The sequence below is a fragment of the Lissotriton helveticus genome, chromosome 5_1, assembly GCF_964261635.1.
Source record: "Lissotriton helveticus chromosome 5_1, aLisHel1.1, whole genome shotgun sequence".
In the NCBI taxonomy this organism is placed as follows: Eukaryota; Metazoa; Chordata; class Amphibia; order Caudata; family Salamandridae; genus Lissotriton; species Lissotriton helveticus.
This window is the reverse complement of record NC_136065.1, coordinates 216574260-216862617: the sequence shown is the minus strand read 5'-3', so window position 1 is coordinate 216862617 and position 288358 is coordinate 216574260. Positions and strand designations below refer to the sequence as shown.

Here is a 288358-nt window from a genome sequence, read left to right as displayed (position 1 = left end):
GGGTGCAAACAGTTAAAGGGTGATCTGGAAAGACACCTGTTCACTAATTCTATCTCTTTGTTGATAATGGCAGCTGCTCTCTTCAGAAAGGAGTACATTGTGGTAACAGTGGAAGAGGAACTAAGCACTGATTTAGCCCCAACAGACCCCATCTGAGCCTTTCGCCTCCCCATAGCTTTAAATGGCGTTAGTGGTACCGATACATACAAATATAAAAGTGAATAAAATTAATTTAAACAGTGTATATACAAGTACAGTAGGAACAAGGGGATACCTCTTGCTCGTGGTATATGTCCAGTACTAGTCCAGAGAAGCTTCCTCCCTATCAAGGGTTTCAAATACCAGTGCTATATTAAGTGTCCATACAGAGTCTGTATGATAGGTGTAGGTGCAAGCCTACCTCCTTCCACAGGTGCAAGGTCTTGATGGCTGGCTATCCGGGTATCAGCAAGCAGGTTGGCCCACAGCTCAAGAAACAACGGCCAAGAGAAATGGCCCAACCTGGCCTCTGCCGGTCTCAGACGGTCTCGGACGGGCACAAGCACGGCCCCGGGTGCATCCCGTGCTGCTGGAGGTCCACTGTGATTTTATTGCGCCCTCCAGCACGGTCACGTAAGTGCAAAGGCCTCTGGGGGATGTGGTCTTGTTGGGCCGTTCCCCTCATGGCCGGGAAAGAAGAAGTCAAGCCGTTCCCCTCATGGCCGGGAAAGAAGAAGTCAAGCCAGGAAAGAAGAAGTTAAGCCATTCCCCTGATAGCCGGGAAAGAAGAAGTCAAGCCGTTCCCCTCACGGCGGTAGCGGAGGCTATGCAGCAATGGATCCAGTCAGGTAGGTCCAGAAAAGCGTCCACCGCTGCGGGAGGGCCGCTGTGATGTTATCGCGCCCTCCCGCGTGGTGACATAAGTGCAAGGGCCTCTTGGGCGATGTGGTCTCATTGGGCCGTTCACTTCACTGCCGGGAAAGAAGAAGTCAAGCCGCTCCCCTCACGGCGGTAGCGGAGGCTATGCAGCAATGGATCCAGTCAGGTAGGTTCAGAAAAGCGTACCATGCGATTGAGTTAATTTGAGATAGCTGTGTGTGTGAGGGGGTTGGGACTCCGTCCAACCAAAGAAGTGAGAGGTCTGAAGTCTGCAGTAACTTCCATTAACGCTGCATGTATCATGAAAGAGTGGCATTTAGCCACTAATAGGCAAATTGTGCTTGTGCACAGCTATTAAAAAAAAGTTCAAAATCAGATGCAACAAAGCCCTTCTGATCAAGGACAACCACCTACCCAAGCTAATAACACCAAGCATGATCTGAACTGCTAAAGGAAATATTGGTTTACAGTGATTGGGATATAGTAAAAAGGTAGAGTAGTTTAGGGAGAATAACCCTTTTCATCAGGGCCATGCTACCCGTCACAGACAAGGGAAGTCAGATCAAGCAGTTAACTTGTTCTTCAATTTTTGTTAGGATTGTGCCATAATTCTCAAGCAAACATATATCCTTGTAGTGGCTGACCCAAATGCCCAGGTACTTTCTGCTAACGAACTATAGAACAATTGACCAACGTCTGATACTAGAGGTGCTTAACGAACTCAGAGGTTAGTGCGCAATGCACTCGTTATTTTTCACTTGCAGGATACAGAATCATAGCGTAGCGCACTGCATTGATTGTTTACTGCACTGTACTGAATTGCAGTGTGACGCATTGCTGCATTCCTTCCTTGAACAGGGCATGCTGGTAGCAAACCGAGTTGCATTATCTTGTGTTGACTCAGTACATGATCTTGACGCTACGCATTGCATTGTTTCACTGTGGTACTGTATAGGAACCCATTGTTAAGTAGTGCAGTATTCCTTGTATTTTGCAAAGTGTGTGAATCTAGTGATATGATGTACCTAACCTGTTGAGAATGGTTAAACGTCCGTGTGACTGTTGGTTAGTAGCGGTGGTTGGGGATTAGGACCGCCCAACCCACTGGAAACAATATTACTCAGTGTATATATGTGGGAGTTGTATTGTGTGGTCATTTCTTATATCTTTTCATATAAAGTATGCTTGTTTTATACAAACTCGTGTGGAGTCCAGTTGTGGTGACATCATTGGGATTGCTGTGGGCGTGGTTGTACATACTGAACACTTGTGCCTTGGAGATAAGCCTGGCTGTTCATGTCAAGCTTCTAAGGGGGTGAGCAGGGCTGTCTTGGATGGCGTCCTTTTTTGGCCTAAAGTGGGAGCGGGGAGGTCCGGGACGCGCACTCGACAACAATGGTGCGCGTGGGAACTCCGGCGTCTAACAGTCCAACACTAAATTAAAATGGCTCCCACACTGTAGTGTAGTTCCTATATCCCTGATAGGCTCTGCATATTGGAATAACATACACTATAGATTTGACATAGGACTGAGGTCAGTATGTCTCTATCGAGTATATTAAACGTAATTACTTGTGTGTGCCAGCTAACTCAGAGGTCACTAGAAACTTCTCGAATGAACAAGAAGGGATTAGTCTTTGACAACCGCATAAACATGACAACTTTGTTTCCTTTAGAATCGAAACAATATCTTCAGAGTCGTGGAAACAATAGATTACAGTTTCACTCAGTCAATCGTGCATGCTTTGTTTCTACAGAGTTGCATAGAAATAGAGAGACGGACGTTTCAATAAAAGTGTTTATTGAACAGTCTTATTTCTCATGCAAGAGATATGAACTGCTACAATCGTAAGACAGAATGCGGAGTATAAAACGTACAGCGTTAGCAGTAAGATAAAATAATGCTGTAATAGCATGGTTTTGTGGCTATTACATATTCATTCAAATACATACATAAATAACATAGGCTGAAATAGTCATCTGATGCTTCTAGAATAATCCTACCCCAGTGTACCTAACCTAAGTGTAGTACGAGGGAAGAAGTAGGTGCTGTTTTAGCTATAGTCTAGTTTTAGTTTTGCCAAGAGTTGCCAAAGTTTCTCTACTTTCTAATCAGCTCCATACCTTAGAATGAGAGAGGTTGGTATCACTTTCCCGGGACTCGATCTCTAACACCCCGAAAGGGGAGTCAGAAACACTTGAGCTGGATTGGAGGATGACAGCTTCTGGTCAGTGCGTCAGTTGGGGACTTGACTTCCTTCGGGACTTGCTGTGGCGAGCTGCGTCGTGCAACTAGGTAGCCGAACTGCATCTTACAGTGGTTTGCCATGGCAAGTGATGGTTTATTTATACCTTGAAGGTGTTTAGGAATGCCAGTATTGATGTACAAGTAGGGCAGAGGAACGTCATGAATGAATCTCTAAGGAATAGATGTTCATGCATAATAAATGAGTTCTTGGAGAAATCAATAACCCAAGCAAGGGCAAGTCCAAAAGGCTTAATAGTCTGGTTTTCCAAGAACTCGTTGTGACGTGGTTAGACGGATGTAGGTGACCATGCTTGTATTTGGTTAGCATGGATAATACCTAAATAAGGGTTGGATTTCTATGCCTAAATATGGGCAATGCGAATTGTGCCTATATAAGGACATAAATCGGGGAAACCTATCTACAGTATCTAAATCGACACACAACACCCACTCCAGTTTCGTATGAACGACATTACTAAATCCTAAACATGTTAAACACATCTAAAATTATATCTACACACGAAGTGCCAAAAACATGTTCTAATATACATTGTAGAAATGCATTAAAACTGTTTGTAAGCAAAACAAATGCATTGGTGCTGTACATTGCAAAGCAATTATTCATTCTAAGCATATGTGTGATATTTGAATGCTAATTGAATGAATCATAAAAATATAAATTTATGAAATGCTTGTAAATACAGAAGGAAAAGGGGCGACTCCATTTCACGTTAGATTACATAAAATTGTCTGTTTTGTGGATAAGGTCACATATTGTCTCTGGAAGTATTCAAAGAATTCTGTTTTCTATGAATAGTTCTACTATAAGCAGATTACTTGTGCCAAAAATGAAAAATACAAATTTGGAGAAAAAAAATGTATCATAGGAAAAAGTTCCAAAGTTAGTACCTTGTTTTTAATAAAGGAAGATCAAATTTATAGTTTCTAAGTGCACTGTGTGCTGAAATCAAAAGTCAGCGTTAGGGCTTGGAGTAAACATGAAATCTTCTATTTCTGTAGACAAAAGGTTGTCTACCGTTGTAGGTGAAAGTTGGAATACCTCATTTAGAAGATTAACAGCACATAAATGTGAACTATCACCTTCATCATTGGTCGCATCAGCAATGTTCGTATCGGATGTTACCTGCGTGCCTGTTTCCTTTCGTACCTCAGCAGTTGCAATTGGCGTCTGTGAGATCTCAATGAATGCCGTCATCAGAATTGGTAGCCGCTGGGTACAACACAGAGCATGCGCCGTTACAGGGTCCAGCAGAGTATCGACATGCGTAGGCATGACTGATGGGAGTGTTAGACAGATGTCTAGCACTCATTCTTCACCGCAAAGCAGGCAGCGTAGAACAGGTAGGATGCAATCTTGCCAGATTGGTCGGAATGACAAAAATCATGTGGTATTTTATTCTAGTAGACAAGGTAAACCCAAAATTTGGACGATGAGCTCACAACACTGCAGAGCTCTTTCCATGGTGAATTGGGTGTCGCTGGTGATTTGACTTGCCATGGCGTAGCAGTAGGAGCAAAAATAGTATCCCTGCAACGGGTCCCAAAAGTAGGGGCAGTCCGCCAAACACAGAGTGCATGATGTTTGGAAATATTCTGAGGACTGCTTGAAAAGGTGCCAACAGTCCTGCACACACGTTCTTAAATACATGTATAATTCTGCTCGTATCAGACATGTTTAGGATACAACCTAACATTTCTGAGAAATGAAAACGGCAGTTTGTAGTCAAAAGGGCATGTATCTCGGCAGAAGTCCTTGTGACTTGTAGATCATAGGTTTCTTTAGCCAAGGTCAGTGGCACAGTTTTTTGCAAAAGATTGACTTTCATTCTGCTTAGAGTATCAATTCGTATAGAAGAGATGTTCAGTGAAGGACATAAAGGCGACTCCGTGGCTGTCTTGGTTTGTGGAAACAATACTTGCATACAGCAAGTGACCCTGAATGTAACTGTCACCAGATATGGTTTACCTGGCAACATGCCACAGCAGCTGTGATCGTTCAGCATGAGGTAACTTCCATTTGAAAGTTGTCTAAAAATTGGATCAATCACTGCAGCTGGTGAGCCTTGCAGGTGACAGGATAAGTTGGTAGTGGAACCATCACGGGCTCCGTGTAAATTAATACCCTGACAAAGGAGAGAACCGCTTAGTGCGTTTTCACAGTTAGTACCGCTAAGAAACACTTCACGCCCCCCCACTCCAACATCCGTGTGTGTATGGTAAATCCCAGGATGTCTTGATGTTTTCTTTACCCAACCTTTCATATTTGCTGTTTTAGGCAATATTGAAAATGGAAAATTGTAACAGGCAGAGTGATTTGATTATATATTATCCACTCAGTGGCTGGTTTCTCTGCTACTGTGAATGGTAATCTTTCCAGTTTTTCAATGCTCAGCACCATGTAGTCTGCACCCCTTTGTGCCAGTTTGATCTGTTTATCAGTGAGATTGAATTCTAAAATCAGTGATGTAGTGTGGATTAAACGCTAAGGCACATAGCCTCCATGTAAGTTTTGTTGCGTCCAGCCCAATAGCATGATAGAACGTATTTGAGACTGACTATGTTGCAACATGACCAAGTCTTGTTCCATGATGTCTATGGCAGAAGACACAATGCTGTCCAATGAATATATCCTGGACGACAGTCATTAACCCATTATCTACTACAGAGAGAGATTTCTCTAAATTAATAAGATCAATTTCTCTTATTCGTTCTGCAGTCTCTGCTTGGGTAATCTTCCACAATTTGTTATAAGCAGCGTAGATACCGGCATATATGAAACGTTTTTGATGCAGTTTTCTTGGTCCTAGCAAGAATTCCCTATGGTCTGCGCCTTCTTTAAGTAAAGATAAGTGTTGTTTTACATCCTCCAGTGTAGCTTTGTGTAGCCAATCAAGGCAATGTTTCCCTACGCTGCACGTTGTTACTACCCCAGGATGCTGTCTTTGGACATATCGTGGGTCTGGCCTAATAATAGTGAAACCCTGTGTTTTGTTCAGGAATCGATCTTGACAGTTGTTTGTGTCTGTGGGTCAGAACAACCAATTTTTCCAATCTTATCTGTTGTGATGCAAAATAGTATGTACATCAACCTCCCCCTGTGTAGTGCTATCACTCTCAGGTGCAGGTGCAGCTATGGATGGATTGTTCAAGTATTTGATCTTGGCTAACCCAAGGCAAGACATCTGTTGGACAGTGTCATTCAAAATAATATTTTGCTCGGGGATGATACAGGCTCTAAACAAAGCTTCTACCCCCTACACTTGCCAATCTTTTGTACCCCAAACAGATTTTGTCTCAATGTTGTCTTTCCAAAAGTCAAAACCTTGTCTAGACAGTTGGGCCTTAAAGGCTGCAGATTACATCTGTTTTGTATTGTTAACATACTTTTCATTCCTATTTTGTTCACATTTTTAAAGTAAAATGATTCTGGATTGAATATATTGAACCCTGAAGAATATGGAAACTTATTCGCAAAAGCTTTTGAGCTACCCTTTAGAGGTGTAGGACAATGTTCCCATTGGTTATACATATATACATTTCTAGGCTTGGCAGATTTGTTTGTGGAAGAAATGATGACATAATGGTTATAACAATACTTTTGTTCATAGTCTGATGAACCTTCTAAATATTTATGATTTGTGAATACTGCTGACATCTCTAGATCGGACATCATGTTATTAACAGTAGCGAAGTCCCAATCATCAGAAAAGGTATTAGATGTAACAAAGTCACTTCATGAAATCTTGAATTAGTGTAGAATCTTCAACAGCTCGGACGGGCCAAAAATGTAATATTCTGTTTTGTTCCAAACTATACCATCTTGTATAGAAACAGCTGTGATGTTCACTTCTGACAAGTCTCTTTGTTCACGACGGGATGATTTGTGTGGCTGGAGAAGTAAGTTCACTTTTTTACTTGCTGTGTCCATTTTAATATATCTTCCATTTATCAGGATACCCAGATTCATTACCAGAGCTAACCAAAGTAGAAGAAAAAATATTCCCAACACAATCCAAAGTTCAGTCCATGGTGAAACCAGATAAGTCTTTTCCAGGCTGATGAAAAAAGTCTGTTGCTTGTTCTTTGAATGTTCTTTTTGCTGGCGTCATTTCAGGTTTGCTGGGATCCTCACAAAATGTATCAAAGTTAATGAAATAGCCAAAGGCAGTTTTACCAATGGTTGGAATTGCATCCGGATTTTTTAGAAATCGCTGGAACCACTTGATCACTTGTCACTTCGTTGTAGACAGGTGTTGCAACCTGTGCTTTAAATATAACTCAGCGGGCTGCACCACCGATGCGTCGGGCAACGTGATGCACAGGTGGTTGTAAATGTCCCCCCTACGTGCATGACTGGCACATGAAACACGATGGGGCAGATTTACAAACCCTTGTGGCACTGGTGCAATACGTTGCGCAACGCACCGGTGATGCAGCCTGCTGAGTGATATTTACAAGCACAGGTAAAGTCACCCTGCATGACTTAACCTGTGCTTGTAAATATTGGCCCTGTTTACGCAACACTGTGCATGTTAGGGGCGTGACATGGGTGTTGCTGTGGGTGTTCCCACGCAACACACATGTGCACTGATGCATTTCCAGATTTACAAGAAATCGCAAATCTGTAAAATGTCAGAATGCTATGCCACCCTAGGGGTGGTGTAGCAAGGTGCAACGAGGAGAAATGTTTTGATTTCTCCTCGCTTTTTTCCTCTTTCAATACGTGCTCCATTCTACAGCACACATTGGAAGAGGAAATCACCTCAATTGATGCCCCTTCCTGCACAAAAACAATCTCCCCATGATGTAGGCATCCTTCTACCATGGCGCAAGTGTGTCTACACAGGCACAAGGCAGCAGTTTGTGCGCCAGCGCAGGGGGACATATTGTTGTAAATATGTTGCATGCCTGTGCTTTGAAACTAACGCCGGGCAGCAAAATTACGTTAGTTTCTTGTAGATCTGCCCTGCAGTTGTACAGGGATTTTGCTCCAAGGTAAAGGTAATTTATGAAGGATTGTCAGACGGTATTGTAAATAAAAGTCACTTAATGGTACAGTAAACTCAGTCATTATTAGAGAGACTGCATTGCCCAGCATTGTTCAGGGAAGCCACCTAGTGTTATGTTTAAATCATTCAGTGCTCAAGGAATGTTATTTAGAGGTAAAGTAAAGTCAGTTACCAATTTAAGTCGCATGTGGATACAGAGAAGTCACTTAGTTTTCCAGAGAAATCACTCAACATGCCAAAAAGTCATTGAGATTTACACTATACCTAATCTCTGTTAAAAGCTGTTTCTCTGAGCTACAGAGAAATTAGCAACGTACAGTCGCTCTACATTTTTTTCTCAACAAAGCTAGTCCGTTAAATGTGGTTATCCTTGATAAGAAAAAATAACTTCTGATTTGACAGAGATTCAATATTATAACTAAGAACTGGAAAACAGCATAACCTATCGGAACTTCATATCAAATATCTTGTAGAAATAATACATCAAATATCTTGTAGAAATAGCTGTATCCTTTGCCGTTGTACCAGTTGATACCATCTGCATAGGAACTGTGCCATGTACAATCCATTTGGGTTGGCACGGTTACAGATTATAACTTATTATACCACCAGTCCCCTTGTGGCCTTCAGCACAGCGGCCTGTAGAAGAATCGTTGTCCCGGTCTATAGTGGAAAAGTGCTGCTTCTGATGAACATTAAGGGAATTCCCTGTAAAGCGATATTGAGAGTTTATGTATAAAACGGTAATAAAAATAGTGGTTCCATAATGGTTCAAATCTGTTTTTCCTGACCTAACTGCAGGCAACAAAAACAGTTCGCTACTTAAAGCAGTGTAAACACCTTACAAATTACCTATATTTGGTGTTATCTGGCCTAACTACAGCTTTTGCTTCGTCGCTATACCTACTGTAATCTTGAAAACCAATACATCATTTTATTTTTTAAACTACACGCATTAAGGGGATCTGAGTCAGCCTTCATCAGCCAATGCTATGTTCGAGTGTCATGGTATCAATGATTATGGACATTACTTTTGGAGTTACTTTGCTTTGTAAACCATACTGACAGTATTGGTCGAGTATTCACATGAAGGCACAAGACTACAAACTTACAAAAATACAAGACAAAATGTACAATAACACACACAAAAAGCTAGACCAAATCAATACAAGCAAGACCAAAAAAGACACAAAGATTTGGACAACTTGACTTCACAGTCCTAACACAGATAGATAAAAACACATCTTTTATCAAAACAAAATATGTAATCTATAACATTAATATAAAATCAAATCTACATTTTTTCACCATACTGACAGTATTGATCGAGTATCATGTGAATTCGTATGCTAAAATACTCGATCAATACTGTCAGTATGGTAAAAAAAAATTTAGATTTAATTTTATATTAATGTTATAGATTACATGTTTTGTTTTGATATAAGATGTGCTTTTATCTCTCTGTGTTAGAACTGTGTAGTCAAGTTATCGTTTACAGGTCTATTTTGTCATAATTTTGCAGAAGCACCCCCACAAATTAAGCTGCCTTGGTCCAGTGCCCCAGGACCATGAAATTTCACCCTTTCATTGCATTTAATGTACTTTAAGAATTGTAATTCTTGAATGGTTAGTTTTCTCATTTCAGGTTTGCCTTCTAGGCACTTGCATGTTTATGAATACGCATTTTTGTGTGCTATTTCTGACTGATTACAATTGTGATTTCATTATTCTCTTTAAACTAATGAATTGATGAATATATATGTTTTGCTGTGTTAATGACTTGATGAATAAAAGTGCCACTTCAACATAAGATCTTCGTATAACACCTGTGTTCATTATTTTTAGACAAGCAGTGTTTGAACTGGTATATGCCACCACAGAAGGTTCTAATTCACCCCTCGACAGTTCTCATCACCACAGCTGTGTAATATGAGCTGCCTCATATGGAAGAACATATTGACAGCGAGCATTATGGATTTTATCATCCTCCACCTTAACTCAGAGCCGCCAAGTGCAACCTCTAGCATCTCACACATTCAGACCTGGGAGGTTTTCTTGAAGGTCTTTATAGCAAATTGTCCACCCCCCCCCCCTCCTGTGGCCTGATCAGGGCAGAATGATTCATGCCACAACTGCGGATCATGAAAAGCCAACTCAAAAGGGAGCTCAGGCGAAATCCTCTGTTGGGCTGCCCACCCAGTAAGGAATCCAAAATCAAAAGCGTCAAAATAAATCAAGCTTATAAAAAAGCCATTCGGTCTGCCAAACACAACTGTATGATGGGCTTCTGAAATTAAACTGCTGTATTGCAGCAGCCAATCAAAGTGCTGAAATTAGAGGAAGAATCTTGGCACATCCCAAAGGAATTTGCTGCCTTCAAACGAATCACACATCACAGACAAGGCTCCACTTGCGAGCAAACGGACAAGCGGGCAGGTATGCCATTGTAGGCGGCCTGGTCCCCAGTCTTATCTGTCTTCTCACTTCTCTGAAAACAGGAAGCAGGACTTGATGCTCATCCGCCTTGGCGTTTTCCTTCCACGGACCTTGTGCCTCCTCCCGAAGTAGTCTTGGCCCACCAACGAGTGCCGTCTTTGCGGATATACCAGCGTAACGCTGCTTCATCTACTATGTGTGTCTCTGGCGGCTGGTGAACTTTGGAAATAGTGGGATAGATTATGTACAGCATGGAGTCATAATACATCACATAATCATGGGAATGCCTATTCTTTATGTGATTTGTGTGAGCTATATAATCCTTGCATATCATAAAGGGTGTATGGGTATGAGCTAATCACTTAACTATCTATGCGAAAAAAATGACTTTATAAACTGAGATACCTCAGATAATGCACATTGTCTTCGACAGCTAGTTTGTTTATTTACTTTTGACATGAAAGACAGCTGATACATCTTGGGGGTGATCACACCACATGGAAACTTTAAGAACATTGACATTTCACAGCAAAAAGTGACGCTTAGAAGAGGACAGGAAATAAAAGTTCTCATTATGGGAAAAGCGATCCTGAGGCTTGAGGTTTAGAAACCAAAACTTGAGACTGCGCTGTATTCTCCACAATAAAATGTCCAATAAATAAACTTGTACATGGTAGGTAAGAACTTTAATGTTGGTTAATTACAACCCTTACAGTATAAAAACACTTGCAGCATATTCTTAAACGAAACATTAAATAAAATTACAGAAAGTTACAAAATGAACATTTTACTTAAAACTCTGCAGAGCTTCTTGGCAGTTAATGTTCGACTTGAAGACCAAGGGGCCCATTATGATGTTGGGCGGATTGCCTCCGCCAGGCTGGCGGTAGTCACCGCCGGCCTGTCGGAGGCAATCCGCCCGACACCTATGCCCGGATTCCCCCTGCCGTATTAGGATGGCGGGGGGGAGCGCGGTGGACGGAAAGACCGTCTGCCGCTTAACCGCCGGGGTCGACTTGCGGCCGCGGCGGTAATGGAATAATATGGTGGTGGTGTCCAATGGACACCGCCAGCCATATTACAATGGCCACATATAGATGCCTGTCTGCGGCGGCAATGCCGCCACGGAAAGGCAGACGGTGTTTGATGCGGGGCCCCCCTGCGGGCCCCCAGGTGATGCCGGTTTATGGGGAGGACAGGGGGGGTACCACATTTGCATATGCAAAGCGGCAGGCACTGCGCGGTGCCTGCCGCTTTGCACATGCAAATGCGTTTACGAGTGTTTTGCATTGTGGCGGGCGGTGCAGAGTGCACCGCCCGCCACAATGCAAAACATGGAGGACGCGCCCGCCACAGTGGCGGGCACATCCTAATTTCCCCTACAGGACCCCCGCCCTATTGGCGGGCGGTCCCGTTCTCCGTTAGGGTGGCGGGCGGACAAAGTCCGTCCGCCATCCTAATGAGCCCCCAAGTTTGGGTCAGCAGTTTATTGGTGGTCGGAAAAATGTTACTGTACTCAAACATGGGATGCCGCGCTGCTATAGTGGGGAGTGGTTAGCAGCACTGATGACTTCCAACAGTTTTAACCCCTTGGTGACACATTTTGTTAACCCGATATTCAACTTCGTGTTGTCTGGGTTTAAGGCTGCTATTATGGCTTGGCGGCATGATCGAATTCCGAGCCTAATCCATTTTTCTCGCAGTAAAAATCATCTAATAGTAAGCATTGCGGGGCATAGACAAACTATATGTTCCATTCCTTCAGTGTGGTGGCCGCACAACCTACATTGGGTATGATTTTCTGAGCAGCGCCATTCTGGGAGGTTCTTTAAAAAAGGCCATCCATCCATCCTTAGAGCCAGGAACTTTCGTTCCCAATAATGTACGAATGTGCTTGATAAATTTGGGGGTACAACTCCTGGTTTAAAATTAGTGATCACTGCCCAGCCGTGTTTCCTTTTTGACAATATTGCCCTATCCGAATGAAAGGACCACAACCTGAGGCTCGTCTTAATAACTGCTTTTAATGCCAGCTGGGAGGGGTTTGTTCCCCAGAATTCCTTGACACCAAGTATTTGTAAACTATGATCCAGGTGAAGCCGATATTATGACTGCCTTGACTTTTCTGGATTTCAGTCTATTGCAAAACTTTATAAATGCGCCAGCTTCTACGCCGTGATGGTCAAATGGACCTAGTTCGAGGTGAACTTGTGCTGGCGATGCTGACTTTGGCAGATGAAACGCATGTTTAAACATTTTGAATATTAGTTTGTTTAAAAGAGTATTTGTGGTACCCTTTGTGATCTCATGGCCGTACTTCAACGAGTTTGTTATCTTCCCCTTCATCACTTTCTTTTTTTTTAACTTATTTTTTTATTTTATTTGCAAAGGATTCAAACACAAAATATACAGATAGAAAATCAACCATCACATCATTTTTCGTATTCATTTCATTTTCCCCTAGGGAGGTGAAATTGTACATATAAAAATAACAGTAAAAAGAACTATATAAATAATAAAGAAGATCCAAAGCACATAGAGCAGGAAAATTAATTGACAGCGTGATGCTGAATCATACCGTGACAGATAGTATTACATTTTCATAATGCCTTAGCGCCTCTGATTTTAGCCAAAGCTTTTTCTCGTGCAATAATTTTGCTAAAGATAATCCACCACGCCATTACATTGCATGGCTTCGGAGAAATCCATGCCCGGGCTATTGCCAGCCTAGCAGAGACTATAACTATAGCAATCAGAGCTTTCTTCGCTCTATTAGCATTGTCTCTATAGCCCAGCATTATCTCAGTTGTAGAGAAAACCTCCTCAAAGTCAAGCTGATTTCTTAATACATTCCGAACTCCTTGCCAAAAGGTTGTTAACATAGGGCTCATAGCAAACATGTGAGCAATATTTACTCTGTATCCCCCACATTTAGGACAACACGTCTTATTACTAAAATGCTGCGTGGTTGCTTGTCTCCATCTTACAATTTTATCAGGCGAATAGTACAGCATACATATAGTTTTAAATTGCTGAAGCTTTAGATTCATAGACCATACAACATCTTTTAATGTAATAAGTGCACCTTCTATAGTTGTACCAGATATTTCCTCCCCCAGCGTTACACTCCACTTCTCAGCAGAAAGGCCAGTAGGATCCGGTCTTTCCTGGCTAAATAATTGATATGCAATTCCAATTACTTTTCCTTGGGAAGGTTCATGGAAAAAAGTCAATAATTGATGGTGTTCCACTATTTTAAGATCTCAAGAAGTAATCCCTTAATTGGGCGGCTCTGGAATCTGCTTGTAAATGAAGCCCAATAATATAATTTAAAGTCAGGCAATACTAGATCACCTTGACTAACAGGATATTTTAGAAACTTAATAACCCAACTTGCCCGCCTATACACCCAAATAAAACTACCTAATATCCCATCTAGCTTTTAAAAAAATGAATTCGGCAATTTCAAAGGAATAGGTCTAAATAAATAAAGAAACCTAGGGAGAATTGTCATTTTGACAATATTACATCGTCCAATGATACTATTAGGAAGCTTATGCCAGTTCTTAAGTTTCCTAGTAGTATCAATCAGAAGTGCTTCATAATTTAATTTAATGATGTTTTGAATCTTTGGAGTAATATAAATTCCAAGATATATGGTCTCCGGACAATGTTCATTATGGGTGTTTCTGGTGTATAATTCAACAAAATCTGAGTTTTATCGATATTCAGCTTATAGCCGAAGAAAATGCCAAATCTGATAGCCTCTTGATTAACCCCTTCACTGCGGCGGCTATTCCGCCGCAGTGCTAAGGGGGCGGGGCGGAAGAGCGGCGGGTGCATGCTGGTGACGGAACGCTCCGTCACCAGCGTCGGTTGCGCTGTGCTTATGACAGAGCGGTTCCTTCATGGCCCGCCCCGCTCAATAGAACGCTCAGCGCAGGCGCGGAATCCGCGCCGCGCAGGCGTGCTGGGCGGGCCATGACGGAACCGCTCCGTCAGCAGCACAGCGCGGCCGCGGCTGATGACGGAGCGGTTCCGTCATCAGCAGGGGAGGGGTTAAGCAATTCTACCGAATGGATTGGGTCTATTGTGAAGATTGCGATATCATCCGCATAAGCATTACGTTTCATCTCATCAATTCCACTAGTTAATGGCCGGATACCCTCGTTCATCATAAGAGTTCGGATGAAAGATTCAAGGTATAAGGCGAACAGCAGGGAGGATAAAGGACACCCCTGCCGTGTACCCCTATTTATCCAAAAACCCCTAGAATGTAACCCCTCATAACTTAGTTTGGCCTGGGGTAAGCGATAAAGCGCCTTTACCCAAACTAAATATCGATCTGGAATTCCCATTGCCGACAGGGTAGGCCACAAGTAAGCCCAAGCCACCCGGTTGAACGTTTTTTCTGCGTCTAGTAATATCATTCCTAGTTTACTCTCGACTTGCTCGGCTATATCAAATGCCATAATAGCAGTATTAATATGAGTGGTTGTATCTCTTCTCTTAATAAAACCATGTTGTTGCCCTGAAACCAATTTTACAATAGCTGGAGACAGGCGATTGGCCTAAATCTTAGCACACCATTTAGCGTCCATATTAATGAGTGAAATCGGGCGTTACGATCCACAAGCCGCCGTTGGTTTGTTCTTTTTTAAAAAGAATGCCATATTTGTGTTATCCCATGAAGGAGGAACCACCCCTGTATCTTCTATTTCTTTAATCACTCCTATGAACAATGGGGTTAAGATGTTCTTAAATGTTTTATAAAATTCAATCGAGATCTGATCTTCGCATGTGGCCTTACCCGTGGCAAGGGAAGCCAACGCTGACAACGCATCTTCTACTAATATCTTCTGCTCCAATTGAGCTCCCTCTTGACCTGTTAAGGATGAGATCTGCGCATTATCTAAATATTGCATCACCTCTCTTAGTTCGACCCCCTTTGAAGGAGCATATACATCCTAATAAAAGATGGCAAATCGCCCAAGCTTCCGTGTGAATTACATTATCTGCTCCTTTAATCTCAGCTATCTTGTTTTTAGATTTTGTATTGGCGATTATATAAGCTAGAACTCTTCCAATTTGTTCACTGTATTCATACTGTTCCAAGCGATATTTATTGAAGACTCTTTCCTTAATAACCTCTAATACCTTATCCTGTCTTCTAACAGATTGTGCATGGGAAAGTTCCAGCCCGACTAAAGTCCTAAGAGTCTCCTTAGCAGCAGCCTCCTTGGCTTTATTTTTGGATAATAAAAAATTGCTGAGTGCTGCCTCTAATCAACACTTTCATAGAGTCCCAAATCATGTGAGAAGAGGCAATACCAATATTAAAAGTCAAAAATTCAGCCAAAGGTTTCCCCATATGCAGTTTATACTCGTTGTCAGATAACAAATATTGTGGAAAAGAAAAGGGGCGACCTACTTTAGCAGCCCCTGTTGATCGAATGATTATTATAATTGGGTTGTGATCTGAAGTGACCTTTGGGCAAATCTCCATCTTTGCTGTGCTCAGGGCTACATTGCTAGCCCAGGGCATATCCAGTCTCGAATATTGCCTATGTGGGCAAGAATAGTATGTAAACCCCGGGGAGTCCAGATATATGGTTCACCAACATCTTGTAATTCATGTACCCTTGCAAGTTCTAATATTGAATTCCTTACTTTCCCCATTCTTGCAAACGAGCGACAGGAGGTTGTGCCTACGGTCTGATTCATAACACAATTAAAGTCTCCCATGATTATTAAGATTCCCTGAAATTCAAGTAGATAAAGCATTACTGTATTGAAGACCGAAGAGTCATCTGTATTAGGCCCATAAATCACTGCTAAAACATATTTAGTATTGTAGATAACTAATTGGACAATAGCCCACCTTTCTCTCCCGTCTGCCGTAGTCCGTTTGATTGTATATCCCAAAAATGTACTGCCCAATATGGCCACTCCCCTTATTGATACACCTTGAGAAGAACAGATCACAGTATTATACCCTAGTTGATTAAGTAATGCCCTATCTTTAAACGCTATATGAGTTTCCATAACCAAAATAAAATGAGGACAATACATCTTTAACTCTTCTCTAACAAGTTGTCTTTTACGAGCAGCATTCTTCCCAACTACATTTCAACATAGAAAATTAATCACTGCAATTTTATAATTACCAATAACTCAATTAGTAGAAAATTCCTGCCTGTCCCCAAAGAAAACATCCCCACTCTAAGAAAAAAAATCTTGTTTAAATCCTTTGCTTTAACCCTACACCCAGTAACCCTCCCCACCATCCCTCCCTTCTCTCCTACCCCGTGCCTTGAGAAAGGAATCACCCCCGTAAATACTGTCTAAGAAACAGCTTTCAAGGCATGTAGACAGCTATGTACAAGAAAGATTCCCATCTCCAATTTTTCGCCCCGAACATAAAGGAGAAAAAAAAAGAACCATGAAAAAAGGGAAATCGGTACATAAGACAGAATATTGTCCAGTCTATTTCCCAGACTCCTGTTGCCAAGACTTCAACACTTCCTGAGCCTCGTGCTCTGAAAAGACCATCTTGGTGTGGCCATCTTTCATTATTTTTAGATGCCCAGACTCTTGAAGATAGACCTCTGCCCCAGCCGCCTTCAGAGGGTCAATCATTTGCCGAAGTCTCCAACGGTGATCCAAAATGTCCTTACAGAAATCAGATCTAACAAACATTGAGAAAGATTCATTTTGAACTGGAGTAGTAGGCCTAGCTTTGATGGAGACTGCTTGTCATAGTAGAAAATTCCCTAGTTAAAGTAAAATAGGTCTGGGAAAGCGATCAGGAGATCTGTTATTTATCAGTGGTAGTCTATGAGCCCACTGAATTTGACTATCGCAATCCGAGTCGGCCTATTCTGGAAAAGATCTCTGAAGCAAGCTGACCATATAAGATCGACAGTCCGATCCTTCCGTTCCCTCTGGCACCCCATAAACTTGCAAATTATTGAGTCGCTGTCGATTTTACAAATCTTCAACCTTCATTTTCACGGACCTTATCTGAACATCATGTGTGTCTATACGTTTTAATGTCCGGCTCATATGATGTCCGGCTTCAGCTACCCTCTGTTGCAATTCATCAACATCTGACGTAGTAGCTGATGACACTGTGTACTTGTCTGCACTGTGAAAAAATTGCAAAATAATTGCAAATGGCATCCTGTTTAGTGCCAGTTATGATAAAATAAGTATCTCTTTCTTTATATGCTAAAGTGCATATAGTACTTTCACAGTTGTGAAACTGAAAAATTAGCAAGCAGTGGGAGATGTGATGATTTTGGGATCCTCCCTAGTCTAGGGGGAGTACTAAACAGATGCCTTGAAAACACAAAAGCACACCTTATTGAACGATTTGGTGGTGGTCCCATCCTCTTAGGACCACCCCAAACACAGTTATTGGCAAAAAACATTCCCAACCAAAGGCCCTGCAAAGCATTATGGGATGAGATTAGCAGTGGGCAGTGAATATTATATAGTATCCAATATCAAAAGAATTCTACAAAGAGCTGCAGTTCAACTGGTGGTTACTAGATGTCCCTCATGAGTCAAATGCAAATGCTTGATGAAAGGATTTCAATGGTTTTGCATTTGACTCGTGAGGAACATCTAGGGACGACCAGTGGAACTGCAGCTTGATGTAAGAATAATTTCAATGCTTTGCATTTGACTCGTGAGGGACATCTAGTAACAACTAGGTGAACTGCAGCTCTTTGTAGAATTATTTTGATATTGGATACTATAATAATCACTGCCCACTGCTAGTCTCGTCCCATAATGCTTTGCAGGGCCTTTGGTTGGGATTGTTTTTTTGCCAATAACTGTGCTTGGGGTGGTCCTAAGATGATGCACTCTCATGCAAAAAGTTAAATCTGGCTCACCCATTGACCCGGCACCCCCTTTTCACCTACTTAAAATCAAGGAGACCATCAGTCCTATAATCCTTAAAATCTTAAACTCCTCCATTGCCACAAGCACAGTCCCAACAGCATGGAAACGTGCCCAAGTCAAAGCACTCTTAAAAAAACCCACCTTGGACCCCAATAACTTGGCCAATTATCGCCCTATCTCGCTCCTCCCCTGGATCAGCAAATTGCTGGAAAAACATATTAATGCCTCTGTTACCCAATACCTGGAACATAACCTCCTGCTCCACGACTCCCAAGCAGGCTTCCGCCCTAAATTAGGCACAGAAACGGCCCTGCTGACTGTGACGGAGCTGGCTAGGAAACAGATGGATCAAGGCGGCACTGTAGCAATTATGTTGCTAGATCTCAGTGCCGCCTTCGATACCGTCAATACTAGCATCCTCCTTGACCGCTTGCGTCATATAGGAATTTCAGGGAAGGCCATAATATGGCTTCAATCTTTTTTGGAGGAACGTTCCTTCGAGGTAGTCGAGAACGACGCCCGCTCAAAAACTTGGCCCCTTGAGCAAGGTGTACCACAGGGCTCGTCTCTGAGCCCTACCCTATTTAATGTATACCTTCAACCTCTGGCGGACATCGTGCGTTCGTTCGGCCTAGATATAGTAACCTATGCCGACGACACACAACTTGTGGTATCCATGAACCAGCTAAACACCTCTCCCCCTAATCTTATGAATTGTCTGGCAGCAATAAGTCACTGGATGACCCTCTCACACCTAAAGCTCAACGGTGAGAAGACGGAGCTTATGTTTCTGGGTAACTCACCAACCCCGAGCTCCTCGCTAGAGTGGCCCCCTAATATGGGGACCCCACCCCAACCCAAAACCCAAATAAAGAGCTTAGGTATGTGGTTGGACACAAAGTTGGATTTTAAGCAACAAGCCACCACTCTATCTGCCATCTGTTTTGGCCTAATGCGTATGCTCAGGAAGGTGTTGCCTCTTCTTCCCTTCCAGGCACGAAGGATTATGGTGCAGGCCATTATCCTGTCCCGTCTGGACTATGGAAACTCATTGTACCTAGGAGCCCCTAGTTCCACTACCAGAAGACTGCAGATTACCCAGAATGCAGCGGCTCGCCTTCTTCTCAACCTGGGCCGGCGAGACTCAGGCACAGCCGCACTCAGGAAACTGCATTGGCTGCCCATCAAAGCCAGAGTCGTGTTTAAATCTATGTGCATTATGCACAAAGCTATGTGGAAAACTGGCCCAGCCATGGTTTGCTCCTTTGCAAACCCTTACCTCCCTAAACGTAGCTTGAGATCCAGCTCAGCCTTCCTGGCTACCGTTAATAGAATTAATCGGGCAAGATGGGGAGGACGCTCCTTCTCTTGGAATGCCGCTAAGGCCTGGAACTCCCTGCCTGACACTCTCCGGGGCGAGCCTAATCTACTGAAGTTCCGTAAGGAACTGAAAACGCTCCTCTTCACCTAATCTGGCTCTGTGATCTTCCTGACTCAAACAATATAGCGCTACGAGGCCTCCGGGTAGAATGCGCTCAACAAAACCCTATTAATAATAATAATAATGGGACCACCACTGAAGTTCAACAAAATGTTCTTTTTGTTTATGCTCTTTGTGTTCAAGGCATCTGCTTGGTCCTACCCCTAGGTTAGGTGGGACCCCAAAATCATCAGCTCTATCATTGCCTAATTTTCATTGTAAAGTTCACTTTTGTGAATTGGTTATATGCTTTTAAGCATGTAAAATTACTTTTTGAGATTTGCTCAGATGTCTGGCTAAGTTCAGCCCTCTGGTCCGTTGATCCCTCTTGGTTTCCTTGATTCACCATAGTGACCAATGTTGGTGTCACAGTGGGTAGCATTGTTGATAGCAGCACAAGAGAAGCTGGAAGAGCCTGAGCGGTTTGAGTAAGTAGCTCGGGGCTAGAGCCAGAGAGGCGTAAAAATCATTCTCTTCACCTCACCCTTCTTCGTAACCCATTTTTGAGCGGACTACTAGTTACTATTAATTTAACGGATTTAGCAGACTTAGGCACAGTGTCACTCTGCATGTCACTCTTTATCCAGAAGTTTCTTTTTGTTGTATCTCTGCGCTCTTGTTTTGCCACTCCCCTTGTTCAGTTTGTTAGTCAGAGTCCCATCCTCACCATATTCTGCAACAGATTCATCACAGCTAATTGTGACCCAGTCGTTACTAATGACATTTATATCTTGGGAAGTTTTCTGACTGCCAGAGTTGGTTTCTGAAGTCTCTACGCCTCCATCATTCAAAAAGCCGACACTTTGACCCAGGTTTTGGAGGGGCGGTCTTATTGCCCTTGTAGGTTTTATCAGCGCCAGTGCCAGAATCCCCACCCTTAATCTTTTCCTCGGATATCTCAGGGTCTGTACAGTGGCCACTGGGAGTAGATACCCCCGCTATCTGCTTATATCTAGGCTGCAGAGGAGATTGCGGAAGATTAGCCGTAATGGTAGAGATATGCGCAGTTGGTGAGGTCAGATTCTCCCTTAGAGCTTTTGAAGCCATTAAAACTGCTTCTTCCGGGGGCGTGGCTTGCGCGCCGCTGCGAGATGGCGGGTCGCGCTTGAGCTCCAGGGAGATGGAGACTGTCGGGACGATTTTAGGATCCCGTTCGAGAGTGTCTCTTCTCCAGCTTTCAACATGAGGTGTCGGAAGGTGCCGTGATCGCTCTCCTTTATGCTGCAACAGCGCACGACGACCTGAACTGTCCTTTTTTCCGCTTGCAATCCTCATTACCGGCACTTCAGTGAGCGGGCGCCATTTTGTTTTTGCGGTGGCATCGCTCGTTTCTTTGGTACCAGACCCTTGCCTTCGAACGTAACATGTTCGGCCAGCTGTACTGAGGTGACATTTATTACCTTTATGTTTTGATGGTCCTTTAAAGTCGTTTTATGCATAACTGACGCAATACCTGCTTGCTATATTCTATGGATCTCTGACTACCTTTTTTCACCTCACTCGACTTGTTTATGATGATTCCCTGCCTTACCTGAGGGGTTTGTGCTATGTAACCTGATTGCTAGGTTGCTTGCTATTTGGCAAAATCTGTTTTTGGCGCTCTAGGGTCTTTTTTGGCTTCTTCTTTTACTTCAACTGCTTTTGTCCGCCATTTTGTGCGCTGGTGTCCCGGGCATAGTCTACGCCTACGGTGCTTCCTGTCAGAGGCCCTTGGTGAATTATTTTTTGTGTAATTCTTGGCCCTTGCTCATTTATTCTACGTCAAGTACCTTTGGTGGTGGTGTTTTTGAGCTGTCTACTGTGGCCTGTTCCTATGGCGGACACCATTGGGCCTTCCCCTACTGCGAAGGACTCTAAAGGGTCTTTAAAACGATCTAAGCAGCAGTCCCCCTCTCCTGAGTCCTCTCGGAAGGATACTAACTCCACTTTGGATGCTATTCTGACGCGTCTAAATGCCGTCCATGATATTGCGCGGTCTACTAAAACTAATACCGATTTATTGCAAGTTGAGGTGGCTGCTATCAGGAGTGACTTTAAAGCCTTATCTGTCAGGGTTACGAATACTGAATCTCGTATCAGTGTGGTGGAGGATACTACACACCAGCATTCGAGATCTCTTCTCCAGCTAGAACGTTCGATGGCGGCCTTACGCAGAGACCTTACAGAGCAGGAGGATCGTAATCGGAGGAGTAACCTGCGTATTTTTGGTCTTCCTGAAGATGCAGAGCAGTCAGCCCCCTCAATCAATGATTGATTTCCTCTCCAAATGGATTCCTTCTACCCTACAAATCTCCTTTCAAAGAGACTTTGAAATTGAGAGAGCTCATCAGGTACCTACGTTCAAACCTAAAACTTCCACTTATCCCAGAGCAGTAATCCTTAAACCACTGCGTCATCAGCATTCAGAACAGATTTTGGCTCACATGAGGAAAGTCAAGTCGGTGTCTTGGGAGGGCCATCGGATTACTATCTCCCAGGATTTTGCCAGAGACACTGTAATTCGAAGGAAGGCATTTCTCAATATGCGAAAACGTCTGTTGGACATGCATATTCCTTTTTCCTTTGCTGGTCCATCCAAGTTTCGTATAACTTTCAAGGGCCGCTATCGGATTTTTGATGAACCTGCTGATCTTTCCTCCTTTTTGGATAACCAACTTGAGTCTCAGATGGATTCTTCTCCAGCTCCTGGCTCTTCTGGGACTTGAGTTTCTGTCTTTGTTGTTTCACGTGATTTAGTGCGTCTTGCTGTTTACATATGTCATTGTTTTTTCGCTCCATATGTTGGTCGCTGGTTGCTATTCGTTTTCCAGATGATTTGTCTGTCACTTGACGGCTTTAGCTTCACTTGTTCTTGGTATTTATCCACTTATTCGCCCTTTTTTTTTTCTCTTTCTTGTTTGATATTCCCGATATTTGTCTGTAGCCATTTTGTCTTTCTTGATTATCCTCCTTGTTGTGGGCGATTTTTGGCTCTTTGTTCATGCGTCTCATATTTTCCGATATTTGTTTCATGTTGTATTTTTCCCCACTTATTGGTATCTTTTAATTTTGCACTTTGCCGAGATTTGAACTTCCCTTTTCTTGGCGTAGGTTTATATGTCTGTTTGTGTCCGTCCTGACCTGGTCAGAACCGGTCGCTCCACCCGCTCCTGAGCTGCCTGGTGTCGTTTCCACATTGCTCCCTCCTTCTGCATTGCTCGCTCCTGGGCTGCCTGGTATCGTTTTCGTCATTGCTGTGCCTGCTATTGTTTCTACGCTGATTAGCCTAATTTTGTTTCTAAATTGCTTTGCCTGGTATCGTATCCACACTGCCTTTGTGAGTCGCATCTGTGCCTGCCTGGTATAATTTCTACTTTGCTTTGCCTGGTATCGCTGCTTTGGTGGTTCGTGCCTGTGCCAGATTATGCCCCCGATGCTGTCCTGCATTGTTTTGGTGCCATTTTTTGTGCCTCTCCTGCTCCCCCGCGGCCCCACCCCCGTTCCCTCCAGCATCTCCGGACCTCGCAACCCCGCTCCCGCCTCCCAGCTGCTCCTCCCTCCCACTGAATAACATAAGGAAAGCCCCGTGCGCAGAGGAGCTGTGACCGTCCTGACCTGGTCAGAACCGGTCGCTCCTCCCGCTCCTGAGCTGCCTGGTGTCGTTTCCACATTGCTCCCTCCTTCTGCATTGCTCGCTCCTGGGCTGCCTGGTATCGTTTTCTTCATTGCTGTGCCTGCTATTGTTTCTACGCTGATTAGCCTAATTTTGTTTCTAAATTGCTTTGCCTGGTATCGTATCCACACTGCCTTTGTGAGTCGCATCTGTGCCTGCCTGGTATCATTTCTACTTTGCTTTGCCTGGTATCGCTGGTTTGGTGGTTCGTGCCTGTGCCAGATTGTGCCCCCGATCCCGTCCTGCATTGTTTTGGTGCCATTTGTTGTGCCTCTCATGCTCCCCCGCGGCCCCACCCCCGTTCCCTCCAGCATCTCCAGACCTCGCAACCCCGCTCCCGCCTCCCAGCTGCTCCTCCCTCCCACTGAATAACATAAGGAAAGCCCCGTGCGCAGAGGAGCTGTGACCGTCCTGACCTGGTCAGAACCGGTCGCTCCTCCCGCTCCTGAGCTGCCTGGTGTCGTTTCCACATTGCTCCCTCCTTCTGCATTGCTCGCTCCTGGGCTGCCTGGTATCGTTTTCTTCATTGCTGTGCCTGCTATTGTTTCTACGCTGATTAGCCTAATTTTGTTTCTAAATTGCTTTGCCTGGTATCGTATCCACACTGCCTTTGTGAGTCGCATCTGTGCCTGCCTGGTATCATTTCTACTTTGCTTTGCCTGGTATCGCTGGTTTGGTGGTTCGTGCCTGTGCCAGATTGTGCCCCCGATCCCGTCCTGCATTGTTTTGGTGCCATTTGTTGTGCCTCTCATGCTCCCCCGCGGCCCCACCCCCGTTCCCTCCAGCATCTCCGGACCTCCAACCCCGCTCCCGCCTCCCAGCTGCTCCTCCCTCCCTCCGCCCTCTCCACTCTCCACTTATGGCAGAGTCGCATACGCGCAGCGTTCACGCGCAGCGTGCGCGCCCTATGCGCGCCGAAGGCGCTCCAAAAGTAAGCCCGTCTACGCCCGTCCGTGCCTGGACCGTGCCCATTGCCAGACCCCCTGGATCCCGCAAACTCCACCCCTCCCGCCGAACTTACGACGCCGCAACCCTCACTGCACTCAACACCGGTCGCCTCCACGACTGCCACCAAGCCGCCCCTAGGCCGTACCCATGGACCCTTCACCTGCCAATCCTGCAAGTTCTGCTGCATCAGGACCCACTCTACAACCACAAACGCCAAACAGAGCTCCAAGAACAACCACCTGAAGTGCATCCTGCTTAACACCTGCTCGGTCCACAGACACGCCATCGAACTATGGAACCTACTCGACACCACTTCACCGGACATCGTCTTTCTCACGGAAACCTGGATGAACGCCTTTTCAGCACCCGACATCGCCATAGCCATCCCAAACGAATACAAGATCATCCGAAGAGACCGCATCAACCAAACAGGAGGAGGCATCGCCATCGTCCACAAGAACACCATCCGCATCTCGACCAACTCCGACGACACCCTCATAGCCACCGAACACCTTCACTTCCAGATACACACCGACCCCAAGACCACACTCAGAGGCACCCTCATTTACAGACCCCCAGGACCCCGCACACAATTCAGCGAAGACATTGCTGACTTTGTTAGCCCACACGCCCTCCCCTCCGATGACTACATTCTCCTAGGTGACCTCAACTTCCACCTGGAGAATAACAACGACAACAACACCACCACTCTGCTGGAGAACCTCGCCAATCTCTGACTCAAACAACTGGTGAACACCCCCACCCACTATGCCGGACACACGCTCGACCCAATCTTCTCCTCCAGCAAGCACATCTCCTTCAATCACACCATGGGGCTCCACTGGACGGACCACAGCTGCGTCCACTTCAGCTTCAGAAAGACCACGACCCACCACCACCCGCAACATGTTCCCCGCAGAAACTGGAACAAAATTACCACCGACCAGCTCACCACATCTCTGAACCAAAACCCTCCCGCCATATCAACGGACCCTAATCAAGCAGCCATCAATCTCGAACAGTGGATCACCCACTGCGCTAACGAACTAGCACCCTTGAAAAACCATTCCAGCAAGCCAGGAAGCAAAAAAGTCTCCTGGTTCAACGACGACCTCAAGAACTCCAAAAAGAACTGCCGCACCCTCGAGAAAGCCTGGCGAAAAAACCCAACCACAGACAACATGACCGCCCTCAAGAACGCCACCCGCAAACACCACCAGCTGATCCGCACCACCAAGAAATCTACATTCAAGGATCGACTAGACAACAATGCCCACAACAGCAAGGAACTCTTCAGCATTGTCAAAGAGCTCACCAATCCCAGCGCCGGCAACAACATCACTCACTCTCAAGACCTCTACGATTCTCTAGCCTCGTTCTTCCACAGCAAGATCGTAGACATACATAACAGCTTCGGCGATGACACCATCCGCCTGATGAACTCCATCCACTCCGGATCGCCAACCGACCCATGCCCCCATCACATCTTCAACAAGGCCGACTCCGTCAACGCACCCCAACTCCGGGACATCATCAACTGCTCCTTCAACACCGCTACCTTCCCAGAAAGCTGGAAACATGCCGAGCTCAGCACCCTCCTGAAGAAACCTACAGCAGACCCCACCAAACTTAAGAACTACCGCCCCATCTCGCTCCTCCCGTTCCCCGCCAAAGTCCTAGAGAAGACCGTCAACAGTCAGCTCACTGCCTTCCTTGAGTCTAACAACTCCCTCGACCCCTCACAATCTGGCTTCCGAGCCAACCACAGCACCGAAACCGCCCTCATCGCAGCCACAGACGACATCCGGACACTGCTCGACAACGGGGAAACTGCGGCCCTCATCCTCCTCGACCTTTCCGCAGCATACGACACGGTCTGCCACCGCACAGTTGTACAACGCCTCAGGAACGTTGGGATACAAGATAAGGCATTGGATTGGATCATCTCTTTCCTCGCCGGAAGAACCCAGAGAGTCCGCCTCCCCCTTTCAGATCAGAGGCCACCGAAGTCATATGCGGCGTTCCACAAGGATCATCGCTCAGCCCCACCCTCTTCAACGTCTACATGAGTCCCCTCGCATCCATCGCACGCCAACACAACCTCAACATCATCTCCTACGCAGACGACACCCAGCTGATTCTCTCCCTTACCAAAGACCCAACCACCGCCAAAACCAACCTACACGAAGGGATGAAAGACGTAGCCGAATGGATGAAGAACAGCCGCCTAAAACTGAACTCCGACAAGACGGAAGTACTCATCCTAGGATCATCCCCCTCTGCCTGGGACGACTCTTGGTGGCCCCCGGCCCTAGGCAGCGCACCCAAACCAACGGACCATGCTCGCAACTTGGGATTCATCCTAGACTACTCCCTCTCGATGACCAGACAAGTCAACGCCATCTCATCATCATGTTTTAACATCCTACGCATGCTCCGAAAGATCTTTCGATGGATCCCCACCGAAACAAGGAAGACGGTCACCCAAGCACTTGTCACCAGCCGACTGGATTACGGAAACATCCTCTACGCCGGAACCACAGCCAAATTGCAGAAAAGACTTCAACCATTCAAAACGCATCCGCTCGACTCATACCTCGCCACAACCACTTATCCGGTCACCTGGGAGACCTGCACTGGCTCCCCGTCTACAAGAGAATCAGGTTCCGTCTCCTCACCAACGCACACAAGGCCCTCCACGACCTAGGACCTAGATACCTCGACACTCGCCTGACCTTTTACACCCCCACCCGCCAACTACGTTCGTCCAACCAAGCCCTCGCCGCAATTCCACGCATCCGAAAAGTCACCATGGGAGGAAGACCCTTCTCCTACTTGGCGGCCAAGACCTGGAACTCCCTCCCCACCCACCTCCGTCTCACACAGAACCACCTCTCCTTCAGAAAGCAACTCAAAACCTGGCTGTTTGATCAGTAGCGAACCCCTCCTCCTTAAGCGCCTTGAGACCCTCTGGGTGAGTAGCGCGCTATACAAATTTCTGACTTGACTTGACTTGACTTTGTCAGCCGTTTGGTCCGATGTGTCAGTTTTTCTCTTTGTGCTCATTCATATGGTTTGTTTTTCTATCTTTGCCTATCTTGTAACTATTTTATGGCTCCCTTCCTAGTATTTCTTCTTGTCACTTAGTGGTATTTTGTTTATATTTTCGCACTGTTTTTAACCTTGCAAGTTTTATTCCTGCTGATATATGATATTGCTTGACATTTTATCTGCTTAATTTTTCAATTTTCATATTTATTGTTTCTCCTTTCTCTAACTACATACCATGTACTACTGCCTTTTTACTTATATATTTGGTAGTTCTTAATTTGCACCATTTTCTGCTTTTCATGCATACTTTTCTTGTTCTTTGTATGGCATTTATAGTTTATTGCCACTTAATTGTTGACATATAGATAGGATCCTTTTATCTCACTTTAGCTTCTATTCATGAGCTTGTTATTTGATATGCCTCATATTGTATTTTTCTGTCTTTTTTCGGTCATTGACCGGGTTTGATTATTCTGTGCCTATTTCTCGTAGCTTTTCTTTCCCCGATTTCAAGTATATTATAGGGTCCACTTTTATTGTTCTAGGACCATTGCTTGTTGTTTCCTTTTCTCTAGACTGGGATCTATCGCTTTCTCTACTGTTTTTTCCTGACGGTCCTTTGTTTCACTCTCTATGTTCCCCCTGGTATGAGATTGGTCTCTCATAGACCTACACTGGCGGGTCTCTTTTTCTCTCTTTTTTCATTCTTCTTTCTTCCTTTCTCTCCTTCTCTTTCCCTCTCTTCTCCTTTTTATTCTTTCTCTTTCCTCTTGGATCTCCTGGTGGTGCCTTTCTATTTTGTGTCAGATGGTGTGTTCTGTTTTTCCGTCCATCTGTATTTCTTAATTTGTTTGTTTTTGCTGTACGTCTATGCCTGGCTTAAATGTAGTTTCCCTTAATGTTAAGGGTTTAAATCATCCGGTTAAGAGGGCTAAAATTTTAGATCATTGCAAATCTTTGTCTTCAGATCTGGTATTTTTGCAGGAGACGAAATTATCCCATAAAGAGGCTCTGTGGTTGCGGAAAGGCGGGGTTATGGATGTGGTATGCTCTGATGCTCTTGGTAAACGTAATGGCGTGATCACCCTTATTTCTAAAAACTCTGGATTATCAATCCTTTCTTCTGACCATGACTCTAAGGGTCTTTGGGTATTATCAAGATTATCTGATGGTATTCATGTTTTTATGCTTTGAATATTTATGCTCCAAATAATGATGATCCTCTTTTCTGGCAGAATATCACTAAATTACTTTCCCGAACGCCTCATAAGGGTAATCTAATAGTGGGTGGTGATTTTAATTTGATGTTGGATCCTCTGTTAGATAGAAATTTTGCTTTTTCTTTTCGCCCTCCCAGAGCTCACAAGCATTTGTTAAATATATGCTCTTCTGCTAATCTTCATGATATATGGCGTTTTCATAACCCTACTGGCAGTGAATTTTCTTTTTTTTCCTCTCCTCACTCTAGTTTTTCTCGTATTGATTACCTCTTGGTTCATTCGTCTCTGCTAAATCTTCGTCTTCACCGTACATTCATCCTATTCTTGTTTCAGACCATGCTGCGGTTTCCTTCTCCCTCTTGGGGCTTGCTCCTAAGAAATCCTCCCCTTCGTGGAAATTAAATATGGAAATTCTTTATGATGATGCTGCGGTCTGTGCCTTGCAAGCCGAAATTGAACAGTTTTTCTCTGTTAATGAAGGTTCCGTTGATTCTCCAGTGGTTTTGTGGGACGCCTTTAAATGCACCCTTCGCGGTTACATCATTAAAGGTATGGCGCAGAGGAATGTTGCCATTAAGAAGGAACTTTCTGATTTAGCGGATAGTATTAAACAAAATGAACTCCTTTTTCGTCAAATGAGAGACTCACAAGTTTTACAGTCTATTAAAAATTTAAAATACTCTTATAATGCTCTTGTCACTAAGAGGGCCCATATTGGTGTTCAAGCACAAAAGTCTAAACGGTTGCTATTGAAGAATCGTGCTGGTAAGGTCTTAGCGGCCACGTTAAAGTTTCAAGATTCTAGTTTTAAGTCGTCTCAAATTTCTTCTATCTCTGATAGATCCGGCATTAAAAAATTTCAGAGTAAGGAGATCCTTGAGGTCTTTCGTGATTTTTATGATACTTTGTATACTCCTACTAATCCATCTTCCTTGGAGGCTTGTCAAGAGTTCTTAAGCACTATTCCTATTCATTCTGTTTCTGAGGAAGATGGGGAGAAGCCAGGTGCCTCAATTACAACTAAGGAAATTACTCTTGCTATCAAGGCTACTCAATCTGGCAAAGCTCCGGGACCTGATGGCTTTCCCATTTTGTTTTATAAAACTTTTCTCCCTTTCATGGTCCCTCGTCTAAAGACCCTTTTTGATGTATTCATTCAACGAAGTGCAGTTTCCGGTACAGCGGCGGATGCTACTATTGTGGTCATCCCAAAGGAGGGGAAGGATATCACGGACCCTAAAAATTTTCGTTCTATTTCCCTCCTTAATATGGAGGGGAAATGTTTGCCAAAATTCTGGCTAAACGTTTGGAGTCCTATATCACTTCTCTGGTTCATCCATCACAGACTGGGTTTGTCAAAGGTAGGCTTGCTAGGGACAACATTCGTACCTTTTGCCATATTTTGGGGGAAGCTAAACAATCTACGCTTCCTGCTGCAGCTCTAGCCCTTGACGCCGAGAAGGCTTTTGACAAGGTCTCTTATCCTTTTTTGCAAGCCGTTCTTCGTGCTCATAATCTTGGGGATTCCTTTGTTAATATGGTGATGTCTCTTTATGCCCAGCCTCGAGCGAATATTAGAGTAAATGGGGCTACCTCTGAGTTTTTTAGTCTTCGTCAGGGTACCCGTCAGGGTTGACTCCTGTCCCCGCTTTTTTTTTACTAGCTATTGATCCGCTTCTGAGGCTAATTGATCTTCATCCAGACATTAAAGGGTTTACGTTTGGTTCACAGTGCATAAAGTCAGCAGCGTATGCAGATGATGTCCTTTTTTTTCTGAAGATATTGTTTCGGCTATTCCTGCGATCACAGATACAATTGCTCTTTTTTCTACGGTCTCTGGCTATACTCTAAACAGAGACAAGACGGAGATGTTTCCCCTCAATGCTTATTGTTTTCCGGCCCATATGGGATCTGCTGGTTTCAAATGGCAATCTAAACAACTCAAATACTTAGGGGTCTGGTTGTGTAGTTCTTTATCTGATACAGTGGCTTATAATGAGACACAGACCTTAATTAAAGTTCGTCATATTTTGGATACTTGGTCTCCTAAACACATTTCTTGGTGGGGTTGGGTCCAAACTTTAAAAATGATGGTTACTCCTATTATTAACTTTATTTCTTCTATGCTCCCGTTGAATCTATCTTCTTCCTTTTTTCGTGAGATTGATTCCATAACTTCCTCATTTCTTTGGAATGATAAGAGGGCTCGAATCGCATAAACCTTATGTCTACATATTACTACATCTTACAGTGTCTAGATGAATATAGTATGATTAGGAAAAGGTCATCTAAAAGGGACTGCAAGGAGGAAGTCGAATCTTCCAACTTAATGAGTCTCTTCACATATCTTACTAATGCACTGCATAATATTGGTAACACTGTAATTTGCCTTTTTGTGTTGTTTGCACTCTTAGTTCAAAATTTGATTCGGATATAGTTGCACTATGCTAAACTTATATCTTTACTACCTCATACTATGTACTAAACATGTATCTATTCTACCTCATATAATGTAAAGCGCTCTGATACCCAAGGGTCTTGTTCGCGCTATACAAAACTTTTAAATAAATAAATATGATATGTGGCTGTAATTTCCCAGATTGGGGGGACGTATCAAGTCGCTTTTTTAGCTTCTCAAGGAGCGTTGTGGTTTTCCTCACTCCCTGGTCATACACTTGGATGTGCATCGAGCAGGCTCTCTCTTTCCCTCTTCCGGTTTCTTCATTTTTAACTACGTCTTCACTATCTATCCTTTTTTCTCGTGCTATTATATTGGATACCGTTGCAGCTGTTAAATTGGTCGATCGGAAAATGGCAACTCCGATTCATAAATCTAGGTGGTTGTCTTTGTGGCGTAATCCCCGAATAAAGGCTCGTATTGACCCCCACTAATTCAATATTGGTCTGCCAAAGGTATTACGCTGGTCCGTCATCTTTATGACCCGTTACCTTTTTCTTCTTTAGCTCGGCAATTTTCACTATCTAATTTGGATTTTTCCACTTTCTTAAAAATTAAAGTCGCTCTTGCCAAAGTGCGTCTTGTTCCCAACTCCCCTTTGATTACTTTATTTTCTTTGTGGCTTAAGTCTGGCCACATTGCTTCACGCATTTATAAATTTTTTACCTCAACGTCTTCAGACTCATGTACCATTGCACAGCAAAATGGTCTCGTCACTTTGGTACGGAGATAACTGATCATGTGTCGGCGGACACTTGGCAATTGATAGGTACGTTCTCTTTGCGCAATAAAATTGCTCCTTCTTTATTTCAATCCAAATTCTTCTCCATCAACCTTCTTCATTGGACTCCTAAGCGGCTTTGTTCTCTTCATTTAAAAGATGATGATTTATGTTGGAGTTGCGGCTTGGTGGTTGGTGACTATCCACATATGTTCTATCATTGTTCCCTTCTACAACCCTTTTGGGATCTTATTCATAAACATCTTATGTTAATTTTTCGAATTACATTTTCTCTTTCCTTTCCTATGATCTTATAGGGACCCTTGGCTTCCCGGGAGCCTCTGCCGTTAGATACCTTAGATATGCAATTGTTGGATCTATTACTTACTGTGGCAGTTAAGGTATTTCTTATGGATTGGAAGTCTTTCACTTCCGTGTCTTATCACACATGGGGGGCATGGGTCTCCTTCTTGAGAAGTGCACACACTTCTGTGGATAGAGCTCATCTCACTCCCACTATTTATTTTAATGTATGGAGAACTTTAGATAGTTATATGGATTTGGCCTCAAGGGGGTTGGTCGACCAATATCCCTTTGTGGCGTCTGACTGACCGTTGTTTGTAGTGTTTTATTTTGTGTGCCATCCAGAGAGATCCTTCCTTTTCCTATTTCTTCTTTCTTCTTCTTTCTTTTCTTCTGTCCTGTTCCCTTTTCATTTTTTTTCTATCTCTCTGTTTTGTAAATAATGATGCCGTTCATGGGTTCCTATGATTCACTACTGCCACTCTGCTCCTTGACCTTCATTTTGTTTTTAAAGGCATGAGTTGTGGCAATTTATCTACTGTTAATGATGTATTCTACCGAACTTGTGGATCTTTCCTTATCTTTTATTTTGGTATCATTATGAACTGTACCTAACTGTTTCTATCTTTTTAAAATCCTAATAAAATTATTGAACTAAAAAAAAAACTGCTTCCTCCGTAGTTTTAAGCCCACTTGTATCCAACTGCATCACCTCCTCTGCACTTGATGACACTGCCCTTGGTAACACTGCTTCCATGAATGCACTCACCATCTCTGATTCTAAAGGAGAAGTAGCTATACCCTTCGGATTGATAACCAAAGAAGCCTTCCCAGATTGTAACACTCTTAAAATAGGGTGACCTGCCCTTGAAGCAGCGTGCACCATCTCAGTCTCTTCTCACTAACCTCTCCCCCTTATTAAGGTTCAAACTGACCCCTGTACTTGCCGTTATTGTTGCCGTACGAGCTCCAGCACGGCCTCCCTTTGAGAAGTTCACTTTTGGCTGCCCCATTCTCTTCAATTCGATGAAGAATAGTCCAGTAATCGGGTTATCCAACAGCTGAGAGGAAAGCCGGCAGGAGCGCCCAGAGCAGTCAGCGGCTAATAGCAAAACCCGAAGTGGAACTTTCTCAGCCAAGAAAATCATACAGGATAACCGTACACGTAATATCCCCAAAAAAATAAAAATAAAGTAAATCCATGCGGCCTTATTTATGAAGGCCTTGCGCCGCCGGTGCGTCACTTTTTCCCATTTTAAAAGTGACGCACCGGTGGCGCAAGGCCTTCATAAATAAAGCCCATGATGTTTAGCTAAATTTAGCTAGCTGCTTTCAGTATGTTAGCCAGCTACTGAAAGCAATTAAACCTTCCGCTTAGCCGGCGATCCGTTTGTCACACACGGCGCAGCAGCTCGCAGCGTTTCCCCCTGCAGCACGGAACGCAATGAGAGCAATCAGTTCGATCAGCAAACTCAATATGGATGATCCGAGCCGCAGCAGAGTAATAGAGCCTGGCCGTGACGGGTAAAAAGAATGCCGTTCAAACAGTTCCTCATGATAGAATAATTTGACATCTTCAGACTCTTTCCGCCTCTCTTCAAAGCATCCCTCAGCACAGTCTGTACCGCCTGCATGCCTTGATTCCGTGTGTGTTCAGAGACAACTCTGCATCTATTTCCCAGTGGCGTGTCAGTCTGCCATCTTCCTTCCCCCTCTCCCACCTTCATCATTTTCAAAATTGGGAATAAACCAGGACCAAGTAGCTTTTTAGATAGTCTCAAAGCAGTGACCTCTAATGCTAGGGCTTTGGTCCTCAGTACTTCTTTCTATTTGACAAATGAACTTCTAGTGTCAAGAAATATTCCCAGATATTTGTAATGAGCTGTTGAATCTACTTTTACATTATTAAAGTGCCACCCTCCACACATCTTCTTTAGTTTCTCAAAGGAAATCGTTTTTATTTTTGATAGATTCAACTCTAGGAAGTTGCTTGTAGTATAAAGGAGCAGTTCATCAAGTAGCCTCTGTAGGCCCACTTTCGTATGGCTAAGCAGCATGTACATGGTAAAAAAGCACTAATGCCTGAGAAGGACCTCTTTCAATTCTACATAAGACATGAGAACAGTGTAAAAACGCTAACTGCTAAATACGTTTTGGAAAGGCTGTGCTGATTGTAGACAGATTATTCTGTATCTCATTCTGCACTTGGGAAGGACCATGGATTTTCAATACATGTTGCTTGTTATAACATTGGCTAATTTCTACCGTGAAGCCCATTATCACAGCGAAATGAAATGCACAATTAACTTCTAGCCATAGCAAAATTCTGTGCTCCAGTTTATCTCAGTGAAGAAGTGCTAACTGGGCAGTCCTTTGCGAAAATGTCACTTTTAGAATGGCTTGTGTGTGTGCCCGGTTAAAAAAAAACGTGGTACTTCGCATAATATGCACAGACTGCAAAACGAAAGATAGAATATAAGAGCCCTGAGTGGCACAAGTATGTGAGATAAGTAACAGAGCACAGAAGCAATGATTCATGACACCGACACCTTGCATTGGGGATAACTCTGACAGTTGCATATAACTGCTGCAAAACTTCCCCAATCATAAGGCGGTCAACTGTGCTTTTTAATTTTCATATCTTAGCAGCAGGTTAGCAGCTGCAGAGGTGTCAAGTTATCCTTTATTCAACCCTGGTTTGTTTCTCCTCAAGAAGGCAGTAACAGCCACATGCATCAAGCTGTTTTGCATTCGCAAACGGTGCGAATCGCAAAATTTGGCCCGTTTGCGAATGCAAAAACCTTTTTTGGGATGCATCATTTTTTTTTTTTTCGCAATTTAAGAAATCGCAATTTTTTGCGATATCTCAAATTGCGATAGAATTTATGAAATCGCAAATTTTGCGATTTCTTAAATGCTATGCATGATTTTTTTTTATTTGCGAATTCGCAATTTGGAAGGGGAAAATTACCATGAAGTAAACCTTCATGGTAATTTGCGAAAAGTTTCAAAAGTGCAAAAAAATTAATTTTTGAAACTTATATTTTACACACAAACCTGCCCTTGGGACATGTGTGTGAGTAAAATGTACTTACATGACATTTCAGGGGCCCCGCACCCTTAAAATTGCATTCTCATTTTGCGATTCCTTAATTGCGAATTCGCAAAATGAGAATGCCTTCCCATTGATTCCTATGGGCCTCTAGGCCCATAGGAATCAACGTAATGCAATTCCTTAATTGAGATTCGCAATTAAGGAATCGCAAATAAAGAAAATGAAGGAATCGCAAAAACTTTTGCAATTTCTTGATGCATAGGATTTTGCAATTCCTAAATTGCGATTCCTTAATTTTCGCAATTTAGGAATCGCAAATTCCTACAATGATGCATGTGGGTGTAAGAGTTATATTTGAGCTCCTTCATTTCACGTGACTCCAGACGTGACAAACACTCTGCGATGAATAAAGTACCATGCGTAGAGATGATGTACAAGACATAGCCGAGTAGTAATTTAGGGGCATAGGTAGGTAATCCCGAAATAGCGATTCGGAAAATGCGATTTTTCGCGAATCGCAGTTTCCGAATCGCAAAATTGTATGTAGAGAAAATTCTGGGAATTTTTAGCGATTCCCAAAAATTCGCAGAATTTTTAGCAAGAACTGATTTTGCGATTCCTTATTATCGAATTCGCTAATAAGGAATCGCAAAAAACGGGAAAGTGCAATTCAGGTGCAGGATGATGACATCACAACCAGGAAGTGTGAGTCTCCATGCTGCACCTAATTGCCTGCACCTGTCCCTGAGTCAGTTGCTGGCTGAGATGTGATGTGATGTGATGTGATGTGTGTGATGTGATGTGATGTGAGAAGGCACTTATATAGAGCACTACCACTCCAAGGAGTATCTTGGCGCTTCAAAACCTTGTAACAGTATGCAGCGGAGAGTTCATGGTAAAGCTAACAGTCTGCAATGAGGAAGTCAGATAAGTGCTAAGCATCCAGAGTCTGATAAGGAATATATCCATGTTTTTAATAGTTTCCAGAAGTTTTTCTCTGTAGTAGATTGACGCAGGGGAAGAGGCAGTTTGTTCCATGCCTTGGCGCCAATAACTGCTATGGATTTTCCTCCTCTGGTCGTCATCCTAAACCTGGGAACATGAAGCAGATTTGCCGTGGATGACCTGAGTGCCCTTACAGGATGGTATGGTTTAAAGTACTTACGCAAATACAGTGGGCCTTGATGATGGAAGGCTCGATATGTAATGGTAAGAACCTTAAACAAAATACGTTTATGAACTGGGAGCCAGTGTAAGGCATCTAAGGCTGCCGAGGCCGAGGATTTTCTGGGCAATCTAAGGACTAGCCTGGCAGCTGCATGCTGGACCATTTGCAGTCTGTGCAGGCCTGATTTATTCAGCCCTGCATAAAGACTGTTGCAGTAATCCAGCCTGGATGTTACTAATGCTACAGCAACCGTACGTCTAGCACTTAGAGGAAGAAGGTCAAAAAACCTTCTGAGACTTCTAATGATATTGAAGCAGACCCCTGCTACTTCTTTTGCTTGTTGGTTGAAGGACAGGCTGCTGTCAAATTTGATACCCAGCTTTCGCGAAGCCTTAATGGTATTTGGGGGGGCTTCTACTTTTTCAGGCCACCAATCTTGTGGAGAAAAACAATTGTTAGGGCCGAAAGGTACAATCTCTGTTTTGGCAGAGTTACATTTTAAGTGGTTGTGTGTCATCCACTCAAAGGTTGCTGCCAAGCATTCTTTTAATGTCATTTCTGCATTGGATTGATTTTTATCCAGTGTCAGGACCAACTGTGTGTCATCTGCATAGGCAATAGTGTCGATGTTAAATGAAAAAATTAATTTTAGCAGGGGGACCATATATATGTTAAACAGAGTGGGGCTCAAGCTTGAGCCCTGTGGGACCCCTGTTATCATAGTTTTTTCTTCTGAACAGAAATTGCCCAGCATGACAATCTGACGCCTGTGTGCCAGATAATCCTTAAACCATTCGTACACGGTTTCTGCTATGCCTGCCGTGGCAAGGCGATGTAAAAGGATAGCATGGGAAACCGTGTCAAATGCTGCGAGACAGAGTGGAGGGTGTGTGTTACTAGCTCAGAGCACAAACTGAAAGAAATTGATCCAAATGCAGCTGAAAATGAAGGAGGAGGGAAGCAGGCTGAAGAAGTTCCCAGGAAAAGGGCCCAGACATTTTCTGAAAGGGAATTAGAGGTCCTCACAGAGGAGGTGGTGAGGAACCATGACCTACTATTCGGTAAAGCCTCACTCCATGTGCCTGAGGCAAGGAAGAGGAAGATATGGGGAGAAATTCAGGACAAAGTAAATGCCAGTGGTGTCACCCATAGAACCACCGACGTTCTCAGGAAGTGGTGGTATGACATGAGGCAGAGGTCGAAGGAGAGGGTTGCCACCAGATTGGCAGAAACCAAAACAACAGGAGGTGGAAGCTCCACAACACCAGAGCCGACGCCCGTGGAGGAGTTGGTGGAGACAACACTAACACCAGAGGCAGTGACAGGCGTGGCAGACTTGGACAGGTCCGAAGGCAGAGACCCAACAGAAGGTAAGATGCATACCTATGACACACAATGCATTGCCATCCCACTCATTCCACAAAGTTAAATGCACAAACAGGAATGCGGTCCATGATTACAGTAATACCCAGTGAAGCATTATGGGAAATGTAGTCAAATTTCATCTACATAGGGGCAGCTAGTCAGACAAAGGTCATGTATGTAACAGTTCAAAATAGAAAATGAACAGTACCCCAAGAAATACAAGCAGGCATGTAAATAGTGTCAGAATTAACTTTATACCTCCATGAAAAAAAAAAGGTTTTAAACACACAACTCATGTGTGATTATTCTTTATATTAACAGATACACCAACTACCCAAGCCACTATTGCACCAGTGGAAGTGTCCGCCTCAGCAGAAGATCAGGTAGGGCGAGCGAATCAGAGTCCCACTACTGACACACCTGCAATTCCCACAAAAAGGCGCAAAACTGTCCCGGCATTAATCCCAATGAATTCAGGATCCACAGATGCTGAAGATGAGCCACAGCCGGATGTATCGCGTAGCGCTTCTCAGGGCACAATGCAAACCACTACACAAAACACTACTGTCAGTAGAGCCACACGGAGGGCACAGAGGGACACCAGCAATGCCACCGCCATTACCGAGTCTGTTTTTGCAGGGCTGGAGGGACAAATGCTTCAAGTGCAGCGCCTGCAAAGTAAAGGCATAGCGTCAATAAAACGACAACTGGGACAGCACAATACACACATGTCTGAGATGAGAGTGGGCATCATGCGAATTGCTGCGACAACAGAGGAACATCTGAATGAAACTAGAGCTGCTAACCAGGCCCAGCACAGGGAGCAACGACGACTCACATCACGGCTAGACCAATTTGCCCGAGCTGTGACCCGACAATCAACATCAATAGCATGCTCTGCAGGAGAACAGTTAGCATGCAGAATGCCATGACACACTGCTGTCAAGATGTTGCTTGGAGTCTTGTGCAGGTCACACATTCCCTTGACCAGCTACGTGCAGCTGTAACAGGGGGCATAGTTACGCCAGCAAGCTTTGACACAGATGGGCAATCGAGCCGTAGTACACCAACACCTCCAATGCCAGCTGAAAGGCGTAGAAGTGGGCGTCAGGGAAGGGGTGTCGAGCACTGCACTGAAAACACAGACCAGGGTGACGATGCAACATCAAGGCGTTCACGCCGTACATGATGCAACATAATGCACAGTGGAATGTTGTGAAGAAACACATACCATGTGAACTTCAGTAAAATACATATTGCCATTGTGTGTAAAAGAACTGGTGCAAGTTTCTGAGTTACACATACATTCTGGCACATTACTATTCCTGCATTTAAGGAAATAAATATTTTATTTGCAAACAACATTGATCATTATGGTGTATTCTCTTACCTAAAAGTAATTATGTGTGATGTCATCACGTCGCATGCACCCAGCAGCTGCCCCAGCTCCTCCTGCACGCCTCCGTTGGGGGGCTTCTCCATCCTCATCTGATGTGTCGGAGTCCGTCAGATCCATGGGGGTACCCTTCTTGATGGCAATGTTGTGGAGCATAGCGCAGGCCACCACTATTTTGCAGCATGTTTCTGGACTGTACTGAAGAGTGCCTCCACTCTTGTGGATGCATCGGAAACGGCTTTTGAGTATCCCAAATGTTCTCTCAATAGTGGCTCTTGTAGATCTGTGGGCGTTGTTGTATCTCCGCTCTGTTGCATTGGTAGGATTGAGGTAGGGAGTGAGAATGAACTCACGCACAGCATAAGCACTGTCTCCTACATGGGAGTAAGATAAAAATGTTTAGTGAGATACAGCAAGTTGTAGTAATTCCTATTAATGTTTGTGTGTGCCATGAAATTACCTAGCAGGTATCCCTCTCCAAATTCTCGATTACTAAGTCTGCGGTGTAAGGCACAGTGTCTGAAGATGAAGGAATCATGGGTGCTTCCAGGGAATTTTGAAACGATATCGGTAATGAGATGGTTTGCGTTGCACACTAACTGGATGTTGATAGAATGGTAAGATTTTCTGTTTCTGAAAACATACTCATTGTGTGATGGGGGGGGAGTGCAACATGTGTCCCATCTACACAGCCAATCACATGTGGAAATAGGGCAATTTGATAAAAATCAAGTTTTGTCTGATCAAGTTCTTGCTGTGTGTTAGGAAATTTACAGGTACATGCATCATTGTAGTCATTTGCGATTTCTTAATTGCGATTTTTAAGGAATCGCAATTAAGAATTCGCAAATGCCTATGCATGTAGAAATCTCAGAAAAATGTGCGATTTCTAAACATTCCTTAATTGCGGAATGAATGGGAACACATTTTCATTCTGCGAATCGCAATTAGCGATTCGCAAACAGAGAATGCGAATTCAAGGGTGCAGGGGTGTCCAAAGGACACCCTGTTGCACCCCTGAAATTGATATGTGCACCCATGTTACGCACACACCTGTCCCAGAGGCATGTGTGTGCTTAACATGGGACTTTAAAAAATGCACTTTGATGCTTTTTTTTTTTTTTAAATCGCAATTTACCATCACCTTACAAGTGATGGTAAAATGCGATTCTTAATTGCGAAATCGCAACTCTTTTTACTTTCTTGCATTGCGATTCCTTAAATGCAATCACAATTTAAGAAATCGCAAATTTTGCAATTTCTTAAATTGCGAGGAGCTACTTGTTTCATGTATTCTAAAAGCAATTTTTGCGATCGCAAATGGCCGATTTTTGCGATTCGCACCGTTTGCGATCGCAAAATGCTTTGATGCATGTGCCTATTAATGTGGACATGCATCCTCTGCATCATGGCATTGAGAAAAGCATGGAAGAAACGCAAGAGTGCGCTCTGGGACACCCCTTCCACTGTGGCAATTACCCCCTGGAAACTCCCAGACGAGAGGAGTTGCTGTGAGCACAACACCTGAATATGTGGGGGAATGGTGTGGGCCCTGTGTGTGGGGTGCTGAAGCATGGGTGTGAGCTCCTCTATCAACTCCAGAATACTGTCTGGATGCAGCCTGTAGTGCACATGGATGTCCTCCACAGTGCGTTGGAAGAGGGTGATGCGTGCTCTGTAAATCCTCTCCTGGCGTCTCCCTCTCTCTTCCTCCTCACGAATACGCAGCCTCCTGGCTATTACATAGAGCCCAGCCATTGTGAGAAACCACAGATGCATCATGGGCCTCTTTATATAGGTTGCACCTGGTTACCACCTGGCCAGAGTTGGTGGTAATTGTGAAGTGCAAAAATGCGAATTTCGTAAATTCGCAATTAGCGAATTTTTCCTACATAGTATTTTGCGAATTCGCATTTTGCGTAACGGTATTTGCGATTTACATAATTACCGATACGCATCTTTAAATTTGCAGATTTAATGCTTTTGCGATTCGCTAATGGGTACCTACATATGCCCCTTAGTAGATTATTTATTAAGTCCAAGTAGCAGCTGGACGATGACATGTACATCAGTTTCAGCAGCCTCCCTTCTGCCCAGCCCATCTTCAACTGTCTACACTCACACCAGGCACCCAAGCATTCCTAACGTCCATCAAACCAACATACCACACAGAACACTCACACTGGCTGCTAGGAACAAGGTACATAGGAACAGTATAAACATAACAGGATATCACACACTTGTATTGTTTTCGCATCTTGTGATGAGGGGAAAACGAAACGTCGTGAGTCTGATTTGGGTGACACAAAGCCTGACGCTGGGCTTCTCCTGCAACGCTTGATGATGCCAATCTGCTGCGCTGCTGCTTGCTTGCCTGCAGCACCCACCAACTATTATGAAAGTGAAGGGCTGTAAAATGGCAAGCCTGGCATCATTCCATCATTTAAGACTCGGCCCTACGCACTGGAACTTCAGGAAGTGCCAGGGTGCCTGGTCTTTATTACGAGCGAGGCTCAGGCAGTAGAGCATTTATCATTGCTTTACAGATGCCTACTGACTGTCACAGTTATATTTATGTAAGAATTTTAATGGGATTTCCAAATAGGTGAGTGGGCGGAGCCTCAGCATCCTAATCAGGAAACCACTGCTGATGTTTGTGTTTCTCCATGCTAAACCACAGGCAAAAACACTTACGTCCATCTCTAAGATCCCGCTAAAATCAGGTCATGTCATCCAGCTGTAATAGCTCTACTAAGAGAGGACCTGACTCAACTATAATTCAAGGGCATGCGGTTCCTTAATCTCCACTCTCAGAAGCTGGTAGATAATAGCACATGACCTGTGGTGCTCCTTTAACTTGATTTGCTTTCAGAGGGTCCCTTTTAGTCCAACATGTCCCAGCAGCAATAGTCCAGCTAAGAGTGAACCCTGCACAATTATCATGTCAAGCTTCAAGGACTCTCAAGCTAGCCTCCAAGATGCTGGAAGAGCACAGCATTTCTCCAATCGCACCCGCCAACTGAGCAACTCTTTTAGTAGAACTTTAACATCGCTCCAGCAGAAACTCCAGCGAAGAGGAGACCAAGTGCAATCATCATATCAAGCTGCAAGGATGTTCAAGCTAGCCTCGAAGATGCTGGAAGAGCCCAGCACCTTATATGAAGCGTTTCTCCAATCGCATCCGCCAACTCCAACCTGCTCTACCATGTGAGGGACTCTCTCGGTAAAGGTCTAACATCATTCCAGCAACAATATTGTTGCAATGTATATATGGTACTTATTCATATAATTAGATCCAGTAGATGTTGGTATTATTAAGTTGATATTTATTGGTTATAATAGATAAAAGTAAGGTAAGTAGAAGTAAGGGAGAAGGTCCCACCGGGAGCAGATCTTCTTTCGCTCAGCCTGTCTGCCATCAACTGTCTCTACCTAGAGCAGTCAGGTACTTAACATTCTAGTGTGACATCAAACATTCTATTACATGCAGTGGCTAAGCATTGGGGAAATCTAAGTGAGGGAATTGTAAAGCATGAGCAAGATATAACACATCCCCTTTCCTTATAAAACAATAATTAATGATGATGGAATAAATTGCATTGCATTCATAAAAATATAATAATTGAACAATAATGAATAATTGAACAATAAGGTGGATTGCATTTTCATTTTAAAATATGATGACTAAATGAACACATTATATAGCATTCTTAATTAACAGTTGAAATGCAAGAAGGATTCCACTTTTATATTTAATGATCTTCCAAATCTAAAGGTCCCATCCCCTTTCTAAAGAGAAAATTTTTATCCTCTAGAATGAAAATAATGATCATAAGTATAACTTAATAAATTCCACTGGAATGGAAAATGTGGAATAAAAACACCATAATATCCATAAGAATGGGATGGATGGGTTAGATAAATAACATAGCTCTGAACATAGCGGTATGAAATATATTTAAGTTCTATATCGTTTTACCCTGACACTCGTCATATTTTGAATTCTTGATGCTTTTGTTAATAAATCTGCCAATTTAAATTTCAAAGTACAACGCTTGAAACATACCTTTGTAGATGTTTCCTGTAGGCTGTCTGATGTGACATGACACCGGTGGGGCATCAAAAAGCGTTGTTTGTCTTCTTTTAAAGTTCTCATTTTCCATTTCTTCAATTCCATGTTTTAAAAGTAATTTCTGCACACGTAGTTCTTTCTTGTTTGTCCTCGTCGCCATTGTTGCAATGTATATATGGTACTTATTCATATAATTAGATCCAGTAGATGTTGGTATTATTAAGTTGATATTTATTGGTTATAATAGATAAAAGTAAGGTAAGTAGAAGTAAGGGAGAAGGTCCCACCGGGAGCAGATCTTCTTTCGCTCAGCCTGTCTGCCATCAACTGTCTCTACCTAGAGCAGTCAGGTACTTAACATTCTAGTGTGACATCAAACATTCTATTACATGCAGTGGCTAAGCATTGGGGAAATCTAAGTGAGGGAATTGTAAAGCATGAGCAAGATATAACAAATATCCCTGCAAAGAGGGGACCCAGTACAAATATCACGTCTAGCTGGGAGATACTGGAAGGGCACGGCACCTGAAATTAAGCGTTCATCCATTCTGATTTACCAGATTAGGGACTCTTTCAGATGAACATTAACATTGTTCTGGCAGCAACTCAGCCTGGCGTCAACCTGACTTTGAGACAGAACTGCAACATTTCTGGTTGGCACCACCATATTAACACACAAAGCACCATGTACTTTATTCCCCTGTACTGACTCTTTTAAATACAGGTTTTTATCCTCTACTGAGGTAGGATTGAGGTTTTCATATTTTTTAATTATTGTATATGTGAATTGATGCCTCACTACCTAGTATGGTGTACACATGTGAAGTTATCCTGGTGACTGAGTTATCCACCATCATGGTCACCAATAAAATGATCACTAGCAAAACCCCATACCAGCATTATTACTAAAACCAAAATGATCACCTCATACCACAATTATCATTACCACTACCACCGTCACTACCACCACTACTGGCTCCACCAATATCACTAACATATTTGCTATCATCATCATTATTACCACCTCCACTGTCCCCACCACTATGACCACTTACACCACGATTACTACCACCATTATCACCACCATCCTTACTCTGGCAACGATTATCAACACCACCATTAACCCTGCCGTCACCACCTTACTTCTAGAAAACAGAGTGAAAGAATTACAGTCACCTGTCCCGTGATCAAGGCCATGCAAGGTTAAAACGCAATGTGAAGATTCTGCGTTGCATACACTGTGCCACACATTGAAACAAATGATTGTTTTGAACAACTCCTGTGGTATAGATGGCGTCTTTTAAAAGACAAGGTAAATCAGTAACTTCCCTGAAACAACTGTCAGCTAATATATTGACCCTGCTAATGTTGGTTATCATTGTTGCTGATGCAGAAAACAAGAGGAGTGCTTCTTCTGCCCCCTGAGATGGACCGGAAAGACATATAAAGGGCCACCAATTTCTGTGATACCTCCACATGCCAGTCCTTTGATATCAGAGTCCTGTGGACTGAAATAGCAGATGCTCTAGACAATTCTGACACTATTACAATGTTAAAAGAAACATCAGACAGAAACTGTATCTACCTTTTCCATAAACTCCCAGGGTGAAGAGCATTCAGTCCCTTGCCCAACAGGCTTGACGAGGTTTTTAGAATTTGTGGTCAATGATTGAGCATGATTGGCCTCATAATTTACAGTCCTGAGAGCCAATTGAGAACTTGGAAGGACCTTTTTCAATAATGAATTAACCTGTCAGTCAAATCTTTCATATCATCACTGCTTGACACGGATTTTCTGCCAATAAGACTTCCTGCTAGATAATCAACATCAAATATCTCTGATGATTCATCATCCATATCTTCCAATGGATAAAAGTTTGCTGAATCTGGATGCCTAATTTTGCCAATCCCTAAGAATTGCATTGCTAACACGAGAATGGATTGTGAGGTTCAATTGAGCAGGCCTCAGAAATTGCTTCAACAATCTCTCTGCAGGGGTTGTAGTGTTAGAAACCTCAAATTTGTTGCTTGACATTACCATGCATTGATTTACAACGCATGCCTTTACCATGCCCCCATTGCAATGCAATGAGCATTGCATGGTAAAGGCATGCGTTCCATGCATGCGTTCCACACAAACCTTTACCACGCATATACCTTTACAATGCTTGTCTTTACAGCTCAAAGTAAGTATATGTAAGGTAAGTGAAACCCCTTCACATATATCTATATATGAAACCAGGATCCCACTGAAAGACCACGCCGGGTCAAATACAGGCACAGACTCCAAGCCAAGACGCAATGAAGAGTTTATTGCATTAACATGCCACGATGACACGTTTCAACCGCAAACCTGCAGTCTTGATCACATAGTGTGCTGTGTAGACTAGCATTGTTTACATTCTGTAGTAGTGACTCTACTATGTTTTTCATGACAATACAACATAACAATGCAATTATGACATGATGTAAAACATCCCAGTCATCAGCCAATGACTAGGCGCACAGTGCAAAGTAATCATGATGACAGACGTGAGCAACAGACTCATTGAGCAAGTAATTCAATTGCAACCCCGTGATGTGTACATCTTGCAATCAATTCTATTTGGCAAGATGAAAAAATGTATGAGTGACGCTATTAACTTGGCCTGTGTCCCCGAATATTAGTGATCAAAGGAAAATCCTTTGAGGTCTAACTTTGGAAGTACGTGCGGTGAGTAGCCAAAAATTAAACGCTGGAATTTTGTGTCTGAGTGGCTGTCTAAACGCCAAGTGGCGTGTGCAACATCCTTGGAGTTGTGCATGGGTGCATTATCCTAAGTGGTGGGGGAACAGGCTTGAATCATATCTGGTATGCTGCTGCCAATAGGGGCCCTATGTTAACTGCCTGGAGTTGCGGAGCATGAATAGCCGCCTCAAATGCTAGTTGCAAAGCTCATCAACTAAAGTAAGTCAAAAAGAGTTAAATCAACGGACTCGTGTCTGTGTTAGGAGCACATTGTCACTTGGTGCTGTGTGCAGTGATAAGTGTGAGCAATGGTATAGTCAGTCACTAGTGAGTCGGTGTAGCTAGTGGAAGGAGGACTGGGATGCAGTTGTGTGATTACATATGTGGACTGGGTATGTACATAGTGAGTGCAGATGGTGCTTTAAAATCACATATGCCGTGTGAATGTGTGTGAGTATTAAAACAAACAAACAACCAAACAGGAGTCAGCCGACTCCCCATCGAAGCCAGAATCAGACACAGACACAGAGTCTGGTGGGACGCATGTGTTGGAGCGAGTACTGAAGGAAGCTTCCTAGCGCTGTTATGCCCTGCGGGGGCATTGGTATTGAGTTCTATTATTATATATCTTGACTCTAGTTGTCGTAACAGTTTCTCCCTGTTGCCACCCCGCCTTAGTGGAGGAATGCAGTCAACTACGCAGTATTTCAAGTGGTCCAGGTTGTTGTGGTGGATTTCCTTAAAATGCCTTGCGACAGGGTATGAGGGGTCGCTGTTAACTATTGCCCCATGAAGGTCAGAAAAGAGAAGACATTTTAGGTCCAGGGAATGGTTCACTGACACAACATCGATGTAATAAATACTGATGTAAAACATATTGAGTAAAAAATAAAGAAAACAAAAATATTGACTCCCGTACTTAAACAGGTAAGGACAAAAATATTGACAAAAAAATATCGATGTAAAACATAGATGTATATAATATCGACTTTCATGTAAATATACATTTTAATAAAATATTACAACTCAACATAATAAAAAAAAGATAAACAGACAAACATCATTATTTATTCATATATGTATACTTTAAAACAATAAATAAACTAATATTATTTTTAGGTTATGTTAAAAGTTCAAAATTATATAAAAATGTAAATATATATCAATGATTTAAAATATAAAAAAAATAAAATCCATTATTATTTAAAACATTAAACTACTAAAAATATATTTAAACTTAAATTTCACAATACAGTCAGTGCAACAGTAGGGAAAGTGTTGGATAGTGGAGGGGTAAAAATTACTATTCCCACTCCAGTGAGTGCAATCGTAGGGTGAGTGTTGGATAGCGGAGGTGTAACATTTACTATTCCCACTCCAGTGACTGCAACAGTAGGGAAAGTGTTGGATAGGACAGGGGTGAAATGTACTATTCCCACTCCAGTGAGTGCAACAGTAGGGAAAGTGTTGGATAGCGGAGAGGCAAAAAATACTATTCACACTCCAACAGTTAAAAAAAAAATATATAGAATCCAGCACTCCCCAGCTCCGGAAGAAACACCACGGACACCTTGCAAGGATTGCAGGTAATTTATTCAAAATGTAGTACTGCACCGCAACGCGTTTCCCTTTTCGGCTTGATCACGCTATGGAAGCTCCGCAGTGTACACATTTAAATATTTAGTGATAAACATAAACATAAACAAAGGACTCAACAACACAGTGAAGTCAGTATCAGTGAACCACTTACTAACTTGTTCTGCCATTTTGGCCTAGTCACAGTTAATAGCCAATGTACACAATATATGTTCGTGCACCCTCTTTGCAGTTCATAACGTTGATTTTATGCACGCTGTCACAGTGATATTTCAACATCATATAAAACAGTATAGGTCAAACTGTTTGGAGTAAAAAATAACCGCCCAAGTGGGCCATCATTATTCAAAGGTAACTACAACACTGCGCTGCATGCAAAAAATAGTCTAAATTGACATAGAACGTGAGAAGGTCTCGTCCTAGTGGGCATGAGCATCAAAGAAGGGTATACTAAACAGTCTGGCTGTGCCGGTCAAAATCCAATTGGCGTGTCCCACCATCACCAAAAATGTGCCATCACCTAAAAATAATCAAAATATCATACAGTCAAGAAACATATATACAAATTTCTAAAAAACAGTTCAGAAAACGGCAGCATCTAAAAAGAAAGCACACTTCAATGATAATAAATGTAACACATTTGTGTGAATCTAAGGACAGATCCATTTCTACCTGGAGTATCACTAGCCAGTGATATTGATTATTGACACTATATACATATATTACAAAATAGTCAGATCAAAGAGGGCACTGGGAAGTAACTATATATGCTGATCTTAACGCAGATGAATTGACAGTTCCTCACTCGAGTTCAAACCCTGTGGCATCATCGTTTCCATGTCGATTATGTATTTGGACTCCAGTTTACGAAGTGCCAGTCTGCGGTTGCCACCACGGATGTTAATGGGAATTTCGTCAATAACAACCATTCTCAGTAATTTTTCATTTTGAAAGTGTTGTTCGAAGAAATGGCGTGCAACCGGATACTGTCTGTTGTTGTGTCTTATAGCTCTCATGTGTTCCAGCACCCGATGTTTGGCGCATTTGATAGTGCTTCCTATGTATGCTCTATTGCATGGACACAATAGTGCATACACACAATACATGGTGTTGCAATTTAATTTCTTTCTGATCGTTAGCTTTTTCTCAGTGCCTGCAATGGATAGGACTTTGCAGTCAGCGCTGTTACTGCAGGCCTTACACTTCCTACACCTAGTAAAACCCATGGATACAGGTCTATCATTTCTGGGCCTGCCAGTTATCAGGTTTGGACTTAGCTCATCTCGTAGGGAATTGCTTTTTTGAAAAGTAATCTGAGGTTTAACACTTAGGTGTTTCTCCAAATGTGTGTCAGTCAACAACACATGCCAATGCTTATGCAATATTTTGCGAACTTGTGAGGCTCCACCCGAGTATTTAGTGATGAACCGTAAGGTGTTCTTCTCAGTGGCCTCAACTTCGGGATGGAGTAATTTAGTTCTCTGCATGGTGTCAACCTTTGCACAAGCTTCCTGGATATTTTTAGGACTGTATCCCCGTTCCAGAAACCGACCAATCATGGTCTGTTTTTCGGACTGGTAGTTTTCATCAGAGCTACAATTACGTCTTGCACGTAACAATTCTCCATAAGGGAGACTGTGTATCAGTTGTTTAGGATGTGAGCTGGCCGCATTAAGGATACTGTTACCCGCCGTGCTCTTGCGGAACAATTTTGTTTGCATGGTACTGTCAACGACTTCCACCAGCACATCCAGAAATTCAATCCTGGTTTTGCTTATGTGTTCAGTGAATTTAAGGTTGTGATCGTTGTCGTTCAAACGCTCCACAAAGGCACGTGCTGATTCCATATCCCCATCCCAAATTAAAAAAATGTCATCTATGTACCTCAGCCACAGGACACAGCGATCATGATTTTCCAAATGGGCGGCCACCCGCTCCTCCCACCAGCCCATCGCCAAATTGGCGTAGCTGGGGGCAAAGCAGGTGCCCATCGCTGTGCCCTGTGACTGATGATACACAGCCTCATCAAAAAGAAAAAAATTGTTTCGTAAGCAAAATTCCATCATGTGCAGGATCATTCTGGAGTGGGAGAGGAAAGCGATAGAACGTCGCCTCAGATAGTATTCTACAGCTTTTAATCCAAAGTCATGTCTTATGGATGTGTACAGACTGCACACATCCAGCATGACCATGATATAATTAGGTTCCCAATGGATTCCTTCAATGATTGTTAGAAAGTGGGTGGTATCCTTAAGGTATGAGGGCAGGCTGACAACATAAGGTCTTAAATAATGATCGATGAATCTAGATGTCATTTCGAGAAGGGACCCAATAGATGACACAATGGGTCTCCCTGGTGGATTAGTGGGGTCTTTGTGGACTTTTGGCAGCAAGTACAGAACGGGAATGCGAGGATGTGGACAATTCAAATAATTGTACTCCTCCCATTCTATGAGACCACGCGCTTGCCAATCACTAAGCATTTCACCATAAATTTTGTTAGATTCAGTCACTTTGGACATATCAGATATCTCATAGCACATGACATCTGATAGTTGTCTGAGCCCTTCCTTTAAATATGCATCTCTATCAAGGACCACAACATTACCTCCCTTATCAGAGGGCCGAATTGCAATAGAGATATCCTCTTTCAATTTATTCAAGGCTTGCCACTGTCCTAGCGTTAAGTTTTTGTCAAACCCAGGTGTTCTACAATATCGCATTCTTTTGAGATCCTTAAGTACACCCCTCTCAAAGACATCAATGGCATCACATTCCACCGATGGGAGAAAAATCGATTTCGGTTTAAAACCACTACAGGGGTTCTTGTCACCGCTCAGATTATATTGCAGCAGGTCAACATCATCACTATTTACATCTCCCTGTGATGTCAATACATTTAACAAATCAACATCATTGCTATTGAGATTGCTATACGTTTCAAAATCTCGCACATTGTCATTACCAGAGTGGTGTTTGGTATCAAACCATTTTTTTAGCTTAAGTTTACGGGAGAAATAAAACAAATCAATACGAGTTTGGGGAAAGTTAAAATTGGAGGTAGGGCAAAAAGACAAACCTAGTCCGAGTAGCTCAGTCTCTTCCGATGTGAGTATCCGTTTTGACAAGTTCATCACCGTCATACTTGAGCCTTCTTGCCCCTTGTTACCATTCCCACTGGGGTTGCATCTTTTCTTACGTCTTGTTTTGGCTTGTTTGTTCCTCTGCTTCTGCCTCTGCCTCCTCTTCCACCTCCCCTCTGAAAGGTTAGACCTTGCTGCTGTGAATGTTGTTCTGTCCTTCCCTGATATATCGCCTGGAATTGGTCTAAAAAATTCGGCATCTTTGTCTGCTTGCTTGTAGCAGGTGTGACTTTAGATGAGCTGTCTGAGATGTTTCCATCTGAAACATCACTCTCAGAGATGGTGATGCTTACGTCACTCACAGCAAGTTTCCTCAGCCCCCCTCCATTTTTCTCAAAAAGATGATCATACTTTTTGTGAAAGGTAAGCGTGCGTCCAGATTCATAGTCCTTATAGTCCCTCATGAACTTTCTTTGTTTTTTGGCAGTAATTTCAGCCTCTAAGACCTCCAAGCGCTTGGTCAAGGTTACCATAAAGCCATCAATTGCCTCTTTGGTCGTTAGCTTTTCCAATTCTAGGCTTACTTCTTCAATTGCCGCAAGCAGCTTCTTCCGATCTTTCAGGGCAAATTTCACGAGAATTTGCATCATCACCACCGAGCATGCGTTGGAATTTTTAGACCAGTCCTCCAACATCTCGGGGTCTGGGTCCTCATATGTGGGGATTGTAAAAATTCTAAGCCCGCGTGGTACTCGTGCTGCCTCTATATACCGCTGGAGGGACTCCGCTTCCCACCATTTAGCCAATTCCTTGCGGTAAAGTTTTTCAAGTTTCATGAACAATTCCTGTGTCTTGATTTCCTCGGAAATATTTCTATTAGTCTTATCCCCAGCTGCATTGTCAGGGATTATATCCGATTGTTGTGCAAAGAACAGTTTGTCTGCTGCCGTTTTCCTCTTTGCTTCCAAAGCTGCAGCCATGTTTAGTCAAGTTTCCTGCTAGTTCCGTGCAACACCACCAACTGGACTCCGTAGTCCAGAATGCAACAGTGGCTCCCTTCGCACAATGCCCAGCCGGACTATCCTCCAGTGAAACGGAAACTCGAGTGCAGCGAACACCGCGCTCCCTCGCCAGAGGCTAGAATAACGCAGTGTCAGGAACCCAAGAGTCACGTCAGCCAGATTAAGTCACGGCTAATAATGAAAAGTCTAATCGGTAAACTCGCCGGTTTGTTGTTTACCTTCCAGCGGTCCCGTCAAGGAGCAAAAGAAAATTCCGCTTCCTCGGATACCGATGACACGGGCAATGTGCGGTCAGCTACTTCTTCCAATTAGATGCGAGCCAACAAACTCCGGTTTAGAAAGAAGCCGACAGGCAGGGCGGTCCGTGAGCAGGGCACCGGCAGCCCTGTATACTATCAGAATCCAGCACTCCCCAGCTCCGGAAGAAACACCACGGACACCTTGCAAGGATTGCAGGTAATTTATTCAAAATGTAGTACTGCACCGCAACGCGTTTCACCTTTCGGCTTGATCACGCTATGGAAGCTCCGCAGTGTACACATTTAAATATTTAGTGATAAACATAAACATAAACAAAGGACTCAACAACACAGTGAAGTCAGTATCAGTGAACCACTTACTAACTTGTTCCGCCATTTTGGCCTAGTCACAGTTAATAGCCAATGTACACAATATATGTTCGTGCACCCTCTTTGCAGTTCATAACGTTGATTTTATGCACGCTGTCACAGTGATATTTCAACATCATATAAAACAGTATAGGTCAAACTGTTTGGAGTCAAAAATAACCGCCCAAGTGGGCCATCATTATTCAAAGGTAACTACAACACTGCGCTGCATGCAAAAAATAGTCTAAATTGACATAGAACGTGAGAAGGTCTGTGTATCATCAGTCACAGGGCACAGCGATGGGCACCTGCTTTGCCCCCAGCTACGCCAATTTGGCGATGGGCTGGTGGGAGGAGCGGGTGGCCGCCCATTTGGAAAATCATGATCGCTGTGTCCTGTGGCTGAGGTACATAGATGACATTTTTTTAATTTGGGATGGGGATATGGAATCAGCACGTGCCTTTGTGGAGCGTTTGAACGACAACGATCACAACCTTAAATTCACTGAACACATAAGCAAAACCAGGATTGAATTTCTGGATGTGCTGGTGGAAGTCGTTGACAGTACCATGCAAACAAAATTGTTCCGCAAGAGCACGGCGGGTAACAGTATCCTTAATGCGGCCAGCTCACATCCTAAACAACTGATACACAGTATCCCTTATGGAGAATTGTTACGTGCAAGACGTAATTGTAGCTCTGATGAAAACTACCAGTCCGAAAAACAGACCATGATTGGTCGGTTTCTGGAACGGGGATACAGCCCTAAAAATATCCAGGAAGCTTGTGCAAAGGTTGACACCATGCAGAGAACTAAATTACTCCATCCCGAAGTTGAGGCCACTGAGAAGAACACCTTACGGTTCATCACTAAATACTCGGGTGGAGCCTCACAAGTTCGCAAAATATTGCATAAGCATTGGCATGTGTTGTTGACTGACACACATTTGGAGAAACACCTAAGTGTTAAACCTCAGATTACTTTTCAAAAAAGCAATTCCCTACGAGATGAGCTAAGTCCAAACCTGATAACTGGCAGGCCCAGAAATGATAGACCTGTATCCATGGGTTTTACTAGGTGTAGGAAGTGTAAGGCCTGCAGTAACAGCGCTGACTGCAAAGTCCTATCCATTGCAGGCACTGAGAAAAAGCTAACGATCAGAAAGAAATTAAATTGCAACACCATGTATTGTGTGTATGCACTATTGTGTCCATGCAATAGAGCATACATAGGAAGCACTATCAAATGCGCCAAACATCGGGTGCTGGAACACATGAGAGCTATAAGACACAACAACAGACAGTATCCAGTTGCACGCCATTTCTTCGAACAACACTTTCAAAATGAAAAATTACTGAGAATGGTTGTTATTGACGAAATTCCCATTAACATCCGTGGTGGCAACCGCAGACTGGCACTTCGTAAACTGGAGTCCAAATACATAATCGACATGGAAACGATGATGCCACAGGGTTTGAACTCGAGTGAGGAACTGTCAATTCATCTGCGTTAAGATCAGCATATATAGTTACTTCCCAGTGCCCTCTTTGATCTGACTATTTTGTAATATATGTATATAGTGTCAATAATCAATATCACTGGCTCGTGATACTCCAGGTAGAAATGGATCTGTCCTTAGATTGTCTATCCACACAAATGTGTTACATTTATTATCATTGAAGTGTGCTTTCTTTTTAGATGCTGCCGTTTTCTGAACTGTTTTTTAGAAATTTGTATATATGTTTCTTGACTGTATGATATTTTGATTATTTTTAGGTGATGGCACATTTTTGGTGATCGTGGGACACGCCAATTGGATTTTGACCGGCACAGCCAGACTGTTTAGTATACCCTTCTTTGATGCTCATGCCCACTAGGGCGAGACCTTTGTGGAAAAGTAAATTCTGCCATGTTCTGTGTCCCTACGCCTCATCCATCATATGTTATGTGTGCATGACCAATATGCATATGTTATTCCCCATGTCTGATTAATGACGCAATTACAGTTGTGTCCACCTCTAGTATGCCAGTTTTCCAGTCCTCGTGAATACTACGAATATCAGGCCTAGGTAAAGTTATGTTGCCACGTTTCTTAGTGTGCACGTTATTCCATTATAAAGTCCCCGTTTCCAGGCCTCAAAAGGGCCCAGACATCAGATTCAGCTCCTGTCTCCTGAAAAGCCTCGCTAAGGAGCGATACAGCCCCCACCTGTATCCTCGACCTTTCACTTACTTCCTGCCTCGCAGTGCCCGGTGCAGCTTGGCTCTGCCTCTGAGTCTGCCAAAAGTATGTTATGATTCCAGCTATCAGTTTAGTCCTCCTTCTCTGCATTCCTAAGCTACTGAACTGCATCAATAGTTTCCGTCATTGTCTAGCCTATTCGGCTCCACGTTAGAGAAATACTGTATTAATGGTCATTTAATATTCTTCATTACGCACTACATGTAGAATAATGCATGGTCCAGTCTTAGAGTCAAGTTAGCTTTTCCCCTCATGACTTCTAGTTTATATCAACATGTTCCCTAAACATTAGATACCAGATAGGGTTTAGGTACATGTCGCTCCGACCCTCCAGACTCTAGTCTCTGCTCCTAGCACAGCGTTCGTAGCCCCCAGCTTCTCCTAGTAACACGTCATTGCCAGTTTTCGCGCACCATTAGGTTAGAGGTCCCGGCTCCTTAGGTAGCCCCCTCCTATGTTTCCGCCCATTTCATGACATATTCTGTTACGTTTTCATCACATGCCTAAGTATACTCCCAGTTACACCTCTTTTTACTGTTATCTTTCGCGACTGCTACGCGTCACGCCTTCTGCTCCACCCACTGCTACGCCTACTGCAATGTAATGCTATGTGTTTGCGCTATGTATATAAGTTGATGTATTGTTATTAAAAGCTAGCGCGCTCATCCCAGATCAAGCCCCGGCAGCTGCTGGGCCCCAGTTGTCCTGCTGGGCCCTGTCACCTCTGTTTCTGTGCAGGTTGTCCTGATCCTGTCCTTATGCTGTAATAAACCTGCAGAAACTCCTACTACCTCGAATCTTGACTCTTATTTTATTGAGCTATCTGTTATTCATTCATTCATTCAAAAATAGATCCGGTATTATTTATTTATATACCACATAATGGCGCCCGAATAGGGACTTGCCCTTTCCCCACGCGTCGGTGAAGCCACGCCGACCCCCTGACCCTCTGCAGCCGTGACGGAACCATACCGGCCACGTGCAGATATTTCTGCTCCAAGTATCCCTCAGGCCCACGGAGGAGACGGAGGAGGCGGTCCAGCATCCGAACGAGACGGTGGAGGAACGCGGCGAGTCCCGACCAGAGCCCAAGCCGAGAGTCCAAGGTCCGAGGTATCCGGAGGCCCACCCGTAACTGAAGTCCGAAGTTCGTCGTCGTAGAAATCCAGTCCAGTCCGAGGCCTTCCGTTCCGTGCTGCCCGGTGAGTACCATTGCTGGGGTAGTATCTAGACAGGACCAATCTAAATTGACTCCTGGTCCGTGGGTTGGTGGTGCCCAGACTCACAAACGAAGTGTTCACCTAGGTGGATACGGGTCTTGATGCGTCCCTTTATGGGACCGGTATGTTCCGTACTGTTATAGCAGTGCATCCAGTAACTCTAGTCTGTTCCGTTCTCGAGAAAAATTCTTGTATTTCTGTTCTCAGTATTTCAGGTAAAATTCTGTTCGAACTGTTATTTATAATGTTCTTCATGTATTTTACTGTTGTGGTATGAGTGCGACGTGATTTTGTGTTTTCATTGTGTATTGTATTGTGTCCAGATTACAGTTCAGTCATGCCGCTCTTTTCCAAGTTACGACAGTTAAAAACTAGAAAGGGTTTATTAGAAGAAGCAGTTCCTGTTCCGCCGAGGGACAGTCCAGGTCATTTTATGTATCAGAAACATGGCATAAGCGCCATATTGTATCTAGATTTATGGGTAGAGTATACCAAACAGTTAGAAGAAAAGTATAGATGGCCCGTATCGGGTACATGGGATGCCGAATGTATCATGCGAGTAGAAGAAGCATTATGGAAAAAGAAAGCCAGACAGTCACAGAAAGATGCCATCGAGTTATGGCGTAAAGAAGCTCATAGAAGAACTGAAAAGGAAGTCAGAAAGTCAGAGTTAAGTAGAGAATCCCAGGAACGGGCCCAAGAAAGAGAATTAATCGAGATAGGTGAACAAGTCAAAGCCGAACAGTCAGACAGACAGAGGCATGCCCTTATTAAGGGTATGTATCCTCTTCTTGCCGAGGGCTTGCCAAAAGCGACCCCAGAGGCATCTAGTAATTTCCCGCCACCATTAGTTCCGACCAAGCTATGTCACAAACCGACCGCAGCTGATATTTTTATTTCGTCCTATCTGGACGACACAGTCCCCGAATATGCAAATCCTGTTCGCGCTCCGCCAGTGCCTGTAAATCAGGTAGTTCCTGCTCCTCCAGGCACCGGGGTGCCTTTAACAGCTCCCCCGGGTCAGCCTGCCATACAAGTCCAGCCCACGTTACAATTACCGACCCTGCCAGCACAAAAAACATCAGTTGATGATTCTGGTTTAGGGGCCGCGGGAGGAGGTCTTCCTCAAACCCCGCCGCCACACAAGCGTTTAACATTACTCGAATTACATGCTCAAGCGTTACAGCGCACGCCCAAACATCAGTCTGTTACAGAAATCAGGCAAACCCTTAACGAATGTGTCTATGATCCAGTTCCAGGCGAATATAATATGGTTTTATATTCCTTACGTGTAAGGAGAGTGACCGAGTATCTAGTCACCTTACCGAATATGAAAGAAGATCTAGACAGAATATATCGTTTCATCCGTACAGGGGATGATCCAGAAAGTATTGGCGAGATTATGTCTCAAAGGAAAGCCGAGATCCAGCTCATGATATTAAAGTTCCTGATCAATTGTCTAATAAGAGAACAAGATTACCCGTCTAAAGATCCCGCCGAAATGAGAATCCTGACAAGGTGGAGTGATAATATAGCCGAGGGTAAGCACAAGACCGTCGGTGCTATGGAGAGTATGTACAAGAAAATCCGTAAGGAGATAATAGAGATACACGAACAACGTAAAGCAGCACAAGTAAGCGAGAAAGAAAGTATCTCTGATCCTGAAGAAGAAGACGAGAATTCCGCCAGAATAGCGTATGTAGGAAAATCTAGATTTCCAGATCGCCATTTACGTCTAGAACACAAGTCTATTTTTCATCATTCAGCACCAGAACAAGGTTCCCTAGAACAAGTATTCCAAGCTACCGACCACATTCTGAAATCACGAGTCGGTTACAGTGAATTAAGTACCATGCATGAACAAGAACTAGCCCGATCAGCAGTTCGATGGATTACTGATTCTACCACTTTTCCAGACGAAATAGTGGCACAAATGTTTCTGAAACTGCCCCCAGCCGATCAGCGACTGGTGGGTATGTATATGATCCAGCACCTCATTACTCTGTATGAGGGTCAACACTCTGATCCAGGCCCGTTACATGATGTCCTGAACGAGTTACTCCAGTATAAATGGAGAAGTCTAGGTACCGATTTAATTAGTGTCATTCTAGAACAGCGCCACAAATATAGAACGTTCCTGAACCCGCATTTTGTTCATGTCTCACCTCCAGAAAGTAAACCGTTCTACATAGACAGACAGAATCCGTTACGAGAAGTCCACCCAGTCCAAGGGGCGGGTGGCGAAATGCAACGAGTGTTTGTATACACTCCAATATCAAAGATGGAACTTCTTGAAATGAAGAAATTAATTCCCTGTCATGACAAAGATCCAGCGGGGTTCCATAGAGAATTAAAAGACATGCTCCGTATGGGAGAATATACTTACCCAGATATCATTAAAATGTTAAAGGTCCTGTTACCCGCAGGGGTGTATGAAAAGTTAAAGGAAAAAGAATGGGAGGTGGGAGAGAAAAAGATCGATTGGACAGCTCTAGAAGCTGAAGACAAGGCACGAGTACCAGGTACCGGTCTTGGAGATAAATGTAAAGAATTACCAGAATTACTGATTCAAGTTTTACCCAGATTATTGACAACTAGGAAGGAAGACTGGGATGCAATCTCAGCCTGTAAACAGAAACAAGATGAAGATATTAGTGATTTTTATTCTAGATTTGAAAAATGTTTCAGTATCAACAGTGGTCTCAAGACAAGTAGTGAGTCATACCCTCACCTTTTCGTTACTAAATTAGTCGAGAATTCAAGTCCACAAATTAAAAATCGAGTTTTAAAGGTCGAAAGCACCTGGCAAGCAAATACTCCGTCCCAGATGCTCCAGATGCTCCAGTACCACCAGAATAGAATCAGGGAAGAGCAAGAACACGAGAGAAAACGTATGAAAGACACGAAAATGAAAGTGCTAGTTGCACAATCTGTTCCTCAAGACAGTCAGAAGAGGGGTCCGAATCAAGCCAGTCATCCTGCAGCTCCCGTTAAAGGGAACTGCAATTATTGTAAACAGCCAGGTCATTTTATAAACGAGTGTGCAGTTCTGAAACATAACATAGCTACTGGTAAGACTAAAGAAAGACCACGTCCGCCTAGACAAGAACAAGTTTCACAGATTCTTCAGTCACAGAATGCACAGCAGACAGTTACAGTACCGCAGCCTATAGCTGCAACACAGCACGTTACATCGCAAATGTACCAGTATGCACAGTCTGAGTATCCAGAGTACCAGCCATATTCATGAAACAGCCTAGAGAGGGAGGTAGGCTTGCCTCTCATCGAGATACCTGTAGATCAAGAAGGTCCCTATGTTCACAGTCAAGTATTAGGGAAAGACAGAAAGTTTTTGATCGATACAGGGGCAAGTAGGACCACAATTAGTCATGCCGAAGTTCCAGGGGCTCCGCTCTCAGGCTCAAGAAATGTTTCCCTTGGATTTTCAGGAAAGCCAATAGTTAACGAGATATCTAAGCCAGTTACTCTAGAAGTAGGTCCATTGTCCCGTACTACTGATCTGTTACTTACTAAGTCATGTCCAGAAAACCTATTAGGCATCAAGACACTGAAAGAATTAGGTGCAGTTATTTGCTGTTCCCCAGAGGGAATACGTCTGTTCCTACGTGACTTTAAGGGTCACTATGTATTACGAGATTTTGATTCAAGATTGTCTAATGTTCCACAGCACTTATGGGCGCAAGGTCCAACTGATGTTGGTTATATGCAAATCACACCCCATCGTGTGACTCTCAAACCAGGTGTAGTGTTACCCCGAATCAGACAGTACAGATTGCCACCTGAGGCTGTAGCAGCCTTATCCAAAATTATTGACGAGCTCATGGCTCAAGGAGTAGTTGTAGAAACTGACTCCAATGTATGCAATTCTCCGATCATTCCAGTCATGAAACGTACTGATCCAAATGCACCCCCAGTATATCGATTAGTGATTGATTTACGAGAGCTTAATAAATGTATTATTCCTCAGTACCCAGTTGTCCCAGACATCTCTTCCCTATTAACAGCCATTGATTCCGAAGCCACGTTCTTCACTGTTATTGACCTCAAGAATGCATTTTTTAGTGTTCCAATTCATCCAGACAGCCAGTTTCTTTTCGGATTTTGTTTAAATGGAAGGAGCTATATGTTCACACGCGCTCCTCAAGGTTTCACAGAAAGTCCTAGTATTTACAGTCAAGCACTTAAGAGACAACTAGACAATATTCACATGCCAACTGACACTGCCCTGCTCCAGTATGTCGATGATCTCCTGATCACAGCCCGTTCTGAACGTGCTTGCGAGCGAGCATCACTTACAGTCCTGTATTTTCTAGCCGAGATGGGGCACAAGGTGTCACCTTCGAAGCTTCAATTCTGTGTCCAGCAAGTGGTATACTTAGGACACTTGCTGTCCAAGAGGGGTAGGCAGTTGACACCAGACCGTATCCAGTTAATAGCGAGTCTTCCCCAGCCCAGAACCCAGAAGGAGGTACGTGCCTTTATCGGCCTTACTTCTTATTGTAGACAATGGATTCCCCAGTATGCATTTCTAGCCAAGCCACTGATACAGTTAACGACACAGGAGGCAGCCGTATCGACTGTCCTCCCTTGGACATATGACCATACACTTAGTTTCAATGAGTTAAAGAAAGCCCTATGTCAAGCTCCAGTTCTAGCTACACCGAACTACAGTAAGCCTTTTACACTTTTCGTTACTGAACGCGAAGGTACAGCATTATCTGTTCTCACACAAGATCAAGCAGGACAATACAAGCCCTGTGCTTATTTTTCGAGCACATTAGATCCAGTCGCCCAGGCGTTGCCTGCGTGCCTCAAGTCAGTTGCAGCCACAGCACTAGCTATCAGACAAAGTGATTCCATAGTTTTAGGGCACTCCCTGACAGTACAAGTTCCACATTCCGTGGAAGTTCTTTTAAACCGAACACAAACTCAGCACTTGACAATTGCACGTTTAACAGGTTATGAATTGACACTGTTCCAGCCACACATAGAAATCAGACGCTGCAACGTCCTGAATCCTGCTACACTGTTACCATCAGTTAGTTCAAATCCTGACCCACATGACTGTGTGGAAGTAGTTAATATTACGACAAAGCCAAGACAAGACCTGACAGACATTCCGTTACCAGATCCTGACCTGACACTTTATGTGGATGGTTCATGTATGAGAACTAGTACAGGAGAACTAGTCGCCGCGTATGCAGTGACTACTGACACTGAAGTTATTGAAACACACCGTATTGACACCCTGTCCGCTCAAGCAGCAGAGCTAGTTGCTCTGACACAAGCTTGCATACATGCCAAGAACCTGAAAGTTAATGTTTACACAGATTCACGTTACGCATTCGGAGTTGTACACGACTTCGGAGTGCTCTGGCAGGAGAGAGGTTTCATGACTTCTCATGGAACCAAGATTCAGCATGGTCTCCTTATTCAAGCCCTGTTAGATGCCATACACTTACCGACATCCATTGCCATCATGAAATGCAAAGCACATACGAAAGTTACAGACATTATTTCCCAAGGTAATGATCTAGCAGACCGCACAGCCAAGCTTACAGCACAGACTCCAGACATTCCAGTTAATCAGACACATACTCCAGATCCGACTACATGCATGACAGTTAAGGACCCTACTCAAGATGTCATAGATATCCAGTTACATGCTACTCCTGAAGAAATCAAGAAATGGTCTGAACAAGGAGGGGTCCAGACAGATCAAGGATGGTTAACGAAGGGTAGAGCCACATGGTTTCTCCCCGATTCTATGGTTCAAGTCATTATCAGTACCGCACATAGTCCAGCACATTTAGGAGAAAAAGCTATGTTAGACAGTATCCAGAACATTTGGTTCAACAAGCATTTACGAGCTGCAGCCAAGCAGAAAGTCCGTACCTGTATGATATGTTGTCAGTTTAATCCAGGTAAAAGTGTCCCGGTGGAACAAGGTGGTTTCCAGCCCCCTGACCACCCTTTTGAGGTCCTCCAGATGGATTATATTCAGATGGAGCGATGTCGAGGTTTCAAGTATGTCCTTGTAGTTGTATGCGCTTTGTCCAGGTGGACAGAAGCATATCCAGTCCCAGATTACACAGCCGCGACCACTGCCAAGCAGTTGGTTCGTGAATTTTTCCCTAGATATGGACTCCCTAGAGTCGTACATTCTGATAACGGCCAGCCATTCTCATCTGAACTGATGAAGCACGTTTCCCTGTTGTTAGGGTACCAGTGGAAGTTCCATTGTGTACGCCATCCTGAAGCAGCCGGACTAGTCGAGAGACATAATCAGACCCTGAAAATCCGCATTGCCAAGGTTTGTAAGGAAAAAGGTGTGGACTGGCTAGTAGCTCTGCCAGTCGCTTTATTTTATATGCGCATGGTCGCACATTCCAGATCAGGTCTGTCCCCGTATGAGGTCGTATTCGGCCGCCCCCCTAACATGTGGGGTACTCCTAGACCCCGAAGTATTACCGATGTTTCATGTAATATGCTGACAGATTACCTAGCTTCCTTGATGTCTGCCCTCAACTCATGTCGTTCACAGGTTGCTGCCGCATTTCCAGACAATACCGAGGTGGCACCGCATGAAATCGTTCCAGGTTCCCCAGTGATGGTCCGGAATTTCGACAGATCAAGTCCGCTGGAACCTCGTTGGAAGGAGCCCCGTCAGGTCCTCCTCACCACCCGTACAGCCGTGAAGTTGGAAGGCAGAAAAGGATGGATCCACCTGTCTCATGTTAAACTTTTTAAAGGACTGAAATCTGTTTCTAAAAACATTTCCCAGGATTCGAAGGACTGCCAAAATATTGCTCTTAAGGACTGTCCCGCAAAAGACATTATTACAACCCCTCCCTTGTTAGAGAAAACTCCGCAACAGGAGTATAAGTTAAAGCTCAGGTCTAGTAAAATAAGTCAGTCAGTTTGATTGTATAAGTCCTCCCCTAGGTGAAACGGTTAGACTGTTTCTGACATGTATAAATTAGACCCCCATAGTGAGAGAGTTAGTCGAAGTTCAATTCAATGTATCGTTTTTCTGAGTTTCATATTATTCATCAGCATCTTGATTTCCTGCACCAGCTATGCGTTCTATTTGTATTTTCCAGTTCCTCATGTAAATATGTCTGCTAATGCTACAGTAGAGCACACGTTTAGTGATCTGCCTCCTCACGAATATTCATACCGCCTCGCTATGCGCAACAACTCATTTATCCATATGTTACATTACTCACACCAGACCAGCAATGCCACTAATTGTTGGGTGTGTGGTCGACTCCCCCCTTTCCAGACACCGAAGGGAGTTCTGCCACTGTTTCCTTATCCATTCTCACACAATGGTTCGTGTGGAGCATGGTCCACGTTAACGTCATCCTCAACAGATATGTCTTTTCTTAACAGTACATGTTTTCCAGACAAGCAAGGTTTCCCCCACAGAACAGGTTTAGATCTAGAAAATGAAGTATATGATTTAGGTAATTATTCGTCGAATTTCATGGTCCTGAATGTTCAGTCTGATACTACTCCAGACTTACCTGCTATTTCAGTATTACCAGTTAAAGGTGAATTATGTGTCCGTAGTTATGGTTCCATACATGTAGGTCATAGTGAATGTACTACTGTTATCCAGTATAGTGACAGTGGGAAATCTGTTTTCAAAGCTTCACGTCATTCTTATTTTATTTGTGGTCAAACTGCATATGTTCGTCTGCCCCTCGATTGGGAGGGAACCTGTTACATTGCTTTCCTACTGCCACCTGTTTTTCTAGCCCCATCTGATTATCACAGAAACACACATCTAGTACACATTAGACATAGAAGGGAGTCCCCAATTGTCGATTATACTGAAACTACTCTAGAACAGTATACCGATTTCAATAAAGGTTTCTTCTTCTTTGTAGGACCTGTCCAGAATAGTAAACTGATCCGTAGGTTAACAAGAACCCTTGAAGCTGTAGTAAATGAGACTGCCTCTGCTCTAGGTAACCTAACCGAAGAACAATCTGCTATGAGATTTGTCGTTTTGCAAAATCGTCTCGTCCTTGACGTCATACTGGCCGATAGGGGCGGGGCCTGTAGAGTCATCGGATCTAGTTGCTGCATTTTCATTCCAAATAACGCGCCGTCTGTTTATTCAGCTATAACCAGACTCCATAAAATTGCCCATCTGTTACACCAAGATCCAGGCACCTGGACATGGTCCGGTTGGTTCTGGAATATAATTTCCGTCTGGGGATGGAAAGTCCTGTCCTTTCTAAGTATAGCAGTAGCGATCATATTTAGCTGCTGCCTCTGTATACAATGTGGCCCTGCGATTTGCAGCATGTGTGCTACCTCTTGTATTCCTAGTCCCAAGCCCCGTTCTAAATCCCGTTCCAAGACAATTCGAGACGAGCAAATGATACTGTATGAAATGATAGATGGTATCATGAAAATTGATGTTTCCTGATGGAAACGTAGTGACAAGGAGGGAATGTGGAAAAGTAAATTCTGCCATGTTCTGTGTCCCTACGCCTCATCCATCATATGTTATGTGTGCATGACCAATATGCATATGTTATTCCCCATGTCTGATTAATGACGCAATTACAGTTGTGTCCACCTCTAGTATGCCAGTTTTCCAGTCCTCGTGAATACTACGAATATCAGGCCTAGGTAAAGTTATGTTGCCACGTTTCTTAGTGTGCACGTTATTCCATTATAAAGTCCCCGTTTCCAGGCCTCAAAAGGGCCCAGACATCAGATTCAGCTCCTGTCTCCTGAAAAGCCTCGCTAAGGAGCGATACAGCCCCCACCTGTATCCTCGACCTTTCACTTACTTCCTGCCTCGCAGTGCCCGGTGCAGCTTGGCTCTGCCTCTGAGTCTGCCAAAAGTATGTTATGATTCCAGCTATCAGTTTAGTCCTCCTTCTCTGCATTCCTAAGCTACTGAACTGCATCAATAGTTTCCGTCATTGTCTAGCCTATTCGGCTCCACGTTAGAGAAATACTGTATTAATGGTCATTTAATATTCTTCATTACGCACTACATGTAGAATAATGCATGGTCCAGTCTTAGAGTCAAGTTAGCTTTTCCCCTCATGACTTCTAGTTTATATCAACATGTTCCCTAAACATTAGATACCAGATAGGGTTTAGGTACATGTCGCTCCGACCCTCCAGACTCTAGTCTCTGCTCCTAGCACAGCGTTCGTAGCCCCCAGCTTCTCCTAGTAACACGTCATTGCCAGTTTTCGCGCACCATTAGGTTAGAGGTCCCGGCTCCTTAGGTAGCCCCCTCCTATGTTTCCGCCCATTTCATGACATATTCTGTTACGTTTTCATCACATGCCTAAGTATACTCCCAGTTACACCTCTTTTTACTGTTATCTTTCGCGACTGCTACGCGTCACGCCTTCTGCTCCACCCACTGCTACGCCTACTGCAATGTAATGCTATGTGTTTGCGCTATGTATATAAGTTGATGTATTGTTATTAAAAGCTAGCGCGCTCATCCCAGATCAAGCCCCGGCAGCTGCTGGGCCCCAGTTGTCCTGCTGGGCCCTGTCACCTCTGTTTCTGTGCAGGTTGTCCTGATCCTGTCCTTATGCTGTAATAAACCTGCAGAAACTCCTACTACCTCGAATCTTGACTCTTATTTTATTGAGCTATCTGTTATTCATTCATTCATTCAAAAATAGATCCGGTATTATTTATTTATATACCACACCTTCTCACGTTCTATGTCAATTTAGACTATTTTTTGCATGCAGCGCAGTGTTGTAGTTACCTTTGAATAATGATGGCCCACTTGGGCGGTTATTTTTGACTCCAAACAGTTTGACCTATACTGTTTTATATGATGTTGAAATATCACTGTGACAGCGTGCATAAAATCAACGTTATGAACTGCAAAGAGGGTGCACGAACATATATTGTGTACATTGGCTATTAACTGTGACTAGGCCAAAATGGCGGAACAAGTTAGTAAGTGGTTCACTGATACTGACTTCACTGCGTTGTTGAGTCCTTTGTTTATGTTTATGTTTATCACTAAATATTTAAATGTGTACACTGCGGAGCTTCCATAGCGTAATCAAGCCGAAAGGTGAAACGCGTTGCGGTGCAGTACTACATTTTGAATAAATTACCTGCAATCCTTGCAAGGTGTCCGTGGTGTTTCTTCCGGAGCTGGGGAGTGCTGGATTCTGATAGTATACAGGGCTGCCGGTGCCCTGCTCACGGACCGCCCTGCCTGTCGGCTTCTTTCTAAACCGGAGTTTGTTGGCTCGCATATATATATATATATATATATATATATATGAAAAATTAACAACAATTATAAAAATAAATAAACAATATTTAACACAATGAAAAAAATATTAAATATATAAAAAGAAAACATATTATAATATTTATTACATATAACATATGCCCACAAATATTATATAAAATACAATAATTAGGAAACTTAAAAAACAATCTTTTAAACTAGAAAATATTTACAAATAAAAACATTATTTCATACATAAATGTATTTATTTTATTTCTTACCCCATAACACAACCCCAATAGCAACACATTTCAACATTTGAAATTAACTTTACTTCCATAATTAATTATCAATTAAAAAAATATTATTAACAAAAACTAATAAACAATTAACTACACACCCTTTTACACTATAATGTCCACAACACACACGGAAATTAAACAATAAAATATTAAACCACAATTGAAACTTATTTTTACATTAAAAAGTATTTCTATTAACAACAAATTTTAAAGTTATTGAAATGTATTTAACACCCAACCTTTACCCCATTAAAAGTAAAAACACACAAAAGAAACAATTACCAACAGTAAATATCAAATAATTAACATTAATTAACTATATAATAATTAATTAAACACAAATCCATTACCCCTATAAACACCACAACACACACCTAAAAAAATTACACACTTACCATAATTAATTACCAATTAATTAATTATAATTAATTAACATCCATTGATTCATCAATTAAAAATACATTTCTACCCACCCTTTAATGTTAATGTTAAAGAATTTGTAGTGTACACAGCTACTCAAAACAAAAAACACACACCTAAAAAAATCACACAATAAACTAAATTATTGCCAATTTTAGTAACCAATTATTAATCATCAATTAAGCATACATTACACAAATATAATTAATTACAAATTAAATAATTAATATTAAGTAACAATAAATTATTAATCATTAAAAAATTACCTTACACATTTAACATTATAACATCTCCATTAAACACATATTAATAAATAAAAAAAGAATCATTTAATTTAATATAATTAGATGACTTTCCATCCTATCACCCTATAAACGCACAACCTGCTATGGAATTAAAAACGCAAAATTCAAATAAAAAGAATTAGTAACTACTAAAAATGTAACACATATAATAAAAATGCAAATAATTGTTTTCAAAAAACATATATCACATACATTTTCAATTTCAAAAAGGTTTATTCGGGTCATTAAAAATAACCATAAAAGCATGTACATACATCATCATTAAAAATTCATTCATTACATTCATAATTAAAAAATAGTAACAATAAAGTGCATCAGTTAATGAGGGGTTGAAATAAAACATCATGCTTTTCCTTCCTTCAATGGATTTGAGGAGAAACGTTGCAGTAAGGAAGTAAACATCCAATTCATTCACTGAGACAAATAAGTACCTTTACGACGCAACCATTACAACGCAACTTTTACCACGAATTGCACTGGGGGGCACTCTAGGATAGGGAATAGTTTCCAACACCTTCCCTACTATCCACGTGGACTGGAGTTGGAATAGTAAATTAAACTATTCCACTATCCAGCGCCCCCAACGCAAGTCGTTGTAACGACTTGCGTTGTAAAACTTGCGTCGCAAAGGCATGTGTTGTAATAGCATGCGTTGTAACGTCATACATCCCCCCTAAGGGTTGGCTAAGAAGTGGGTGTATCGAGTAAGGAGGGACGGTGATGTCATCAGGGCGCGCAGGATTGTTGGGGAGGTTATTTAAGGCTGCGCCCTAAAGTAGTCGGTCTCTTTGTCCCCTCAGAGTTCCAGCAAGCAGTAGAGGCACGTCGTTGACGGGGATGTCGTTGACCGGTCGGCAGTGTGCAGTGTGGCACAGGAGGTTTGAGAGGGCCTAAGCATAGCGATTCGATTGGTTTATGTTTAGATTAGTATTAGTTTAGTTTACGTATTCAGTTTATACTTATAGGCGTTAAAAGCGCCTTCGCTCCGCTTTGAAGCGGGATTCAATGCAGTGTATGGCTAGGAGGTTCCGCTGCAATAGGTGGGGGACACGCCCTTGTTCTCACTGCTGGATATGTGGGATAGTGTTTCGATTAGTAAATGTGTAGTTTACGTATTAAGTTTATCATTCTAGGCGTTGAAAGTGCCATTGCGCCTAATAGAAGCAGTATTTAATGCGAGGAGGTCCCGCTGCGATAGGCGGGGGACGCAGCCTTGTTACACTGCCAAAGTTGGATTGTCTGACATAATATCGACAGACAGAATATCTACATACAAAAATATCGACACAAAAATATCGAAATCAAAAATATCGAAGTTATATCTACATAATGGTAAGTACAAAAATATCGAAAAAATAATATCGTAGTACAAAAATATCGAAATTAAAAATATCGTTTTTTTAAATGTATTAATAATAATGTAAAAATAATTTAAATAAGCAGCATCAATCGTAAAAGTACGGTATTTTAAAATAATGGTTTTAAAAAAGCTACACGAAAATTCTTATACAATTCACAGACTAGGAGGAAGTGCAAAGTGCTTTGTTTGGTGTGACCATCACATGGACATGGGGAAGCTGGGTATTCATTAATCTTAGGGAATGCAACCAGATGATGCGCGAGCCCAAATCTTACCCTGGTAAGGACATATCTATGGGACGCTCTAGTTACCGAGCTCAAGTAAGTTTGAAAACCTACAGCGTCTGAATAGCAAGAGTAGAATTGACAAGTAGTTGACTGTTCGGTGTGACTATTGTTCTCCCTACTTCTATTGGATAGAAACAGGTTCTTAATTTCTAGTTTTGTCAATTCTAATGTTACCACAGGGTCGTCCTTAATTTTTAATGTCATTAAAACATTGCACAACATAGTTTAGCCAGGGGATCTTAAACCAATTGTCCAGCCGGAGACAGTATTGGATAATTAATCTATTAAAAGCTGTTTCCTCTTTACTCCATATTAGTCTCCCGGACAATAAAGGTCTGAGCGCTATTTTATCTGAGAAATAACTAATACCAAGGTCCCTGTGGATAAGCTCTGTTGAGGCCGAGCTAGGTAGGCTTAGCACATTTTTAAAAACTTATTTTCAGTTATTAGTAATTGGTTGTTACAGCCTTGACCCCTGACCCCCGCACCGTATAGTGCGATGGATGTGCTTCTGGAAAGGTATAAATGTAACATATCCTTAATTCGGCGGTCACCCAATTTTGCTGCAAATTTAAAAACACCATAGGAACTTTTAGCCATTTTCGCTTGTTCATTTAATTTTTCTTTTGACCATGTACCGTTCCTGGCGAATGTTATCCCTAAGTAACAAAACTTTTCAACTGTCTCAATTTTCTGTCCTTCTATGAAAAACGATTTACATATTTTCCTTTTTTGGCCATACACCATAACATATGTTTTACTTTTGTTAATCACCATTTTCCTCCCAGTCATAAAATCAACAAACGCATCAAGTAGACGCTGGAGCCCTAATGGAGTTCTTGATAAGAGTACCACGTCAACCGCGTATAGCAGCACTGGGACATCTATTCCATTTGCCTTGGGCGCATCCGATTTAAGTTTGAGGGTTGAGTCTACCCCATTAATAAAGAGTGTAAATAATAATGGGGCCAGAGCGCAACCCTGTCGGATGCCATATCCTTCCCTGAATTTAGAAGTACATTCTCCTCCCTGGCCATACCGAACAGATGTAAAAAGCCTTTCATAAAGCCTTGCCAGGAAGAAGATTATAGGTTCCGGGGCACAAAGGCCTAGTAGAGTTGGCCATAAAATGGAATAGTCCACTAAATGAAAAGCGCTGCTAAGATCAGCAAAACATAAATATAGTGACCCTTGCTTGGCACAAGTATATTTTCCAATGATCAAATCTAAATTAATACATTTTTCAAGGGTACCTCTACCTTTTCTAAAACCATATTGTGAATCGACTAAAATCCGATTGTCCTCAGCCCATTCCTCTAATCTTACTAGTGGGATCCTGCTCATTATTTTAATTGAAGAATCTAACAGCGAGATCGGTCGGTAATTTTTTGGATCCGATTTCACCCCCTTTTTATATATTGGTATTATGGTTGATTCTCCCCAAGATTCCGGTGGGCCTTCCATTACTGCTGTATTAAATACAATATTTAAAAGAGGTCCCCACAGAGCTGGTAATGATTTGTAAACATCTACAGGGACCCCGTCTGGGCCTGCGGCCTTTCCCCCCTTACTATTCTTGATACCTTGTGCAACTTCATCAAGGGTTATATTAAGAGGTAAGATTGGCCGAGTTTCCAGATCTGTGAGGTTATTAGCAACCTCGATATCACATACATTTAAAACATATACGAAAATACATAACACTAATTAAAAATCAATATTTTTAACAACTATATTTTTGCAAACCATATTAAACACTTCAAAATTTAAAAAAATCAATATCCTTTATCACAACATTCTTGCTGTTGATATTTCTGAACCACAATATTTCTGACTCAATATTTGTGCAACTCAATATTTTACACTCGATATTCTGTCTGCACACCCCAGGAAATAGAGGAATCAAAATTCAAATTCAGTGTTTGATGGGTTTCAAATTTTGATCAGAATCGGAGTAGATCGGCTGAGTTCTTGTTTGGCGGCATGAACTGCAGGGGGATTGGAATGTTATCAGCCAACATGTAAACATGGACCTGAAGGGAGAACAGCTATGGGCATCAAATCATAACAGAGAGATTGAGGGTCTGAACAGGCGCCCCTTGCCCCTAGGGGAGGGGTGCCCTTAGTTGCGCCACATGACTGAGCCCCCTAAGGGGAAACATCCTTTACAACGCAACTGTTACAACTAAGTACCTTTACGACGCAACCATTACAACGCAACTTTTACCACGAATTGCACTGGGGGGCACTCTAGGATAGGGAATAGTTTCCAACACCTTCCCTACTATCCACGTGGACTGGAGTTGGAATAGTAAATTAAACTATTCCACTATCCAGCGCCCCCAACGCAAGTCGTTGTAACGACTTGCGTTGTAAAACTTGCGTCGCAAAGGCATGTGTTGTAATAGCATGCGTTGTAACGTCATACATCCCCCCTAAGGGTTGGCTAAGAAGTGGGTGTATCGAGTAAGGAGGGACGGTGATGTCATCAGGGCGCGCAGGATTGTTGGGGAGGTTATTTAAGGCTGCGCCCTAAAGTAGTCGGTCTCTTTGTCCCCTCAGAGTTCCAGCAAGCAGTAGAGGCACGTCGTTGACGGGGATGTCGTTGACCGGTCGGCAGTGTGCAGTGTGGCACAGGAGGTTTGAGAGGGCCTAAGCATAGCGATTCGATTGGTTTATGTTTAGATTAGTATTAGTTTAGTTTACGTATTCAGTTTATACTTATAGGCGTTAAAAGCGCCTTCGCTCCGCTTTGAAGCGGGATTCAATGCAGTGTATGGCTAGGAGGTTCCGCTGCAATAGGTGGGGGACACGCCCTTGTTCTCACTGCTGGATATGTGGGATAGTGTTTCGATTAGTAAATGTGTAGTTTACGTATTAAGTTTATCATTCTAGGCGTTGAAAGTGCCATTGCGCCTAATAGAAGCAGTATTTAATGCGAGGAGGTCCCGCTGCGATAGGCGGGGGACGCAGCCTTGTTACACTGCCAAAGTTGGATTGTCTGACATAATATCGACAGACAGAATATCTACATACAAAAATATCGACACAAAAATATCGAAATCAAAAATATCGAAGTTATATCTACATAATGGTAAGTACAAAAATATCGAAAAAATAATATCGTAGTACAAAAATATCGAAATTAAAAATATCGTTTTTTTAAATGTATTAATAATAATGTAAAAATAATTTTAAAATACATATAATTTAACAAATATTAAATAAAAACATTAAAACATAATTAAAAAATTAAAAGTAATACATATACATTTAAAATAAATTAAAAACGTAATAATTTAATGTAATTTTTTTTTAAATTTCATTTAATTGATTTAAAATAAATTTAAATTTATTTTATTTTTACGCCTGTACCCCAAAAACCCAAAACTGACCCTGAACCCTAAAAATACCCCTGTACCCCAAAAACCCAAAACTGACCCTGAGCCCTAAAAATACCCCTGTACCCCAAAAACCCAAAACTGACCCTGAACCCTAAAAATACCCCTTTACCCAAGAACTGAAAACTGACCCTGAACCCTAAAAATACCCCTTTACCCAAAAACTGAAAACTGACCCTGAACCCAAAAAATACCCCTTTACCCAAGAACTGAAAACTGACCCTGAACCCTAAAAATACTCCTTTACCCAAAATTAATTAACATTATTTAATTACCAATTAATTATTAATTAACAATAACAATAAAGTAAATATATTAGCACATTAGCTATAATTAATTTAATTTACTAATTAATATTAATTTTTCCCAAATAATTAATTAACAATAAAAAAATTATATATATTAAAAAATTACTCTAATTAATGTAATTAACTAATTAATATTAATTAATTACCAATCAATTATTAATTAAAAATATGCACAAAATTATATTAATTAATTAACTAATTAATATTAATTAATTACCAATTAATTATTAATTAAAAATATGTACAAAATTATATTAATTAATTAACTAATTAATATTAATTAATTACCAATTAATTATTATTTAAAAATATTTACAAACATATATTAATTAATTAACTAATTATTATTAATTAATTACCAATTAATTATTAATTAAAAATATTTACAAACATATATTAATTAATTAATTATTATTAAACCACTTCCCACCCTATTCCCCTATAAACCCACAACCCGCTCAAATACTAAAACGCAAAATGTTAACAAAATTACAAATTTTCAAACATACATTTCTAAACATATTTAGCAAACATATAAACAACAAAATAAAATACATAACACTAAACAACAAAATTTCGATATTACTAACATACATACCTTAATCTCGATATTCTGTCTGTCGATATTATGGCACATCGATATACTATACCATCGATATTAAAACATCGATATTATTGTATATCGATATTTTAATTTCGATATTTTGTCTGCCTACCCCAAAGTTGTGCAGGGAGCACGATACTGGTGGCTCACGGCCATGGCCACTGAAGTGGGGGCCCTGCCCATAGCAAGTTCAGATGCAGGAGACGCCTGACCGTGTTTCATGGTCTCGCAAATTCTTACCCCCTCCGGGCAAGGTAAGCGGCTCGCGGCTGGCACTCTCAGTCTGCAATGGCGAGTTAAGGTGCCTCTTACTCATGCTACTTGAATGCAGGATACGCGTGCAGCTGCCACTTCTCCGAGTGCAATGGCTAAGGGGAGGGGCCGAGCCCGTATGTGAGGGGGGACGGTAATATCCTCGCAGCCCGCAAGGCTCTGTTGGCCTAACACAAGGAGATGTTAGTTCGCAGTTGCAGAGAGGGGGGCGCACCCTAGGTCTCAAAGTGGCGGCGATAGTGGGCATTGTATACATTGCACAACATTAAGGCGCAGCCAGCTTTCAAATTGTTATCCAAAGCTGAGGTGGCACATAGGTAGGGATGGTCCCATTTCCAGACCCATAAACGTGAGTCCCTGCAAAGCGTTTCTTTCCAAAGAACGTTTTCAAGGCACCATTAGTCCTTTACTTAATTTTCCTTATGATCCGTACTTTATGTACCAGTGGAATGATTAAAATGACTTCCATGGATTGATTACAAGGACTTCCCTCGGTCACAATCATTAGCACAATCAGTATAACAGCCGTAGTGGTATCACAGTCTCAAAGGGTTTGCTGCGCATTATGGCGTCTGCTTCCTGTATTTGCTGAACGTCCACACGTCTGCACGTATCACTAGCTCTTCCTGCCTTGGTAGTGCTTGAGCGTCTGAAATAGCAGAGGTATTAACTGTATGCATTCATGTTATGCTGTTGATTTTATTGTAGAGGTGAGCATTGGAAAGAGCAGAGGTAATAATTGTAAGCATTGTTGTGAAGAAAATAGAAACCTTCTCAGGTGTTTAACTCATACTTGGTCCTTTTAAACCAACAAAGAAGAAATTGGCACAGAAGCTGTAATATAAAAGTAACATCTTTAATAACCTCAAATGATGGAGACTGTGTCACACAAAAGCCTTAGCAATTGAATGAGGCAGTCTAAGGAGTACAGAAAACAGGGGCCTTATATATGCTTAGGGTTACATAGTCAGCATAAGACCAAGGGGCAGTCCTGGCTCATATAAGCATGCAAAATGCCTAATATGGGCATACTGGATCGGCTTGCTCAACAAAGTGGGAGGAGAGTTACTTCTCCATACAGCAGCAAAAATAGCCTGACAGTTCCATACTAGGAGCAGGTGCATTCTACTAGCTAGAACCTTCTGAGCATGTAAAAGGCTCTGAAGAGGGAAACAGCACATGGCGAGCACATGGTTACCTAAAATGGCTGCCAAAATACAAAATGGCTTTCAGCTCATGCTAACAAATCCCTGCAATCTTTAACAGATGGTCCTTTTAGCATGAGCTAAAGACATTCCTATGATCCAGTAGGAACATAGAAAATATTTGCACAATAATGTTCATAGATTTGTCAATATCCTAATTCATTGCTAGGTGGGCATTTTCCATTCTAAACATTTCATTAAGCGGGTATATATGAGGTATAAGCAGGAATACAAAGAGAACGGAGCATTGGGTCATAATTAACATACAGATAGCAGGAGAGAGTAATCACAATTATCACGAACAGAATTATAATGTTTCTAGTCCTAAGCAAAAGCAAATCCTAAAACCATCTAGTAAAAACATTTTCACGACTACTTGTCCATTTTCCTTTTATGAGGGCTAGAACATCAATAATATTCCGGACCAGGAGGACCACACAGGGCCATAGGAATAAGAACAAAGAGCTGCAAGGGGCTGCTCCTTCTCAAAAACGGGACATCCAAAGGTGTACATTATTGAAAAAAAGAAGTCCTTGGAGAAATTGAAGCCGCTGTACAACCAAGCCAGAGGGAGTCTTCTCCCTGTGTCCGTTTGAGCCTCACAGGCAGGCTCTTGTTGTTTCCATGTTGGAGCTGCACAACTCGCAACTCAAGAATCACAGCCGTTTCAAGGAAAAAGTCTCTTCTTTCAGGGCAAATGCTCTCATCGATCCTGTCCAGTGTCTCAGGCATTGCACCAGTTTTCTTCACTTCAATCTAACAGGCACCAGAGACACAGCACCTGTACCCTAAACTCAAGTCTTTCCCTAACTCCTGTATTGCTCTGCTGGTGCACTGCTCATTCGTTGGGGCCACACATTTGCATCCAGTGTGCTCAGGTATCTCTTGACCAACAAACAAAGGAGTAAACTTGCATTCACTTCATGGACCAGGATTTAGAGGCCCGATGCTAGGATCTCTGAAGCAACCCTTGTTTCAAAAAGGGTTACCTCAAGCAAAGCCTCCTTGCCGTTCTAGTCAGTCTGTGACTCTCAGGTGGGCATCAAAAACTTGATCCATGATCTCCTTTCTTGTTTGTGATCCCGTCTTTCTCCCAAGACAGTGGCAGGGGTACACAGTTAACAACTCAGGGCTTCCACCTTCACTGAGGTCCTAGTTGCCAGCAATGCCTGTGCTGGTTACCTTCACCTTGGCTTCAAGCTGGACTGGTACTGATGTTGACTCTATGAGATAAGCACGACCCCCTGCACAACTATTTTAAACTGGTGCGTTATAGTGAAATTTTGAATCTTTGTGTAAAACGTGCTTGCCACTCTAACTGACTGGCTCCGGTCAGTGACAAAACTCAGAAAACAAACAGATACTGTTTGTGAGTGGCGCACTATTCACATGCCCCTTTGGGTGCACTCAATAGATAACTGCTGCTTTTTTTGAAAAACAAAAAACTTATTTGAATTTAATCACAATTCTTTTCAAAGTTCAACAACCAAATCTTGAAAAACGCAAACTGAAATTCAATTCATAGTAAACATCTTGATTTATTATCAATTTTCTTGCTTGTCTTTTCTTTTTCTGTTTTCTTTGTTGTCTGCACATTACATCATGTACAAATGATTGTTACAGCTTCATATTCAGTCAATCCCAATGCATTTCGGTATTGATATACCTTCGTCAGGGGATACTGTAATTGAAATTAACACAGTAAAAATAATCTCAACATGAGATCAGACCAACCTATCGCTTCCATGCAAAATTGTGTGATCTTTTGTCAAAATGAAACCCAAACTGCTCCCTGTGCTCCCTGCATGCATCCGTATTGGTATAAAAACGCAAACCAGCCTCCTAAGTGAAAATAATCACAAACCAAAGTGTCACCAAAATCATAACATGCCAGTTACAATGGCTACTGCTCGTACCTGAACTGCCTTGTTAAACGAATGCCACGTGGTTGAACATAAGAGTCCTATGGAAAAAACCAGAGTCCTTGTGTACCGATACTCCTGACTATCATGACAATCTGTTGTTATATCCACTGTCTGTAGTCAGCCTACCTGTGTGCAGCTGTGCTCGATACTCCTTAATCTTTTAAGCGCCCCGCTTCCTGGCGTGTGTTGTCCTCTATCTTATGCCCGATGCTGAAACCAATAACCTCGGTGTTACTGTCTAGTTACTTAGCACAGCTGGCTTATTCTTTAAACGTATGTGCTCGCGCTTACCTAAGCGTTAGGTCCTCTCATGCATATCCTGGCTTTCCTCCGTCTCGCGTTGTCTGCATTCTGCTGTTTGCTCACTAAGTGTCCTTCCTACTTAACACTGAAAACGGACTTGTGACCGAGTTTCCTGACGGGCTCCATCTTGAAGTGGAGTGTTAAACCCATGAGTAAATGCCCAACAAACTGAATATGCGCGCCTAAAATGTAAAGATAGTAAAGATTGTAAAGATATGTGCATGAAAATATGGAGATTATAAAGATATGCGCATAAAAATATATATATAAAACGTCAGGCTTGTCGTTTTATGCATGCCTCCTATGTGTCTTTCTAGTTTCCCTGTGTGAGTCTTCCTTTTGACAAAATCCCACTGTCCTATGTTTACATGTTGCAACATCATAAACCTCATTATATTGAAAAACACATTATAAAAAACACATTAATTCGATTTTATCATTAAGACCACATGGTTCAAGCATATTTAAGTGACAAATCCAGTACATTTCCCTTTGAGACAATTGCCGATCGGTGTCAACATGTAACAATTCATCAATACGTTCCAATACTGTAAAACGCAATTGTGGTATAGTATGCTGTCTCTCCTTCCAATGCATTGCTAAATTGGATTTTTGGTTACTCGTCCTTATCATACTTTTGTGCTCCGTAATGCGGACCTTTACTTTTCGTGTGGTTTTCCCCACATAAAACAAACCGCAGGGACACTTGACAGCATACACCACCATGCTAGTATTACAGTCTGATGTGTGTCTCAATTGTATTTGTTTACCCGTGTGTGGATGTTGTAACATGTTTCCTATCATAACGTTACTGCAGTGGCTGCAGTTGTGACATTTCACCATCCCCCTACTCTGCGTTGTGCCCTGAGCTCTATGTGGATGTTTTAACATCTCTTTAAGATTCTTCGATCTGGTGTGGGCAAACAGGGGTTTTCTTGTGAATACCGTTTTGAAATCTGTTTCTGTTTCAATGACTTCCCATCTGCCCAGAACACTTGTCTTAATTGCCCTACTGGCCGTAGAATGTTTTATAACAAACACTTCCCTCTTTAGGGGTTCCTTTTTGGTTTTAACCAGTAATTCTTGTCTGTCTTTCAAACTAGCTTGTTGTTTACCTTTGTTTAGTACCTCCTCTGGATACCCTCTATCTCTGTATGCCTGTGCCATTACTTCCATCTCTTGAAAACCTTGAGACTCTTAGGAACAGATTCTGCGAGCCCGCAAAAACTGGGAAAACGGTAAATGGTTTTTTAATGACATGGTGTGAAAACTGCTATAATGCAGAGCATTATTTCTATCAGTTTCTTTCTTATACAACCTCGTGTGTAGTTCCTGGCCCTGTTTCTCTATGAGTATGTCCAGATAATTCATGACGCTAGCATGAATGGAGTGGGTTATTTTTATCTGGTCGTGACACTCGTTTAACTTAGTCAACCGATTTAGTAAATCATCATGGGAGCCATTCCAGACAATAAGAATGTTGTCAATATATCTGACGTAAAGTTTCAAATGTTGTGCCCAACCCTGGTTTGTCAAAATGTTTTCCTCCTCATACTTTGCCATAAAAATATTAGCAAAAGTCGGGGCTCCAGTAAAGCCCATACTGGTTCCTGTCCTTTGGAGATAAAAAATGTCCTGCCACTTGAAATACCCATGATAGAGACAAAAATGTAGTAGCTCTAAGAGAAACACATTCATACCTTCTTCATAGTCATGTTTCAACAACATCCATTCCACTGCCTCCATTCCCTCCTGATGTGGAATGGAGGTGTACAAGGATGCTATGTCAATAGTGCATAACCAGATTTGTTCATCTGGATGGATTATGACTTCACTGATTCTTTTCAAACAGTCTGTCGTGTCTTGAATGTATGTGCTCCATTGTTGTACAAGTGGCTGCAAAAAGTGGTCCAAAAATTTCCCTAAAGGTTCATGGATTGACCCACATCCTGCCACAATTGGCCGGAAAGGTGGGTCAACTGAGTTCTTGTGCATCTTGGGCACGATGTATATGTGTGGTCTTTTGGGGTATGGTACTGTCAAGAATCTGCTAGTCTGTTCATTTATCCAACCCCTTTCTTGTGCTTTATCAAGTAAAATCTTCAACGTTTTTTGGAACTGAATCGTTGGGTCCACATCCAATTTGATATACGTGTCTTCATTAGTTACATGTTGGTGAACCTTGGCTAGATAGTAAGACTTATTGAGAACCACTAGGGCTCCCCCTTTGTCCGCTGGTACTATTTTGAGAGTGTCATTCTCCGCAAGTCCTTTCAGCGTGATTCTTTCTTGCCTAGTTAAATTGTTTCTGCTCTTATGTGCTGGCGGGATTTTTTCTAAATCCTTTTTGACTAGGGTCTCAAATAGATCTAATGTCTTGTGCGAAAATGGAGCTGTAAATGTACTCTTGGGTCTGAACACCTGTTGTGTATCTGATAAGCTCCGAGAAGCTGCGGGATCTTGTTCAATTGTGTGAAAGAACCATCTTAGGCGGAGTTTTCTCATGAACTTGAACAGCGCGACCTCTGTCTCCAATTTGTTTGTAGAATACGTAGGAACAAAAGACATACCCTTGTTCAGCACCATGAGTTCCTGTGTACTGAGTTGGTAATCTGAGATATTCATTACAAGTTCCTCCTGTTTCTTTGCTTTCTTTGTTGTTGTGCTTTTACCCCTCCTTGTCCGTTTTGTTTTGTGAGTGATTGTTGTTCCGTGGGAGGGTGATTGGATGTCCTGCCCCCCTCTAAAAAAGCCTCCCTGGGAGTGGTGTTAATGCCCCCTTGTGCTACCCCCTCTGTGCTGGTGGTTGGAGTGACCGCTAATGGTACTCTTGTAGGTAAAGTGTCTTGTTCAGTTGCTACACTCTCCTCAGATGTGGATTGTTGTGGTTTCTGATATGCTCTTCTTTGTGCGTATTGGTCTGCCCATGAGTAAACTTCGTCAAGCTTATAATCTATTGTGTCGCGTTTATATTTGCGCAACTTCCGTTCTTGTACTTCCTAGTATGCTCCTCCAGCTGATCATTAATGTTTTTAAGTGTTGTAGCTAGTTCATCTTCTGATAACCTAGTGGCTAATTCTGTATTGAGCTCCTGAATTTCACTTTCCAACTCCTTCAGGATGTTGGAAAGTTCTTCCACTATCAACAATATTAAATCCAAAGAACACTTGTTCAATATAGCATACCATTTTAACATGAATGGCTTATTAAACTTAAATAACAGTGGTCTCAGTGATATGCGTAACCCACGTGGAATACGCTTGACTTTGTGGTATTGAATTAACGTGGTGGCATGAAGCCTTTGATTTACTTCTTTTCTTAATGTGTATTGCAATTGCTTTATCACCTAAGAGGTTGGTCCAGGTCTACCTTGAAATTCCCTGGCATCTTTGATTAATGCATATATACTTTCTGCTTCCTCTGTTGAATATGCCTTAACCTCTGCCTGATTCGCATTTAAGTGTGCTATTTCATCAAAATCCATAGTGCGTGGGTGCTGGGTGTCGAAATTGGGCCACTGGGGTATAAATCTATGAGATAAGCACGACCCCCTGCACAACTATTTTAAACTGGTGCGTTATAGTGTAATTTTGAATCTTTGTGTAAAACGTGGTGCTTGCCAGTCTAACTGACTGGCTCCGGTCAGTGACAAAACTCAGAAAACAAACAGATACTGTTCGTGAGTGGCGCACTATTCACATGCCCCTTTGGGTGCACTCAATAGATAACTGCTGCTTTTTTTGAAAAACAAAAAATTATTTGAATTTAATCACAATTCTTTTCAAAGTTCAACAACCAAATCTTGAAAAACGCAAACTGAAATTCAATTCATAGTAAACATCTTTATTTAATATCAATTTTCTTGCTTATCTTTTCTTTTTCTGTTTTCTTTGTTGTCTGCACATTACATCATGTACAAATGATTGTTACAGCTTCATATTCAGTCAATCCCAATGCATTTCGGTATTGATATACCTTCGTCAGGGGATACTGTAATTGAAATTAACACAGTAAAAATTATCTCAACATGAGATCAGACCAACCTATCGCTTCCATGCAAAATTGTGTGATCTTTTGTCAAAATGAAACCCAAACTGCTCCCTGTGCTCCCTGCATGCATCCTTATTGGTATAAAAACGCAAACCAGCCTCCTAAGTGAAAATAATCACAAACCAAAGTGTCACCAAAATCATAACATGCCAGTTACAATGGCTACTGCTCGTACCTGAACTGCCTTGTTAAACGAATGCCACGTGGTTGAACATAAGAGTCCTATGGAAAAAACCAGAGTCCTTGTGTACCGATACTCCTGACTATCATGACAATCTGTTGTTATATCCACTGTCTGTAGTGAGCCTACCTGTGTGCAGCTGTGCTCGATACTCCTTAATCTTTTAAGCGCCCCGCTTCCTGGCGTGTGTTGTCCTCTATCTTATGCCCGATGCTGATTTATACCCCAGTGGCCCAATTTCGACACCCAGCACCCACGCACTATGGATTTTGATGAAATAGCACACTTAACTGCGAATCAGGCAGATGTTAAGGCATATTCAACAGAGGAAGCAGAAAGTATATTTGCATTAATCAAAGATGCCAGGGAATTTCAAGGTAGACCTGGACCAACCTCTCAGGTGATAAAGCAATTGCAATACACATTAAGAAAAGAAGTAAATCAAAGGCTTCATGCCACCACGTTAATTCAATACCACAAAGTCAAGCGTATTCCACGTGGGTTACGCATATCACTGAGACCACTGTTATTTAAGTTTAATAAGCCATTCATGTTAAAATGGTATGCTATATTGAACAAGTGTTCTTTGGATTTAATATTGTTGATAGTGGAAGAACTTTCCAACATCCTGAAGGAGTTGGAAAGTGAAATTCAGGAGCTCAATACAGAATTAGCCACTAGGTTATCAGAAGATGAACTAGCTACAACACTTAAAAACATTAATGATCAGCTGGAGGAGCATACTAGGGAAGTACAAGAATGGAAGTTGCGCAAATTTAAACGCGAAACAATAGATTATAAGCTTGACGAAGTTTACTCATGGGCAGACCAATACGCACAAAGAAGGGCATATCAGAAACCACAACAATCCACATCTGAGGAGAGTTTAGCAACTGAACAAGACACTTTACCTACAAGAGTACCATTAGCGGTCACTCCAACCACCAGCACAGAGGGGGTAGCACAAGGGGACATTAACACCACTCCCAGGGAGGCTTTTTTAGAGGGGGCAGGACATCCAATCACCCTCCCACGGAACAACAATCACTCACAAAACAAAACGGACAAGGAGGGGTAAAAGCACAACAACAAAGAAAGCAAAGAAACAGGAGGAACTTGTAATGAATATCTCAGATTACCAACTCAGTACACAGGAACTCAGGGTGCTGAACAAGGGTATGTCTTTTGTTCCTACGTATTCTACAAACAAATTGGAGACAGAGGTCGCGCTGTTGAAGTTCATGAGAAAACTCCGCATTAAGATGGTTCTTTCACACAATTGAACAAGATCCCGCAGCTTCTCTGAGCTTATCAGATACACAACAGGTGTTCAGACCCAAGAGTACATTTACAGCTCCATTTTCGCACAAGACATTAGATCTATTTGAGACCCTAGTCAAAAAGGATTTAGAAAAAATCCCGCCAGCACATAAGAGCAGAAACAATTTAACTAGGCAAGAAAGAATCACGCTGAAAGGACTTGCGTAGAATGACACTCTCAAAATAGTACCAGCGGACAAAGGGGGAGCCCTAGTGGTTCTCAATAAGTCTTACTATCTAGCCAAGGTTCACCAACATGTAACTAATGAAGACACGTATATCAAATTGGATGTGGACCCAACAATTCAGTTCCAAAAAACGTTGAAGATTTTACTTGATAAAGCACAAGAAAGGGGTTGGATAAATGAACAGACTAGCAGATTCTTGACAGTACCATACCCCAAAAGACCACACATATACATGGTGCCCAAGATGCACAAGAACTCAGTTGACCCACCTTTCCGGCCAATTGTGGCAGGATGTGGGTCAATCCATGAACATTTAGGGAAATTTTTGGACCACTTTTTGCAGCCACTTGTACAACAATGGAGCACATACATTCAAGACACGACAGACTGTTTGAAAAGAACCAGATGAACAAATCTGGTTATGCACTATTGACATAGCATCCTTGTACACCTCCATTCCACATCAGGAGGGAATGGAGGCAGTGGAATGGATGTTGTTGAAACATGACTATGAAGAAGGTATGAATGTGTTTCTCTTAGAGCTACTACATTTTTGTCTCTATCATGGGTATTTCAAGTGGCAGGACATTTTTTATCTCCAAAGGACAGGAACCAGTATGGGCTTTACTGGAGCCCCGACTTTTGCTAATATTTTTATGGCAAAGTATGAGGAGGAAAACATTTTGACAAACCAGGGTTGGGCACAACATTTGAAACTTTACGTCAGATATATTGACGACATTCTTATTGTTTGGAATGGCTCCCATGATGATTTACTAAATCGGTTGACTGAGTTAAACGAGTGTCACGACCAGATAAAAATAACCCACTCCATTCATGCTAGCGTCATGAATTATCTGGACATACTCATAGAGAAACAGGGCCAGGAACTACACACGAGGTTGTATAAGAAAGAAACTGATAGAAATAATGCTCTGCATTATAGCAGTTTTCACACCATGTCATTAAAAAACCATTTACCGTTTTCCCAGTTTTTGCGGGCTCGCAGAATCTGTTCCTAAGAGTCTCAAGGTTTTCAAGAGATGGAAGTAATGGCACAGGCATACAGAGATAGAGGGTATCCAGAGGAGGTACTAAACAAAGCTAAACAACAAGCTAGTTTGAAAGACAGACAAGAATTACTGGTTAAAACCAAAAAGGAACCCCTAAAGAGGGAAGTGTTTGTTATAAAACATTCTACGGCCAGTAGGGCAATTAAGACAAGTGTTCTGGACAGATGGGAAGTCATTGAAACAGAAACAGATTTCAAAACGGTATTCACAGGAAAACCCCTCTTTGCCCACACCAGATCGAAGAATTTTAAAGAGATATTAAAACATCCACATAGAGCTCAGGGCACAACGCAGAGTAGGGGGATGGTGAAATGTCACAACTGCAACCACTGCAGTAACGTTATGATAGGAAACATGTTACAACATCCACACACGGGTAAACAAATACAATTGAGACACACATCAGACTGTAATACTAGCATGGTGGTGTATGCTATCAAGTGTCCCTGCGGTTTGTTTTATGTGGGGAAAACCACACGAAAAGTAAAGGTCCGCATTACGGAGCACAAAAGTATGATAAGGACGAGTAACCAAAAATCCAATTTAGCAATGCATTGGAAGGAGAGACAGCATACTATACCACAATTGCGTTTTACAGTATTGGAACGTATTGATGAATTGTTACATGTTGACACCGATCGGCAATTGTCTCAAAGGGAAATGTACTGGATTCGTCACTTAAATACGCTTGAACCATGTGGTCTTAATGATAAAATCGAATTAATGTGTTTTTTATAATGTGTTTTTCAATATAATGAGGTTTATGATGTTGCAACATGTAAACATAGGACAGTGGGATTTTGTCAAAAGGAAGACTCACACAGGGAAACTAGAAAGACACATAGGAGGCATGCATAAAACAACAAGCCTGACGTTTTATATATATAATTTTATGCACATATCTTTATAATCTCCATATTTTCATGCACATATCTTTACTATCTTTACATTTTAGGCGCGCATATTCAGTTTGTTGGGCATTTACTCATGGGTTTAACACTCCACTTCAAGATGGAGCCCGTCAGGAAACTCGGTCACAAGTCCGTTTTCAGTGTTAAGTAGGAAGGACACTTAGTGAGCAAACAGCAGAATGCAGACAACGCGAGACGGAGGAAAGCCAGGATATGCATGAGAGGACCTAACGCTTAGGTAAGCGCGAGCACATACGTTTAAAGAATAAGCCAGCTGTGCTAAGTAACTAGACAGTAACACCGAGGTTATTGGTTTCAGCATCGGGCATAAGATAGAGGACAACACACGCCAGGAAGCGGGGCGCTTAAAAGATTAAGGAGTATCGAGCACAGCTGCACACAGGTAGGCTGACTACAGACAGTGGATATAACAACAGATTGTCATGATAGTCAGGAGTATCGGTACACAAGGACTCTGGTTTTTTCCATAGGACTCTTATGTTCAACCACGTGGCATTCGTTTAACAAGGCAGTTCAGGTACGAGCAGTAGCCATTGTAACTGGCATGTTATGATTTTGGTGACACTTTGGTTTGTGATTATTTTCACTTAGGAGGCTGGTTTGCGTTTTTATACCAATAAGGATGCATGCAGGGAGCACAGGGAGCAGTTTGGGTTTCATTTTGACAAAAGATCACACAATTTTGCATGGAAGCGATAGGTTGGTCTGATCTCATGTTGAGATAATTTTTACTGTGTTAATTTCAATTACAGTATCCCCTGACGAAGGTATATCAATACCGAAATGCATTGGGATTGACTGAATATGAAGCTGTAACAATCATTTGTACATGATGTAATGTGCAGACAACAAAGAAAACAGAAAAAGAAAAGACAAGCAAGAAAATTGATATTAAATGAAGATGTTTACTATGAATTGAATTTCAGTTTGCGTTTTTCAAGATTTGGTTGTTGAACTTTGAAAAGAATTGTTATTAAATTCAAATAATTTTTTGTTTTTCAAAAAAAGCAGCAGTTATCTATTGAGTGCACTGATGTTGACGCCCCAGGCTGAATCTGATGTCCGGGCCCCTCTGGCAATGGTTGTAAGGCAGCAAATATCTATTGGTGGACAGAACAAAAGGTCTTTAGACAAGACACAGAAACAGTCTATCAACAGAGAGGATAGTCTCAGAATACTTCCTAGACTTGGGACGCCCCATATGTTTGCAAGGCACCCAAGAACCACTTCCATCTATCTATGTGAGAGTAAAAAAACCGACATCCTGGACCTATTGGCAAGTATAAAAGGAACTCTTTGATGAACTGACAAGAGTAATACATCACCCAATCCCAAGCAGCCAAGGAAGTGTGTGTTCATTTACTAAATTGTGAGGAAAAGAGAAAAACAACACAGACATACCCTAAATCATTACATTGGTGTATTCCTGTGTACTAATCTGAACACCCTCAAAAAAAGGAAATGTTCTACACTTTTACTTATAGATTTTAAACTACTTGTACAGGACTGCAAACACTTCTAAAATGATTCTTCTTAATAAAAGCACCTGCATTGTACGCTTAGGACCATGCTCTCATGTTATAGGAGCAACAGGAAAATCTAAAACTGCTAATTTAACAGGGTTTCTTATCTATAAAACAATTTTTCCTTGAAAACATTTTTTTGCTAAGGATCACATGGGCATCTTCCCTGCGTTCTACTTTTCATGACCCAAACTATGCAACATCAGCTCTAATAAGGACTGTCAGTTTATTTACACAGACTAGCTAATAAAAAACTAGCAGTGCCCTTGCAAAACAATATTGCATGAGAATAACATACAATAATGGTGTTATCACCTAAGACTTGTAGAACAAAAACTACCCACATCTAGTTCCCCTTAAAGATCAAATAAGGGAACAACAATCTAGACTACTGATCCTGTCATAATTTCATCAAACAGGATGGGCAGTAACATAACATATATATGTATTCATTTTAAATAATGCTAACAATGTTTAAAACTGTATTACTGAATAGTCTCTATTAATGTCACTAAATGTCTCTTTGCTATTTCTCAGACAGCTCAGACAGGCTAAAAAAATTGAGAAAAAGAGAGAGCAACATACATTTTACCTGCCCTTAATTTGTAGAGGAGCCAGCCTCCTTCCCCCATTTTGACAGTAGGAAACCTGAAACAGGTTTCACTTCTCTCAACACTATCAACCCCTATTTGTAGCAACTAGGCATAAACAAAGTTATAGGAGGTAAATAGTACGTTGTAGCTAAAACATGAATACCCAACCTCAAATCCCTTTAGTAAGTATACTAGTTGTAATATAAGGGCAAATGAAGTCAAACTAAATCCCATTGGCTCAGCCCTAGTAAGCGACAAACTAAAAGCATTAGTGCTGTATATATGGCCAAGCTCACATATACAATTGTATTGTGGTATATTCATATGAGTGCATACAAACTTGCTTTTGCCAACAAAAAATAAGCACAACTCCTCCTTCTTTCCCGGTGCTGCCATCTTGTCTTTCAAAAGGTTTCAGATGTCAAAATGTCAAAGCAGACCTTGCTCTGGGAGCCATGCTATGCTTCTAAATATAGAACAGACATTTAACTCTTCCGAGCTGTTCTATTCTCTATTCAAGGGTTGCCATGCGGCTTGCCCAATTCAAAGTCACCCTAGAGACAGAAAGCTGGAAAGCACTCATGCCCCTGTTTGTCAGTTTAGAGTTAAAAGAATAACTTCTGCTGTTTTTTTTACATATTTTCAATTGTAAGCAGTGTGCAGTATACTTGTCTAACAATATAGAAGTCAACTATTTATTTTATACCTAAATGTATGCATTTACTGAAGCCTGATGCATTTTAAAAGCTGCTCTGAAATGCAGAATTTGTTTTTAAAGGAGTGAATTTTGCCCAATTTCGACTTTGATATTTGTGGTACTTAAAAATGAATGTCCTATAACTTTTTTTGCATAATCATCATCCTCAGAATGTTCTCTACAAATTCCAAAGATTGGGCATCAGAAATATATCAGTTATACCCTTATGAAAATGAGTTTTTTTACGCCTGCGCAGAGTGAAATTTCATATGCAAATGTCCTCATTATGCGGTACAACACAACTTCAATTTAATTTTGATGCTAGGAGGTCACAGTATGAGCATTACGCTTTATAAATATTAAAAAATGAATTTAAAACCACTTATTTTTTAAATATTTTTTTTCTCCATAACATATATATTTTTTAAACCGTTGGCTGCGGCCGCGATTTTGCGGCAGTGCAGCACTTCTTCAAAAACGGGCGGGGCCGCATCGGCCGTTGACATGCGCAGCACTACAAAGGTAGTGCTCGCGACGTCCAACGGCAAGCACTTAAGGGGTTGATAAAACCAATCATTTTGATAATTCCACATATGAAAAGCAAGCTTCATTCCTTGCCTATCATATTTAGACGCATTCATTCGTAAGCCTAAGCACAGAAGCCTAACTTGAAACATGAAAAGTTTTGCACCACTTTTTAAAAGGACAAATCATTTTTTAACATCAGAACCACAAATGTGCTTATGTAAAAAGGCATTAAGAAAGGAAATGCCTACTTTAAATGTTTTCCTGTTATCCAAAATAATGAACCTGGTTTTTGTAACTTTTTAAAACAGCAGTCTGAATTGCAGGATTTTACCCCGTGCTTGCCCTGACAAAATCCTAGCCTGAATCAACAGCCCTTCCTCTCCGTGGCCTACAATCAAAACAACAGCTGTTTCTCAGCGGCAGTAAAAAAACAGCTGTTGGAAAGCTTTTTTAAGTCACCTAAGACTTGTAGAACAAAAACTACCCACATCTAGTTCCCCTTAAAGACCAAAATAAGGGAACAACAATCTAGACTAGTGATCCTGTCATAATTTCATCAAACAGGATTGGCAGTAACATAACATATATATTTATTCATTTTATTAATGCTAACAATGTTTAAAACCGTATTACTGAATAGCCAATTAAATGTCTCATTGCTATTTCACAGACAGCTCAGACATGCTAAAAAAAATTGAGAAAAAGAGAGAGCAACATACATTTTACCTGCCCTTAATTTGTGGAGGAGGCAGCCTCCTTCCCCCATTTTGACAGTGTTGAAATGTAAGCATGGTGACAGTCTATTTAAAACTGAAGCATGTCAATGCATGTTCTATAATATGTGTTTAGTTCAGCAACCAATTTACTCAGATAATGTGTTTGCCTGTTTATATCTAATACAATGTATCTAAGGAAAATGTTGTAACATTTTATAATTGTTTATTTATTGTAAAACACACAATTTCATTTTTGAGGCCTAGTTTATTCCTAATGAATGTGAATTCTAATGTTTTCTTTAAAGCATTAGCAGTTTGTACATATGCATAGTTGCTTACTCCTATCAAATTAATAGTAGCATGCAGTTATTTAGCATATCATATGGTTAATTTCTGGATTTTTATTATCTTGATTTAATATTAATTAAATTACATTTTGCATTACACACTGATGACAGCAACAAAACACAAACATGCACATTGAGCTCAGTACAGACGTATACAGAAGGCGTCATACACTTAGAACACATAATACAGCCCGCTTAAGGCTAGCAATCCTTACACAAAGAGCGCAATCGCTATTTACTCACAGAAGTACCACTAATGAGAAAACCACAAACCACATAGACATTTAAACACACGATTAACCCACAGATCAACACTTAGGACAGAAACAAAGGACATCCCACAAACTGTACTTAAACCAAACCATTTGTAAATACTAGATGTAAGTCATATTTACAAGAAGAGCTTCTCAATAGTATTCCAAAAGACTGCAAAAAAAACAGCCCAACAGACTGTTTGATTTTTAAGTAGCCAAAATACACTCAATTCACTAGCTTTGGCTGGCAGAACCCCAAAAAACCGCTCAGCATATCTCCATTTATAAAAGTGCGCAGAAAAGGATCGTTGTTTGTATTATTGTCATATTTTAATTCCATTGGGGTACAGGGTCACCAAGGAAGAAATATGTTTTTTATACCTAAACCTATTTAGGTATTCCCTCAGGAGAGCCGGCTAATTTACTTCACATCTCACTATGGTACCTTCAAAAAGCAACACATTCTTCGATGTGTGCTTGAAACAGGCATGCCAAAAATATTGCAACATATGCAAATATTATAACCAAAGTAGCACTTAAGGTACTCAAAACAGAGAAAAGTCTCCTCATTACCTGCCTACATAAATTGCAATTTATATATTACACATTCCAAATACAAATATTGGCCACTCATACCAATCCAAAGCCACAGTAAGCGTTACTAAACTACCTTACCAATCCCAGGCATCAAAAACCATCAGCAAGTGTTGCATCAAAACAGCCCTTACCAATCACTTGGTGTCCAAATTCTAACTGCCAAGTTCTGAATGACCTAACGGTCGTTATTAGAATACTCACGCCAAAAAGGTTCTCAGTCAGGAATTGGTAAAACATCATGTGGAGGATCAAAATAAGGGAGACCAGAAATACACTGGGTTGCAGAGACAGAGAATCCCCAGAATCTCTGTGCACAGAAAACCTCCTGAGTAGAATCCTGTCCTGGCCACCTCAGTAGATTTCTGTCTCCTGTCAAGATCACTCCCTTGAATAGACACTTCTCTGATGAGGTCCAAGTAGGAGCGCCATTTGAAGAAAATAGAAACCTTCTCAGGGGTCTCACTGATACTTGGTCCTTTTAAACCAACAAACAAGACATTGGCACAGAAGCTGTAATATAAAAGTAACATCTTTAATAACCTCAAATGAGGGAGACTACGTCACACAGAAGCCTTAGAAACTGAATGAGGGAGTCTAAGGAGTACAGAAAACAGGGGCCTTCTATATGCTTAGGGTTACATAGTCAGCATAAGAACAAGGGGCAGTCCTGGCTCATGTAAGCATGCAAAATGCCTAATATGGGCATACAAGATCTGCTTGCTCAACACTGTGGGAGGAGAGTTACTTCTCCTTACAGCAGCAAAAATAGCCTGACAGTTCTATACTAGGAGCAGGTGCATTCTAGCATGTGCAAGGCTCTGAGGAGGGAAACAGCACATGGCTACCTAAAATGGCTGCCAAAATACAACAACAAATCCCTGCAATCTTTAACAGTTGTTATCCGGTTGATTTATTGGAAAGTTACTAATGTAATAGCATGTTAACGCAGTCCGAGCCGGTGAAGTATGGTAACTTGCGGGCTGGGCTCAGCTAAGCTAACCGTATTGTCATTCATAGTATAGGCATTCATGTTATGCTGTTGATTTTATTGGAAAGTTGAGCGTCTGATGTAGTAGAGGTATTAAAGGTATGCTTTCATGTTATGCTGTTGATTTATTGGAACACTGGTCATTCACACACGCTTAGTCGGTATGTTCTGCATGCTGTGGTTCATCTGATTTCAGCAGCATGCGTTTAAACACACTTGGCCTGCGTTCTCAGTCAGTTTACGCCGTTCATGAGTCATGCTTTTCTTATTTACATTTTTAAGTAAGACAGGGAGTTACTTATTTCAATTAAGCTGCCATAAATGTTCCGAACGTGCATGGTTTGAGGCACAATATGCATCTAACACCATGTTTCCTAGGCTTGTTTTAAACCTGCAGAAATAAAGGGATTCTGGGGACTTTTGGCGGTTGCCAGTTCCGTTCTTCCTCCCACAGGGTCTTCAAAGGGGTTCCTAAAACACTTATTACAGTAAAGTGACGGCGACGCGATTTTCACTTACTGTGACATGTGGAAGTGAACCTGGGGTCGCGGTTTTTGGTTGGGCCCAAACATATTTATTGGGGATGCTATCAGTCTGTGATTCAACCAGTGGCCCCCTGTCCATAAACTAGGGGGCCAGACTTCAAAACACAAGGCAGAGCGCAGTTATGTACAATACATGCGTTGGCTTTGCATGATTAGTGTTTACTTAGTTCATTCTTCATTTAGGTTGGTTTTCCAGTGAACTAAATGCGTTCTTTTTAAATGGTTCTGGTTTCTTTCTCCACATAAGTATTTATGGTTCAAGGGCTACACCGACTGGTGCTCAGATTACAATTCATATGTCATACTATGGAGGCTGCAAACAGGTAGTTCCTTTTTTCAACCGCTTTTTATATGAGCCGTCAGGCAGGGCCGGGGAGAATAATGGATTAACGCATCCATTGCAGGGCCCGGGGTTCCGCCTCTTGGTCATGGGTTACATTCCCGGTGAGGTACTCTTAGGATTTTATCGGGGCAGAGGTAGACAAATAAACACGATTCTATTAGGTAAAGGAGCATATGTTATTCAGCACCAATATGCCCAGGGGTATTGGGCAGCAGCAACCTGGGAGTCACTCCTTGCAAGTTGGGATGGTAGTGGCGGCCGTGAGGCACAATATTCCTTTGTTGCTATCTCCTGGCATCCACAAGTGGTTTGTATTATGTAATAACCATTGCATTACAGGGGTGGTGTTTAACCTCATGCTAAAAGGTTTAATTCCCTACGGGTACGCTTAGCCTTTCCTCTCCAGTGGGTGGACAACCAAGCAGCATTTGGTTGGCTAAACAAGCATCTGTAATTCTTTGCCAGGATGCCTCTGGGGGGGGTGGGGTGAAAGAACCCAAATACAAATCATGCTATATAGGTCAAAATATGGATGGGCTGCTGCAAATTGGTATTCGTCCACGGGTTCATCGGGTGGTGTAAGTCATTTGATAAAATGATGAAAAAATTGTCGGATACTAAATAATACAGGGTTCTAGTGCTACCTATTTTGTCCCCAATACCAAAACAACTGCTTGCCCGGCGGTGGTTTCAGTGACCTGGTGCAGAGCACCTCCAATGTTCCACCCCAAGGTGTGCTGCACGTAATCCAGGTGAGAAATTAATAGAGGTGGCCCTCTATAGTGAAACATTGAATTATGCTTTTGTTTAGAACATTATCATCCAGGAAGATGTGGCGTTGCTATATAAGGAACCAGCCTTCTCCCAGGCAATAATTAACTGCATCTTTAAGCTGATCCCCACAAGTGTGGAGATTTATTGGTGGCATATTCAGTTGTCTGTGTGGGAAATTGCTAATTCTAGCAATATTGGGATAGGTTTATGTAATCAACAAACTGTTTTATGCAGGTTTAACTGCATCTTTAAGCTCATCCCCGCAAGGGTGGAGATTTATTGGTGGCATATTCGGTATTCCTTGTGGAAAATTGCCGATTCTAGCAATATTGGGTTAGCTTTATGTAATGGACAAACGGTTTTATGCAGGTTTTCTTTCTCCTTCCAAGTGGCAGCAGTCCTTTGTCACAGTGGTTGGAAGTTGTGATTTTCTGAGGCAATAAGTTACAGGTTATATAGGGAATTGTCAGCAATCCTTGGTAGGGACCCATAGGATGCCTTTTGAAATATATGTACAAATTAATTAGGCTTTGCCTAATTGGGAATCTGCCTAATTGCCAAATAATTACAGGCAGATTTTCCTTTTCTTTTAAAGGTTGGTAGTTCTTAGTGAGGACTCTGCGATGCAACTCTCATGCAGTGGCCTTCAGGAAAGACACACATTATAATAGCAGGGGACGGGTGGTGTGCAACACCATTCATGGTACAAAAACATCTCATTAAAAGGTACAGTTTTATGGGACTAAACACAATGGCCTAATACTTACCGGCAAAGTTTCTCTTCCTGTGTAATTGTCAGCAGACTTCACGACTTCACGAGGGACAATGGAGGTTCAGTGACTGGATGTACCCCAGGAGGGGGTAGGATTGAAGTGTGCAGTGGGTTGGTGGGGAGGAGGACCGGCCTGCCAGTGGTTCTCGACTCTAATGTCCTAACCCGCCACTTATGGACTGAGATTAATCTTGGGGAGGCTTCCTGTGTTCAGGTACCTCGAAGGCCCAGTGCACTATGTGGTGCCCTGCATTTCAAGTAAGGCAACTATTTGCTGTATCGCAGCATGGCCTGCTAGCATAATGTGCGCAGCAGAGGGTTCAAGACTACTGACTACTTAATCCTATGCTCAACTGCAATGACAATTTTAATTTTAAAGTGCCTTTGACATGTGAATGTTGCTAGAGTGATATGCCATTGTTTAGGTACCTCGGAGGGCCGTGCAACTGTTTGCTGCAGCACTTCGTGGCCTGCCTGCACAAAGTGCTCAGCAGAGTGTTCAAGAGTATGGTCAACTTAATGCTATTCTTAAATATGACGATTAACTTTCTTAGTGCTTTTGACATGTGAATGTCGCTAGAGTGTGAAGCCATGTATAATGATTTATATATCCAAGTAGGATACTTGTACTCTTTTAGTGGTTTATGGTGAATTATCCGATTTGATGTGAATAAAATCTATGCCATGGACAGATTTCATGAGGGACGGGTGGTGTGCCACATTATCAGGGTACTGTGGGCCCTAGGCAACAAATGCGTTAGAAAACAGCATCCCAGCAACAGGTGGTGGGCTATTTCAGGCATACTTCACAGGCAATAGGGATTGCTAGTTAATATTTCGACAATCGGGTGGTGTTACTAAATGGCCAAGCATTAATATGCAATATTCTGTAGCTTGGCTGCAGCCCAGCAAATTTAAAGAGCCGTATTTTGCCAAAACATTTTCGGCAAAGTTCTCTTTCCTTTTTAAACTCAAATACCTAGAAAGAGTTACGATTTATTGGTGACATAATCCACAGGTGAGTGGGATTGCGAGAAATCCATTAACATTATAACCACTGAGGAAAATTATATTTTGCCCTGTCATGTGTCCCTACGTGTTCCCCATTATATGTTATATGTGCATGATCGATATGCATATGTTCCCCTTTGACCGAAAAAGACGCAATTATAGTTGTGTCCAACGTTAGTATGCCAGTTATCCAGTCCTCCTGAAAGCAACAAGTATTAGGCCTATGTTGCCAACGTTTTGTATTGTGCACGTTAATTCATCGAGTTGTCCCCGTTTCTAGGCCTCATAAGGGCCCGGACACCAGATTCAAGCTCAAGCCTCCTGAAACACTGCTCCGAGAGAAGCAGCCCCTCCCGCATCCCTGACCCTTCACTTACTCTCTGCCAAGCAGCGCGGTGCCCGGCCTGCCTGCCTGTCTGCCAAGAATATGTTATGCCTCTAGTTATCAGTTCCGCTCCCTGGCTTCACATTCCTAAGCTAACGAACCGCATAAACATCTTCAGCTATAGTCTAGTCTTTCTGTCTCCATGCAAGAGAATTACTGAATTAATATTCATAAAAGATTCATAGCACACGCAATACATGTAGAATATCTGCATGCACCAGCCTTAGTGTCAAGTAGCCTTTGCCCTGATGACTTTTAGATTCAAGCAACATGTACTCCAAACACAAGATACCAGATATGCTATAGGTACATGTCGTCCTGACATCCCAGACTTTAGTCTCCTCTTCTAGTGCAGAAGTCAGAGCCCCCAGCTCTCCCCAGTTACACGTCATGGCCCGTTTGCGCGCACCAGTAGGTTAAAGGTTCCAGCTGCCCAGGTAGCCCCCTCCATGTATCCACCCATTCATGACACTTCTGTGACGTTTACATCACATGTCTCCGTGCACGCCCTGTGCACGCCTTCTTTTCACGCCCATATGTTCTTATCTTCCGTTTGTCACTTGTTACGCCTACTGTATGCAATGCAATTATATTGTTTTTCTATATATACTGTATGATGTTAATATGACGTTAGGCTTTTTCTTCCCCCTTGTGTCTGTCCCTTCCTGAACCTTTGCAGGTGATGGAACCCGATGGTCCATTGGCTCGAGCCATCTAATTAAAGCCTGTTTGACTCAGATTCCACGGATCCTGCCTCTTATTTATTGAGCTATCCTTTTCAGTTAATGTATAGAAAAATAGTACCGGTAAATATTTATTTATTTACCACACCACTTTATTCTTTGGCCAAGGTGGGCGGAAAAGGAGGACCGACCAGCTGGTGGTCGTGGACTCTACTGCCCTAGCGTGCAACGTATGGACTGAATAGAGCTTGGAGAGGCTGCCTGTGCTCAGGCACCCTGGTGGGCGATGCGATATGCAGAGCCCTGGATTTTAGTAATGCAACTGTTTGCTGTAGCATGTTGGGGCCTGCTGGAACAATGTGTACAGCAGAGGTAAAAGCGTGTTAGAATGAGTCAGTCATGTTCAATAGTACGGCCAAGCTTAAGTGCAGGGTAATGTTGTGCCAAATGTTCTTATTGCCTTCAACATGCTGTTGCCGCTAAAGTGTATGACCAGAACTGAAATTCCAGGGTACTGTTGTGCTTAATTTACATAATGCCTTTAAAAGGTTGATGCGGCGAAGCAATAATTGTTTATAAATGAATAGTAGCGTTTTCTCCTGTGGGTCTGTGATTCCCAGAACATTTAGGGTCAGAGTCCCACTTTTGAGGGTGCCAAAGCCCGGACAAGGGGGAATATAAGGTTTTCTGAAAAGTCTTCTTTGCATACATAAAGCCCAAACTAGCAGAAAATAGGTGGCATGTAGGGTTTCTGTCTCCTGCATTTGCACTTCAGCGGTGGCAACAGCACCCCATTAATGGGCGCAGCACGGCCCCCCTACGTTAAGGTAGGCATTCTTTTGGGGTAGAGCAAATTAACAAGTCCATTAATTTGGGCAGAGTACAAATGTTGGGATTTTGTCTAGTCCCGTTAGTCATTAATGCTAGTGGGAAGGATCTAATGTCATTAGGAAGACTTATGTTGCGGAAGGCCGGGTGCATGACTGTGGTTAGAACTAATTCTGCAAGCTGCCACAACAGGTGCAAGTTGGCACAACTAGTGCTAGTAGGTGTAAGGGAACAGTTCCGCAGAGCTGGGGTGCATCTCTCAGGAAATGCATATGAGCTTGTTAACCGCATTATTCTGGTGGCTATTAGGGAGCACTGTCAGCGTGGAGGGGGGGGGGGAGTGCACCTGGTAGCTTCTCACCCCGTGGCAGAGCACTGAAAGTTAACAACAAAGGAGGATGTACAACAACGGAAATTCAGTGTCTGGATGGGCCCCAGGAGGAGGTAGGATACACTTCTGCAGAGGGTAGGCGGATAATGAGGACTGACCTGCTGGTGGTCCTGGACTCTACTGCCCTAAACCGCAACTTATATACTGAGTAGAACCTTGGGGAGGCTGCCTGTGTGCAGGCACCCAGGTGGGCCAATGCGTTATGTGGTGCCATGGATATCAACTACTGAAACTGTTTGCTGTGTGCGTTGGGGCCTGCTGGCACAATGTGCGCAGCTGAGTGGAGAGCTTGGCGCGATGAGACGGACAAGTTCCATTGTAAGGCCAAGGTCAAGTGCAGGTGTAATGTTGTGCCTAATTTTCTTACTGCCTTTGACATGTTGTTGCCGCTAAAGTGTACCGCCAAAACTGAAGTTCAAGTAATGCCGTGCCTGATGTACTTAATGCCTTTGACAGGTTGATGTGGCTAAAGCATGATGCTATGAATAATTGGATATATCCAAACAGGATGGTTTTCTCCTATTGGTCTGTGAAGAATTACCTGGTTTGATGTGAAATAAAAGGCTACGCCCTAAACAACATGTTCGAACTCTGAGAGTTCTTTGGCATAGCGGGGAGAAAAATGTCAGTAATAGAGAAAGGTAAATGTCACATTGTGCGCATACTTTGAACAGGCGCCCCCCACGCCTAGGGGAGGGGTGCCTTTAGTTGTGTCACGTGACTGAGCCCCCTAAGGGTTGGCTAAGAAGGGGGTGTATTGAGTAAGGAGGGACGGTGAGGTCATCAGGGCACGCAGGATTGTTGGGGAGGTTATTTAATGCTGCTCCCTGGAGTAGTCGTTCTCTTTGTCCCCTCAGACCTCCAGCAAGCAGTAGAGGCATGTCGTTGCCCACCCACCCACCCGGCACAAGAACGAGGCTTCGCGGTGGAGCACTGACAGTAAACAACAAAGGGGGATGCACAACAAGGGAAGTTCAGTGTCTGGATGGACCCCTGGAGGGGGTAGGATCCACATCTGCTGCGGGTAGGTGGAAAAGGAGGACCGACCGGCCAGTGGTCCTATACTCTACTGCCCTGTACCACAACGTATGGACTGAGTAGAACCTTGGGGAGGCAGCCTGTGTTCAGGCACCCCGGTGAGCCGGTGCGTTATGCGGTGCCCTGGATTTCAAGTAATGCAACTGTTTGCTGTGCACGTTGGGGCCTGCCGGCGCAATGTGCGCAGCTGAGTGGAGAGCTTGGGGGGATGAGACGGACAAGTTCCATTGTAAGGCCAAGCTCAAGTTCAAGTAATGTCGTGCCTGATGTACTTAATGCCTTTGACAGGTTGATGTGGCTAAAGCATGATGCTATGAATAATTGTATATATCCAAACAGGATGGTTTTCTCCTATTGGTCTGTGAAGAATTACCTGGTTTGATGTGAAATAAAAGGCAACCCCATAGACAACATGTTTGGACTCAGAGTTCTTGGGCATAGCGGGGAGAAAAATGTCAGAAATGGAGATGGGTGAATGTCACGTTGTGCGCATACTATGTGGGATTCTCTTCTACTTACAGACTGGTGTACACACTTGAGAATGGCAACTGATAATCTCATGGCTGCTAAAGAAATTGGATCCAAATATGAGTTGTATGTATAGTCCACAGGATGCTAAATTAATCCAGAATGCTGCCTATAAATTCGAAAACAGCAAGATTTGACAGACACCATTCATCTCTATCCTTCAGTTGTCTACTGCTGAGGTAATCCCATTCTCCGTGGCTCTGCACAGATTAAAACAGCCCTGGTATGGGTCAAGGAGATGGTAGGTTTAAGCACTTTTGGAAAACTTTAGTGCCAGATTGTCCTGATTGCACTTGGGTGATCCTCCAATCTTCGAAATAGTACAGAAATTGGTTAGGGTTGTGGGATCGAAGGCTGGCATTTCCATCATTCAGTATTGGCATCTTTGTTGTTGCTGGAGTGTGTTTTAGTGCACCATGGGTAGGTCTCACAATGTTAGTTGTAAAATTCTTGCTATTTTAGGGAAATACCAACGAATTCATGAAAAACACAAAGATCTAGGGAACAATCTAGCGTTGTACTTGTCAGTCTCACAGAGTTTAGTTAATTTAATGGTATTACAAGCTCAGAGTTACAGGCAGGCTTCTTGGTGGTGGAATGGAATGTGTGTCGGTATTAGGGTATATAAATGCTGTACTGTATATACTGTAGTAAACGTCACTGAGCGATGCAGGTAAATAACTCATTGTTACATAGGCCTTATGTGGTGTTAACAGATAGACACACAGCTTTACCAGAAACCTGCAAAATGGCCCAGGAATGCGGCTTGTGTTAAATGTAAGTCTTTCATGTTTAGAGAGGCGTCATTTAAAGTTACAGTGAAATCACTCAATATTACAGGTAAATCTTTATGTTTTATTTTTCACTTTATCTCTACTACAGAAATATTACTTTATGTATTTGAAAAAAATGGGACACACCGTTAACAATAAAGACTCATTTGAATAAAGTATCGCTGTTGAACACACTTAGCTTTAATAACAGTCAGTACATTCTGATTTGACTGGGATTATTCAGTGTATGTAAATGGTAGAGGTCTAAAGAGGCCGGAACTTCATTTCACATGTTTTATAGGAATAGTAGTAGCCTTTTCCGGTGCGCCAATTAATACCATACGCATAGGAGGTGTGTGCACCACCAAGGTACAGTCCATTGAGATTGGCATAGTGACAGGTTGCGTACCACCAGCCTCCCTTGTGGAGTCCAGCACAGCTCCCTGCATACAAATCGTTGTCCTGGTCAATGGTTGAGAATGGCTGGTTCAGATGAACATAAAGGGAATGTCCTGTAAACGAGAGGAGGGCAGTTTATTTTTTAAACGGTACTAGCGTTGTAATACAGTGATTTAAACATGCACACCCAAACATTGCATGCACACGTGTGCCTGCTAGCACACACACACTATGCCCCCATGACCCTGATTTTCAAATGTGAGCTTCTGTTTTATAGGGGGTTAAAAATAAAAACCTATTAAACGTTGCTTTACTAGAATGATTTAAATAAATAGATTTTGTTTCCTGTATTTTGCCTGCATTTTCAATAAATGTGGTTATTTATTTCAGCCATTTCCAAAGCAAATTTCATTTTTGCTATTCATTCCGAGTTTATATGTCTCACTTAGGTGTTTGACAAGGTGTTCTGTCATTACATACCATACACAGCATATAACAGATATACAACATACAGATAGAAAACATACTGGGCTCCGGTTTCCACTCTGGGGCTCACTAGCCATGCTATTGCTAACCCCATTCACCTCCCACTCATCCGTTTCTCCCTGGTGTGTCACCGCCCACCCCTATCCTGCTCCTCTATTTTTTGATTATTAGTCTTCTGTTGTGGCGTAATTTCATTGCAAAGAATCTTGCTGAAAAAAAATATGAAGACACTGGCAGAAATATATCTTAAAGATGTACATTTATAGTGTATATTTATAGGGTGCATGGCCAACTGCCCATGGGAATGGCCTCTCAGTAGCCGAGCTCAGGGCCGGACTGGGAACCAAAACCGGCCCTGGCAAAGTGCTCGGCCGGTCCCCCGCTCCCCGGGCGGCGAGCGCTTTGCCAGGGCCGCTTTTCAGCCGATTTTGTTACAGGGCCGATTTTGCAGCTAAGCTGCAAAAACGGCTCTGCAACAAAAACGGCCCCCAGAGCCCGAAACCGGCCCCCACCCTTGCGGCCGACCGGGGGATTGCCCGGTGCCCACAACGGCCAGTCCTGGCCTGGCCGAGCTCTGCTGCGCCACTCAGAAAATATTCATCTAAATTCATCCGCCCTGGCCGAATATTCTTCCTGAGGGGTCTAATGCAGCTTACAGTTATTACTTGAGCAGCGGATGAAGTTTTAGCAGAATCATAAGAGGCCGGGGAGGCTGCTATCGTCGCACGCTCTGCCTGCTGGGACTGCGCCGGAGGAAAGTGGGGCTCCTCAGCAGAAGAACATCACGCAAAGACGCTGCTGCGGCCTGGGCCGTCACTGGACCTGCAGGGGGAAACTGGTGCAACTGACGTCTCTGGCGGCAAAATAAGCAGACACCAACTATTATCCCAGCCTAAGGGAGGAAGCCAAGAGGTTAGTGGAGCTTTGACGCTGGCCGACGCCGACCCCCCGCTCTGTATCCACAACCTGCATCGTGATGGGGGCTCCTGCATCGAGGCTTGTTTCACCGGGGCCGTTCCTCCTGGCTGTGGCCCCTCATCTAATATGCCCTTCTAGTGAAATTAGCAGACCCGAGGGCCAATGTGACAACTGGTTACCCGCTTGCCGGCTGGTGTGGTTTCCGGGGAGGTGAATGGCGCTGAATGGGTAGCGCGAGAGAGGCTGAGGTGCACTGAGCTATTCAGGTTGCTGTGGAGTCCAGCCCGCGGCCTGAATGATTGACCCCCCCCCCCCTGCAGGTGTTGGCCAGTGCAACTGGGAGGACCTTGGGACCTTTTCATCTTGTGGTTGGGGATGACAGGCGGCCATATCTGACGCGCAAAGGGAGGGGCCCTGACGAGTGATCGACCCTGGAGTAGGCCTCAAAAAAGACTAGTTGTGATGCTGAGGCCCTCTGCGACCACCTCTCGGATTGACGCCCCAGCCATTCCCGGGGCCATACCACATAGAAGTTCCCACCATATTAGGCAAGAGGCGAGTCCATCCAGCCCAGGGCACACAGCCCTGAACTAAGCCGTTTGAATCTGCATAATGGTGTTTTGGGCACCTCACACCTCACCTGGGTACCATTGGGGGCGGCGTTGCTTTGGGAGTTAGGGTTTCACCTGCCAAAGCCGACAGGCCGGGTGGAGGAATTCACCGCAGGCGGCAGTGAGTAACGGGTGCATCCGGACCCTCCCCTTCTGCCCCCTGAGGGAGAAGACATGGCGACGGGCCGCAGCAGACGAACAGTAACACAGACCACACTAGAGAAGTTTGCATGGCAGAAACATCAAGAAGATGACCGGGGAGCGGCTACGCTCCAATGCGAAACAGCCGAGCCCACAGCAATCACGGCAGTGCGTAACTCTCTTAAACCCGGATTGATACGGTCACCACGGAGGTGACCCTGATTAGGGAAGACATGAGGCGGATGGCGGAGCGTGTGAGTACTGTTGAGACCACTACTCTAGAACTGGGGACTGACAACACCCTCCTTAACACCTTCAGCGCTACCGCGTTTACCTGCCCTGCGCTGAGAAAGGAGTAAATGGCTTGTTTGTGACAAAGCCAGCTCGTCATGAGCGCAGGGCAGGTAACGCCCATGACGAGCTGGCTTTGTCATTAGCGTCGAAGTGGTTAAGAAACAGGTTTCCGAACTGCGCACCTCCCATGAAGCAATGGCTCTACAACTCGATGACTACGAAGGCAGGATGAGGCGAAACAAGGTTCGTATCCTTGGTATTTCGGAGCAGGCAGCGGGGCAAGCAGCTGACCTGTTCGTAGAGGAGCTAATTCTAAAACATCTACTGCTGCGTGGCCTGTCTAAGTGTTTTTCCATTTAACAAGCCCAACGTGTGCCTGGGAGTATGCTGAAACAGGGTGCCTGCCCCCAGCTGCTCCTGGCCCGCGTATTTATTTGTCGGATTTGTATAGTGCATAGCTGCCCCAACGTTGGGGCATCCCAGCGTGACCATAGACCCTAAACAGGAACCATGTGAGAAAAGATGAAAAGTTAAACAGTGAAAAGCCAGGTCTTAATGACTTTTCGGAAAGCTAGGTGGTTCTGGATTGCTCTGATGGAAACAGGGAGCAAATTCCAGAGCTTCGCCGCCAAACAGCAGTAGGAACGACCCCCATCTCTAGCTTTCAACACGAACGGCATGCAAACCAACGCTTGATCGGCCGATCTGAGCAGACGCCGTGGCACATAAAACTCTAGCAGACTGGCCAACCCCAGAGGTTCCTGTAGCATCAAGATCTTATGCGATACACACAGAGACTTAAATTGAATACGCTTCTCAACAGGCAGCCAATGAAGTTTCTGGAGCACATGGGAAACAGAACAAGATTTTGGGAGGGCCACCAGAATGCGAGCTGCTGCATTCTGTACTCTCTGCAGACGCTTGATACTGGTTTTGTTAGCACCTAAATAAAGGGAATTGCCATAATCTAGTCTGGATAGAATTGACGCCTGGACAATGGTTTGACACACGTTTGGGGGAAAGAAACCCAGCAAAGGTTTCAAGCCTCGCAAAAGTCCAATGCATGTCCCTGTCACAACTTTCGACTGGGGGTCGAAAGTCAGGCCACTATCAAACCACACTCTCTAGTTTTTTCACAGCCTCCTTGGGCAGGGTGGCAGGTTTGAGGCAATCTGGCCAACACTGCTCGGACCACAAGTCCCGATCCTTCCAAAACAGTAAGATCTCAGACTTACTGGCGTTCAACTGCAGGCAGTTATCCGCCATCCAGTCCGCAACCACTGAAAGGTCCTCCTTGAACTTAACTAGATTAGTAAAACATTTCTTGGAGAAGGCGATCACCAATTGTGTATCGTCAGCATACGACACCATTGACATGCCCCTTTCTTTAGCAACCACAGTCAAGGGGTGAACATAGATGTTGAACAATAAGGGGCTCAAGACTGAGCCTTGCGGCACCCCCTGATGCAAAGCAAACTCATGCGAGTGAAAAGGAGGCACGGAGACTTCGAAGGACCTCCCGTCCAAAAAAGACCGAAACCAGTTCAATGCCGCATCCCTGATACCAATTTCCCGCAGGCGCCTTAGAAGTATTGCATAGGAGACGGTATCAAAAGTGGCACTTAAGTCCAAAAGGACCAAGGCGACTGTGTCCCCGACATCCAGTCTCGCCCAGATAGCTTCCGTCACTACCAACAGGTCGGACTCAGTGCTGTGGCGTGCGTGGAAACCATGCTCTGATGGATCCAGATGGCATTCTGCTCAATAAACTTAGAGAGAGTGGAATTCACATGGCATTCAATCAGCTTTTCCAAAACAGGCAGCTGGGAAATAGGGCAATAGTTGCCTGGCTCAGCTGGGTCCAAGGAGGGTTTTTTGAGCAGTGGAATAACTTTCGCATGTTTCCACGCACCAGGTACGGAGGCGGACGACAGAGAGAGGTAAACCAAGTCGATGTTCAGCGGGGAAATAAGAGCATGAAACTGATGAAAAAGGGCAGGTGTCAAAGGATCGGCAGACGAGCCTGATTTGATTTTCAAACAGGGGAACTCGAATTCCAAATTTGTCAGGGGAGGAAAAGATGACAGGCTGTTTCCCACCATAGGACTGATAGCCCCCGGGTCCGCAACCTCAATAAACAAAGTCGGGTTAGGTAGACCAAAGTATATCTTCTCAACTTTATTCACAAATTACCGTGCCAGCTCATTACACTGATTGTTCGAGGAAATCGGGGAAGCCCCCGTATCACCCGCACTTTTCATGCCCTTCAACAGGGAGAAAATCGACTTAGCGGGATGGGTGTTAGCCGAGATTTTATCGGCCACATACTCCGCTTGAGCTCTCCGAATAAGCTTGTGGTACTGCTTAATAGCTGCTCGATATTCACGTTTTGCTCCTACCTCATTGGAGCTTCTCCAGACACGTTTGAGCTGCTTACTGCCCTTTTTGGCTAGGGTTAAAGAGTTGTTAAACCAGGGGTTGGACTGCCCACGACTCTTCCCCCCCAATTTAGCTGGGATGCAGCTGTCTAAGCCTAGCGTCTACCACTCATGAAACCAATAGTTTACCACATCCACGTCCAGTGGCAACTGAGGTCTATGACTAGCCAAACAAGCGGAAAAGAGATCCATGTCAAGCTTATGCCAAGGGCGTTTCAAGATAAGGATGGGGCGGATCAAGATGGCTTTTCCCTGCAGCCGCAGCGAGAACGAAACCAAGAAGTGGTCTGTCCAGGCCTGTGGGGCTGGCCGAGAAATCGTTAAAGAGCTTAAGTTCGAGAATATGGGGTCTAGCAAGTGACCTGCCACATGCGTACACTGGAGGACATGTTGAGCCAGCTGATAGGCCTCGAGGTCAGCCAGAAAGCTGGTGATCTCAACCGTCCCACTATCCTCAAGATGGAGCTTAAGGTCCCCTAAAATCGTATTTAACTTTCATGATCGTGATGTGATCCTTCAGACCGCTTGAGCGGTCCCCCCATTGACAGTCAAAAATAGCTGGGTTACATTCTTTCCGGATTTCACCTCGAGGGTCCAGAAACAACAACGCAGTTTCCTAGAAGTGAAACGGGCCCTCAGAGACCAGGAGATCAAATACACCTTGATGTTTTCATCAAATTTCCAAGTAGAATCTGACGGCAAATTGGGGTTCTTCACAAGGCCACTCCTTATATAGCCATATTTCTACTTGCCGACATGTTTCATTGCCATACCATTTTTCTGGCAATTTCTTCAGGGCATATAACTTTTTTTAAAAGCCACTGCCTTGAGTTGTGAAGCCTCGGTGTCCAAGGCAGTGGCTTTTAAAAAAAGTTATATGCCCTGAAGAAATTGCCAGAAAAATGCTATGACAATGAAACATGTCAGCAAGTAGAAATATGGCTATATAAGGAGTGGCCAGTTTCACTTTTTTAACATATACTACCAGCACGAAAGAACTAGAATAAGATTTGTGTGTCGGTGCTGTTTGTATATATATTTATATTCTTTATGTTGTGTTACACCAATTTGTGTTGTCTGTTTTTTCCACTGCACCTTTTTCACAAACACACACTTGTTTTGTTTGGACACCAGTTGTTTTCAGCTTGATGGTACCAATGATGATAACAGGGCAATCCTGGTGAGTACCTGCCAGGTTCCCCATTGGTGGTGCGCCCGTGAGGTGCCATCTCGCTTACACACACTTTTTTCACTGTTGTATAGGGTTTCACACCTGTCGTTGTAAGGGGACGGGGCATTTTTAAGTTGGGCACGATACTAATGTTCCCCCTACCCCCAAAAAATCTTTAAAAGAGGGGAGGTAGTTATAATTGATTGCAACGTGTGGGATATTGATTCAAAAAAGTAATGTGAAAAGTGCCTTTGGGACTAGGTCATTACTGTTATTGTGTCGCTGTGCAGGGAGGCAGGGTGGGGGGAGGGATCCAGTTTGGGTGGGGGCGTGGGCGCCTAAAATACCTCACATTAAAGAGACTCTCCTGCAGGACACCAAATACTATTTTGCGGAAAATGTGGGGTCGGTAGCCTCGGCGGTGATACTCTGGGGGGGCATTCGGGGCGGTTATAAAGGGCAGGGCACTGTCATTAATGGTGGGGCATCGGACCGAACGCTCCCGGAGGGTGATCAAAAAGGAAACTGACATATTGGCCTTGGAGGCGACTTCCTCGCAGGCTCCTGATGCCACTGTTCAACACAATCTCAAAATTAAGCGATAAAATTATAGACAACTCCTATTGGAGGTGGCTACGACGCGCTCCTTAGCTACCCGACTACGAATTTATGAACAGGGGAAGCGTACAGGCAAACTCCTGGCGTGGCTGGAGCGTAAGGAGCTGGCAGCGCGCTGGGTAAGCCTGGGCGTAGTTCGCGAAGTAGAGCTACGCGTAGCTACGCGAAGTGCACTTCGCACTACGTGAGCTACGTGTAGTACTACGCGAACTGCGTAGTGCGCTGTTCGTGATGATTGCACAGTGCCGTATTGTGCCGGATTGTCCACACAGTGCAATCATTGAAAACGGCATCTTGCACAGTGCGAGCTGTCTTTTACTGCAGCTCGAGTAGATATTTACTCGAGCAGCAGCTTCCTCAACGCGGACTGGTAGTTTCTCATCGCGAGCGGTTGCGAGTATACGCGACCACTCGCAATGCGAAACCTGACCTCCCCGCATTGAAACTCGCCGGGAGGTTTATTTTCCACGCTCGCGATCGGCGACTTGATGTTGCTGATTGCGAACGAGGAAAAAGTCTTGCCGATATATCATGTTGCTTGCTCGCAGTCGCAAACTTGATGTTGAGGACCGCGAGCAAGCCAAAAATTACCGCTGCACTACGCTACGCTAGGTGTGTTTCCACTGTGCTACGTGCAATTCGCGTAGTGCGAAGTAGCGCAAACTTCATAAACTACGCGAGCATAGCATAATGCTTTGCCCAGTGATAGCGCTGGGTCCACGCGATAACTGGCCCTGGGATACACTCCTCACTGATTCTCAGGAAATCGCGGACACCTTTGCATCTTATTTCAAAGAAGTCTGTAGGGTCCCGGAAACTTCTCAAGCCCCAGTATCTGTTGATCTCCTTGCCACAGTCAACTTGGTGAGCATTTCCTCGCAGGACAGGGATGCCTTAGAGGCGTAGATTATGGTGACGGAGATTCAAAATGCCATACTGGCGGTCCACTCCGGCAAAGCGATGGGTCCAAACGGACTCCCCATCGAGCTCTTCAAACCCATGTATGCTAAACTAGTGCCCCATGTTTTGGGCACTTTTAGGGAAAGCTATCAGTTGGGACTACTCCCCGCCGATATCCTCAATGCTGCTATAGTGGTTATACACAAGCCTCACAAGCCTGCAGAAGAATGTAAATTGTACCGCCCTATATCCCTTCTCACAGTTGAGGCTAAAATCCTCGTCAAACTCCTGGCTACTCGACTCCTCCCTTATATCACCGATCTAATTCACCCAGATCAATCCGGCTTTATGCCTGGTAGAAATATGGCCAGAAATCTACGCCGGGTACATGGGGCCTGGGTAGGCTTGGTAACATCGAGGAGGAAGCAATCTGCTATCCCTAGATGCCACCATGGTGTTTGATACCATCGAATGGAACTTCCTCTTTGCTGTGTTGAGTTGCATAGGGTTTGGTCCCAAGCTGATTAGTTGGATTAGGCTACTCTATTCACAACCCACTGCAGACGTCACCGTCAATAATGATCGATCCGCCACCTTTCCCCTCCAACGGGGCACGAGACAGGGTTGCCCATTGTCCTGCTCCTTTTTGCCCTAGTATTAGAGCCACTGATGGTTTGGATCAGGGGAGATCCAGGTACACGGGTATTCAAATGGACAAATGAGCATGAGGATAGCCTTTCACTATACGCGGATGACATTCTTCTTTCTCTGGCTTCTCCAGCATGATCGCTACAGAGGGTGCTCCATATATTTCATATATTTGGAGCGCATTCGGCATATCGGATAAACTGGTCTAAATCCCAGATGTATGTACTGTGAGGTGAGCCCCCACCCAGCCCACGGGGATATGAGATACCAGTTGCCCCTCAAGCCTTTTGATATCTGGGCGTGTTTGTAACCACAGGTGCTACTACTTTTCTTGAGGGGAACCTGCTGGAGCCCCTCCAACGTCTAAAATCAGACACTCGACACTGATGATCTCTCCCTCTCACCCTCTTGGGACATGCTTCCCTATTTAAGATGCTCGCCCTCCTGCGTTTCCTATATGTGCTCCAAAATATTCCGTACCCAATCCCAGACTCATACTTTGCCCAAATTGACAGGGTGGTGCAGGGATTATTATGTGAAGATCGCTCGCCATGCATCGCTATGAACAACTTCACCATGGGATGGTACGACCGGGGTATTGGGTTGCCTGACATACAACTATATTACCAAGCTTCCCAACTGACGGCAATTAATATTTGAATGTTCGGTCCACACGATGATCCCAATTTCCACACAAGACCACTGGCTCATGGGAAGGCGTGGCTATAATAGGGAGTTGTATACCAAACCCCGTAAGCTTAACTTGACAAGTCCCACAGCTTGCACTGTTGACGTGTGGCACGGAGTCACGAGAATACTGGGGTTCAAGAACCGTCTAACTAAAGCAACTCTGCTGTGGGAGCCTGATATCTCAGCAAATGCCCCGGGTTTGATAAATGGGACACTATCGGGATTTCTACGGTGGGGGACATGTGGGTGAGAGGGAAACTGGCCACATTTGCTGACCTTCAGATTAAATACCACCTTGCGCCTTCAGAGACCTTTCGGTATCTCCAAATCAGTCACGCTATCTCCACTGCCCTACCAAATGGAACCCCTCTCCCTGACTCTTCTCCATTGGAGGATCGGTTGTTATTAGAACCCATGGAACACAAGGCTATCTCCCTAACATATAAACAACTGGTACACAACCGTACTGATCCCATGCAGAAACAACGCATGAATTGGGAGTCTGACCTGGGTGATATAGATGATGAAGACTGGAGAGACGCCAGGTATACTTTGATGCTTAACTACTGTTTTGACTGAATAGACGACCAGATCCGCTCTGTCTCCGACATTGCAACCAAATAGGCACCTTTACACACATACTTTGGGAGTGCCCACACATACAGGGCTATTGGAAAAAGGTAACACGCCAAATGGCCAGGACATGTGACAAACCCCTTAGGCCCTCTCCCAAACTCTGTCTCCTCAACATATGGGGGGCTACCGACATCTCCCAGATGGAGCAGGCATGGGCGGCGATGGGTTGGGTCATACCACATTTTGGTTTTGGTTTGTTTATCCTCAACTTTCTGAGCAGCTTGTTCAACTAATTCCTTAGAGAAAGACTTATTGGCACACTTGTCCCTGAACCACCAAGGACAAATGGTGGAAGCAGGATCATGTCCTTTGAGCAAGCGGAAAGGACTAACTTCTGTAGTTGAATGGGGGGTGATCCTGTGGAACCAAAGTTTTTCTCTCAAGAGTGTTTTCCAATTTGAACCAGCCTTTGAAACATCAGAAACAAATCCTTTCAAAACTCTATTAAAACGTTCTACCAAACCATTTTCATGTGGTTCATAATAAGAAACAGTATGGTGTTTGATGGAATGTAACTTAAGAAAATCCTCCATTTCTAATGATGTGAGTTGAACACCATTGTCTGTGACCATGACAGAGGGACAACCTTCTCTAGAAAATACTTCCTTAAAAAATTCTACTACCATATTGGTAGAGGCAGAAGAAACAAACTTAACTTCTGGCCATTTTGAATGGTAATCTACCAGGACAAGGGCATAACGAGAATCAGAAGGAAGACACATAAACGGACCAGAAGTATCAAAAGCAATTTTTTTCCATGGTGACGTAGGCCAAGAGGTTGTTTTCAAAGGGGGAATATTGACTTTCAACATTTTATCATTTCCCATACAAACAGCACATTCTCTAACTTTGTGTTCAACCAAACGATCCAAAGATGGCCACCAGAAATAGTTCCTTATCAATCTTTTCATGGCTGACATTCCAGGGTGAGATTTATGTGCGATATCTAAAATTAAATTGTGTACAGTAAATGGTGTGACACACTTCCCAGATTTGAACACCAAATTATTTTCCAACTCCAATTCAGTTGAAACATTGAAAAATGGCATAAAATCTTCTTTTAACAGTTTCTTATCGTGCCATCCTTCTACAATAAACTTCTTAATAGACTGTAAAGTACAATCTTGGTTATCAGATGTTTCCCACATTTCTTCAGAAATCTCAGCAAAAGATGTAGATAGCACATCTTGTAAGCAAGTAACAACTTCAGAATCACTTAGATTCTCGTAATCAGAAACTGCACATGGCTGACGAGACATAAAATCTGCAACATTTTTTTTTCCTGGGACATATTCTGAAGTGAAGGAATATTCCTGCAGTCTGGAAGTTAACCTGGAAATGCGAGCCGTGGAATTCCATCCTCCACCAGGAGAAAGAATGTTAACTAATGGCTTGTGATCAGTTCTCAGCACAAATTTACTTCCCCATATAAAATTTCTGAAGTGCTCAATCGCCCACACACAAGCCAAAAGTTCCTTTTCAATGACAGCAAATCTGCGTTCCGTTTCATTGAGAGTGCGAGATGCAAAACACTCATTCCACTCTTCTTGGCCTGACCTTTGAGACAATACTGATCCAACACCATACATACTTGCATTAACAGTGATGACACACATCTTTTTCAAACAGAACGGTTTAAGAGTAGGGGCATGTAAAATATCATATTTGATTAGATCAAATGCCACTTGTTGTTCTCTTTCCCAAACAAAAGCATTTCCATGTCTCAAAAGCCTTCTTAGTGGCTCCATCTTAGTGGCAAAGTTATTGCCAAATTTGCTATAATATTCGCACATGCCTGCAAAAGATAACAACTGGTCTCTATTAGTAGGTGGGGGAGCCTTACTAATGCCATCCACATTAGACCTTTTGGGAACTACACCATTCCCAGATAATGTGTGACCCAGATACTCAACTGAAGATTGAAATAACTTACACTTGTTTGCCTTCAAGGTCAAACCACTCTTTCTCAATTTCTCACAAACACAGCGTAAATGAACAAGATGTTCCTCATCTGTACTAGAAAAAATTAAAATGTCATCTTGGAAACACTTCACAAAATGATCTACATCTCTAAAAATATTATACATGACCCTTTGAAAAACTGAGGCTGCCAAAGCCAAACCGAACGGCATTCTTGTGTACTGAAAGAGACCTTGAGGGGTAATAAATGCCGTGAGACATTGAGACTCATCTGTAAGGGTAATTTGGTGATAAGCCGATCTTAAATCGAGAGTTGGAAATACCTTAGCACCTTCTAACATGGAGACAACCTCATTGATATTAGTAAGGGGATGACAGTCCACAATAATAGCCAAATTAAGTGCCCTGAGGTCCACACACATTCTCAAAGATTTGTCGTGTTTCCTAACCAAAACAATAGGAGAAACCCATTCAGCAGAGTCAATGGGTTCAATAATTTTCTCTAAAACCAAATCATCTAACGTTTTCTTAAGATCCGCCCTAACATTAATAGGCACCCCTCTCAACTTCTGCTTAACAGGAACAACTCCAGATTTGAGTTTAATTTTATGTGAAAAATTCTGAAGCATACCCAATTTGTCAGAAAAAACATCTTTATACTCAGATTTAACTAAGTCAGTTCCTTTTTCATTAGAAACAGAAGAGATATTTCCATCCTCAAAAATCTCACCAAGCATAACAGGATCTTTGGCACGGGGATTACGTATTATGCCAAATCTCCATTGATCCATCCAACCAATAACATTCACACCTTTAACTGCAACATACAATTTAACTTGAACACACCTGGATCTGAAAGTAATCTTGACCATAAAATGGCCTAAAATCTCTACACTTGAACCATTGAAACTAACTGCACGAATTCCAGATGGAAGAATGTCTGTAAAGTTTAACACATGTCTTAAACGTTCATCAAAATATTCCTTGGTAATAATAGTCCAAGGTGAGCCTGAATCAGCCATTAAGTTAAGGCTAACTCCCAAAACGAACATTTCACAAATAGGTTTCTTAATAGCCTGACCATCCGCTTCAATCAAAGAAATCTCTACAGCCAGATAGACTACAAAACCTTTATTGGATGTAGCACAATTCTCTGTACTCTCACAAACACAACTACAGGTTTTTGATAGATCCTCTGTAACAACAGCTAGTTTACCATTAGGATTTTGAACAAATTTCCTTGAATCTCTACAAACATTTGAAAAATGTCCTAACCTTCCACACTTCCTGCATTCTTTATTAATGGCAGGACATCCAGCATATGAAGCAACATGCATTCTACTACCACATTTATAACATATAACAGATTTTTCGAACCTCTTATAACTTCCTGTGTTATTGAATCTGTTGGTATTTGTATTTGAATGCGGATTTTCATTATGCCTTTCATTATGTTTGATCAAACAAACTTCATCATGGGAATCTGACTTATTAACAGAATGTTTTTGTACAGTAAGCATCCATTTCTCAGACTGTTCTAGAGATTTTGCAATGGCAATTGCTTCTGATAATTTAGGATCACCCAATTCCCATAAACGTTCCTGTGTTTTCTTATTCTTTACATGAACAATAATCTGATCTCTCAACATCTCGTCACAAATGGTACCAAAATTACAATGAATAACTAAAGATCTCAAAGCAGTCATAAAATCATCAAACGATTCTGAATCCTGTTGTGCACGAGTGTAAAACTTATATCTATTAGGAGCTATATTAGAAATCGGTTTAAATCTTTTCTCAATTCTAAGAAGTGCTTCTTTATATACATTGGTAGATTCTCCTTCACCCAACTCAGGTGGAATAGGCGGTAAAGCTCAAAAAACCATTTGTCCCTCAGAACCCAAACAGTGTAAAAGAAAACTTGTTTTCCTCTCCGCCCCCATTCGTTCGCCATCTATGGCTTTCACGTAGTTAAAAAACTCTTCTTTCCAGTGAGTCCAAGGAATAGGCGGATCACCTTTATTCTGCAGAAATTTCTCAGGTGGGTCAAACTGCATTTCTTGAATTTTTTGTGTTATTAGAAATTAATCACAAAATAAAATAGTATATATAAAGAAAACTCTGTCTTGAAAATGTATATTTCTGTAAAAGGTGTTAGATAATGTAATTTCTCAATGTTTTAAACTAAACACCAGGCTTGTTTCTTGTAAATAAACTAAATCGATAAAGTTCCTCAGTTCAGAATCCTCCAACGATGTAAGATATATTTAAACAAAAAGAAAATGCCTACTTCAGTTATCTTCCTTTATCTTCGTTATAAGTGTTTCATAACTTCAGTTTTAATCTTCTTTTTTTATTTCCGATATTGCAGAAATGCTTTGTCAAGTGAAAACGCCGATCCGCGGTGAATCGTTGCTATGGTAACGAGATGCACAAAATAAAATGGCCGCCATGCTGGGTAACGTTGCAGGGTTACGTTATCAGGTATCGGTCGTCATCACGCTGTTGCTCTCCGTGTTACGCTGTTGTTTCCAGAGACGCCTGAGCAAATAAACGAGAAAGCGTTCTTCCTGCTATGACGTATGACAACAGACGCGCCGGTCTCGTGGAGGTCAGACATACAGCTCACGATCCACAAGTCAGAGTGTAAATTTTGAAGGTAAACACTCAATAAATACCTGGAAATGCTTTAAAATCGATTGTTTCTTATTGGTAGGAGTCCTTAAACACAGATTTTCTTCTTTAAAACGAAGTTCTGCCAAGTCTTTTAAACGATCTTTGAACGATGCAGTTCTTGTTTTAGAAGTTTTCCAATAAATTTGCAAATAGAAAATTAACTCCACCTCTGTGCTGCAATCCTCAATCTGAATAAGGTCACCCTCGTCGCCAATTTTGTTAAATAATCCACTGGAACAGCTTGTGGTTTGAAGTGGTTTAATATGCAGCACAGCAACATAGAAAGCAGTCTCTTGGTCAACAGGAACAGTGCAACTGACCTGAAGCCTAGAAGACAGTGGTGTTCTAAGAACACTCAAAGAATAACATGTAAGATTTAAAGGTACAGTGAAAAACAAGAAAGTAAAATGTAACACCACCTCACAGTTGAAGTTGGATCCCCCCCACCGACGATCTAGCACAGTGGCGTTTATGCGTCTCATGCACGAAATTTTATCATAGTAGGTACTGTTCGCGTTCAGAGATGTATTGTATGGATGTATGTTTTAACAACTACTGCCTAAACCACGAATACCTTAACCACGAAGGCTTAACAACGACCAATGCCAAATCACTACATTTTTTACAACGAGTTACTAAACCACGAATTAATCCACCTCGTGACTTGCCAATAGATTCCACTATTGTAATAGCAATACTTCTGTGTGTGATTTTAAAATTGTAGTATTTGATGTGTTTTGTGCTAAGAGTTCTTTTTCTTTTTCACTTTTCTCAGAACTGCATTTAAATGTTTAGACAGATATAGGAATAATGCCCTAATGATGTGATGTGTTCTTTAAAACATATGTTTTCATAATATATGATACAATCACTTTAATTTTGTTTTAAAAAAGATTTGAAACATTAAAATTCTAAATTAATGAGGGTTGTTTTTAGATGATAACGTTTAATTATTGGAATATTTATTGAAATGTTACTTTGTAGTGTGTGCTCAAAAATTCAGTTCAAATTGCTTTTTTACTCGTGTTATGGCACTGACCAGGGATGTATTGAAATATAAACTAGCTCTACCAATCAGCTTCTGCCAAAGCATTCTTTTAATGCCTTGTTTTTCCGAAGAGCCTGGGATAAAATCTTCTCTCAAACAACAAGAATAAACTGAGGCACGTCCTTCTTTTGGCCCCCCTCAGACCATTCATCACTGATTCATTTATTTTTACGAACTGCGCCTTCCTCCTGTAAAATGGACTTTGCCTCAATACATATTACTGACATCTTAAGTTTAAATACAATTCCTTCACAGATTTTTCCCCCGATGTCTGTGACCACGCATAGCCTCTACATAACCCCGAAGCCCAAAGTTCTTGGGATGATTTATGGGCAATGCCTCTGCAGATACGTGCCACTTTTTACCAAGCTGGCAGGATGAAGGGGGCGAAGATCATGTGGCAGAAGGAGTGGAGGGGAGAGACTCCTGGTTTAGGAAAGTCGTGGTAAGAAAAGTCGTGCTTAAGGAAAGTCGTGCTTTAGGAAAGTCGTGGTTCAGGATTCGTTGTTCAGGTAAGTAGTGATAAACACTTCATTGTTAAGGATGTTTCCCGATGCGGATGTATGTTTTAACAACTACTGCCTAAACCATATCAATATTACCAAAAGCTTTAGGATTAACATCAGTTTCCTTAAGGTTGACATCAACCCATTTTTCTTTAAAGAAAACATCAGACTAAATAGTAATGGGTGACCCTGAGTCAGCCATAGATTCAAGAACCACATTGCCAATATGAACAATACCCAAAGGTGCTTTAAAGGGAAGAGCAAGATTGTTAACAGTGTGAAGAATCATAAACAGTAAGAAGTAGATTCTGTAAGTCATGCTCTTCATTAGATATGTTTTTTACAGTAGTATTCAAAACCTTTTTAGGTGCTCTGTATACACTCTGGAAGTGGCTACACTTGTTGCACTTAACACATTTCTTCCTTAAAGCAGGACAATTAGCTAAATGAAATTTAGAGTCACACCTATAACAACTAGATTTTGTATCTTTGGCTGGTCCTGTCTTGATCAAACTTTTTACAGAAGATTGTCTAGAACAAACAGACGAAGCAGCATTTTTACTCCCTTCAGTAGTGATGGCCTTTGCAGACTGAATGGATCTTTCAATTCCTTTCGCCAAATCCAATACTTTAGCTAATGTAGGATGGCGACAAGCAAGAAGCCTCTCTTGCACCTTTTTGAATTCACAATTAAAAAACAAACTGATCTCTAGTGCAGAAATCAATGTTAGACCCAAACTCACAGTTAGCAGCTAAAACCCTAAGAGTTGCAACATACTCAATAGTTTCATCTGGGAGTTGTTTTCTTTTATGAAAAGAGTGTCTTTAAACCATAACACTAGGTTTGTCTTCAAATTGTTTCTCTAACTTTGCTACAGCTTCTTTGAAAACGTTCCATCCATCCCCTTTGCTAATAGGTGGAGCTATAGGTACACGATTCTCAAAAAATGTCATAACCCAGGAAACTAAATGGAATAGCTTTCTTCCTGCCAGGTGAAAAATTACTGCCAGCTACACATACAATATAATTCTCAAAAGTCATAAACCATTTCTTCCAATGCAATTTTGGTTCAACTGGAATCTGCAAGAAAATTGCAGGTTTATTGAATATTTGAGAAGCTGCCATAGTAAAGTAATGCAATAGAAATAAAATGAAAATAAATAATACAATAAACAGCAACCATAGAACAGTATCAAGAAAAAAAAGCTATAAATATGCATGTAGTAAATGTACTTGTCAAAAGTGTGCATATCACTGTTGAAGTAAATAAACTGCTCTTAATATGCACATAATAAATAAACTTGTTAAAAGTGTGCATATCACTGTTGAAGTAAATAAACTGCTGTAAATATGTAGTAAATGCACTTGTTAAAAGTGTTCATATCAATGTAGAGGAAAAAATGAAACCATAACATATGCACATAGCAAATATACTTGTTGAAATTAGTATCAAGTGCTGTAAAAGAGTATAACAGAAAATGTTCTAATAATATGGTAGCCGAGGAAGTGTGTGCATCACTGGGAAGATTCACAAAGAAAGAAGGAAAAAAAAATACCGAAATAAACAGGAGTCTGGAAGAATAATGTGCGAATCAATGGATCTGCTCCGATAACGGTAATTCTCTTGAAATAAATGAAGAGATGCACACGGAGCCGTAGAAAGACTTGCTGCGAGGTAAACAGTTCCCATGTGAAATAGATGTATTCTGATGAAGATTCAATATGGCCGCCACTTAACGTGATTTATGTGCTGGAAACGTGCTTGGTGGAACACAGCGTTGAATTTCCTAGCAACCCAATGAAGATAAAATATGGCTGCCAAGTATCGTGGTTTACATGCTGACAACGTGTTGGCTGGAATGCAGCATTAGATTTCCTAGCAACCCATCCTACGTCAATCACATTGAAACCGTCACAGGAGGACAGGGAGATGATAGAAGAACGCTGGAATCATCCTTCTCTGCAGAATCCTCAGCGCATGCAAGCATTCACGAGCGCACAGACCACAACGGCCAAACGGTAAAGTTTGTAAAAACACAGTACCTTAAATAATCGCACGTTGAATGGAAACATAGTCAAAGGCAGCAAATTCCGAAAAATGCGTAAATCACAATAAAATTATCTCTTGAGAGTGAAGTAGACTGAAAGCATTCTTCTTAAAAATTTAGGGGCATATTAGCAAGAATCTCGCTAAAATTATCGCCATTATAGCGGCAGAAAACTGCCGCTAAAACAGCGATAATGGGCTTGCTAATATCTGTTATATAATTCCAATAGAAGCCCAGGTTAGATGTCATGCACATCTAACCTGGGCTTCTATTGGAATTCTAGAACGCAAATTAGCAAGCCCATTATCACCATTTTAGCAGCAGTTTCATGCCGCTAAAACGGCGATAATTTTAACGAGGTTCTTGCTAATATGCCCCTTAATTTTCAGGAAAAAAAATAAAGCACAGTGGGTAGGCACTAGCAACTCGTTGCCATTGTAAAGAAGCGATGGAGTCAGCAAGTATATAAAAAAATAGGTATTTATTTAAGAGCCATAAAACGACCCACTGGTGCAAGAGGCAACGCGTCCAGCTCTAGCAATCTCCAACCTCTTCTGCCTCAATTCAAACAAAGCTCTTACATCAATGAATTCTAACTTGCCAAACATTACATCAGTGAATTCTACATGACATAGATAAATTCCAATGGCAGAGACAATTCCATGTTCTTTAATAAACATACAAGCAAGAGAAAGGATACGATTACCACAATTACGTTAATATAATTAAAAGGAATTTCTCAGTTGGGCATTCAACTCGTTTTCCCCCTTCTAATACTCTGTGTTGTTTAAACTAAGGGGAGAGTAAAAGCTGGTTTAATCCGATGTTCAATCAAACTCATCTGTACTAAAACTATTGAAAGATTATTAAAAATAGCACAGTAAAGTGGAATATATGATGATACAACGAATTCCGTTGCAACGCATGCCTTTACCACGCATGCGTTACAACGGAATTCGTTTACCACGCATAATCATTTCCTCGACTATTAGCGTGGTGACGTCATATGTCGTTAAGAGAAAACGGCATTTTTTTCCCGATTTCTCTTAAACGACTATGATGCTGACGTGACTTATGGTGAGTTGTTTTATTTGGGGGGGGAGACCCCCCCAAGCCCCCCCTTTATTTTTTTTACCTTTTTCACATATGCTTTTACTACAAACATCGTAGTAAAGGCATGCGTGGTAAAGGCATTAGTGGTAACCACGCATGCGTTGTACTGCATGCGTGGTTAAAGATTACGTGGAAACGGCTTCGTTGTAAAGGCCGTTTCCCAGTAAAGTGCTGCAGCGTAAACGCCTAATGGTCCCTTTAAGAAAATGCAGGCCAACAAAGTTATAAACAGCAATATCCAGTAAAGGTATCACAAAATGTGCACCAGTTAACGCTGAGCACTCGCTGCATGATATCACAGATACTCGTTTGAGACTTTCACGTGTCATGCACGAATATCCACTTTACCTGCGACATCAAAAGGTGCATGTGTGCAAATTGGCAGATTACATTGTCCAGTTAACGAATTACTAAAGTGCATATGTGGAAAGTTACAAACAGCAATGTCCAGTAAAACATCCCAAAGCTAGGTGCACCGGTTAAAGCTAGGTACTCGCTGCGTGACGTCACAGAGACTGAGTTGGCCTGTCTGTGTCTATCGTGTTTCATAACCAAAAGTCCACTTTACTTGCGCCATCAAGGAGAGCATTTGTGCATACGAACCATGAGGTACATTTTTTGCTTTGTTTATTTACATTCAATTTTCAAATACGGATTGCACAATAGCTCACCTGCATTGCCACCTGTAAAAGTCTCATATATCAGTTTATACTTTTCAGATTCTCCTGCGATTTTGAAGGCGCTGTATTTGGCAAACGAGCGGTTCCTCTCGAAATCCGTAAGATCAACGCGAAGCTCATTAGTCCCTGTTAAAACAAAACTGATGAATTATGTGCAAACAGGCACCAACTAGGCCAGGCCACCCATCCATCTCAAACGACAAACTTGCAGCAAGAAAGACAGCTTATTCTAAGCACGCCTGGAATCATTTAGCTTTTGTTCAGATCGGAGCCGATTGAAAGACAACACCTAAGACTTTTGCTTGCTGAAAGCCAGCACACTAATATACCTGATCCTTCCTTGTACCAGACTGTCAATACAAGGAGCTGAGAATGAGAAACACTTAGCAATTCGTTTTACTGTGTTGCAATTCATGTACCTCCACATTTGCATTTAAATGTTTTATCATAGGCGATAAAGCCACACTTGCTACGTATGGCTTAGCCATCCCTTTTAATTTTTCTATTCCTTTTCTGAGACCATGATATGCTTGTAGCCTCACTCTCTTTGGAACCTCAATTATCCTCGTTCTATGAGCAACTTCACATCTGTCTGAGGATGGTAAGGTGATTAATGCATGAAGCACAGGGAAAAGATAAAATAACTCTTTTTTTGGTAACCTGTCTATCTAATTGTAAGTGCATTTATATAGTGCTTACTACCCCTGACAAGGCTTTTTCAGCGAGTAGCACGCTACTCCGGAACCCATAAAGGATTAGTGGAGAATTAGAATAGTAAAAATCGGAAAGTAATTTGAGTGGTGGATATGTTAGTCGGGTATTTGGATTGAGAAGGATTGTGGAGGGATAGAGAAGGGAAAAGGGTTCGACGCCTCATCAGGGGTAGTAAGCACTGTATAAATGCAATTACAATACAATACAATACAATTTATATAGCGCTTGCTACCCCTCAATCGCCCCTTACGAAAGAGCCAACAAGATCATACACACTTTCCTTCTGACAAGCTTTCCTTAGTCACATTACCAAAGATATGCAGCTTGTCATACAATGTTACATTTGAAAATTGATTAAGCTGGTGAAATTTGTGTAATTCCCTAATTTCTCATTATGCAAAATTTCCGAAATTATTTGAACGTTTTTATCTCATGTTCAATTTATCACACAATAGACTCCTTTGGGCAGAAATTATCTTTACTCGAACTATTCTCCTGGCACCATATTGACAGTGAAAACATGATTTGAGATACCTGAATACCATATTTCTCTCTAGAAACATACTTTCCCCAAAAAACTGCCACATTTTGCAGGAAACAAATATGCAATTTCACCCATCTATACTTTTTAAGTCTCTTGGTGACTTTCAAGCCTTTCAGGGGGCTCTTATGCAAATGAACATTTCCCCTGCCCTTTCACCTGACACAGTAATTGATGACTCTGCCAGGAGGATCTGCTGTATCTAGTTCTGTGCCCCCTGTTCACACCTCTCTGCCATTTTGGGGATAATCCTGATGAGCTGCTTTTTAGGTCTCTGGTACAGATAGCTAGCAAAAGAACTTTTGTACCCAACATAAAATTAAAAACCACATTGTGTCTACTCCATTCTCATGATTTGATGACTTTCTTGTCTATTTGCTCCTAATTGTATGGCTTTCCTACTAATTCCTATGTTTGTCTCTCTCATTGAGCAATTCGGTCTCAATGTGTCTTGATTGTCTGAGGTGTATCCTTCCTCGACTGCATAAGCAAATTGAAATGCACGAGGAACAAAGTTCTCACCCCTTCTCTCCCTGTGCCCCTTGTTTCCTGCTTTCTTTACTAAAATATTCACCCAAGAGACTCCCATTCTCTCTTTATTCATAATTCACTACTGCACTGGTGGATGGTCATCTTTAAATGATTAGCTTGCATGCACAGGGGCCATCTTGGCAATCCCTCTAAGATGGCTGTCATGCGTAGTATGCACAGCCACCAAAAATAACTTCAAGATGAATACCATACCTGTGATTACATGCATGCAAGGGCCAACATTTGTGCACATGCACACTGGCCATCTTGTAATGCTTTTTAAAGGAAATGCTTTTCTAAGATGGCCACTGTGTGTTCACATAAATGGGGGGCATCTGTTGGAATAGGCATGAACAAACCAAATACACCTAACCAAACACTATTGATCCTGCATCTGACTACATGTTAAGCACGTCAATCTTAAAGTCCACTAAATAATCAAGTCCTGTGCCAATCACCTCCGAGACCTGCTGCAGTTAGGTCCCACTGGAAATCCCGAGATAAAACTTTGAAGAAAAGAGGAGGCAGCACCAGGGATGAAGTCACACTTCAGCCAGTATGATCATTTCAAATTCTTTTATTCTTCTTTGCATAACAAAACAGGACAACAGTCAACATGTTTCGTTCCCTTTATCGGAACTTCATCAGGGCAAAAAGTTTATTGAATGGACCACGTTCCAATTGATGAATCAGGGTGGTAGAAAGCCAAATTAGACGGACAAAGTAGAATCCGGTTTCTAAAAAACGTCACCACACTATTACAGCTTGATTCTGTTTACTGCCATAGCTCACTCAGGATTATCCAACACGACTTTGGTATGATAATCTGGGCTGTATGCATCCAGTATTCACGGGGTCCAAAAATAGTTCCATTTATGTGTACAAGTGGAACTGGGTTAAAGCTGAGTTCTATTTCAAGTGGTGGGTCACTCTGAGTTAACCAGAACAATTCTATTTGGTAATACAATCCAAATATTTCCAATGTCCAGGGATTCCAAAGAAAATTCCGCTCAAATGAAGATTTTTTGTGTGTCTGCATTCACAATGATGATATAGTAACTAGAAGGTAGAAACCAACTAAAATAAAATCGGTCATCCGTATAAAACGGCTGCTTTCCTGTACCGTGGGTTTTGGTATACTCATCCCCTGTAATATGGCCGGGATGCCCGCCACCCCCTCCCAACACATATCCCCAAGGATGGGAAGTCGGACAATAGTTGAACTTTTTGGAAGGCGGGAGGGAGTCACCCTCCCGGCCGTATTTATTAAAATATGAAACAAAATGTAAAACATTAAATAAAAGTTTCATCATTATGCATTATGTACAATTTGTCATTTATTACATTTCGATGCAGTCATGTACTTTTGGCTAACATCCTGAAAATGCATACACTCTAACTCAAATTGTACATCCTAGCATTAAGGGCCAACGGCAAGGTCTTAACCGGTGTCAGATCCCTACTACCAGACTCCCGCCCTCACTGTGTGAGCGGCGCATGCGCAGAGGGCTCTACCCTCATTGCCAACTGTAACTTCCCTTGTCGTGGTGGGGGCCCCCTTACTACTCGTCGCCATCTTAAGGGTCGTCCGAGTTCCCGTATGAGGTCTCTGTAGGAAGGACAGCGTGGACTCTCCCCCCATCCCCACACTCTCTATCCGCCGTCGCGGATATCCGGCCCCCGGGAAATTAGTAGGAGGGGCATCTAACCGCCTCCCCCCCTGGGAGGGGCCCATGGCCATCTCCCCATAGGCGCCCCATCCTTAGTGGGTGCCGCCTCCCCGTGGAAGGGGCCAATGGCCGTCTTCCCCCGAGCGCTCCCATCCATTGTGGGTGGCGCCCCACTCTAGGGACCTTGAAATAACTGCTCACCGATCATGACCTTACCGCCCGACAAATAAATATGACAGTTGTTTACCTACTAAGGAAAGAAAATTCCACATCATCTTACTGTGTTATCAACTGCTCTTTCCTGCAAGAAGACATTTCTGCAATGAAAAATTCAAATCTTTATTCTCAACGTTCCTTCATTCTCTCACCAAGGAAAAAGAGGCCTATACCTTCATCACTCATAAAACTTTATTTCCTCCAAACACTTGCTATAAGGGGCTGGTGGGTGGGTCAAAATTGCTGCTTGTTCCGTCGAGGGCTCACGAGCAACGAGTGGGTGCAGCCTTCCGATCCGAGGAACAAGAGGACGATCTTCTGGATTCCCGCTCCTTTATTCTTCTGTGGGAGGGCGTGTACCTGTCCCCGATACGCCTACGGGGCGTGGTCTTCCGTCGAGGTGTCTAGAACAACCCCTCTCGGGCGGGGGAAGGCGCGCCCCGGCTACGCCACTTCGGGCATACCAGCCGGGCTACGCCCACCCCGCCCAAAATGGTTTGCCGGGAGGTTCGGGGCACCCATCCATACGTTCGGGGGGACCGAGCGGTCGCCCCTTTTCCATATGGCCGGGATGCCCGCCACCCCCTCCCAACACATATCCCCAAGGATGGGAAGTCGGACAATAGTTGAACTTTTTGGAAGGCGGGAGGGAGTCACCCTCCCGGCCGTATTTATTAAAATATGAAACAAAATTTAAAACATTAAATAAAAGTTTTATCATTATGCATTATGTACAATTTGTCATTTATTACATTTCGATGCAGTCATGTACTTTTGGCTAACATCCTGAAAATGCATACACTCTAACTCAAATTGTACATCCTAGCATTAAGGGCCAACGGCAAGGTCTTAACCGGTGTCAGATCCCTACTACCAGACTCCCGCCCTCACTGTGTGAGCGGCGCATGCGCAGAGGGCTCTACCCTCATTGCCAACTGTAACTTCCCTTGTCGTGGTGGGGGCCCCCTTACTACTCGACGCCATCTTAAAGGTCGTCCGAGTTCCCGTATGAGGTCTCTGTAGGAAGGACAGCGTGGACTCTCCCCCCATCCCCACACTCTCTATCCGCCGTCGCGGATATCCGGCCCCCGGGAAATTAGTAGGAGGGGCATCTAACCGCCTCCCCCCCTGGGAGGGGCCCATGGCCATCTCCCCATAGGCGCCCCATCCTTAGTGGGTGCCGCCTCCCCGTGGAAGGGGCCAATGGCCGTTTTCCCCCGGGTGCTCCCATCCATTGTGGGTGGCGCCCCACTCTAGGGACCTTGAAATAACTGCTCACCGATCATGACCTTACCGCCACAGACCGGATAGTTGACCGACTATCCGGTCCCCCCAACTCCTCCTAAAGGTCATGCTTCCTCAAACCCCTTAGCCATGAAATGAAGTCTCCTATGAGTAAGTCATTCCCCACCCTGGACAGGTGAACCCCATCGTTCAGATACATATGATCACCACGAATACACCCATGAGGAATGTTATGCAACTGTGCAGAACGGAACAATCTACCAATTTTATTATTGACCCGTTTAACTGAATGGTTCAGTGCTGACATCGAAAGGCCCCCCTGCCACCTCCTTCTAGGAATCATGTGGGACCAGGCAATCGTGCACCCCGGGACTCTTTTAGCCAACCAGCTAACAGCCGACAAAACTCGTTCAAGTAACACTCGTCTACCCAGTGTCACCAAGTCGTTGCCTCCCAGGTGTACTATGACTACAGATGGCGGTGACCTATGCCGCCCTAGAAGTCCCTCGAAAAATGGCTCAAAGTTGTCAAAATTGAGCCCACCCTTCCCATGGAAGGCCACTCTGAACCCGTATTCCCCAGGTGCGTGAATCACGTCACCTCTCCTTGAATACGTCGCCGGCGCGCCTCACGTATGAGTGGCCCACGACCCATACCATCCTCTCTCCAGTCGGTGGCCTCTGACCGCTGGTCTCCTGATGCTGGGTCGACCTCAAATTCCGCCCCGCGTGGCAGGCTCGCGAAACTGTAAAGTAAACAAAGACAGAAAACAGTGAGTGCATGTCAATTGATCACTCACAACATGTGCAATCGCACATACCTCTTGAAGCAATTCGAGGACCAACGGCCCAATTGTTTCACTTCCTCAGCACTCTGACCCCTGGCTGTAGCCTCTGTAGCAGCCCCTATCCTAAAGGAGTGGGACCCAAAATCGCACGGGTCCATGCCCGCATCAGCAATTGCCAGTGCTAGTACCCTCTGAAACTGAAATCTCGTCAGTGGGGTGCCATCCATATGTCGGAGCAAACTCCCCCCCCATGCGGCCGCTCTTAGCGCCAAATAGTCTTCCACGCACTTCAACGGGCAGATGGGGGACCCACGTTTGCGCTGTACGACAACACTATTTCCCATAGCCCCCTGGTCAGTCTTGGACCTGGCTATCACGATTACCATCGAATCACCCCTTATTTGGATGTGATCCCTGCACAAGCCTCCCTCCATATCTTTCTTGTTCCTAGCGACAAGTTCGCTCACCCTCATAGCCCCATGGAATGCCAATGTGAACGCTGCCCGGAACAGAACTGCTTCAAAATAAGAGGAACACGTCTCATCCAGCTTTGCCAAAAGCAGAGACAGTCTGTCTAAGCCAATCGGGTGCCTCGTATCTTGCTTGCAACCCTCAAGGCGCTTCCAGCCGCGAAGGGCTTTCTTCACCAAAAAGGAACCCGTAGGGTCCCTTATTCCATGTACCTGGGCCATGAAGGAAATGGCCGCCCTATGCCTACTGGCCGTTGCCACTGATCGGCCCTCTCTGTGCAGTGCAATCAGGTACCCCAGGAAGGATTCCTCCTGACCCCAGTTCCGACTCTCTGTGGGACCCAAATATGTGCAATAGGAACGAAACGCTCCTTCGTATGCTTTCCTCGTCCTGGGGGCTAGACTCGCTGCCACGAGGTCTTGTAATCCGGGGCACCGATTAGCCACATTGCTTCGGGGAATGGTGCTGCCTCTAGGTCCGCAGTGGGCAGATAACCCCTGAATGCCTGCATATGTGAACGAGAGAGTGCATCAGCCACATGATTCAGTACACCTGGCACATGTTTCGCCCTGAACTGTACATTCCATCTCATGCAAAGCAGCACAATTTCTTTCAACAATCTTAGGATCAATTTGCAGCGTGCTGCCTGTTGGTTAATACACTCGACAACAGTCATATTATCAGACCAAAACACCACCGAGCGGTCCCTGAAGTCGTCAGTCCATGTCATCAGAGCAACCCAGATGGGGAATAACTCCAGGAACCCAATGTTACCTGTGAGACCGTTGGAGTGCCACCATGTTGGCCACGTTCGTGCCGACCATCGATTACCCAAGATGGCACCAAAACCCACGCTCCCAGCCGAGTCGGTCCATAGACCTAGTTCCTCCGAAGACTCTGGCGGGGAGTTCCACACGACTCGACCGTTGAAGTCCGCCAGAAATGCCAACCAAATCCGCATATCCTGGCGAACCTCCCCCGACAGTCTCGTACGGTGGTGACCCTCTTTGAGACCTACCATTGCTTGCGCGATAGAGCGCGAAAAGGGGCGGGCCATAGGCATCACCCTCAAGGCAAAATTAAGCTGACCCACCGTTTGTTGTAACTGGTGCAGGGTCACTTTCTCCCCATCCAGGCATTGCATCAAGGAAGCCCGGAACTTGACCACCTTTTCCATTGGTAATCGGAAACACCCCTCCACAGAATCGAGTTCAATTCCCAGAAACTCCAGTGAAGTAGATGGTCCAACCGTCTTACCTGGTGCCAATGGGACCCCAAATTCACACATGAGGATGCAGAAATCATGCAGCGCCTGTGCGCAGTTCGTATCACCAGCTGCCCCCAAGAACAGGAAGTCATCCAGATAATGCATAACATGTCTATGCCCTGTGGCCTCGGTGAAGGCCCATTCCAAAAAACAGCTAAACATTTCAAAATAAGCACAAGAAATGGAGCAACCCATGGGCATGCATTTATCCATGTAATAACTTCCTTGAAATGAAAAACCTAGCAGGCGCTGATCCTGCGGGTGCACCGGAAGCAACCGGAACGCTGATTCGATATCACATTTCGCCATCAGCGCCCCAGGGCCCAGGTGGTTCAACATGGCCACGGCATTGTCGAACGATGCATATCGTACTGAACAAACTTCTGGGTCAATGGCATCATTCACCGAGGAACCCCTAGGAGCAGAAAGGTTATGTATGAGTCTAAACTCCCCGGGATCTTTCTTCGGGACAACCCCTAACGGGGAACAGATGAACTCGGCCACCGGCGGGCGATGAAAGGGCCCAGCCACTCGCCCTAAACTGACTTCTTTTGCTATTTTCTTTTCTGCCACGCCAGGGTTGTGCTGTACCGATAACTGGTTTCTACAAAAGGAGTTCCCCCGAAAATCCCCCACTGGGATGTGGAAGCCATGTAAGAATCCCTTCCTCAACACCCCAGCGGATACATGATCAGGGTATTTGTTTAACCACGGAATCATAACCATGAGATCAATGGGTGTGGGCAATCGGTCACTAAGGTCTACCTCACTCCTGCTTAGACCCACCTTTTCCCCCCGTCCCGCCATTTTTTGATCTACATGCACTTTCCGGGTGTGAGGAATTCCCACAGCCGGCACACACATGCTTAAACTTGCATGTCCCCTGTGGTCTGTTACAGTTGCCTCGATTGAAGCCCCAACAGACCCCCCCTTTTCCGCCATTCCCGCCAACTCTAGGCTGGTAGCCCCCACCTGTGCCTGCTCGAAAGGGCACCCCGGGCTTTTGGCGGACCACTCCGGACCCGCTCCCGCCCGGCGAGGACGTACCTGTCGCCCCTGGCAGGAGTTGCTTGTGCCATGACACCGAGTCCAAACAATCCCAAGACAAAGAAGCATCATATTCTTTTGCTTTACGGAACTTCATGTCATAGCCTTTCCATTCTTCTCCCTCATACATTGAATGAAAATCCATAATGCGATTCTGATAGCAAACCAACTCAGTCATAACCTCAGGTTTACGTTCCCCCATGACTGCGGTAAATATAGAGAAGGCCTTAACCCAGTTCGTCACTGTCTCGTCCACCCTGAACTCGGCCATCTTGGCGCGCCAGACACTCGGGTGCCACAAATCTTTCTGCGTTTTAGCATACTCCATCTCGCGATGGTCGGTTAACAATGAAAACATGTTGACATACTTGTCTCCCCATATTAACTCTTTCGTGGCCATGGGAATGTGCTGTGCAACCTCTTCCCGCCTTGAGTGTATTGAGCCCTCCCCCACCATTGGCAATGCGAGCTTACCCGGATCGGCCGTTGCTGCCGCCGTCTTTTCTTGACCAGCTGCTGGTACTCCAGGTGCCACCTGTGGGGGAACAAGAGGAACACTCGCCTTTGCGACATCTCTCGATTGCCGTAACTGCTTTATTAGTACTCTGGCTTCTTCGGCCGGATCTCCCGGGCTCACTGTGCCCCCCACCTTCGACTTAAGCCATGCCGTCAACTGTGCGGCCAATTCTGGGGGCATCTCATCATCCTCGGCCGGGGTTATCACCACCGGGATCGGCTGGCCTAAATCTGGGTTCTCAGCCGGTACGAGGGGGGTGATAGGGGGTACCTCTGAGACTGGGACCCCCCCCCGAAACAGCCCTCTCCTTTACCCGCTTCCCTCTAACCCCGGGGACAACTCCCGGCAAGGCCGGGCCTATTACCTTTTTCGGCTGACTTGGGTCATTCAATGCGGCCAATTGCTTCTTCACCTCCGCCAAACCTCTACCGAGTGATTGGACCTGACCGAGCTTTCGGTCCATACAAGCCATCCGGTTCGACAACAGGCGTAACACCCTTTCCGTCTCGGAACCCTTTCCTGCTTTCTTGCTAGGCATGGTTTCGAGTCCTCCGCCCTTGGTCGATCCACAAGGTCCTTCGAAACTGAAAGAGAAAAAACAGGATTACCACGTTCAAAATTGCTGCTTGTTCCGTCGAGGGCTCACGAGCAACGAGTGGGTGCAGCCTTCCGATCCGAGGAACAAGAGGACGATCTTCTGGATTCCCGCTCCTTTATTCTTCTGTGGGAGGGCGTGTACCCGTCCCCGATACGCCTACGGGGCGTGGTCTTCCGTCGAGGTGTCTAGAACAACCCCTCTCGGGCGGGGGAAGGCGCGCCCCGGCTACGCCACTTCGGGCATACCAGCCGGGCTACGCCCAACCCGCCCAAAATGGTTTGCCGGGAGGTTCGGGGCACCCATCCATACGTTCGGGGGACCGAGCGGTCGCCCCTTTTCCATTCTCAGAGTGTTTCGAACCCAACAATTGCGGTTTACCATAACCTCCTTTACATTGAAGGATGGGCGTCTTATACAGATTTTTCTTTCCACTTTGTCAGTCTAATTTGGCTAATTATCGCCCGTGATTCATCAATTGGAACGTCATCCATCCAATACCCTTTTTGCCCTGATGAAGTTCCGATAAAGGAAACGAAACACATTGGCTGTTGTTCTGTTTTGTTATGCTAAGAGGAATAAAGAAATTTTAAATGACCATACTGGCTGAAGTGTGACTTCAACCCTGGTGCTGCCTCCGCTTTTCTTCAAACCAAATACACCTACGAAAGACCTATTGGCTTTCCAATGCTTATTGTACCATGTGATCACTGTGTGTCCCTTGCCTGGGTATCCTCTGCTACCCAACTTCTAGATGTAGCCTTGAGTCTTGGCAAACCCTCCCTATTGAATGAACACAAGCCAGCTATTCAGGTAGGATATGATGGAAAGGAACAGCAAATACATCAGCAAAATCCAATGTGAGTGACTAATACAATACCATGTGATGTTAGATAGTGAAGATTATCGTTTCCCAACCAGAACTCTGTCAGTCGGTTGCCAAAGCCTTGCTTATATGTCTTCCAGTCCCGAAAGAAATCCACTGAGCCATCCACCCGTCTCTGGAACACCTGAAAGGAAAAAGGAACATGCATTGGAAATGCAATCGGGCTCGGATTTATTTGAGTTTGAGCTAATGGCATTGTAAATGGCAATGTCTTTTCGCCATGTGTTATGGAGTGTGTGCATGTGGTGTGTAGTGGAATTATGTGGGTTAGATTTGAATTGTAGCAATGGTGGCATGCTGTGCTTTACATGAATATGTTTAAAAGTAAAGTGTACCATACTGAGATTGCTACAATAGTTAATTGTGGATGCGTTAACAATTGATGCCGTGCACTGATGGCTGGTGGTGTGTGTGACTATGCCACACTGGTGCCACTGCACCTGCTGCACAATGGTAGCTACGCCACACTGGTGGTACTACACCTGCTGTGCAATCATAGCTAAGTAACACTGATAACACCTCACCTGCTCCACGAATGGTAACTACGCCACACACTGGTGCCACTGCACCTGCTGCACAATCATAGCTAAGCAACACTACCACTGCACCAGCTCCACCAATGGTAGCTACCAATCACCGGTACCACTGCACATGCTGCACCAAGGATAGCTACGCCACACTGGTGCCACTGCACCTGCTGCACAATCATAGCTAAGCAACACTACCACTGCACCAGCTCCACCAATGGTAGCTACCACTCACCGGTACCACTGCACATGCTGCACCAATGATAGCTATGCCACACTGGTGCCACTGCACCTGCTGCACAATCATAGCTAAGCAACACTACCACTGCACCAGCTCCACCAATGGTAGCTACCACTCACCGGTATCACTGCACATGCTGCACCAATGATAGCTACGCCACACTGGTGCCACTGCACCTGCTGCGCATTCATAGCTAAGTAACACTGATAACACCTCACCTGCTCCACGAATGGTTACTACGCCACACACTGGTGCCACTGCACCTGCTGCACAATCATAGCTAAGCAACACTACCACTGCACCTGCTCCACCAATGGTAACTACCACTCACCGGTACCACTGTACATGCTGCACCAATGATCGCTACGCCACACTGGTGCCACTGCACCTGCTGCACAATCATAGCTAAGTAACACTGATAACACTACACCTGCTACACAACGCCATCTACCACACACTGGTGCCACTGCACCTGCTGCACAATAATAGCTAAGCAACACTACCACTGCAACTGCTCCACCTATAAATCTATGCCACACTGGTGCCACTGCACCTACTGCACAATGGTAGCTACGCCACACTGGTGGTACTACACCTGCTGCGCAATCATAGCTAAGTAACACTGATAACACCTCACCTGCTCCATGAATGGTAACTACGCCACACACTGGTGCCACTGCACCTGCTGCACAATCATAGCTAAGCAGCACTACCACTGCACCTGCTCCACCAATGGTAGCTACCACTCACCGGTACCTCTGCACATGCTGCACCAATCATAGCTACGCCACACTGGTGCCACTGCACCTGCTGCACAATCATAGCTAAGTAACACTGATAACACTACACCTGCTACAGAACGCCATCTACCACACACTGGTGCCACTGCACCTGCTGCACAATAATAGCTAAGCAACACTACCACTGCAACTGCTCCACCTATAATGCTATGCAACACTGGTGCCACTGCACCTACTGCACAATGGTAGCTACGCCACACTGGTGGTACTACACCTGCTGCGCAATCATAGCTAAGTAACACTGATAACACCTCACCTGCTCCACGAATAGTAACTACGCCACACACTGGTGCCACTGCACATGCTGCACAATCATAGCTAAGCAACACTACCACTGCACCTGCTCCACCAATGGTAGCTACCACTCACCGGTAGCACTGCACATGCTGCACCAATGATAGCTACGCCACACTGGTGCCACTGCACCTGCTGCACAATCATAGCTAAGTAACACTGATAACACTACACCTGCTACACAACACCATCTACCACACACTGGTGCCACTGCTGCACAATAATAGCTAAGCAACACTACCACTGCAACTGCTCCACCTATAATGCTATGCCACACTGGTGCCACTGCACCTACTGCACAATGGTAGCTACGCCACACTGGTGGTACTACACCTGCTGCGCAATCATAGCTAAGTAACACTGATAACACCTCACCTGCTCCACGAATGGTAACTACGCCACACACTGGTGCCACTGCACCTGCTGCACAATCATAGCTAAGCAACACTACCACTGCACCTGCTCCACCAATGGTAGCTACCACTCACCGGTACCACTGCACATGCTGCACCAATGATAGCTACGCCACACTGGTGCCACTGCACCTGCTGCACAATCATAGCTAAGTAACACTGATAACACTACACCTGCTACACAACGCCATCTACAACACACTGGTGCCACTGCACCTGCTGCACAATCATAGCTATTTATTATTTATTTATTTATTTATTTATTTATTTATTTATTTTATGTGCTTCTATAGCGCCTGACTAGATCCCCGAAGGGATATCTCTGCGCTTGTGATGGAACAAGAATATTTGACCCCCGCCTGGTCCTAAACAGAAATAGTAAATCATAAGCTGATTAGTTGGTAGTAAAAAGGTGGGTTTTAAGGATTTTGCGAAAGGATAAATGGTTGGTGATGAGTTTGAGTTGAAGGGGAAGGGAGTTCCAAAGGACGGGTCCTGTGTGTGCCAAAGCCCGACCTCCCTGGCGAGATTTTTTTATTTTAGGGACCTGTAATAGGTGAAGATTACTCGATCGAAGTGATCGGCCTGGCACATTGGGTAAGAAAGCTTTAGTCAAATATTTAGGGCCCTTTCCTATCAGACACCTATGAATGGTGCACAGAATTTTGAACTTCGTGCGTTGCCGCACTGGCAACCAGTGGAGTTTAGCTAGTAGAGGGCGGGAGGGAGTTCTAGATGGAACATTGAGAACTAACCTCGCCGCCGTATTTTGGACTACTTGTAATTTGTTTAATTGGCCTTCATTGGTTGACAAAAGAAGGCCATTGCAGTAGTCCAATCTACTGATCACTAGTGCCTGGACTAGGGTTTTCCTGTGACCATCGGGTATAGAGGGAAACACCCTTTTCAAAAGTCCGATGGCTCTAAAACAGGTGCCCGCAACTTGGTTGACATGATGTTTAAAAGTCAAGGCTTGATCGAATAACACCCCCAAGTTTTTGACAGTCTGCTTTGGGACAGGAACTGGTCCTAATTCTGTGGGCCACCACTCCCCAGACCATAATGTTGCTGCCTCCCCAAACAATAAAACCTCTGTTTTGCCCACGTTGCATTGCAGGCAGTTCTCAGCCATCCAACATGACACAGCCCTCATGCCTTCTGCAAAGGATTTTTGCAGGGCAGGTGAGAAAGTTTTAAAGGGGAACAACAGCTGGGTGTCATCAGCGTAGGATATCGGGGTAAACTCATATGGCCTCACTAAGTCGGCCAGGGGGGCCACATACACATTAAATAATGTGGGGCTAAGACATGAGCCCTGTGGCACACCCCTGGTGAGCTCCCTAGAGATGGATTTGTGGGAGCCCAACCTGACGTCTTGGGAGCGGCAGGAAAGGAAGCTTTCTACCCAAGACAGGGCCGTCCCTCCCAACCCTACACCCCTCAGACGGTCGAGAAGCACTTCATGGGACACCGTATCGAAAGCAGCAGACAAATCCAACAGCACCAGAATCATAGACCCCCCACTATCCAGTGTCAACCTGATGTTATTGGTCACTTCTAGTAGGGCCGATTCGGTGCTGTGGTTTGGTCTGAACCCAGATTGAGAAGGGTCCAGGCCTTCTGTTGCTTCAAGGTGATTCGATAGGTGGGTATTAACGTGCTTCTCCGTCATCTTACCGATGTAGGGTAGGAGGGAGATGGGCCGAAGATTGGACAAGTCTGTCCAAGGGGAAGCCGCCTTCTTCCTGATAGGGTTTACCACCGCTATCTTCCATTCTCTCGGGACTTGTCCTTTCGTCAGTGAGATGTTCATAACTGACTGGATGGAGGGCCCCAAAATGGAAATTAAAGGGGCCACCATTTTAGCAGGAAGGTGATCACTCGGGGAGCCAGTTTTCATATGGTTAATGAGGAGTGGGAGATCTGAATCACTAACTGGTGGAATAGTAAGAAAGGTGTTTTTAGTCTGTGCAGGAAGTGCACATGGGGGGGGGGCCCTGTTACTGTGCCTTGTGAAGCCAAGATTTTGTTATAAATCAGATTTATTTTGTCCTCAAAGAACATGGAGATCTCATCACACAATGTCTGTGAGGCATCATCAGGGCTCTCACTAGCTGATGGTTTTACAAAACTTAGCAAGATTTTAAATAATTCCCTCGGACAGTTACCCGCCTCTTCTAGTTGTAGGGATACATTATTTTTCCTTGCAAGCTTTATATTTTTATAATACTTTGACTGAGTTTCTAAAAACATTTTTCTTTCTTGCTCATTTTTTGATTTCCTCCATGCTTTTTCTAGCCTCCTACATTTCTGTTTTTCCTTCCTGAGGTCAAGGGTATACCACTTTTCTTGTTTAGTAGGAGGGTACTGTTTATGAAGTTTTAACGGGGCGAGAGAATCAATAGCTGACTTAAGAGATTTATTGTACTTTTCCAGTGCCTCTTCAGCTGAGTCTACTTCGGTGAATTGGGGTTGTTGCCAGTGTTCACGCAGATTCTCAACTGATATTTTATGCCATTGGCGACGTAAAATAGGAGGAGGTGGTGTTCTAGATTGTTGTTTGGTGGGTCTTGCCAGATAGAACTCAATCAAAAAGTGATCGGTCCAATGGATTTCTATAGCAGGGAGGCACCTTATTTTAGTGCAGTTGGAAAAAATAGAGTCAAGGGTATGGCCAGCTGTATGAGTTGCCCCACTATTTTTTATCTCTAACCCAAGATTGGACAGATCTGCTGTTAATTGTATAGATTCATGATCTTCAGGGTTGTCCATATGTATATTAAAATCTCCAAGGAGAAGAAAGTCCTCCTTAGCTCTAACATGGGGGGCCAGTAATTCCAGAAGAGACAAAGCAAAATCTGGATTCTGTCCCGGTGGGCGATATGTTAGTGCGCCCTTCCATGAGATATTACTTGTCAAGTTAATTTTAAATATCATGATTTCCAAAAGAGGGGTAAAGCTCTGTTCTATCATTGCTATCTTAAAGGTGTCTTTAAAAATGATAGCTAATCCTCCTCCAGTTTTAATAGGCCTATCCACGTGTATGATTTTATAACCCACTGGAACCCCTAATGTTATAGCAGTGGTAGTATGGGGTTTCATCCACGTTTCAGTGAAGAAACATATATCGGGTTGCTTAGAAAAAATCAGATCCCAGATCTGAAGTTGGTGTTTTGGAAGGGACCGTACATTAAGGAGAAAACACTTAAGTTCTGTGGGGGAAGTAGATATGGAAACATTAGCGTGAGAGCTGTCAATTGGCACCATTGATTGATAACGACATTGTCGACAAGAAAAGCAACCCTCAAGTAGCTTGCCGGGTAATCGTGTAGCACAGGTGCGCGTGGGTCGAAACTGGCGCAGAGAACTAGCAGAATACGAAATAAAACGAGTACCTACAATAGCGGGGTCCATACCACAAGGGCCCTAGCCCCTACGCCACGTCCTGTCGCGGACGGGCGCATACAGGCAGCTCTTTGGCGGGTCTTCGGCGGGGCTGCGCGCGCCCGCTGCGCGCTCGTAATCCTGCGAGGGCTAAATAACCCCCAGGAAGTCAAACACTAGAGCGCTACCCGCTCTTCGTGCCGTCCGACCAGAAGTGCCTGCAGGTCCCCGCAAGGAGTGTCAGGGAGGCGGCTCCGGTGATCAGTAATGGCGTGTGGTGCAGGGGGGAGATGAAATTTTAAAAATACAAGTTACAAGTTTTAAAAACACAACAACACTGATTTACTAAGCGCTAACAAGCACTTACTGCCCAGGACAGGTCAAATTGCAAAGCGGGTCGGAGACACTGCCACTGTCTCCTTCCCACAGCGAAATGCGCTCCTGCTCCGCCTAAATAACCCCCAGGAAGTCAAACACTAGAGCGCTACCCGCTCTTCGTGCCGTCCGACCGGAAGTGCCTGCAGGTCCCCGCAAGGAGTGTCAGGGAGGCGGCTCCGGTGATCAGTAATGGCGTGTGGTGCAGGGGGGAGATGAAATTTTAAAAATACAAGTTACAAGTTTTAAAAACACAACAACACTGATTTACTAAGCGCTAACAAGCACTTACTGCCCAGGACAGGTCAAATTGCAAAGCGGGTCGGAGACACTGCCACTGTCTCCTTCCCACAGCGAAATGCGCTCCTGCTCCGCCTAAATAACCCCCAGGAAGCAACACTACCACTGCAACTGCTCCACCTATGGTGCTATGCCACACTGGTGCCACTGCACCTACTGCACAATGGTAGCTACGCCACACTGGTGGTACTACACCTGCTGCGCAATCATAGCTAAGTAACACTGATAACACCTCACCTGCTCCACGAATGGTAACTACGCCACACACTGTTGCCACTGCACCTGCTGCACAATCATAGCTAAGCAACACTACCACTGCACCTGCTCCACCAATGGTAGCTACCACTCACCAGTACCACTGCACATGCAGCACCAATGATAGCTACGCCACACTGGTGCCACTGCACCTGCTGCACAATCATAGCTAAGTAACACTGATAACACTACACCTGCTACACAACGCCATCTACCACACACTGGTGCCACTGCACCTGCTGCACAATCATAGCTAAGCAACACTACCACTGCAACTGCTCCACCTATGGTGCTATGCCACCCTGGGCCCACTGCACCTACTGCACAATGGTAGCTAGGCCACACTGGTGGTACTACACCTGCTGCGCAATCATAGCTAAGTAACACTGATAACACCTCACCTGCTCCACGAATGATAACTACGCCACACACTGGTGCCACTGCACCTGCTGCACAATCATAGCTAAGCAACACTACCACTGCACCTGCTCCACCAATGGTAGCTACCACTCACCGGTACCACTGCACATGCTGCACCAATGATAGCTACGCCACACTGGTGCCACTGCACCTGCTGCACAATCATAGCTAAGTAACACTGATAACACTACACCTGCTACACAACGCCATCTACCACACACTGGTGCCACTGCACCTGCTGCACAATCATAGCTAAGCAACACTACCACTGCAACTGCTCCACCTATGGTGCTATGCAACACTGGTGCCACTGCACCTACTGCACAATGGGAGCTACGCCACACTGGTGGTACTACACCTGCTGCGCAATAATAGCTAAGTAACACTGATAACACCTCACCTGCTCCACGAATGGTAACTACGCCACACACTGGTGCCACTGCACCTGCTGCACAATCATAGCTAAGTAACACTGACAAAACTGCACTTGCTACACAACGCCATCTACCACACACTGGTGCCACTGCACCTGAGCTAAGCAACACTACCACTGCAACTGTTCCACTTATGGTAGCTGCCACACACTGGTACCACTGCACCTGCTGCACTAATGATAGCTACACCACACTGGTGCCACTGAACCTGCTGCACAATGGTAGCTAACACACACTGGTACCACTGCACCTTCTCCACTAATAATAGCTACACCACACTGGTGCCACTGCCCCTGCTCCACTAATGATAGCTACACCACACTGGTGCCACTGCACCTGCTGCACAACTGAAGCCACCGTCTATATAAACACAGCTGTAGTCAGTAAAGAAAACCAGATCTTCATGAAAAGAGGAAACGCGAAACACAGAACAAGCACGAACGCGCGCCACTCACTGCAGACTGGTGAACGCGCCCCGACCATCTGGATTCTATTACCGCAGCGCCCTGACAGCTCTAATTGTTAATTTATTGCACTGCCGTGCGCATAACCACTCAGGATATGGCGGAAGTGCTGAAGCAGAAAAACATATGGCCTATTACGTGCAGGGCACCGTGAGGACCAATTACCATCACATGGCAAAATAAACCACTGAAAAATCTCGCGCACTGAGGAATTTTTCCTGCACTATCCAGAACCCCCTAACAAAAGGAGCTCGGAGCTCCGCCTCCCCTGCTGACGCTGGGGTGACGTAGGCCGAGCCCTAAAAAGGCACACATTCATGGCTGACGCACAAGAAGAGGGAGGAGAACATAGAGAAAGCAAAGGCCAGACGGTCGTTTCTTTGGACTTTTCACATGAGAATAATACACTTGACAGTGACAGCACAACCTGCAAGAGTTTAACTGAGCACTACATTTTCACAGGCTTTGTTTATTTAAGAATCCTTTAAATCAGAGGAGCAACATTGTACCTGCTATAGACAACTCTAGAGCAGCATGCAATGTTATTTCAGGACTAATAGGGAGCGAGGGCCACGTGTTTCATGAGGCACTTAGGGAATGCTGTGAGTTTAAGCAAACATTACATGAGCAGGAAATGAACCCACTGTGAGCCTCTTTATGAGCGACACCAGCAATACTGATCAAACCAGTAACAGCAGATGTAGGCTCCACGGGGATTGCATGTTGCAGTTTTAGCCTCTAGATATTTGCTGAAACACTTGTAGAAATGGGGAAACTGTCAAAGCTGTACCAATTCATAAATGTTATTCCCCTAAAACAGACAGGTGAGCATTCCTACACCTCCTCCCCTCACGCAGTACTGATGCTCCTAAGATAGATACATCAGGACATATTGGTCCCAATTCCTCACAACTCAAAATCACACCCTTTGGATACATTGTTGAAAATGTAAGCATATAATCCGCCAAACTTTTAAATAATTAAGGAGCATGTTACAGAAATCATTTGTGATACCAGCACTACATAATATATGTACAAAATTGTCAAGCACAGGTGTGTTCCCATCCCATTTTATCTATTGTATATATAGCTGGCCAACCAATAGGTCTAAATGAAATTGTTTTTACCACTAAGATGGTGGTGGGGGAACCATCCTTGCATTGTTGTATGCAGACTAGGACCATACTATTAAATCAACTGTAAGCCGAAAAAAAGAGCACTACAGTTTCATAATACAAGGTTGTTAGACTGGCATGCATGATGTAGTATTCCCCAGATCTATTTGACTTCACACCTCCTGTTTTGCTGAATTCTATTTTGTTGGCTTTAGGACTCTAAGCCCTTTACCACTGCTAATCTGTATGAAAGTACTTGTGCTATCTCCCCAAAACATAGTAAAATTGTCCTACACCTGATTTACACATTTAACGTACTTGTAGATACCCAGGGTCTGTAAATTTAATGCTACTAGTGGTCCTGCAGCACTCATTGTGCAACCTACTAAAGTGGATGTACGACGTTAACAGGCGTACTTTTACAACGTGTGCCGTTACTACGCAACTTTTACAACGCAAGTCGTTACAACGACTTGCGTTGGGGGGCACTGGATAGTAAATATTTTAATTTACTATTCCAACTCTAGTCCCCGTGGATAGTAGGTAAGGAGTTGGATAGTAAATTAAACTATTTACTATGCTGGAGCACCCCCCAGCGCAAGTCGTCGTAACGACTTGCGTTGTAAAAGTTGCGTGGTAACAGTACCGCGTTGTAAAACCTTCGTTGTAAAGGTTGTTCCCCACTAAAGTATAATGTTTAAGCATGTCTCAGGCCAACCATTGCACCCTGTAGTGCAGTTTTAAACTGCCAGTTTCACCTGTCAAACAAAAACGTTTGCAGGGCTCAAAACCCCATTTTTAATACTCTTACGTGACCCCCTAAGGTAGGACCTAAATGCCCATAGGGCAGTATAAATGATATTTCAAAAACAGGACATGTGGTTATATGTTTTACATGTCATGATAGTGAAAAACACCTAAAATTGTTTTTCACTATGGCATATGAGTTATATTTCTCCCATTGGCTAACCCTGAGGTACATTATTACATTTATTAAGTGGTAACCTTGTATTGGGAGCAGGCAGTTTGGAGGCTTGACAGGGGATGTGATGAACTTTCTACCCAAATATGGGTAGGACGGGGTATTTTCCCTCAATCAAAGTCACCAGGTATAAATATTGAACCCTCAGAACCACCCTTCAGTACACTCCTGGACCTGTGGAAGATTTAGAAGAAGGACTATGCTCCTGCCCTGCTGCCATAAGTACTGCCCACTGGACTCAACATTCTCAAGAACATTTCTTCGAGAATTTGCCTAAGTCCGAAGGTAAGCCATGACTGGGCTCAATCCATCCCTTGTTTCCAACCCAATCGAGGTCAGCCTTAACTTGTAACTTTGACCCAGTCTTGCGTGATCAGATACCTGCAGTTGGCGCTTTAAACTTTTAGGAGCTACATTTCACTAAAAACTCATACCCCGGTTCTACTGATTGTATTGAATATGTTTTGATGCAATTTTATTTATCAAAATGTCATCTATTTTTCTAAATTGGTTTGGGATTTTTCCTGTGTTGTTTTTTCACTATATAACTGTTTCTGTGCTGCATAAATACTTTAGACATTGCCTCTAAATTAAGCCTGACTGCTTTTGTGATAAGCTACAAGGGGGTTAATCACAAGTTAATTTAGTGGCGCTTGTGGTTCACCAGGACGAGGACTGTGATTGCTGCATCAGTGCGGCTTCCAGCCCCTCAAGCAATAACCCAATTTATTACAAAGGTCAATTATTTAAATTAGGGGTCTCCAACCTTTTCTGTACTGAGAGCTACTTATTTTCAATGAAACGCACTGAGATCTACTAATTTAAGTATTGTATGATTAAAATTTTTGTATATGTATAATATTTTAACCAAGCCAACGCTTTCTAATTTAATAAGCTGGGCTGCAAAACTGGTGAGCTACTCAAAAGTAGCTGAAGAGCTACAGTAGCTCACGAGCTAATGTTTGGAGATCCCACAATCATGATGTATGTTTAAGAAGAATAGACCGAAATTTAAAATGTGTAAGCAAGCTCAAAAGACAAAATTCAGTTAACAGATATGAAGATTTATTAAACGCTTGTTGACGCATAGCTGCAACACATAGGAGACTTGTTTGAGGACGGTACGTTTTTAATCTTGGGGAAGGCTCACTCTACCTTTAAGATTAGATGAGGGCAGCACATGCAATATAGTAAGGTACGCAAAGCATCGAAGGACATGTGGCCCTACTTAGTCAAGTTAGTTATTATGCACTCGTGGGGGACTAACACTTTAAAAATAAAAAGAAACCACAAAATGGGTAAAAAGCCAAAATGGTATCCTGCTGTTAGCTTACAGAAGACTATCAATTGACCAGCAAAGGCAGGAGGCTCTTGACATAGTTCACTGACTGAGGAATACTGAGAATTGTTCATCTGCTGAGGAGGCACATCTCAAAGTGATCAGAAAGGATGAAACATGCAAGTGTGATTTTCTCTTGCCTGGACATCGGGAATGCTACTCATGTAATGGTATCGAAAAATCTACTTTCCTACCTATAGATGATCCAAAATTTTCCATATAGATTATTTTCAGCAGAAACCAGAAAACATCTCCAGCCACTCACTGCCTCTAATGGACTCAATAGAAGCTACTGAACTTCTGAAATCCCTGAAGACTTTGCTTTTCAACAAGCAAAAAGTATTCAATTACTGTTGAGGGGTTATACGACTCACATTTTGCTCACATCATTGCTCACCCGGCCGCGGAATCGGATATACGGCAAATTTTGGCAGCGTTAAAGTCCGGATCGCCCGCAGACCCCTGCCCAGCCAGGGTCTTGGGAGGGATAGTGGATACTATTAGTCAAGAGGTGACACATATTGTTAACCTCTCCCTTTCCAAGGCCTCGATTCCGAGAAGTTGGAAGGAGGCAAAGCTGCTCCCTTTGTTAAAAAAGGCAGGTTTAGATCCAGCTATGCCATCGAGCTATCGGCCCATATCACTGTTGCCAGCTTTGGCGAAGGTGTGTGAGAAGGTGGCTTTTAAACAGTTGGATGGCTTCATTGAGTCCTCCCACGCATTACATCCTGCCCAGTCAGGGTTCAGAGCGACCTACAGTACCGAGACAGCATTAGTTGAGGTCTCGGAGGCAGTTCGAGAGTGCTTGGACGGGGGTGGCAGAGCGGTCCTGATTTTATTGGACCTCTCTGCCGCCTTCGATACGGTGCCTCATGCCCTACTTATCGCTAGACTGCGAGCCATCGGCATCTCTGGGCTGGCCCTTGACTGGCTGTCATCGTTTTTGAGCGATAGAACTCAGCAGGTCTGGATGCCCCCTTACTCTTCGGCCCCGAAGAGACTGTCAACTGGAGTTCCGCAGGGTTCTACGTTAAGCCCTTTATTGTTTAACGTTTATATGACCCCTCTACTATATCTGGCGGAACAGCTGGGAGCCAAAATAACAGCTTACGCTGACGATACACAGCTGTTATTCACCTGGCCTAAGGGTGCGTCTGACCCATCAGCAGTCCAACATTGTCTGTCGGAAGTATTCAGGTGGCTCGCACAAGTTCAACTCAAGTGCAACGAAGATAAGTCCGAGATTTTATTCTTCGGCTCCTTCCCTGACAACTTCAAGGATCAGATTTGGCCCCCGGACCTGCCCTGTCCCAGTACGACGGGAGGCCCAGCTAAGAACTTGGGGGTCTGGTTCAGTCAAGATTTGAAGTTTGCGGATCACATAAAAAAACTGACCGGTACCTGCTTTGGCACTCTGCGAGCCCTGAGTAACTTCTTCCCTCTTTTGCCCAGGGTAGCCAAGGAGGCTGTTCTTCGAGCCCTGATTTTATCTCGGCTCGATTATGCTAATGCCTTATTCTGTGGTCTACCCGCGTATTTGGTTCATCGGTTACAGGTGATTCAAAACGCTGCAGTACGCTTGCTCTTCTCTCTCCCTAGGAGGTCGAGTGTGCGGAGTCATCTACGAAGCCTGCACTGGCTACCTGTACCGCATCGAATCTTGTTTAAAATTCTTGTGTTGGCATTTAGAGCAGTCCATGGTCAGGGACCGTCGTATCTGCAGAAACGGTTCTCATTTTATACTCCCAACCGTGTCCTTCGATCGGCCAATCAATGCCTACTGGTCACTCCCAAATTCAAACATGCTCGGTTGGGAGGACAATCTATTTCAGTTAGGGCAGCCTCTGCTTGGAATGCTCTCCCCCTGTTCCTTAGAGCTGCGCCGACCATCACTGTTTTTAAGAAGGAACTCAAGACTCATCTGTTCAATGCCCTCCTCTAACAGCTTGTTCAGGCCCGGATCCCTCACTCTTGCTGTCCAATCACTCACCGCGCCAGGATACCCCGTGGTAATTGAGCGCGCTATAAAAGTTTTAATAAACATAAACATAAACTTATTGTGACTCATTATTATGGACATTTATAAAGCAGGCATCTAGTAATGCAAATCTCATCATTTGGGAACTTTCCCTGGGAATGTCCTTCCTTGATGGACAATGGGCACAATATTGATTCTGGCTAATCTATCCACCATATGTATCATATTTGGTGAAGTACAGTTTGCAGGAGGATCTGGGTCTACTAAGATGTTGTTCACAATTTGATCTTCCATGGAATACGTTGAGTTTGATGTTTCCAGTTTCGGTAACCCTATCAAAATGATCTTTAATTGGGCGTTATTTATATTCTGAGGAGACCTTCCATACTAGAGCCCCAACTCATCTTGTATGTTGGTTGCGGAGGTCTACATTCCTGCCCCCTCTCATGCTTCCTGAACCCATGCTATTTCTGCTCAGGCCATTTATAATCCTTGCCTACTTTTCTAGGGTATCGGGAAAGTCCAATTAGGTGGGTATCACCCTGCATTTATAGTTAAAACATTAATCCTGTTATGACCCTCTTCAATGTGTACCCAGTCACGGTAGTCACATGAGATTGTGAAACAACTGGTGGGCCTGTCAACTCTGGACAACAGATCCTTTCTATGTGAGGGCAATGACAACATTTTGAGAAATTTGTAAAGGCATTTGGCATTTTGTGCACCACTACACTTTACAGTCAGGAATAGAGATTACATACATCAACATTATAGTATCTAGCAGGGCTTGCAGTAAAGATTCATTCAAAGCATCACACATTAACTGAAAAACTGCCAGTCCTAGTGTTCAGAGTCTGCTGGCCTTGCCTCCGAGTGAGTGAACGACGAGTGGATTTAGTTGGTGGCTTGAAGTTTCTCTATTGGTCCTTCAGACATCTTCAGGCTATGCCACTTACAGAATAAAGAATTCATTCAAAACAAATGAAAGTTCATACCTTCTTCCATTACCCCAAGAGTAGGGAAAAATCCCTTTCACAATTCTGTAGTGTGTGTTGATTATTGCTAACCCAGTTGCTTTTTAATTTTATTAAAGTTTTGCTGTCAGGCCTACTGTTTGGTAACAGTTTATCTGTTTTGAGGAGAATTATTTATTTTATTTTCTCTTGCTGTATCTGGTGAAAAATTGCTAAATTATTTTTGATGCTGATGACATAGAAGTGTCATCTGTACAAGTGCAGATTTGGAAGGGTCCATAACATGGTAAGGATTTGAATCATGTATTATAAAATGGCAGGAATGTATTAATAAACAGCTGCTTCAATGGTGCACACACTATCCCTCCAAATAATTTTGACTTACAATCCATCCTCCTCCATCGGTGTCCATGTCACAAAGCACTGTCATGGGTTTCCCATCCTCAGGGTAGATGGTGTACCAGCCACTCAGAATGGTCCCTTTCTGCAATAGATCCTTGCAATTCCTTGCCCCTACATCCAGGTTTGGTGATGATAAGATAAGGCAAATAAAGCAGAAATGAATTACATTAATTTAGGAAACCCACACATGCTTGTGCGTATACATACACACACCCACACATACAAAAAATCCACAATAAAGGCTATATGAGCTATTGTCAATCATCCATGGAGGACACACCAAAATCCACAATAAAGCACTTAAAGGTAACATTAAAGAAAATGAAACATATATACTAAAAAAGCTACAAACTATCATGCACTTAAGTGGAATCACTTACTCCATTGCTTATTTGGTAAGTACTTCAAAAAAGAAAAAAACAAAACAGAAAAAATGCTGCATATTCAGTTCCAGCCTGCCACCAGGTCAAGGGACACTAGAACTATTATGAGATTCCTGCTGAGATTGAGTCTCTTTTTCCATTCACCTTCTTCCCAGGTTCTTGAAACCAGTAATGTGCCCAAAAAAAGTCCTGCAGTTTTTGCTTTTTTCCAAGAGGTAGTCCATTTTATAAATGTTTGTGGTTTCCGCCTACTTTTAGTTTGTGGTGGTAACTGGTGTGAAATCCACGGGTGATTCTAGAAAGCTATTCATTTCGGAAAAGTAGTCAAAATTCTGACTTCAGCAAGTGGTCATTTGTGCGGATCCCTCAGGGACCTATTACGAGTCATGTGGTGTGAGGATCACCAGATTCATGGTGGCACAGCAATGGCAGATCCAGCCACCGCTGCACCAGCAGTCCAACTGCCCAATTACATCTCAGGCAGTCAGACCACCCGGGGGCCTGCCAGCTCTGCTAGGGAACCACTGTTCCCTGGTGTAGGAGTGGTGGTCAGAGGTCGCAATACGCTTGGCAGGGCCGCCACAGTCCTGCCAAGCATATTACAAGTTTCCTCCCTGCCAGGCTTTTCATGGTGGTTTCATCGCCATGAAAAGCCTGGCGGAGAGGAAACAGTATCCCCCCTGTGCCTCAACCATATGTGTATGCACGCAGGGGGGGGGCATAACATGTGCCCCCATGTGTGCATGCACATAGGTTCATGCACGGCATGGACTTTCGAATCTATGCAGTGCAGAAACCTTGTGGTGTGGTCCCAATGCGATGCCTATTTTAATGGCACTACTGCTTTTAAAATAGGCAGTGCCAAGGGACCACCACGAAAAAGTCGTAATCTGGCAGGCGGGTGGCACAAGCTTTGGCGGGTTGGTGGTGCAGCCGTTTGCCCTGCCGCACAAGCGCTCTGCCAAAAACTCGTAACGAGGCCCTCAGTGTTTTCTCAAAACATCTAACTAACAAACAGCCATTGTGACAAAGTTTTCATCTGTAACTTTTTGTTACAATGACCAATTAACAAAAGCCATTATGTCCGATAGACCCTTCTGGTCACAGAGATATATTGGTGTGTAGATGTTCCAAAAACACGAGATACCAAGAGCCAAAAACCAGGCTGCACCTTACAATGATTTTTTTTGTCTATCGATTATATAGCAATTCATACAGACCCTCCAGGATTTCGCAATTTCGCGATTTGCAAAAAAATCACGAAATCGGCAGTTTTGTAAAAATGCCGCGATTTTTACAAAACTGCCGGCGAAATTTAGAAAATGCGCCCAAAACACTGAAGGCATGCATGTTTTACCCACAGTGACAGGCTCAAAGGGGCCCCCCTCCCTCCCCCGGAGTGTTTGTCAGCCCGGGCCGAGACACCCCCGGGCTGGCGGGCGTCTTGTCTTAAGGCAGCTGCACCCGAGTACTTAACAGGTCTTTAAAGACCATTCACTTATTAACTAGGCTTTGTTCTGTTTTCACCCTTTCGAGCCCCCTGCCCCTCCACTCTGCCTATTGCTGTAGGAACTTGACACCCCTTCCCCCCCCCCCCCCCCCCCCTGCAGCTGCCTTAAGACAAGACGGCCGCCAGCCCCGGGCTGTCTCAGCCCGGGCTGACAATCACTCCGGGGGAGGGAGGGGGGCTGAAGCATATTTATTTCTCTTGCACCTGGCCTCTGCTTCAGGACAATATGCCACAGAGCCAGTAGAATGGACTCAATGATTTGCTATAGTTTTAAGCATTCTCCTTTGCAATTCAGTGTGTGAATATACCTTGAAATAGAAGAAAACTGAAAACAACAATAGCTGAATGCACACAATATTCCCGTGTTTTCTATTTCCTTTTTGCTTATACAAGAGGACACCAACACATTATAGTCACTCCCAGTCTTTCAAAGCAGAAGTGCAATGCTACAGGATTGAGATAATGAAGAATGCATTATAGGGCCATACCGCAACGTGTACTATTTCCTAGAGGTAAAACGCGTGCACATCTTCTGTACGCTCGTGCCTTCTCTTGTCTCCCTTCGGGACAGAAAGCAGCAGCAATAGAGTCTCATAGCTTCATGTTGCTAAATAACTCAAAAACAAAGATATCTGTGTTTGTTGTAGGAAAAATGGCCCAAAAAAATGCCGCAAAATTGCCGCTAAAGTTCCATATTTGTGCCGCTAAATTTCCTTTTTTGTGCCGCTAAATTTGTTAATCCATGCCGCTATATCCTGGGGGGGTCTGTTCATATGTTAAAATATAAAGAAGGAAAAATGGGTATGAAGGAAACCTATATATTCTTGAAATGCACACAGGATACTGAGTTTAGAAACAGTAGGTATTTCCAGCATTCCCCCATAGCTCCCAATAAAAATGGTACCCTACTTGTGTGGGTGGGCTTAGTGCTCGCAACAGGAACATCTCAAAATGTAACATGAACACATCAATTCTAACACTGAAAATTTACCCTTTTTTGCCATGTTGGTGGCTCCTTAGCCAGTCCTGACTCAGCCGGCAACCATGGTAATCTACCAAAACCAATCATTTATGAAAACTAGACACTTTGGGGAATTACGCGAAGTGGCATACTGACGTATTTTGGGGAATTTAGAGAAATAAGAGTAACATTAAATTACACAAGTGTGCTGATGTAATTTAAGTTCTCCCGAGGACTAGGTCTGACTTGCATGGATCTCATGAGGTTTTTTTTACCCAAACCCTCTTCAAACCTTGGCAAAAACGCATATTTTCCACACGTTTCTGTGAGGGAAAGTACCAGAATCTGCAGTGATCCACAAATTTCCCACCTCTGCTTTCACAGACGTCTCCCAATAAAAGTGGTACCCATCTTTTGTGGATGGGCCGCAATAGGAACGGATCCAGAACGCAACAAAGACAGATCAAATGTTTCCTCTCAAAACTGACCCTTTTTTGCTATTTGTGTAGTAGTGGATTTTGGGCTATAGGTCACCGGCACACATGCAAACCTACCAAACCTGCACATTTCTGAAAACTATACACCCGGGGCAAGACCAGGATGGTGTGACATACGTGGATCTCACAAGGTGTTCTTACCCAGAGAAAAGTGCAAATCTCAAGCTTTACCTAAACAACCACACATTTTCCATACATCTCTGAGGGAAAGTTACAAAATCTACAGGGATCCTCAAATTCTCTTCCACCTAGCGCACCCTTATGTCTCCCTGTGAAAGGGTACCCCACTTGTGTGAATGGGCCTAGCACCCGTGATAGGAAAGGGCCCATAAATGCAAAATGAATCGATCATATTTTTCCACTCAAAATTGACCATATTTTGCATTTTGGGTAGCTGTGGATTTGGGCCCTGGTTCATCCATGAGACAGAAAAATATTCCAATACACCTGGGGAAGTGCAGGGTGGCATGCATGCATGGTTCCCGTGAGGTTTTATTACCCAGAAGCCTTAGCAAACCTCAATTTCTGAAAAAAACACACATCCTCCTAACAGTTTTGTGAGCGAAAGTTCTGGAATCTGCTGGGATCAACACATTTTCTACCAGCCCAGTGTTTCCACATGTACCCCAATAGAAATGGTACTCCAATCATGTGTGACAGGAATTGGCTCAAATTGCAACATGAATACATCAAATTTTGTCACTCAAAAACAACAGATTTTTTGCATTCTTTTGTTTGTTTTGACACCATTTGAAATCTCTGGTATCTAGTAGGCGTTCTGCCCCATGAGGGCAAATAGGGGGTAAACTCCATCTTTGCTTCCCAGGGAGGGGTGCCTCCCAGTGAGGGGTGCATAAAAACATTGTTTCCCCTTTTGTTGGGGCTAGGAACTAATGCCAGGCCGGCACGCTTGCACTCATTTAGTTTCCTCCAAATACAAAATCCTTGGTGTCTAGTAGGGTTACTGCCTCCCGGGAAGGGGAGGCGAGACATATTGTGATAGAGCCCACAGTTTGCCTTCCAGAAGAGACAGTCAGATTGTTGTGCTCTTTTGTGGGATAGGACCATGGTCCTGCACCATCGTTGGCTGCCCCACCACTTTATTTTCTTTGGTTATTAAATGCTAGGTGTCTAGTGACCTTCCAACCCTCCCTGGATTCACCGATAAGGGCAAATACCACAATTTTGCCTCCTGTCTATATTCTGACCTCTGTCGACTCCCCAGGAGTGAGTAGAAAGAATGGCTTTGTTAGGTGGGTGAGAGTAGTACAGGTCCTTGCCCAAGTTGCCGCTCACCCCTTTAAAAAAATCACAAATGTCCAGTGAAAGTGCCAGGTGATCTCATCACAGTATGATTGTCTGGTGCCCCACATGAAAGTTGAGGTATCATTGAAATGCTGAGAAACTGCATGATTTCTTCAGAGCACAAAGAACAGGGCTGGTTTCAGTCCCTCCATGTTCCCAAGGGAACCAGGAATTGGTTCATTGGGTGCCAGTCCTGTCAATGTTGTGATTGCATCACTGACACACTCAAGTAATTGGCAGGAACGTGTCACTCCCTTGGGCCAGAGCAGAAGTTTCTCCTGCTCTGACCCATGGGAGTATGATGGGGGGCACTACAGCAGCACACAACAGCTGCTGCTTCTGTGACCAGTCCTTGGATGTAATCTCCATGTCCATATCACCCTAGTGGTTAAACACAGTCAAATAATCGGAGTTATGCAGCATTTCTCATGTATGTGCACTTTATTTCAGGTGTGGAGCTCATGCTTTCAGTTTTGCCGAGAGGATGAAACCGAATAAGTGTGTTGTTCATTTGTTTGCAGTTTTATATGGTGCGAACTCAGCCTAAGGGCATTTAAGTGATTTACATGAAAACCAGATTACATAACACAACATCAGAGACATGGGTAGGTTAAGTGATAGATGTCAAGCTGTCTCCTTAGCTTGAATTTGGTTCCCCAATTCCAAGGTTGGTATCTCTGGCCTTTGGGCTGCATCTTCTCACTGTGTTTGGGGTATATTTTGGACTAAACGGAAGACATTATCAACTGAGTTGTTGAAATTGGTGACAATTTTGCTTCCTTACTGAGCAATTACAGCTGACAGAGTTTTGAAGTATTTTACACTTACTTCATCTAGCAGCAAGGGTAAACATTTTCAAACATGAAATCAGCTCCATTCTCATTCCACCTTATCCACATCTAGATCCATTTTTCCTACAGGGATATGTAGAAGGAGCCTGAGGATGAAGACTCAGGAAGATTGCTGTTGAGACAACTGCTACATTAAAAACAAAATAAAAAAGACACTGTACCGAAAAGTACTAGTTCCCCTGAGAGATTCTCTGAATGGTCTGACTACGATTAGGAACATGAAATGATTCTGGAGGATCAGAAATCAATTTTACCTGTAAACACATGAAACCACAATTTGTATCTCATGTTCAGGAAAATATGAGGTTTCAAACACCAGCACCTCTGTTTCTGAGGTCTGCTCAACTGAATCCCCTAATCCATTCTAGTGTTAGCGACGGTATTCTGAAGGATTGGCAAAAGATTCATAGCAAACATTTCTCCATTGGAAGACATTGATGATGAATTACCAGTGTTAGTTGATGTTGATTCTCTGGTAGGAAGTCTGATTGAAAGAAATTTCATGTCATACAATGTCAGTATGAAAAATGTGACGTACAATTAGGCTAATTCATCATTGAAAAAGGCCTTTCTAAGTCCTCATTAGGCTCTCAGGACTGAAATGTATTAGGCACATCATGCTCAATCACAGATTACAGATTTTAAAAACCTCTTCAAGTCTCTTGGGAAGGGGACTGAATGTTCTTCCCTCTTAGAGGGTATGGAAAGACAGATACAGTTTTTATCTGATGTTTCTTTTGACATTGTTATAGTGAAGGAGCAGCTGTTTCATCATGAAAGACCCTGATACTGAAGGACTAGAATACTGTAGTATCACAGAAATGGGTGGCTCTTCATATCTCTTTTCAGTCCAGCTCTTTGGGCAGAAGAAGCACTCCTTTTGTTTTCGGTATCAGCAGCAATAATATCCAACATCATCAGGGTCCACAATAAAGTTTTCCATTTGGCAACCTCCTAAAAAGTAACAACAATCCTCTAGATTTCTCAAACTTGGCAAAGATTACTCCAGCTGAATTCAATTGAAGTATAAACCAAGTTCCATGACCAAACAGACTTTTTTCATGACTATCCATAGGACAACCGCTGCCTTTTATTTCCTAAAAGGGGCACCCTTTTATTCTTCTTGAAAATGTGGGAGACGTCTACATCAGATGCATGGATTATATAGTTTGCTTGGAGGGATGTTGGATAGAATTTAAACGTTCCTCTCCAGATCCAGGATTCAAAGAGACACCTTGGCCCATGTATATAGATAAAAGTTCTGCCTTTCTCAAATCCATTCATGATCTACAAAGCAAAAGAAAAGTAGTACCATAACCAAACAAGGAGAAAAATTGGGAATCTATATGATCATCTTTCTGTTTCAGAAGATATCAGGGGGATTCAAAATGGCGATAGACTTGAAATGAATGAATCAATGAAAGAACCTGGTATCATTCAAGGTGGAGATGGTTTAAAAAGATCATACCTTTGGTTCTAGCAGTCAACTTCATGATAACAGTAAATCTAATGGACACTTACATTCACATTTCAATAGCGCATATTCCCCAAGAGCATCTGAGGCTTTGTTTGCAGAATTGGGATTTCCAGTTTTGAGTCCTTCCATTATGCCTCAAGTCAGCACCATGGCCTTCACAAAAAAGGTGGTTCTATTAGTTGCATTTTTCACTTTTAAGGATGGAACTGTAACTTGCACCTCGATGGCAAGGTGATTTATATACCATTGGAGTCTTAGACTGTAAAGTGTTTGGAAGCAAGTCAGAGATGTCTGATCCATCACAGATTTCTGCTCCAGTGGAAGAAATGTCAACCTATTCCTTCCAAGAAGGTGATCTTATAAGGATCACGATTTATTACAGATGTGGGTTTAGTGTTTCTCACAGACCACAGAACTCCAGCCATTCATTGCCTACTTTCACCTGTTGTTCATCCGTCCCATTCTCCAGCATGTCTGTGGCTAAAACACAAGGTCACATGGCATAGTCGATCTTTGTGGTCCGCAGGGCTCATCCTCATCAGTATGTTCCAGGTTAAATATTTTGTGCTAAGGTTTCCCAAGAAGTGTATCTATATCTTCTCCCATATCTCAATTGTCATCTATTCAAACTTTTAGGGAACCATGGGAGAATCGGGATGATTAAGACATTCTAGATTCTACACTTTTGAAACATTGTTCTATGACTCATCCCTTGCCCCCGTTTTTAACATAGCCATGGAGTTTATCTCTGGTTCCTGGTGTTTTGCGGATACATCTTTTTAAACCCAGAGAATCAGTAAACGTTAATCTTTTGACAATGAAACAGAACTTTTTGTTTGCCGCATTGTCCGCAGTATGTGAATTTGGAGCTGTGCATATTTTAAAGAAATTCTGAGATGAGATTCCAATTTTCTTCCCAACATACCTACTTTTCTAAACTGGGCACAGAAACTGATTTTGACAGTTTTGTGCCATCTCCTTCTCTGTGCAAAGAACGTTTTCATCTGCTAGACACAAGGACAGTCCTTACACCTAATCTACTTACAGTTCCTAACCCTTCTGATTATATATTATATGTGTCTATGGTGCTGGAGGACCAGGAAAATGCCATCTCCATGACTACTACTAGGTGGTTTTGTTCTACAATTGCAGTGGCATATTTAGCGTCTAGCTTACTTCTTCAAGAGGGGGTTCGAGGAAGATGCACAACAGGGCTTCTTGGGCAGAATGTACAGGTATGTCATTAGCGGAGAGCTACAGGATGCAAACTTGGGAATCACCAAATACTTCTGTCCAGCATTATAGATTATAAAACACTGATAAAGATGAAAAGAACTTTGGCATGGGGGCATCTAGTTCTACTTTGCCATTCGAGTCAACATATTTCATTAAATCGCAGGGTGTTGCACTGATCTCACCATATTCCCTGGGCATTATTTCATAAGGAAGCCTAACCTTGCTAGGCTATACCTTAGGAATGACTTGAGCAACATTCCAAACCATTGTTATTTGTCTACTGAGAAATTAGTGAATGGAATGAGGTCCCGAGCAATCACCAGAGGCTGAGATTGTACCCTCCAAGCATATAAATATTTTTTAAACCATTCTTCTATGCTGCCCTTGCAATGAAAGAGACAATATTCTCCTTCCTGCCTACTGGTGAAATCCCAGGTGGCACAAAAACATCTGACATTAAAAAGTACTAACTGAACACGCTATAGATTAATATCTAACAGGCCCTGTCAACATGAACTCATTGAAAGGGTGGCTTACTCACAGCTGTCGACCTACACTGAATAAAAATGACTACTGTCAGGCAGACCAAATGGATTTAGAACCAGAATTAGCATCTTCCCACCACCTGGGATGACCTCAAGAACTCTGTTGATAAAGTTGCTGATCTACTCCTACCCGATCTGTACTAGAGATTAGCCGAGGGGGACTGTTTTACTGTGAGAGATTTGCGGAAGATACAGGCAATGCCACCTCCTAATTTTTTAACTCGGTCGAGTTTGATAATGTTGTGACTAGGAGTGACTAATAGGTCAAGGATAGGGCCAGAGGAGTCGTTGAGCCATGTTTCTGTGAGGATAAGGAGTTCCAGATATTGGGCTAGGATGAGATCAGCAAGGTCTGTGGCATGTTTCACCGCAGATCTACAGTTAGGTAGCATGCATTTCGGGTGTGATTTGTGCATGGTGTCTGTGGGCGCAGGTTGTGACGTGGGGATCTGCAGGAGGTTATTGGAGTTTATGGAATTGTCATTGAGTCTGGGCGCTCCATGGGGGTTGAGGGTGATGGTTCGGATGGGATCGGCATTATCATGGTTAGGGAGTATTGTGTTAAGTGTAATTAGTGGGGCTGTACAAGAGCACATAGCAGGGCTAGAAATGTTCGAAGGAGGAGAGGTGTACTCAAGGAGGAGGGAGAGAATATCAGGTTCTGGATATGGATTTAAGGATCTGCCGGGTCTAGACATGGCGCTAGGGTAGGGGGTGGTGTTAGAATTTTGGGTAGTGGGATTCTGGGGGGTTCGTATGTGGGACCACAAGTGTTGGCCCGGTGGAAGAAATGGGGGATCCCAAGTGTGTGCATGTTGGGAGAGAGATCAAGGGCTAGCTCTTCGTGGCCTTAATGAGCTTAAGTATGGCATTTTTGAGAGTCAGCAGTTTATGGTTAATTACCCTGAGTTTAGAGGCAGGATCAGAGTGTGGATTATGGGTCGCGTGGAGGGTTGGTCAATGGGGAGGGTGGGGGGGAGATCAGGGCAGGTGTGAGGGAGGGGTGGGGGACGCCCCCTAATGGAGAGTTCCCACTCTGATGTACTGTCGCGCAAGGCGAGTGGGTGATGTAAGGAAGGTCAGGGGAAGGGAGGTTGATTGAGTTACTGTTGGAAAGTGGACATGCCTACTGTCTAGTGAGGGAGTGATGTAGGCAACGGCTAGTGGGAGGGGCTGTTGGGGAAGTATAGGAGAGGTGGTCGGGTCGAGGGAGAACTAGTGCACCATAATTATAGGTTAAAGTCTGGTCAGGGCGTGGCGCGATGGGTGAGTTAGGGGAGCCTGGTGTTGGAGGAGCTATGGTCCAGTGGGAGTTGATCGGGGAAGGTGAGGTGGTTGTCATACTGTGGTCCGATAAAGAGGGATCAGGGACCTCCTGAGATGGGGTACGGGAAAGATCTAACCTGGATTGAGTAGGGTAGTCGCTATGGACCAGGGATATTTTAAAGAGAGCAAACCAGTCCTCAAAGATGTCCAGGCTGTGATCGGTGGCCTGAATAAGAATAGTCCCATTGTTGTAGATGGATACAGTGGCATTTGCTCTAAAAGTGGGGGACTTTGTGAACAAAAGTCGCAGACCGTGCAGGAATTTTTTGGAAGAGGTGATGCTGAGTAGAGCGTGGAACGTAGATCTCCACTAAGCTCCTCTTTTAGTGTAGAAGATCACGTCGTTAGTAATAGTACCTTTTTTTGGGCAGAGGTAGGGGTCAGAGATAAGGGTTTCTGGATTGGCTTTGAGGAGAATACCTTTGCATAGATATCAACAGCACAGACAGACCCTTATGCAGCCTTCACATCTTCTACCACACCCCAGGTGATAACCTCCACCTAATCGAACAAGTTATGTAAACCATCTCCTCCAACCTGGGCTGTCACTCCCCCCAGATCTTCCTTGGTAACTTCAATCTCCACTGGAATAACCAACACGATCAGGCTGCTACAACCCTCAAAAACTTCCTTACCGAACTATCTCTCACTCAATTCTGTGACAGCCCCACTCACAACTCAGGTTCGACACTGGATCTCATAATCTCCAACCCCAACTCCATTCATCTCAAATCCATTCTCCCATGTGACTGGTCTGACCATCATTTTATCAACTTCCTGATACCTGAAATTTGGAACCACAAATCCGTTCAACCTCTCAAACTTAAACACTGGAAAAGACCGCTCCATAACACTAGCGTTAATGAGCGCATAGAATGCTGCAATCTCTCTCTTCCGCCGCCCTCTAACATGACTGACGTCCATGACCTCACCGACCCTTATAACTACACCATGCTATCTGCCCTGAATGATACGACCCCTCTTCAGCTAAAAAGAATTCCCATAAAAGACTCCAAACCGTGGTTCAATGACAAACTAAATGAGGACAGACGCAGTCTTAAACTAGCTGAACGCAAGTGGAGAGCCTCTCCCTCCACTGTTCTTCTAAACACTCTAAGATCCCAAAGAAGCAGATACAATAAACTCATTAAAACGGTGGAAGCCAATTTCTTCAAGTACCAACTTGACTTAGCCAAAAATTGCCCAAAACGACTTTTTGAGCTCATTAAATCACAATCCAACAACACCTCTACCCAATCTCAGCACACCACTCGCCCGCAACCAAACTGCGATGTGGTGGCTGAATTCTTCCTCGAAAAGATGACTAAAATCTGGGCGAAGCACTACGCTACGTTCGCGTAGTTTGCGAAGTTTGCGCAACTTTGCGCTACGCGAGCTGCACGTAGCACAGTGCGAACACGCGTAGCGCAGCGGTAATTTTTTGCTTGTTTGCCGTCCTCAACGTCATGTTCGCGACTGCGAGCAAGCAAAATGACATCCCGGCGAGACTCTCAACGCGGGGAGGTCAGGTTTCTCATTGCGAGTAGTCGTACATGCTTGCGACCGCTTGCGATGAGAAACTACCAGTTCGCGTTGAGAAAGCTGCCGCTCGATTAAAAATCTACTCGAGCGGCAGAAAACTACAGCTCGCACAGTGCAAGATGCCGTTTTCAATGATTGCACAGTGCCGGATGCCTGTTCGCACTGTGCAATCATTGAAAATGCATCTTGCACAGTGTGAACATGCTACTACGCAGCTCGCGTAGTGCTACGTGAAGTTCGCGTAGTGCGAAGTGCACTTCGGGTAGCGCTACTTCGCGAACTATGCCCACCCCTAATAAAATCGAATCAGACCTAAGGTCTGCTGCACTCACCCTCTCGCCCTCTCCTGACACCTCTGTCTCTACACCCCTGCCCTCGCCTCTGGGACTCTCACTCAAAAACAATGCCTCTTTGAGTCTTTTCACTGCACTTAATGACATTACCATCCTCAACATTCTCTCTACCCTTAAACCCTAAAATCACTTAAATGACCCTCTCCCCCCTAACTTCTTTAATGAAATGATAGGTTCACTAGCAACACTCTGGTTGAAAAACATCAACTCTTCACTTCTTCAAGGTGAGATCCTGGTCTGCCTGAAAGCAGGCCTAGTGCTCCCTGTTCTAAAAAAAACTCTTGGCTGACCCTGTTGACCTGAACAACTACCGCCCAATCGCAAACATACCGACCCTGGCGACACTTCTGGAGAAATGTGTTTACAAACAACTTCGCAAACACATTAAGCAATTCCAGCTTCTCGACCAATTCCAATTGGGTTTCCTCACTGGACACAGCAGTGAAACGGCCATCACTCACATTTTGGACAATGCTCTCACTTTACTTGACCAAAATGAAACCTGCCTTTTAATCCTACTCGATCTCTCATTGGCTTTTGACACTGTCAAACATGCCAATCTACTCTTCCTCTTGGAACGCCGAATGGGGCTCTCAGGCACAGTCCTTAAATGGTTTGCCTCTTTCCTCAACAACCAAACACAAAGGGTCAAATCAAACCAGTCTTTCTCCAACCCGTTGTCCCTGCACACTGGGTGTTCCCCAAGGCTCCTCAGTCTGCCCCACTCTCTTCAACCTCTTCCTGGAACCACTGACTGTAATTCTTAAAGACTCCAACATCCAATATCACATGTATGCGGACAACACTCAACTCTACGTAAAAAACTCCTCCCCCGTGGACATCAAATCTCTCAACGGAACCCTTCTCAAAACCCTTAACTGGCTTACCTCCAACCATCTCAAATTAAACGTACTCAAGACGGAATTCCTCCTCATTGCACCCACTAAGCAACCCCCCACTGTTTTGAAATTTCTCTGTAACCTCACCGCCCTCAACTGCATACCGCACATCGTTGACTCCACTAAATCACTGGGACTTGTGCTAGACATAAACTTAAACATGCAAAATCACATCAGATCATCAACCAAAGGAGCGAACTTTCAACTCTGCATCGTAAGAAAACTCAAACCCTACCTTCCCCAATATGACTTTAAATCGGCGGTGCAAGCACTTGTCATTTCCATACTAGAAAATGGCAGAGCGACTCTTTGCGTTCTGCCTAAATTCAGTTTAGCACCTATCAGAGCATCTCTAAATGCTGCCACTAGACTCATCACGGGCTCTAAGAAGACCAATCACATTTCACTGTACCTGAAATCACTCAATTGGCTTCCCTTTGAAGCTAGGATACAACTTAGGATCGCTTGTATGACCCATAGAGCACTACACTTCAACACCCTACTCTGCTTGACAAACAAACTGGTCCACAAGGAGCACCAGCACACTCCTGCTCAAGCCCAAGAAATTTAAGAAGCTTAAAACTTACAATCATATATTCTCTGGCATCATCCCGAGAATGTGGAACTCCCTTCCAGTGGAAACAAGACTAATTCCCTCTACTCTTGCCTTCAAAAGAGAAGTCAAAACTCTACTATTGAACAAATTATTCTAATGAACAATGCTTTGAACTTGATGCTGTGATCCTATTGCCTCTAAGTGATTGTTTTTTTTATCTGGTTTGCTCTTAATGTATATTGCCCTTCTTTTCGCTATCACCCTTCCTGCTTCCTTTGCCTGCCCCAATCTCTGCTTGCCCCTGTTGTATAACGCCTCACTGTTTCCATGATTTCGCTCACCTACCTATTTTCCTTTGTCTACCTATATCTATGTAAAGAGCTCTGATACCCTCCGGGGTCATGTCCGCCCTACACAAAACTTTTTAAAGAAATAAAAAATAAAACCAGTGGACCACCAACTGCTAGTTCTAAGATTATGTGACAGTGGGACCCAAGGATCAGGCCTTAAATAAATATAACATTATCTTAAGGATAGACCCCATATTGTTTCATTACCTCCCTTCAGCTTATTGCCGTTACCTGTCACTTAGGCCTCCTGCAGGGCTCAACAATCGCCTTCTCTTGTTTAATATTCCCTACTTCCTTTCCCAAACTTGTGTGCTCCTTCAGCCTCACCTGCTACAATTATGCGGACAATGCTCAGATTATCTTAGAACTGCTATGACCATCAGAAGCGAAGTCATCCTAGCTCGATAAATGCCTCCTGGTAGTGAAAAACAAATGGATAGCAAATAATCATCTCAAACTTAACTGATCTAAATCTAATATGCTCAACTGTGAATAAAGGTAAAATCATGCCCTATGTACTCCTGGAACCAAAATCAGAACCATTTACATTGACTGAAGTGAAACACCTCAGTGTGTTTGTGGACTCCAACCACTGACATTTATCAGAAAAACTTTAAGAACTCACTTTTCACAATATCAGTAGCCAAGTGACTTTCAGACCATACTCCTGACTGGCTTGGATATGCTGCTGGTGAAACTATCATCACATTACTTTTGCTTATCAACCCATGTGTAAGATGCTATTACAGACCACCACGCCACACCTGGATCTCACTCTACAGGCTTCAGTCATGACACCAAGACTGAACACTACTAGATGAGACTTCAACTAGTAATATTTCCCCATCTATGCACTACAGAAGTTGCAACTATTACCATTTTGATCTCTAAAAGTGCTTGAGGCCCAGAGAAGAGGCAGGAAAGCTCCACAGAAATGCTACAACGAATAGATGCAAGAACTACTGCCATCCTATAAAAGTGGTATTGCCAGTAGACGTTTCACTAGGACGTTTGTTTCCCAGTTCCCTCAGCCTCATAATGCACTGATACGCCTCTATAGAGAGAGTACGGACATGATGGGGATATCATAACAGGGATCCTGTATCCAATGGGGCCATTCTCCTACAGCATATATTGGTGTGAGATGATGGGAAGGCTATTCAAGGCTTGTGCCTACTACTATGACAGTCTGGCTCCATCTTCTTTCCACTAAGGCACATTTCCGGCTTTGAAGTGATAGTGCCCAATTAATTTCTTTGTCAGACAATCCCCTGTTAATGTAGGTGGTCTGAAGGTCTTAGTGAGAAATAAGTGGTAGGGACTTTGCCAAGATTGTGTAGGGCTCCTGCTCTGTGCTGCATCAAATCTGTTTGAAACTCGGGTAAACAAACAGACCCACAATGGTATCAAGGGAAGCCAGAGGTCACAGTTGCTACCTCTTGCAACCCAAGATTGTACTAGCAAATTCCACAAGGTGTGCTATACTTTATCACAAGAGCCACATCATCTCCCAGAAGAAAGGAAGTGAAACTAGGCAGAGCCAATGGACCACTTCCTTATAGTTTCATGCAAAGGTTCCGTGTTTTCAGTAAATGTTCGTTAAACATTTGCTTGCTAGAGAAATTAACATCTTACCAGTGGTGCTTGGCTGGCATGAATCTCCTTTTTCACCTAAAAAAAGGATAAAAAAAGGATAAGTAACAAGAGAACAGGTACAAGTAAGACATTTCATCTCAATGTACTCATTTTTATCACTACTCATATCTGTCTCAGGTACCTGCTTTACACTACAGTAATTATTGTGCAATACTACTACTTGTATACTACTGAAATGTTATAACTTGTTGTCTTCGATTGACATGGCAGTCCAACATTCTCTTTTTTCAAAAGGGCTGTTCCCATTTTGGTCCCTAAAACAGCAAATGTTATTTTGCGTCCCCATTAAAAGTATTTTCTGCTCACTACATGTTTGTAGAATTTGCTAAATGCCCTTTTTTTGGTGCATGATCAGGAACATCAGAAATGTAATGCCGCTTGGGTACTTGCCCCGGGCCCTGCTCTAAGCAAGGCCCCACACTTGAGTTGACAACTGATAAGAACATAAATTTCTTGTCAATACCCTGTGATTGCAGTCCCAAGGATGAAGGTGCTTCGCATGAGACAGGCCCATATTTAGGTATTTCCACAGATAGTGTTAGCTGTCTGCTGTGATACCCACTTGTCATCCATACATCAAAAGGAAATATAAAGAAGGCCCATTCCAGACCATTGTTTTTTCCCCCAATGTGCCATTCTAGACAGTAACCCGCCTTAGGCAAATCAGTATTGGCTCTGCTTCAACAAGAACAGTCTATCCCCACCTGCCAGGCCATGAGAACACAACCAAGCCCAAATCATTTTAAACTACTTAGGTCACGTCGGCGAGGCAAAGCTTGGATGATCTGTCACATTGAGCACATGGCCCACATCTAGGCATAACCCATCACACTTAGGGTATTTTCTGTAAAAACAACAAGATGATGGAAGAATAGCTTGAATAAATCTCGTGCACTGGCGATCAGGTAAGCCACAAAGTAGTTCATCATTCCTTGTCCTTTATACCATCCTAAACAGAGACTCTTCTTATGCAAATCAGTCTTGGTTCTGCTCCAGTAGGAACAGTCTCACCTGGACTGCCAGGCCGGGTCCTCTCCTGAGGGACAAAGGCAATGCCAGGCTGCTTTCACCTACTTAGGTCTCATTAGTAATGTATACCATCAGCCCCATGGAACAGTGAGCACTTGATCCACATTTCGGCATGCATGTCGCCATTAGGGCATCTACTGCAAAATCACCAAGGTGATGAAAGAAATACTTGAATTGAACTTAGCCACTGGCTATCACTCGGGCCGCATTCCAGACTATCATTTTACAGCCACTGTGCCATTCTAGACAGAGACTTCCCTTATGCAAACCAGTCTCAGGGCCTGATATAGATCTCAGTGGACGGGTTACTCTGGCACAACGTTGACAGATATCCCATCTGCCGAAATGTAAATCGCATTAAATCCTATGGGATTCATATTTTGGTGGGCAGGATATCCATCACCATTGTGATGGAGTAACGTGTCCGTTGAGCTCTAAATCAGGCACTTAGTCAAGGTCGAGTAGGGATAGTCCAGCTGAAAGAGCCAGGGTTCGTCCCCTCCAGATGGCAAGACAAGCAACCCAAGATGGGTTTCAATGTACTTTGGACCCATCAGTGATTATAGATTGAGTCCTATGGCACAGTGAGCACGGGGCCATGTCTGGGCATATCCATAACACTTCAGGCATCTCATTCCAGGCCAATGCTTTAAGCTGCACCCAACTGATGAGCCCCGACTTAAGGAAAACTTGAGTCGCTTGTGTTCTGGTTCAGAGATGGCCTGGCTTGGCAGTTCGGGCTGGACTGTTCCTAATGGAGCAGAACCAGGGCTGATTTGCATATGGCTGGTGTCCAAACTGAGATGGCTGTGGCTACGCTTAATTCAAGCACTCCACCATCATTGTCTTTGTTTACCCCAGTCACAAGCAGTAAATCACAGTCCAGTGTGTGCACAGTAATGTCAATTCATTCAGACCAATATATATTCAACCTCATGAATACATCACCCAGTACGTTGTCAGCATCATTAGCACAACACTGCGTTCATTATGCTCTCTCGGTACAACAGAGCACCCCATGGAAACAATAATAAATACCATGGTTTTGCAAATAATAAATAAGGGTGAGCCAGATCCGCCTATCTAATGAATGAATCAGTCAGTTTCTCACCTTTGGGTCCAGGGAGTCCTGGTATTCCAGGAATGCCATCTTCGCCCTTTTCTCCTGTTAATAACAAAATGAAAAACATAACCTGTTTATCCAGAGCTCAGTGTGTCCATGTTACATTCCTGCAGGCAAATACTGGTCTCTTTAAAGAGTTCAGTGTGAACACTTATTTAACAATAGTAACAGCTTTGTGGTAAATTACTAAGTGGGCTCATGCCACAAGTGCAAAGGTCAAGACCTGAGTAGTAGGTATTATTTGCAGAGTATCCACTTACTGTTTAAAAACAAGAGTTATCATTAACCCAGATGGCCCGTAAAGACAATGGTTCCATTTTAGCATAAAAAAAATCATATTTCAGGGGACAAAGTGATGATACAGATTGGGATGAAAAAACTGTGGGGTGTCTCAAAGGGGTGTGGCCAGTGTAATTAAGGGCGTGACTTAGGGCCATATGTATCATCCTCACCATTTGCGATTTCTAAATAGCGAATTTTAAGGAATCGCTATTTAGAAATCGCAAAACGGTATGTATGTAGGAAATCGCTTATTTCTAGCGATTCCTTCACATTCCTAAATTGCGATTAGCAAATTGCTAATCGCAATTTTCCCATTCATTACTATGGGCCAGGAGGCCCATAGGAATGAAGGGGATATTTGCAATGAGCAATTTGCTAATCGCAAATTGCGAATATTTTCAAGGGTGCAGGGGTGTCACAAGAACACCCTGCTGCACCCCTGAAAATGACATTTGTGGGCATATGGCGCACATACATGCCCTAAGGGCATGTATGAGCGTCATATGCCACCTTTGAATTTTAATTAAATTGCTTTTTCAAAAGAATTCGCAACTTACCACCAACTAGAAGTTGGTAGTAATTTGCGAATCCTTATTGGCATTTTTGCATTAATTTTTATTTGATACATTGCATTTAAGGAATCGCTAAATTTGCGATTCCTTAAGTGCAATCGCAAAATAAGGAATGGCAAATTTTGCGATTCCTTATTTTGCTGCGAAAATGTTTCATACATTCCATTTACCAAATTAGCATTCGCAAAGGCCGAAATTCTGCGAATTTCGGCCTTTGCGAATGCTAATTTGCTTGATACATATGGCCCTTACAAACATAAGCTATAAAATCTGTGCTTAACATAGTGAGCCGTGCGACTGGTATTTTGCCGCTTCTTTCTGTTATTGCATCCAGAAACAATTGTGCCAACACTTGATTGATAGTAAACTCACTGACCCCAGGGAGCTTGCTAAGGAGGTGAACTCTGGGTCAGCCCTAAAGTACTTGGAGTGGGATCACCAGAAGGATGGTCAGGGGTCCCATCAGAAGAAAGAGGGGGAGAAACACTTAAGAATAAGGAGGCCTTTAACCACTTCCCTGCTCATGACGGAACCACGCCGTCATGAGCCACGGGCGGCGTGTGCTCATGACGGCTTGGTTCCGCCATACTGCGGCCGCAAAGCCCACGCGGCACTGATTCCCCGCCTGTGCGGGCGAATAAGTGAGTGGGTGGACTTGTGACGGAACCACGCCTTCATAAGCACAGCGCGCCCACAGCTCATGACAGGCATGGTTCCGTCACGAACATGGCGGCGCTGCGCTACCTCCCTCCCCCCAAGGGGTTAAAAGAATTCCCCAGGAAACATCAGTAACAAGTTCCATCCTTTTCAGAAGAAGAAGGGGATCTTTGATCACAAGACAAGGATGTACTTCACCCAGTGTTTTGAGTGTTACAAGTATTGGCATTCCAATGGAGAAACCAAATGCCCCAAGAGTGCAAGTTGCCCACTGCTGGCCAGACACCTGGATTGGTAAATCTAGCACCTGGGGAGGAGGTGGTCTCAGTTAGCTTGGATGAGAGGACAGAGGTTACCTTAGAGTCCCCAGTAGACAGAGAGATGGTGCTAAATAGCCGTATGCCTTCCAATACTCCAAGTATAGTCACCGCTCACCATGAATGGGCACAGGGTGGGGGCTCTGAGAGACATAGGAGCCAGCATGACTACTGTGAGGGGTCATATTCAGAGCAGGTCATAGTCACAGACAACCATGGGAGTCACTACCCACCATACCCCTAAAATTCAGCATGAAAAATTGCCCTTGCCTTACTTCTGCTTCATTCCTCTGTTTTCGTTTTTCAGAGTGGCATCTTCTTACCATCCATCCTCTGCATGCCTTCTATTTCTGAGTATAACCTCTTCTCACTCCTGTCTGCAGTAATCTCTCTTTTTGTAAGTCTATAATGGGCGAGACCTCATTTCATACCTCACAACCTCTCCCCTTTTTAAAATCCCTTCCCTGTAACCTGATATTATCTAATCTACACCAGACTAATTATCTCACCAATCATTTACATGAAACCAAATATCCCCCAGTAATGATCACATCTAACCAGTATTGTTATAATCTATCACAAAGTAACTGGAGTAAATGCACGAAATATTTCTTGAGTGTACATGACTAATCAAAATAACTACTGGGTTTACCGCTAACCATAATTTCTAAGTAAAGTACTACTTGCCATCAATACAGTACAATATATATTACAACAACTGACATTACACCTAAAACAAGCCAAGACTTGTGGCTATGACAATGGTTGTAAGTTTCATAATATAAACAAGTAACAACAACTACTTTGTTGTGTATAATATTCAAAATGCTTCACTTCTGAAATGCTGAGACTGTGAAACAACTATAACGAATGTCTTTGACGTTACACCAAAGGGTGAAGGGTGGTACTGATGCTGAGTTTAGATTTGTTTTCACTATCAGGATGATGGAAAAAATAAAGAGCCCGATAAGGGCACCTAGTTTTAAAACTGCCAGTGCTGAGCACCAACAGGACCTGGCCCACTTAAAGCCCTGGATAGCTCTATTGCTTTGTGTAGGTAAAAGCTCATACAGCAGTACAACAGAATAAAATATCTTGCAATTAATTCCATCTAAAATTGAAACATACATATATGAAACCACTTGTAAAAATGTAACGTGTACAAGACAATTCTATCAAGTAGAAGAAGGTCACTTCATATAAAATGCAATTTTATATAGCCTTAAAGTAGCACCACTGCAAGGGTGTTTTCTCGATAAGAAAAGAAATATAAATCCTCAGCAGAGGCGAATGAAAGTTGTGTTTACATTTCATTCAACAATCACTAGGAATGGCAACACTTTAAAAGTAAATTGCATTGGTGGGAGGGTGCATGGCCAGCATGGAAATTGTGCAGTTGCTGTTCTTAGGTGCTTCTCTATGTCCCCTTGAATTTAGCATATGCTCTCTACTGGAAACTCAGGGACACTTGTTTGCTCTGAGAGTATCCATAACCATAGAAACCAACAGAGAGAAGCTCCAGTCCCTGAGGGAGCTCTGCATTTGCTTTCTCGAAGAGGTTGAGCAACTGCCATATTGGATTTGACTGGACGGGGTTCCCGATAACGTATCAGCGGAGGCCCCGTGAGAATGCTGCCTGAAAATTGTAACCACCGAGGGGATCCAGTCTGGAGCCAAGGTGCTGCAGGTGGACAATTAAACCTGCTTCAAGGAAAAAGCATGGCTCCTGTCAGAAATGAGGTCCTGAGTTGGCAGAGGTCAGCACCCTGTCCAAGTACACAACACCACTCCAGTCAGGGGAAGTCAGATACACAACCTAAATTAGCCTGTGCTCACCCTCTGGTATCGTGGCACAGAGCACTCAGGCTTAACTTAAGATGCAATTGGTAAAGTATTTGTGCAACAATTTATTTACAGTAACAGAGTGAAAACACCACAACAATTAGCCACACCAGTTTAGAGCAACAGAGATTATTTATCTGATTAAAACAAGACCAGATCCGCCTGATCATCCTAACACATGGTCCAAGACCTCCTGCTATCCCCTAAAAGTGCTCCATCTGGCTCTGGACGGCCTCCTGGAAAACGGCCCCTTGGCAGTGTCTGAGATGCATTGTGACACAAGGGGACTGCTGAGGCCCGCAGGGCGACGAGCGGGGCCCCTAATTTGCCCTCCCCTCTTCCGCCTTGCTCAGACCGCGCTGGGCTGGACTGTCGGGCGGAGACTTGATTGGCCCCTTCCCCTTCCCCCTCCTTGGTGAACTGTACGGGGCTGGGGCTGTGTCGAGCAGCAAAAGGACCTGAAGGAGTGAGGAGTATCCACCAGCATGTGTTTTGCAGAGAGACACTTACTGTTCCTACAGTACTGGAAGCCGGTGACAGCGCAGTGACGCGTTTTCTTTGTCGCAATTCCTTGGCTAGCCTGTGGCGGAGGGGTGAAAATGGCGACGGGCAACAGGAATTCCAAGACTAACGCCCAGGCACGGCTTTCAAAGTATGCATGGCAGCAGGGTGGAGAGAAAGTCGAATCGCCCAAACCGGACAAAGACGGAGCGAAGGGGTTGTCTCCACAGCCGAAAGAACCCACGCTCCATGATGTTCTGGCAGCTATCGGGGAAATGCGCACATCTATGGACTCATTGACAACAGAAATATCGCTGCTGCGTGCAGATTTCAAGCAGACAAATGAAAAAGTGCGCGAACTCATGGTGGTAACGGCGGCACTCCAGGAAGATACCTCCGAGCTTCAACACCAAATGTCGGACATGGATAAACGCCAGACTCGTATGGCACAGCAGCTCGATGACTACGAAGGGAGGGCCCGTCGCAACAACATTCGAATTCTTGGGGTCCCGGAAAAAACAGAGGGGTCGGCGGGCGACCTTTATGTGGAGGAATTGATCACACAGCATTTGAAGCCCAAGTCGCTGTCGGCATACTTCTCCATAGAACGGGCCCATAGAGTGCCGGGTGTCCGGCCCAAAGTAGGGGCCCCTCCCAGACCTATTATTGCCAGAGTCTTTAATTTTCGGGACCGGGACAATATTCTCCAAACTGCTAGAGCAGGCCCCCCGTTAAAGATTGACAACTATGAGGTTTCTTTCTTCCCGGATTTCACGGCTCGGGTCCAGGCGCAGCGACGCAGCTTTCAGGTGGTGAAACAGGAACTGCGGGGGAGAGATCTCAAGTACGCAATGCTATTTCCAGCGAAATTGAGAGTCGAGAGGGATGGTAAATCCTGTTTTTTTGAATCGCTGGAGGCAGTCTGGGACTGGCTTGATGGATGGACTAGTCGGAGGTAAACCAGATAGACGCCGCGGCGCACCGGAGTGGGACCCTAGAAATGAGCCGGAGCCAACAGCGATGGAGGACCTAGGGGCCAGTGGCCTCTCGGAACAGGAGTGAGGGACACAAGAGACTTCGGAGAGGATTGCCCTGAGGGCCACTCGCAAGTATTGGGGGGGGTCGAACTGTCAGTGGGGGATGCCACTGGGAAAATGGGATTGACTGTAGTGATTCCGGGTGTGTAATGTGGTGAAATGTATTAACTTAGACATGTTGTGACGACTTTTCATGGGCAAAAAGTAATGATTGCTGGCTGCATTGTCCTGACCTTCATTAGATACTTATGCCGAGGGTGGGGGGGACCGGTTTGCCTCTACGTAGATAGTACGGGTGGGAAACACTTAGGCACTCTGCCGAGTTGGGGGGTGGGCAAGTTGCAGTCCACGGGCAGGGGAGCAGGGAGGGGGGTGGAGGGGAGTCAAGGGGGGTGTTTCAGGGTGGGGTGTTTCAGAGATATTGGTGAAAATGACTGTAATGATTATGTGCAAATTTGGATTGCATTATTTGTGGGGGGGAAGGGTTGGTTGCACGTTGTTTTGTGTTTTGGTTTGGGACAGTACTTTAAGGATGCAAGTGATTACATGGAGGGACTGCTGTTGAGCTTTCGGGGAAGTATTAATCATGATGGCGGACGGGGTCTTGGCTGACAGAACATCAAACAATAGTGCCCCGAATATGACTCCAATACCCCCCCTGACCCTACTCACATGGAACGTACGAGGTCTAGGAGATAAAATCAAAAGGGAGTTGGTACTGCAGTATGTGTGTAGGGCAGCCCCAACACTGGTACTATTACAGGAAACGCATCTGGTGGAATCGACATGTAAGGCCTTGGATCGATGGGGGTACACAATGGTGGTACACTCTGAGTTCTCCTCCGGTTCTCAAGGGGTGGGAATCCTGATGGGTAGGAGTTCGCCCGTGGTGGTGCAGCAGGTATGGAAGGATGCAGGCGGGCAATTTGCAGCGATTTCCTGCCTATGGGAAGGGAAAAGATTTAATGTGGTATCGGTGTACATTCCCCCTGCCCTGCACTCAATAGCACTCCCCGCCCTCAGTGCGTTTCTGCTCGCGCTCCCGGAGGGTGAACTCATACTGAGCGGAGACTTTAATGCGATTCTTGATGTAGAACTTGACCGCCATCCCAACAGGACGACAGGAGTGAACAAGGCGAGGCTGAAAGGCTATGTAGAAGCTATGGGTCTTACGGATGGGTGGAGGTTCAGGCACCCCGGGGAGCGTGGCTATACTTTTTACTCAGGGGTACACAATAGTCTGTCTCGCATTGACCACTTCTATGTGTCTACCGACTGTTTGTCGCACATAAGGGATGTGAAAATAGGACCGAGGGGTATCTCAGATCATTCTCCGCTTTGCATGATATACACCTCACACTTAAAAACCCGTAGGCGAATTTTCCCGATCTCCCCCCACTATTTACAGATTTCTAAAATTAGACGGGACTTGATAGCGACTACAACAAATTATTTCCAAGAAAATGTCACTTCCGTGGACTCCCCAGGGGTCCTCTGGGAAGCATATAAAACGGTGCTAAGAGGTCAGGCGATAGCTTCCATAACAGGCCATAAGCGGACGATACAGGAAGACCTGATAACGTTAGAGCGAGACCTGGCTTTTCTGCAGGCCCAGCACGATCTGGCTCCTACGGAGGAGACGCAGAGTCAGTTATGCCTTAAGCAGGAGGAATTCACGGAGTATCAGCGGGTGCAGGTCCGACAAAGGCTCACACGCACTGAGCATATTGTATACGAAGTAGGTGATAAGGCAGGGAGGCTTCTAGCGTGGCTTGACGGAAAGAACAGGGCTTGGACGATAATAGCTCAGCTCCGTTCTGCCGGTGGTGAGGTACATACTTCCCCCTCGAACATAGTAAACACTTTGACAGACTACTTTAAGGAGGTTTACACATCCTCTTCGGACATGTCTTTGGAGGAGGCACAGACCTACATTAAAGATATTAAGATGCCTTCCCTTTCCGAAGAGGACGCTGTTCTTCTGGAGTCTGACTTTACAATAGATGAGGTCGTAAACGCTATCCATTCCCTGCAGTCGGGTAAGGCTGCAGGACCAAATGGTATCCCGATAGAACTATACAAGCACTTCTCGGATCATATAGCTCCGCATCTATTGCACATGTTTAATGATAGTTTGGCCGTGGGGGAACTACCCAGGGACCAACGAACTGCAACGATTATAGCCATACCGAAACCCGGTAAGCCCTCAGAAGATTACGCGTCATATCGCCCTATTTCGCTGTTAAATGCGGAAGCCAAAATACTAGCCAAAATGATCGCTGCACGCCTAACCCCACATTTGGAGACTCTGGTGCATCCGGACCAATCTGGATTCATGCCACACAGGAGCACTGCTCTGAATCTCCGTCGAGTTAACGCGGTCATGGCACAGATCCTAGTTCTATTGGAACCAGCTGTGATATTGTCCTTAGATGTGCGAATGGCCTTTGATATGGTCGAGTGGCCGTATCTCTTCGCGGTGCTGCGGCATCTTGGCTTTCGGACGAAGTTTTGCGCGTGGGTCCAACTTCTGTATAAGAATCCAATGGCGGGGGAGGAGCCAAGATGGCGATCGGAATGGAAGCTTAGGCTCCCGGCTCCGCAAGCCTCGAAGCCCCGCACGGAAATCCTGGTCATGATCCTATGATTGCGCTGCAGCGGGGTGACGGTGAATGCGCGCAGACATCGCTCGCGCGATCCCGAAGTCTCTGCCAGCCTCCTAGCCGGAGAAATCCACGAAGTAATTTGGCGGCCTTAACGACCCTGGAACCGGGACCTCGGCCGCAAAACATGGCCGGGTGCTGACTCATCAACAGCGGCCAGATGGGCCTGGGCGTAGTCGGTCCTCCGAGACGCAGTAGCCACCGAAATTTTTTTGCAGGAACTCTGATTGTCACACAACGCGGCCGGAGTGCATCCTCGAGGTGAGGGCTCAGTGGAAATACTGTTTACCTGCGGAGCGCTGACGGTGAGCTGTGTCGGCCTGGTTTTAGCGGGCCGCTCTCGGATTTCCCGCTAGCGCCGAATCGGAGAGAGGATGGCCATTTCCAGACGCCGCTCCTTGGACGTGTGCTTTGAAGCCCCCCGTGATTCGGATTGTGGGCTGTCCGAGCCGTAGTCGTCCCTGCCCTACCTTCATTCTCCCTACGAGGTGGAAACGCCTGATGGCTGCCTGAACGAGATGAAGTATAATATCCTGTCTACCGAAGTGCTGCACGATGGGGAGTGCGAGTTACCGAGTAGCGCTGTGGTATGGGAAATACAGTCTACGCCGTCTTGTGGTGACATTCTTGCTGCTCTTGGTGCCTTACAGTCCGCTTGGGAAGACGGCTCCCGAGCGTTGGGAAGAAAGCTTGACAATATTGCACTCTCACTGGGGCGATTGCAACCGGATGGCTCCCAGGTCCGCGAGGATTTGCCCCTAACTGTCTTTGAGGGGGGTACTCTGGTTGCCTATGGGTGCGGAGGGGAACGGATGATCTCGGACTGTGTTGGTACCTGTGGACAGATGTCCGTATGCCTCTACTTTACTGAAGGGTTCCTTTCCCAGCAGAGGAAGGTGGCCTCATCCATTGTGTCGACACTAATGGCCCGGACATTGTTTCAGCAACTGTTGGCTCCTGTGACTGCTTCTTCTTTCCTCGCTCTTGTACCCTTGCTAGGGAATACGTATCACGGGACGGAACTGGGGTTGATGGTTGTAAGTGAAGATGACTCTGTCGGTGGTCAGCGACGTCCAATTTGTATTTGCGTGCTGCTCTTCGCTCCTGCGTGGACATTTTGCTCTCCTGTTTCGGCCGAGACGGGATTTACTTGGCGGGCATGCCCCGGGGGACTTACAAGAACAGGCCAAGGCTAAGTGGTTCTCTTTAAAGGTTGACGTCTGTTTGGCTGGCGGGGATGCGGGTTGGCGTATTCTCATGACACACCTAGTTGCGCAATATGTGATAATTCTCTCCATTTCTTATCGTATTGATTGATTACTGTTGTTGCTTGTTGCTCTTGGGGTGGAGAATAACTTCGTGGACGGGGAGACCGGGAGCCAATATGGCTGGCCCTTCTCCAGTTTTATATAATCTTTTCTTTCTTTACTTCTCTTTTCTGTATCTATATTTCGGGTACTCGTTTACTGGGCGACAGGCACACTGTTGGAGGGAGGGGGGTAGGCCGTAGCCTCTACATGCGTGCAGGGTGTGGGGTTGGGGGGAGAGGGTTTTTTGTTTTGTCCTTCTTAGTTTCTATGGGCCCTTCTTTCTTTTCTATTCTTTTCTTAGTCCTTTTTCTCTTCTCCTTTCTTATTTTGGGTCAGTATGGAGGCTGGGTGTAGCGCTGCTTACCGTTTTTGCTTTCTGTGTTACCGCTCACATTATTTGGGTAGTTCCACATTTATGGGGTGGGTGATGACTGGTACGACATGTGAATATTTGCTCCTTTATCCTGATCAGCGTATTTTTGTGCCGCCTCTCCGACTATGATTCTCCGCTTTGTTGACATCCTGCTGTGTGCATTGCTCACTCTGTGCCTTTGGTGGATTGTATGGCATCTGATCCTTCTTATTTTATTTCTTAAAATGAACCTTACTTAATCCTGTACTCGGTGGTCGCGCTCAACGTGGGTGAGATTTGACATATGTGTGGTTTTTCGTATTTGGGGACTGCTGAACTGTCTTATGGTTGCCTTACGTGCAACAAACTGATTTCGAGGCCGGCCAGATTGGTTGTAGGCCCGTAACTGTATGCTACTGTTGCACAATAAAGGTTTAAAATAAATAAATAAATAAATAAATAAAAATCCAATGGCACATGTTGTGGCCAATGGCCATATTTCCGGGGATTTCCGGCTGGGTCGTGGTACGCGTCAGGGATGTCCCCTGTCGCCTCTGTTATTTGCGTTGATTCTGGAACCCTTGGCAGCGTGGATACGACGAGATCCCATGATTAGGGGTCTTCATTGGACTGAATCATGGGAGGACCGCATATCACTATATGCTGATGATGTTCTTCTTTACTTGACTCGACCCAGGTGTTCTCTCATAGTCCTCCTTGACATTTGTAAGATTTTTGGGAGGGCCTCTGGATATACCATCAACTGGGCCAAGTCGGTATTGTTTGTCCTCCATGGGCCCCCACCAGCCCTCCCGAACGACTGCCCCTTAAGGGTTACTGAGGGACCATTTAAATATTTGGGTGTGTGGGTGACACCGAATCGGGAACTTTCCTATAGTCATAATTTACTGCCTCCACTGGAGCGACTTCGCACGGATGTGGGGCATTGGCATACCCTACCACTGACCCTGCTCGGAAAAGCCACTTTATTTAAAATGATGATGCTGCCACGGTTTCTGTACATCCTAGAGAACACCCCGTTCCTGGTGCCACCGAAATACTTCCAGACCATAAATGCATTGGTCGCGGGTTTACTCTGGGGGGACAAACCTCCACGTATTTCCCGACTAAAGTTGGTACGGAGCTGGTACGATGGAGGCATTGCGCTTCCTGAAGTTCAGTTATATTACTGGGCTTCGCAACTTAAGATCGTGAATCACTGGCTCCATGCCCCGCAGACAGAGCCTGCGTACAAAGCGGACAGGTATGACCTTGGGGGCGGAGGAGTGATGACAGCGCTCTACGATCCCCGGAGTGTAGCAGCTCTGGTGGGCCCTACGGCCCATACGGTGCAGATCTGGCACATGGCGTCAAAGCGACTCAAATGTCAAAACATGATCACGCAGATGACACCCCTTTGGGTGTCCCGAGGCCTTGGTCGTCTTTGTAATAGTAAGGGATTTGAGGCATGGGACCGTATAGGTATCTCGACGATTGGAGACATATATAGACGAGGCAAGGTCCTTACTTTTGACCAACTAGCAGAACAATTCGCCCTAGTGGAGACAGAACGTTTCCGCTATCTGCAAATCACTCATGCCCTGCGATCCGTACTCCCGGCAGAGGGAAGACTACCCGAATCCACTCCCCTGGAGGATAGACTGCTTACGGAACACATGCTTCATAGGGCGACCTCACTGGTTTATCGTAAGCTAATTAATAATATGCCTGACCCTATGGATAGACTTAAAGTAACCTGGGAGACAGACTTGGGGGAGCTTGACAAATCGGATTGGCAGACCGCGCTATCCTCCCCTCGGGAGGTTGCTGTGTCATCACGACTCAGACTGATACAATTAAAAGTCCTACACAGAATTTACTACACTAGGGCCACGCTACATAAGATAGGCAGAGCTGCACACCAATATTGCCTTAGAGGCTGCGGAGAGGAGGGAACGTTCTACCATACTGTCTGTGAATGCCCTGTGATAGCTCGCTATTGGATCAAGGTACTGCGTACTATATCACAGGTGATTCATGTCTCGTTTCTTCCTGAGCCAAAACGGTGTCTCTTGAACATTTGGGAGCCGAATGACCTCAGTGGCCCCTTGCAAGCGTGGGCAATGTTGGGTATTATCTACGCTAAATGGAATGTGGCCCAGGCCTGGGGATCCGCTGTGTCTCCAGAGCTTAGAAACTGGAGCAAGGATTTGAACTCCTCAATGATTGCGGAAAGGATGGTATATTTATATAGGAAATGTCCGCGAAAGTGGAGGGCAATTTGGGGTCACTGGAATGAATATAGAGGGAATATTTGTGAACCACCCCAGTTAGAAAGTGATACTGATTCAGAGGGTTAGACAAGAGAGAAGAGGGTAGCGGGATTGTGGGGTCGATACGGAAGAGAAGTGTTGATCGTGATGGATGTTTTCTTTTGTGAGCTCATAATGTGTCCACCGTGTGTCATCAACTTGCCTATGACCGACTGATGAATATAATGTAACCCTTGTAACTGTCCACTGTTTACTGTTCTTATCAATAAAAAATAAAAATAAAAAATAAAAAAATAAAAATAAAAACAAGACCAGATCAACAAACAGCTTGGTGTTGGTGGCTTCTGCACAATTTCTGTCACCATTCAGGGAGTAGAAGAGGTGTGCAATTCACCACTTCCATTGCCGCCACTGCACACAGTTGCTGGTGTTATCACCCTTATTGTGATTTAGAAGTGTAAGGGGCTTCGTTTCCCATCCTGGTGTCTGCCTATCTGCCCCCACTGAGTCTCCTAAATTGATCGCGCATTCTCCCGGCTATATGAGCACAATTAGGGAGTAGCCAACTTAGGCTGCAGTGAATACTTGCCCCCCTAGTTCACCATTCTCAACATATATGCACTGAGCATATATGACAAGAATTGTTTTTCAAATCTCCCATCTCCATGGCACGAGAGTATGTGCAGAGGGATGTGATAACCTGGAAAGAACTAAATATTTTAACGGATAATAGGATTGGCAGGGCCCTTCAGAAATATAATGGAGGAGGTTCAGCCACTGGCCCCTTCACCGGGGCTGGTCTTGGACACTGACCGGCTGGGCTATGCTCCGCCAGTCAAGCTCCTGACTACAAGCCCCAGGATCCCTTGGGACACGAAGCAACATCAGTGCGCGCCAGGAGGCTCATAAAGCCCCGCCTGGGGCCGAGTTCCTTGGTTCCCTTGTTTCGGCGGATACGCTGTGTGCGGCTGTGGTGTCACCCCTCAATCTACCTGCTTCCTCCCCGTGGCTGGACTTGGCTCCGCCCCCGTGTTGCTCCTCCGTTACCTTGCTTACCGTGGCTGCTCTTGGACACTGACCGGCCGGGCTACGCTCCGCCGGTCAAGCTGCTGACTACAAGCCCCAGGATCCCATAGGACACGACGCAACATCAGTGCGTGCCAGGAGGCGCATAAAGCCCCGCCTGGTCCCTCGTCCCACGAGGACGCGCGCGGGGCGCGCCGGGAGAAGCCCGGGACAAGGGCGGGACCGTCTGTGGCCATCCGGGGCCAGAGGAGGCCGGGCTGGGCCACCTTATTAACGTCAGCATTATGGGACGCTCAAAGTAAGACCTTTATGTATTATAATTGGGACTATTGGACTGGGTCTCTAACAGTATTGACTGTCTGAACATTCTGTTATCATAATCTATAGTGACCCGGATTTATTGTTTCCTATAGTCTCTCTAAGGCTCAATTTCAAACAATAGTAAAATGACTTCACGTCTTAGCAAAGGGAAAAAATCTTTGGTGGGCGGGTCTGTTAGAGGGACTTTGGATAGTTTCATCACCAGGGCCGCCTCAGGGTTAGAACGCGAGATCGTGATCACTGAGCGACGCTCGTCCTCGGAATTGTTGTACAAACGTTCCTCACTTGGTTCCATTCAGCTAGCGACAACACCACCAAATCAAGGCTTAGAAAAAGAGGTAATTAGAGAGATCAGTATCCCTCTACAGTAACAAGACCTAACGGAAGCTGTAGAGATAAGTAGGGAGTCTAACATCAGAACTTATGATCACAACACAGAACTCCAATTAGAAATCACCTCCGAGGAATCTAACCCACCCACACCTTTGAAGTCCATCTTGAATAAGAAGATCATTTAAGCAAAAAGAAAGCGAGGGGGAAATACACAAAGGGGCAGGCGATTTAAAATATCTAAAACACACCGGAGCCCTTCAAGGAGCCCAAGTGTTGCAGCAAGGTCCACTGTGCCAGAAAACATAACTATACCCTCTCACCTTTCTCAAGATCTGATGAGAAATATTGAACATCTGGTCAAATCACTACACTGCCACGCGTAGAGAGAGTAAAGAGACTGGCTGACCAATTGGGGTCCATTGAGGATGCGACAGCTACTAACACCAAATTGTTAAGGGAACTGGCAGCCAATAGGCAGAATCGGAACTCATCCACATCTTCCATAGGGCTAAAAACAACTAATCCACTGAACAAAGCGGACATAATATCTTCACCTCGTGATATTACAACTGCCCCCATAAACATAACTGCCAAACATAGGACACCTAAGAAAGAGAGAGCTGGGAGGAAAGGTATCAATACAGATAACAATCAAGGAAGGTCCCAGAACTGGCAGAGGGCAAAACTGAAGGCTACTGGGAACTTAAAAACAAAGTTGTACATTGGCTGAGAAAGAATAGACCACTACCACCTGACATTGATGGTGAAGACTAGGATGGGTGGGGCACAGACCTAAAGATATACAGGGAGACGCCATTATTATTAATTTTAGGGACCGTAGGGTATCCACATACATCAAAGATTGGTATCTTGAGAGAGGAGGGGGAGGAATAGCGACACGCGACCTAAGTTATTTCTACCCCCGAGCCCTACTTCATAACTCATCAAGACCCTGGAACCCACATACGCGCAATGTAGCTGGCCCTATTTTTAACATTCCTACTTTTAACCGAATTGATTCCCTTGCGGGTTTGGATGGGGTGGACTGACTTACTACTAAGGCGCAGAGTGACGACAAGGCCTCTGAACTCACTGCTGATGATAGGATGTGTAGTAAACAAGAGACCTGTGCCATAAGAACTAAGGCTACAGCGGATGAGGCCAATGACAAGACCCCATTACGTGGCCAGTCAATCATATCATGGAATATAGCGGGCCTAAAGGATAAAGTAGACCTGCAGGAATGGACAAATATAGTAAATAAGTACAATATATTGTGCCTTCAAGAAACCTGGGTGGCTCAAGAAATGAATATAATTGGTTATCAAACCTTTAATACACCTGCTATAGTAACCCAACACGGTAGAAATAAAGGGGGCTTGTGCATTTACATTTCAAACACAGCAGGGATCTCAGTTTTTTTATTTATTTCAACGGATTTTTATCAGATATTATTAGTTAACTGGCCGAGTACAACTAATATGGCTATTATCAATTTTTACAATAATGCCCACACATCCCAATGGGAGGAAATTATTAAAGGCCTTAGAAGCTCATTGCACCATCTAGAGGAAACAGTTGATGGCGATTTGGCATTGCTATGGATGGGTGATTTTAATTGTACGCTTTGTCCGAGCAGCACTATTGGTACTTGTGGCCTGGGGGAGTATAAGGAAGATGCACCAACATGTCTCGCCCCTGCTGAGGAGATTACATTGGCTCCCGGTAGCCTCTCGTCGTATTTTTAAACTGGGATGCATTGTTTTCAAGTCATTAACTGGTCTTGTCCCTGCTTTTACTTCACACAGTCTTAAGCGTTACATCCCGTCTAGGAACCTGCGTTCCTCTGACCACAACCTCCTAATTATCCCAAGGTTCAAACGTAAAAAACTTGGTGGCTCCTGTTTTTCGTTTCTTGCCCCCTCTACCTGGAATTCCCTTCCTGCCACTATTCGACTTTTCCCTGATTACTTTTGCTTCCGTAAACTTCTAAAAACTCATCTTTTTCAGTTAGCTCACAATTAAACCCTCAGTCCCTCTGTTATGTTTGTCTCTGAGCGCCATGAAACCCATTGGTGTCTGTGCGCGGTACAAAACCTTTTAACATAACATAACATGCACCAACCCACTTCACCCACTCCCGTTTAGGGGACTTGCTGAACACTTTGCTGTTCCATTTCAACCTAATCTATGTTAATGAAAGATGCTCTCCTGCAGTTGACTTCCCACCTACATTTAATGGGAGAGGGGCAAATTCTATAATTGATTTTACTCTTTTGTCTTCTAGATACTCATCATTTGTTTTGTCATGGGAAACATCAGATAGCCCCATGAGTGATCACTATCCTATCTCTCTTTGTCTAAAAATTAGGGGGACGGACTCAAGATCTTAAGTTATTCATAATTCTTCCATTGACCTTGCAAGCACCAATGGTTACAGTATTAAATGGGGCAAGGTCGATCCTGAAGCCTTCCTTCGTAATTTAGTAATAAACACCTTTGACCATATAATAACATGTCTCTCTCAGTCAGAAGAGAACCATAAAGTTCTTGATTATTTTTCTAAAATAACGGATGAAATTAAAAAGCAATTAACAAGGGTATATACAAAGAATACCCAGAAATCTCAGGGTTGGTTTGATAAAGACTGTTCTAGGGCTCTCCGTAACTTGAAGAGTGCCCTTCACGAAACCCCGAGATCTATTGAGTTAGTAAGGCAGACCAGAAAATCCTATCATGCGGCCTTAGCTAGAAGGAAAAAAGAGATAAAGGGTGAAATTTGGCGGAATCTCCAAGAGCCATGCTTAAAGAATGATAACGTTGCTTTCTGGAAAGCAGTCGATACACCCTTTATGCACGATAAGGAATCAGATATAATAGACCTTGCCTTTCCAGGGGATATATGGGGGATATATGGGTCATGCATTTTACTAATCTATATAAAAATCCCAATATACCTGAGTGCGAGAAAGTTATAGATAACCATATTAAGACCCACGATGGGATTGGACCAGTAGGTGTGTTCCCCCTAAGAATCACGTTTGAATGTACAGAGGTGATCAGAGCAATTTGCAGAGTACATGAGCATCAGAGGGCTAATAATCAATACCTCAAAAACGTACTCAATGACCTGCGGTAATTCGATAAAACCCAGTAGGGCAATCTATTTGGATAAAAACAAGATTGAGAACACTACCAGATTTTCCTATCTGGGAATTAACTTCAACAGTAGAGGTACATGGAAAGCGGCAGTGTCAGCAAGAAAAATCTCTAGGGCCAATGGTGCCCTGATAAACTTCACCAGAAAACTTGGAGGGTGCCCGGTCCGTGAACTCCTCCAAATTTACAAAACCAAATGTGCTCCTATTGGCACTTATGGGGCTGGGATTTGGGGGTTTGCTCAGGTGGAAGAGATCCAATATTGTGAAAACAATTTTAAATCCATGCCCAACTATTTCAGTCATAGCGAAGTTGGACCACATTAAATTTCAGACACGATCAAATCTTCCCCATTGCTACTTTGGCATAAAATGTGGGTAACTCCAGAAACGATCTTAAATAGAGAAATTGTCATGGACTGTCTTTCGTTGGATGGAATCGCAAATATAAAATGGCTAAAGTACATAAAAACTATGATGTCAGATATTGGGCACAAATAATTTTTTGAGACACCTAAAACAATGGAAAGGGTATCCAGAAGCACTTTTAAAAAAATGATTGGAGGAGGAGCTTGGCGGGCATCCGTGATGGCCGCGTGAGCACAGTGCTCTCCGGACCCCCGCCACTCCCGGCATGATATCCTGAACATATCCTGATTAATTACGAGGACTCTTGTAGAGGAACCTGGGCTGATCTTAATGCCGTTTTTGGATTTCGAATTGAACCGGGGGCACCGAAGATACGTCGACTCGAACTTTCCGGGCCCGCCCCGGTGGCGCGCCCGGGTCTTGGTGAGGCTCTGTTGCCGTGTCAGAGTTGAACAACAGCGGCAGGGGGATTCGACTTGTGGGTCCCCCTCTTAACTTTCGGTTTCGATTCTGCCTCAGACTACGTCTTCCGGCAGAGGTGTCTGGCCGTTGTTGGATCCAGCGGCGCGAGGTTGCTGTTGCACCTTTTGCCTGCTTCGCATCCTTCCAGGCCGGTTCACACCTCGATGTGCCCTCGCTGCTGATTTTTGGCTCCGGCGCCCTGTCCTCCTGCGGCCATTTTCACCAGGCCGCGTGGGTCCCTCGGGGACGCGGTCTCCATCATGTCTGGCAGAGGGGACCAAGAGAAGCGGAAGCCCAAGACGCCCCTGCGCGGGGGCCCGGTCCAGTCTAACATCATGGACCGGTACACACAATCGAAGGGGTCCCCTAGAGCCGCCTTGCCTGGCCCGAGTGCAGTTGGGCACCCTTTGGAGGCTTCGGCGGAGCCGTCCCTGCAGGACATCATGGGCGCCATTTCTGGCATGAGAGAAACCATCGGCCAACAGTATGAAGCTCAGGCCCACAAAATAGATGCTGTGGCCATCGATGTGAACTTGATTCGGGCCGACCTATCTAAAACCAATGAGAAGGTGAAGTCATTGGATCTCAAGTCATCTAGCCTCACGGCCGACATCTCGGAGATACAGACGGAGATTGGCAACCTCAGAAAGGTGAATGATTTCATGACTCGGCGCTTGGAGGATTTTGAAAACAGAGCACGGCGTTGCAACGTGCGTGTGGTTGGCGTTCCGGAAAATCCTGACCCACATTCTGTTGATCTCCTGGTCAAGGACTTGATACAAAACTACCTTTCTCCATCTGGATTGAGCAAATTCTTTGCGGTGGAACGTGCCCATCGTGTTCCGGGTGGCCAGGGCAAGCCGGGCGCCCCGCCGAGGCCCATTGTTGCAAAACTCTTTCATTATAGGGACCGAGACGCTATCCTGCAGGCCTCGCGAGTTAAGGGCCCGGTGGCCTTCGATAATGCCACGGTGAACTTTTACCCGGACTTCTCACAGCTTGTGCAGAGACAACGTATGGGCTTCCGTGGAGTCAAGAAGCGTCTTCGGGACTTGGGACTGCGATACGCCATGCTTTTTCCTACCAGGCTGCGAGTTGAGTACAATGAACGGACCCTTTTCTTTGATCGGCCTGATTCGGTAAATGACTGGCTGGACTCTCTGCCGGACCGGCCTAACTGGACTGAGCCCACTGAACACCCGGGTGGTGCCGAGGGTGGTGTAGAGAGCTGAACTTATTGTCTATGCCCCTGTCTCCGTGCCATGTGAATTCTTCCGGGGTTCCATACTTGAGTGCCTCTATTTTCTGTGTGTTCTCTTCTCCCTTTATCTTTGTCGGGGTGGCGGGTGGGACAGGGCCTTTCCTCCTCCGGGGTCTTTTTGTAGAACGGGGATTTTTGGGCGACAGGCACACTGCATGTTGGGGTGGCTTTTTAGCTTACTGCAGGGGTGCAGGGTGGGGGTGTTTTCTTGGATGTTGGGGGGTGGGTTGGTGGGGTGTTTGAGGTTCGTGTTTTGTTTTTTCAAGGCGACTCTATCTTGCTAATGGAATTTTCAATGTCATGCTCATTGGGGGATGGTTCCTGCATCACTCTGTGGGATGGGGGGTAGCGGGTTGAGGTTTCTTTCGTGGAATGTCAATGGTCTAGGGGATCATATAAAACGGGGGGTGGTGTTGCGATGCCTGCGACGTTTGTCTCCCGATATTGTTTTTCTGCAGGAGACCCATCTAGTGGGTAATACTTGTCGTGCAATGAATAGGTGGGGCTATCGCCTTGTCGCGCACTCAGGGTTTACTACGGGTTCCAGGGGGGTGGGCATCCTTGTCCGGGCTTCCCTTCCCCTTGCGATAGATGATGTGATCCTTGATGATCGGGGGCGTTATGCCGTCCTCGTGGGACGATATGAGGGCCGGACCCTTTCTCTGTTCGCCGTCTACGTGCCCCCCGGCCTGCAGGCCTCTACCTTCTCCGATTTGGGCCGAGTGCTGTTGGGCCTCCCTGATGGTGCTCTTTTCATGGCTGGTGACTTTAATTCTGTGTTCTCCGGTCTGAGTGATCGTTACCCCCCTAGGGACACTCCTTCGGCCCAACTGTGGCTGGGTGGTTTTTTGGATACTTTTGGTTTGGTAGACTGTTGGAGACTTATGCACCCCACTCAGCTTCAATATACTTTCCATTCTGGGGCCCATGGGAGTCTGTCTAGACTGGATTACTTCCTAATGCCAGCTGCACAGTCATCGGCTGTCCGGGAGATTAGACACCTTCCCCGGGGCATCTCGGACCATTCTCCGCTCTGGCTTTGTTTTGATGTGGGGGTGGAGGCGGCGGGCCGGGTGGCTCCTATCAACCCTTGGTACCTGACCTCCCCTGAGACCCGTGGTCTATTGATTAAGTCCCTGGACAATTATTTTCTAGACAACGAGGGGTCCGTCTCCTCTGCGGTGTCCCTATGGGAGGCTTTTAAGACAGTGATTCGTGGGCAGGCCCTGTCTCTCATTGCTGAAACCAAAAAGGCGAGGAATCGGGAGGTGGTGAATCTTGAGATGGAAATACTTGAGATGGAGGCTGACCTGGAATCGACTGTTACTCCTGACAAACTCCATGCCTTGGGTCTGAAGCAGTTTGCCTATAAGTCTCTGGTCACAGATGCGGCTAAAATGATGTTTCGAGAGCAACAGGGTCGTTTGTATGATGTTGGGGACAAAGCGGGTAAGTTGCTTACCTGGTTGGATAAGAAGGAGAGGGCGAATCGAGTGGTGCCGGTGATTCAGACTTCGAATGGTGTGAGAGTGACGGACCCAGTTGAAATAGTGGAATGTTTTGCGGACTACTTTCGTGCGGTTTATTCCCCTGTGTCAGACCGGGATGCAGACGACTCTCGCCTCTTGCTGCGTGATATAGCTTTGCCCTGCCTCTCCGATTTGGAGCAGGTCTCTATGGAGGCCCCGTTCTCTACGGACGAAATAGCGACTGCCATTCGCTCTCTCCGTTCGGGCAAGGCTTTGGGCCCGAACGGATTGCCAATCGAGTTGTACAAACTGCGTCCTGATAAGATTGCGCCCTATCTTCGAACAATGTTTTTGGAGTCCCGTGAGCGGGGTGCTCTCCCCTATGACCAGCGCCTGGCTACGATCGTTGTAATTCCTAAAGAGGGTAAGCCCCGGGATCTTTGTTCGTCATATAGACCCATCTCCCTGTTAAATGTTGAGCCCAAGGTTCTTGCCAAGCTCTTGGCTACTCGCCTCCTGACGGTCATTAGTGACTTGATTCATCCGGACCAATCCGGATTTATCCCGCACCGTAACACAGCTCTTAATCTGCGTCGCCTCCACGGAGCCATTGCGAGGGCGGGGCTTCTGACGGAGCCGGCCATTTTGGCTTCGTTGGACGCCTTGATGGCTTTTGATACGATAGAGTGGCCCTATCTTTGGGCAGCTCTTGAGAAGTTTGGTTTTGGCCCGGGGTTTATTGGATGGGTGAAGCTGCTATACACCGACCCCCTGGCGCAGGTTGTGGTTAATGGTCGAGTTTCTGTTCCCTTTTCCCTCGGTAGGGGGACCAGACAGGGGTGCCCCTTGTCTCCGCTACTTTTTGCTCTCGCGTTAGAGCCGCTGGCTGCGTGGCTTCGATGGGAGCCTTCTCTCAAGGGGATACGTTGGTCCCCAGATTTTGAGGACCGCGTTTCGCTTTACGCGGAGGACATTCTTCTTTACCATACTTCCCCGCGTAAATCTTTGAATGTTTTATTCGACGTTCTCACCTCGTTTGGTAAAAATTCTGGTTTGATTATCAACTGGGCTAAGTCCTGTGTATATGTTCTCTCGGGTGTTCTGCCCCCGTTGCCGAATAGATTTCCTATCCAGGTTGTTCAATCTGGCTTCAAATATCTGGGGATCTTTATTACACTTGATTCGTCGCTCCGGTTTGAACGTAATCTCCTTCCCCCGCTTCTTAGACTGAGGCTGGACGTGGCTCGCTGGCGTAAATTACCTCTGTCTCCGCTGGGCAGAGCTGCCCTTTTCAAGATGATGTCCTTGCCGCGATTCCTTTACGCACTCCAGAATTCCTATGATGACATCCCCGCTACCTATTTTCGAGAGGTCGAGAGTCTACAAAGGCAACTGATTTGGGACGGGCGTCCACGTATCGCCCTTGCGAAGCTTACCATCCCTTGGTATGACGGGGGCATGGCACTTCCTGATATCAGGAGATATTATTGGGCTACCCAACTGTCTGCCATTAACCACTCAATGTATTCCCCGGGTCGGGATCCGGCCTTTGAAATGGGTAGACTCCAACTGCCGGGAGGGGACTTTAATAGAGCGCTTTACTCAAGGTCGGCTGGGCGCCATCTTACGGGACCGACCAAGATTGCGGTTAGTGTGTGGAGCGCTGCGAATGTAAGTCTGGGATGGGAGGATCGAATGACACTGGCGACTCCGCTTTATGCATCCGAGCGTCTGGGATGTCTTTGGACGACGAAGGGTTTTGACCGCTGGGATATGATTGGAATAAGTAGAGTGGGTGACGTATGTACGAATGGAGCGGTGAAGTCCTTCGAGGCCCTTCGGAATGATTGTGACTTGAGTGATAGGGAATTTTTTAGATATTTGCAGGTCCGCCATGCCCTTGCTTCTGTTCTGACTTCTGGTGCCGCCATCCCTGAGTCCTCCCCCCTCGAAGATCGTATCCTGGATGGCCACCTCCCCGATAGCACTATCTCCTTGATTTACAAGAAGCTGATTCATAATCGCGCTGACTTGCTTGTCCGACTTAGGGAGGCTTGGGTCGGCGACGGGCTGGAATTGGATGACGAGGATTGGCAGTCGGCACTATCTTCTCCGAAAGAGGTCGACATTCCTGCCCGTCTCCGTCTGGTTCAGCTCAAGATCCTCCACCGGGTGTATGTTACTGGTCCTAGTTTGGTTGTGATGGGTTTTTCCCCGGATGGTTTATGCAAGCGTGGATGCGGGATGAGTGCTACATTTCTTCACATTATCTGGGAGTGCCCGAGGGTGGCTGCCTACTGGACTGAGGTACTTGCGGTGATGGCTGATGTGACTGGAATTGCCCTAGTGCCTGAGGCCCGGAGATGTCTGTTGAACGTGTGGGAACCTACCGACTATTCGGTGGCCCAGACCAGATGGGCGACCCTGGGATATATGGTTGCGAAGCGGGACATAGCGCAACTCTGGGGCTCGTACAGACCCCCCACTGCCTCTGTGTGGGAGGAAAACATGGACTGGTCTATGTTCCGCGAAAAGACGGTCTATACGGCCAGGGGCAGACCTAGGGCATGGACGAAGATCTGGAGTCAGTGGAACGCCTATCGCGGAGATATTTGTGCTCCTCCATTGGTTGAACCCCCCGATGTTACCTTATCTCCCTAGGCTAGCGTTCCTGAAATTTCGTATACTGTCCTTTGATTTGCCTGTCCTCCCCGCTGTCCCCCCCACCCTGCCTTGTCCTACTGATTATGATCTCATATTCCTGACTAGTGGGTTTCCCCTCCTCCTCCTGGGCTGACTCCGTTTATTATGCATTCGCCTTTTTTGTTGTTTGTTGTTTTTCAGTGTGTATAAAAAAGAAAAATTCCTTATCTTGTTTTATACTTTGGGCGACATTTTGTATCCGATTTGTGCCTGACCGCCGGAGTGGCCACAAGTGTTTTTCTCACGTTGTGCCTTGATTTTAGCGGCCAGCCCGTGAGGTTGTAGGCCCATCTCTGTAACCCTGATTTTGTTGCTCAATAAAAGTTTTTAACCAAAAAAAAAAAAACCAAAAAAAATAAATGATTATGGATCATCTAGGTAACAAAAGGTGGTCATCTGAAAAGGATAAGCAGACCGCCATGGCAAATCAGTCACTTATTACTCATGTAGGGATTCAGCCCAATTTATTGTGGGAACCAAGTTGTTACTCCCGAATGTTGCTGACCAGGTTTCGTGTCGATACTTATTTTCGCATGGTAAAATTTCCGGATTGTAACAATTGGTCTAAAGATTTGGTGAAGTGCCCATGTGATGACCTTTCAAAACAATCTAACATCCACTGCATCCTCTTTTGTAAATTTTACGAGACCCCGCTGAAAAAGTTCCTGAAACCAATCCTTATAAAATGGGGAATAAGGGGATGCAGACTAGCATCCTCCAAAATAAAAGAAATGGACTCTGTATTTGTCATAAAAGCGGTCAGTTCTTATTTAAGGACATTAATCAGCTTAAGGAATACCATGTAACACCAATTGCTGTATTTTGTTCTCATTTTCCTATCTATTGTGATCATAGTAGGAATAACATATGACTATATGTAAACTAGTATAGGATTATACGAACATTGGCAGTGCCCATGTATATATGTGTATGACAATTTTCAATCCATCATTAAGTAGACGGCTTCTGCCCCTGATTAACTCAAAATCGTTTTTTATTAATTTTATCTTTTCTGTCTTTTTTTTAAATGTACAGATAATGGCTTTTTATAAAAAAGTTTTTAACATGTGTTTTTATGATTTTGCAAACAAAAAATTGAATAAAGATTATTTTGACTTTGACTTTGAATGGCTAGGTATTCCTTAATCACGAATCGGAATTACCGATTCGTTATTAAGGAATGTTAAGGAATTGCTACTATTTTAGTGATTCCTACCTACATTCCATTGAGCGAGTCCTTAATAGCGATTCGTTAATAATCGCTACTAGGGACTCCTAAATGGAAGTTATCTACATCTGGCCCAAAATGATCTAGGTTCGAGTGGCTGAGCTTAAAGAATGGCTCCCACTCGTGTTTGGTATTCATACTCTTGGTCACCGTTTCGGAGTTCATGCTGTTGGCAACAGTCTTGCCGATGAGGCTGCCAAGACAGCAGTTGCAACATATTCAGTAGCAGCAGTTACACGTTCCAAAAGTAAGATTGATGATGACATCTGAAGAGCTATTGCCCGAACAGGGAAAGGAGATAATTACCTGAAAGGTTTCCCTTCTAAATACTCTTATCATTTAAGTCCTGATAAAGTTACTTATGAATTAACAACGTTGGTGACAGGTTAATTACCAATGCGGACCTTGAGGTTCTTTGACGTAGATGAACACTGTACTGTTTTCCAGAATCTACAAAAGACCCGAGGCAGTCTTGCAAAGGAACATTTGCCCTTCACATCTGATGCTGCATTGCAGATTCCGGTAGTCGGCTAGCTACCCCAAGTTGGAGAACTGGTCCGAGAGAAGGTCGAGAACAAGAAGGAATTCGGCCCCTCCTATCGAGCTCCAGTTCCTGTGCTTGGCGTGCAGGGTACAAGAGCAGTCATTTTACCTCCTCTTCCTGGATGAAAGGGGAACAGGTATATCTCCATTGACAATGTCAAATTACACAGAGTGGCCGATTCTTCTTAGTATGACACCTGCAGTCTCTTGTCCAGCAATGCTGCGAAACCCTGTTCTAGTCCCGGAACCTACCACTAGGCCTGATATTGCCATTGAGATGAATACAGTTATGCATCCTGGCTGGTGATCCTCTTAATGATACTGAATATGCTTACCCCACTGGCTTATCTATGCCTGATTTGGAGACTTGTGTGGCTACTCAATCATGTTTTTCATTTGACACTGGCTCTACCACATCGAAGTCCATCAAAAGTTTAGATTTTTGATTCTTGGTTTAAAAACATGTTTGAATTCCCCCTTGGACTTACATTTGGCTGGTGCTATTTTAAATTTTTCTGTTCATGTCCATTGGATATATGGTATATTTTTTCCGTCTTGTCAACGGGCACTATGTTAAAGAAAGAACTACAATTAGACTAATGGATGGAACTTTGGCACCCCATTCCTCTTCACACAGAATGAAGAGGGACCAACATTTTGTGAATATCACTGCTTGGCCTGTCCTAGATGGGATAGTATGGGATGCTGTTAAATTTGAAATCCATGGTCCCACAGAGTTTATTAATGTCCCTAATGTACTTCATGTTTCTATGGGGGATGTGGTTAAACAAAAAATACACTTGGGACGTCCAAGCCGTAGAGGCTTTGTTTTCTGATTTGAAATATTATGCTGCCTTTGATGCTGAAGATTTGTATTTAGATTCTGCTAATTATGGTGATTTACTTCGTTATCAACACTATGGGAATAATTTCCTGCACAAAGCAAACACCTTTAGGAATGTGGTTATTTACACACAGTGTGAACATTGCCCCGCTCCTGTTGAAGGTAGCTCCAAAACTCTTTTGAAAAAGTTTTCCTATTTTACTGATTTTAATCAGTCAAACCCTGATGCATTTTATTTTAGAATGACTGAGAAGTCCTCTTCCAAGGTTAGACTTACCCACACAAAATTACTGTATTCAAAGTCATTCATTGACCAGTTGGCTGTAGGGGCTATGAGCTCTGGAAAGATACCATTGATCTTAAATCTGTTTGGGGTCCTAAAAGTTGGCAAGTGCAAGGCACCGAGGCTTTGCATCGTGCATGTTTCATCCCGAACCATATGTTGTTTCTGAATGCTACTATTTTACAAACCACCTGCTTTGGATTGGCTACGTCTAAAACATTAAGTGCTCCTTCATTTCCTGATTTGGGTGAATACCCACAATGGAATAATTACACCAATATTTCCCTTAGTGACTTACAGACCATGTTGCAAAACTCATCTTTTAATGTTTCCAGCATGAATCCCGAAGGCTGGCTGCTGTGGCAAAAAAGTGCAGATTCCTGCCAGTACCGTTTTCTAGGCCTGACCCCTGGCTATACAGAGGTTAGAGTAGATCCCCGATTTGAGAGTCAACATTCAGTCACCATCTATTCTGTAGGCAGGTTGTGTCAGAGTTGTCTCAAGCACTCATACATTTAGCCAAATTTACTGACACAGTTCATTTAAATGACTTTGGGAAAGGTCCTGCATCTGGCAGATTGAAAAGATGGATATATGCTGTTTACAACGGGAAACAACCTTTACAACGCAACTTTTATAACGCACTACCATTACAACAAAACTTTTACAATGCAACATCCATTACATCGCATGCCATTACAACGCAACCATTACAACGCATGACACTACAACGCATACCACTACAGCGCATGTCATTACAACGCATACCATTACAAAGCATAACATTACAATGCATAGTACCCTTACACTATCCAACACTCACCCTACTGTTGCTCCCCCTGGAGTTAGAATAGTCATTTTTACCCCTACACTATCCAACACTTACCCTACTGTTGCACCCCCCTGGAGTTAGAGAAGTAATTTTACCCCTACACTATCCAACACTTACCCTACTGTTGCACCCCCCTGGAGTTAGAATAGTAATGTTTACCCCTACACTATCCAATACTTACCATACATGCAATGTAATGTTATGCGTTGTAATGGTATGCGTTGTAAAGGTAGTATGCGTTGTAATGGAATGCGTTGTAAAGGTAGTTTTTAAAAATTTGTTGTAATGGCATGCGTTGGGATGGAATGTGTTGTAATGGAAGTTGCGTTGTAAAAAATGTGTTGTAAAGGTATGCGTTGTAAAAGTATGCGTTGTAACGTCACACATGCTTTACAACAAGGTTTCGAAACTGTCCCACATTGAAGCTGCTCCTAGGCTCAGGGCTATTGATCAAGCCAATTTAGAAAAAGTTCTTGCAGTTGATGATAATAGCATTAACACCCTTTCTTCCCGTATTTACACGTTAGATAATATTGTTTCGTCTGTCGTTGATATTGTACAAGAAGATGTTGCAGTTCTGTACCATGGCCAAATTCAAATACGTTCTATTATGCAGTTTGCAAGGACTCTTCAAACGTTAAAGGCTGGAAAGGTGCCTTCGGATTACATGAACACGACTTTGCTATTTGTGCCTTTTAATTTAACTGTTAAACAACAATTTATATCCATGAAAGATGCCATGTTTTCTCTGTTGCATATTGAGAAATTAGAGCCATTACCGTTTTCTGTGGCCGAGACGAATTCGGCAGTTTGACTTATCCATGGGTTAATAACTCTCGCTTTCCCTCTGTTCAAATTTGAAGCATGCATGAAACACTGTGCCATAGGCAGATTTGAGACGTTAGGTAGCGCTTTTCTCTATGAAGTGTGGAATCTCCCATTTACTTATAGGGCCATATGTATCAAGCAAATTAGCATTCGCAAAGGCCGAAATTCGCAGAATTTCGGCCTTTGCGAATGATAATTTGATAAATGGAATGTATCAAACATTTTTGCATCAAAATAAGGAATCGCAAAATTTGCCATTCCTTATTTTGCGATTGCACTTAAGGAATCGCAAATTTTGTGATTCCTTAAATGCAATGTATCAAAGAAAAATCAAGGCAAAAATGCCCATAAGGATTCGGAAATTACCACCAACTTCTAGTTGGTGGTAAGTTGCGAATTCTTTTGAAAAAGCAATTTATTTAAAATTCAAAGGTGGCATATGACGCTCATACATGCCCTTAGGGCATGTATGTGCGCCATATGCCCACACATGTTATTTTCAGGGGTGCAGCAGGGTGTTCTTGTGACATCCCTGCACCCTTGAAAATAATCGCAATTTGTGATTAGCAAATTGCTAATCGCAAATATCCCCTTCATTCCTATGGGCCTCCTGGCCCATAGAAATGAATGGGAAAATTGCGAATAGCAATTTGCTAATCGCAATTTAGGAATGTGTAGGAATCGCTAAAAATAAGCGAATTCCTACATACATACCGTTTTGCGATTTCTAAATAGCGATTCCTTAAAATTCGCTATTTAGAAATCGCAAATGGTGAGGATGATACATATGGCCCATAGATGCTTGCGGGAAGGAAAAGAAGTTTATTTAAAGGGTGAAGACTGCACTTCCACTCCTGATCACTCATTAGTCTGTCGAAATTTGCAATTGCACGGTTCATGTAATATGACAGCACCGAATTTGGCGTTTGTTATTAAATAATGAAGATTGCTGTGGTATGGTTGCGGAAATTCCGTACATTGTGACTGTTTCTCAAGGTGTTGTCTGCTGTAAGAATGTGATGTTTTCCCCTCCGCATGGGAGGCTCGATGTATCCATCTGGCCTTCTATTCCGACCTTGAAAGCAGAGTTCAACAAGATGAGTCAAATAAGGGCTCTTTTGTCCAAGAAAGAAGTTGCCCTTACATCTGCGCGTGAAACATTTGTCCTTCAAGTTGCTAACACTTGTACTGATCCCTCTCGATGTTGAAGTTGATCCCAGGGAGAATTTGGCCATCTTGTATTGAAGTATGAATGCTTTTGAGAATGAAACGTCATAGGTCAAGGGTCATCGATGTGCAGCATGGCATCTAGAGATTGCACTATAAAACTTACTCCTGGAAGTCATTAAAAGAGTCGAAGGCCCACCTTTTTTCAAACCGTGCACAGACATATCGAAGTGATAGGTCCCTAAACTCTCCTGTGCTCTGTCTCTGGCTGTTTGAGGTGCTGAATTGTGTTTGACATCCTCAGAAGTGCCCGAAGCTGGCATTGGGTGATAGAGCGCAACGCAAAGGACAAATGAAGCGCACAACAAGTATAGAGGGATTCCACGTCAAAACTAAGTAGGAAATCCGTCTCGATGTTGAAGTTGATCCTAGGGAGAATTTGTAAGGCATCCTTCGTGTCTTGAAGATAAGAAGGCATTGCTTGGACTAGTGGTCTAAGGAAATGATCCACAAACGTGGATGGCTTACAACTTCTCCCTAGGATCAACTTCAACATCGAGACGGATTTCCTAGTTAGTTTTGACGTGGAATCCCTTTATACTTGTATTCCCCAGGGGGAGACACTTGAGGCAATCAGAGCACTTTTTGTTTGTAGAATGGGAACTATGAGTAAACCATGGAATGTGCCAGGCTGGCAATGACAGAGACTTTTTTCAGATTTGAAGACCGCATTTATTTACAAATATCCGTACATCGATGGGAAGTGTTTTCGCCTCCGGCCAGGCAAATTTGTACGTTCATTTATTTGAACAGAACTGTGTACTCATTGAAGACAACCCCTTTCAAGGCCAAATCATTGAACAGAAACTTTACATAGATGATATTTTTGTCATATGGAGAGGTGATGCTACATCATAGAACACTTTCCATGTGTGGCTCAATGCTCATAAACATTTTCTCAAATTCACTATGGAATTTAGTAAAACAAGTCTTCCATTTCTTAATCTTCCTTTTTTTCCATCAGAGGGGGGTCTGGAGAGCGCAATTTGTACCAAGCCTATAGCAAGGAACTCGTTATTAACATTCAATAGTTTCCATCCTAGATCTCTTTGCGAAGAGCTGCCATTTGGGCAGTTCCTTCGGTTAAGGAGAAACTGTTTAACTAACGAAGACTTCAAGAAACGTGCCAAAGGGCTGTCGCAAAACCTGCGTGCTAGGAAATACCCTTAGCGATTGATATGGCAATCTTTTAAACGGGCCTCTAATAACAACCGTGAAGCCCTGATAGAATCAGCGATGCCAAAACCACCATTGACAAGACTTACTTGGTAGAACACGTTTAGTACCCAGCCTAACCAGATCCAAAAAATTCACGCGGAAACATTGGTGCATCTTAAATGTAGGAGCGAACACATTTCCTCCCCCCCTTGTTCTCCTTTAAAAGAGGTGTAAACTTGCGGGACACTCTGGTTCACATGTGACCGACAAATGAGGTGACATCCAGACCTACCACACTCTGGAACATGCCAGCAGTCCAGGGACACTTTCCTTGTGGAATTTGTGCAGTGTGTCCACAAACTAGACACACCACAGAGATAAACATTGGGACTCACGGACCGTGGAACTAGGCACACAAATTGCAACAGTGAGAGAGTGATCTATTTGATAACGTGCCCTTGCCAGACAAGTATGTCGGTATGACAACTAGGAAGATTAAACAGAGAATAATGGAGCACAAAAGTACAATTCGGTGCGGGAAACATTCTTAAGATGAACTAATCATTTCCTAGATCTGAATCACGAACCTGAGGACATGATTTGGACCATCCTCGAGAAGCCACATGTACCATCACATATCACCGATGTATTGGGATTTCTATTTAAACAAGAGCAGCGATGGGTCTTCAGGCTACATAGTGATGTAGAGGGGCTAAATGATGAGATCCCTTGGACCCTGGTCTAACCCACTGACTATGTAGACACACATACTTACAGCGGCCCGTGTAGTATAGTGCGCACTTGCACAAGTAGATATTTTTCTGCAAAGGGTGCCAAGGCCCTAGGGATGACATTATTATATGCTGTTCAAACTGATTGTGTGTGCATGTTCATCTTTCTTACACTTGTTTATTCATTCGTAGTTGGGCAGCACCAACGTGTCACTTAGACTGATTGTGTGCCCCTCTACGCTATCTTCATCTCACTCTGTGTTGGGTAGCATTCAATATTCGCAGGGGGCTGTCCACTTTCCATAGGTCTGCATGTCTTTATTCAAAAGTTTGTGTGGTTATGATCTGGCCCTAGCGCCTTTCACGAGCCCTCCCTAAGGCATGGGGGTGTACATGAGTATGATTTTAATCTTGTTTGGATCTTTAAAATCATGGTCTACAGGCAATGACTAACACATTCAGGGGACTACAATCCCCATATTCCCTGTGATTTTGTAGTCCGGATTATGTGGCATTATTGGGCCCTAAACTGGCGCATATTACAGACGTTTTTCATCTATACGTGACGCTCGTCAGACAGCACGTGAATGCAGGACTACCTTTCCCCAGGTCCTAGAGTCCTTTGGTGCCTATCACACATAGAACGAATGAGCTGGAAATGATCTAACAGTTTGCTGTTTGACTTTTGATAGTTAAGGCGCGATATACATGGCATCAACGGTTCGCCCCAGGTGAGGCTGCTTAACAATTCTCTGTCTGCTACCGCTCGTGACAGTCAGGAATGTGCCCGGGGTAGCGACGGAGAAGTGAGTGCGACGGCAGGAGGGGTTTATGGAATGCTCTCTTCTCCCTGCTGCAGGCGCTGGTTTTGAGATCTTAACCTGTGTGTTGTAACTTATCCTTTTGGATCTACTTTAATTTACATGGTTATTGGCATAAGTGTGGCTAACCGCTTTGTTTAATTCATCATGCGGATGCATTTTCTAAATCTCCTGATAGCTTGTATTGTGTATAGTCTTTCAATATATAACCCTGCATTTCACTGACTCACTGAGGCTATTGGAATGTTGAGAAATGGGATTATTAATTTTTCTAGCCCGATCTCGTAAACTCTAGCCACTACTGATATCGTATTTACATTTTTAAGACTTGAACAGCTGGACTCTGTCTTCTATTTACTTCTGAGGGACCTCATACAAAACCCCTCTTTTTAATTTAGAAGCACTAATGGTGGGTCCAAGTTGGACCGCAAGTTTCTAAGAGCTAACCAATTGCATGGTATAAATTCCTTCTTTCTTTTTTTCACAGAGCGTTGCCTCACGCTCTGAGTTGATTCCAGGAGCGGTGGGTGGTCCTCCTGATTTTTTACGGGTAAGAAGGCCTATACAAATACGTTTTTCTTTCTGTCACTTCCAGCACTTTTTTTGATTAAGTATGCTGTGCTATAAACAGACAAGTACAAGGAGTGTTTATTTTGAGCACGTCTCTATTTCTCTTTCTCAACAGGTGTTCATCTCGTATCCCTGTAGTTACCTCTACAAATAAGCACACAGGCATACGGTTGGTTGTATTTTTCCTTAAGAATTTTGATTTGTGATATTACACTCACTAGTTTTTGCAGTAGTAATCATCAGGTCCTGAAGAAAGCCATGATTCATTCATGATCTAGATTGGCTGAAACATGTAGACCTTCCTCATATCCTTCACCTGCATGTTCGTACATTTTTTCAGATTGCACGCTGACTTCTTTTAACAATGTACACCATGGGACACCTAATAAACTTATTTTTCTCCTGGTAGTCACTTTTAACACACATTTTGTTTACACCACACCATATACTTTCACCACACAGTGTCTTGCTTCATTGACCTTAGGAGATCTAGCCCCTGGATTACATTAAAACATCCAAGAGCTCTTCCTTTACACTAGCAAGGAGTTGTAGCTCCTTGGCTGCACTAGGTTGCATCCCAAGAGGAGATCCCAAATGATGAAGCATGCCACCTCAGTGGGTGATGGGATTCCGTCCTCTTAAAGAGAACTTCTTCCAAGGTTGTGTGTCCTGTTGAGTTGAGCTTGTTTATTTATATTTAGATGTAATTTTTTTAGGGACCCGCGGATTCTGTGCTATTCAGATATATGATAAGCCAATGAGAGATGTTTGTACAAGGTCACCATGGCCATGGGCAAATACTAGTTTACAACCCAGTGCTCTTGCTGGTGGATAAAGTATTTGTCACTAGTGACTGCATGAAACCCCAACTGTTAAGGCATGCTCCTCTCAACTTTTTTAGCTCATACTGTTGTTTTCTAATGTAATGAGTGCCTTGATCCTTGTACTTGTAAAGTGACGGCTTGGCCACTGAAAAGTAACTTGATTGGATCTCCCAGGCAACATATTTCAACAAGTCCAAAAGTATGCTGCCCAATCCATTTCAACCAACATGCAGTTACTACATCAGCACTTTCCTAAAGTCGTCTGCAGGTACCACCAACATGATCTGACTTCAAATGCATATGGCTACTACACAACCTTCTAAAAAACTCAACTACAGATTAGGACTCACAGTTTTTCCATCCCTGCCAATCTGCCAGACATATCCAATCTCCTTCCAAATGAAAGTAACAATCCTTTTATTGATGTGTGAATGTTTCTGAGGGTGACGTATCTTTGGTCAGTGCTTGCAGATAATTAGCACTTTACTACAGAACCTACACTTCAAAACAAATGCTTCGAGCCCCTGGAGAGGGTTGAAGGATCACATTTATCGAACCGTGTATTGACAATGATAGCTCAATGTGGGAGATCCCTGAACTCTTAGCTATTCTCTCCCTGCACTGCATGAGGTGTTGATGGGTGTTTGATACCAGTAGAAGTGCCCTGAAGAAGACTCAGGGGACAGAGTGTGACAGGATAGAAACAAAATAGACCCGTTTTCAATTTACCTGTTTCTCCTATAGGTCCTCCAGGAAGTCCTGAATCTCCTTTATCTCCTGAAAAACAAAGAAACGTTCAGATGGCACACTGCGATGAAAAGAGCTTTGATGTACACACAGATAAAGCAAGAAAGAGTAACATCAAACTGTGACTGTTAATAGACTATGTCCACTTCCCTCCTCAACACATTCCAGTGCAGACCTGTTTTTTGAAAGCGACATTATCTTGTTCCAGAATCATCAAACCTCAAATATGCAAATTGTAGGATAGTCTGTGTGACAGCTACATGCAGACAAACATTAATTCAGGATGATTCACTGTATGAGGACCAAAGAGCAGGTTAGTAGATGAAGGTCTCTGCAGGATGAAGGGTCTTGAAGGCACCAGGTGTTTTTGTCCCTGTTCACAGTGAAGTCATTCATTTTCTCTGTCTCAATTTTCTTTAAAAGCTAAGATAAAGTCAGAATGGGAACATTTGCATTCAAATAACATAGGATGCTGATTGTACCACCTGAGAGCAACCGTTTCCTGAAGAGATGCAGAGCTTTGGTTGGCATGTTAGTGATCATGAGGAAGGATTCATCTTCCACTGCACATTACAGCGAATAATGTTCATGTTTTTCGTGCAATAATCTTAAAAGGTTTTAGTGTCGAATGTGGTTAAATTGGTTCTGATGTAGATTGTACTGTAATCTATGGAAAGTCTTTAAGGACACAGTTCATTGATCTCTTGGCGTAGTGAATATGGGGCCTGTCATCAACTTGGTGGAAAATGTATCTCTGATGAGACACTGACAAGCATTTGAAGCTCCTCTCTAGTATTGTCCTTGAGCCCTCCACTCTTTAATATCTACGTGATCCCTTGGGCTGTAATTTTCTGCAGTTTTGGTTTCCAAGTTTTGTAGTAAGCAGACAACACTCAGCTCATCATGTCCCTTTCCAGTGAGCTGACATCTTGTCAGGATAGGTTTAAGCAATGGCTAGTCTTAGTCTGCTCTTGGATGAACGACTATTGCCTATAATGTAATTTAGAAGGCGGATATAAATATGCTGGGGAAAACTCAAAGGTCCACAAATTGGTTGCCTACTAAGCTTGATCCGCCCCCTATTTAGTCTGATTCAGAGAAAAACTTTGAAGAGACGTTTGACAATCGGTTAACCTTCAAGCATTAAATTATCACAGCTACTGCATCTTGCTTCAGCATGATAAAAGCTCTAACGAAAGTGGTTAGGTCTCTCCCACAGATTGCTAGGAAAATTGTGGTACACACAATCATCACTTCACGATTAGACTGTTCTAAAACTCTTTATTTAGGTCTGCCTTTCAATCTCTTCTGGAAACTGCAGTTAGCTCAAACTCAACCTCCCTAAAACATTTCATCTCATCCAAACTTAAGGACTTTCACTGGCTTCCATTGGAAAGAGAATACAATTTAATTCATTATCGCTTAGTTACTGAGCTTTTTACAAAACATGTCCATGTAGGCTCTAAAATGTATTCACTACTTATTCCCTCCCAACAACACTGAGATTCTTCAACTGTGGTCTTCTGCTCCATCTTGAATATTGTTTAAATCAGAGACGAGTCTGTTCTTTTGCTGTCCTAGGCGATAATATGTAGAACCAACAACCACCAAGATTGAGTGTCATCTCCAACTGATTAACATTCCTGAAAGAATTAAAAACTTGGCTAGTTGCATCGCCTTCAGTTTCGGGGTTTTGTCCAGTTATCAGGTCCTAGTTTTTCAAAGCTGATTTCTTGGGTATTATTGGCACTTTAGAAATCTTTCTTACGTTACATTACATTCCAAACCATTGTTTTTAGCCTAATTTGCCCTCTAGACAGAGATCCACCCTATGCAAATCAGTCTTGACCCTACTCCAATAGGGACAGACCCGCCCGGATCTGCCAGGCCAGGTCCTGTCCAGATGTTAATGCAAGCAAACTCAACACCAGTTTTGACCTACTTAGGTCTTGACTGTGTGGTTTTGCTTGAGTCCTATGGCAGAGTCAGCACAAGACCCACGCCAGGGCCTACCCATCGCACATATGGCATCTACTGCAAAAACAACAATATGATGGAAGGAGTGATTGAATTAATCTCAGCCACTGGCAATCTCTCATTCTGCATTCGAGGCCAAAGGTTTCACCCACTGTGCCATGCCAGACAGATACCTACCTTATGCAAATCAACCGTTCTGCCCAATCTGCCGGGCCAAGTCCCCTCCAGATGAGATCACAAACAACCAGTTTGACCTACTTTGGTTTTGTTTGTAAGATATACCTTGAATCCTATAGCACAGTGAACATGGGGCCCTACATCTAAGCATATCTGTCACGCTAAGGCCATCTACTGCAAAAACAACAAGGTGATAGAAGGAAAGCTTGAAATAATCTCAAGGCTGCATTCCAAACCATCGTTTTTGCAATCTGTGCCATTCTAAACAGAGATCTGCTTGTAAAATTCAATTGTGGTACTGCTCAAGTAGGTACAGTCCAGCCAAAACTACCAGGGCAAGTTTCATTTCATGTCGATTTTGACCTACTTAAGTCTTGTCAGTGAGATACAGCTTGAGTCCTATGGCACAGTGAACACAGAACCCATGTCTGACATTTCCAGATGTGGGCACAGTTGTGGGCCTGTGCTCACTGCACCTTTGGAACCAAGCTGCACTTGACTGAAGAGCCCCAATTAGGGTGAAACCAGTCTTGGCTTACTTTTGTTCCAGTTCAGAAAGGACCTGGCTTGGCAGTTCAGGCTAAATTATCCCCAAAGGAGCAGTACAACGGCTAACCTGCATACGGCTGGGTTTAATCTGACGTGGCATAGTTAGAAAACATGATTAACTGGAATGCTACGTGAGCAATTAGCAGTGACTTAGATTAATTCAAGCCCTCCACCTATTACTTTTTTGCTTACTTCAGGGCAGTGCCCTACGTGTGACAGGTATGCCGATATGTCGGTCCCATGCTTATAGCGCCTCTGAAACCAAGCAGCACTTGTCTGAAGCATCCTAACTAGGTTGAAACTTGTCTTGGGTTGCTTGTGCTTCGTTTCAGAGAGGACCAGGCTTGGCAGTCCAGGTAGTACTCATTCTATTGGAGCAGGACCGAAAATTAATTCCATATGGCTTGGTATAATCCGAAGTGGCTGAGATTAATTCAAACATACCAACCATCACTGTTGGACTTGGCCCTTAGGGCAGGTTCACCCCTAATCTTTTTGCTTTTATTTGTGACCCAGTGTTAGTGATTTTTGGGTCTCTGCGCACTTTTTCCCTGTGTCCCAGAGTAAAGTGCGTGCGTGTAGTATGGCTGGCCTGCCCTCCCATAGGAATGCATGGGGAATGTGTGTGTCCGTGTTAGTTCCTGATGCGTGGGGAGTGCAGGCTCGAGTTTGGTATGTGTGAAATTGTGAGAATGAATGCTGTGCGATGGTATGTGCGGCTTGTATGTGTCTAGAAGGGAAGCGCTACTTCTAGACATTGATGTATGTGTGCAGTAAGGGTGCTGGAGCGTGATTGGCTGGAGCTGGCTGGCATGCTTGTGCAGGCTCCAGGAAGTCTGGATGGGTCTGCCCAGTGGTGAGTGTGAGATCAGCATGCGTGATGTGTGGGAGGAGTGCACCTGGTTCCTTGATGGGTTGGGTTTTTCCCCACACAATGCTGGCTCCGCCCCCCTGTGGTGCGTCTAACGACCCATGCCTCCCCAGTGAATGAAAGGGGTGGTTGGGCCATTCAGGGTACTCCCAAGCCAGCTGCAACTGGTTTTCCCCCACCCTGCACCCTGAAACAAAGGATTTCACAGTATAAGAAGGGGCTGTGTCCCCATGAATGTGGTTCTCTGTTCTACTTTTGGATCCTGCCAGAGGGGGCTGCTGCTGGGCCAGAGGACCGCCACTTGGACTGTCTCCCTGCCTGGAGACCCAGTGAGCTGGCTCTGGGCCCAGCCTTGCCCCCCTGCCTACCTACAAGGACTTTGCTGAAGCCCTACTTGCCAGAGCGCCTGGTAGCGCTTTTATTTGATCTATAGCGCTAGGAGCCCTTTATTTTTGCCCCAGCGCTCAATAGCGCTTTGCTTTGCCTTCTAGTGTGCCGAGCGCTTTATCTTGACTCTAGCGGCTGCCCACGCCGCATTTGCCCACTCTTTCTGCCAGTTAGTCCCCTGGCAGGTGCCCAACCCGCCAGGGACCTTGCCGCTTATTTGACCCATTTTTATTTTACTTTGAGAGCCGGTGCCCACCCGGCATTGCCCCGTGGTTTCAGCGCCGCAGTCCCAGGGTCGAGGAGAAGCTGAGAGGAGCTGCCGGTAGAGCCGCGCTGGGATTGGCCCAGCTGGCCGAGCCTCCCGCCGCGTCATCGGAGGAGGAGGAAGCAGGAAGCAGCCTGCGTCGGCCGTCCCGAGGCTCCCGAGTGAAGGGAGAGCCCCGGACCTCCGCCGCCGCCAGAAAGCAGCGTGACCGAGCGCCAGGACACCGCCGGAGCCCCGAGGAGAGAGAGCTCCCGTCCAGCGTCCCCAAGCAGCCGGTGAGTGTGGGTGGGCCTCGTTGGTGCTCCTGGTCAGCCCCCATTGTTTCTTTGAGCCCCGAGAGGCTCCAGGCATCCCGGGGGTGATAGAGCGGCCCGGTTGGCAGCGGGCCGCTTCGACGTCCATTCCGAGTCCACGAAGGACTCCAACAGCCCTGCATTTGTAATTAGGAGCCCCGAGGCTCCTGGGGGCAATCTGTTCATCGAGCCCGAGAGGCTCTGAGGTGCCATTTCTTTTCTGCTCCCCACGAGGCTCCCCACGCCCGCAATTGTGTGTTGAGCCCAGAGAAGGCTCGAGGGGGCAGTTCTTTGTTGTGTGAGCCCTGAGAGAGGCTCATCGCCCACCTTGTTATTTAGAGCCCAGCGAGGCTCTTGAGAGGGCATTTCTTTGTTCAGAGCCCCGAGGCTCCTCACGCCCACAGTTGATTTATGTAGAGCCCAGAGAGGCTCTTAGCCCCACCATTGTTCTTGAGCCCACGAGGCTCCAACGCTGATCATCTGTATTTACAACTGTCCAGCACTTAGTGGACAGTTGCCCCGTTTAGGCTTTGTGTTCTGGCTGCCCGCGCAGCCTCCCCTGACATTTGGACTCAGGGCATTCCAGCCCTTGCGAGGCCAGTTGGCCTGGGGGACAATTCTAGTCTTGTGCTACATGCACCCTGCGCAATTTATTATTTACTGCTTATTTGATTCCTGCGCAAATGTTCTACCTGCACCTCTGAATGTGTTTTAATACCTCATGTGCCATGTTCTTTATGTTTTATCCCCTTTGCTAAAAGTAACCTGCTTAGAGGATTGTTTATGTTATTACCTTTGCTAAAAGTGACCTGCTTAGGTATTTTAGGTTTTATTCCCCTTTGCTAAAAGTGACCTGCTTAGAGGATTGTTTGATATTACCTTTGCTAAAAGTGACCTGCTTAGGTAATTGTTTATGGTTTATTCCCCTTTGCTAAAAGTGACCTGCTTAGAGGATGATTGATGTTTTATTGCCTTTGCTAAATGTGACTTGCTTAGGTGATTATTTTAGGTTTCCTTCCCTGTGCTAAATGTGACTTGCTTAGGTGATGGTTTTCCTTCCATAGGTCCTGATGATAAGGTCCTAGTGCCCTGCGTGATTTTCCTACAGTTTTAGGGTTGCGTAGGAGGTATTTACCCTTTGCCAGGAAGTCCTGGTTGTGTGCTACATGTAACTATTTTGTGTGCTACATTCATTATATGTTTATGTGCTAAGTGTTATACCTACAAGTATTATTTCTAAAAGTGCATTCCTCTGACAGTGGTCCAGGTGGCCCTGTCCTGTACATAATCCCTTGTAAATCTTGCCCGTGCCTGTTGGCACATTGTAAAGTGTGCGTCTTATCTAATGTGTTTTTATTATAAAACAAAGGCTATTTTTGATATAACCTTGTGTGGAGTTTCCTTTGTGGTGGGCCTAGGGTGTTGTCGCTGGGGTGCGCGTGCAAACGCTTTACACATCGCCTCTGAGATTAGCCTCGCTGCTCGCGTCGCGTTACCTAGAGGGTGAGAAGAGGTTATCTTGGTGTGTAACTCCCTTGCCCTGACCTTAGAAATGGCGATCCCTGACTGACCTTGGCGTGAGCGTTGGCCGGCCGGGGGTCCCGTTTCTAACAATCCCTTTATTGTTTACCCCAGTCCTTTGCAAAGCAAGAAAACCATCCAGTTTGTGTACCCAAGTCGTCTATTCAGTCAATACAAATGTAGTAGGGGGGTTTTGTAAGTCATAAATAATGACGTGCCAGATCTGTCCATCAAATGAATGAATCAGTTTCTCACCTTTAGATCCGGGGGCTCCTTGTATTCCTGCAATGCCTTGTTCGCCTTTTGCTCCTGTTGATGAACAAAATGAAAATATTACTTGATAATCCAGTGCTCATTTTTTCCAAAATGCTGGAGGGGAAGAAAAAGCCTCTGACTTTCGTTTCTTTAAGAGCTCGGTCTGAAAACCTATCTAATAATGGGAGCAGCTTCGTAGTAAGAAGAACGATAAGTAGGTTTATGCACCAAACAAGGAGGTGCAAGAGTTAAGTGACATTTGCTATTTCCAGAGCTTCCACTGACGGTTTAAAAACAAGGCTTATCATTACATACGCGGTCCGTAAAGAATGTTTCCATTTTAGCACATGAACAAAAGCACCGCAGGGGCCAGAGAGGTGATTAAGATTGATACCTCTATTGCTTTGTTTAGGTTAAAGCACAAATACAGCAGTATAACAGAAAAAAATATCTTGCAATTAGATCCAGCTAAATTTGAAGCATACATATATGTCAACCACATGTAACGTGCGTACAATAAAATTCCATCACTAACAATGGTTTACTTCATATGAAATAGAATTCAAAATCGCCTATATGTGTACACTGTACCGCTGCTAGGATCTTTTCTCACAAAGTAAAAAAACAAAAAAACTAAGGCCCATATGCATGAAGGCAATTTGCATTTTTTTAACAGTGCAAATCGCTATTTCGGGCCTTTAGGAATGCAAAGTGCCATTTTGGTACATACGAAAGGCATTTGCATTAGTGCAAAATGCAATTTCTACTTTGTAGAAATCTCATTTTGAAAATCATTAAATATGAAATCGAAAATAGGGATTTCCTATTTGCAAATCATTCATCATTCATTCATTCATTTAATCTTTATTTCGGCTCATTCGGCCATAAAAGATACATTAGCATCAACAATACATTTGGCACGGAGGATACACATACAGTCAATTCAGTATATCAATGGGAAGCAGAAAATATACAATTCATCAGCTAATACAATAAATATCCAAATATAAAAAATAGGCATATAAACAGATGTTTTTACAAAAACCACCACTAGCCAATGTCAGGGCAATCTACCTTGTATGCAATTTGCACACATTTAGTGTCTACAGATCAAGAGCCATATTTTTACGGGTATAACTAGCACTTAATAGGAATCTGCTAACACAAAACACTGTGAGACGTCCAGTGTTTGTTTTAACAATCCTATATGCTTCAAGATATGAACGTATACCTAAGGCTTTACACAAGGGTTTGATCCATTTTCTCCTCGCTAGTTCGTAGACTTTACAGAAAAACAATATATGGCTGTCATCCTCTCTCTGGTTTAACTGGCAGCATGTGCAAGTTACATTTCCTGGTTGCCCTGAAGACTTGTCCCATCTCGCTAGTACAGATTTTGTTCTTAAGATACCATATCTAAATTTTAAATACAGGCTTTTTGCTAGGGGTGGTTGGATCTCATCTAAAAAGCCTTCAAAGAATGGAGAGTCCTTGAAATCAAGAAAAATTCGTGTAATGGATCCACATGAGTCACCATTTTGGAAATTGTGTGTTATATGAGACCAAAATCTTGCCTTGACCAAAGTCTTACATCTTTGTCTCAAACACGTTGGATCATCCCAAAAATGGGCAAGGCCTAACCGATAAAACCAATTTTTAACATACTTAAGCCAGGGGTTAGTAGTATAAACATCAAGGTTCTTGACTTCCAAGATTCCATGTCTATAATCTTCAAGATCCGGAATACTCCAGAGTCTGACCCAGAACAAAAGTGGCCTAAGTAATGCAATGTGGTCTGTCCTTTTCATGTTTAAATCCATAAATAGTGGTACAAGTGGAGTACATTTGGGCAATCTCAAAAGCCTTCTATAAAAAGTGTTTTCACTAATCTTAAAGATGTTACCTGCCTTTACACCCCAGATTTCTGCTCCATATAAAGCACCAGATTGGGCCTTACATTTAAAAACTTCTAGTGCTTGTGAAATGGACTTGCTTGAACTTGCCCCATGGCGCTTAATAATAGGAAAAGTACTCTGATTGAAAATAGTTTTACTTTTTTCAATTTGCGTTTTCCATGAGGTTGTTGAATATAGGGAAACCCCCAAGTACGAGAAGTTTGGAACCAGTTCAAGCCTCGGGTTGTTTAAAAATAATTGCCCTTTGAATGATTTATGGGGATTTATGGACATACATTTAGTTTTTTTTGTGTTTATTTCTAGGCCTTTTGAATCACAATACATTTTAAAGGAATTTAAAAGTGTTTGAAGACCCATAGGCGTTTGCGAAATCAAAATTGTATCGTCCGCAAATAAGAGTGAGGGAACCCTCACACCATTCAGTTTTGGGGAATCATTATTGCATTTGTCTAAGTATTCTGGGATGTCGTTGACGAATAAAGAAAAAAGTGTAGGGGCCAACACACATCCTTGACGGACTCCCCGTCTGATAGGTATGGGTTCTGTTAATTCCCCTTTCGGGCCCCAACGTACTCTTGCAAAGTTATTGTCATGTAATCGTCTAATCTGCTGGAGTATACATGATGGTAAGCCCAGTGCAAACAAACAATCCCATAAACGATCCCGCAAAACTAAATCAAAAGCTGCCCTAAGGTCAACAAAAGCTACATAAATATGTCCTTTAAGTAGAGAAACATATTTCCAACAAATGCAACAAAACCTCTAATCACTAAAATCACTAACAGCATGTAAAAAGGATTTCCTAATTGCAACTTGTTGCAAAATGTCCATTTAGGAAAAGTAATTACCATCGATTCAGATCAGATGGTAACCAGGAGCAAACTATAACATGCATTTACAATGCATCGGTCTCGCCTTTTGGACCTTATAAGCATTTAGCCTTGTTACAGGGCTCCCTACAACCCCAAACCTCGGCTGCCTACTGCTTTTATTTTAGAGTCCAAATCATAATTTCTGCTGTTGATCACACTGAGACACCTAAAAATACAGTTTCTATCTACACACACTCACGCATATACATATATAAATATAAAGGAAGGGTCTAATTAATTACACCAAGATCGACAACACGTGACAAACGACTCTCTAGTACACCAAATCCGGATGAAATCAGTAAGTCTCAGCACACTGTATAAAACAAAAATATTTATAAAATAAGCAGAATCTATTTAGGTTCGTTTACCAATAATCACAGAACTATTATAGCATGCCTTGTGCTTTTTGCAGCCCACGAGCACAGTCATCGTCCACAACTCCAGCACTGAAACCCTTGTTGCCTAGATGCTCTACCCTTCAATAACGGCCCTCACCACGCACACACTTTACATCAGACATAGCTAACCCTCAGTTGTGCTGCCTGGCACCTAGGGCAAGTACATCTGTCATTTGTTTTGAGCACATGGTCTTTATCACAACACAAAGTTTCACTCCCCAACATTTTACATTCCTATCACACCAGGAGCAGCAAAGGTAAACATCTGGGGTAAAGATTTACGTCACATTAGTACCTGTAAACAGAAACAGTTATGGTGCACCATGCCACAAATGTTGCAAGCATTTAGCAGTTCAGAGCACGACCATAAGTGAGGAACTGTTGATCATGCGCCACATGACATTTACCCACTAATGGCTAGCGGCATTAATGTAATGACATGGTTTAAGAGGAAGTTACAATGGCCCACATGCATCATTGTTACATTTTGCACTTCCTAATTTGCGAAAAATAAGGAATCGCAAATTAAGAAGTGCAAAATGCTATGCATCATTATTTTCGGTATTCATTTGTGATTCGGAAAAAATCGCAATTTTTACCGAATCCCAAATGAATACCGAATTCTTAAGTTAATTTTCGCAATTCCCATTGATTCCTATGGGCCAAAAGGCCCATAGGAGTGAATGGGAAGGAATCAGCAAATTGCGAGTGGCACTTTGAAAATTTCATGGGTGCAGGGGGTGTCCAAAGGACCCCCCCATGCACCCCTGAAATGTATTTTTCGCATCATGTTTCACACACACATGTCCTAAGGACATGTGTGTGTGAAACATGAATGTTGAAAAAAATACATTTTCAGCATTTTAAACACTTTTTCCAAATTTACCGAGTGGTTCAACCACTCGGTAAATTTGGCACCCTAATTGCGAATTTTCACTTCTAAAAGTAATGATGCATTGCTTTTAAGAAATCGCACATCTGCGACTTCTTAAAAGCACCCGCAATTTTAGAACTCGCAAAAATGTTACGAATTCTAAAATTGCTTCATGCATCCCAAAAAGCACTTTTGCATTCGCAAACGGCCGATTTTAAGGAATCGCACCGTTTGTGACTACAAAAATGCTTGATGCATGTGGGCCAATGCCTGTCCCACGTACAGTACATTAAAAGAGGAGGCCCAACCCATACAAAGAACTGTGATTTCAAGATTCGAAGTACCGCTCGAAGCGAGGTATCAAGACCTGAATACACATGGTTAATAACTGACTGGATTAAACAATCATTTGCGATGCAATAGGTCTCGCATTTGCGAGAGTTTGAGCTATTGTTATTGTAAATGACATTGCCTTTTATTTATGGTTTGTTTTTTGAAACATAAATAAAAGCCATGGTCATTTACAATCAGTGGCGTAACAAAACTTGAGGGGGCCCCCCTGCAAACTACATGGAGGGGGCCCCCCTCCCATCCTTCGTGCCAGTCTATAGCTCTCAGGCCAGCGACCCGCCATACTGCAGGGGATGTGGGGCTATTGTTACGCCACTGTCCCTAATACAGCCGTTATACGTAACACTGGATGGTGGAGTTAAAGGTTGGGCTTAGTATGCCCGCAGGCTATCATAGGTGGTGGTCCATTCATTACAGGGTCCCTGCCATCAGTACGCCGGGGAAGTTTGCCCAATTTTAGGTGTGTTTCCTGATGCAGACTCCTGTCATGATATACAACATCAGGCCCACTCATCGTTCAGTTTTGACAATAGTGCATCCACTGCTCCTTCTCGTTTCCGTTTTAAAACATTAGACAATGCTTCAATGCAGTATTTCAAAAGCAGATGTAACTACAAAGAACAAATTTTGATAATACATTTTTATTAGTAGACAATAGTAATCTTAAGAGGCATTGCATAGCTTCATACACACTGTGACCCCAATTCCATCACAGTCTCTCTCTCTCTCTCTCTCTCTCTCTCAATGAGTCAGTCTCTCTTTCTCAGACAGTCAGTCTCCAGCCGCGGTCGGTAGTAGGAGATCCTGCAGGGTGGTGATGTGGGGAGGGGGAGGGGCAGGGTGAGGGGTATTAATATATGGATTACAAAGTTTAACAGGTAAGTAAACATAAATAAATAAAACGAATTTCGTTGTGTGCACTGCATCGCATTTGGTGATGCAGTGCACGCAACAAAATTCGTTTTATTTATTTATATGTTTACTTACCTGTTAAACTCCGTAATCCATACATCACTACGCCCCACCCTGCCCCTCCCCATCCCCATGTCACCGCCCTGCAAGAACTCCTACTATCGACCGCGGCTGTCAGTCTTTCTCTCTCTCTAATTCAGTCTCTCTTTGTCAGTCAGTCTCTCTGTCAGTCAGTCAGTCTGTCAGTCTCTCTCTCTTTCAGTCTGTTAGTCAGTCGGTCTCTCTCTGTCAGTCTATCTCTCTCTATATCTTTCTGTCAGTCTGTCAGTCAGTCTCTCTCTCTCTCAGTCAGTCTCTCTCTCTCTCAGTCAGTTTCCCAGCCAGTCAGTCTCTCGGTCAGTCAGTATTCAGTCTCTGAGTCAGTCTCTACTCTCTCTCCACTCTCTCTCTCCATTCTCTCTCTCAACACTGTCCACTCTATCTCCACTGTCTCTCTCTCCACTCTCTCTCCACTATTTCTCCACTGTCTCTCTCTCCACTGTCTCTCTCTCCACTTTTTCTCTCTCTACTCTCTCTCCACTCTCTCTTTCCACTCTCTCGCCACTGTCTCCCTCCACTGTCTCCCTCCACTGTCTCCATCCACTCTCTCTCCACTCTCTCTCCCTTCTCTATCTCCACTCTCTCTCCACTCTCTCTCTACTCTCACTCTCTCCACTCTCTCTCCACTGTCTACATCCACTCTCTCTCCACTCTCACTCCACTGTCTCTCTCTCCACCCTCTCTCTCTCTACTCTCTCTCTCTCTACTCTCTCTCTCTCTCTCTACTCTCTCTCACTCGCTTTCCACTGTCTCTCTCCACTCTCTCTCTCCACTCTCTCTCTCCACTCTCTCTCTCCACTCTCTCTCTCTCCACTCTCTCTCTCCACTCTCTCTCTCTCTCTCTCACTCCACTCTCTCTCTCCACTCTCTCCCACTCTCTTTCACATATTAGTGTGCATTTCCTATGGGCATCCGTAGAAATGTTTCCGGGGGGGGGGGGGGGCACATTTTAAACTTCATCACCAACCCCCTTGCACCCTTCTCCCCTCTGCATTGCACTCTTCTCGCTCTCCTCCTTGCACCCTTCTCCCCCTCCCCCTTGCACCCTTCTCGGCCACCCCCTTGCACCCTTCTCCCCTCTGCCTTGCACCCTTCTCCCCTCTGCCTTACAACCTTCTCCCCTCTGCCTTACACCCTTCTCCGCTCTGCCTTGCACCCTTCTCCTCTCTGCCTTGCACCCATCTCCTCTCTGCCTTGCACCCATCTCCTCTCTGCCTTGCACCCATCTCCTCTCTGCCTTGCACCGTCTCCTCTTTGCCTTGCACCCATTTCCTCTCTGCCTCGCACCCTTCTCCTCTCTGCCTTGCGCCCTTCTCCTCTCTGCCCTGTGCCCTTCTCCTCTCTGCCTTGCGCCCTTCTCCTCTCTGCCTTGCACCCTTCTCCTCTCTGCCTTGCACCCTTCTCGGCCACCCTCTTGCACCCTTCTCCCCTCTGCCTTGCACCCTTCTCCCCTCCCTCTTGCACACTTCTCCCCTCCCTCTTGCACCCTTCTCCCCTCTGCCTTTCATCCTTCACCCCTCTGCCTTTCACCCTTCTCCTCTCTGCCTTGCACCCTTCTCCTCTCTGCCTTGCCCCCTTCTCCTTCCCAGCCAGTCAGTCTCTCGGTCAGTCAGTATTCAGTCTCTGAGTCAGTCTCTACTCTCTCTCCACTCTCTCCCTTCATTCTCTCTCTCAACACTGTCCATTCTATCTCCACTGTCTCTCTCTCCACTCTCTCTCCACTATCTCTCCACTGTCTCTCTCTCCACTGTCTCTCTCTCCACTTTTCTCTCTCTACTCTCTCTCTCTGTCCACTCTCTCTCCACTGTCTCCCTCCACTGTCTCCATCCACTCTCTCTCCCTTCTCTCTCTCTCCACTCTCTCTACTCTCTTTTCACTGTCTCTCTTTCCACTCTCTCTCCACTGTCTCCCTCCACTGTCTCCATCCACTCTCTCTCCCTTCTCTCTCTCTCCACTCTCTCTCTACTCTCACTTTCTCCTCTCTCTCTCCACTGTCTACCTCCACTCTCTCTCCACTCTCACTCCACTGTCTCTCTCTCCACCCTCTCTCTCTCTACTCTCTCTCTCTCTACTCTCTCTCTCTCTACTCTCTCTCACTCGCTCTCCACTGTCTCTCTCCACTCTCTCTCTCCACTCTCTCTCTCCACTCTCTCTCTCTCCACTCTCTCTCTCTCCACTCTCTCTCTCACTCCACTCTCTCTCTCACTCCACTCTCTCCCACTCTCTTTCACATATTAGTGTGCATTTCCTATGGGCGTCGGTAGAAATGTTTCCAGGGAGGGGCACATTTTAAACTTCATCACCATCCCTCTTGCACCCTTCTCCCCTCTGCATTGCACTCTTCTCGCTCTCCCCCTTGCAACCTTCTCCCCCTCCCCCTTGCACCCTTCTTGGCCACCCCCTTGCACCCTTCTCCCCTCTGCCTTGCACCCTTCTCCCCTCTGCCTTACAACCTTCTCCCCTCTGCCTTACACCCTTCTCCCCTCTGCCTTGCACCCTTCTCCTCTCTGCCTTGCACCCATCTCCTCTCTGCCTTGCACCCATCTCCTCTCTGCCTTACACAGTCTCCTCTTTGCCTTGCACCCATCTCCTCTCTGCCTTGCACCCTTCTCCTCTCTGCCTTGCGCCCTTCTCCTCTCTGCCTTGTGCCCTTCTCCTCTCTGCCATGCACCCTTCTCCTCTCTGCCTTGCACCCTTCTCCTCTCTGCCTTGCACCCTTCTCGGCCACCCTCTTGCACCCTTCTCCCCTCTGCCTTGCACCCTTCTCCCCTCCCCCTTGCACACTTCTCCCCTCCCTCTTGCACCCTTCTCCCCTCTGCCTTTCACCCTTCACCCCTCTGCCTTTCACCCTTCTCCTCTCTGCCTTGCGCCCTTCTCCTCTCTGCCTTGCGCCCTTCTCCTCTCTGCCTTGCGCCCTTCTCCTCTCTGCCTTGCACCCTTCTCCCCTCCGCCTTGCACCCTTCTCCTCTCTGCCTTGCACCCATCTCCTCTCTACCTTGCGCCCTTCTACTCTCTGATTTGCGCCCTTCTCCTCTCTGCCTTGCACCCTTCTCCCCTCTGCCTTGCACCCTTCTCCTCTCTACCTTGCACCCTTCTCTTCTCTACCTTGCACCCTTCTCCTCTCTGCCTTGCGCCCTTCTCCTCTCTGCCTTGCACCCTTCTCCCCTCCACCTTGCACCCTTCTCCTCTCTGCCTTGCACCCTTCTCCTCTCTGCCTTGCACCCATCTCCTCTCTACCTTGCGCCCTTCTACTCTCTGATTTGTGCCCTTCTCCTCTCTGCCTTGTACCCTTCTCCCCTCTGCCTTGCACCCTTCTCGGCCACCCCCTTGCACCCTTCTCCCCTCTGCCTTGCACCCTTCTCCCCTCCCCCTTGCACCCTTCTCCCCTCCCTCTTGCACCCTTCTCCCCTCCCCCTTGCACCCTTCTCCCCTCCCCCTTGCACCCTTCTCCCCTCCCCCTTGCACCCTTCTCTACATTGTACCCTTCTCCTCTCTGCCTTACACCCTTCTCCTCTCTTTCTTGCACCCGTCTCCCCTCTGCTTTGTACCCTTCTCCCCTCTGCCTTGCACCCTTCTCCTCTCTGCTTTGCACCCTTCTCCTCTCTGCCTTGCACCATTCTCCTCTCTGCCTTGCACCCTTCTCCTCTCTACCTTGCACCCTTCTCCCCTCTGCCGTGCACCCTTCTCCCCTTGCACCTTTCTCCCCTCCCTCTTGCACCCTTCTCCCCTCCCCTTGCACCCTTCTCTACCTTGCACCCTTCTCCTCTCTGCTTTTCACCCTTCACCCCTCTGCCTTGCACCCTTCTCCTCTCTACCTTGCACCCTTTTCCTCTCTGCCTTGCACCCTTCTCCTCTCTGCCTTGCCCCCTTCTCGGCCACCCTCTTGCACCCTTCTCCCCTCTGCCTTGCACCCTTCTCCCCTCCCCCTTGCACACTTCTCCCCTCCCTCTTGCACCCTTCTCCCCTCTGCCTTTCACCCTTCACCCCTCTGCCTTTCACCCTTCTCCTCTCTGCCTTGCACCCATCTCCTCTCTGCCTTGCACCCATCTCCTCTCTGCCTTGCACCCTTCTCCTCTCTTCCTTGCACCCTTCTCCTCTCTGCTTTGCATCCTTCTCCTCTCTGCCTTACACCCTTCTCCTCTCTTCCTTGCACCCTACTCCCCTCTGCTTTGCACCCTTCTCCCCTCTGCCTTGCACCCTTCTCCTCTCCGTCTTGCACCCTTCTCCTCTCTGCTTGGCACCCTTCTCCTCTCTGCCTTATACCCTTCTCCTCTCTTCCTTGCACCCTACTCCCCTTTGCCTTGCACCCTTCTCCCCTCTGCCTTGCACCCTTCTCACCCTCCGCCTTGCACCCTTCTCCCCCTCTGCCTTGCACCCTTCTCTACCTTCCATCCTTCTCCTCTCTGTCTTGCACCCTTCTCCCCTCTGCCTTGCACCCTTCTCCCCTCTGCCTTGCACCCTTCTCCCCTCTGCCTTGCACCCTTCTCCCCTTTGCCTTGCACCCTTCTCCCCTTTGCCTTGCACCCTTCTCCCCTTTGCCTTGCACCCTTCTCCCCTCTGCCTTGCACCCTTCTCCCCTCTGCCTTGCACCCTTCTCCCCCTCCGCCTTGCACCCTTCTCCCCTCTGCCTTGCACCCTTCTCCCCCTCCGCCTTGCACCCTTCTCTACCTTGCACCCTTCTCCTCTCTTCCTTGCACCCTTCTCCCCTCTGCCTTGCACCCTTCTCCCCTCTGCCATTCACCCTTCTCCCCCTCGCACCCTTCTCTACCTGGCACCCTTCTCCTCTCTGCCTTGCACCCTTCTCCTCTCTGCCTTGCACCCTTCTCCCCTCTGCCTTGCACCCTTCTCCCCTCTGCCTTGCACCCTTCTCTCCTCCGCCTTGAACCCTTCTCTACCTTGCATCCTTCTCCCCCTCTGCCTTGCACGTTTCTCCCCCTCTGCCTTGCACCCTTCACAGCCCCCCTTTCCCTCTCCCTGTGGATGCCCATGGTGTGTTCTGACAAGAGTGCTTACCTGAGGGCACCATTTTGCTGCCTCATCCCTTATCATGTGAGCTTTGCCCTGTAGAATGCTCTCTGGGGGCCCCCACTCCCACCCTTGTCAGGGTCCTGAGCACTGCTCTGTGCTGTCTCCTGCTCTTGCTATCTGAGGCCCCCACCCCATCCTGGTCCCTGTCTCTTCTCTTCTCTTGTGGGGTGGGCTTTGCTTATGGAGAGGAGAGAGTGGGGGGCTGGCTCTGAGCTGCCTCAGAGGAGCAGTGGAGAGTGCTGTCTCTAGAGCCCCCACCCCACCCCATCCTTGTCCCTGTCTCTTCTCTTCTCTTATGGGGTGGGGCCCCCACCCCATCCCCTTTTCCCTGTCTCTTCTCTTCTCTTGTGGGGTGGGGCCCCCACCCCATCCCCTTGTCCCTGTCTCTTCTCTTGTGGGGTGAGGCCCCCACCCCATCCCCTTGTCCCTGTCTCTTCTCTTGTGGGGTGGGGCCCCCACCCCATCCTTGTCCCGGTCTCTTCTCTTCTCTTGTTGGGTTGGGCCCCCACCCCATCCTTGTCCCTGTCTCTTCTCTTCTCTTGTGGGGTGAGACCCCCCACTGCATCCCCTTGTCCCTGTCTCTTCTCTTGTGGGGTTGGGCCCCCACCCCATCCTTGTCCCCGTCTCTTCTCTTCTCTTGTGGGGTGAGGCCCCCACCCCATCCCCTTGTCCCTGTCTCTTCTCTTGTGGGATGGGCCCCCCACCCCACCCCATCTCCTTGTCCCTGTCTCTTCTCTTGTGGGGTGAGGCCCCCACCCCATCCCCTTGTCCCTGTCTCTTCTCTTGTGGGGTGGGGCCCCCACCCCATCCTTGTCCCGGTCTCTTCTCTTCTCTTGTGCGGTGAGGCCCCCACCCCATCCCCTTGTCCCTGTCTCTTCTCTTGTGGGGTGGGGCCCCCACCCCATCCTTGTCCCTGTCTCTTCTCTTCTCTAGTGGGGAGGGTTTGCTTATCAGAGGAGAGAGTGGGGGCCGGGCTCTGTGCTGCGTCAGAGGAGCAGTGGAGACTGCTGTCTCTGGGCCCCCACCCCCACCCTCTTTCCGGGCCTGCCTCCGGATCTGACTGAAGAGAAACAATGTATATTGATACTTTGTTTCTCTTGAGTCAGAGGGAGGGGGTGAGGGGCTCCGAGCAGGCTGCAGACAACCTGCACCTGCTTCAGACGCAGAGGGAGAGAGGCTGGCTTGCTTCAGCGCAGGCCTCTCTCACAGCTCCCAGAAGAGATGAGGGGCCCGGGGCCCCTTGGGGCCCCCTTCATTAACTGTAGAGAGTGAGGCCCCCCCCCGCACCGCGGGGGCTGCGGGGGCGTTTGTTACGCCCCTGTTTACAATGCCAATAGGTCAAACAAGCGTAAATGCGAGACCTATTGCTTTGCAAATGCTTGTTGTTACCGAAAAGCACGTTCTACAGCGCATACTGGCTCTTTTAACGTTACTCACAAAAACAAACAAGTACAGGTAAAGCATGATGTAGTATTGCGAAATTATAGTCGTGCAGGTGATCCTGGGTTAGAAATTAATCGTGTCCAGAAAGGGGTGCTGGACCCAGCCGCGGGCGGTGGAGGGAGTTACGGTGGGGCAGGGAGGCGGAGGGGCAGGGTGGAGAGGGCTAAAAAACGGCATATGGATAATTACAGGTAAGTAAACAATGTAATTAATAAAACGAATTTCGTAGCGCGCACTGCATCGCATTTTGCGATGCAGTGCGCGCTACGAAATTCATTTTATTATTTAAAAAGTTTACTTACCTGTAATTATCCATATGCTGGTGTTTAGCCCTCTCCACCCCGCCCCTCCCCCTCCTTGCCTCCCTGCCCCACCGTAACTCCCTCCACGGCCCGCGGCTGGCTGGACCCCGTTCTCTGAGGTGCCGCATCTAGGGGTCTACATTGGTTTCAGCCCCTGCGGTGTGGGGCCAGGGCTTAAATAAATAGATTATTTGGAACCACAGAAAGTAAAACATGCAGCTTGCAATTCCAGCAGGTATAACGATTGTTTCGAAAAATTAAATTTTTTCTATTTATTTTTTTACAAACGTTAAAATTGGACATTTGCCATGTATCCAAGTGCTCCGGGTTTAGAAGGCAAGTGAAGTGAGTCACGGGCTTGTCCAGGATCAGACAGCTGGTTATGTGGAAACCTGGGTGAATCCTCTGGTTTCACGAATACAACCGTTTAGAGCATAGACTGGATTTAGAGCCGAAACCTGGCCTTTGGGTGAAAATTTGCAATAGACATGGAATAGGTCTAACAGTATTAAATACACACTGGGGGAGTTGTGCGTATATTTTCAAATCACAAAAATAAACACAAAGGTAAACGAAAGCAGAGCTTGGACTGCCAGCCCCGACACTGAATTGTAAGACATTCTAGGCAAATGATTTTTTCTCCTGTTTTGCAGTTTTTATGTAGCGCTTCACGCAAGCTCCATTACATTACGCAAGGACATTTTTGACAGGCACAGGGAGACATGTTTTAGTATGCTTTTTTCTCCTGTTTTGCCATTTTTATGTAGTGCTTCACATGAGCTTTATTACATTACGCAAGGACATTTATGACAGGCACAGGGAGACACGTTTTAGTATGATTTTTTTGTAAACAATTACGTGGCGAGATTAGACCAACACCACAAAGTCACTTGCACAATAGTCGGCGTCTATCAGGACAACAGCCTTTAATTCAACATTAAACACAATTCCCTGCCTAGCGCTTCTGAGCCACGCTGTCTGTGACTTCAGTTTAACTCGAGGGTGAGGTTTGCTCCTGTTGTCGCAGGAGTGTTAAGAGCTAACCTAGTTTGCACTTTTAGTCCAGACATAAAAAACATTTCATTGTCCGTTATCACGTCCAGATAAGCATGAAGCATCCACTTACCTGGAAGAGTGAGATTAGATATAAAGGACCCGGAAGTGCCTGGCAGGGGATTTTAAGAGGCCCGGCATGGACTCACACTGCGCAGCTTTGGTTATAGGTGCAACAACATTTAATAGCGCCGACCGAGGACTTCTGAGCAGTGCTTCTGGGCACCGTCACTCTTTGTTTCCCAAATTAAGCACCGCGCCCGCCCCATTTCACATCTTCTCCAGGATTGCGCCTCGGGTAAGGGCAGGCGGAAGCACCCAGCAGCGGAGGAGTCCACTAAGTGACACTGTTGATTTAGTTGGTGGACGAAGGAAGTACAAATAATGCAGCAAGCACAGGTAAACTGTGCAGCATGTTAAACAATAAACGCAGTGCGTGTGGAATATTCCGTGGCAGTTTCATCTAGCTAATTTGACATTTTAGCACACAGTAGTACCAAATGGAACCTCTATGCTATGGAATCCATACATTTTACCAGGCAGAAAAGTATGTACGGTCAGTAGACCCTGTTCCGATTGACATCGACCAGTCATGAAGGGTTTTGTCTTGCATCAAAGTAGTGCCCATTCTCCCCACCGGAGAAACATAGTCTGTGCAAAGCAAACGCCATATTACATTCAGCAGAAAGCAGGCACACATGTACAGACTACCAGAAAAACAAATGACAAGCATTGGCGGCCGCAAACTAATAAAAATAAAAAAAAGAACGCGAGTGTGATGCATGTGGTGTGCACGCGCATCACCGCAAGTGCTACCTTGCCGGCGATCAGCTTGCTATAACGCGCATGCGCGTGCACGCTCTTGTGAGCGTTCTAGCAAGCTGATGGCCGGCAAAGTAGCATTTCTCAGAGCCCCACTAAATGTCTCGGCCGAGACCAGCTCATGCGCTTGTTCAGGCCAAGACCTAAAAAAGCATTTGCAATGCAATGGGTCTCGCATTTACGAAACTTTGACCTATTGGTATTGTTAATGACAATGCCTTTTATTATTGTTGGTTGTTTAAAAACATAAATAAAAGGCATTGTCATTTACAATGCCAATAGCTCAAACTTTCGCAAATGCGAGACCCATTGCATTTCAAATGCCTGTTTAATTAAGTATATAATACAACTGCAGAAAAGCCATGCATTGCACCATATCAGTGGTCAACACCTCCGGACTCTAAGATGGGGGGGAGAGAGAGGCTTTAGTTGGAGCCTCATCTTTAGAGAGCATAACTCTCGCCCAGATTCACAAAAAGTGAAAAATATACATTTATGACACCGATGGTATCTTTTCAGGTTACACAACTGTTAACTAAGGCTTACATCAGGTAACTGGTTTTACAGGCTAGAAACTCAAAGAGCAAAACTATCCGTTACTTGATAGAAATGTTTCAGGCTCGTGCCCTTTGCAGCAGAGCTGGTAGTTAAGATTACAGATTTCTTAAAATCGCGGCATTGAGGTGGCAAAGTTTTGCCCGCACCTACAGGCAAAGGCCTTGGACAGCGAGACGATCTGGAGTCAAAGTTCTCTGACAGCAAGCCTATCCCTCAGGTTTCCCGTCTGTTACAACAGAAGTATATATTAAAGTACAGTAATTTTGCAGGCTCAGGGAGTTGGCAGCAGAGCTTTCCTCAACCACAAATGTACAGTTTTTAGAAGGATATGCGTCTGACATCACACAGATTTTACATGCTCAGGATTATAACAGCTACGTCACACGATATTACAGAGATTTTAGACACACAGACATATATCTGTAAAGTATTCCATCAGATTTCATTGCATTTACAGGTACGTTTCAGACGACAACCCTATGACTTAGTGTACGGAATATCTTACAATCTAAGCAATCGTAGGAACATTCTATGCAACAGGATACAAACATATAACAAGCACAGGCTTTCAGACAGCAGAGGTATATTTATTCACATTATAAATAAATCAGCATAGCATCTCTCGGGCGGGCGGGAGGGAAAAACCGGACAGTGAAGTTGCAGAACACACGATGCAGTCATAACCCAAACAGAAGCCTTTTAATGTATGGTTTGGGACCATTTGCCAAGAAAGGACGCAGCATGTAAACAGAGGGGTTGCTGCGCAGTGAGAAAAACAGGCATAATGGATCAAACCAGCGTCGGTATGTTCAGGGCAACGCCACAGTTACTGGGACTGATTTATTTTCAGCGTTCACTGAAACCTTGAAACTGTGATAAAGTGATTTCTCCGGTACAGTGGAATTTCGCCCCAGGAGTACCGAACAATCACAAGTCTCCCCGCTCACACTCTGCTAAGTGGCACCTTGCACCGTTGTGTTTAAAAGGAAGCAGCCATAAACACAACAAGCACGCAACGCCACAGTTACTGGGACTGATTTATTTTCGGCGCTCACGGAAACCTTGAAACTGTGATAAAGTGATTTTCCCAGTACCGTGGAATTTCGACCCAGGAGTGCGCGTGCATGTGCCAGTGTGTGTTTGTAGGGCGCCTGATAACTTTGTTTAACAAGCATTTGTAATGCAATAGTTACGATTGCATTGTAAATGCTTACGTTTAAAACAGCGCGGTGCCGCTTGAAGGGCACCGCGATCGGGCGGGCGCAGGCTGCAGTTTGCACGGTATTCAGATGGGCCTTACAAACAAAACAAAACAAGCAAAATATCAAACAACTTAATAGCTTCTTTGGTTGCCTTTAGCGAATAATTGATCAAAATGTGGAATTAAAAAATCTTGCAGAGCTTGTGATCTTCTCCCTGGCTCTTCCCAAAGCACGCATTGGACATCCGGGAAAGCGGTCTGCTATTGGATGTCCATGTTGCAGGCGGCCAGTGATTGGCCCACGCCTGCTGCCGGGGTCTTGCAATTGGACTGTAGAGTCACACGTGACCAGGGGAGTGTTGCGCTTTCCAGGAACCCGTCAGGCAGGACATAAACAAAAAAAACAAACCCAAGGAAAGAAGCATGGAGGGTCCAGGGCAGCGGAAGCAGCAGCGGAGAGGGTAAAACAAACCCAAGGAAAGAAGCATGGAGGGTCCGGGGGAGCGGAAGCAGCAGCGGAGGGGGTGAAGAGCATCACTGAAGGAGGGCAGACCAACAGCAAGTGAGTGCAAGGGGTAAAGAAACAGAAAATAATATGTTGGGAGAGTGACAGGGACCTTCCGCCTTTGTGTGCCAACTCCTCCACACTCCCTTTATGGGCTGCAGAGGGGTAAAGAGCCCTGTCATCCCCAATGCTAGAAATAGTGCTTTAGGAAGAAAATGTGAGAGTTAAAGGTATTGAAAAGCTGGAAGAAGAACTCCGAGTCTCAAGTGCAGATCCCGCCAGACCCCCTTAGGCTGCACTGAGCTCTAGAAAAGTCCCGGTAGCCTTGCAAACAAGAATACAATGGGCTGCTTGAATGGTGAGAGGGACGGGACGGTAGTGGTTGCGGAAATGGTCAGTGGCACTGTCGAGTGAAGCTTCTGCGCCGCCCGCGCACGCTTTGTGGCAGGTGCGTCTCACGTGCGCGTCCACAAAGCAGAATCTGCAAGAATTTGCAAATGCCCCGGTCTGTCTCCCTTGAGAGGCATTTCAACAATAGGTCTCGAGGGCGAGACCTAAGAAAGGGCACCCAAAATACTCTTTTTCAATGGTGGCTTTGTACATTCTGGCGAGGATTATGAGGATTTTGACTGTGTGGCAGAGAAGGAGATAGGAGAGGATAATTAGGGTGAGGGTCACCCTGTTTGAACAGACAGAGGAGGAAATTGTTGATAGGTACAAACTGAGTAGTCAGTTAATAGTTGATTTAATAGCTGAGTTACAACCTCTGCTATAGGCCCCAACACTCAGAAGCAACACATTACCAACACATGTGCAGGTATTGTACTGCCTACACCTTAGCAGTGGACAGTTACCATGGGGTCAAAGTAGTGGCATGGGGAGGTGTCACAAAGTGTATTTTCTAGGTTCTTTTGCAGGTTCTTTGACATCACGGTGAGCAAGGTCAACCAATGCATATCATTCCCCAATACCCCTCAATTATTGCAACAAACCAAATTGATGTTCTACAGGGTAGCACAGTTCCCCAATGAAATTGGCTGTGTTGATGGCACACATGTTACTATATGTCCCCCCTCAGCAACTGAATACATATACGCGAACAGGAAAAGGTCCCACTCACTCCAAGGGCAGGTAGTGTGTGATGACTTCTGTATCATAACAGACTTTGGGGCCAGATTACTAGGCACCACCCACAACTCATTCATGTTCCACCACAGTGGAATACAAAACCGACACAGGGTGAATTTGGCAATGGTTTCCTTTTGGTAATAGAATCACAGACTCTACGAATACAGTGGCCAGGCCGTTGTGCGCAATGTGACCTAATGGTTTACCTTCTCATGCTCATAAGGTGACAGTGAAAATGCCTTACGTCACTGGCTACTCACATTGTACCTGACTCCGAGGACAAGACGTGCGAGGAATTACAACAGGGCACACAGGACAACACGCTCAATCATTGAGAGGATCTTTCGGATCCTGAAGTCCCGCTTTCGCTGCCTCCTAAAGACCGGCGGGGCACTACTGTACAGAGCAGATACATACATGCCAATCCTCCTGGTTCAGGCGAGAGGCTACTGATTTCAAGGTTAGTCTTCCATAGAATGGATATATGGATACTTCCTGATGGGAACTTTAAAACCCCTTCAGCGCTAATGACAAGGGTAACTCGTCATGGAGTTTCCATTGATTTCAATGGAAAGTCAATGGGCATGATCGGCATGCCTTAGCATCCAAGTGGTTAACAGAGCGATTAACTCTAAACCACGCAGATACCTCCTAACGGGACCAACAAAACACTCAGTCCAAGTCTGGCACGCATTAAACAGTAGCCTAGGGTAGGACCACAAACTCACACTCGCTACCTCATTGTGGGACTCTGAACAACTGGGCACTCTGGGGAGATCAAGGGGATTTGACTAGTGGGATCTCATAGGGATATTACAGATTGGCGACCTGTGGGAGGCAGGCACAGTGGTGATGTTTGCTTCACTCCAGCGCACACACCAACTGGCAGACACTGAATATTTCAGATATTTGCAAATCCGACATTCCCTCCATTCAAATCTGTCAGAAGGTGCCTCTCCCCCAGAATCCTCTCCCTTAGAGGACAGATTGCTAAATGGTTTCCTAACGGATACAGTAATCTCCCTTACCAACAAAAACAAATTAATAACGTCTCAGACTCCCTGGTTACACTGAGGGAATGATGGGAGACTTATGGACTAGAGCTGGACGGCGAGGAGTGGCAGGAGGGAGTAGCCTACCCACGGGAAGTGCGATTTCATCTAGACTACGCCTTGACCTACAAAACTTTTTACACAGAGTATATGTATCCGGAACCCGATTGGCGAAGATGGGCAGGGCGATTGACAGACAATGTAAGAGACGGTGTGGCCTATAGGGTTCATTTATGCATATTATATGGAAGTGTGAGTCTATCCAGAATTATTAGAAGAATGTGCATGACTGTATGAGCGTGGTATTGGAAATGTTTATTAGGCCTTAAGCAAAGAGGTGTTTCCTGAATGTGTGGGAATCCACAGATCTTAATAGTAAAGATAAGCTATGGGCAACCCTGTGCCAAATGATAGCAAAAAGAAATATTGCACAACAATGGGGGGCAGTAATACCACCAAAGATCAAAACCTGGAAGACGGATATGGACTGGTGCAAGACCAGGGAAAAAAATGGTTACGTTGCACGAGGCTAAACTAAAAAATGGATTGCTATCTGGGCCAAATGGAATGCATATCATGGGTATATTTGTGAGCCTCCTGTTCTTCCTCCCCTAGACAATCCAGCGTCATAACTGTAATTACTCACCATGTCTTAATGTAAAAGTGCTACAGAAAATGTGTACTGTCAAGTCTGCATAACAACATCATTCAAGAATGTCATCATCATTATCTTTATTTCAGTTAAAACAAACCATAAAAGAATACAATACAATAGTTTAAGGCCTCCATCATAATCAGGTAGATATCAATACATAGGTGGTAGATTTAATACATACATAAAATACAAAATGTGGACTTAATAGAAGATTAACTATAACGGCACACAATTTGGAGAGACATTAATAATTCTCCGGGCACTATATGAGTTTGTCAACCTATTCCAACAAATACAAACATCTATGGAAGAGGAAGTGCAGTGTTAATTAAAATTATTAAATATCATAAATAGTAGTAAAAGCAAGAAAATACCAGGAACTGTTATTTAATAGTTAAAAAAGCAACACATTAAAAAACTATTAAATGTTTAAGATCATTGCAGTTTATGAGATATTACACGAGTTACATATTAGGACTGGAATATATTAATGGTACTTCTGTACGAATCCACCTTGCTTAACATTATTCCATTCAATCAATGAGGTTATGGGGTCAAGAGATATCTTGTCAATACTTATCCAGATATTAATGCTACATTTTTAGGCCATGTCTTTTTCGAACTATCGCCACAGCAAGGAAGAATCGTCTCAAATTAAAAACTATAGTCTGTGACGTATCACCTGTAAGCACTCTTTCCCTTTCCTTAATGTACCGGAAGCCTAAGAGCCGACGAATAGGTTTAATCCACTTTTTCCTGGCTTGATGGTATGCCGAACATAAAAACAAAACATGGGCCTCATCCTCCCTAATACCCATGTCACACAGTTCGCACATTTCAGAGATAATGCTTCCTGTCGGGCCTTTATTACAAGCCCACTTTGATGTACTGGATTTAATTTGTAGGATACCATAACGGTACTTTAAATACAGAGATTTTGCCATAGTGGGCAAAGTTTCATCCATGAAGCATTCAAATTTACTTTCAGCTTTTACATCAAAAAACTTAAGTGTCAATACTCCAACTTTAGAGTTTTGTAATGAACAGTTATGGGCATATTCCCAATACCTCGTCCTTAACAATTCTTTTGACGAATAAGTTAGGGAGTCAGGGTCTGCCCAAAAACTGTATAGGCCCAACTTTAAAAACCAATTTTCAATGTGCGTTAACCATGCCAAACGAGTAATATTCTTTATTTCCTTCAAAGCTTCTCTATAGTCCACTAATTAGTTCGTGGACCACAGACGAACCCAGTATAATAGTGGACGTAAGGAGGCATGGTCATCAGAACGGCGTACGTTCAGATCCCAAAAAGTGGTATTAATGAGGTGTAGCCTGGGACAGCTAATAGTTGCCTAAAAAGCTGTTTTCTTGTACTGAAAAGACATTTCTTACTACGTGACCCCACAATTCTGCCCCGTATAAAGTAGCCGTTTGAGCTTTATATTTAAATAGCTCAATTGCAGGTGATACGGCTCTTGTAAAGCTATTCTTATGCCTTCTAATAATGGGGGCCTGATTTTGTGTTAAGATTAGTTTAGACTTTTCGATCTGAGGCTTCCAGTTCATTTTAGTATCGAGTGTAATACCCAAATATTTAAAAATTTTCACATGTTCAATCTTTTCATTATTGAGAGTAAAAACTTTGTTAAAACCCTTATGGGGATTGATTGTCATGACCTTAGTTTTAGATGAATTAATTTCAAGGTTTTTATCCAAACAATAAAACTGGAATTTATTAAGCAGGTTCTGTAATCCTTTTGGGGTCTGGGAGATAAAAAAATAGTATAATCCGCAAAAAGTAAGGGCGGAACGGCTTGACCACACAACTTGGGAGAGTCATACTCGCAGCCCAAGAGGGTGTCCGGAATGTCATTTACATAAAGAGAAAAAAGGGTTGGCGCCAGCATACAACCTTGCCTGACGCCTCTCTTTATATCTATTCTCTCCGTTAGCTCTCCATTAGGTCCCCACCTCACTCTTGCATAGTTTCCCTCATGTAACCTGATAAGTTGTTGAAGAATGTCCCCGGGGACACCCAAGTCCCTTAACGATTTCCATAGTTTCCCCCTGGGGACCAAATCAAAGGCCGCTCTGAGGTCCACAAAAGCTACATACAAATGAGAGTTCCTTATATTAATATATTTCCAGGTTAAGCATAACAATCTAAACACTTGGTCTACAGTACTAATTGTAGCTCTAAAACCAGCCTGGTATTTTGTTAAAATAGATTTATCCTCAATCCACATATTTAACTTGCTTAATAGCTGACAAGCAAAAATCTTTTGAAGGACATCTATCAAGCTGATAGGTCTATAGTGCGATGGATTAAGTCTGTCTCCCTTCTTAAAGATAGTCACAATTTCTGCGCCCCGCCAGGTCTCCAGAATCGGGGCACCTCTCGCAATATCATTGCTAAGCAAATTAATATACGGGGCCCACAGAAGGTTCTCGTGTTTCCAAAGGTCCCATGGTATTTTATCTGGGCCTGGTGCTTTACCCTGTTTGACTGCATTAATAGCTGTTATAGTGTCAGTCAAACTAAATGTTAATGGTGTCTTACATAAATTTGGTCCGGTGTATTCCTTTGTACACTCTTCATCGTTTCCACCGCATGAATACAATGCGGAAAAGTGCTTGACCCAGATATTTTCTTCCAGAAACATATCCCTGGATGGTATCCCCTCTTTCTTACCCCTAGCGATGAGGTTCTAGAACGAAGACTGGTCTTTCACTTTACATGCTTGTAACAAATCGGACCAGACTTTTTCGTCCCATCTCTTTTTTGCTAGTAAAATCGTTTTTTTGTAATGCTTCCTTTTTTCTCTAACAGTAACTGTGTGATTCCCTTTTACAGCGTTTATTAATTCAGATTTAGCCTGGCGACAAGTTTTATCATACTAAAGACCTTCCTTTGGACAGATGTTATGACCAGGTTGTGCCCGTTTGATTCTTTTAGAAAGAATCTCACCAAGCTGCATTATCAATTTCCCATGGACTTCTGTTAGAGAGGTATTCTTGATGTTAGTGTCAACTAATGGTGACATGAGCTTTACAAAAAGCTCATAAAATTTCTTGATACTACTTGCATTACCCATAACAGCAGGCCGTTTTAGGGACCTGCGGTTATTAGACTCTAGGGGATCATGAGACAAGTTATGGTTTCGGGGGAACATTTTCATAGGAAGCTTAAATAATGAACTAGAGATGGTCAGAGAAAGAGGGAAGTGGTCACTCTCTATCCGATTAACCACCTCCAGATCCAAAAGCATTGGCCATAAAGTTAGGGAAACCATTATATAATCTAAATGGCTAACACTGCAGCCCCTTCTAAAAGTAGGTTTACTTGGGCAATCTGATGGTAGACGCTCATTGCAAGGGCGTAAACTGTATCCCACTATCATTCTTAACAATTGCAGGGCCCCTTTTGTGCACGCTATAGTGGGGCTAGCGTCAATGCCAGGGATGTTATTAGCATTGTCTTCTACCTCAAAAACATCTTCTAGGCCCGTAATTGGTTCAAACTTCCTATTGAAGTCTCCTCCTATGATTAACATGGTTTTATGATCTAGACTAGAGATTATATTATCTAGCTGGGCTATGGTCTCTGATTCTTTACTTGATGATAGAGGTCTATTATAAATGTTAATAATACACACCTCCCTTCCTTTGACATCTTGGAATTTTATGGCCAGGATGTCAGTGCTATTAAAATCTATCTGTTTAAAATCAATGCCCAGTGTAATCTTTGCCCAGATTATCAAGCCACCAGAGGGTCTTCCTTTGTTTAACCGCATGCGCGCTAGCGGTTTTCCCGCTGTGCGCTGCGTTTTTTTAAAACCCGCGTTACATGACGAGCTCAGCTCGTCATCAGCATACAACAGGCGTACCTCATGACGAGCTGAGCTCGTCATCAGCGTCGAAGGGGTTAAGTTAGTAGCTGGTATATAGAACGACCTGAAACCCACTTTAAAACAATTTTCTACTCCCCATGTTTCTTGGAACAAAATAAGATCCCCACTATTAATATAATCATGCCACGCGGGGTACTCATATTTTTCCTGATTCCAGCAATGTTCCAAGAGATTAATTTAACCTCGGCATGAACCTTAACACCCAGTTTATTATAATCCATATTTATACCTACTTGAGTTAATGGTATTAGAGGGTTAGTATTTCCCAGTTGTTCCAACACAACCGGGTTGCAGACCTCTGAGGTTACTTTCCTTATATTGTGCCTATCCTCACTCCCGTGAGTGAGTGTAGCCCTTGTGTCACCTATTTCTATTCCTTGGTTTTCTCCCAGTCAAACAGACTCCTCTACCCCATATAATTCTGTAAAATAATTTTTAGTGACTAGCGAAAAATTGGTATTGAAGCCATCCACCATCTCTTCTTGAGTCATAATTTGGTGAGAGCGGGATATCTGCATGGCCTTTAGGCTATAAAAATAGGTAAGGTCTTTTGTTCCAATAGGGCCCCTATCCATGTTATGCTGCTCATTACAAATGAATTTTACTACGTTACTATCCCTAAAGTTTACAATAATTGCGTCCCCCTGTATGTCCTTTGGTCTTCTGCCTACCCAGTTGACCCTTCTGACAAACAATACTTCTCCCTTCATATATCAGGGGATCAGCCTGTTCCTATTCAGCCAGAATGTCACTTTATTTTTAAATTCTTTATGGGATTCTGGTTTTTCACTCTTTAGTTCTGGAACACCAGTCAGTACTACTACGAATGGTAGTGACTCTGGTGGTAAATCAACAGTTACCAATGGGATTTTCAGGTTACTGTCATGGTTGTCTTTTGTTCTATCTGCACCATCAGAACTGATAGCCCTCCCCGTCAAACTATTACCTGCACCAGTAGATTTGCCTTGTGCACTTTTACCAGAAACTGTTTTAGTCTGTTTATTACTATTAGATCCTTTTTGAGTCCCAACCTTAATTGGTTGAGAAGTGGCTACGCTAGTTACAGCTCCTGTGACAGTTAAGATTCGCTTGCGGGGGGCGTGGTGTTCTACATTCTCCCTCTAGCTTCAAATGTTATCACATTTTTTAGGCAAGTAAAATTGTCTAGAGTTGACTTTTCGAATCTCTCCAGCTTTTCATTTACCACTTTTATCCTCTCAAGGAGGGGGAGGAACAATGATTTAACAACGTGCTCTATATGAGTAATTGATCCTCCAACTTCCTCGGAGGTTGTGGTAGAAATGATTTCCATACAGTCACTTCGAATGATTTGGCTATCTCCCACTTAGTCATCGTCAGGGCTTAATAAAGTCCTGCCTGCAGGTGACCCTGTTTTAGAATTTGAGGGATCCACAATTTTGGGTGTTTTTGCCTTCCTCCCTTTTTGTATGGTTTCTATCCTTTTCCTTTTTGTAATACTTCCGGTGTTTGCTCACGTTTGGGGATACAGGTTGGCCGTTTTTTGTGAAGTGTCATTTGTAGAGGCCCCCTGGACTGGAGTTATCTCCTTAGATCTTAAATTACTTGCTTCTTTGTTAATTAGAGGAGTTGGTGGCCTATCTAATGCATTTGGAGAATTAGCCTGCATTAAGGGCCCCAAAGAGGAACACCTAGTATACATAGGTCTCTGTGATAGGCGACGTTCAGTAGCAGCAATTTCTTATTCAAGGACCGATGCCGCCCGAGTTATAAATTGGTCCAACCTACCAGTCACAGAACCCTCCACCCCTATTCTCTTGCCCTTTGACATTACAACTACGTACCAAACAGAGATCGCAGTCTACAATGGGCAACTAGCAGCACACAACGATTGTAAATGAGGAGACAAACTAAGTAAATAGCTTACAGATCTTCAAATGTTAATACAGTGGCCCAGCCCAGCCTTGACCTGCCTTGGACGGCCCGCGGGTAACGAGCAATTTAAAGCGCCTCCGGGTGCGGGAGATGACGTAGGTGGCTTCTGCACCCTGGGGATGATAGTCCTCCTCTCGGCGGCCGCTGAGAATGAAAGTGCGGCGGCGGGAGGACAAGAAAGCAGCAAAGCAGGTAGGGCAGTCAGTGTTCAAGGTGGAAGCCAGGTAGGACGGAAATCGCCACAGTGAAATTCAAGAATGTAAATGTCTAAAGGTGTGACCGGCTGCTGTTAATTTTTTTTTTAAAAAGGTCAGTCTCCCGCCTTCCGATTGCTATATGCAGAAATCCGATTCCTTGTCACTCCTGCAGATAGGGATTGGTTTTGTGTGACTCAAAGTATGCAGTGCCCGTGACCTACTCCTACAGGTCAGTGCACACCATTTTTGTCACTCTTTCTCTGCCTGCCTACCTGCCATAGTGCTTTCTCCATGCTCCTGACAGTTAGGGTAAAAAAAAGGATACTTTTATTTTGTCCCAGTACATGACTATAGACCCAATTCAGGCCTCAATAGAAGTCAAGGCAGGAAATAACATTCTTTAGACTATTTAAAAATAATCTCCCACTTACCCCTTCTAAAATGTTGGCATGTATGCGGATACATGCTTCAAGCTAATCGTCACCTGTGCCATACTGCACAATATCTCAATGAAGAAGGGTCTGCACGTCATCCCCATAGAGCCTGACTATGACTCTGATGATGACTTACCACAACTACAGGTGCAGCAGAAACGTGTACATACAGCAGAGGGTAATGCACGGCGCACTGAGGGATTCTAAAACATCCTAGAAACAAGAATCACACATGACAGTAGTGCTTGATACACAACTGAGTGATCAACTTTTATTCAGGTGGCTACAACATAGTTGCAAGTCAGGATCAACTGCCTCCTTGTGGATGATACATTCATTGCAAAAAGAATAACAATAAAGTAAACAAGCATTTGCAATGCAATAGGTCTCGCATTAGGAAAGTTTGAGCTATTGGTATTGTAAATGACACATTTTTTATTTATGTGTTGGTTTTGAAAATAGCGAAAATAGCTTTGTCATTTACAATGCCAAAAGTTTTAACTTTCGCAAATGTGACACCTATAGCATTTGTAATGCAATATGTGTTGTATTTACGTGACTTAGATGTATTGATATTACAAATAAAAAGGGTGCAGTGTGTGTGTGAGGGTGCAGTGTGTGTGTGTGAGGGTGCAGTGTGTGTGTGTGAGGGTGCAGTGTGTGTGTGTGAGGGTGCAGTGTGTGTGTGAGGGTGCAGTGTGTGTGTGAGGGTGCAGAGTGTGTGAGGGTGCAGAGTGTGTGAGGGTGCAGAGTGTGTGAGAGTGCAGAGTGTGTGAGAGTGCAGAGTGTGTGAGAGTGCAGAGTGTGTGAGAGTGCAGAGTGTGTGAGGGTGCAGAGTGTGTGAGGGTGCAGAGTGTGAGGGTGCAGAGTGTGTGAGGGTGCAGAGTGTGTTAGGGTGCATAGTGTGTGAGGGTGCAGAGTGTGTGAGGGTGCAGAGTGTGTGAGGGTGAGTCTCCTGGGAACATAAACTATGGGAAAATGAATATTGGGAAACATTACATACGTGCAGGAGTTTGCATGGCAATATACAAAATAAAGAAACATAGAGGTAAATACCAGCTTTAAAAAATCCATTAAGTTGCTAGAGACGCACAGCAGCTGTGATTTCATGTAAATAAAATAAAACAAGTCACTGCGAACACGCTGTGTAGCCAATAAATTATATGTCTGCCCACAAGGCTGTAGTCAGACACCCTTTCATGCACAGGACTTAAGTCTCAAACAATCTCTTGCCAGTGTTGTCAAAGTCAGGACTAGCTCCCCCTGGATGATTTCTAAAGCAGGCCTTTTGAGTGTAAATATTGGCGCTGGGGGGTTAAGTGTCGCTGGAGATCCTTCAAATCTCAGGCAGGAATCCCTGCAGGGCTGGCTCCGCTTTTCATCCTTCAAGCGAGGCTTACATTACACATAGCTCTGAGAGGCTATTAGTTAGTTGGTGCGCGCTGCCTAACTGGTCTAATCAATGGTCAACAGGGGAGAGGCAGATTCTGTATCTAAAGGAAGTGTTCATATAGTCTGTCTGCAGGGAAAAAAGTCGAGGTGCTGCAGCGACATGTTCAAGATCACACAGTGTGCCTCTCTGATAGCAGCCATAGCATTTCCAAAACTGTTTTATGTTTAAAAAAATCTTAATGGGCGTAGGATGATAACATATTCAGAAGTGGGTGCTTGAACAATATATCCAAACTTTTAGCACTGAAAACATCTATGTGTGTTTTTAGGTGTTTTAGTGGAAGAAATAATGGATGGTGCTATGAACAAAGTTTCTGGCAAAGGAGTTAGCTGATTCTTCTAAAGTAAAGGGATTACATTCAATTACTTGCTGACAGTACCAGGCGTGGTAGCATGTCTTCATCCTTTGAAAAAAGTACAGTGATCGAATGCTGCACATAGAGGGCATAGGGTAGACCTGTGTGCCAGCATTTGCGAAATGTACCGTAATTTTACTCTAGCTTTACTGGCTGCCTCTGTGAGAGTTCATCTCCTTAGGTCTTATGAGCCGCGCATGTTTGTCTGGCCATTAGGATGAAAGCTATGCCAGAATGTCTGGGCAAAACATCACACGTTCAGCTCTTGGTACTGCACGCAAAGCCTGGGCGTCGATGGACTGCACCTCTTTGTCAGGGGTGTTAAAAATGTGATAGGTATACTTGAGGCTGTGTGCATTAAACGTATCTTTTTTTGCATTTGGAGGCTAAATAACTACAATACAGTGTGACAGTTCGCAGAAGGAGGGGTAAATGTACCTGTACTGCCAGCCTTTGCCACCGCTACAGCCAGTACCCCCTGGCCCTCGAGGCCCGGGGTCGCTCTTGTTCGGCAGCCCCAGAACCTCCAGCTTGTTCTCGGTGTCGCAGACCCTGACCGGGGTGGTCTCCCCCTGCATGGCGACTCCGTGGACGCTGACCACACTGCAGCCCCCACCCCCGGGAGCTACAGCCTCCCGTGGTCTGCTCCTTGCGGTCTCCTCCTCGTCCTCTTCATTCCCAGGGCCTCTACAGTACAGCAGCTCAGAGAAGGGTCCCGGAGGTAGGATATTGCCTCATTTCCTAAGTCCGCCCCGGCTTGGCGAACTCTACACCCGCCTCCCAGGGAGACACAGGGAAAGCAGGAGGCGGGACAAGTGATGACACCACAGCCACTACGCTTCCGGGGCCCTGCAGAACAAACGCTGGGATACCCTTCTGAAGTCAACATAGCGCCATTTTGGTTAAGGAGCAATACATGAACAATAGAACCAAACAATACTAGAACGTCAAGGTTCAACGGGAAGATCAGAAACCAAACTTGAAAAACACCTTCTGTAAGAGTAAACTATTGAAAATAGCAGAAAACGCAAACTGTAATGGAAGCTACGAATGAGACAATGTGAGCGTAGGCATTTCTTAATATTCTTATATTATTATATTAAATCAATCTCCTAGATTTGTTAAAAAATATATACGATTTAAAATTGATATAGTACAAACCTAATACATATGATGACAAACATTATTGTTATTCCTATGTTAAAAGTCCTAGGAACATCGTGCGGTCTCCATTTAAAGATGGCCGCTTTTTCGTATTCACGCAGGAACATTTACAGACAATCTTCCGAAAGAACAGTCAGGAGGCGACCGCCTGCAGTGTGCAAAGGGCCGCTCACTCCGAAAACGGTTTGCTATTCGTAGACTCGCAGACCGAAAACTGCCATCACCTAAACATTTGCTGACATCTTAAACAGGTATAATTTCTCATTCTTTAAACTGCTACTACTACAAAAACAAAGGTGATTGGCCCATGCTGCCGTTTTTGCTGGGGCCACGACGCACCCTGCAGTTAGAAATGATAGCGGACCAGAGAGGGAGCATGTCTAAAAGGAGTACTGCCTCCTGATTGGCTGAGGAGCCGACGCGGGAATCGAAACTAGTGGTGCGCGCGCACCAGAGGAGCGGGGGCAAGGGAGCGCGAAGACGCCGAGACGAGGTAAGGGATGTGTGTGTAAGCGCCGGGGGTTCTCTGTGTATGTGTGTGCGTGCGTGCGTGTGTGTATGCGGGGGGGTTCTGTATGTATGTATGTATGTGTGTGTGTATGCGTGGGGGGGCTGTATGTGTGTTGTGCATGTGTTGTGAAGAGCCTGTTGATGCGCGCGACCTGATCCCGGCAGGCTGCTGCTGCTGCTGCTGCGTGCGCGTGACAGTCTGTTGTCCTCTCCGGCTCCCTTTGAGTCCTTGAAAGCCGGAATGATAACAATAGTCTCGCTCTGCGACAGCAGGCCTTTGGCCTGCAATCGCAGGGCGAGACCTAAAAAGGGGGAAAAACAAAGCCAACTCATTCCACTGAGTGCAAAGAGAGTCCCTTTTTGCGGCCAATGGGATTTGGTGCTTTGTCAGCAGCACTGGGTTGTTGGACTGTCGACAAGTCATTGCCAGACATGTGGCGGCTTGAACACCTGGTACTGCATGGCTCATGAAGGGATATGCCACTGAGACTAGAGCTCTCCTTAGTCTCAGGTGGGGCAGGGATGTTGGGGATTTAGAAGTTGTGGATCTGGATGTTCTCCTGTGCTGTGGTGACTGCACTAGCCCACGAGCAATGTCATGACAGCAGTGTGCCATGTCAGTCTGGCTAATAGCAGTCCGCCTTACCAGTGTTGCACCTGCCAGCCAGTTGGTGGCCCTGGTGAAAGTATCAAACCTTGATAAGTATTGCCTGAGCCTCTGGACACTGTACTCCCTCTCCATTGCTGCTAGCCATCATTCCTGCCCTTTCTCCATATACTGCAGCTACTTGGACATGCGTTGCAGTTGGCTACTGACTGTGTATATTTGCTTTGTCTGCAGGTGCTGTGTTGGAGATGATCGATCCCTCCAGGCCATCATACATAGGTTGTGCATCCGAAATGTTGTCTGACACAGTCTCTGGATGGACTGATGAGATTTGGCCTCAGCACCTTCGCTGTTTCCTACTCTCGGATGTTGTGGGGTCTGTGCACTGCAATTATCCCTCATCGCTGCGCTCAAACTCTGGCAGTGGGGAGATGTTGGCTCTCCTAACAGTTGGAGTTGGGGAGATGGACTGACGAGATGGTAGTGTTGTGACCTCAATGACCACTTCACTGTCAGTAGCCCTTCGGCTGCCACTTGTCCTGACATGTCCGGGCTGTGATCTGTGGAAATGCATGTATATGGTTAGTGTAAATAAATGGTTAATATTCGTGTACAATATTGTTGTGACTCTGCTGCATGTGTTCGTGACATGTTAGTGTTGTACAGATATGATTGGTGTGGTCATCAGCACACAGTACAGCAAGTGAATGACATGTACTACAACTCCCATGATGCATTGCATTGGTGGGCCAAGCACCTCAATGGAGTTATTCATGCTGTGACATATGAGATATATATTAGCTGACATTATGTTATGTTTAGTACTTAAAGGGCAGTTGATGACTCACCTTGGCTGGCACATGCTGGATTGGAAGTGTCTATATCTGCAACTCCAGCTACACTCTGGTTCCAGGGTACCTTCAATGAGCATCTCCATAGGAGTCAGAGGGGGGTGTTGATAGGGTCCTCCGCCCGTCCCACATCCCTCTGCCAACCTGCTCTCCAGCTTCTCTTTAGCACAGAACCTCAGGTCGTACCACCTCTTCCAAATCCCTTGGATGGTCCTCTGTTACTCATGGGGATTTGACCTTCTCCAGGATGTTGGTTCACACCTGTGTTTTTTGGACCTCAGGTAATGTGCAGGAGGCCTTTCCTGAATAGTTGTGCAATGTTGGAGCTGCATTCCTCAGTCAGGACCTCAAGATCCCTCTCAGAGAACTTGACCTTTCTCTTCCTGCTTCGGGAGTCCTTGTTCCCCGCTTCAGCAGCCATGGTCTTCCCTGGTAATGATGTGATGGACTGGCAGGAGTGATGCAGGTGCACTCCTGGCTTCCAGTAGCTTTGTAGGCGTCCTTGTGGCTTGTGGCCAGACCTTGCAATTATAGACCTCCTGGGCTGTGACATCCTCCTTCTGCATCCAGAAACCTGTTTCCTAGTTTGAGTTTTCCTATTAGGAAATCGCAATTTTGCGATTTACTATTTGGAAATTGCAAATCTACAATTTCCTAATTTGCGCATCTGTAGGAATCGCTATTTGGAGAATCGGCAGTCACATACATACCGGTTTCTGATTCCAAAATAGTGATTTCTATGGATTCGCAATTTGGAAATTGCAAATCCAGATTTTCAAACATATGTACGAAACTTTCATTTTGCATTTCCTAAATAACGAACCCTAAGAAATCTCTATTTAAGAAATGCAAATTGCAATGTATGAAAATTGCAATTTCCTAATAGCAATTCCTTTGGAGTCACAATCTCTATTAGGGAATCACAAATTTGGAAATGAAAAAATAATCATGCCTTTGGGGCTAAGGCCCCCCCCAAAATCTAAACAAAAAGAAAGTGGTTGATGTAAAGCGCTTCAACGCCCTTGGAATGAGTGCGTGCTCCATGGCACTACAAAAACTACCTTTTGGGTGCCTTTTCGTAATTTGCACCTGGTTAACATTTGATTGAATTTGATGGTAATTGCATTTCCTAAATGGCCACTTGGCATTTAGAAAATGATTTGTGCCTGGACCGAATCCAGTGCCACAGACCCTGGTCCTCGGACCTTTCACCAATACGACACCAGCACCCTCCTCACCCTCACCTCTGGACGCCATGCCGCCTGATACCTTGCTTTGCCGAAGGACACCCAAGAACCCATCTCCTGCCAACACTGCAGCTACACCCTGTCCTACCTCTTCACTCTAGCTTCTCCTGCTGCCCAACCGAGCAACAGGGGACCCGAATGACTCCGCTGCATTCTCCTCAACATGCGCTCACTCGACAAACATGCCACAGAAATATGGGACCACCTCAACTCCGTCCCTCCCAAAATCGCCTTCCTTGCGTAAACCTGGACAATCTTCAGCTCTGGCCCAGACATCGCCATGGCCAGCCTGGAATGAAAATAAGAAAATTCGCAAGGACAACGCCAACCGACCAGGAGGAGCATTGACATTGTCCATAAAATCACCCAACAATGGAACACTTCCTCTTTCAGATCCGGACCAACCCCAAAACCACCCTCAGCGGCACTCTTGTCTACAGACAACCTGGCCGCCGCACGCCCTTCACCAAAGCCATCATTGACGTCATCGCCCCTGAATCTTGCATCTACTGATTACATTCTACTCGGGGACCTCAACTTTCACCTGGACAACCCGATGACCAGAACACTGAATCCCTTCTGGAGAACCTCACCAGTGTAAGACTCAAGCACCTTGTGACCGCTTGAACCCATGCTGTAGGACACATACTCGACCCCATCTTTCCGCCGATGGATACTTCACCTACAGTCACACCACCGAACTCCTCCGGACTTACCACCACTGCGGGCACTTTGCTTTCACCAAACCCACCATACATCATCACCCTTACTACCCCCCCAGACGTTGCTGGAACAAGGTCACCAAAGAACAGCTCACTACCTCCCACAGCCCTAGCTCACTGCCAACAGCCACCAATACCAATACCGCAGCACACAACCTCCACCGATGGATCTCCAACTGCTCCGAAACTCTGGCACCCCTCAAGAAGGCAACCGGAAAGCAACACTCCAAGAAAACCAGCTGGTTTACTCCCTCCCTCCATGAGTCCAGACGTACCTGCAGACTTTGAGGGGGTCTTTCCAGTCACAAGGTGAGTGACTCCTCCTTTCAGTGATTGTGTGCTTGGGCATCAACTTCAGTGTTGGATTGTTTTTTTCAGCCATCGGATTCGGACTGTTTCGCTGCTCTAAGCTTTGAAACTGCTTCTTCGGGGTCCCTCGGTGTGCATTCCACTCCACACATGTCAATATTGTTTCAAAAGTGTATCTAAACTGGCTGCCCTACAAAGCCAGAATTTAACTACAGATTGCCTGCCTATCGCACAAAACCCTAAACTTCAAAACCCCCACCTACCTAGTGCAAAAGCTAGAACAATCCGGAGGGGGTAGACCGTCTAGGAGTGCTAATTCCCTCCTCTTGAAACCTCAGATCTTCTGCAAAATGAGAAGATGCCAACGAGCTTTCTCTGGCTCTGCACCAAAAATGTGGAACTCTCTTCCACTGGAAATTCATAGAATCTCTTCCAAGGTTGCTTTCAAACTGGAAGTAAAAAGATTCCTCATGAATAAGTTCTTACCTTAATAAGATGTGCAACTGTCCACTCTAATCGCATCGGACATACTCCAGAATTTGTTGTTAATCTTGTATATTATTATTGTATTTGCTCCTCTTATGTCATTATGTTTCATCGACTAGTCCATTCTTCGCTTACACAAGGTTTGTAAACGGTCTGTTATGCGAGCCCTATTTGATTCAATGCCTATGTAGATTCCCCATTTGACTCATGTACTGAACTGTTACCTTCCTTTCCTTCAAATTGTAAAGCACTCTGCTATGCTTCGGGATCAAGTTCGAGCTATATAAAACTTTATAAATAAATAAATAAAAAAAAAACCTTCAAAGCCGCAATCACTGCACACCACCTCCTCTTAAACCATAAAGAAAACGGCCCTCCAGGACAGAATAAATGGCAATACGCACAACAGTAAAGAACTCTTCGCCATTGCGAAGGAGTTTGCCAGGCCAAACAGCAAGACCACAGACGTCCCACCTTCCCAAGACCTATGTGACAAACTAGATGCCTTCCTCCACCACATCATCAGGCAGATCTACGACAACTTCGACACCCAAGACCCGCCCATCAACCCGGACACCACAGCACCCAACCACACTGCACCGCAACAGATCCTGGAACCCGCTCAACACAGATGATACTCTCAAGACCATTAGGAGCATCCACTCTGGAGCCAGACCCCCCCGGACCCATGCCTGCTCCACACCTTTCATAGAGCAGCCACCACCATTGCCCCCAAACTCCGTCGCACCATCAACTGCTCCATTAAGACCGCCACCTTCCCCATCGACTGGAAACATGCTGAGATCAACCCTCTGCTGAAGAAACAATTTGCTGACCGGGCAGACTAAAAAAACTTCAGACCCATCTCCGTGTTCCCCTTCGCAGCCAAGGTCATCGAGAAGGCCATCAACGGTCAACTTTCCGAGTTCCTCAAAGTGAACCACATCCTTGATATCTCTCAATCTGACTTCCGAAGCAACCACACACCGAGACCGCACTCCTCGCTGCCACTGACGACATCCGCTCCTTTCTCGACCGGTGTGAAACCGTAGCCTTCATCCTGCTGGATTTCTCGGCCGCCTTCGATACAATCTCTCAGGGGCGTAACTCAGACCCCCGCAGCCCCCGCATTGCAGGGGGGCCCTGATGCTCCAGGGGCCCCTCGGCTCACTCAGGCTCACTCAGCAACACGCCCTGGCCTCGTAAAAAATTAAATGGTACGCACGGGCCTCAGAGGCTCTTCTTCATTAACTAAATTGTGCCAAGTTCAACTGCGCACGCTCGGGCCCCGCATGCGCCCCCGGCCGGGCCTCAGTCCCCTCTGACTGGCGTGTACCGGTCGTGCCATCTCCTCTTCCTACGGTTAGGTGTTTACACCTTGAAGATTGCTGCAGTTTTGGAGAGCCAAAGCCCGCAATTGTTAATCAGATAAGCCTATTAATAGCTGTGGGTTTGTGTATCCCTGCTCCGGAGTCAGCTCCAGAGTGAGACAATGCACCACCAGTTTGCTGCTTGCTCATTCCCTAGCAACAGCCCTGCCCTGATGCTCGAGAAATCTGCAGGGGGCCAGGTCATGTGAGAGAATTAAGCGATTGACTGCCTAAAATCTTTGCCTTGCCCCTTTTGATAAATGTCTCTATTTTGTATAACTCTTGACACTGAGTGAGGCGTACGCACCTGCACATAACATTAATTACCAAGCATCGACCGTAGTAAGCAAGTACCACTGACACCGACAAGTAACATAACCCTCTGGTAAACCTCCAACGAGAGATTCTTATCTGGATCAAGGCAGGAGCAGTAGTTACATAAATACTTACCGGCCGCACCCATTGTTACATTAAAAAGTTGCTTACGTGCAGGGGCGTAACACAGGCCCCCGCAGCCCCCGTGTTGTGGGGGGGCCCTGTCGCTTCAGGAGCCCCTCGGCTCACTCAGGGTTACTCAGCAACATGCCCAGGCCTCGTAAAAAATTAAATGGTACGCACGGGCCTCACAGGCTCTTCTTCATGAATTAAGGCAGGAGCAGTAGTTACATAAATACTTACGCACCCATTGTTACATTAAAAAGTTGCGTGGTTCTTCTGCCTGTGTCATGCATCTGGGATGAAATGTCTCTCTTATCCAGTTTTAGATTATGTTCTTCGAATTTGTGTTGCGCCAACCATAACTTCCGGGGCATTGAAAGTGTATTCTCAAACTGGCCTTCCATTGGCGCTTGCTGCAAAGGCTATCAATAGATTGTGTGTTGGTGGATTTTGGTTGTGTGAGGTTAAAGAGTAGGTTCAAAGTTTTATTTAGTGGTTTGTGTACATTAGCCTGGGCCACTGAAATATGCAATTTTGTGGCTGCAGCCATTTTCGCATAGTTAATGATTTGCAATATATAATCCATAATCTGCAGATTTTCATAAAATGCATTGTTTCTAGTTCCAACGGATCCAAAGTTACTAAAAACGTGGTGACATGGTCACGAATAGTAGAAGACACTTCAAAAAGGTTTACTGGTGCTCTTGCAGTTGCTTATTTCATTATTTAGTTGTTAAACTGGGACTAATGAGGTGACATTTTTTGGCCAGACAGTATTGCCATGAGTAAATGTTACAAAATAATAGAGCTATACTATAAATAAATGTGCTCTGTTATGCAGCTAAATTTTCATTTTCTTGCCACATAGTTTGGTGCTCCCCTGTCGCATAATTCAAGTGACCCTGCCTTTAATGTGAAGATAAATTGCATTCCATTTTAGGAGATCTTGATACATTTCAGCAGAAACTTGAGACTACAAGAAAGTATAAGAGCCAGGAGCGTAACGCAGATGCCTACAGCTCCTTTGGCACAGGGGTCCCCCAACGCTTCAGGGGCCCCCATTCAGACCAAGGCCAATGACTATCCATGAAATATGGGAGACACGGTTACCGCTCATAACATATTGCAGAGGGCACAATCATTTTGCGTTATGCCACTGATCAGAACAAGGGGCGTCCAACAGACCCTGTCAACTCCTGTGGCATGGGAGGGACGGGGGCAACCCTTTAGTGGCCCCAAACCCTTCAAAGAGGCCCCATTGCGCGACAAGCCAATGAATATTTGAGAAATATGGAAGACTTGTTGGCCCCTCTTCACATTCCGCAGGGGCGGACCATCATTTTATGCTGCGTCACTGATAACAGCATCTCTTTGGTCAATCATATAATACACCAAAATGCATCCCAAGCAGTTCACCTTGTAACTTAACACTTAAAATCAAGCACTACCTCCTTGTGTAGCATGCTACCATCCATTAATGCACTTTGTTGACTCATCAAGGGTATGATGCTTTATACAAACCCAATTACCACTCGGCTTCTCAAACGTGTAATAGGGCTCATCAGTCATGTCCTCACTCCTCACCTTGAGTAAATGCTTAAACATACAGCAATAGAAGCCTGAAGTTAATTCATGCTGAGTAGTTGGAGTTCCAGTAGTAAGCAAGCATATCTGCTTTGCCAAACCAATCCCTAACCAAAATGGTGACGATTGGCCCCTGTATTCTACAGAAAGACCAGGGAATGTATGGTTGGGAGGTAGACTTATACTCTTGCTACCTTCTGAGATTAAGTTGAGGTGCATTGGTAGTTATCCGTACCGGGGGAGATGCTGACCATATCCCTGTATTTCTCCACTGTAGATACTGGAAGGTCTTTGGAAATTATCTGTTTTATGTTAGGCACCCAACATAATCTATTTAAATACTGTTATTTTACGATTGTTGTTTTGTTTTATTTTACTTGGTATTTTATAGCACAACATTCGCTACCTACTTGGCTTCTTTGCGCTTTGTGCAGATAACAGTGTATGGTTGTGATTCATCCTGGGCAGGCTCTCAAGGGGGATTCCATTCCTAAACTGTAATACTATGGCTTGATGGTTTTGCGGGTGTATATTATCCTTGTGAAGGTATCCGTATTGAGGCGTGGGTATGTTCTGCTACCTTCAACCCAGTCTGTGTGAATACCAAGTTTGTACTGTATTGCCCAGTCAACATACTTCTGTAAACTGGTTACTGAGGCTTAGTTTTATTCTGGTTCCAGTTCCCCGTGGGCCCCCACTCTGGCTATTCCTTCCATTTGAAATGTACATTTACTACTGTATTGTGAGAATGCATTTTATGAAAAGGTATATAAAGTAGGGTTGCCAAAAGACAAATGCAGGCCATGTGTTTAAAGAGCCTGGAAAGACCTCTTTTTGGCACTAAATAGGGTTATAAATGAAAAAGAATGTATTAATTTGTCATTTGACTTTTCTGTCTTTGTTCCCTTTAATTATCAGTCATGGGTCCCATCACAAAGTGCGTTCTATTTATATTTGCTGTTCGAAGTATGCACAGATAAGTGCTGAAAATACAGCTTTAGGTGACTGCTTATTTTTGTCGGGGGAAAGTGGGAGGTGGTGAGCCAGGCCGCTGGGGGGTGCCCCCTCATTGTGTTTTGCAGGGGAGCCCCCTTAAGTTTCGTTACGCCACTGCTGGGGTGTCCATAGTACTTCGAATGAGGATTTGAATTTCGGAGTGGACAACCCAACTGTGTCGGGGGTTCATTTCGGCGACCCCCCCCCCCCCACCTGTTTGGTGACAAGTCTTTGATCCACCTTCTCGAAGTTCTGTGTAATGGACAGAAACATTTTCATTGTCTCAACGTTAGAGAAGATGGCTGTGCTTGTACAGTCCCTTGGGACTATTTGACGCTGCTTCCCACACTATCACCTTTGACTGTGGAGGTCTTGTCATATGTGTCCAATATGAGTATGTGAAGCCGTGTTCCACTGTCCTCTTTGAATAACCTATACACTCCTCTTCTGTGTTGTTGTCTGGGAATATTGAAGGCTATATTTCGTAGTTACCTCTAGATACGTGCTGTTCTGTCCCGCATTTGTCTATGAAAATATAATGCTGTATCATCTGTGACAATGTAATGGTGTGTGCTAGTGGCACGTGTGACTATGTGATCGTTTCTTTAGTGCATGCTGCATCATCGGCAAATATTTGAGGGTGAGCATCAGATTGTCAACTATGACTACGACAAGCTGTGTTCTAAACGTCCACATTTGGGAAAGTGCCCAAGAGCCGCCCTGGACCGATAAAATACATTGAGTTATTCCAGATTGTAAAATATCCCCTGTCAATATGTTTGCCTGGAAGTCTTCTATGCCCCCAGTCTATTACCTCCGAATCATTATTGTCTTGCTTCAAAGTGCCTATGATGTGAGATGTGGTCCACAATTTGAAATGTATGTCATTTCCCCCATTTCCCCACTCCACCTGAACAGAGCTGGTCAGGACTTTATGAAGCAAAGGAGCTGCTCTGTTCTTATGAGCACATGTGTCTGTAGTCCACAGAAACAGATAACAAACTTCAAGCACCCAATAAAACACCAAAAGTAACAAATGTACATTTAAACAGATCAATATGCAGTCTCTGACGATACTCGACTTAAGGTTGCCTCTCACTTCCATTCCATCGCGATCACCCTTCCAAAACCAATCACTGTGCTTAGCACGATCTGGTCATCTTTTAATAATCTGATGCTTTTGAGGGTGGAACGTCTTGGTTGAACGGTGAGCGATGTATAGCAATTTTATGCAGAGATTGCACCTCAGATCTAACTCCAGGAAGTTCTGGAAATGGTGTTAGGCCCCTAAACTCTCCTTTATTCTGTCTCTGCACTGTGTGAGTTGAAGGTTTGTGTTTTACATCCTGAGAAGAGCCCTGAAGGAGGCATCAAGGGACAGAGCACAATACAAAAGACACAAAATAAATACACAACAAAACTGTTTACAGCTTTACCTGTTGCTCCTGGTGGCCCCACTGCTCCTGGATTTCCTGGATCTCCTTTTTGGCCTGAATATAAAGAAATATGGAGAAGACATTGTGACTGAAAGAGGAGAGATGCTCCAGATCATAGAGCAAGCAGCAGTAGCATTAACCCGTGTAATTCAATGACCCACTTGTCAGAGCTGTTTGGAATTTTATTCTGCAAGTGTATTATTCACAAGCGATCATTTGTGTCGGTAATAGGAGTGGACGGAATGTTTCTTTACACCCGTGGAATTGGCAGAATTTTGGTCACTCTCTGTTACTCTTGTATTGATTCCCATTCTAGTCCCACTTTGGTTCTCCCTTAGTTTTGCGTATTAGATTTTAGGCTGCTTCTACTTGCAAAGACACATATAACACAATTATTTTTGTAACATTTGTGAGAAGTTGGCCTGGCATATGCTGTCTACTATTCTAGTGGGCATCTTGCACCAGTCCTAACGACCCTTATTGATGGTATGTTTAAAGACAACCTATAAAGAAAGCTATCCTAGTGGTAGCTGTGGAGAACAGCCTTCAGGCTAAGTCTTGAAGGAATGTAAAGCAGCTTGTTTTACCAGTCTATAATCTTGTGAATGACCAAATGAAAGGAGAACCACACCAGGTATATATATAAAATATATGTATTAATTCTAAACACATCCCTCTAGTCTCTTTATGAGGCTAGAGGCAAAAGTACATACGGTAAACGTATTTAGCACACAGTAAATTAGCACAATATATGTTGAGCCCTAGGGGCGTACCAAACCATATATTAAGTAAGTGGTATAAGAACCACGACTGAAATAGATATAAGGCCTAGAGCCTTTAGAACCGCTGGGGCCACCAGGAACCACCCAAGGTAGTGACACAGGGGACCCACGGGGACGTGTGCAGTGTCTGAACACAGCTGCGAATCACCATTAACTTCTATGGGGAAAGTCGCGGATGGAATTTTAAAGAAAGAGGACACTCAGAAGAGGACTTGGAGCAAACCCCTTTAGAACTAGGAGGTTCTAGAGTCAACTCCCACAGGAGCACTGGAGTATTCGAATTACCTCACCCAGGGAAGCAGGGGGCATAAGTGTCTTTTCGTTTCAGGTTTCGTCGCCCATGTCAATGGAGAGCTGCTACAAAGTGCTGCTGTCGTCCGAGTGTAAAGTGTCCGGGTAGATCCAAGCCTGGATCGAGGATGTGAAGAACCTGAAACAGAGGGGACAGAGTCTGGGTCACTAGCCAGTGACCAGGAAGGCGATGAGCGGATGCCCACCGATGATGGATGCTTGCAGGTGAAGAAGGTGAAGCTTGACTCTTCAGCCACGAGGACCAGGAGGCGTCGATGACAACCAGATGCTGGATTCGAGCTGTCCCACGAAAGATGTCTAGTGCTGTGGTGTCGGATTCCGATGGGACCCAACAAGCCTTGGCAACAGCAACCCACGCAGAAAGCAAAGATTGGCTTTGGTGCAGACCAGCAAGGTCTGAGGGACTCACCCTGTAGATGCGAGTCAGGGTACATCTGGAGCAATCAGAAAAGCCCAAAGGAAAAAAGATTTACCTTCGTGGGGACCCACCAGTCGATGGACCAGAGATCGCGAAGGGGCCTCAAGCAGAAATGCTAGAAGCGGGCTGACGGAACACTCATGGAGTGTAGGCCCACAATCTTTGGTGCAGATGGTGTTCGGGCGCGGACTACAAGCTACAAGTAGTCCAATGCACAACTTGGGAAAAGCTTGAGAAGTGGATGCACTAGCAAATGTGCATGGTGTCCAGGGGTTCCGGTTCCACCTCACTCGTAAGGGCTGCAGGTCTCAGCTTTGCTGGGATCGCGTGTCAGGCTCTGATATGTATGGAAGTCCATGTCGTGAGTTGCAGATACTTCGGGGTCCGGCAGGAGACTCGGAAATGCAGACCGGCAAGATGCTTCTTGGTGTCTGTTTGAGCAGGGGAGTCACTCCTTGACCCAAAGGGAGATTCTTCCATCTTCTAGTCGAAATAGAATGTCGAAGTTCCAGGATATATGTTGCAGAGTTTCATCCAGGTATAATCTAAAGTCCTAAAGACTGGGTTCCTATACTTAAACCAAGTTTAGGGGTTGGGCTTACTCTAGGGTTCCACCTCGCCCAGGGAGGGGGTGGTTATACCCCTTTCCCTTTGTCCAGTTTCTTGCCAGAGCAGGGGCTGAGTGCCCCTGCAACCGGTTTGAACTGGGGTACGCACAGGGGCACCAAGTGTGCCCCCAGCGCTGTCTGAAAAGCATTCTATGAATGCGCCCACCCAGCCCCAAATCAATAATCAATGTGGAAGAGGTGTGGCGCCGCGGCCAGGGCGACTGACGCTGGAATCTGGGGATCACGGTTCGATCCCCGGCTCCGGCGGCAGGTTAGCCCAGCACCATGTGACTCTGGGCAATAGCTTGCTTAATCTTCCCGACGGCCCCCAGCGCCTAGAGACCCTAACGGGTGATTGTGCGCTTTACAAATGTGGATTATTATTAATAAAGCCTGTTTGGGAGGTGGATACACCTCCCTGTGACAGGAAACCTATTGTCCAGGCCTCCCCTGCCAGAGTTTTGTCCAGCAGTAGGAGGTCAGACTCATGTCTGTGGCTGCAGCATCCATATTGTGATGCTGGAGGTCTTTTAAACTATTACCAGTCAGGTAAGTGTGTACATGTCTTCTCCCTCTAGAAGGGTGGAATTCTACCTCCCCGCCAGGCCTTGGGGGAGGTGGGGTAGGATTCCAAAGTGTTTGACACCAAACACGACATGTTTCGATGTAGCCATTCCAAAGTTAGCATTTACCGCGAGGTTATAATGCACTTAAGATTATATGGTCTGGCTGCATCACAGAACAGCCTCAGAGAATAGATTCCGAAAGCTACAGAGGGTTACTGCTCATGCATGGGTACCCTCTCACACACTCTGCCTCCAGGATTGATAAGGCCTGCCATAGGAGTGACTTATAGGTTTATATGTGTCAGTAATTAAAGGTAGATGTAGGTAACCTATATCTTAGTAAGGGGTGCATGCACCACCTTACCCAGGCTGTAGGGGTGGCATAATACATGCTTCAGCCCCTGGGAGGCCTCTGGGGTACCTATGCCCTTAATACCTAAGGTACCATATACTAGGGACTCAGAAGGGTAACCCAGTAACCAATCTGGAGTGTACCTAAAGTACATTGAATCAATTTAGAAGGGAAGCAGCTAGGCTGGGGTCCTGATTAACAGGGCCCCAGCCAGACTAAAGCCGAGAAACAGTGAAACACCAGCAAAAAGTGGGGGTAACCATAGTAAGCAGATCCTACCCTCCTACAACATCATGTTAGGAATATGCTGTTTATGTTATTTGTTATTGAGGGGTTTTCCTCGGGATTCAGTCTGCACATTTTATCCAAGGTTGCCTTGAATACATAAAAACATGGTGGACTTTTTCTGCCTGCTTGGTCAGCAACAACTCACAACGTTTTAGACATAACACGGTAGCACAGCTTTCCATCACAGTAGATTTTATCATATAAACTGTGCCTCGTCCCCTTGGGCCAGACATGAGAATTCTGTCAGGGAGACCAGTCCTGGAACGAACACCAGCAGAGCCTGACATGCAGGCTTGCGTAAACTGAGTTTACACCCAAGAGGTGGACCACCTAAACACTTACACCAGGTATGGGGTCTGTTGCCAATCCCAGCGTGCACTAATATATATCCCTTTGCCCACACAGTAAGGATAGGCTTAAACAAATAGATAATTGGCCATGGTTGGGATGATAATTTTATACAGCCTGATAGAAATGCTTATTATGTTGTTTAGTTGTATCTGTCTAATATTTGCAGTACACTTGCTTCATAAAAGACTACAATAGTGTCAATAAATGTATTGTAAACTTTCTTTGTGTCTGTCTTCTGTATTCTAAGATCCTGCATGAGTGAGAGATGAAAGGTGATGATCTGTTACACGGTTCACTTGGGGACTAGAGGGTCATGCTGTAGGTTATCAAAATCACTTGTTATTCTTGGAAGGTGAGGAGCTCAAATGATGCAATGAGAGCGAGCCAGGATTTGGGCCTACATGTAGTGACTTGGTAGAGAGACACTGTTCCTACATTCTGATGTACTGTCATTTCCGCTTTACCAGCAGAATCCCTACAACATGGCGCTACCAAAATTGGTCAGGTACTTATTTAACAGATATCAAGAGTAGTACTTGTGCGTATCCATTGTACTCTTACACCTCCTCTAGAGATGTCCATAGAGTTCCATATCAATCCTCTACAGTATTTTAGGAAGCATCTAATTTTTTCTGTCAGTTGTTCAAGCGTGAACCTTTAAACGGATTATCCAGGTTAGTGTATGCAGCCTGTTTCCATTACTGTTTTATTAATGGTGGTGCCACTGCCTATACCTATAGCTGACAAGTGCAGACATACAGTCCATGCACCTTCAAATTCACATGGCTTTGGCAATGCAGGTGATGACGTAATCTTCGTGGTTGAAGCCCACAATGCCTATTGTTTGTAAGTTTTTGGTCAGTTTTCCAGCTGTGGATGCGAATCCAGGAACATTTCATGAATACACTAACATTGCACCACCACAACAATATAGGGTGTAGCAGCTCTTAGAAATTTCAATTCCATTGAGAACATCAAAATTGTTTCAAAGGCGGTCTAATACACATTCTTGCTTATGTATGCACCAGCCCCTTTAACAAAGAAGGGGTCAACTTGCCAGCGTTAGCTGATTAAGCATCATTCCCTAATTTAACAACATCTTGATCCTAATGAGCTAATGCAATTATACAATGGTCTAGTTAGACTATATAAACGCTTAACTCAACATGTTTTGCGCACCTTGATGACTGTCCCAGCAAGGGAAGCTTTAGGAGGGCAACCACAGTTACCTACTGTACCAAGAATAAGTCCAATGCCTATTCATTCAATTATGGGAAAAATTTGTGCAAATTGTGAGGAAATTCCTTTCTGGATAGCCTCAAAAATGTATCAGATTGAAGCCATATTTAAACATATGGGACCACAAGACATGCACAGAATATTGACAAGGTGCTTACCCAATGGGCAGGTTTCCCAAACAGCTGACTGTAACACTTGGGTCACAGTCTTTGCTGCAGTTTATACCATCACTCATTGTACTCCATCTACGCCAGTCTTGCCAGAAGTGTGGACACAAATGCAGAAGAACACAGTCCAGCTGCTTCTCTGGATTTGGGGATGAAATTAATGGGAAACTTTCCTGTGGTCTCCTCAATGATTCTGTCAAACATTAAAGGCGAAGCAGCATCCTTGTTTATATGCCAGCAGCTCAGTAAGGAAGCACCAAACAACCAGGAGTGTGAGCTACCCATAATTATTACTGATGTATACACTTCTATAGGTCACAAGAATATGGGGACCTGACCCCATAAACCACAACTTGGCAATCCTGGTTCCGACAAGGACGTTGCCAAGCAGCACCAAGAGTTTGTTAAAACACTATGGGAATAGCCTAAACTTAAAGAAAAAGCAGGGCTTGAGGATGTTCTCTGCCACCAGGGAACTCTGACAGAAGCTATAAGTAGCGTGACACCTGATAGCCATCAAAATTCTGATACTCGTCCTTCTCGTTCCTTTCAGGACTCACCGGAAAAACAATATGAGAGAGGAGGGCATTGTGAGCAGAGACAGGATATCTACATGAAACTGAAAAGGACTCACAACACTTGTCTGACGTAAAGATAAAGAAGGAGGAGTAACCTCTGCAATTTAAGCCCCATTATCAGAAAAAGAATGTTGCAGGTATAACCGCAAAATATGCCACAAACCTCGAGAACACTCCTCCTGAACAGGTAGTGGGCGTTGAATCGCCTTCACACGGGGCAGAAATCACTATAGTGCACTGGAATCTCTAGGAGTTTCTGGCAGCGAAAGCGACTGATCAATATGTTACAGTTGAAACCAGAGAGAGGAGCATAGCCCCTGCAGATAGATTATATAATTTGGATATACAAATAGAGGGTGACATACAGTGCACCATTCGAGCAATACTCTGGGAAAATGTAACATTATCATATGACATTCTCTTGGCAGAGGTTGGTTGGCCCATGGAGTTTGTACAAACATACCCACAAGGTGAAGAAGCAATAATACCATCCTTTTCTGTGCTTTCCCTAACGAGATCAAATAAGCCTAGGCTGCAGAATGGGCTTTTGTACAAGCCCCATTTTTATATTGTAATCATGTTGGCTGGGGTAACAAATCGCTTCATCATTTAATACCCATATGGTCCACCCTACAAGTGCAACCACAATCCCAATAAAACGGAATACTAAAGCACCTGTGAGAGAAATACTCTCTCAATTACAGTACCGGAGAGTGATTGAACTCTCTGTCTCCAAAATTAATAATCCCCCTTTTCCTGTCTTGAAACTTGGAGATGCATATCATATAGTACTAGACTATACACATTTAAATAGTCATACAAGCAGATATGCAATAAAGAAATACACACAGTACAACACTTATTAATAATATGGTCCATAAAACAATTAAGATATATGCAATTTTTTTCTGCCAAAATATATCACCTGAAAGCAGGGATTGGGCTGCCTTTTTTTTCTTGCAGATTTATATAGCGTGAACTCTACCCAAAGTTATTGGACAGCTTTACATGAGCACCAGTTACTTTACAGAAGGACTGTTAGATCTGAGGGTCTCTAGTTAGCAGAGGTAGGTACCAATATCCAAATAGGGACCCTTGCTTCTAGTCAGGGCAAGGGGGCTACACTCTTTAGATAACCCCTGCTCACCCCCTGGGTAGCTTGGCATGAGCAGACAGGCTTATCGAAGGCAATGTGTAAAGTACTTGTACCAACACTCACAGCAACACAGTGAAAACACCACAAATAGACCCACACCAGTTTAGAAAAATAAAGTATCTTTATCTAAACTACACAAGACTAAAACGACAAGAATCCAACATACACAGTTCCAGAATATGATTTTCAAAGAGTTATAGGGTTTGCATCCAAATAATCCACAGTTGCATCACTTTTAGCCCAAAGTACCTTTGGATGTGACAAAAGTTCTAAGCGGCAGCTGCAGCGTCAGAAAACAAGCGATGCGTCACTCCTGAGACCCCGGGGAGGTGATGCGATAACCCTGCTGTACTCAGCGGGCGTGTTGCAACGAATCCGGTCTGTATGGGGAGCAATGCGATACCTTGTATGGATTCCGGGGTGCAGGTTCTCCGGTCGGTAGCGTCTCCTAAAGGTACGATGTGACAACCTTTGAGACGGCGACGATCTTTGGTGCGGCGGCGATGCACTGCGCAGCTTTGATCCTCTTCTGTCAGTGCCCCTCGATGCGATGGCGATGGGCTCTGTGATGATGTTCGCAGCGACGGGATACGGTCCGTAAGCAAGAAGTGTGACGGTTCCCACAGCGACGACAGTCTCTGCGCCAATATTCGCAGCAACAGGAATCTTCCCGCACCGGGGCGAAGCGCTATGCAAGCTTTTCTTCTTGTCCAGCTCCCCGAAACAGCAGGAAACAACCTCCAGAGGCCCCACAAATGGATCACGCACTCTTGGCAGGTCAGAACTCACACAGCAGAGTTCAGGGGTGAAGCTGGGGGTGAAGTCCTTTTGTTCCTGCGACTTCTTAACAGGAGGCCAGCTCTCCCCAGGCCCTTGGAGATCTCGTCAAGCAAAGGGACACATCAACAGCAAAGTCCTTCCCCTCTCCTTGGCAGCAAAGCAACTGCAGGTCAGCCTTACAGAAGGTCAGTCCTTCTTCTTCACTCTTCCAGCTTTCTCCTTGGCAGAGGTTCCTTCTTGATCCCAGGATGATCTAAAGTTCTGGGATTTGGGTATCCCTTTTTATACCCATTTCCCTTTGTTCTCTGAAGGCAGAGAGGCCTTTGCCTTGTCCAAACCAGTTCTGGTCAGTCCTGGAGCCCTCTGTTTACTTTTGTCCTTCTTTCCTTTGAGAGAGAGGGGCAGGGTCATCAGCCGCCCAGCAGGAGGTGCATCCAGCATCGTGGAAGGCAGGCACAGCCCTATTCAGGCCCAAGTGCTATCCCCTCCCACCACTCAAGATGCAGATGGAGCCATCCCAGCCCCTGTCACTCACAAACCAGATAGTCAATTCACCAACAGGCAAAGGCAGACAGCAAGGTCAGACAAGAAAGCACCCACTTTCTAATAGTGCCGCTTTCAAACACAAGATTTTAAAAACATCCTTCCTAAAAGATGTGTAATTAAATTCTGAGTTAAGGGATACCAGACTTCAATTTTCTATCTTGCTCCTTTGGGAAGATATGCAGGTAAACAATATACATAGCATTCGCCATTATAGCCTATGGGCAAGATAGCCTTTCAATAGTGAAAAACAAAAATGCAAGTAATTCACTATCAGAGCATGCCACTCGCACTAGTACATGCTCTACCTTTCACATACACTATACCCTGCCCAGGGAGGTACCATGGGCCTTCCATAGTGGTGTTCAATGTGTACAGAAAGGGAATGGTTAGGCCTGGCCAGTGAGGATACTGGTCAGGTCAGCATGGCAGTTAGCAACTGCAAACAGGGACTGTAGTGGCAGGCCTGAGACACCCTTTTAGGGCAAGTCATGTTGGTTGCACAATCAGTGCTGCAGGCCCACTAGTAGCATTTGAATCACCAGGCCTGGCACACTCAGTTCACCTTACTAGGGACCTACTGGTAAAACAAATATGCCAATCATGGATAACCAATCACAATAACAATTTACCCAGAGAGCATAAGTACTTTAGCACTGATAAGCAGTGGTAAAGCGCCCAGAGTCTTATTGCCAACAACCACAGGTCAGGAAAAATAAGCGAGGGAGAAGCAAAAAGTTTAGGGATAACCCTGCAAAAAGGGCCATTTCCAACAAGGTCACATTCCTTTTTTTGGTAGGCGCTGGGAGATTAATTGATTTGCCCAAAAACACAGGATATGGAGTCGACCCCGTTCCAAAGTCAGCATTCTAGCCGTCAGACCACATCCTTTCACCATCTTGGTGCTAGGTTTGCAACGTCACATTACTCGACTCCCCATGAGGTATGAGAACAGTCCAGGACTGTTTGCTTCCCGCATTGTGTCAATTGTACATATTGTCGACCAAGACGCATTGTTCTATGTAGATGATATCTACCTGATTGATGATTAGTTGTCAGATAACATTGGGATTTACCAAACCTGGCTATAAGGTCAGCTTTGAGAAATCTAATATAGAATTTCTAAGTGTCCTCTTTTTAGTATACAAACTTACCCATGAGAGCCACAGCCTTGCACCACACTTCTTGGAAAAGTGGGCTCTGTTACAATACCCAAATACTCTTAGGAAACTGCAATCCTTATTAGGATTCCTTAAGTTTGTCAGAACACACATACATGATTATGCACAGCGCATTAAATCATTATATGAATTAATTCATCCTGATGTTTTCAGTTCACAAGAGACATACAGGCATACACTTCAATCTGATGTGTTGCTACATGACACTTACACAGGTAATACTACCAACCGGGTCATCCGTATAGTTGCGGGTGCCATTGACTTTACATATCTCACCTTTAATGACGGTAAAATATGTTTTGCATCCACTGAATAAATACTGACTGCAGTGCAGGTGGCTTAAGGATCAGCCACTTCTACAATGGAAACACATTATTGTTGTCACTCCCATTGCAGCCTTAGATGCTGTCACAAAAGCCAACATTCTGACTGCTAAAGCTCTCCATTCCAGATTGATACAATGGGTGACATCCTTAACAGCTACAGATGTAGACTTCATCTTTGACTCATATCTACAGACACAATAAGGTCTTCAATATGAGCATCTTTCTCCCATGCCCAGCAATTTTTGCGTCCTTAGCAGTATGAATATTTTATTTATACTGATTATTCAACATGCTATAAGGAGCAAGCACCAATATTCAGCGACATGCGGCTCTATTCATGGCGTAATGTTGGATGGGCAATTCCAACCCTAACAAACTCACACACAGTCCTTAGGGGACTGCACTGCTCAGTTGGCAGAATTAAAACCATTGCTTCTTGTACTAGAAAATATGCATCCTGAATTCCCCACACTTAGAGTGTGAGAATTGTATTATTGTGATCAGTCTTTTAATAGCATTTGCATTATTTGTGCCAAAATGGATTTAAAGAGTCTTAAAGCAACACTATAAAGTACAAATTACTTGGGGTGAAGGTGTCAGACCTGAAAGATAGGTTGCCACAGACCCATGTCATTTATACATTGAGACATCAATGTGTTTTAAACATGTGCTGTAGGGAATTCTTTGGCAGATGATGCAGCCAAATCTGCAATCTCGACTGCCACAGTTGCTGAGATTACTCGTTTTCATATGAGGGTATATGACGATATACTAGTGCAATGGAACCCTTTTGCCTAGGTGCCCTCCAGCTTAATATACATACAATTTAAACAATGGTAATCATTTGATTCCCAACCAAGACCGTATACTAGCCTTAGTTATAGCTGCACATGAAGGTGTTGCTTCTGCTCATGCAGGTGAGGCAGTCACAATTTTGTTACTACAGCACGTTTTTGGTGGTATGGGTCATATAAGCAGACCAAGAAATATGTCCTTTGTTGTGACATTTGTCAACAAATCAAAAGTTCTACCGTGACATGCCCACCGCAAATACACCTGTTGATTAAAAAAAAAAAAACTGTCAGCTACATTTATTTTGTCCATTGTGGTCCTCTTAATTCGAATGGTGCATTTAAATGTATCCTACTAGCAGTTGATTGCTGCTCAATATTCCTCTGGGTATGGCACAATGTTTGGCTGACGCTTATACTGCTATTAAAGATTTACAGGTCTTTATCGGAACACATACATGCACTACATTCCACTCCGACAGGGCCCTGCTTTCTCCTTTTGGGCTTAAAGGAATCCCATGGCTTCACTGGGTGTAGAGGTACATTACATTTCCCCCTACAGTCCCAAGGAGAAATTTAGTAGTGGAGAGAATGAACCATGAACTAAAGCAATCCTGATAAGTTAGAGTATTAGGTACAGTGCGTAGCCGGATCCATCACTATATGGGGTACAAAGAGCCCTTAAAAATCTCCCTAAATGATCTCTGGGTGGCAGGACCCCTTACAAGGACCTTTTTGGCATAAAAATATATGTTCTCAACGTTGATGGTCCAGACATCGTTGACATAAATGATCGGTCTGCTATCCTACAGGATTTGCAACACTTCGATGGTGGCTAATCAAATGAACAGTGGAAAATGTGTGCCTCTATCTGAATGAAGGAGAAGCCAGCACCTTCCAGCTGGATTCTTCAACTTAGTGATCTTGTTCGAGAAAAGGATGTGGTGAAAAAAGTAATTGGGCCCATCATACCATGCACTGGTAGCAGTCCATGGCATTCAAGGTACAAAAACTGTAATACTATCACCACTTGTATTTTCTAAAGACAACTGATTTGTCTCCATTGATCACATCAAGTTACACCATGTGGCCAAATCTAAACAGTAGTCCATGAGGAGTCCACGGTAGTTCCCCAAATCCTCTTGCTACCATACAGGAAATTCTTCTACAACTTGTGATCAACATCAAAGCTGTTTCTCCCCAGCTGTCGGGAGAGGTTGAGAATGAATGTCAGCTTATTCCTAATACTGCTACAAATGGCAGACATACGACAGACATGAGTACTGTAGTTACCACTGAGACTCTAGAAGCTGATGTCATTTATAATGATCCACCCCCCCTGAAATCAATCTACCAGTTGTCTTACTGTAAACTTTTAGAGACTTTGCCTACAACGGAGCCAGTGTTTTCTTTACATTACTGAAATACACTTATCTGGTCCTTCCTTATGTATATGTTTGGATAACATTTTCCTTTGTTTTTCTATTTCCTTTGAATGGATTTGTAACTGTTTTCATCTAGCTAATAAATGGTCATTATCTGCCAGAACACTTTGCCACAAAACTGGTCAATGAGGTTTTAATGCATCACACAAACTAGTTGTCCCAGTAATTGATGGAATTATTTGGTATAAGGTCCCCTATAACATGTTCAGCCCTACAGAAATACTGCAGAATCCTTACATTTTCAAGATTTGTATGGCTGATGGTATTGTGCTTGGGTCACATTCTGACAAGTAGGAAGCTTTTTTTCTTTTTTTTTTTAAACAAATGTTATTGCATTTTGTAATTAGAAAAGGCACATAGCACAGGTACAACAGGCATCTATATAGCGACAGGATACTTTCCTCAGGGTCATGAGGTGATCCCCATTCTCGAGGACATCTACAGAAAGTAAATTTACATCACAGTCTAGTTACCCATAGAGAGGAATAACAGAATTAGAGATGGGATTATAATTGCCCTGACTTTATCAATTCCCCCATTTACAAACATGAACCACATTCAGCTCAAACGGTAACCACAATCCCATTAACCAATCCCCCCACCCATAGGCATGCCATGGCTTGTCTTAACGAGAACCTTGTATAATCATTCATATAACAATCCAGTAATACAGGAAACAAAGTATCAGAAGATGCACTATTGGAGCACTGCTTGCTAGCCTGTGATATTGAAATCTAACTCTGATAGAGGATATACCCATGCAGCCTCTAAAGGCGCATTTAAAGCAATGGTTTTACTCGCTGTGTATGCAGTCAGGCAGTATCTAACACTTTTTCTTGAGATGGAACAGCAGGGTGTCTAATTTCTTCCACTAAAGCTTCCCATGCTCTGGCAGCCTCAATGGACCCCCGGCCTTGTCTGACTTCCATTAGTAGTTCAGCTCTCTCATAATTCACCTAGCGTAATACCCTCGAGTCTGGGTCCCCTCAGAGCATCTTAGTTCCTGGTTTTTTCCCCCTTAGTCAGAAGGAGCACTATGTCCTGAAACTTAATTGTTATCTTAGTCTTAGCAGTGTGCGGGAACCAGTGTAAAAGGCAATGGCCAGGTGTACAGTGGACATCCCTTTCAGTCACCTCAGTTATGGTATTTGTCACCGCCTCCCAAAAATCCCCCGTGTCGGGCAGTTCCAAAACATGTGGAGGAACTCAACTCCCAATTCTCCATAGCAGGGGAATTTTGCCTTGATCACTGCAAAGTGATGGTTTATCATCTCAGATTTCAAGCATGCCCTATGAAGCACATAGAAATTAATTCATTTAAATCAAGCGTTCCTAGATACCCTACAGGTACAGCCTATGAGATCATCCCAAACGTTCTCCTCTAAGGGGATTCCCAGGTCCTCCTCCCAATGCAACCGGAGGCTGTCAAGTGGGAGCATCACATCTCCCCAAGGTCTACGGTATAAACAGTTGACTGCCTTATGTGTGCCAGAGGAATCAACTATGTACCGGCATCCTCCTGACTATGGTGGCTCAGTCATCCCTGATTTCCAATGATTCCGGAATGCTGTCGTGAGTGCCCCCTGCAAGAGGAGGTGACCCAGAGGGACGTTGTACCTTTTTCAGACTTTTGTGAATAAAAGCATGAGTCCCTCCTCGAACAGCGCCGCGATTGTTGTTACGCCCACTGTTATCCATTCTCTCAGCCTCCGTCAGTCTCCCACATGTCGGAGTCATAAAAAAAACTCCATCGGGATATCTGGGGTATATGGTATTGTACTTTTGCTTTCTGTTGGCTCCTAATCCAGCACTTAAGCAGCACCATAAATTCGGAACTCTCTCTCGCACCAGAAGTGGGCAGTCGCATCAATACTCGAGACAAGCATCGGAGATCTGGAATAGCTCAGCTCAAGTCCCCCTTCCATGTGATCCTACCCGCCACCCTTTGAATGTGTCATTGTAGTTGTGGAGCAAAGTAGTAACCCTCAAAAACAGGAAGAGCCTAGCCTCCCTCTTCAGTCGGTCTCTAGATCGTGGTTAATGCCACTCTGCGGCGGCCAGATAAAGCTAGTGGTTAATGAGCTGAGATCATGGAAAAAGCTCATTGGGATCGGAACTGGTAGGACCACAAAAAAATAAACAGAGCTACCATTTTTAGTAAGGCAACTTTTCCCACTACAGATAGAGGAAGTATGGACCAGAATTCCACACTGGCTTTTACTCCGGGGATAGCCTTCTAAATACTGCTGTCGAGAAGATCAGAGGGGTCATGTTAAATCTTCACCCCCAAGTATGGTAAGCACCTGGGTTCTAAAAGCATGTCTCCCAAATCCACCGGTCCATGCCTGTTAGGCCTTGCTGGAAACAGGAACAACTTCCGCCAATTAACTTTCAGGCTGAGACCCTTCAAACCATGTCAGGAGCTCCCTCACTACTATAAAGTCCTCTTCCACAGTGAGGAGGAAGACCAAAAGATCATCTGCAAGGAGTGCAACGTGATGGCTCTCCGTCAACATCTTCAAGCCCTGGAAGGCAAGTCCAGACCTGGCATGGCTAGCCAAAGGCTCCAAATGCCAGGGCAAACAGCAGGGGCGAAAGAGGGCTTCCATGTTGGGTACCCCGGCCCACATGGGAGCTCTCTGATATCGTACTACCCATCCGCACCCTGGCTGTGAAGTCCAATTTTAATAATAAGTTGGTCAATGCCACACATCTAGGACCCAGTCTAAAACATCACATTACATCATAGAGGTAGGGCCACTGCAGGCTACCAAATGCCTTTTTCTATGTTGACTGCAAACATGGCAGTTTGCTCTTTATTTTATGTGTTGGCTTCCAACACTCTTAGTTATCTCTGAATGTTTTGGGCTGTCTTACAATTGGGGATAAATACAACCTGATCTAAGTGGATGAGGGTGGACATGGGCAAGGGCAGTCGAGTGGCCAAGATCTTGCTAAGAATCTTATAGTCTAGATTTAGCATTGACAGCGGCCTGTAGGCTATCTTATCAGAAGCAGGCCTTCTGGATTTTAAGAGGGGCAAAACCACGGCCTCCCAAGAAGTCACAGGGATTACATCCGTGTTGCTGGCTGTTTTATAGAGCTTTAATAGCTGGGGAGCAAGTTTCTCCACATATGTAGAATAACATTCTACTGGTATCCTGTCCGTGCCAGGGGGTCTTATTCCTGAGCATGGATTTTATGGCTGCTCTAACCTCAGGAAGTACTATATCTTCTCCCAAAGAGTCCACCTCTTCCTCAGACATGACCAGCAGAGTCAATGCCCCTCAAAAGGCACCAATATCAAAGTCTGAGCAAGTTACTTTGCTCTGGTACAAGTCAGTTTAATAGGTACTGAACACATTTGATGTCAGTTTGATGATCCAGGATGACATCATAATCTTCTCGGTTCTCTAATATCACAGCCACGCCAGGAGCGAACCAGTGCGGTCTCTCTCCACATGTGCTCATAGCATATAATTACTATAACTAAAGCACCACAACCTTTCAACCTGCTCGGCTACTTTTTCTAGGAGTGGGACCTGTTCCTCTTGTTGCTCGAGCCTGTGCCTCTCAACCTCTCTCAGTGTTTACTCTGCTGTTAAGGGCTCCTTCAGGAGAGTCAGTCCAATTCCCGCTGGTTCAGAAATACACCTGCCCCTGACCACTGCCTCAAACGCATACCATTCTATCAGTGGGCCAGACGTTGAGCCTTCATTTTCAGTAAAGTATTGCCTAATGGACATTCCGTATTGTGTCCTGAAAAACCGGGTCTTCAAGGACCTCTGGTTACAGCAGCCATGTTGGTATACAGGGATGATCCCTCCCTCAGGTCAGTCCAAGTAGCAGGGAATTGTGATCAGATATCGTTCTAGATAAATATTCACTAGTCGTGACTAGCTCATGCACATCATGCGTACAAAGTATCACCTCTAATCGTACATGCAATTTGTGTATGTATTAACAGAAAGAATAGTTCCGCCCCCCTGGATGTAGCATTCTCCATGAGTCTATGAGGCCCCACTGGGTTTACCATTCTACAAAGGCTCTGGCCGTCCTGACAACTGGGAGTTTCCCAGGGGCGGGTGGGACCGATCAAATCCAGGGTCTGCAATACAATTATAGTCCTCCCCCCAGTAGGGTAGGACCACCAAATACGGGGCCAGTATTCTCGAATGTTCCACGAATGACACTTTGTCCACACTCGGACTGTCGTGTATTTCTATAGGTTCTGAATCGATCCCCCTATTCCTGACCCTATTCTGGTTAAACTACCTAGCTAGTTAACTAACAGTCAGCCCATGAGGCAAGAAATCCCCCATGATGCAGATACCGTTATCTGACGCAGTCACACTACGGCACAGGAACGTGTTATCTGATTAGGTCTTAACGCTTGAGATCTAATTAGACAAGCGACATTCCTCCAGCCCCTGATAAGGCATACGACGTTCTCATAACAAATCAAACCTATGACAACCTGGATAATCCGTGCGGCCATTGTTTTGATTTCACAGAGAACTTTAGTAAAGAATGTGCTAACGAGCAAGTCGTATGACATCTTTATTGACGTACCTATGTCCATCCTTACGTCAATCCCGGCACCTTTAAGGTATAAATATTGCCGACCTTGCCCTATGCAAACACACGCGTGGTGACAAGACGGAGCAGCCATACTTGCCGAAGCCGAGAGCAGAAGCAGACCCCGCAGGCAACAGCCCCGCCTTCCTGACGCGCTGAGAGACGCGCTGCTATCTCAAGCCGAGAGACCCAGCACCGGCGTTTCTGGGCAGCCCTCGCAGGCAGCCTGGAATATCGAGAGCAGAGAAAGAGATACCATTCCTCATTCATCCTAAATTCCAGGTACAGAACTGAATAACCCCTCCTAGAGAATTCTTTAGTTATTCACTTGGCAAAAACAAACGTAACTTAAACTGTAACTTTCTATTCCCGCCCACGTATTAGACTTAGGTCAGGTACACGGGGTAGGCGTATTTAGAAACACCAGTTGAGCACGTTTAGTCAAATGTATATGTGTATGTAAATATATTTTAATCATTTTAAACATCATTTGGCTCAGAAACCATATCAATGTTTTTACAGTATTATTTTATACTATTGCTTCTAATGTATGCACTTTACTTAACTATAAGTATTGCAATAATATCGATCCATTTCTCTTGTACGAGAAAAGAGACTGATCAATAAATAACACCTTTTATTGAACACGCCCGTCTCTTCCTTTTCTCTACATTCTGATGAGACTAAGAATGCACGTACTGACTGAGTAAAATAATTGCCTTGTGCTCACACGACTCTTGAGATTGACTCTTGATTAGGGGAGAGCAAAGTTGTCATGTTCTATGGTTGTCAGAAACTAAATCCCTTCTTGTCTAATCAGGGGAGTTAATCCTTCCTTGAACATTCGAGAAAGTTTCTAGCGAACTCTGAGCTTAGCTGGCAAACCCAAAAATTAAGTCTAGCATCGACAGTAGTAGACCTAGTTAACGTCTGGCCTAGGCCTTTACTGCTGTAGGTACTATTCCAATGCGCAGAGCCTATTGGGAAAATAGGAGCTACACTACATGGCGCCCAACGCGTTTGGAAAGGGCGATAAAACTAACGTAAGACATTTAGAGTAACTCAGTCGTGCTTTCTCACTCAGACCCCTTTTCCCAAATACTCCAAAGACGTCTGGAGTGGGTGAAAGGTTATAATATCCTCCAAAACCTCGCAGGAGGGAACTCCTATGTATGGTTCTTGATCTAGTCAACGTTGAAGGATAAACAGTGTTCCAAAATATTGTGCATCTAATCTCTGTTTCCATAAAGAAACCTGATCTGCAAATAAACATAATACCATCCTGTCAGCAAAATGGACAGCGATGAAGAACGAGAGGTTACTAGATTAGCTACTGAAATAGCAGATGCTGATGCTACCATGCAAGCAGCAGACGCGGATATAATACTCATTCCGGTCGCCAAAAGGAGATCTATAACCTTAAAACTTATAGAAAATGGACTGACACCTAGAGGTGGCACAGTCATATTCGTAATCGAGGCACACGAATATCGGCAGACAGAGGTATACTATACATGGATACATTTTCCAGCAGCTAATACTATAACAAAGTACTTCCACTATTACAAAGTAGAGGAACCTCCTAATGAGTACACTCCTTTCGAGGAGGTGGAAGTACCACTCAAATTCCAAGAGCATTTGCTCTTATTTGATGGCGCCCTAAAACATAATAATCACATTACAAGGCTCGGTCCTTTAGGAAGACCAGGAGCAACGTGGCCGGTCCTAGCCGGATACACACCATATCCAGACATCGAAAGAATGCCTGCAGCAGAGCTGTTAATACAGCTAAAACAACTACTAAAAATTCACAGACAATTAGTTCAGTATGTAATGCGGACTTCAACAATTCAGCCAGCGATTAAACTACCACAGCTGACCCCTCACCAGGGGAACACAAATAAAATTACACCACAGAACATCCAATCCTGCCTAGGTAAAGTTCCAGCTAAACGGGAACAAATACCATTCTGGTTGGCACAGAAAATTACCCAAATAGAGGCGGTGTTTCCTGACACCACCCCATTAGAAAAACACAGGATTCTGACTATATGTCTCCCGATGGGAATCGCACCACACATTGAGGACTGTGACACTTGGGGTACAGTCTTTGCTTCCATCTACACAAAAACGCACGGTGTTCCATCCATTTCGGTAATACCAGATGTGCTAAAACAAATTCAAGATGAATACGGTCCAGAACCTGCTTTAACTCTTGGTATGAAATTACTAAAAGACTTCAAGCAGGTCTCGGCTATATTACTAGCCAACATAAAGGGTGAAGCAGCAAACGTGGCGATCCGCCAGAGGTTAAAAGAGACAGATATAGCAGACCAACCAGCTGAAATTGCCAGAATCATAGAAAAATCCTATGAAGAACTAGGCAGAGATAGTCTAGGTGGAATACCAGTAAAACCGCAACTGACTACAAGTCCAGAAAAAATGTTTTTTAATAATAATAATAATTCACCAAAAAAGAACTGGGATGGGAACAAACAATCCAATCCCAAAGAAAAGAAATTCCAGTCCAGAGGAAGGTCTCCTAGGCGAAGAGAGAAATCTCCAAACCCGAGACAAAGGTCACCCCAGAGTGAACCCTCTGGGAATAGATATAACCTTAGAAATAGGGATAATATTAAAAAACCTGATAGATATCAAGACATTGATACACGTCCCTCTCAATCTTTTCAGAATTCCTCGCAGAAATCGGAAAGAAGAGGACGATCAGAAGAGCACGCCAAGTCCAAAGACAAGGAACCTGCTCAACTGAAAAAGAAATCACAATTTCCAAAAAAGAAGGTAGCCAGTATCAAGGTAGTTAACAATGCCGAGAATACTGAGGACACAACTGAAAAACGGAGAGTGGGCTCAGACAATGCTAGACAGCGCAGCAGAGGTGAGCATAGCTCGCAAAGTCCTTATGAATCATCTGGAGACAGTGGACACGAATGAATACCTTCAAGTGGAAACTGCAGATACCAGAGTTAGCAAGCCCCACAAAATATACGAGATAACATTACGTATAGAGGGAGATAAGACTAGGAAAATAAGGGGACTATTTTGGGATAACCTCTCAAAGGGTTATGACATACTTTTAGCTGAAAAAGACTGGCCACCAGAGTTTGTCAGGGAGTGCCCTCATGGCGAAGAAGTAATTATGCCTGCCTTCTCGAATCAAATCCCGATTCATAAAAAATACACACTTGCTAGAAAGTGGGCAGTGGCCTTAGCACCTGCTTTATATAAAAATCATGTAGGATGGGATGAGGATTCTCCTCCTCACAAAGTCCAGTTAAAATCACAACCAACTGCACAAAGGCAGTACCCAATTAAGCAAGAAGCTAAAAAACAAGTAAATGAAATACTAGATCAGCTAGAATACCAGGGGGTGATTGAAACTTGCACCTCACAAATGAACAATCCTTTGTTTCCGGTCGCCAAACCAGACAACTCATATCGTCTAGTTTTGGATTACCGACACCTTAACACATGTTGCAAAACTTTTGCAGTGCAAAACTCACACAGTGCTGCACTAATGAATAACATAGTGCGCAAAAAATACAAAACTACCTTGGACATCTCCAACGGATTCTTTTGTCAAAACATAGCACCAGAGAGCAGATATTTAACAGCTTTCTCAGTAAATGGCACTCAAAAACAATTCTGTCGGTTAGCCCAGGGGTACAAGAACAGCCCGGGGGTATTCTCAGCGAGAGTAACAGAATTACTACAACAATATGATGATGAAGCATTATCTTATATCGATGACATTTACTTAACAGATGATGACTTGGAAACTCACTTGAAAAGAGTGAACACCATAATACTTGGTTTCGCTGCAGAGGGTTACAAATTCAACTTCAAAAAATCCAGAATTGCCCATCTGAAAATCCAGTACGGAGGATATGAATTATCAAGTATTGCCTGGTTGACAGTCTTTTAAGAACTAGAAGAATTGGAAAATCTAAAATATGAAAAGACGTATCCTCTGCCAATCGACATTCTGCCTCTACGACATTACGCCTGTGTAATCTATACAGACGGACATGCTCAACCCTCCGTTTGGGGAGAACATGCATACAATCCCACATGTGAGATCACAAAAGAAGTGTGGCGCGGAGGTATATTAAAACCTCTATTAACAAAATCACACTCAGTAGAAACTAATTCAGAACTACAAACTGAAATAATAGCTTTGAAAATGGCGCTAGATAATGCGGATCGCGAATTCCCAACGCTTATAGTGTCAGATTCATATTACTGCGTCAAAGCATATAACAAGGATTTGCAGACATGGATTCAGAACGGTTACAAAGATGACACAGATGCACCAATAAAGCAGAGACTGCTCTGAGAACAAGTAGCTCTTTTGAAAAAAGAACTACCAAAGACTCACGTGACTCACTCACTGAGTCATCAACATGATGGCGTTCACGTTGTAGGGAATTCATTGGCTGAAACAGCCGCAGCGGCAGCCACTAAATCGGCTCCCGTAGATCGAAAAAAGCGTACATTAAAATACATTGACGGTGAAACAATGCTGGCGGTGAAAACGTCATCAAAAGGCGACTGCTCAGCGTTACCGATCAACTATCCACTCAATTATACATACATAATCGATGCAAACTCCGTCCCTTTTGCTCGAATCCCTGGAGTGGGGGATAGAGTGATTCCAAACATGGACAGGAGACACTTGTTAATCGCAGACGCACACATGGGCGAGGGTCTCAGACACCTTAAATTAAAAGATTCTCTGGAAGAATTACAATCACGGTACTGGTGGCCAGGCATGAGCCTGCACTACACCATGTTTGTAAAAAACTGCCCAAACTGCAACAGAGATCGCAGTGGGGAGAGAAGCAGTTTAATACCTCGTCGTATCAAGGCAGATAATATTACCAACAAAAAGAATGGCTTGCGATTAACATACACAGGCTAGTTCCACTTATAATGTAGATCCACAGCACTCAGCTGACGTCTGGACTGTTATACAAGATTTGCGAGTCTAAATGGCATATACGCTAAGAGCATGCTACGTTCGACCATTTTTTTTTCTCTTTTTCTCAGGCAATCCAGCCTGGGGGGGAAAGAATGGCCAAATGAGCACAGCCCAGCGGGAATCTTCTCACTTCCTTCCTGAGGGTATGGGATGGTGTAAAGAAAAAACCAAGACAGAAAGCAATCTATAATAGAAAGGATATTAGGTTCGGGAGCTGGGTGGGTCAAACATCTAATAAGTGTCCAACGTAGTCTAAATAACTTGCCAAGAAATTCTCTGAAGGGATTCAGTCCGTACGAATTATTATTCGGAACTAGGATGTTGATCTCTGACCTTGATAGTCAGACTTCAGTGGTAACAGAAAAAAGCTTTGATGTCAAAGACCGTTTGGCTATTTTGCAGGACTTAAACAAAACAAGAAAAGACCTGAGCAACATACAGTTGAAACAACAGCCAACAACCACTGAAGAATCACCACCTGTCCCAGCAAGACCTGTCTGGATTCCAAAAGTCGGGGATCTAGTCAGGGAGAAGATCGCGGTAAAGAAGGAATTTGGGCCTTCTTACAGAAAAGCAGTTCCTGTCTTGTCTGTCAACGGGACAAGATCAGTTGTACTACCGCCACTTGCTGGAAAAAAGGAGAACCGAGTTGTATCCATCGACCTGGTAAAACCACAACATGTGGCCGATAACAAACAGTAGGCCAAGTGGACTCCCAATAAGTAGCAGAACACCAAGGTTTGCTACCAGTACAGAGGTCCTAACAAAGAGGCTCATCACATTCGAAACGCCTACAGAAGAACAACAAGGACTATGCAACAATGCAATAGAACTTAGACCTCTGAAAACCCAAATAAAGACATTTAGCAGAGACACACCAATCTATACTGAAGTACCAAGTGAAAATGCAAAAAACAAAAATCCTGAACCAATTGGAACAATTGACAGAACTGCATCCGGTTACTTCATCAACTTCGATGATTCCTCTGAAGGCTTCAGCGAACAAAAGACACAGCCATCATCAAAATCCTTTAAAGACAAAGCGAAGGAACTTTTGAAACAACTAAAAGAAACATATCTGATTTCTCCATGGATTGAATTTTGGGTGGGTTTTGGTGCCTATATCCTCATACTTTGGCTCATCATGGTATTTACTTTGGGACGCTTCATTGAGGGAAAATATGCTAAAATGGACACAGCAAGTCAGAACATCAACTTGGTCCTCAAACCACACACATCTTCACACGTCGAGAAAAGAGAACTTTCTTCAGAACTTTCTTCAGCCAACTTCACAGCAATTCCAATACCTGGTGGGGTAGCCTGGGACAACACTGACTATGAAATTTATGGTCCGGTCGAGATCCTGAAATATCCACACCAAATTAAGATCTCTTTGAGTGACTTTGCAAAACCAAACTCATTTGCTGATGATTGGGACTTTGAAAGTATAAACAATATGATGTCTGACTTAGTAATGTCTGCTAAATTTACAAAACATGATTATTTGCAAGGTTCTACAAATTATGATAGTATGTATTGCTATAACCACTATGGTAACCATTTCTTGCATAAATCTGCACAACCTAGAAATGTTTTAAATTTTAATCAATGGGAACATTGTGCTACACCTCCAAAAGGGAGCTCTAGAACCGTTTATGACAAATATTCATACTTTCAAGGTTTTAACACTAGTAATGCTGAAACATTTTATTATAAATTGTCAAACAAGACAGGGACCAAAACCATGATAACCAACACAAAATTGATTTATTCTGATTCATTCTTTGAAAAAATGAATACTTTTGGATTCGATTATTGGGACAAAAATGTTGATTTGAAAAGTGTTTGGGGTACAAAAGAATGGCAAGTACAGGGTTTAGAAGCTTTGTTTAGAGCCTGCATGATCCCAGAACAAATGATATTTTTAAATGACACTGTTCAACAAACCACCTGTCTTGGCTTAGCCAAAATCAAAGATTTAAATAACCTGTCTATTCCAAAGCCAACAATGTTTAGCAATAGCTCTGAAACAGATGAAGGAATAGACATAAACCATATACTTAACCAAAACAGAACACATCCTGATTGGAAACAATGGTTGATCTGGCCCACAGATACAAATAACTGTCAAGATAGATTCCTGAATAAAACACAGGGTTTCAAAATGACCAGGCCAGACCCTAGATATCCCCAAAGACATCACCCAGGGATAATAACAACCTACAGTGTGGGCAAATTATGCCTTCAATGGCTACAAACTTCCACACTGCCTGAAATTAAGCAACACCTAACTTTACTTACTGATGGTGCTGACTTGCGTGATTTCATACTGGGACCACGCAAACAGCGTCAAAAGCGTTTCATAGCAGCCTCTGTATATGCAGCATACAATGAGGCCTGGAAGGTTACTCAAATTGAAACAGCAGAAAGAATACGGGAAATTGACCGTATTAATTTGGAAAAATCACTTTCTGTGGTGGACAATGGGTTAATGACTCTGTCCTCCAGAATTTTTTCATTGGACAGCATTGTGTCTTCAGAAATCGATATATTATCGCAAGACTTACTGTTATTACAACATGGTCAGTCACAATTGCGTTCTATCGTACAGCTTGGCTGGACGTTACAAAATCTGCGTTCAGGCTATGTGCCTTGGCGTTTAATCAACACAACGTCACTATTCCAAATCTTTAACCTTACTGATAGACAAATCGGTATGGCGCAGAAGGGTGCTGATTATACAATCTTGAGCATTGAAAAACTAGAAAGATTACCAATGACAATGTCAGAACGACCTGTCAGTGAATGGATAATCCACGGAATCATAAATATTCCAATCTCAACCTTCAGGTTTCAATACTGCCAAAAATATATACAGGCTGGCATGTACGAGAAATTGGGAAAGGGGTACCTTAAAACATCTTGGAACCTGCCCTATTCACATGCATGTGTCAGTAACAAAGGACAGAAAGTGTTTCTTAGTGGCAACAATTGTGCTATGTCACTAAGCGGCACGCTTCTGTGTAACGGTATTAGTTTGCACGGAGCCTGTGAAGGGAATTCATACAACCTTTCATGTCACCAGCAAGGCGCACCTGCAACTGAAATAGAACCATTCTTTCAAAGACTCTATAATGGGAGTTACATTCTTATTGTAGACCGCAGATGTTGTAGTCTTATGCCCGGGACTCCTTATCTCGTCACTACGACGGCGAAGGTCAAGTGCTGTGGACGTTCTTTGTTCCCCAGCTCCTTTCCAGACAGGGAGGCAAGGGCATGGCCCGGTTTGAAAATTACTTCTATTCGAATAGACACTTTAAGCAGAATGAAAACAGTGCTTCTTCAGACGCCTACAAGGCTCACGTCATCTAAAGAAACGTATGATCTACAAGTCGCAAGGACGACTGCAGAGATACATACATTATTATCAACCAATTCCCCCGTACATTTCGCGGAAATCCTGAGCGAAATCTTAAATATTTCTGATACCACAGGGGTCTCAAAGGTATTTAAGACAATATTTTCGATGGCATTAACACCATTCAAAGCCATACTGGGTATTTTTCCAGATTTCGTCCATTCGATTTTTGGCGGACTTCCCCTGATCCTAGGACTAATTGCAGGAATCCTATTCCTAGTCCTTATTTTTCGTTATGGCAACCCATGTCACAGATCAAACTCTCGCGACAATGGAAGATACGATCCTAGCCATTGGATACCGGGACCGGATATCAAAAATCCTGGGACTCTCCCGGCTTAGAGACCTGAACATGACTTGGTTTCTATCATTTCGACCAATGTGGCAAAGGTGTGTTTTTCCTGTACTAAGGTGTCTGCTATGCGGAGAAGAATGTGTGTTAGACACCTGTCTGACACTACAATCGGATGCGCCGGTGGATGCAGATACACTGCTGGTTCCTACCAAGGTTCACGCTTTGTGCTGCCCTCAAAGGCTGCCAATTCTGATGACGGCATTCCTGGAATCTTCACCACTGCGATTGAAGAGTAGTGAAGTTCAAGATGAAAGCAGCATCGAACAGGTACGACCTTCTGTCAGCAATGCAAATCAGAATGTCAATGCAGACAATCATGCGCATGAATGCATGGTTACCCCTATTTCCGACTTAGTGGAACTTTCCCATGAAGCTGTTGACAGTTTTTTCGAAAGCCTGAATGATATGATGTTCTCTCCGGAACAGAAATAGAGACTTTTGAGTAAACTCGCACACGGCGTTCCCTGAATCCGGCCTTCAACTTAAAAAATAAAGTCACATGAACAATTACAATCCAGTTCACGGACAGCAACTTTTTTCAGCAAGCCCTTAAAATATTTTTCTATATATTTTTCCCCGGGACACTGACCTTCTGCTTAAAGTAAGAAACTATTCCTAGAGAACTAAGATTTCTATTTTTTTAGATACTTTATAGACTTTATATAGACTTTAGCTGCCCGCTGGTATGTTCACAATATATTTTATGTGATGAAATGGTTTCGACTTTTTTTCTGTATAGCCATATTAAGAGCCATTTCATGTGTATTTCTCATATACCAACAAGCAATAATGCATAACAATGCGTGTTTACTTTTGCATTTAATTCATAGCTTAAGTGCATACAATATATATGACTGCAATTTTTCAGTATATTTGAAAATTTCAAAATGCATTTATGTATTTTGGGGTGGTAAGGTATACACTATACTCTATAGTATGTTGTACTATGTTATACTATGCATAGATTAGTAGATATGACCATAGTTAGCGTGGAGTGGGTGTCGTGTATTTCTATAGGTTCTGAATCGATCCCCCTATTCCTGACCCTATTCTGGTTAAACTACCTAGCTAGTTAACTAACAGTCAGCCCATGAGGCAAGAAATCCCCCATGATGCAGATACCGTTATCTGACGCAGTCACACTACGGCACAGGAACGTGTTATCTGATTAGGTCATAACGCTTGAGATCTAATTAGACAAGCGACATTCCTCCAGCCCCTGATAAGGCATACGACGTTCTCATAACAAATCAAACCTATGACAACCTGGATAATCCGTGCGGCCATTGTTTTGATTTCACAGAGAACTTTAGTAAAGAATGTGCTAACGAGCAAGTCGTATGACATCTTTATTGACGTACCTATGTCCATCCTTACGTCAATCCCGGTACCTTTAAGGTATAAATATTGCCGACCTTGCCCTATGCAAACACACGCGTGGTGACAAGACGGAGCAGCCATACTTGCCGAAGCCGAGAGCAGAAGCAGACCCCGCAGGCAACAGCCCCGCCTTCCTGACGCGCTGAGAGACGCGCTGCTATCTCAAGCCGAGAGACCCAGCACCGGCGTTTCTGGGCAGCCCTCGCAGGCAGCCTGGAATATCGAGAGCAGAGAAAGAGATACCATTCCTCATTCATCCTAAATTCCAGGTACAGAACTGAATAACCCCTCCTAGAGAATTCTTTAGTTATTCACTTGGCAAAAACAAACTTAACTTAAACTGTAACTTTCTATTCCCGCCCACGTATTAGACTTAGGTCAGGTACACGGGGTAGGCGTATTTAGAAACACCAGTTGAGCACGTTTAGTCAAATGTATATGTGTATGTAAATATATTTTAATCATTTTAAACATCATATGGCTCAGAAACCATATCAATGTTTTTACAGTATTATTTTATACTATTGCTTCTAATGTATGCACTTTACTTAACTATAAGTATTGCAATAATATCGATCCATTTCTCTTGTACGAGAAAAGAGACTGATCAATAAATAACACCTTTTATTGAACACGCCCGTCTCTTCCTTTTCTCTACATTCTGATGAGACTAAGAATGCACGTACTGACTGAGTAAAATAATTGCCTTGTGCTCACACGACTCTTGAGATTGACTCTTGATTAGGGGAGAGCAAAGTTGTCATGTTCTATGGTTGTCAGAAACTAAATCCCTTCTTGTCTAATCAGGGGAGTTAATCCTTCCTTGAACATTCGAGAAAGTTTCTAGCGAACTCTGAGCTTAGCTGGCAAACCCAAAAATTAAGTCTAGCATCGACAGTAGTAGACCTAGTTAACGTCTGGCCTAGGCCTTTACTGCTGTAGGTACTATTCCAATGCGCAGAGCCTATTGGGAAAATAGGAGCTACACTACAGGACCATAAAGTCTTTCAATAGTGACATCACAGCTATCCAGTCTACCAGTCACCATTCCATATCGGCCCTCAGGGTCTATTAAATGACTAGTGTGTTGAAATAGAGCCCCTGGTTTAATTCACACTAATGTGTCCTTTGTAAAGGCAGAGTAGTCAGTATAATAAGCTTGTCCCCTCCATCTGTGCTGCAGTCCCGTCACCTCTTTAGCAATAAGATGTGTTCCCTGCAGTAGTGCAGTCTGCGCCCCCTCCTATGATATGCAAACACCTTGTGCTGTTTAGACATGGTGTTCATTCCCCTGACATTCCACTAAACAATCATATATTTAAAGGTGGGTGCCATGAGTCAGCTCTCGCATATGGTCACCACTCTCTGGTTGCATATAGTACCATGCAATCACAGTCCCTCTTCTGTGCATGTGTAGAGATCACCGCTAGCTAGGCCTGCATTAAACCCCACAGTAATACAAACATGCAACAACAGTCCCAATTCCCACACCCCAGGATCAATAGAACTACGTCCCCTAGCCAAACATGATACCAACCGGGACCCATGTGTGGGTGTACCCATAGAACCACAAGAGGGAGTAACAGAAACAAAGAGTGATCAGAGCCTTTATAGAACCTCTCCGTTTGAACCCCCCATCCTAAACAGGATATGATCAAACCTATACCCATGGGCAATCTTTTCACTCCCCAGCCCAGTGTCCTCCCCAAAACAGAACTTCCAATACACCCATTATATAATGTCATCTGCCATGCTTGGGGTAATCTTAGGGAGGTCAGTGTCTGAATCTTCCACTGAGCTGGTTTCCTTGGTACAATCAGAGTTTGAGCCGTATATTTCACTTAGAGATGACTATGGGATTGCTCCATTTTTGCTAATTTCTGCCACAGCCCTGATCCCTTGCACCCACTCACGCTGGGCCTCCACTTCCGATGGAGCCCCCTTTTGTTTTTTCCTCAACTTCTATCGTCTGGGGGTGTACCGCGGGGAGTCTCCGCTCTGCTCGGCTCACCCCACTGCTGCGTCTCAAGCCAGTCTCATACTTCCTGTGGGGTCCGAAAGAACTGCACATCATCCAGCATAACCACCCACAAGCTGGCTGACAATAACATGGCATAGAGAGTGTTCAGTTGACGGAGGCGGCGTTTGAAGGTTTCCCCCAGCCTTGCCTTTGTTGAGATGTAATCACGCTCTCTATAATAGAGGAGTCTGGCCACTATCGGGCACAGGGAGGCCCCTAATTTGTCTGAGTGAGCCAGCAACCTGTGTGCTGTTCCCAGAGTGTAAAATTAGGTGAGTCCTTCCGGTGCCGACTCTTCTTTTAGCCTCCTCTCTCAACAATCTAACATGTTGTCAGGCCAATAATTCACACATTATCACTGTCCTCTGCTCAAAATTCTAGTGTTCTGACCGTATCCTCCATAGAGGACAGTCTATCCCGCAGCGTAGTGATCTCTGGGGGCACATTCCCCATCTTCCACTCAGTCGTCCCGCTCTGCAAGGTGCTGATGATCATTCTTCAAGAGGTTCAGGTCCCTCCCTATGGCATTCATATTCGCGTTGTGTGCCTCATGAGACAGTGGTAGCCTGCATGATATCACTGAGCATGAAACAATCTTGAGTACCATCCGGAGGGAGAAGCTGGGGCTCCGCCACCTCTCCCATCATGCTAGTCATCACCATTGGGCCAGGGGTTTCAGGCTCACGCTTCTTTTTCACTTTCCCTGTGGTTGTCCGTGGGCAACGTGAGAGTGCTCTCCTCCTAAGAACCCCCTAAAATACCAGTGCAACTGTTGTGGACTGTTGGCATAGCTGTGCCACCAGGTCCTCCTCCCGGGAAGCAACCATTATAAAGCATGCATTACAACGCGTGCTTTAACCCGCATGCCATTACAACAAAAATGGCTTGCTGTAGGGGGTATAAGGTGTTAGAATTAACTCCAACACCTTCACTACTTTTGCACGGGGAACAGCCTTTAAAACGCAGATTTTACTCCGCAAGGCTTTAACAACGCGTCCATTACAACTTAAGTCGTAACCACGACTTGCGCTGGAGGGCGCTAGAGGATTAAGAATAGTATATTTACTATTCCAACACCTTCCCTAGTGTCCACGGGGACTGGTGTTAGAATAGTAAATTATACTATTCTCATTCCGCGCCCACAACGCAAGTCGTGGTAACGACTTGCGTTGTAAGGGATGCGTTGTTAAAGCACGCGTTGTGATGGTATGCGTCCTACCGTCATACATCCCTTTTGCACAGACTGGAGTTGGAATAGTAAATTATAATATGCCAAACTCCAGCGCACCCCAACAGCAAGTCGGGATAAAAAATTGCAATGTAATGGCATGGGGGTAAAAGTTTGTGTTGTAGCGTCATACACCACTCCCCCTTATTTGGACAATGCGCCCAATGTGTTGAGATCACCAGGTCAATCAATCAATCAATCAGGTCATTTATAGAGCGCACTACTCACCCGTAGGGTCTCAAGGCGCTGGGTTGGGGGGGGGGGTGCCGTTACTGCTCGAACAGCCAGGTCTTGAGCTTCTTCCTGAAGGAGAGGTGGTCTTGGGTCAGGCGCAGGTCGGTTGGGAGTGAGTTCCAGGTCTTGGCGGCCAGGTAGGAGAAGGACCTTCCTCCTGTTGTCGCTCTTCGGATGCGGGGGACGGCGGCGAGGGCGTGGCTGGTTGATCTGAGGAGGCGCTTGGGAGTGTAGAAGTTGATCCGGTTGTTGAGGTAGCTCGGGCCTTGGTCGTGTAGGGCTTTGTGAGCGTGGGTGAGGAGACGGAAGGTGATTCTCTTGTTGACCGGGAGCCAATGCAGATCTCTCAGGTGTCCGGAGATGTGGCTGCGTCGGGGGATGTTGAGGATGAGTCTGGCCGAGGCGTTCTGGATCCGCTGGAGTCTCTTCTGGAGCTTGGCGGTGGTTCCGGCGTAGAGGGCGTTGCCGTAGTCCAGTCGGCTGGTGACGAGGGCCTGGGTGACCGTCTTCCTCGTCTCGGTGGGGATCCACCGGAAGATCTTACGTAGCATGCGCAGGATGTTGAAGCAAGACGAGGAGACGGCATTTACTTGTCTGGTCATGGAGAGGGAGGAGTCCAGGATGAAGCCCAGGTTGCGTGCGTGGTCCGTCGGTTTGGGTGCGGTGCCCAGGGCGGGGGGCCACCAGGAGTCGTCCCAGGCGGAGGGCGAGGAGCCCAGGATGAGGACCTCCGTCTTGTCCGAGTTCAGTTTCAGGCGGCTGGTCGTCATCCATTCGGCTACATCTCTCATCCCTTCGTGCAGGTTGGCTCTGGCGGTGGCGGGGTCGTTGGTCAGGGAGAGGATCAGCTGGGTGTCGTCGGCGTAGGAGATTATGTTGAGGTTGTGTTGGCGTGCGATGGCCGCGAGGGGGCTCATGTAGACGTTGAAGAGGGTGGGGCTCAGTGAGGATCCTTGAGGGACGCCGCAGATGACTTTGGTGGCCTCTGACTTGTACGGTGGTAGGCGGACTCTCTGTGTTCTTCCGTCGAGGAAGGAGGTGATCCATTCCAGTGCCTTGTCCTGGATTCCGATGTTGCCGAGGCGCTGTACTAGGGTGCGGTGGCAGACAGTGTCGAAAGCCGCGGAGAGGTCCAGGAGGATGAGGGCCGCTGTTTCTCCGTTGTCCATCAGAGTTCGTATGTCATCGGTGGCAGCGATGAGGGCGGTCTCGGTGCTGTGGTTCGCTCGGAAGCCAGACTGTGAGGGGTCGAGGGATCCATTCGTCTCGAGGAAGGCGGCCAGCTGTTTGTTGATGGTCTTCTCGATGACTTTGGCCAGGAACGGGAGGAGCGAGATGGGACGGTAGTTCTTGAGGTCGGTGGGGTCTGCTGTGGGTTTCTTGAGAAGAGCGCTGAGTTCGGCGTGCTTCCAGCTCTCAGGGAAGGTGGCGGTGTCGAAGGAGGTGTTGATGATGTCCCGCAGGTGGGGTGCGATGACAGCGTCGGCCTTGTTGAAGACGTGGTGAGGGCAGGGGTCAGTCGGAGATCCGGAATGGATGGAGTTCATTGTGCGGATGGTGTCTTCGGTGCTGATCTGAGTCCAGGTGCGGAGTGTGGTGGTGGGTGGCGTTGTTGCGGTTGTGGCTTGCGTTGGTTGGTTGCTGAAGCTGTTGTGTATGTCCGTGATCTTGTTGTGGAAGTAGGACGCGAGGGAGTTGCAGAGGTCTTGCGACGGGGTGATGTCATTGTTTCCGGCGTTGGGGTTGGAGAGCTCTTTCACGATGTTGAAGAGTTCCTTGCAGTTGTGTGCGTTGTTGTCCAGCCGGTCCTTGTATGTATTTTTCTTGGTGGCCCGGATCAGTTGGTGGTGTTTCCGGGTGGCGAGCTTGAGGGTGGTCATGTTGTCCGTGGTTGGTTCCCTTCTCCAGACTTTCTCGAGGGCTCGACACTTCTTCTTGGAGCTCTTGAGTTCGTCGGTGAACCATGGTGTTTTTCTGCTGCAGGGTCTGCTGGGTGGGGTTCTCAGAGGGGCGAGTTCGTCCGCGCTGTTGTTGATCCACTTCGTGAGGTTGTCGGCGGCCTGGCTGGGGTTCGCTGAGCTGGCGGGGGGGGTGCTGGCTCAGGGAGGCGGTGAGCTGGTCGGCTGTGATCTTGTTCCAGCTTCTTCGGGCAACCTGTTGCTGGTGGTGGTGGATCGTCGTTCTTTTGAAGCTGAAGTGGACGCAGCTGTGGTCCGTCCAGTGGAGTCCTGTTGCGTGGCTGAAGGTGACGTCTTTGCTGGATGAGAAGACGGCGTCGAGTGTGTATCCTAGCTAAGACCCTGTGGTTCTGGGACGTTCCCCGAGGACCACTACTCCCCTGATCCCAGGATTCTCACTCCAACATGAGTCTATTCTCACTGCAGAGGTCAGCTCTTTCAACCAGTGCATTCAGTGCAAATAGGGCTAGACCAACTGTTTCTGGGGCCCGCTATGTGATGGAAACCACAAGCAGGCTACAGCAATTCAGATGGTACTTGATCCTCTGTTGATTACTGTTGTTTGCACTTTGGGTCTCCAATCGCCAAGGTAGGAACCGTGTGGTCCAGGGGGGTGAGACTCGCCACATAGCCACCTTGCTGTCACAGAAGGATATAAGGGTATTCACACTTCGCAGCACCCAATGCTGGTTTTCCAGAGGCCACCACCGCTAGGCCTCCAGTGAAGGTAACTGGTGTAAAGCTGAATTCTCTCACATTCGGGTTGTGCTTAGCAGGACATTTTCCTAGTCATCCTTCACCTGCCAAGCTCTGGGTTCAACGAACAGCTTCACCAGGTATGACACGCCTGTCTCCCCTGCTGCAGCAACCCCAGTTGGACTTGCAGCAAGGCACATGAGGTCCAAGGCAATCCCAGTTGGCGCCAAAGTCAGGCGCAGGCATCATGCGGGTAAACTACCAGGCAGTGCTCTCAGGACCAAAGAACATCAGGCGCTACCTTAATCAATCCACATTGTTTTCCTCCCGGGAGGCGCTGGAATCATCTCTGCTCCTGGCCTCCAATGCATTCACACACATGCCAGCAAGGTCACCCCAGCTGCACCTCAGGGTATCCACCAGGATGGTCTCTGCCAGCCAGCAAATGGCAGTTCAGTTCCCACCAGTGAAGTCACCAGTGCAATTGTTCTAGATGCAGTTAATTTCTCCTGGGTTTCAGCAGTGTGCAGGCAGGGGGGTGAATAGCTTCTGTTGGAGAGGGAGGGCGGGTCTGCCTTCACACCTCCCAAGACCCTGCATACCTCCAATCTAGGTATCAAGCTGCCCAAGGTGGTGGCACTTCAGGCTGCACACATGTTCCCCTCCTAATCCGTTTCCCCACCGTTCTTGTGCCGCATCGGCACTCCAGGCTGAGTACAGGTACAGAGCTGTGGGCTGTCACTGCTGGGAAGTAGCTGCTGTCAGACAGTGTCACAGTCTGACCGCACAACTTAGGACTCCACTCAGCCTCAGTCTTCGTTGTGGCCCACATCTGCCATTTTATGACCACCGCGTGCAGTCAGTGTGGGTGGCTTATTGGCCCCCTCAGGATTGCCAAACAGTGGGGGCATAAAGGTTATGTCAGTCGCCCCCAGGCCTCTTAGTGTCTTCAGGATTATAATATGTTATGCTATGTTATGTTAATGGTTTGTTTGAGCGCACAGCTGCCCCAGCTAAGGGGCGTCCCGGCGCTGACCGTAACATAGTACCGGAAAAGGAAACTACAAGAGAGGAAACCTAAGTTAAAGGAAAAAGAAAAGTCTTAATGGCTTTCCGAAAAGGGAGAAGCTCATTGATTCCACGAATAGAAACAGGCAAGGAATTCCACAGTTTGGCCGCCAGCAGTCGGAAGGAGCGACCTCCGACGCGGCAGAGTCTGAACTTGGGTATATTTACCAGATATTGCCCTAAGGAGCGCAAATTACGTTGAGGAGTGTACGGAGTTAAGAGTGGACGAAGTAACTCCGGGCTGGTACCTTTCAAGATTTTAAACGCTAAACAGAGCGTCTTAAACTGGATTCTGGCTTGAATCGGTAACCAGTGTAAGGCTCTGATGGTGGCTCTAACAGAGCATCTGCGAGGCAGTCCGACAAGAGCTCGGGCTGCTGAGTTCTGTACTCGCAGAAGACGCAGAATCTCAGCTTTATTAGCACCCAAAAATAACGCGCTGGCGTAGTCCAAGCGCGATAGAATTGTCGCTTGGATAATAAGCTGCCGAACAGGCGCTGAGAAAAACTTCAAAATAGGGCGAAGGCCCCTCAACAGGCCCACACAAGTCGCTGCCACCTTCTTCATGTGGCACTGGAAATTAAGATCTGCATCCAGCCACACTCCCAAGTTCTTGACCACTGGCTTGATGGAAGGCATAATGCCTAAGGAGGCTGGCCACCAATGTTCGTTCCAAAGGGAGGTGTTTTTCCCTGCCAACATCACCTCAGTTTTAGTGGCATTTAATTGAAGGCAGTTTTCAGCCATCCATTGGGCAACAGCAGTCATACCATCTCGGAACCTCGAGGCCGTGGCCGAGGGACCTTCAGCCAGGGTAACAATCAGCTGAGTATCGTCAGCATACGAAACTAGCGTTAGGCCCCATTCTCTAGCCACAGCCGCGAGGGGTTGAACATACAGATTGAACAACGTCGGGCTCAACGCAGAACCCTGCGGAACCCCTTGACAGATGGAATGAACTTGAGACTAAAAAGGTGGTGCCGAGACCCGGAAGGATCTATCCGTCAAGAATGCACGGAACCATTCCAGGGCCTGATCCATGATCCCAATAGCCTCCAGACGGTACAACAAGATGTCATGGGACACCGTATCAAAGGCAGCGCTAAGATCTAATAATATAAGCGCTGCACTCTGACCGGCGTCAAGGGTAGATCTTAAGTACTCCGTGAAGGCCAACAGGGCTGACTCGGTACTATGACCCGCTCTGAAGCCGTTTTGAGACGGGTCCAGAATGTTATTAAGGGTCATATGGCGAGCCAAAATCTCGTTCACATGAGCTTCAGCTATTTTAGCCACCCATGGAAGCAGGGAGATTGGCCTAAAATTCTCAGGCAAAGAGGGATCAAGTGTGGGTTTTTTAATAATAGGGGAGACCAGAGCCTGTTTCCAAGCCAAAGGTACTATCGAAGTGGTAAAAGACAAGTTAAGTATCTGCTGGAGAGGTTTCAGAACAAGATCCATAGAATCCAAAAACTGTGCTGGCCTCATTGGGTCAGATGGAGACCCTGATTTAACCTTTTTTTTAATAGATAAGGGTTACCTTGCAGGAGATCCGATGGAGCATGACTTACTACATTGCCACTTGGCCACACCCCTCAGACGATTGGGTTGTTGACACTGTAAACTCCATGCTCTCAGAGCTGGAAAATCATACTGTTTTTGAAAGTGAAGAACTGTACCTAACTTCTGCTAATTATGGTGAAATGTTCTGTGATCCTCATTATCGACATTAATATTTACATTGAGCTAGTGTTGAGCTAGTGTTCAATGCACACCTTTTAATTACACGCAATGGGAACATTGTCCGACTCCCCCACCAGGAAGTTAAAAAAACAAAGCAAAGAAATATGTGCTGACACAAACCAAGCTAAAATATACAGATGTTATTTGTCAAACAATTAACCATGTAAGGCTATGAGTTTTGGAAGGATATCATTGAAATGAAATTTGTTTAGGGTACCAAACATTGACAGGTTCAGACCCCTTATTTAGAGCCTGCTTAATTCTAACACCCATGATATCTTTAAATGCCTGAGTTCAACAGACTACTGGTTTAGGATTTGCTAAAATTAAAGACATAAATTCACCCTATAGTTCTACTATTGCCTCATTTGACTATTAGCAGCATTTAACAAATTACAGTGAAGAACAGCTCAATAGCATGGTGCAGAATGGTACATTTAACTCTACACTTTCAGGTCCAAATGGGTGGGTATTGTGGCCAGTGGACACAAATGGGTGTAAGGCAAGCAGACCCAACCCTTGTTATCCCCAGTCTCAACACTCAGTTATAGTCACCACCTATTCAGTAGTGAAATTGTGCCAACAATGGTTGGAACATTCCACACTGTCTGCAGTAAAACAACATCTCTCCCTCCTATTGGAAAACATGGACCTATCTGATTTCTTGTTGGGTCCTAAATCACTGTCTTCTGAAATATTTTTTAAACAACATACAATGAAATTTGGAAAGTGTCACAAATGGTAGCAGTTGCACGTTTAAGGTAAATTGATCAAGACAATTTAGATAAAGTGCTTGCTGTTGATGATAATAGCATAAATACTTCTCACATTTACTGTTTGAATAACGTTGTGTTAACTGTTACCGATATTGTGCAAAATGACATGTTTTTTTCATACCATGGGCAAAGTTAGCCTAGATCTGTGATGCCGTTTAGTTGGACCCGAGTGTAAAGACTACCCCAGGACAGCGGGGCCACTACCACGAATGCAGAGGCCCTTTGTAAATCAGGTCCAAAATGTTTCAGAATCAAACATGGTTAAATTGGTTCCAATGCAGAATGTACTGTAAGATGTGCTTCATTCATTATCAAATTGGTGGATCTCTTGAAGAGATCATTTTTAAATGTAATGCTCATTACCATCAAAGGAAATTGTGGGTTGTTGTACCACTGACTGAGACAAGGGTCTCATGAAAAGATAGGATTGCCCGGTCAAAGTATGCCTCTAAGTGGGTAGCAGGAGCATAGAGAGTCACTTAGATTTAATATGTGATTCCCCTGCTTCACTAAAGCGAGCAGTTCAACAGCTGCATTAAGAAGGGGGAACTCACACACGGGTTAAATTCTCAAATTCAGAAACTTAATTTCACGCAGCACTTACATCCCTGTTTAGCAGTTGCTAGTGGCTAGAGGCCTATAGTAATTATGGAGAAATGTTGATAACTATGGGCTGAATTAGAGACAGGATATTAAATCCACGAATCAAGAACAAGGGTACCAAGAAATATGTAGGAATGTTTGAAAAGGAAGTTAAGAAGTCTGGAAAGTAAGGCAGAATAGTTCGTTCCTTGGTTCTATGCAGTTATTGGTTGTTGATCATTTCTTGTTTTCATGCTTGTGTTTCTAAACTGACTTGCAAACAGAGAAGGTGTGTAGTAAGGGATTAAGTACTTGTGCTGAATGGTGTGTTGAAAAAAATAGAATAGAAGTAATGGAGGACGCAGTAAATGTGACAACATCTTTTGAGTATTTGGCGAGATAAACAGTAGCTGTGATTTTGCTGTTGAATGAATGTCTGATAGATCAGCCCTGTTTCTGGCATCTTTTTGTTCTATACTAATTGGTTAGGCGTGCATAGGAAAAATATTGTGGAACTACTATTAGTGACAACAGATGTTCCCACATCTGCATTTACAAGAACAAGACCAACCCAAAACTACATCCACAGCACATAGAGTGCCACTTACCATTCACTCCTGGGGGTCCTGGTTCTCCCATGACACCCGGCGCTCCAGGAAACCCAGGACATCCTTGGAGAACTGCCAGCTTGTCCTGCTCACCCAGGCCAATAATCTTTATATCTGAAGAAAGAAACAAGCATCGATGAGGAAAACATTGCTCGGAGATCTTCCCATGCTGTAGAAAGTTCATTAATACAGAAGAATATCACAGGCTATGTGTAAACCCTTTCTATGAGGTCAGACGTGCAAAATGAACTGCAATGATTGGGTGAAAGAATGTTTCTACAAAGCCACACATGATATTCAATATTACTTTACAAACATGTACATATTTTGGGGTAACTGTGAGTGTCAGGCAACTGTCACCCCAACTTCGCCTGCTCTTTTTATACCGGGCGGGAATCTCTGGACAGTGAATAAAGCAGTGGCGGCTCCTTTCCTAGGGCTGAAGGTTCCCTGCGTGCAATCGTTTTTGTAGGGATAAAAACAAACTTCCAACTCGTAAGTTTTCTTGCTGTGCATGGGGGTCATTCTACATTTTCATGACTGTATCTGTCATACTCTGCTTAATTCAGAGACTCTGTCCATCACCACCCCTTGTTGTAAATTATTTTGTCCACCCTAAGCGTGGAAGGGTATACTCAGATGTGAGTCCCTTGCTCATTGCACCATCAGGATTCAAGCAAGCCGGGCCGAAGACGCCTGAAATGGCAGAAACCGGTCCCCGGAAGCTTGTTTCCTTCCCAGTGTAAGAATTGGCTTTTGTAGTCTGGTCTGCCCTGTTCCCATGATGCACTGGGCCAGGGACAGACTAATTTGCATACAGCCAGGTTCTGAAACTGGGATGGTGCAATGAGCTAAAAAACGGTGTTGGATCTAGCCCTGATCTCTTGACTGGGTGAGAGTACTCTGCTTAATTCAGAGACTCTGTCCATCACCACCCCTTGTTGTAAATTATTTTGTCCACCCTAAGCGTGGAAGGGTATACTCAGATGTGAGTCCCTTGCTCATTGCACCATCAGGATTCAAGCAAGCCGGGCCGAAGACGCCTGAAATGGCAGAAACCGGTCCCCGGAAGCTTGTTTCCTTCCCAGTGTAAGAATTGGCTTTTGTAGTCTGGTCTGCCCTGTTCCCATGATGCACTGGGCCAGGGACAGACTAATTTGCATACAGCCAGGTTCTGAAACTGGGATGACGCAATGAGCTAAAAAACGGTGTTGGATCTAGCCCTGATCTCTTGACTGGGTGAGAGTACTCTGCTTAATTCAGAGACTCTGTCCATCACCACCCCTTGTTGTAAATTATTTTGTCCACCCTAAGCGTGGAAGGGTATACTCAGATGTGAGTCCCTTGCTCATTGCACCATCAGGATTCAAGCAAGCCGGGCCGAAGACGCCTGAAATGGCAGAAACCGGTCCCCGGAAGCTTGTTTCCTTCCCAGTGTAAGAATTGGCTTTTGTAGTCTGGTCTGCCCTGTTCCCATGATGCACTGGGCCAGGGACAGACTAATTTGCATACAGCCAGGTTCTGAAACTGGGATGGTGCAATGAGCTAAAAAACGGTGTTGGATCTAGCCCTGATCTCTTGACTGGGTGAGAGTACTCTGCTTAATTCAGAGACTCTGTCCATCACCACCCCTTGTTGTAAATTATTTTGTCCACCCTAAGCGTGGAAGGGTATACTCAGATGTGAGTCCCTTGCTCATTGCACCATCAGGATTCAAGCAAGCCGGGCCGAAGACGCCTGAAATGGCAGAAACCGGTCCCCGGAAGCTTGTTTCCTTCCCAGTGTAAGAATTGGCTTTTGTAGTCTGGTCTGCCCTGTTCCCATGATGCACTGGGCCAGGGACAGACTAATTTGCATACAGCCAGGTTCTGAAACTGGGATGGTGCAATGAGCTAAAAAACGGTGTTGGATCTAGCCCTGATCTCTTGACTGGGTGAGAGTACTCTGCTTAATTCAGAGACTCTGTCCATCACCACCCCTTGTTGTAAATTATTTTGTCCACCCTAAGCGTGGAAGGGTATACTCAGATGTGAGTCCCTTGCTCATTGCACCATCAGGATTCAAGCAAGCCGGGCCGAAGACGCCTGAAATGGCAGAAACCGGTCCCCGGAAGCTTGTTTCCTTCCCAGTGTAAGAATTGGCTTTTGTAGTCTGGTCTGCCCTGTTCCCATGATGCACTGGGCCAGGGACAGACTAATTTGCATACAGCCAGGTTCTGAAACTGGGATGGTGCAATGAGCTAAAAAACGGTGTTGGATCTAGCCCTGATCTCTTGACTGGGTGAGAGTACTCTGCTTAATTCAGAGACTCTGTCCATCACCACCCCTTGTTGTAAATTATTTTGTCCACCCTAAGCGTGGAAGGGTATATTCAGATGTGAGTCCCTTGCTCATTGCACCATCAGGATTCAAGCAAGCCGGGCCGAAGACGCCTGAAATGGCAGAAACCGGTCCCCGGAAGCTTGTTTCCTTCCCAGTGTAAGAATTGGCTTTTGTAGTCTGGTCTGCCCTGTTCCCATGATGCACTGGGCCAGGGACAGACTAATTTGCATACAGCCAGGTTCTGAAACTGGGATGGTGCAATGAGCTAAAAAACGGTGTTGGATCTAGCCCTGATCTCTTGACTGGGTGAGAGTACTCTGCTTAATTCAGAGACTCTGTCCATCACCACCCCTTGTTGTAAATTATTTTGTCCACCCTAAGCGTGGAAGGGTATACTCAGATGTGAGTCCCTTGCTCATTGCACCATCAGGATTCAAGCAAGCCGGGCCGAAGACGCCTGAAATGGCAGAAACCGGTCCCCGGAAGCTTGTTTCCTTCCCAGTGTAAGAATTGGCTTTTGTAGTCTGGTCTGCCCTGTTCCCATGATGCACTGGGCCAGGGACAGACTAATTTGCATACAGCCAGGTTCTGAAACTGGGATGGTGCAATGAGCTAAAAAACGGTGTTGGATCTAGCCCTGATCTCTTGACTGGGTGAGAGTACTCTGCTTAATTCAGAGACTCTGTCCATCACCACCCCTTGTTGTAAATTATTCTGTCATGCCTCACACAGGGCAGGATGGCCATCGCTACGACCTTCATTTTCAGATGAATATACATTAATAAAGATATGTTGGACATATTTTGTAATTCAAGACAGGATGAACTAAGAATTGATTGGTCTAAAGGATAATTGGTCTTGTTGAAACTCACCTGGACAGGTGTCCGCAGCATGGCAAACCCCTGCTGCCATCCACCAGAATACGATCAGGTTTGCAGGTGTGAGTCGCGTCATGGCTCCTGTGGATCGCCTTAAGAGTTTGGTCAGTCTCCCACCTACGGTCTTTTATTCTCCACCCCAAACCTCTGCGTGTGAATGTATACAGTAAGAAGGGCTTAAAGTCCAATGATTGTGTGCGGCTATCTGTAGGCTGGTAGTCTATAGTGACTAATTATTCATTCTTTAACTGATCCCTGTGGCAGGTTGACCTCGACATCCGACCTTTGCTTCCACTTTCTTGCAGGCTCTGCAACTTATATCAATAATGTTACAAAGCAACAACTTTGCCCGTGATAAGTGTACCTCACAGCGTCAGACACTTAAAAAATACTCGCTGGAAGGTTGGATCTGAGCATGACAGTGACCCTTGACAGAGATAAAGCCTTCTTGCAGGACCACACTTACACCTTTAGGCAAAATGAGAACCGAAGGGAATGGGGGTGTAACCACTGTATAGTTTACTTATGAGGTTGTATGGAAAAATGTTGATGCCCATAATATCTACAATGCACCTATATTGACTGTAGAATGTCGATGAGCAACATAGCAAGATAAGGTTCCAGCTGATCTGGACATGTAGATTATTTCATAGTTTGATGTGGGTTGATGGTTGCCTGTGGCCGAGGACAACAACTAATCAAGTACTCGTGTTACTTGGAACAGCTTATGTGATACCTTATCACAATATTCAAGCTGATGAAACAAGTTACTTCTCTCTCTCTCTCTCTCTCTCTGTCCATCTATCTCTCTCTCTCTCTCTCTCCCTCTATTTCTCTCTATCTGTTTCTATCTCTCTGCCCCCCTCTCTCTCCCTGAAGAGAGGGGTGGTGAAATTTGAAGATTAAGGGCGAAGGTGGAAAGAAAGGAGAGGGCAGTCCTGTCAGAAGAAGGCGGTGATGATAGAAAAGTCATCAGAAACATAGCCCAGGAGTAATTCCTGCTTTCACATGCTACTTACGGCACCTCACATAATCAGCTTGGGATAGTACCTTGCCTCCCAGTTCAAGCCCAAACTCACAGTGCCAATCTTTGAGACTGGGATCACAATTACTGTGAGGGGACTCAGTTCAGTTCATAAAGCTTTATTTTGCAAACATAAAAACAATGTCCATAAAAGCACAGCATATACAAGCAAAATACATTCACCGGAAAAAAAAATCATAATAAATAATTCCTGTAAATACTTAAAAAATCATACTTTTCCTGGCCCTAATTGCTTGCAGGAGAAAAGTAGCAGTAGAAAAGCAGATATCAACATGATTTAGATTAAAAAGCAATGTAAAAGCATCATGAACTGTCCTAACACCAAACTTAACAAAAACAGGTTTTAGAAAGGCGATACGAAAATGTTCATATAATTTACATATCAGAACAAAGTGCAGAGTGCTTTGTGCAGAGCTATTATCACATGGGCACGCGCCCTCTGGGTGCTTGTTCACGGAAGGGAAAGCCACCTGATGGTGCACAATCCCCAACCTCATCCGAGTCAAGACAAATCGGTGGGACGCCCTATTGACATGTCTTAGATAATGTTGAAAACCCGCATTTTCATTATATTTGGCATAGAGGGAACAAGTGGATAAATTAGCTCCATTACATTGCCGCTGCTCAGACTTAGACATTAAAAAAGCATTCTTCAGTTCAACTTTAGACAAGTCGGAGGCTGCTAGGCTGTCCCCCTTAACATCAATTCCAATGATCTCCTTAAAGGTGTTAATTACATATTTAATCCAGGGGATCTTAAGATAATTGTCAAGGGAAAGACAGTCCCCTATAATAGCTCTGTTTAAGGACGTTTCTTCCTTTGCCCACACAGCATGCCATAACATTAGGGGTCTTGAAGCAATTAAATCAGACAGATGGGGGATACCTAGTTCCTTGTGGACTAAATCATTAGAAGATGATTTAGGTAAGCACAAAAGTCTTTTAAGGAAACAGTTTTCCTCCACCTGGAGACTACTTACAGAAGCAAAACCCCATATACCAGCTCCATAAATTGCAATCGATAGGAATCTTGCATCATAAATCTTAAGCATGTCTTCGATCCGCCTGTCTCCCAATTTAGTGGCACATTTGCATATCCCATGTGCGCTTTTCGCCATTTTTGCCCTAACATTATTGAGCTCACAACCCCAGCCTTTATTTTTAGAAAACGTAATGCCCAAGTAACAGAAATTGTCCACAAGTTGGACCTTCTGGCCATCAATAAAATATGGGTGATGTTTCCCCCTACCTTTACCACATTCCATAACATAGGTTTTGGATTTGTTAATGACCAGTTTACGTTCACCAATAAAGAGAGAAAACCTGTCCATAAGTCGTTGCAAACCCAGGGGGGTCCTTGACAGCAGCACCGCGTCATCCGCGTATAATAATACCGGGACATCGATGTTATTAACTTTAGGGGCGTCTGCCACAATAGTTTTAAGAACTTTATCAATTTCATTGATAAAGAGAGTAAAAAGGAAGGGGGCAAGAACGCACCCCTGCCTAATACCCCGCCGTATCCTAAATTTGTGTGTACGTTCCCCACTTGGGCCAGAGCGAACACTCGTGCATAGATTGGCATAGACACGTGCTAGGAAATAGACAATGTCCTCAGGCGCTCCCAGTTCTAAAAATTTTGCCCAAAGAATGCCATGGTCCACCAAGTCGAAGGCGCTACTCAAATCCGCGAAGCAGAGATAGAGAGAGCCTGACTTTGCCTGGGTATACTTCCCTATCAAGAGTTCAAGATTGAGGCATTGTTCAATGGTACCCCTCCCCTTCCTGAAACCATATTGGCAATCTACAAGAATATTATTTGAGGTGGCCCGCTCTTCCAATCTTGTAAGTACAACTCGACTCATGATTTTTACAGAAGAGTCTAATAACGAAATGGAGCGATAGTTCTTCGCCTCCCCCTGTCACCTTTCTTGTAAATAGGGACAATGATGGATTCCTCCCATGAGGGAGGAACCCCGTAACTAACTGCAGAATTAAAAACTTTGGTTAAGAAAGGACCCTAGAGCTCAGGGATAAATTTATATACGTCGATTGGTACCCCGTCGGGGCCCTGGGCTTTGCCCCCTTTGCTGGCATTGATGCTATCCTCAACTTCCGTCAGGGTAATATTTAATGGAACAACAGGCCATGTGCCATCACAAACATTATCCCAACCTTCCGAGTCAAAAATACCTGAAAAGTGGGTGATCCAGGAGTCAGAGTCAAAATTTGAAGTCAATTCGGGGACTTTGTCGTCCTTTAAGAACGAACCATTCACTGTGGCCCAGAATAGCGTATTGTTAGAAGTTTCTGCTGCCAGAGCCAAGTTATCCCTGGCTTCCAACTGCAGTTCCTTCTTTCTACGCTTAACTTCCTCCTGGTAAATAAATCTAAGTTGTGTTACCACACTCGTTACTCTCGGTTTTACAGTGAGTGCCTCCTTCAACTTTTTCAGTGCGAGGGTGCAGGCATGGTCAAACCACCCCCTCTGTCGGTCATTTTTCCCCTTGCCAGTTTTGGTCATCACGCTCTCAGTAAGAGTGTTAATAGTAATGAAAATGGTTACAGTCTTGCTATTGTCCACATCATTGTCTAGGATGGCAATAATATCTGAGAAACCGTTCCTAATGATAGTAGTGGACATCGTTTCTGCTTTGTCCCCCTTCCATCTAATTCTAAAGCCATTAGTTATATGTGGTTCAATGTTAACAATAACACCATTGATAAGGGCTGAATTTAGCTTTCAAAAGGTCACCTCAATAGCAACACAATTATGATCGCTATACAGTGAGGAGTCCACAACCCTAGGCGCCCTACACCAGGAAATGAGGTGGGAGGACATACAGACGTAGTCGATTATGGAACTAAAGTTCCGTCCTGTATAAGTAGGGATGTTGACACCAGAGGTATCTTTAGCAGAGGGCAAAATTTCCATATCATAGGCGGCTAACAAGTTATTCAGTGCATCCTCATATTGATTATGTGGGAAATGGATATCGACATCCCCATTCAAGTCAACAATCCCACATACCCTTCGGTCAGAGAAAGGACAAACCACCATCAGAGAAAGGACTGCCCCCTCTCTCTCCCTGAAGAGAGGGGTGGTGGAATTTGAAGATTAAGGGCGAAGGTGGAAAGAAAGGAGAGGCCAGTCCTGTCAGAAGAAGGCGGTGATGATAGAAAAGTCATCAGAAACATAGCCCAGGAGTAATTCCTGCTTTCACATGCTACTTAGGGCACCTCACATAATCAGCTTGGATAGTACCTTGCCTCCCAGTTCAGGCCCAAACTCACAGTGCTAATCTTTGAGACTGGGATCACAATTACTGTGAGGGGACTCTTAGAAGCTTAGACTTCTAGGTGAGTTGCAAGGATCTTCTGTATAGATGCTTTGGTTACCATGTGTTCTCTCACTCGATGTTGAGTGGTAGCCAGTAGGACAGATGGCTGAGAGTGTAAATGAAGGATGAGTGGTTCCTGTTAGTCACAGGGTATCATAGTACCCGATGCAGTGTTAGGTAAAGAAACTTAAAGGAATCTTTCTAAAAACCCACAGTTGGAGTAAAGGGAGACCCAGACTCTGAGATAAGAGTGCATTTGGAATAGAATTCCACACCTAAGTAACAAGGTTCTTGTTGGAAGTTGGCCTGGAATATGCTGTTCACTATTCTAGTGGGCACCTTGCACCAGTCCAAACGACCCCTTCTTGATGGTAGGTTAAAGACAACCTTATAGAAAGCTATCCTAGTGGTAGCTGTGGAGAGCAGCCTTCAGGCTAAGTCTTGAAGGAATGTAAACCAGCTTGTTTAAACAGTCTATAATCTTGTGAATGATCAAATGAAATGAGAACCACACCAGGTATATACATAAAATATATGTATTTATTCTCAACACATCCCTCTAGTCTCTTTATGAGGCTAGAGGCAAAAGTACATTCAGTAAACCTAATAGCACACAGTAAATTAGCACAATATACGTTGAGCTCTAGGGGCATACCAAACCATATATCAATAAAGTGGCATAAGAACCACGACTTGCATAGATAAAAGGCATAGAGCCTTTATAACCGCTGGGGCCACTAGGAACCACCCAAGGTAGTGACACAGGGGACCAGAGGGGGACGCGTGCAGTGTCTAAGCACAGCCGTGATTCACCATTAACTTCTATGGGGAAAGTGGCAGTTGGAAATTCAAAGATAAAGGACACTTAGAAGAGGACTTGGAGCAAACCCCTTTAGAACTAGGAGGTTCTAGAGTCAACACCCACAGGAGCACCGGAGTACTCGAGTTACCTCACCCAGGGAAGTTGGGTGCATAGGTGTCTTTTCGCGTCGGGTTTTGCTGTAGTTTTTTTTTTTAACATAATATTTTATTCAAAAAAGACAGCAAGGTCATACATCAGTTACATATAAAAAGCATACATATCGGAATCTAGTTGTTTCATAGTCACAGTGATTACAAAGGCAATAATTCAAGAATTGGGTCCAGTCCGGGACATTGCCAGTTCAAGCGAAGGAGAGTCACACAATTCACCTCGGAACCTGTTCCAGTGCCCCCATTTTGTGCCCCATTTCGTGGGGCAGCCTCTAATCTTGCATACAGTCTTTTCAGCTAGCATGCAACGATCCATCTCAGCCACCCACCTCACTACCAGAGGCTTCTCTGGAGAACCCCACTTCATAGCAATGGAGCGTTTGGCTAATAGTAGGGCAAGAGCTGCCCACTGCAGTTCCAGCTCATTCAGGTCTGTAGCTCCCCATATATTGAGGACACACTCTTTCGGGGATAGTGGAATTGGCTTACCCACAGAGTCCCTCATTTTTTTCAGGACCCTTTCCCAAAATTGTTGCACTTCCGGGCAGTCCCACAGGATGTGATAGAAGGTGCCCGGTTGTCCACACCCTCTGAGGCATTTTGTGTCAGGGCGCTTGCCAATTTTAGCTAGTGTAAGAGCAGACATGTATACACGATGCAAGACCTTCAATTGGATTAGTCTGAATCTATGGCTCATGGCCGACTCCCTTGGAGACATTAAAGCCGCCCGCCATTCCTCTTCTTCCAATAGCCCCAGGTCTTCTTCCCATTTATTGCATAGGGGTCGGAAAGTGTCAGGCAGGTTGTTACATAATTTACGATAAGTGAGGTATACGGCCTTTTCGGGGAGAGGTTCTGACAGTAGCCTGTCTTCCAAGGGGGAACTCTCAGGTAAGGAAGTAAGGTCGGGAATGGCATGGAGGAGGGCGTGTTTGATTTGGAGATATCGTAAGTGTTCCGTCGGTGCTAGGGAATATTTGGATTGTAGGTCTGTAAAAGTCAGTAGTTTGCCTCTGTGTACTAAGTCGCTCACCGTGTAAATCCCAATTGTGTCCCATTTATCAAAACCTTTAAAGAAGCAGAGGGAACCTAATTGCTGGGTCGACCATAGAGGGGTCATCTCAGACACTTGTTAGTCTTGTGCCATATCGCAATCGTATGTGCCATGGGCCCCACATATCTGTTCCTGGTCGGTTTACTATAGAGGGCTCCTAGATATCCCTCACGACCTGTCTGGAGCTTGTCAAGGAGGTAAGCCGGATTAAAGGGGGAGCCGTGAATCCAGTGGTTAATAGCCACCAGTTGCGTTGACCAGTAGTAGAGACGCAGGTTAGGCAAGGCTATACCTCCGTCATACCAGCTCTGGGTGAGTTTAGGAAGGGCTATACGGGCTGCTCCCCCGTCCCATAAAAGTTGACGTATGTCACCTTCTACGGCATTAAAATATGAGTCTGGAATTGGGAATGGACAGTTCTGTAGGGCGTATAGGAAGCACGGAAGTGCTAGCATCTTGAATAACGCAGCTCTACCAGGAAGGGATAATGGAAGAGAGCGCCAATGCGTTACATCTTGATGCAGCCTTCGCAGGGGGCCCATTAGATTTTGGTCTAGGAACACCGCCGGGTCGGGCGTGATGTAGATACCGAGGTATCTGAAACCAT

At 44.6% G+C, this 288358-nt stretch overlaps 1 protein-coding gene across 1 annotated transcript; it reads right to left on the bottom strand.

Moving 5' to 3' along the window:
* Positions 1–98952: 98952 nt before the first annotated feature.
* Positions 98953–281497, bottom strand: LOC144754342 (ficolin-2-like). Its single transcript, XM_078642031.1, has 11 exons — positions 281334–281497; positions 278141–278254; positions 240615–240668; positions 201456–201509; positions 195143–195181; positions 161605–161658; positions 159444–159479; positions 144001–144128; positions 129315–129444; positions 118825–118959; positions 98953–99403 (listed from the first exon to the last, which is right to left on the bottom strand). The coding sequence occupies exons 1-11, from the start codon at positions 281413–281415 to the stop codon at positions 99156–99158; spliced, it is 1074 nt and encodes a 357-aa protein (XP_078498157.1). The 5' UTR covers positions 281416–281497; the 3' UTR covers positions 98953–99155.
* Positions 281498–288358: the final 6861 nt, after the last annotated feature.

Coding starts and splice junctions, on each gene's coding strand:
- LOC144754342 (XM_078642031.1), bottom strand. CDS start 281,415: ATGACGCGACTCACACCTGCAAACCTGATCGTATTCTGGTGGATGGCA. Junction 240,669..278,140: donor AGGACCCCCAGGAGTGAATG/GTAAGTGGCACT, acceptor CTTTATATTCAG/GCCAAAAAGGAGATCCAGGA. Junction 201,510..240,614: donor GGGGCCACCAGGAGCAACAG/GTAAAGCTGTAA, acceptor GTTCATCAACAG/GAGCAAAAGGCGAACAAGGC.